Raw genomic sequence first — 255,481 nt, forward strand, 5'->3', positions numbered from 1 at the left:
AGCAAAGGCCCCGGGGTGGGACTGGCAAGCGATGGGTCTGAGGATAACCAAGGGTGGTAGAGAGCAGCCTCGAGAGTTAAGATGGGGCATGAATTCCTCCAGGAAAGCCTGGATCCTGGCGAGAGTGTAGTACGGAGGGACAAATATTCCATTTCCCTTTAATCACTACTCATTTTCTAGGTGCTTCATGAGGGTCCAGGGTGGGTGCAGCCTTCCAAAGTCAGATCTAGCCCCTAAAATTCTGGGACCCTCATTGCAGGCTAGGTTGTCGGCGGCCTCAGCACATCAAAGCGGGGCTTCCAACGAGGGAGGGAGGGAGGGGGGCAGCCCTTTCCCACCGGCGCTGCTGAGCCACTAAGAGTTTTGACATTTCCTCTGGAAATTCTCCCAGCCTCAAATAGCTCCCAGCTCTGAACCTATGCCTAATGCTTTCTGTTTTCTCTAGGCCTTTGTTCTGGCAGTCGCTTTCCATGGCAGCTGGGATACAGAGCCTAGAAAACGTTCTACACCCTTGGTCTTGGGGACCTCAACAGAGGACATGCCAGCACAGGGGCCCAGGTGGGGTCCGCCCGGGGCCGTGGGGTTGGACAGGTGACAGGTGGACTCGCTGGGTCCCAGCAGGTCATTACTGGCTGGTACAAATCAGGTGCCTGTTCCCCAGCCAGAGATGCCCTGACAGAGCCATGTTTCCCAAAATGCACTGCTTTTACAATGTGAAAGAAAAAAGAGGCATGAAAATTACTTTTTAATTCTAAAAAAAGAACGTTACTGATGCCTCCTTTGTTCTGCAAGGGTTTCAGCAGATATATAGAGCAAGCGTGTTGGTTTATCAAGTTCCTCTTAAAAATGAGAGAGTCTGATGTGATATTTTTCTGGGTCAGGCGGTCTGAAAGAGATTCGGAATTGCTGATGGTGCTCAATGCCTTTAACTCGTCCTCAGCTCGCCTCTGGACGTCCCCCCGCCCCGGGAGCCTTCCTTGACCTCCAGCCTGGGTCAGCTTCCCAGTCCGCACCAGAACCCTCAGCATGGTGTGTGTGTGTGTTCATGTGTGTGTGTGTTCATGTGCATGCGTGTGTGTGAGTCTCAGCCCACCTGTGCCCCCACCAGACCCCACACTCCGTGTGGGCTGGGTCTGCTTGGGCTCGTCATGCCCCACGGATCCCAGGGTCTGGTTCCTCGCAGGCACTCTGGAAATATGTGCTAATTGAGTGAATGGAGGAATAAATCTCCAATCAGAGTCTTTCCCCCAGATATTTACAGCACCCCACCTAAGGCCCTCAGTCCTTGTGCTCGCATCCCCAAGGCTGCATTTTGGGGGAACCAGTTCTCTCCTGGCTAAGGTCTGACGATGAGAGCTCTCTCCACCTACTCGCCCCGTCTACCCAGCCTGGAGCCTCTGACAGACACTTGCTCGCACGCCGTGGGCTGCTGGGCCCAGAGCCAGTCAGACCTCGCACGCCTATGCCGTCCAGTGGGAACTCACTTGAATCCACCCTCCAGCTTACCCGGGCTACCCACCCTCTCCATGGGCTTCTTGCTGTTTCCTTCCTTCCCTTCCTTTTTCGGCTGCTCTCGACTGCACTGATCAACCGCAGATTCCTTGGGAGAAACGCTGGTTTCTGTGGCAGATGTTCACGAAGCTCAGGAGAGGTAGTGTCAGAACTCATGTGTCGCTCCAGAGTCTGGCCGGCGCTCTGCTTCCACCGGGTTCTTCTCTGCTGTGTCCGGAGCTCAGTGCTAATGCACCGACTGATGCTGTCTGTGCCCCACGTGCTGGTGGCAGGGGGTGCAGGGCTGGCCGGGGCTCTGCATTTTGCTGTGAGTGCCGCACGCTCCCAGCTATCTGTGGTCTCACTGCGGCCCCCCTTTCTCCCTTGGCCCACACCAGCGTCCGGAGGGGGTCCAGGCGTGCAAGCAGGTGTGCTCCCCCTGCCGCAGCGGACTACGTGCTCACCCCACCTGGTGGGCGTGTGCTACACGGAGGATGAAGCTACAGCACTGGCTGCGGGGGCGGAGGTTCAGGGGGGCCCCAGTGAGGATGGGGAGATGTCCCTGTGTCCGGGGATGCTGTCCGACTGCTTCCCAAACCACACCCCGACCCTGAGGCCGCTAACAGTGGAGTTTTGCCCGTGACCTCAGCTACATGGTGCGAGCTAGGCAGGGCGGTGAGGCTTGGCCACGGGGAGGATGTGGCCTCTGCGAGGGGAGGCCGCGTGCCAGTGTCTGTGCCCACAGGTGTGTAGAAGTGTGTGTTTGTGTCTCTGGAAGTGAGAACATGTGGTGCATCTATGTGCATTGCACACGTGTGATGAAGCGTGTGAGTGTCTATGGCGTAAGTTTATCTATAGTGAGTTTATCTGTGGGGTGGGGCCCCTGCTGGGTGAGAGAGTGTGTGTGGGGGGCGGGCATTATCAGCGGGATGGGTTGCTAATCGCTGTGTGTGTGTGCACATGCGTGCGTGCGTGGCAGGGGTTAGGGGATGACAGGGACGGGACACACGAAGCACCATACACTGGGGATCCAGCTATTCAGAGCTTATGCCCCTGGTAGACTAGGGAAAGTCCTAGACTGGAGGGTAGGAGAGGCATGTTCAAATCCCAGCTTTGCCACTTTCCAGCCGCGTGGCTGCCACAGCCTCTCCCTCTCTCCACACCTCAGTTTTCTCCTCTGTAAAATGGGCATCATTACCACCAGCCAGGGCTGACCTACGGGCAGCTCTGGGAGGACACCAAGAAGCCTGGCGACTCCGTCCACTCTGGGGAAAGGGAATGAGAAGAGGGGTCCCACTCTTCTGTGCTCGTGGAACTTCTTACCGAGAGCATGTTTCTTTTACAATAAAAAATAAGTCAGAAAAAGGCATCCGTGCTCTGGAAACCCTCGCCACCATTCTCAGCCCAGCTGGGGAGATGCTTGTGGTTTTGGGGACAGAGGACCATGGTGGCCACAGCCAGGGCATGAGGTTATTTGCCAGGAGACAGGACTTGAGGCTGGGCAGGCTCTGGGTGGCCGTCCCTTCCCTAGGAGGCAGCTCAGGGTGTCATCGCCTAACTTTGAGAAGACAGGGACGCTGCTTCCAGGAGGTCTCCGGGCTTGCATGCATGGCCAGGGAAAACGGAGCCCAGCCCGGTGCCCAGAGAAACAAACAGTTCCTATCAGACCTAAGAGTTAAACTAAATGGAAACTTGGCTTTCACAATGCAGCTTTGTTTTCCTTCTTTTTGTTTGTTTATTTTTAGTTCTCCCATCCCCTTGGTAAATCACCGAAAAGCTGTTATCAGAGATTGCCTCTGATTACCTGGCCTCTAGGGAAGAGGCAAAAGAATTTCGATTTTCTTTTTAACTTTTCCTAATGAGGTTTGAGTTTTCTAACCTTACAAGTCTCTTTTCCCTCCTTCTGCCCCCACTTCCGCTTCCTGCTGACATCAGGAGGTCTCTGGCCAGAGATCCTGCCTTTGGGGTTTTCTTCTTTGAGCCTCAGGATAGTAAAGGGAAACCGAAACCGCAGTCAATGTTACCTAATTTTTTAAAAATACCAAAATGCCGGATTTCCACACTTTTCTATGTTTATGTGTTCTGCACGCTACTCTGTTCCCTTTTCTCCTCCGTTTAACAACATATCTTGGCAATTGTTTGCAAGAGTCCAGGAATGCCTGTAGAATCCAGTCTTTTTACAGAAGGGGAAATTGAGGCCCAGAGAGGTCAAGAACCCAGTCTCGCCTCACAGTTCAGGCCTCCCTCTTCAAGCTGGAGTGAAATTGGGAGGGATGACCTTTCCCTGCTCACACACGTTCTTTTTTAAAAAGCGCATTCACGGAATGAAATAGAACTTAGGCTGAGATTTATGTGTTTGTTTGTTGTGAGTGCTTTGGCCGCTCAGACGGGAGAGGAAGCCAGAGCTCCTGAAATACACACGGGAAAACACACCGGAAACGCCTCCCAGGGACCCTCGGGGAGCCCGTGCCCTGCGCTTGGCAGACGCCGCCTTCCCGCCCCACAGGGCCAGGCCTGCCGAGCTCCTTCCAGCTCCGCCACCGCAGCGGTGTGGAACTGAGCGGGTCACCCCCACCCCGGGCTTCCAGGCCCACCTCCTCCACGGAGCTCACCAACCGGAAGTTGTCCTCCCTCTTTTGACTTCCCACGACACGTGATTTTTAACCACCCTCCCCCGGCCCCACTCCTCACCCTTAAATCATCTTTACTCCACTGAACCTTCACCACGTTCCAGCATTCCTCATGCGTTGAAGACTCAAATCAATACTGAGAGATAGGGAGAACGTGGACCCATTTTACAGATAAGGAAATGGAGGCTTAAAGAGGTAAAAGAACGTACGTCCCACAGCTAGTTAGTGTCGGAGGCAGAAATCACACCAGGGCAGCTCTGGTGATTGCAGAGTCCCCTCGTGTGACCCTCTGCTTGCTTGCACCTTGATACTAAAAGTGTGGAGCTTAGACAACCTGGTGTCCCACCCAGATGAAGAGGCTGAGCCCAGAGAGGGAAAGCACATTGTCCGAAGACACACAGTTACTGGGGCTGAACGGGAAGTAGAACATTCCTGAGGCTTTTTGGATATTTACCATGGGGACGTGGAAATGACTAGAACACCTGCTGTTTGCTCCTGAGTTGCTCAGGGGATCTTCTCGTCTGTACACTGGTCTGAGCCAGGTGTTCACCCTCCCGGGTGTTGCTAACAGCTACGTGCCAGGCCCTGTGTAGCTTGCAGGGTATCCTTCACAGCGACCTATGAGAACAGGCACTGTTGTCCCATTTTACAGATGAGGGAACTGAGGCTCGGAGAGGTGAGGGAGTTCTGGTGCGACACCAGTCTGTCGTCCTAGCTGTCCCACCGCTCTGCCCCATGGGAGATGCAGGGCAGTATGGATGAGTGTGGGGGTGGCACATAATACAAACAATTATTATCACCCGTGGGCTATTGTCACTCGACGACTCTCTTCCTCAGGCCCGGGCAGGAAGAGTGGTTGTTTGGCTGGAGCTTTCTTGGCCCTTTGTCATCCAAGACGGAGCAGCCAAACTCCTGCCTCAGAGAGGAAGGTGACTCAGACATTCCTCCGGCACGGTCCAAGTCCAGACAGTGCTGCTGACCCCCCCACGGCTCCCCCGCTCCTCCCCGCAGGGTGGTCTGTGGAGGGAAGGTCCCTAGGAGGTCTCTCTGGCAGGGAGACGTGGAGCTTTCAGCTGCTGACGAGCAGTCAGAAAAAAATCTCACTCCTGGGAACCCTAGATATGGGGAAACTGAGGCCAGAGAGGGGCAGTGATCTACCCAAAGTCCCGCAGAGAGTCAGAGGCCGAGGCAAGCCCCATCTGGAACTTGGCGGGGGCTGCTGTGTGCTCCAGGCTGAGGACACCATGGCAATGACCTAAGGCTCAGAGGTGGGGACTTTTCCCAGGCACTGTGAGAGACAGTAGAATGTTCGAGTGGAGAGCACAGATTTTGGAATCAGACTACCGAAGTTTGAATCGTGGCTCTATCACTCACAGCTGTGGCCCTCGGCCATCGTTCAAACCTCTCGGTGCCTCAGTTTCCTTCTCTGTGAAATGGAGAGAAAAATAGTACTCACCTCAAAAGATCTTAGTGAGGATTAAATAAATCGATGCACTTGAAAGGCTTAAAGAGGCAGGCACGTAGTTCTAACTGCTGTTGTGAATACCTGTCCCTTCCCCAGACCTCCCTGTTAAATTTCTGGCCCGTATGTGGGTCTACCCCTGACCAGTGTGGAGACCTCAGACTAGCTCCCTGACCGCATGTCCCTGAGGTCACTGTTGTTTTTGACAATGCCCTGGCGTTGTAATTTTCAGCAATCTGCTCCCAATAAAGTCACCCCTTTCCCACCATTTTGGTAGAACTTCTACACCATGAAGCTGAGCGGAGGGGAAATACGGGCGTAGCCTCAGGCTGAAACCATAGACTCACACTCTGCTTACTAAAGTTCAGGACTTTTTAAAGTAAACACTTCTCAATTTCTTAAATGCTATATTAGTTTTCTATTGCCGTAACAAATTACTACAAACTCAGTCGCTATAAAATAAGATTAATTATCTTATAGTTCTACAGGTTGTAAATCTGAAATGAGTCCCACTGGGCTAAAATCGAGGTGTTGGCAAAGCTGCACTCCCTCTAGAGGTTCCAGGGGAGAATCCAGTCTCTTGCTTTTCCAGCTTCTAAAGTGTGTCCACGTTACTTCACTTGTGGCCCCTGACCATGTTCAAAGCCAGCAGTGACCAGTCACATTTAAGGAACTCTTGGGATTACCCTGGGCTCACGCAGCTAATCCAGGGTAATCTCTTTATTTTAAGGTCAACTGATCAGCAAACTTAATTCTGCTTGCAACCGTAATTCGCCTTGCCATGTAACAATATATTCATAAATTCCAGGGATCAGGACGCAGACAGCTTTGGGGAGCCATTATTCTACCGACTACTTAAAATTTTGATCAATTTCCTATTTCAAATGTTTTTTTTTTTTTCCATAATTTTGCACAGTTTTAGCATTGTTCTTTGAGGGGAAGACTTTCGGAGCACTCTACTTGGTCGTTCTGGAAGTCCCACCCCTATATGATAAATTCTTGCAATCAAATACCATATAGGAAGGAGAATGAATGACTACAAGTACAAGCGACGACATGGCTGAATCTTGAAAACATAACGTAAATGAGAGAAGGCAGACACGGAAGACTATTTTCTGTGTGATTCAAACAGAGACGACTCGTCTAGACATTAGGAGTCAGAATGAGGGCTTCCCTTGGGGGCGGTGTGATTGGAAGAGGTCATGAGGGGCTTCCTGGGTTCTGTTTTTTGTTTTTGTTTTTTACTTTTTATTTTGAAGCAATCTCAAACTTAGACCCAATTGGCAAAAACAATATGAAGAAATCCTGTATTTCCATCCCCCTGATTCACCAACTGTTAATATTTTGTCACTTTAAAAAAAATAATTCTCTCTTTCCAGATGAGGAGGCCAGGCCCATGCAGCAGATACAGCAGCCCTGTGGCAGGGACTTCCTGGAGCCCGGAATGACAGAAGGCAAGGGGGGGAGGGGGCTCCTTCTCCTTCGTGGTTGGTGCTGGAGGCTCCATTCCTCCCGTGGGCGGCATTGGAGATGGGGAGATCTCAGTCTAAGTCATCTCCTGCCTGAAGGCCCCTGGTTCTTCCCGTACTTCTCTAGAACTCTCCCTCTGTGTGCAGATCACCAGGCACCGGGGTGAACACGGAACGGGAAAATGAGGGCTGGGAGCGCCATGGAAAGAACCCTGGGCTTGGGGATGAATGTCCACGGGTTTTCTTTTTTCTTCCCCTCACCATTCCTCACCCTTTTCTGCTTCCTTCCTCAGAGGATGTCATCTCTTCTCATGGTTTCAGCCACTACCTCTAGCCTGGGGACTGTGAGTTGGAGTTGCCCCGAGCCAACCATGTCACCTCTCCGGCTCAGGTTTCCCCATCTGTGAAATGAGCGCTGGCCACCCACACCCTTCCAACCCCCAAGGGCTGTTGTAAAGATCATCTGAAGCAGAGAATGTGCGAGTCCTCGGTCTTCGAATAGCCGGGCAGTAGCAAGCGTTCCTGATGCCATTTCACAGAGCCAGCACCTGCGTCCCAGGAGAGGGTGGCCTGGTAGCCAAGTTGTCACTGCCATTTGTTGGCAGAGGCATGACAGAGCCCATATCTCTGAGTCGTAGTGGACAGCCACACGAGTCACACCCTACAGGCTGTCCATGCCTCTCATTTTTATGGAACACGGGAGAGCCAAATTGGAAACCCACAAACCATATCAAATGGCAGAAGGTGCAGATGGAATGTGTAGAATTGTTTGCTTTTCTAAAAGCTTTCTTCTTGGGAAAGAGCAACTGTGGTTTGACAACGGGACTTGCTCTGGGAACCCGGGCCGGAGCTAGCGCCTCATTCAGAACAAGGTGCTGGAGAGAAATCCTCTCCTCCGTGCCCAGTCGGTGCTCTTGGAGGACTGCCATCATTTGCAGGGACTGCCGGGCTCGTCACCAAGCCTGTTTCCTCTTCCTGTTGGGCACTCAGCTCGACTGTGTCCCATCCTTCCCTGCGCTTGTTAATTAGGTGAGGCCGGGTGTCTGAATTCCAGCCAATGGAAGGTGATCCGAACCGATACACCCAGGCCTGGACTGGACCAGAGACGTCCCCAATGCTCCAGGCCCTACTCTGTTTTCCTGGGCTTGATCCGGATGTGCCCCAAATCGGAGGAGCCTGGGTGCCTGAATTACTGCTTGGAGAAGACCTGGAACACCCATTTTGGGACTTTGTGTGGTGAGAAATAAACTCACTTTGTCTGAGCCACTATACAATTTGGGGTCTGTTTGTTACAGCGTCTGGTCTTACATTATCTACTACATGCTAGCTTACCTGATTCCGACGGTTGGTTTTCTTTCTTTTTTTTTTTTTTTTTTTGTTGAGACAGAGTCTCACTCTGTTGCCCGGGCTAGAGTGAGTGCCGTGGCGTCAGCTTAGCTCACAGCGACCTCAGACTCCTGGGCTTAAGCGATCCTCCTGCCTCAGCCTCCCGAGTAGCTGGGACTACAGGCATGTGCCACCATGCCCGGCTAATTTTTTCTATATATATTTTTAGCTGCCCATATAATGTCTTTCTATTTTTAGTAGAGACGGGGTCTCGCTCTTGCTCAGGCTGGTCTCGAACTCCTGACCTCGAGCGATCCACCCGCCTCGGCCTCCCAGAGTGCTGGGATTACAGGCGTGAGCCACCACGCCCTGCCGGTTTTCTTCTTAACTACAAAAAACATGTATGTCCGTCATGTGTTCAACAATTTCCCTATCCCACATAAAACAAAAGTATTTTCTAAATCCTGTGTCAGTGCCTTAGGAGTACGATGTGCCCCCAGGTTCCTCTGCCCGAGGTGGCTCTTCTTCTCATGAATCTGCAGGGCCGTGGGTGGACGCGGTGTTGCAGGGGGGTGTGGTCATGTGCTCACTCCTCTCCTCTCAGGGACACACATCAGGGCCGTCAGTTTCAAAGCAGGACCAGCGAGGAGGAGTTTGGAGGTTTCAGCGGAGGGAAGAAAGCGTGAAGTAGCCAGGGAGAGTGGGCGCAGGCATGAGTCAGGGAATCGCAGCGGGACTTTGGGTGGCACTGAGCAACCGCGGGAGGTCAGTGAGTTTAAATTTGCAGTTAGCACAGCCGGGTGCCTTTCTCCAGCCACGCCGACTGCGCTGGTGCAGGTGCGGGGTTGGTGGGGAGTTGGTTCAGCCGGGTCATGGTTTTGCCAGGAGGTAGCAAGAAGAATGAGAGTTGAAGTTATTTGGGAAGAGAATCGAGGGTGTAAACAGTGCTTATAACGAGAGACCATGGAAGTTGCTGGGTAAGGAGAGAGTTAAGGACCTGAGGGGAAAGTGGGGGACAGGCCCAAGGGGCAGAATCAGTCTGGGAGTGTCAGGGATTACTGGAGTTGGACACTCCAGGCAGTGAGCTGGACTGACAGATGCTGGTGGTTGGAGAATGGGGTGTTTATGAGATTGGGCAAGAGAGTTACTGGCAACGCCATGGGCAAGGGTGTGACCTCTGGAGTGAGGGGCAGAGGGAGGTGGAGGACGATTCACTGGAAGAGAGATGGCGGAACAGAGAGGTGGCTATAGAAATCACCATGATTGTGACAGAATCACATTGGAGAGTGACTGTGAGCAGGGAGCTGTAACTGTCATCGAGAGAGGAGAAGTGACTGGGGGTGTGTGCCATGGCTGCAACAAGCAGGGAGTAGGGTGGTGAGGTTTGGTGACATGTATGTCACACCAGCTGGGGGCTCTAGGGAAGAAGAATGGGTGGCTTGGACGTAGCTATGGAGAGCAAGGAGCATGATTCTCCCACCCACAGCCCCGCAGCATGTTGGCTGTTGGGGCCTGCAGGGGAAGTAGAAGCCTCAGGGAAGAACAAAGTTTAGAGCCAAAAAAAAAAAAAAGGCAAAAAGATGAAGGGAACAGGAAGACACACACAAGGCTGATCATTCATTATAGGACTGTCAGTAATAGCGAAAACTTGGAAACAACCCAAATGTCCATTGCCAGGGGAATGCACAAATAAACAGTAGATGATTTCAAAATAGAATTTGCTACCCATAATAGCGAAAATGAATAATATACTAGATCTATTGTGGACAAACAGGGAAAGAAAGTTACTAACATAAACTTGAGTGAAACGAGCAAGTTGTAAAAGGTTACACTCTGTGATGCTACTTAGGTAAAATGTTAAGGCCCACAAAACAATACTATATTTTATTTACAAGACTATAAAAGGGTAATGACAACCTTGGGAAGGACCCGCAGCAGCTTTGGGGTGGTGGTTTTGTGGTTACTCCTGGAGAGAGGAGGGGAAATGGGTGGGGGCAGGGGTAGGGTAGCTTTGGTTGTATCTAAAATATTTTACTTCTTAATAAAAAAAAGAGATACAAACGAAAATGTGAACCGAAATATAGTAAAATGTCAACTGCTGTTCAATCTGTGTTGTGGGTCCCAAGATTTGTTTCATTGTTCTATATGTTTGAAAGATTTCATTTGAAAATTTAAAAAATTTAAAATATAAGAAAACCCAGTGGGAGGGAATTACTCCAAAGTACAGTAATCAAGGTTGCGTAGGACTGGCCTAAGCACAGACAGACAGAGCAATGGGATAGAATCTAGAGTCCAGAAACGAATGAATACATTTATGGGCAATTGATTTTTGTCGAGAGCACCAAGACACTTCAACAGGGGAAAGAACAGTCTTTTCAATAAGTCGTTCTGACACAACTGGAAATCCACATGCAAAAGCATGAAATTGGCCCCCTACTTTACATCTTCTACAAAATTTAACTCAAAATGGCTCAAAGATCTACATGCAAGAGCTGAAACTATAAAACTCTTAGAAGAAAACAGGAGGAAATCTTCAAGGCCATGGATTAGGCAATGGTTTCTTAGATATGAGACCTAAAGCATAAGCAACCAAAGAAATAATAGGTAAATTGGATATCATCAAAATGAAAAAGTTTTGTGCTCCAACGACATTATCAATAAAGTGAAAAGACAACCTAGAGAATGGAAGAAAATATTTGCAAATCATATACCTAATAGAGATCTAATATCAAAATACATAAAGAACTGGTACAACTCAACAACAGAAAGACAAACAACTCAATTTAAAAATTGGCTAAAGGATTAGCATAGACATTTTTCCAAGAAGATATACGACATTCACATGATGCTCAACATCATTACCCATTAGGGAAATGCCAATCAAAACCACAGAGATACCACTGCATACCCTCTAGGATGGCTGCAATCAAAAAGACAAACAATAACAGGGTTGGTTAGGAAGTGGAGAAATTGGAACCCTCAGACGTTGCTGGAGGGAGTCTAAAATGTCAAAACTTCCTCGAAACCAGTCTGAAAAGTTCTCAGAAAGTTAAACACCGAGTTGCCCTATGACCCAGCGCTTCTCCTTCTATCTGTGTGCCTGAAGGAGGCAGGCAGGTAGGAGTAGGGTATGTTCACATGGAATTTGCTCACAGTTGTTCCTGCAGCATGATTCACAAGAGCCCAAAAGTGGAAACAACCCAACTGTCCATCAGCCAATGAATGAATAAACAAAATGTGATCTATGCATACAATGAAATATTATTTAGCAATAAAAAAGAATGAAGTGCTGATGCATGCTACAACATAGGTGAACACTGAAAACATACTAAGTGAAAGAAGTCAGACACAAAACACCAGGTATTATGTGCTTCCATTGGTATGAAATGCCCACAAAAGGTAAATCCATAAAGATATAAGATAGATTAGTGGTTGCTAGAAGTCGGGGATGGGGAAAATGGGGTTAATGATATGGAGTCTCTTTCTGCACTGATAAAAATGGCTTGGAATTAGATAGTGAAGATGGTTACACAACCTTGTGAATACATTGAAAACCACGGAACTTTATACTTTAAAAGGGTGAATTTTACAGTATGTGAACTATATCTCATTCAAAAAGAACAAAAACCCTGGGGTTGGATCCAGGCCCTTGCAGAGAGACGGCTTCTATTCTCTGAGCCTTGGTTCCTCATGTGGCAGAGGGTGGCTCAAGTTGCACTGGGCTGAGACCCGTTGCCAGTGTGGCTTGTTCCTATCACTGTGGCCTCTGCCTGGTCCTAATCTGACCACAGCAGCAGGTAGGGAGCAGCTGGACTCTAGTGTCAGGCCTGAGCACAACCTTGCTGCGGAGTCTCAGTTTCCTCATCTGAGAAATGGGAATAATAATAGCAGCCCCTTAAAGTATTAAAGGAGGAGATGATGAGATTGTGAATGTAAAATACAGGACACAGTAAGGCAGGTAGTGGTATTGTTATTACTGCGGAGGTGGTTGTCACTGTGGCCAAGAGGCCCTGGATTCTTTTATTTCTTCCTCCTCGCCCCTCTCTCTCTGTCCCAGGATGTCCCACCTGCTTCCCAGTCTCCTTGTTTGGCCCCAGCGGTGGTCTGGACTCAGCTGCAAACACCTGGCCTCCTGGGGGGGCTCTGGACAAACTCCCAAAGGCCCCAGACTTGCCGGTCACTGCCCCAGGCCCTCGGGGAACCGTGCTCGTCTTCCTCCCAGCTCCTGGGACAAGCTTCCCCCAGCCAAGAAGAAGGACGGCGTGATGCCGCCCAGGAGGCTCTGGGACAGGGCCCATAGCTTGTCACAAAACAGGAGAGTGGCCCTCCCAGCCCCACGAGGGGCCCTCTCTGGGGCACCCCGCCACCTCTTCTGAAAAGAGGAAGCTGGTCAGGGATGGGACTTTCTTTTCACGTCTCAGGGGAAGCAAAGCCCAGACACTCTACTTCTAGGAATTTGTCCACCAGAAGCGTCCCCCTGTGAGCGTGCTGAAGGAAGGTTATTTGGGCATTTTTATGTAAAAGACTGGGAAAACCCAAGATGTCCACTCGTAGGGGACTGGCTACGTGCATCATGGCGCCTCCCGGGGAAGACTGCCTGGCCGTTAGCAAGGACCGGGCCGAGCTAGATGTCCAAGATGCATGTTAGGTGAAAAAAGCAAAATGTAAAACAGTCTCTTTGTATTTATATGTGCTGTCCATCCCCCTCCCCCCCTCCTTCTTTCCTTCCTTTTCATTTATTGTAATGAACGCAGTTACAGATGTGCTTGGGTAGGTGCAGATTGTTTCTGAAGTGACAAGAGGTCATTAAGCCTGATGGCCTGCGAGGAAGGGAAATAAAATGTGGGGCGGGGGTGGGGGGGTGGCAGGGGTGTCCCAGAGGTGGGAGAATTGGTTTTCGGTCCACGCCCTTTGTGCTGCGTGAATTCCGAATTTTATCTCTTTTGCGTAGGTCCCCTGCACATGGAACACAGCGTGGTGGCAAGTTCTGCACACCTGCCCCGCTCACTGCCCTGAGCCTCCTGAGAGGCAGCGCACGCAACGACCGTTTGCGTCTTCCCAGAAACGGTTCACTCCTGCAAGCACACGTGGACATGTCATCGTGTATTTTTTATTGTGGTAAAATATACGCAACCAAAAATTGACCATTTTTTTCTATTTTTAAGCGTGCAGTTCTGCGGCATTAAGTACATCCACATTGTCTCGTAGCCAGAACCACAGTCCGCCTCCAGAACTTCGTCTTCCCAGACTGAAACTGTGTCCCCAGCGCACGATAACTCTCCATTTCCCCTTTCCTACCTCCGCCCCCGGCAACCACTGCTCTGCCCTGTCCCTGTGAATTTGACTGCTCTAGGGACCTCATGTAAGTGGACTCGTACCGTGTTTGTCCTTCTGGGCCTGGCGTGTCTCCCTGGGCGGAACGCCTCCAAGGCTCAGCCACGTTGCAGCATGTGTCAGGACGCCCTTGTTTTGAAGGCTGAGTAATGTTCCACTGTGTGGAGAGACCGCATTTTCTTTGTCCATTCATCCGTTCATGGACATTTGGGTTGTCTCTGCCTTTATGTATTTTTTAATAAACAAAAATTAATTTAAACAAAAGAAGGAAGGTTGGGGAAAGAGGATTAGATCTGAGAGCTTTTCTGTGCATTGCAGAGGGGACAGAGGGCAGGGCAGCAGAAGCCGCCGACAGGAGGAGAGAAAACGTCGGCACTGCCCCCCGCATCGCCGGTGATTCCCCACCCTCAGCCCCCAGGGGATCTCCCCTTTCCTTTCTTCGGAAACGGGTCCCCTGTGCCCTGCATGGGCACCCGGGGCTCCTTGAACGCCGTGCCCGCCTCTCCTCCAGCTCCCGGAAGGCTGAGGGCACTGGGGGAGCTGAGGCCGCTGCGTGCAGGTGTGACCTCCCCGCCTTCCAGGCCAGGGACAGGGGTGACGGGGAGGGCGGCTGCTGCAGAGGCTAGGCCGGCAGCAAGGGCCTGGGGCCCTGCCAACGCCCCAGGGACTCAGGGGCTCTCCAGGGGGGAGCCCCAAGCCCACCCATGGAAGGGCCCCCCAGGTAAGAAAACCCCAGGTTCGGATGAAGAGCCACTACGCTAATTCTCTGTCACTCACAATCCTACAATGACAGCTCATTGCTCACAAGATGACTTCCACATTTAAAAATTATTTCTCCTTTTCTCTCCAAGTTGTTTTTTTTTTTTTATTTTGAGACAGAGTCTCGCTCTGTTGCCCGGGCTAGGGTGAGTGCCATGGCGTCAGCCTAGCTCACAGCAACCTCAAACTCCTGGGCTCAAGCGATCCTCCTGCCTCAGCCTCCCAAGTAGCTGGGACTACAGGCATGCGCCACCACGCCCGGCTAATATTTTCTATATATGTTTAGTTGTCCAGCTAATTTCTTTCTATTTTTAGTAGAGACGGGGTCTCGCTCTTGCTCAGGCTGGTCTGGAACTCCTGACCTCAAACGATCCTCCCACCTCAGCCTCCCAGAGTGCTAGGATTACAGGTGTGAGCCACCGTGCCTGGCCCTCTCCAAGTTTTTATTATGACACATTTTAAATATTCAGGAAAGTTGTTACAGTAGTTCAATGATTAGCAGTATTTCCACCACTGAGCTGTGACAATTGTTCCGTTTCATTTTGCCATATTGCTTTCTCTCCTTTTCTCTCTCTGGGAGATACACACAAGCACGCACATATACACACACATCTATATATACACATACACATATATATGCATACATACTACATACACATCCATAAATATATTCTTACACACATTTCTCCCCCTGAACTATTGGGTTTTGTTTGTTTGTTAGTTTTATTTTGCTTTTTGAGACAGGGTCTCGTTTTGCTGCCCAGGCTGTAGTGCAATGACACAATCATAGCTCACTGTAGCCTCAAACTCCTGGACTCAAGCGATCCTCCTGCCTCAGCCTCCAGAGTAGCTAGGAGAACAGGGGCATGCCACCATGCTTGGCATATTCACAGGTTTTGGGGGTTAGGACATGGACATTTGGGGGGACCATTAGTCTCCCTCCCACGGGGCCAAATACATGTTTGCTGAATGAATCAATGAACGGACGAGTCCCTTTACCAACGGAGTCCTGAGTCCTGAGTTCCAGGCCTGGCTAAGCCACTGCGTGACTGTGTAAACCTGGGCAAGTCCCCTCTCTCTGAGCCTGGGTTCCTCCCTCCTTAGATGTGTTCTGAGCACCCAGCCGGCCCTCAGAGGGCACTGAGAATGCCACGGAAAAACGAAAGGAGACCCCAGCCCCCCAAGAGCTTAGAGTCTGGCTTCTGCGGAGGGGCCGGAGAGAGAGAAAACCTGCCACAGTCTGCCCAGGGCCACATTCCAGGTCCCTCAGAGAGTTTGAAGTCCTGAAGGGGTGTGCTTACCAAGGAGGTGACATTTCAAACGGCTCTTGACGCATGAGTAGGAGTTTATGCGGTAGAGGAGTGGAAAGTGACATTCAAGGCCAGGACAGGCCGCAGACCTCTTTGAGGAACTGTGAGCAGTGTGGTGTGAGCAGGGGAGACAGACCACGGGGGGTGGGTCTGTCTGGAAAGGTGGCCTCGAAGGCCACGGTCAGGTGCCTGGGCTCTGCCCTCGGGTCAACGGGGAGCCACAGCAGGGTTTTGAAGCAGGAGAGAGCATGTGCAGCTCTGAGTCTGGGCCACTCGCTCTGACTACTGCCGTGCGGGGAGGGGATTGGGGTGGCTGGCATCCGAGCCTGTGGAAGAGGTGGCTTGGGCCGGGCAGGGACAGCGGGGTTGGAGAGAAGGGGACAGATCCGAGAGAGATTCAGGAGTAGAATCACTGGGACATGGGAGAGACTGAGAAGGGGGAGGGCGAGGAGGGGCCCAGCAGCAGCGGGGAAGGAAGTGGGTGAATAAACCATGAATTGGCCCCAGCTGGGGTCTTGCGAGGAGCCCCGGAAGAGGCTGGTGACAGGGCAGAGAGATCAGCCCAGCGGGTTCGCGGGCATCTGTCCCTTTGAAGAGAGATCACTGGTGCTGGTCGCCAGGATGCAAGACGGGCCTCAGTGCCAGGCCGGGGCTTGTCCATGTGGACATCCACTGAGGTCCGTAGGGAGGCTGTGAAACCATCTCCCCCGTTTCCACATGGGGAAACCAAGTCCCAGAGACCTCGGGTGACGTGGCCAAAGCCACACAGCGAGTAGACCCCAGGGAGCAGGGGCCTCCAAGAGGGGGATTTTGCTAGTCTCTCGAGAGCCACAGGGGAGGACACGGTGGGGGGGCCCCTCTGAGTGGTTCCCCCACCAAAGAGAATTTCTCCAGTTTGGAGGAAGTGGGAGTTCTCCTTTTGTGATGTGAATGTCAGAGATTCTGGGCTCCCCAGTGACTAAGAGGTGTGTGAGGCTTGTGGGTGGAGGGAATACTTAAATACAGGTCTTCCTGTCCTCCCGAGCCTGAAGACACCTGGGCTGGGACACACAGGACGGAGCATGGCCAGCCTGCGGACCCCGCTCCTGGTGGCCCTTGTCCTCCTTGCGGTGGCACTGCAAGCAACTGAGGCAGGTGAGGCAGGGGAGTGGGAGAGGCCAGGGCTGGACACTGAGGTGTCTTCCTCATGTCGTGGAAGAGCAACTGGACTGAGAGCAGAAGATCCCAGTCTGCGGTCAGCTCTGGTGGCCTTGGCCTGGTCTCAGTGCTTCTCTGGGGCTCGGTTTACACATCTGTTCAATGGGTAGACTTGAAGGCTTAGAGTCTAGGATCTGTCTCGGCTGGGTTAGAGGGTTGCAGTGTCTCCGCCCCAGAGAACTCAAGCACAGGGGATGGATGAGGTACCCCAAAGGGCAGGCCTGAGTCGGGGAGGTAGAGTCTGGGTTAGGGATCCTCCCCTGGAAATCTGGGCTTGCCCTCCCCCTATCCACCTTTGCTCCAAACCCGTCCTCAACATTGGGTTCCTGACTCCTCACCCCACTGTGAACTTCTGCTCTGTGTTGGGAAGAGGAGTGAGCACTGGAGTGGAAGTCAGGCGGCTACGAGCAATAATTGCTCCGAGTTCCATGTATTAGAGGCCCCTGTAAGTCGATATTATTACTAAGCGCTTGGTCAGAGTAGGAAATTGGGCCTCAGGAATGTTAAATGATTTGGCCAGGGTGGCCCAGTGATGTGGGGCAGAGCAGGATTCAAACCCAGATCTCTAAGCCTTGGTCCTGACTGTGCCACATTCTTGCTGCGTGACCCTGGGCAAGTGCCTCTCCCTCTCTGGGCTGCAGCCTCGCCAGTGCACAGCAAAGGGGGTCAGAGTAGATGCCAGCGGAAGCAGACCGCCCCTAGGTTCACGCTACGGACCACCGGGCAGCTTGTCAGAATGCACGGGGGATGCAGCAAGCCCGGGGTGGGCCCGGTGGCTCTGACACGCTCCCAGGCCATGCCGAGGGTGCTGGTCCTCGGACCTCACCTTGAGTAGCGCCGAGTCCCGTCTAGGTGCTGAGGGTCGTTGATGCTCAGTCGTTCTGAATCCCCATCACTGGAGCTGATCGTCCAGGAGCGTACACATTGGGCCCCTCGTGGCTTTTCAGAGCCCCAGTGTAGGGTCCTTGTGGGCCCAGAATCTTCCGGTCACCGTCCTTCCGCATGAGGACACAGGAGCCACATCTCTTCCCTGGAGCCTGGAGGAGCCCAGGGTCAGGGGCTGGGGTCGCGGGCAACCTCTCTGTGCTCCAATTATGAATTCTCTGGGCACCCCCTGCCCCCAGGCCCCTACGGCGCCAACGTGGAGGACAGCGTCTGCTGCCGGGACTACCTCCAACGGCCCCTGCCCCTGCGTATGGTGAAATATTTCTACTGGACCTCGGACTCCTGCCGGAGACCTGGCGTGGTGTGAGTAGGGAGCTGGGGCCACAGGGCCTTGCAGGGCTTGGCAGGTGTGGCCTGGCATGGCCCAGGTGCAGGTGGGTGGGACTGACCCAGGGATGAGGGGAATGCGGCTGGGTTTCTGGGTGCCAGCGGGAGGGCTTGGCTAGAAGATCAATGGCTCGGCCCGGGCTCGAGTGTACCAAGAACAAAAATAATGTGATCATTCAACAAATAATGTGATCATTATCAGACACCTACTCTGTGCCAGGCAGCATGCCGGCCTGTGAGAATGCAGAGCTGAATGGACAGGGTGCCACCCAGCGTGGGCACGGCGGGGCAGGCAGTCCATGGCCGTCAGGGTATGGGGTCTAGTATAGGATACGGGCAGCAGGCCTGGTGCCACTGCGTCAGCAAAGATGCTCGGACCGGAAGCATCTGGGACCCTCCCCAGACCCCTGGGCGTCCGGTGAGGCAGCCCATTTTGACTGGAAGAACATTAAGAGCTGAAAGTTACAGAGTGCTTCCGGCGTGCCAGGCACTTTCTGATCATTACCTGTGCTAATTCTCACAACAGTCCTTCGAGGAGGTTCATTTACTCCCCTTGTGTAGACAGAGAAACAGGCATAGCAGGGAAAGTGACTTGCTCAAGGTCGCCCAGGCTGGAACCACGACTCACTCCCGGGTCCTTGTTCAGGGCTTTCTCCTGAGTCTCCTGTTCTCTTTGCTTCTTTCTCTTGCTGTTTTTTTTCTTCCTTTCCCCTGGCCTGGGGCCCGCACCTGTGCCTGGCTGGGGGCCAGAACCTGTCCTCTCTGTGGCAGCCCCCCTGGCTGCTTCTCCAACTCCTCCGAGCCTGCTGCCCACCAGATGACACACCGGGGAGTTTGGATTTGGGGACCCATGACCACCCTTGGGGCTGTGTCTTCTTCTCATCTTCTTCCGTGTAGCTGACTACATCCCTGAGATGCAGGTGATGACAAAGAAGGCTGAAGCAGGAGCCCTCCCAGGGTTCTTGTCGCTCTAACGCCGAGCCTTGGTTTCCCCAGCAGGATAGTGGAGTCATAACCTTTATTTACTTGCATGTATCAAACACATAGAGGGGGCCTGGCCCTGCTGCAGGCACTTCGTTAATACCAACTCATTTGATCCCTGAAACATTCTGTTACGATCCCCTTTGCACAGAGGAGGAAATGGGCGCGGAGAGGTTAAGGGGTCTCTTGGCCGTCACGAGGCACCGTTATAGTAAGTGGACGGAACCCATTCTCTGTCCCCTGCAGCCAGAGGGGCCGCACTCTGGCACAGGATAAATGCTCACTGAAAGCACACGTGTGATCATCGGATTTTGAGCCAGAAGGGACTCAAGAAAGAATGTGGCTTGGAAAATGGGGGGATGGAGGCTCAGGGAGGAGCGGAGTGTTGCCCAGTGACCACAGTGGGGGGGGGGGCACGCTGCCCACGTGGCTGAGATCAGCACTGCTGTTTTCTGTGTCCCTCGTGTTTGTTGGTCAGGAGGCGAGGGAGCCGGGAGCTCCCGGGCCCTGTGGACAGGCTCTGGAGAGTCCAGAGGGAGTCCCTGGGTGGGGCATGGCTGTGACCACCCACCAGCCCTGAGCCCACCCTTGCCAACAGCAGTCACGTGCCCAGGACCTGGTCTGGTGTTTTCTGCAGCTGGGTGAGGGTGGGAGCCTTAGCCCACAGCTTGCCGCGTGGTCTTGGGCCCGTGCCCACCCCCCGTCTCTGTGCTTCAGCCCTCGCAGACCAGTCTGGAGGGGGACACGCTCCCAAGGTCCCCTGAGAGTCTGGGTTCACAGCAGGCACAGCCCAGTCCAATCTCACCAGCTCTGGTCCTTGGGCAGTTTGCTTCATCTCTCTGGGCCTCAGTTTTCTTAGCTATAAAATGGGTAGAATGATAGGGCCTCATAGGGTTGTTGTAAGGATTTATTAAGAAAATCAATGTAAAATGTTCAGGCCAGCTTCTGGCATAATTATAGAGCACCTACTATGTGCTGTGGCACTTAGAAGTGTATAGTTTTCTGAACACGTCAGTGTATATTAATTTGTCACATCTTCATCAAAATCCTGTGAGATTGGGCAATGATTATCACCCCCATTTTACAGATGTGGCAATTGAGAGGCCCAGAGAAGTTAAGCAACTTGCTAACAACTGGCAGAGCTAGAATTTGAACCCAGATAGGCTGGCTCCAAAGTCTACACCCTTGGCCATTTTCTTTCTCAAGGCAACGTCAGCAATATTATAAAACCCTTGGGGATTCTATTCCATGGTCTGACCTGGCACTCAAGTCTGGTACTGAGAGTTCTGGAAGTCCTTGCTGCTCATCTCCTTCTTGAGAAATATGCTTTGCATACAGCAGATGGCTCATAAATTTTGAATGACTTTGTATAGTAGGTGACTCATAAATGCTGAGCTGTACATACATTAGGTGGCTCATAAATGCTAAGCTCGCAGGGGGTTGTGGCATCCTTGCTGCGTGTGGATGCTGCTGCATCTTCTCCCTGGTGTCTCCTCCTTGCAGCTTGCTAACCACCAAGAACCGGGAGATCTGTACCGACCCCAGGGTGCCCTGGGTGAAGAAGATTCTCAGGAGGCTGGAACAATGAGGAGGGGCCCTGCTCTGATGACCGTGGCCTTGGCTCCTCCAGGAAGCCTCATGGAGCCCCACCTCCCTGCCATTACAGCTGCTCCTAACAGAAGCCTGCGCCAACGACTCTGCCTGCCTTCCTGATCTTCATCCCTGAAGCTGTCACCCTCAGTCAGGCCCCCACACTGTCACTCCTAACTCCCCTCCGACCCTTCCAACCCATCCTCTGCCCCCTGTAGCCACAGGGTCCACATTCCGGTCAGTCACTCCCTTGCCCAATATCCTTCCATGGCTCCCCACTTCCCTAAGCTGAGGTCAGAGCTCCTGGGCCTGGCACCCCAGCCCTCCACATTTGGGTCCCATCGCTATCTCCAGCCTTGTCCCCTTCCCGGCATGCATATTGGGCTCCAGCTCCCTGTTCTCCAAACCCACGCCCTACATTTGCCTGAGATGCTGCTGACACCCAGAATGTCCCTCCCACTGCCAGCACGTGGGGAACCTCACCAGCCCTCCAGGGCATTGCTCAGTCCAAGCAGTCAGTGATGGAGTTTCTAGTTTTAGACTTGGCCTGGCCCTCTGGCCCCCTGAACAGCCTTAGTCACAGTCTGCCCGGATTCTTGTGACTTGGGAGCTTGTCCTCTAGACCCGTTAGTTGGACCAAGGTTCCCATCTGAGTTGCTCTGGTCTCTGGGCCTCCAGCATAGAGCAGGGGAGCTGGTTCAGAACCAGAGCCGGCAAGTGGCTGCGGGCTGAATCCATACAATCAAGGTCCTTCTCCTCTACTTGCCCACAGAAGGCACTTACATGTCAGCTCAGAGACTCAAGGTCCTATCAAGGGGCAGCTGGGTCAATGGTGAAGCCACAAATCTGCCCAGATTCCCCTTTCTTCCCCATTTGACCTATGCCTTGGGTCTCTCTACCTTTCTTTCTTCCCTCGGGCTTTTGGTGGTCCTCCCACTCCAACACCCAGGCCAGGCCCCTTCTGCACACTCCTGCCCACCACTCCCCCCAGCTCCTTCCCTACATAGCTGATAAGCTAATCTGGCCCTGGCATGAGTGAATGACCACCCCAGTTGGTGTTGACAGCTCTAGTTCTGTTTGCATATGAAAACTGAGTAAACACTTAAGAGGCCAAATGGATCAATGGAAGCATTTTAGCAACTGTTGGGGGGCCGTGGGGAGATCCTGGTCCTGGGGGACAGCTGGCGGTGGGGGAGTAGCCTGTGTGCTGTGGGGGGGTGCAGTTATGTGAAGGAATCTGGGTGGAGACTGTTCACAGGTGGTTGGGGCCACGTCAAAGACAGGCATGCCTCCCTGGGGACAGCAGTGTCCCAGGTAAAGAAACAAACTGAACATGTGCTTTCTGCTTTCTGAGGGAGCCTGGCGTAGCTCAGGTTGGAGCTGTGTGGCCCCGAAGAGACCATGTCACCTCTCTGAGCCTCACCTGACAAATGAGAATGAGAACGTCCACCTTCCAGGCTTGCTCCAGGGTCAGGTGGAAAGTGTAGGGAATCACACTTTGCCAAGGCATACTGCTCAGTGTCTTCCAGGGCCTGTGTCTCTCCTGGAGTCCAGGGTCGCCTGCCTGCCACAGGCACTGGAAGTGCTCACCAGTCTACTGCCCATGAATGGGGCCCTCAAGGGTCCTGGGATCTCTGTCCCCTCCTGTCCTGCCCTTGCCCCTCAGGGCTTCTAGAAAATAAATCCTTTAAAGTAGTGTCTGCTTTGGTTCCTTGGCATTTTCTGTCCCTGAGAGATGGGGCAGGGGTCACTATGGTCCCCTCTCTCTCCCAGTGGGGAAGCTTTGACGTTGAAATAGGAGGTGGTCTGCCCAAGGTCACTTTGTGCATGGTAGGAAGCCAGGACTGCACACAAGAACCTGGGAGGTAGCCGCACAGGTGCTAACAGGGAAAGGCAGACTTTTGTCCCAGAGTTTCCACCCTGGGGCCAGCTGGCAGGAGGATTTGATGAACTCATTCAGTCCCAAGGTCTAGAGGTTTCAGCAGCATATTCATTCAATAACCCAACTGTAGCCCTCCCCTTTCAAAGACACACCGTGGAGAAAAGGAGAGAGTTAGCCAGGAAGAGGTGCTCATCCCTTCCACCCACGTGGCCAGCGGAATGTAGTCACAGCACATGGCCACCCTGACTGCAACGGATGCTGGGAAACATGGCAGCCCTGACTGCAAGGGATGCTGGGAAACCTAGCCGCCCTCACTGCAAGGGATGCTGGGAAACATAGCCACGCTGTGTGTCCAGGACAAAGAGGACGTGGGCATGGGGGCACCTGGTGCTGAACTCCCTCGGCTCCTCAATTCCCTATGGGCTCAGCCCACTCTCCTGGAGTTCCTGGACACAGCTCCCTCTGCCAAGATGACAACAAAGGACCCTGGGACCTCCCGGTGTCTTCATTATTTCCTGTCCATTCCATGGACATAGTGTCACCAGTGGCTTTTGTTCCTCTTTATCTCTTGATCTGCCAGTGGAATTTCCAGGGCAGTAGCTCCAGACACGCAGAGCCCTGGACTGGGGCCAGGAAGAAGCACAGGGAAGGACTAACTACGGTTTCATAAAACCAGCCATGTTTGGGAAATTGGAGAACCTCTTGCAGTCTGGATTGTCAAAGTCTGGCGGCTCTGTCTGTCTCACGGGTGAGGGGCGGGGCTGGCCTGGAGGGAACAGGCGCACGGAGTCAGAGACGGAGGGACTCCCCCGGCTGGGTATCCGGAGCAGGTTGCCCTGTCCCTCGGAGCCTCAGTTTCTCTCCGCCTGTGAACAAGGGGTAACAAAGCACATGGCAGTGCGTGTGGTTGTGAGAATCTGATGAGATAGGAAGGTACAGACAACCCAATAACGAAACGGGCAAAGGACTTGGGTAGGCATTTCTCAAAAGAGATATTCAAATGGCGAATAAGCATATGAAAACATGCTCAGCCTCACTGATTATTGGAGAAATGCAAATCCAAACCACAATGAGATAGCACTTCACACCCATTAGGGTGGCTATTCTAGAGATATATATATATACATAAAGAAAAAAATATTTATGTGCAGAAAATATATAGAAATTAATAAGCACTGTTGAAGACCTGGAGAAATTGGAACCCTGTGCATTGCTGGTGGGAATATGAAATTGTTGCAGCTGCCATGAAAAATGGTATGGGAGCTCCTCAAAAAATTAAACAGAATGAACATATGATCCAGCAATTCCACTGCTGGGTATATACACAAAAGAGTTGAAAGCAGGGTTTCAAACCGATATGCGTACACCCACGTTCATAGCAATATGCTTCACAATAGCCAAAAGGTGGAAACAACCCGAGTATCCATAAGGAGACGGATGGATGAACAAAATGCGGTACACAAGGTCTGTCCGGAAGGTATCCAGCCATAGTTAATACAACGAGAACGGTTGGGGGGACATCAAAACGTCACCTGACAGCCAAGGAGAGTGGAGTGGGACGCACATGCGTGAACAATGACGACATCACTGTCCTAGTCCGTGGGGCGCTAGATGCCGTGGAGTGAGCGTGTGTACTGCGTGGCTGTCGCATTCAAAATGACTGAGCGAGCAGAGCAACGATTCTGCATCCAATTTTGCTTTAAGCCTGAACATTCTTTAGCAGAAACTATTCGGATGATTCGGAAGGCTTTCGGGACGATGCAGTGAGCGCAGAACAAATACAAGTGTGGCGCAGAGGCTCCAAAGATGGTCAAGAATCTGTTGAAAGTGATCCACGTTCTGGAAGGCCTGCAACAAGCAGAACACCTGAGAATGTTGAACGAGCACGGGCTGCAAGCGGCAAAGATCAGCGACCGACAATTTGAGAACTAGAAGCTCATCTGGGGATTCCAAGAACTACCGTGCCCAAGATTTTGACGCAGGATCTTGGCATGAAATGTTATTGTGGCAAAATGAGTTCCGTGGCTTCTGCTACCAGAGCAGAAGGAACATTGTGCTGCATTTGCTAATGACTTGCTTCAACCCGCCACCAATGAACCAGATTTCCTCCAGGTCACAACTGGAGATGAATCAGGTGTCTACGGTTATGATCTGGAAATGAAGGCCCAGTTATCCCAATGGAAGTCACCTGGTTTTCCACGGCTGAAGAAGGCGCGGCAAAGTCGCAGCAAGATCAAGACCACGTTAACTGTGTTTTTTGATTGGGAAGGTGCTGTCCATCACAACAAACAATTAATATGTTCTTCGTCGGTTGAGAGATGCAACTCGACCAAAACAGCCGCAGCTGTGGGCAACTGCTGATTGGCAGCTTCACCATGACAACGTGCCCGCCCGTGCGTCGGGTCTACTGTGGAGTTTTTGGCGAAACATCAAATCGCCTAGGTGACTCAGCCTTGCTACGGCCCAGATTTGGAGCCCTGTGACTTCTGGCTTTTCCCAAAACTAAAATCACCTTTGAAAGAGAAGAGATTTCAGACAGTTGATGAAATTCAGGAAAATATAATACAATGAGGCAGCTGATGGTGATTCCAACAGAGGATTTTGAAGGGTGTTTTTTTTTTTTTTGTTTGTTTGTTTGTTTTTTTTTGTTGAGACAGAGTCTCACTTTGTTGCCCAGGCTAGAGTGAGTGCCGTGGCGTCAGCTTAGCTCACAGCAACCTCAGACTCCTCGGCTTAAGCGATCCTACTGCCTCAGCCTCCCGAGTAGCTGGGACTACAGGCATGCGCCACTATGCCCGGCTAATTTTTTCTATATAGATTTTTAGTTGTCCATATAATGTCGTTCTATTTTTAGTAGAGACGGGGTCTCGCTCAGGCTGGTCTCGAACTCCTGACCTTGAGCAATCCACCCGCCTCGGCCTCCCAGAGTGCTAGGATTACAGGCGTGAGCCACCGCGCCCGGCCTGAAGGGTGTTTTGAGCAGTGGAAGGGAGCTGGGAGAACTGTGTGAGGTCCCAAGATGCCTGCTTTGAAGGGGACTGAGTTGTGACTGTCCTATGTACAATGTTTCTTGTATCTTGTATCTTCTTCAGTAAATGTCTCTATTTTTCATGTTACATGGCTGGATACTTTTCAGACAGACCTCATATACGTGCAATGGAATATTCTTCAGCCACGTAAAAAGGAAGAAAATTCTGAGATACGCTACTACACGGATGAACCTTGTCACAAAAGGACAAATAATATGTTTCCACTTATACGAGGTTCTTAGAGTTGTCAGAATCGCAGACAGAAAGTATAATGGAATGGTGGTTGCCAGGTGTGGGGGCGCGTAGGGAGTGGGACATTATTGTTTAACACATTGACGACCACACTAGAAAAAAAATTTTTTTCCTAGGGCCACAGTGTTTTACTAAAATAAAATGATCCTTTCTAACTGGTTATTTTTTATTGTTTCCTGTGTGTGAGTTATATGCAATGCAATCCAGATTTTTAGAATTAAATTGTCAATATTAATTGTAAGAATAAGATAAACAAGTAAGATTTTCAGGAACCAACTAGAGTTGTTTCACGTGGCCCCAGTCTCAAAACTCGCCTGAGCTAAATACAACTCACATGGCTTAATCATTAAACTAATCATTAAACTGTAATGGGGACAGAGTTTTGTTTTTGCAAGATGAAAACGTTCTGGAGATGGATGGTGATGATGGTTGCACAACAGTGTGAACATACTTCATGCTACTGAACTGTATGTGTTCACTTTTTTTGTTGTTGTTGGAGACAGAGTCTTCCTCTGTTGCCCGGGCTAGAGTGCCGTGGCGTCATCATAGCTCACTGCAATCTCAAACTACTGGGCTCAAGCAATCCTCCTGCCCCAGCCTCCCAAGCGGCTGGGACTACAGGCATCTGCCACCACACCCAGCTAATTTTTCTATGTTTTGTAGTGATGGGGTCTCGCTCTTGCTCAGGCTGGTCTCGAACTCCTGAGCTCAAGCGATCCTCCCGCCTCGGCCTCCCAGATGCTGGGATTACAGGTGTGAGCCACTGCGCCTGGCCTAACCATATGCTTAAAATTGTTCAAATGGTAACTTTTATGTCATATATATTTTAACACAGTAAGAAAGAGGGTATATCCAGGTGCGGGCACAGACGGAGGAACCGTCAAGCACGTGTGGGCAGTCTTCCTTACTGGCCAGAAAAGCTGAGCTGGGCAGAGCTGGGTGGGGCAGGCAATAGCTAGGCAAATCTGTCCCCCAGGGGCCCTAGACATGGCAGGAGGGGTGGCTCGTTGGTCACAGCCATCCCTGCTCCCATCCCGGGGGCCCTGCTGGAATGCCATTTCTGTTCTGCTCCTGGGGCTGGGGGGAAATCCCTCATGTTGCACAAACAGCCCAGGCTCCCTGCTGTCTGGGGCACAGGGTCCTGGACACCTAAGGGCCTGCAGAAGGTGTGGACAGGGCACCACACCCCCATCCCACCGCTCCCACCTGCTGCAGAGGAAGCCCTTTCCTGATGCCCTGTGCTGCCCATTTTTCTAACCATGTACTCGAGTTATTCCTCAGCTCAAAACCTTCCCAGCTCTCCTGAAAAGCATCCTCATTCTTCATCTCCATTTCAAAGTCCTCCGCAGTTTGGCCCAGAGACAGCCTCTCTTGGAGCCAATGGCATCAGACCGTTCCCATCCCATGAATATGTCCCTCTGCCTGGAATGTTCCGTCAAAAACCTGCCTAAGTGCATATGGCAGGGTGCCAGCACTTCACGCCACAGCTTACTTGTGCATCACAAGGGGGGTGACACTTCTACAGCAGAGAGTCCTAGCAATCACCCAGAGATCCATCGGTCCCGTCCGTCCGAAGAAAGGAGAGCAGCAGGGCCATCTGCAGCGCACAGCATCGCTCATAACGCGTGAGTGATGGATAATAATGGATTCTGGCCAAGAATACGCAGCCTGGGTCTAACTTTCGGTTTACAGGAACTACACAGCGTAGAGGAACAAATTAGGTGACATCACAAGGAAATAACCACAAGGAAATTAAGAATGAGAACATTAATTAATACAACAGTCTTGACTCTTTAGAAAGTCAATGTCATGAAAAAAAATGCAGGGAGTCTATTATAGACTAGAAAGAAATACTTGTGATGCATGAACCTAGATTGGGATCCTGATTTGAAAAATAAAACAGAGAAAGAGGAGGGAATAAAGGAAGGGAGGGAAGGAGGGAGGGAGAGAGAGAGGACAAATTATAAAATCCATTTGGGGACAATTGGAGAAGTTGGAATATAAACTGGGTGTTAAATGACACATAGGAATTATTGTTAATAATATCAGTTATATTTAATAATATATCATTATATTTATGTAAGACAATGTCTTTATTCTGAGGAGATGTATGCTGAACTATTTAGGGGCAAAGTGTCAAGCATTCATGATTTATTTTGCAATAGTGTGTCAGGAAAAAAAAGAAGCAAATGTGAAAAAAAGGCTCATCGTTGAATCTCGGTGGTAGACATATGAAAGTTCTTTGATGATTCCGTCTTCTATATTGTTTAATATTTTTGAAAACAGAAATTTTAAAGAGACAAAAGAAAACTCTGCGCATCTTCTGGTTGAAACATCGTCTCTCTCACACCCACCTTTCTTGTTCCCGCAACAAGAACGAGAGTCTCCTTCCCTCCCCGATCCCCGTAGACTCGGGGTCTCTGGTGACTTTGCTCTCCTGCTGAGCCAGGGGCTTTGCTCTCCTGCTGAGCCAGGGCTTCTTGGGGGCAAGGACTTCAGCTTATGTGCCTTTGGGTCCCCCTGTCCCACCACAGTGCCAGGCACACACCAGGGCTTAACGACCAACACTAATGGCTCCTGCATGCAGGCGCTGTGGAAGTCCTTAGTTTTATTCACTCCCTTAGGGACGAGGAGAGGTGGCCATTAGCATCGCAAGGCAATATCCGTTATCAGTGGTGGAGTCGCGTTTAGCACCAGGCCTGGCTGACCTGAATGTCTGCTTACTGTGTCCAAGTTGAATCTAAACTCCATTGGTCCTTAACTCCCCACTCCTTCCCCACCTTCCTTCCCCTCCTCACCTCCCTCTTCCCTCCCTTCCCTTCCTCCTCCTTTCTTCCTTCTCCTTCTCATCTTCCTTCCCCTTCTCCTCACAAGGGCAGAGCAGAGAGCCCTGGACCTCAGTTCTTACCACTCCCTGTCCCTCTCAGGGTCTCAGTTTCCCCAGCTATAAAAGGAGGGGTTGGACAGTGGAAGTGTGAAGGTTACCAGCTTCCCATCTGCACAGATTCTCTGAGCACGAGCACATGCCGGGGTGCTCCTCCCCAACCTCCTAGCCCCGCACCCCAGGCAGCCCTATGGTGCTTGGGTGGGGGGTGGCTGAGGACAGAGAGTCCCCTGGCCTTGGGAGCTGTGGCCCCTCTGCCCAGCCCAGCCTGGACCAGCTGGCTCGTAGCCTGGGACGCTAGCTCACAGACAAACTGGTTTTCCCTCTGGTTGGCAGCCCGGACGCCCAGCCCTGTGTGGTTCGCTCCTGGCCCGAGGCTGGGCCGGCTCCTTCCAACTGTTCTGGAGTCTCGGGGATCGTTGGCACTGCCGTCAGGGAAGGCTGCCATCGGAACAGGCTCTGCTGCACCCGGGGTCTGCAAGTGGGACGGCGTGTGGCAGGAGCCTGTGGGCTGTCCTGCCTGGTCCTGTTGTCACCACCTCTAATGGCGAGTGAACCCGAGGGTGGGCGCTGGGAAGCCCCCTCCCCAGTGGACTAGCCCAACACCCTCCGTGGACAGATGGAGAACTCAGGCCCCAGGGGAGGCAGGACTCCTCCAGGACATGGCTGCAGGGGTGGGGAGCCCAGGGGCACGGTCACCCAGCGAGGGCTGGCAGCGGCCAGGGCAGAGATGGGAGTGGGTGCAAAGCAGGGAAGGAGAGGCCAGAGAGCCGGAGGCCGGGAGCCCAGGGCTCTCTCCTGTGTCCTTAGCTGTCCACGCCCCTGCGGGTGCCCAGTCCTCTCCTCTGCAGCAGTGGGAGGTGGGCCCAGAGCACCCCGATGCTCTGGAAAACCTGGGGTGACTGTGAGCCTCAGTTTCCCCATCTGTCCGCATGAACTTGGACTGGATCATTCCTTCAGCAAACACTGCACTGAGCTCCTGCTGTTTGCCAGGGCCCTGCTGGGCTCAGGGGGGCATGGATGAGCAAGGTCCACAGCAGCCCACAGTTCGGGACTTGGGATTTTAAGGGGTGAAGCTTGGGGGTCCATCATGGTGTGGGAGAGACATCCCCCAGACCAAAGCAGAGCTTGTCAGACCCAGACTGGCAGGGTGCCGAGGCCTTCCTGGCCTGCCTGTGGCCAGCACTCTTCGTCACCTGCCCTCTGTCCTTCTGGCTAGGGCCACATAGATCCCATGGCCGGTGCCAGCTCCGGGCAGGGAGGTGGGCTGTGCAGAGGGGAGCGGGGGGCCCTTTGAACATTGGCGGGCCTGGTTCAGCCTCCCAGGCCGGTCCCAGTCCAGAGGAGGAGTAGGAGGGTGAGCAGCCGCCCAAGACCCCCTGCCACGGCCCCCTCCCGGAGCCGGGAGGCAGCTCGGTTCCCTGGCAACATCCTGAGGAATCCAGCGGCTGCACACTGGCTCCCTTCCTCTCTCCTCCCACCGCCCGCGGGGGCTGGGAGGCGGAGGCACTGAGCCCCATTATAAAGAGCGACAGAGCTCAGGCAGCAGCAGCACTGAGCTGTCGCGTGGCCCCAGCCGCCTGCTCTGGGCCTCGCCCGGACCCTCGCCCACCCCAGCCATGGCTCCGATGACGCTCTCGTGGCTGCTCCGCGTGGCTGTGCTCTGCCATCTGACCGTCCTGCTGGCCGGTAAGTGGGGCCTGGACTTGGCACGAGCAGGGTAGCGAGCCCCCCAGCCCCGGCTCTGGTCCCCAGGCCTGACGTTGGGGCCGCGGACCCTGCCTGGGTAGGGCCGAAGGTCTGCCACAGCCCCTTCCCTGGGGATGTGCGAGAGGGGCTGGGGCCGCCCGCCCGGATGCAGTGCCGGGAAGGTTTCCAGTCTCCGCAACTGTCCCCGCCTGGCCCAGTGAGCAAGGTGGCTGCTGCCTGGCAGCAAGAGAGGTGGTGTGGGAGGCACGAGGGAGCCAGGTGGGGGGGTGCCAGGAGGGAGGGCGCTGCGGGAACCTGCAGAGGCTCCTGGGGGGGTGTGGGGGTGGGCGGCCCTGGCTGACAGTGGGCCGGGACCCAGGGTTAATGTGTAACCCGCAGCCCTGGCCCCAGGCCAGGCCGCAGTTAGGACTTCCTCCTGCCCTGATTTCAAGGCCCCCAGGAGTAGGGGGCCCAGGACCAGTGAAGGTCAAGGTTATTGCATTGCTGCACTGGTCTGTAGCCCAGTCCCTCTGCCCATGTCTACCCTGTCACGCTGTTTCCCTCCTCCAAGCACAGTTTAGAAAATGCTTTCGCCTCCAGTCACTTGCTCGCTGGAGCCCAGGACCTGGTAGGGCATGGTGTTATCCATCTCACCTGATACGGGTAAGATGGAAGCTCAGAGAGGTTTAGAAACTGGCTTGAGGATGCACAGCCAGCAAGTGGGGCAGGAGAGGGTAAGGCTCACGGGGACCAGATGCAGGAGAAAGGGCGGATGCAGGCGCACCACCTCTGCGGGCCACGCTGCCTCCGTGAACCGCTGGTCAGCCCCCTCTCCGGCGGTGCCCAAGTCATCAGGCAGGTTGGCACTCAGAGAAAGTGGGATTTTGGTTTAGGGCACACAGAGAATCTGGGAGCGTGAGAAGCATCCCCCAGCTTCTAATCTAGGCTATCTCCATGGAAAAGACTCACCAGTGTGGCAGGAAGCGGGTGCGTGGGGGGACGTGGAGGGGGCAGCGGGGATGAATCGCTGCCGGCTGCCTGCTTTCGGGGCTTGGGCCCTAAGGCCCGAGGTGTTTGGGGGTAGCAAGGACTGGAAGATGGGGAATTAGATGGAGGCTGCTTTGTGATAGTCTTGCTGTGTGACTCTGAGCAGGATCTGGCCTTCTTTGGTCCCAGATGTTGTACCTTTAAATATAGCTATTACCTGCAGGGGCGGGGTGGAGTGGGCTGATGAGGTTCCAGTGCCCATGAGGGTGTTCTGGAAGAAGGAGGAGGAGGATCACTTTTACTAAGCTGATGGGGGTCCTATGCTAGGATTGAAAGGGGTCCTGGGTGCGCTGACTAGCAGCCTGGGGCTTCAGGACCACCAGGCTCCTACCTTAATCTTCTCATTGACTTTGAGATATTGGGCGCTATTTCAGCCTTTCTGAACCTCAGTTTTTCCTTTTGTAAAACTGGGCATTCGACCAGGCCCACCTTGGGGGTCCTCACGAGCCCTGACGTTTGTGGCTCCGAGAGACCCCCTGAGAGCCCCTGCAGGACGAGGAGGTGGTTCGGAAGCCACCGGAGGGGCCCCGAGAGAAGGCTTGGGGGCTTCGTGATGGCTTCCCTGGCTGGTGCAGGGCAGCTACGTCAGTCCCCAAATGTGGGTTTGTGGAGCTGTGGCAGGCAGGAGGCTCCTGCGCTTTATATAACAAACCTGCAGACACAAGTCAGAGCAGAGGATTTTTTCCCCCCAAGCCCTGACGCATTCACTCCCACTCAAGTCCTGGCAAGAAAGAGAAAAAAAAAAAATCTGTTTTAAGCTCGTATAGTCTGCACCCCTGATTAGCAGTGGGGGTGGACAGGGAAGGCAGGGGAGGATAGATCCAGAGTGTCAGATCTAGGCTTCTGTCGAGTTTAAATAAAAATTCCTCTGTCTCCCTGTTGGTCAGGGTTTTATATGTCACCAAGCAGTTCCGCATGCATTCATTCAACAAATATTTATTGGACACCTATCATGTGACAGGCACGGCTCTAGGTGCTGAAGCCACAATGATGAATGAATTGCCAAAGATCTCAGCCTTCAGGGTGCCGAAATTTGACTGAAGAAGACAGACAGTACACAAAATTAATCAGTAAACAATGTGGTCTGTCAGAAGGAAAAAAAGCACTGTGATCAAAAAAAAAAGAAAGAGAAGGGAGGGGAGGTGTTGGCATTTTAAATAGGGGCCTTAAGGAAGCCTCATTTAGCAGGCAGCATTTGCACAGTTTTGGGGAAGGCCAGGAAGTGAGCCACGCAGATGTCTTTGGGGCCGTGGTCCTCAGTGGTCATTCTGCCCCAGCTCCCCGGGAGACATTTGACAGTTTCTGGAGATATTTGTGGTTGGTACAAATGTCCCAGTGCATTTGGTCCAGGGGTACTCCTGGCATCTGCTGGGTGGAGGCCAGGATGCTGCTAAACATCCTACAGTACAGGACATGCCCCCATAACAAAGGGTCATCTGGCCCAAAATGCCGGTAGTGTCACTGTTGAGAAACCCTGTGCTAAGGGAGGAATGCTCCAGACGTTAAAAAATGTTTATTCTTACGCCTGTAATCCTAGCACTCTGGGAGGCCGAGGTGGGCGGATCGTTTGAGCTCAGAAGTTCGAGACCAGCCTGAGCAAGAGCGAGACCCCATCTCTACTAAAAATAGAAAGAAATTATATGGACAGCTAAAAATATATATAGAAAAAAAACTAGCCGGGCATGGTGGCGCATGCCTGTAGTCCCAGCTACTCGGGAGGCTGAGACAGGAAGATCACTTGAGCTCAGGAGTTTGAGGTTGCTGTGAGCTAGGCTGACGCCATGGCACTCACTCTAGCCTGGGCAACAGAGTGAGACTCTGTCTCAAAAAAAAAAAAAAAAAAATGTTTATTCTTACAACCACCCTGTGAAGCAGGTATTGTCACGTCCATTCTACAGATAAGGAAACTGAGGCTCAGAGAGACTAAGTGACTCGCTCAGGACACATAGCTGAGCAATGGCTCAAGCCCTCCCTCTATCACCTCACCCCAAGATCCAGGACATTCCTGTCTGGAAGCCTCTTAGCTGTCCTTGAGGTCCAGCCTAAAGGACACCTCCTCCAAGAAGCCTCCCCTGGTCACTTGCAGTTGGAAGTGGTCTCTCCCTCATGTAAACCCCAGTACACTTGTGGTATGTTCTGGAACATAGTGTTTCTACTTGGTGTCTAAGGCAGCCTAGAACAGTGGGATCTTTAGGGGCTGGGTGAAAAACCAGCTCTGCGTCTAAGCAGCTGTGTGAACTTGGGCAAGTTTCTAACCTCTCTGATTCTCCTCTTCTGCATCTGTAAAATGGGGCTAACAATACTCCCTTTGCAGGAATGTTGGGAATTAATGAGAGCAGATGTGCCTGTGCCAAACACAGGGTCTGGTACACAGTAGGTGCTCAACAAAAACAGCTCTGATACTTCGTGCAGGTGTTTTACCTGCCCCTCAGGCTGGGAGCCTTCTGAGGGCAGTGGCAGGGCTTGCTCACCCCACTGTGCCTCAGAGCACCCAGCACAGGGCACGAGGGAGAGACCAGCATTTGTTGGTTGACTGAACAAACATAGTGATCTGACGGCATTTACTGGGATTGAGGTGCGCCCTCCAGCCTCAGCACCGGCAACTGTGGGAGACAGAGCTCCAGGTTAAGGACAAGAGGGCTTTGTATGTATTCAAAAGTGATTCAAGCCAGTGTTGGCTGAATCAGGAAGTGGATGGATGGATGAATGAACGGTGGGCTCCTGGGGGATGGACGGATGGGTGAGATAAGGACATGGAGGATGAACAGGCGGTAGGTGGATGGATGGATGGGGATGAGCAGGCGAGGGTGGGAGGCAGACAGGCGGGCGGGTGGGGCATGGGAAGGAGATTGACAAGAGGGAGTAGGTAAATGGATGGATGAATGAAGGATGGGCTGGTGAGGGAGGGAGGGATGGGTGCGTGAGGTGAAGGGGGGAAGATGGATGGGTGGGTGGCAGGTGGGTGAGTGGGAGTGGGTAGACGGATGGATGGGGGACAGGTAGGCGGAGAGGGGTGGGAGACAGAGAGGTGGGCGGGTGGGTCATGGGTAGGAGACTGACAAAAGGATGGATGGATGAGATGATAGAAAGATGCATTGCAGAGGAATAAGTAGATTGAGACATAATTTCATTCAATGCATATTTACTGAATATCCGCCTCATACTTGATGCTGAGAAACACTGCGACACCAGGACAGATAAGGTCCCTGCCCTCCTGACGCTCGTATGACAGATAATAGATGGCTGGTTGAACGAGGCATTATCTCCATTTATAGAAAAGAAAACTTCAGCTCTGAGAAGGGACAGGTGACCCTTCCCGGCAGAACCAAGAACTGAGCCCGGTCAAGAGCACTGAGGCACCATGGCAGAGGGCATGGACCTTGGGGACAGGGTGACTTTGTGGCTATCTAAAGCCCTGGAGGCGGGCAGTGGCCTTCCCCATGCTGGATGTGGGGCCCACTGAATGGACCTTTCCTCCTGCCCTCTGGGCAGCCTCCTTTTCGTCGTCCTATGTCGGGTCACTCAGGGGCACCTTTTTTTCTGGGGCTTCCCCAGGAAGACATCTGTCAGGCCATTCTAGGGGACTGCCACCCGGCTCCACTCAACAGAGCGTGGCGAGGCTGCAGCTGAGTCATTCTGAGGTCCGATGGGGAAGAAGGGGGTGGCCAGCCTGCATGGTGACTTTCATGTCCTGGTCCCTCGGAGATAAAGGACAGCCTGTGACTCCGGGAGGGTCCTGCCCACCCCAGGAGCTGCTCGTGCTGACCCTCAATGACCCAGCCCAACCCTGCAGGCCCCAAACCACGCTTCCCATGGGGCGGGAGTGATGGGAGGGGAGGCGGTAGATTCTAGAAAGTCTGTGTGTGTGTGTCTGTATTGAGACAGCGGAGTATGTTAGCATGGCCACATGCATGCAAGCATTTGTGCACGAACAGTGTGTGCTCTAGTCCCAGGGGTCAGCTGGAGAAGATCAGCCTGACTCCACTGCCCTGGAAGTCCTGGCCTCTAGATGTTCACAAACCCCTCTCGGGTCTTGCTTTTGCCAGACGGAACCTTGACCCAGATTTGAAACTCAAGCTCTTCCTTATTTTTCATACCCATTCTCTCTGCGCTTACACCAAGCAGAAAAAATTTTGCTGGAGATTTTAGGGGAAGGAGGAAGGGGGAAATGCAATGCAAACAACTTCAAATGTTTACACCAAATACTTGGGTGTAGTCATCCTCGTCCGGGCCTGGGGTTTCTCTCTGGCCCCACGTGGTAGCTAGTGCATGCGGCTGCCCACCCAGCCATGCCCCGCACCCCCACCCCCCGTCACCAACCTTCCCCCTTGCTCCTCTTGCCTGGGAACTCCAGATGCCTCTCCCTCCCTTAAGCACAATGATTCGGTACCTCCCAGCAACCGCTCTCGAACTGGTTCTGGCTCTCACTGGTAGAACAAAAGATGATCTGCTCAGCGGACCCCACCTTTCTTAGCAGGCAGTTGCACTTACGTGTTTAACAAAGTGTATTATCTGCTACATGGGCCTAGTCCTATGTACGTCTGTATGTGGTTTTGTGTGCGGGGTATGTATATGTGCCATTGTGTTTGTTGACATGTGTGCGCATGTGTGCACGAGTCACAGGGTGGGCGCATGAGATGGGGGTGGACAGGGGTCTGGTGCGTCTCAGAGGTTGTGGAATTCATGAACGTGAAGGAGCCCGAGAAGAATGGGGTGTGGGGCAGAGGCTTAGCAGGTGACCTGCCGGGGAAAGGCAGGGGTGAGGGGCGGGCAGGGCCACAGGCCGGGAGGGAGCAGGAGCCGGGCCTGGTGGGAGGACCTGTCCCAGCACACGCTGGCTGCGCGACCTCCCGAAGGTCCCAGTCCTTCTCAGACCCGTCTCTCCAACAGACCAACTGCCTGTGGCAACTTAATTTTAGAAACATTTCAGATATGCCAGGCAAAAAGAGCTTTATGAGTAAGAATTCATTTTCTTTAATCCTTGCAACAAGCCGATGAGGAAGATACTAATTTTGTGCCTATTTTATGTGGGGAAACTGCAGCACAGAGAGGCGTGGAGGGGGAGCGGGGCCGGGTCAGGGGCCAGGGTGCAGGGCTGTGGCTCTGGCTTGGGGGGTGTGACAGGGACGAGCGGGCGTGGGGCTGGGAGCCAGATGCCCGCGGACAGCCCTGCTGACCGGGGGCCTCTGTGCACTCAGGACAGCACCTCGGTGTGAGGAAATGCAACATCACGTGCCACAAGATGACCTCGGAGTTAAACGTGAATTTACTCATCGGCTATCGACGAAACCAGGAGTCGTGTGGCAAACGCGCCATCATGTAGGTACCGCCCTCGGGACAGTCCCCGGGCTCTGCCACTCCATGTCCGTACCCACGCGCCCGGCCTGGGCTGCCAGCCAACGTCTGCGGCAAACCCGCCTGCTGCTCCCGGCCTGCCGGCCCCCTCACTGACCTTACTTCTGGCCACACGGCAAAGGTGCGGGCGGCTTTCTGAGTGGCCCTGGCCTGTGGCCTCGGGCAGCCACTGAGGGTGATCGATCACGCCTCCGGGGCGGAGGCACATTCTGCACAGCACTGGAACCCGCTAGAGCTCACGGGGCGGCGCAGCATGGCCGTTGCACAGTGCGGGTCCCAGACTCCACAGACGGGGGCAAATCCGGCTTCACCTCTCCCTGGCTGGGGGGCCCTGATCACGTCGCTCAGTCTGTGCACCTTGCTTTCCTTGTCTGTGAAGTGGGTAGCTAGGAGGATGAAGGGCCACAGCGTAACTAACGTGCTTGCCAGGGTGTGGCCACAGCAGCCCTTTGACAGATGAGGAAACGGCCCTTGTGAGACTTTGGGGGGTGATTACGCTGAGCCACTTTCCCCCTGCCTGCTGGGGAGCCCTGGCCATCCTGGTCACTTGCTCCTCCTGGGGCCTCTCCTGGGTACTGCCCAACTGCCCAGCCCTAAGGCCTCTCTCCAGAACTGACTTTCGGCCCTAAAGCAGTCTTAGCCGGGCCCAGGGGCCTGGCAGCAGGAAAGGCCCTTTGCTTTCTAGGCTGAGCTAAAGGAAGTCCTGTGTTTCCTCTCTCGACTGTGCAGCTTCTGAGACGGGCAAGGGACAGAGTGTGCTCCTGCCTGACCTCTCTGCTCACAGCCAAGGCTGGCTTCCCGCCCCCCTTGCCCTCTGGATGAAGGGGAAGTGGGAGGCGGGGAGGGGTCGCCATGCCCCGGGGGACCTGCACGGTCACACGCCGGCCTCCTGGGGCCAGGTGCATTGACTTTACCTCTCTGAGCCTCTGTTTCCTCATCTGTGAAATGGGAATGCGTGTGGTAGCCACCTCGCATGATGGGCGTGAGGTTTAAACACAGGAAAAATGCCAAACACAGGCCGTGGCGTGGAGCGGGGGCCCCAGTCAGCTCTGAGCTGCGGTCTAGTTGGTGAACCAGCCACACGCAGCTTCAGAGGAAGTTCAAGGTTTGGATGGCACTCAGCGTCCCATGGGGCTGCCATAGATATGTGGCCCCAGCTCCCTAGGAGCCCCCACTGCCCGAGGACGTGCACTAGGGGAGGAGGGAAGGGGCCCAGAGTGCAGCCTGTAGTCGTGAAACAAGGAGAGAGGGAACAGGACTTTGCGACACAGCGTCGTTTCCGGAGTGCAGGGGTCCCACCTTGGAGCTCACCTGTCATACACCTGGCATCAGAGGACATCTGTGAAGTCCCCTCTCAAGCAGGAGACTCACAGCCCAGAGCCCCCTGCCTTGATGGTAACAATATTATTAACATTATTATTTTCAGCTGTGACTGACCTCCTACTCTGAGGCAGGTGCTTTACATAATTTGCCTTTTTTACAATGACACAGAAGTAGGGTCATCAACTTGTCCCCTTTTGCCTGGGACTTTCCAGGTTTTACAATGGAAAGTCCCTCATCCTGAGAACCCCCTCTATCCCAGTTTTTCTAGAACATTGGTCACCCTCTGAATGGCAGGCACTGTTATCCCCCTTGCTCAGGTGAGGACCCCGCGGCTCAGGAGGTTGAGTTGCCCGAGGCCTCACAGCTAGCGAAGGGACAGCAAGATTTCCAGCCAGGTCTGTGCACTCGCTGAGCATGTGTGCTGGGCCCCCGCACCCCCCTGGGCCCCCCCGGCCTGGGTTGCTGGTACCTGGGCATCACTGGGTCCCTGTCTTCCTCCCTTGTAGCTTGGAGACCAAGCGGCACAGATATTTCTGCGCTGACCCAAAGGAGACATGGGTCCAAGAAGCCATGAAGCATCTAGACCAAGCATCTAGCCAGGCTGCTCCTGACGGCAGGTCCGAGAAGCAAACTGGCCCCAGGGAAATGTACCCGTCTGCAGCCTCAGAGCCTGAAGCCACCGTGCAAAGCCGTGGTCTGGAGATGACTCCGTCTTCCCAGGAGGCGCACAGAGCTTTGGGGACTTCCCCAGAGCTGCCAATGGGAGTGTCTGCTTCCTCGGGGACCAGGTTCCCCCCAACTTCAAAGGCTCGGGATGGAGGGCCTGAGGACACCGAAATTTCTACTCTGGCCGCCATCTCCACTGCTACCACCTGGCAGAGTTCCGCAGCCTACGTGCCTGGGACTGGGCTCTGGGCCGAGGAAAAGACCTCTGAGGCCCCCTCCACCCAGGCCCCACCCACCCACGCTCCCTCCACGCAGACCCCCACCACCCAGGCCCCACCCACCCAAGCTCCCTCCACTCAGACCCCCACCACCCAGGTCCCCACCACCCAGGTCCCCTCCACCCGGGCCCCCACCACCCGGGCCCCCACCCTTTCCCACCCAGCCCCGGAGGAGAATGCTGGGGCTGAAGGCCATGCTGTGAGTGAGGAGGGCCAGAGCCCCCGGCCGGAGAACTCTCTAGGGCCCGAGGAGATGGATCCCGTTCCAGCTCACACGGATGCTTTCCAGGACTGGGAGCCCGGCAGCATGGCCCACGTTTCTGCGGTCCCTGTCTCTTCTGAAGCGACCCCCAGCAGGGAGCCAGTGGCCTCAGGCAGCTGGGCCCCCAAGGCGGAGGAGCCCATCCACGCCACTGTGGACCCGCAGAGGCTGAGCGTCCTTATCACCCCTGCCCCTGACCCCCAGGCGGCCACGCGGAGGCAGGCGGTGGGGCTGCTGGCCTTCCTTGGCTTGCTCTTCTGCCTGGGGGTGGCCATGTTCGCCTACCAGAGCCTCCAGGGCTGCCCTCGCAAGGTGGCGGGCGAGATGGTGGAGAGCCTCCGCTACGTTCCCCGGAGCTGTGGCAGCAACTCCTACGTCCTGGTGCCAGTGTGAGCTGCCCCCCGCCTGCATCCAGCCATTTGACTCAGACAACTGCCTGGGGTCCCCTGTCTTCATACCCCCCCTCACCCAAGGGCCTGGCCTGAGCTGGGGTGACCACAGCGGGAGGTGTGGTCCTCTAGGTGTGAACTGCTCCGAGCTCCCGGGCACACCCCAGGAGGCCGGCCTCGACCATTCTCGGCCTACGGGGACAGAGGGAGTGGCCTCCCAGCTCAACCCAAATCCAGAAACTCTCCTCTGCTGCTGGCTGGTCAGAGGTTTCCTTTGACACCGTCCCTGCCCCAGTGGACGATTATTTATTGAATGCCCAGCCCCCGACCCACACCTCCCTGTGGGCACCATGTTACCCCCTCTCACAAATGAGCATCAAGCCAGGCCCCTGTGCCCACTCCCTCTGACCCCATCGTGTCTCTTGGTCCTGCTGCAGTCGCCAGTCACCCCGGCCACCTGCGGTGCTATCTCCCCCCCATCCTCTGTGCACAACCCACGCCCCAACTGGTGACATGTCTTTTCCTGCATGAAGCTAGTGTGGTGCTCCCAGGGACAGCTCTGCCCTCGGTTAGGCGTCGTGGAAGGGGAGATAAAGCTATCTGGTGGCTTTGATAACTGGTGGCTTTCCTCCTGGGTCCATGCTGCGTAGTGAAGGAACATTGACTCTGAGCCTGTAGGCCGGGTTCTTGTCCCGGGTCCCCGCCGGCCTGCCAAGCTAATCCCATCTGTGAAAGGAAAGAAGGATGGCAGATATGTGGCACTACCTGTACCCCTGACATCACGAACTGATCCCAAGACCGTTTTCCCAGACCCTGGATGCAGCCCACCATCGTTATTGGCAGAGCACTTTAGACTGTCACTGCCAGCAGGTCAGACTGGTCACTGGACCCTGTGACCGGGAGGGCCTGCAAGGGAGGGGGTCGATAGTTCAAGGCCCTGCCCTGTGGGTCCCCACATGGGAGTGGGTACAGCCGAGACCAGCTCTGAAGCCCCTCTCAGACTTAGCCACTGAGACAGCCTGAGCTCTGCCCCGCCAGGAGGACCAGGGGACAGAGGGACGGGTGAGGGAGGAGAGCTGGCGACAAGGACATGTGAAAGGAGCCAGGAAAGAGCTTCAGGAGCAGCTGCCCTCCCGATGCTGCTCAGGGGCTCGTGCAGGCGCTGGGCCTCATGTCCCCTGTCCCCTGTGGTCCCACACGCCCCGGTGCTTTCCTGCGGCCTGGGTTCTCCTTCCGCCTCTCTCACTCCCTGAAAACACTGTTCTCTGCACTCCAAGACCTTCTTCCCTGATCTTTGCCCTCACTGCAGGCAGGGCCAGGGATTTCCACGTTGTTTTCCATGAACCCCATGTTTATTTCTGAAAGGGACGCTGCCTGGGGCGGGGGCGGGGCAGCAGGAGAGGGGAAGTGGTGGGCACAGAGTCAGGGCTTCCCTTTCTTGGCTGCGGAAGACTCAGGCGTGCCCGATGGGGCTGCCTGAGCTGAGCCGCGCCCCACGGTTGGAGCTGGGCCTGCGGGACTCAGCCCTCCGCGTTCCTGGTGGCAGCTTTCCCCAAGGGTGACCCTTGCCCTCCACCCGAGGTGCCAGTGACACACTCCTTCGCAGACGGGTGCTCTGAGGAAGAAGACACAGCTCTGATCCACCTAGAGAGGGAAGTCGCACCACCCTGACCATCTGGCCTCCCACCCACCCCCGCTGGGGACGGCACAGTGTGCTTGGGGAGCTCAGGACCCGGTCCAGGTGGCGTTGCTCTGATGGCTCAGAGAGGGTGGGAGCAGGTCTGAATGCACTTTGTTCTGGCTCCTCCCCGCTGGGAGAGCCCTCAAGGATGGGACACCTGGCGACAGGGCTCCCTTCCTTTGTGAGGAAGCTGCTGGGGGCAGCTGGTCCCCCTTCCATGGACTTGGTGAGCTCCTCTAAGCAGGACATGGACAAGGACAATCTGGGGAAGGCTTTGGAAAGCGTAGGTTGATCCTTTTACTTTTCCAACCCTCATCACTAATATCCGTGCCATTTTGTATTTTACTAATAAAATTTAAAAGTCTTGTGAATCAAATAAAAGTGGTTTCTCTGGGACAGGCCCAGCAACCAGGGCCTTGGGGTGGGGGACAAAGAAAGGGAGGGGCCAACACACCCTCTGTCAGCCCTGGGGGCAGAGGACAGGAAGTTCTTCAGAAGTGGCATTGGAGATGGGAGTGAGGATGGTTGGGCCCCTGGCCTGGCTCTGTTCTGCCCAGCTGTGTGATGCTGGGCCAATGTCTTTACCTCTCTGATCCTGTATAAATGTGGGTGTGAGACTTCTACCCTGGCAGGACTCAGAATCCCTTGTGCAGCCCTATCCCATGCCTGCTGAACCACCGTCTCAGGAGCCCTGGTATCACTATCAGTGGTGACCCCCGGGGACAAACAGGGCCACATTTTCCTATTTGCTGCCTTTGTTACTGAAAGCTCAGCATGTGTCCTCGAGGCCGCATCAGAAGCAAGAACAAGCAGAGAACAAGTGGTTTGAGAAGAAAAGAGAAGTTTATTACTTTGCCAGCAAAGGAGGAAAAATAGTGGACTCTCATCTCAAATCCAAATTCCTGAACATAAACAGAAATACAGAGGTTTTAAAGGGAGGCCCTCAGTTCTAGGCCGCCGGGTTAAAGATTCTAATCATCCCACCTCTGTCAAAGACGGAGCCTGTGACCTCTGCCCACCTGGGCCCACTGAGCTATTCCCTGTAACACAAAGACCAAAAGACATTCTCCCTCCCCGAGGCAGGGATGCAGGCCAGGCCGCAGTTCCCAAAAAGAGTGGGGATGTTTTGAAGAGACGGAAAATATTTTTGCCATTTTTTTTCAGGCCATTCCCTCTGTAACGTATTCCCCACTCTCTATCTTCCACATCTATGGGAGGAGGGGCCGCTATGCTGTTGCACCTTGACTCATTCCTGGTTCAGACAAAGATCAAAGAGGGATCACTTCTTCTCAAGGGACTTGAGGGTTCATAGGTGTGACTCAAGTGTGAGCCTCCTGGTGGCCCCTAAGCCCTCCAGTGTCCTGGGATGGCATCATAGGAGCTGCTGTGGACAATCGTGCAGGTTGGAAACTGCACAAGAGTGCCCCCGGCCACGCCCAGGCTACTGGTACACAATATTTCATGGATTGTGAGATGCACCCTTTTCCACACTGTGACAGGTTTGGAACTGGGATTCGTTTTGCACTCAATGGCTTGTCATAGTGTAATTGGCAGGGTTTTTTATTAGCAGTTTATTAAATATCATAACATCTTACTATCAACAGCATCTTAGATTCAATGTCTGCGTGGTATTTTTAAAAATTAGAGGCAACATTTAAAAATTAGGAATTTGCACAAATGAACTCACTTTCCTGTGTTCCCTCGGGTGAATCGGAAGATCTGGTCCCACCGGCACATGCTCCCCCAGGGACAGTGGGCAGGGCCCGAGCAGCGGCTGACCCTTGAGATGGGGCAGGCCCCGGTGAGCCCCCGACTCTCCTGCCACCCCCTCCACCTCTGGGAGCTCCCCGACCCTGTGCCCTTGCCAGTTGCTATTCATCATTGCCCTTCTCTCGTTCTCTTACGGTAAGGATAGTTTTCTCTGAGCCCAAGGCCCCACCGAAAGTGAGTCAAGGAAAGACAGACCATGATGCACACATGATTTCTCTTGTACTCTGCTCATTTTACCACCTGCCAAACCTCAGAGATTCGGGTTTGCAGTTCCTGCAGGAATCAGTGTTTGCTATCTCTGCACAAAGCTGCAAATTCCGGTTCTCCCTTCTGCAGTGAGCTCTCCCTGCTTCTCCCCAAACCCAGTTTTGTCTGGCATTTGCCCATGCCCACCCCAAGGCAGGAGCTCACTGCAGACCTCATCCCAGCCCCCAACCTCTCCCCCCCACACCACCCAGCAGCAGGAGACACCAACAGAGGCTTTGAGATGAAATGATTCCTGTCTTTTCATCCATTCTTAGGTAATATTGAAGCCTCCTGTGTCTTTTCATCCACTCTTAGGTTAGATTGAAGCCTCCTGTGCAGGCTCAGGACAAGGGGTGGGGGGGGGACCCTGGTTTTTCCTGCTCCGTCCAGGGCAGTTCCCCAGGGATCCGGAAGTGTTTGTATTGTTTTATTTTTCTCTTTCAGTTACAGAGCTAACCTTTAGCTGAGCAATTCTTACCATTAATGCAGAGTTTGGATGGGGCCAGTATTATATAATATTACTTACATAATAATAATATAATCAGACATTAATGTTTACCATGTGCCAGGCAGTGTGCTAAAATTATGTACAATGATCCCCATCTTACTGATGATGAAAACGAGGCTCGTAAAGGACACGTGACTTGCTCAAGGTCACACAGCTCATAAGCAGTGGAGCTGGGAGGGGACTCAAGGTCTCTCTCCAGAACTCCGGAACCTTAAGCAGTGTTTCTGAACGAGTGAGCCTCAGTCTGCGGAGCGCAGGCTCCTGAGCCCTGATTCCGACCTACTGAATTCAGACTCCGGGAGTGGAAGGTGGAAACGTGCACTTGGAAGTCACAGCACCCCCTCCCCACGTCCCCTCGCCTCTCCCTGGCTCCACCCCGCACTGCCTGCAAATGAAGGGATTTGGCACCTTGCCAAATTTTACAGCCGTTGCACCAGGCGACCAGATCCCACCCCGAAAGCCTTTCAGGGCCCCGTGAGCAGTAGCCACCCTCTGCCCTTTGATGTTAGTCCCCTCCGCTCCCGTGTCCTCTGTACATTCCCCGGCAGGGTGAGGTCAGGCAGAAAAACACAGAAATGAATGGCTGGGAATTTCCAGCTTGGGGCTGAATAATAGGCGTCTGGGAGGTGTTCGTGTGCGCATGCGCAGCCGCTGCTGCACGTGCACACGCGCTCTGGCGACCACCGGTGCCCCCGTGCGTTTCTGCTCAGTCACGTGCTTTACTGGATAGATGATGATTCAGGTGCGGGGAGTTAAGAAAAGATCTAGCGCCAGGCTGGCTTTAGTGCCAGGCTGGCTTTCCTGCACGGAGAGCAAAGTACAGCAGCTGGAACCCTTTCAGGATCTCCTTAATCTTGTCAAATTGCGGTGGGGAGAGTGCTTCTGAGCCCAGAAGAATTCCTAGAGCTGTGTATGTTCTGGAAGAGACGCAGCTACTCTTACCTTCAGGGATCTTGCTGTCCCTGGAGGACAGAACAGAATTATTTGCAGTGAGCATCTTGTTTTCCGGGAATATGAGAGCAGAACGACACAGGACTCTGACTGTTATGTTATGTGACTTTGGGCACGTTATTTAACCTCTCTGGCCCTTGGTTTTCGCCTTTGTAAAATAGGAATAACAACAACTCACCTATGGGCAAAGATGTCATGAGATAATACTTGCTAAACACTTAGAAAAATGGCATTCCCGTGGTGAGTAAATAGAACCCATGATTATGCAATAGATGTTTCCAAAGGGTTTGACACTTCCTGTTTTTGTTTGCTTTTGTTATTGGGTACTCAAACAAGACTACAGAATTATAGGATATCCATAAAGAAATGCAGTATTCTTGATTTTTTTTTGGTAAAGTAGGATGGAGAATAAGCCAGGTGTGGTGGCATCTCCCAGTGACTCGGGAGTCTGAGGCAGGAGGATCACTTGAGCCCAGCAGTTTGAGGTTGCTGTGAGCTACGATGATGCCACGGCACTCTACTAAGGGTGACAGAGCATGACAAAAATAAATAAATAAATAAAAGAAAAAAGTTCACGTGTTGGAAACTTTGTCCCTAATGCAGCAGTGTTGAGAGGTGGGACCTTTCGAAGGTGACCGGGTCGTGAGGACTCTGCCCTCACAAATGGATTAATCCATTCATGGATTAATGGGTTAGCAAGGGGGTGGGTTAGTTATCACGAGTGGGTCTGTTATAAAAGCCTGTTTGTCTCTTGTGAGACCCTTCATCGTGTGATACCTGGTGCCACCTTGGGACCCTGGAGAGACTCCCCCCCACCACCAAGACCCTCACTAAGATGCTGCCCCCAACATTGGACTTCCCAACCTCCAGAACTGTAAAAAATAAATGTCTTTTCTTTATAAATTGCCTCGTCTGTGGTATTGTGGTATTCAGTTATAGCAATAGAAAATGGATTAAGACACTTGGCAAGGTCAAACCTTATGAAGCCCAACTGATGAATCATTGACTAGCAAGGTAACTTGGGACAGAAAGGGAAGTTTATTAGTTTCCAGTCCTTGCAGACTCTAGTCCAGCTAATCTCCATGGACATGTCGTGTGAGAAAGAAACAAATCTGAGTGGTGTCAGCCCCTGAGAGTTTGGGCTGATTTGTTACTGCAGCATCACCTGGCCCATCCTGACAGGGACAGCATCCAGAAAGATTGAACTAAGCAGGCATGACTTCTCAGTAATCTGCATGAGGCTGTTTAAAAGCTTGAAAACACACTCTTAACTGAAATAAACATGCATTTCACAATCTAGCTCTCTCTCTCCTCCTTCTCTCTCTTTGCAGATGGGATGGAGGTCAGCCTCAGCATGGCCAGCTGTCTGGATTTATTTGGAATTGTCGCTGAGTGGAGTTGGAAAGAAGGGTTTTGCAGTTTCTCGGAAGTACATTGGTGATCCGAGTTGAGTTTTAATGGCCCAGAGGGGCTCCAGTAGACAAGGAATAAACAGGGGGAGAATATTGGCATTACCAAGTGCCAGCTATTTGCTGGGTGATTTGGCTCAAGCATGTCCTAAGCCCAGAAGGCAAACCAGGCTACCCAGGGCCCATGGGCATGGAAATCGGGTGTTTTGACACAGCTCCTGGGACTGGCAAGGGACTTTCGGAGTCTTGCTTTTCCTGGAGGATTTCCATTTGTCGGCTGGCTCCAACCTCATTCTCCTGCTGCCGCCGCCCCCAACCCCATTCTTACCCTCCCCCCAAACCTTTGGTCACACATTCTTTTATATCTTCAAGCCAATCTTTTCCCTCCCTGAGATAACTTACCCTTCACTGTTCCCCTGGCCAACTCCTACTCATCCTTTGGTCTCAGCTTACATGCCACTTCTTCCAGGAAGCCCTCCCTGACTTCTTGGTTTAATGAAGATTCCCCGCCATGGGTACTCACAGCCCCTGTGCCCATCCATCATAACCCACACGTGCCCCGACTGTACCTGCTTGCTTCACCATGTGTCAGTGAGACCCGTGAGGGTAGGCGCCTGTGTGTCCTGTTGCCCTTTGTGTCCCAGTGACCCACACAGGTCCTGGAAGGGGTGAATAGGGGAGGGGCCAGAGCCGTGTGTGTCCTTTGGCACTCCCAGACCTGGTGCCTGTGCTGTGCCCTTTGCAGTTTATGGAAAGCCAGCCTGTCTGCGTGGGAAGCTGCACTTCCAGGCATTTCCTGGTGGAAATATTTAATTGTCACAAAGGGATGCCAGAGACCAAGGAGGTTATCTGTGAAGATGTGTCCATGTCACTCCTGAGCCCTTCTGACGCTCCAACCACAGTTACATCCTGGCCAAGACATTGTTCCCCAGGCCTGGCTGGGACCCCCAGGAAGCCTGGGCTGGCTCAAGACCCTGCTTGTCTCCCAATCTCCCCAAAGGAATGAGCAGGTGGGGGAGGAATCTAGCAGCCCTGGACTCTCAGGGTCTCTGAATGCCACAGCTTCTGCCTGTCTGGACATTTTCCTGGGTGTCCCCTTCTCCCCACCCCTGGTTCTCCCCTGTGCCTGTGTGGCTGTTTCGAGGCTTACACGTTGCCATGACCACCATCAGATGGATGGAGTTGGGATCCCATCCAGGTGTCCCAGGGCCCTCTTTCTAGGGTATCAGGGACACAGGTACCACCAGGTACCCACAGAAACGGTGGCAAGGAGAGAGGGGGAGGGGAGTCACTCATCTATTGCCAGAGACACCGATGAACGGCACACTGGCCTTCCTCTCTTGAGGTTCACTGTCCCGATGACATCACTGTGAGCCTTTGAGTGAACCTTCTCTTGTCGTCCCTGCCATGGCTCTCAGATGAGCTCGTACTCACAGGAGCCCATTTTCCACAGCGGGGCACAAAGCCACAGAGAGATTAAGGACCCTACCCAGAGCCGAATAGTCAGTAACAAGCCAGCAGGCAGCCTGACTGCAGACACCCCACTTTTTTTTAGTAAATTGTGGTACATTTAGTGTATAGAATACATAGCACACAATGATGAAAAGAAAGAAACGCATTGGCGAATATCAACACCAATGACTCCCTCACGTACAACACGGCCAGAAGTGGAAGTACAGATACAAGATTATAGTATTAATGTAAAGCTTACAAATGTGCGTAAACAGTGCTATATATTGTTAAGGACATACGCACATTAGTGAAATGTGAAGAAACCCATGAGACTAACAGATGCCAAATTCCGTTTCCTCTAGCATGGGGGGGGTGATTAGGAGAGGCCCGTGGGGCTCAGTGACGCGGGCGATACGTCTGTCAACCCGGCGGTGGGCACGTGGGCGTCGTGGTTAGCAAGGCTGGTGCCTCCCCCCCAGACTCCACTCCCTGTGGTTGATTTTACTTCTAACTCTCTTTCCCAAGCTCCCCAGGGATCGTGCTGAAGCTGCCCTCTAGGGACCCTGCCTGAGGGGCTTCCACCCCTTCTCTGTCCTCCTTCTCCCCCTCCCCCCACCTGCCCAGGGACCACACCCTTAGTGAGCCCAGCCAGAGACGACGGAGAGCCCAATTGCCCACAGAACTGGGAGTGCTGAAGGGAGCCCAGGCAGGGCAGAAAGGAAGGGGGACCCTGCGGTGACCAGGCGGGGTCAGACGGCCACAGCCCAGAGGGTTGCTGAGGTGCCGGCTTCTCTCTGGAAAGGGGCTTTCTAGGGTAGGGGCTCAGGCTCTGCTCAGAAGTGTCCACGCCCCTCCTGACCCCCTGGGGTGAGCCATGATCCGGGTGGGACTGTGCTACCCGTCAAATCGCCAAGTGCTGATGCCACGTGACCCCTTTCCCTGCTGGCTTCTTTGCCGTGGCTGAGGTCGGACAGGGATGCAGGGAGATCACCAAGGCCTTTCAAAGAGGCTGGACCCACCAGGTGCCTCGGAAAGGGTGCGATGCTCTTCCCAGGATGCCGAGCTCTTGGCACCGACCCTGGTGCCAAACAAACTTCCCTGTGGAGCACAGAGGGTCCAACTGGGCAGGAAGGTCCCCCTAGGCAGGCTGCCACCCTAGGAGCAGCAGACCTGTGACTTCTCAATGACTTCTGTCTTTGTACCCCGAGGGGTGAGCCTTGAATTGTCCCAGTGCCATCAGGGAACCAAAGACCTGCCTTTGAAATAACTTGGAAACAGGGAGACGCTGCCTGGAAAGAGAGTCAGGCTGTAGCACTGAACAGAAGGACTCGATTTACAGGGTGCAGAGGGAGCCCAGAAGTCCTGGGGTCCGGGCACCGGAGGCCATTGATGAGGCCATTGATAAGAGTGGGTTTCAGTGGGAAGGGTTTGCGGGCTCTGCGTCGGGACGATGCTAGCCATTCAGCCATTCATTCACTTAAGTCAACAAATACGTATTGAGAGTCTACCATGTCCCAAGGGTTACACTTCATCGAACAGAAGAAACCAAGGCCTCTGTCCCCTGGAACTTCCATCCCAGCGGGGATAGGAGTCTGGGGTGCAGGCGGGAGATAGGCAACGAACCAAGGACATAATAAATAAGGAAATGGCATGATGTGTCAGAGGGCGAAAAGTATTAAGGCAAAAAAGAGAAAAAATAGAGCAGAGGAAGAGGTGGGTGGGATGCAGTTTGGAATAGGGCAGGCTTCGCCGAAAGGTGACAGGTAAACAAAGATTTGAAGGAGGCGAAGGTGTGAGTCATGCAGGTATCTGGGGAGAGAGCATTCCAGGCTCAAAGAACAGTCCCGTGCGGGCATCCTCAGGAGGGAGCCTGTCTGGCCAGTTTGGGGCCAGAGGGGAGGCCAGTGTGGCCAGAGCAGAGTGAGGGGGGAGGGACAGGAGGGGAGAGGGCCGAGGGCAGGGCACGGAGCTGGGGGCGCCTGGTGGCGGCTGTGCAGAGAACAGACCGCAGGGGCAGGGACGGCGGCAGGGCGAGCTCCCAGGAGGCGGCTGTGGGAAGCCAGCGAGATGCTGGTTTCTGGGTGCGTTTGGAAGGCACAGCCACGAGCCCGCCGACAGATGGGAAGCAGGGGGCGAGAGGAAGAGGCACCAAGGATAGCGCCCGGAATTTCTGGCCCGAGTACCCGGAAGGAAGGGGCAGGCGGGGAATGGGGGCGGGGCGGGTGTGGGGGTGGGTGACAATCAGGAACTCCTCTCGGGGCTGCTGGGGGGTGGCGATGCCTCTTGGGCATGTTGAGTAGGCAGCTGGATGCACCAGTCTGGAGTTCGCGAGAGAAATGGGGAGTCGTTGACATACAGATGATATTTAAAGCCGGGAATGCGTACAGTTTGCCAGATACGTGCAGTGAGGCAGTTGATGCGAACCAAAGCATCTAACGCGGTTAGTGTTATCATTCTCGTTTTGAGCATGTAGAGATCGGGGCTCGGAGAGCAGTGACTTTAAGTTCAAAGTGCCACCACCTGTGGACGGGAGAGCTGGATTCAAAACCGGGTTGCCTGCCTCAGAGCCTTTGCTCCTAAGCCCACAACTGCACGGGGACACCTTGCTTGATCTTTTACGGCATGCCACGTGGGGGAGATGGGTAGACTTTGGTTCGTGGGGAGATACTCCAGACAAGAAGGGGACAGGAGGTTGGAAGCAGCAAACCAAGTCACATAGTAAGGAAACACGCTGGCCCTCAGAGGAGCGGAATGTTGGGAAGGGTGGGCTAGACTGAGGGTGTGGCTTCAAGAGTGGCCTGAAGGCTGGATGCAGAGGAAAGCAGGGAGCCACTGATGGTTCTCGAGGAGGGCACACCTTGGCCAGAGCAGCTTGTGAGAGACCCACCAGATATGGGCATGCAGGCTGGACGGTGTCAGGAGAGACCAGAGAGGAGGAACTCTGCCCAGAAGGTGTTGAGGCTGCCCGGGTTGAAGGATGAAGGTTGAGCCGGCGGGAGTGAGCAGGAGGTGGGGAAGCCAAGCAGAGTCTCTGCTGATGGGACCCGGGGGTGGAGGCACGGAATGAGTCAAGGGCAAAGTTTCAGGCTGGCGGGGCTGATGGGGAGGTGGGGTGATGCCGAATAGAAAAAAGGGAAGCTGGTTTGAGAGGAGACTCGATCTCTCATTGCTCGTTCTTGGGGCTGAGTGAACCCCGAGGGGACAGATTTCTGCCTCCCAGGAGCCCACGGTCCAGTGTGGGAGACAGACCGGCCAGGACCTGGCTAGACTGCCAGGCAGAGAGAGCGGAGGCGTCCCGCAGACAGGGGGGCAAGCAGAGGCCGGAGGAAGGGGCAGGGTCCAGGGGTGTCTGATCAGTCACTGGTCGGGCTGGGGACAGGATTTAGGGAGTGTCCGGCCAGAAGTCACAGGTCTGGAGCAGATGACTTCAGGGAGGGAGAGAAGGTTGCTTGAGGCGAAAACAAAGTTTGGGACAGAGGACCAGGCACGCTCTGCCACCTGCTAGCTTGTGCCCTTGGACCGGGTTTTTAAACCACTCTGATTGGTCTCTAATTTCTCATCTGTAGAAAATAATAGTTCTTACCTCCTAAGGTTGCCGGGAGGACAAAGTAAACTAATAGGTGTAACCGCTGAGCCCCTGCCTTGCCTGTGAGGAGAGCTCAGCCATGTTTCTGAGAAGAGGAGCCCACAGGTGCCCAGGAAGGAACCGTGTCCCGAATCCCAGCGGTTGGATGTCGAGAAGGGAACGGGCTCCCAGGGAGCACAAGGAGATTCACAGAGCCCGCTGGAGACCAGGAATTTACATACATCCTCCCAGCTAATTCTCCCAGCCATGCCATGAGGGAGCGTCTATCATCACACACCCATTTTACAGATGAGGAGAGTGAGGTTCATAAAATTGCTCTTGGTCACACAAGCAGGAACAGGTGGAAGAGGGACTGGGACTCAGGCTCTCGATAACGATCCAGCCGCAGCATCTGCTGGTGACCACTCCCCACACTGCCTGTTGTGAGGAGGTGGGATGTTCAGAGAGTGGCTATGGGGGCTTGTGAGGCTCAGAGAGTGTGGCTTCTCTGGAGCATCAGGGGCAGAAGCCACATTGCTAAGGATTAATGAAGTCACAAGTGGGCAGAGAGGAAATGTCGTGGGAAGTGTAGACCACACATTGGAGAAGTTGGGTCATGAATGAAAGGAGAAATAGGAGGGGCCGCACATGGGGGTGTGGAGGTCAAGGACAGGTCTTTCCGGAGTGGAGAGACAGGCTCCTGCTGTCAGCGAGGGGAAGAGGTCAGGGGAGGAGGAGAGTGAAGAGCCAGGAGGTGGGGGTGGCTCCTCTGGGACAAAGAAGGATCAAGATAGAAGCCACAGCTGCAGCAATTCAGGTTTGGCAGAAAATGGCCACAACCCAGAAAGTTGTAAACTAGGTAGAAAAAGTGTTAGAGTGCCCTTTGTTAGGTCCCCCTGCCTCATCTGGGACAGAAGAATCAGGTGTGTCTCATGAACTGGTAGGACACTCAAGCGATTAAAAACAATTTTTTTCTAGGGTGAAGGAGCCCCTGCATGTAAGCTGGGCCAATGCTGTAGTTCAGAAATTTGTAAGTGACCATCCATCTATCCATGCATTTGTGCATGCATCCATTCATTATCCATCAGCCTATTCACCCATCCTTCCATCTGTCCATCCACACATCCATCCTCCCGCCCCTCCTCCCACCCATCATCCATCCATCCATCCACCCATCCATCCATCCACCCATCTATCCATCCACACACCTACACATCCACACATTCACCCATCCATCCATCCATCATCCACTCAACCTCCCATCCATCCATCCCTATATCCATCCATCATCCATCCACACATCCATCCATCCACACATCCACTCATTTACTCATTTACCCATTCAACATCCATTCACCCAACCAGCCATCCACTCACCTCTTCATCCATTTGATAAACATATTTTGTTGAGCACCTACTGAGTGGTAAGTCTTGGAGGGACAAGTTGGAACACAAAAGAGATCCTTGTTTTCAAGGATTTCACGGTCTTTGGTATGAGTCTAGCAATCACGATACAATGGAAAGACAGCCATGATGGGGGACGTCAATGACCTCTGCGGACACAGAGGAAGGTGGGGATTGGAGGAAGGAAGTGATTTCAAGCTGTGCTCTGAAAGAGGGTAGGAGTGAAAGGGAGTGGGATGGGGCAGTGGGGAGAGTGTTCTAGTCGAGGGAACAGGCTGTACCAGGGCTTGGGAGTCAGTGAGAGCATGCATTTTCAAGGAACCGAGAGAAGGTCCACGTGGCTGGGACAAATTGGTGTGGCGGGTGGTGGGGCTGGAGGAAAGAGCTGAAAGGAGAAGTAAACAGGAATCTGGCCTTCAACCTGAGGGGCAGCAGGAGGCGTTGAAAGATTTTGAGCGGGGAGAGCCTTGCTCAGACCTGTGTTATGGAAAGATCGCTGAGCTGTAGCAAGGAACCAGGACAGAAGCAGGCGAGCCTGGAAGCCGGAACGTGGGTGCAGAGCCATGGTCCCCAGAGACATGGAGGGAGAAGGAGGAGGATTCAAGGCACAGCGAGGTGACCGACTCAGCAGGTCTTGCTGAGGGACCGAATGTGGCCGGTGAGGGAGAGTCTGGGGGCAGGGAAGGCCCCTGGGTTTCTGACTCGAGGAACCAAATGGACTGACAATATGTCGGGAATGCCAGGCTCATCAATGACCACACCAGGCCCTTGGGACAGGGGGAGTGGCCATATTTTGGGATCAGGCTGGGAATACCATTTGGGACCCTCCCATCTCAGCCAGGCTGGCCAGGATCCCTAGATCTTGCCCCCGTGGGCAGGGCAGGGCAGGGCAGGTCGGACCCAGCTTCAGTTGTCACAGGACGCAGATGACAGGATAAAGTGCTCAGTCCTCACTGAGATGCTCTGGGAGACCCTGGGCAAGTCACTGCCCATCCTGGAGCCTCGGCTGATGCTGGCGTGACCTGGGATGACACCTCTGCCCAGCCTTCCCCTCCTGGTGACAACCGTTAAGTGCAATTGAAGCTGACGAAGAGCTCCCACCCCAGCAACCAGGCCCCTGCTCTGTGACTGACGGCAGCCCTGCTTCCATCCCATCCCCGGGACAGGCTTCCCCGATGCCAGGGTAGAGCCTGCAGTTTGCCCGCGGTTGGGGTGGGATGGGCCTCCCTCTCTTTGAGGAGGAAGGACCCAGAATCTGGCTGGTCCAGCCACTTCCGGCCACAGCAGGTGGGGGTGTTGATGCCCTCCAGCTGGTTTTACCCCAGGGGCCCCTGCATGGCAGCAGCCTTGGGGGCTGGCGGGGGGAGGGGCAGGTGCACAAGCCGCCAGTCTGGCCGGCGGGCATTAGTCAGAGGGGGTGACACAGGCAGTCGCTTCCTCCCACTCAGATCCAATTCCCCTTTTGAGCTTTTCTGGGGTCTGGCCTGCTTCTCTGCCATGGCCCTGCCGTTCCTCCAGCCACATCACCCTCTCCTCCGCTGCCACCTCCTCCAGGGAGCACTCCTGATTGCCCTGAGGGACCTCCAGGTCCCAGAGTCCTCGCAGTACCATAAAGCTCTCCCAGGGACCTTCTCACAGGTGCAGACTCCAGGACATTTTGTCTGGAAGGTCCCTTGGAATCCATTTCATAGCCCAGGAGAACTGAGGAGGAATAAATTCGGTTAATCCCTGGCGGGGAAACCACCTCGAAAATGTCCCTGTTCTCCACTGCCGCCCAAATACGGCTGAGAGGCACGCCAGGCCCTGCATGGCGGTCCCACCTGCCCTTCCTTCCGTCCTGTGTTTATGGGGTCAAGCGTCACCAAAGGTCCACTGTGTGCCAGCACCACGCTTGGCACTGCGCAGAGCAGACACAGCCTGTCCTCACGCAGGTCCCTCTCTCCGCCTTGCGGCCAGGCCATTTATTTATCTCTGCACATTCCCCCTCCACCCCGTGCCCAAGCAGTGCCCTCATGTGAAATGCCCGGGTGTGAATCCCATGTACGAGGCCTGGCCCTGGCTGCCTCCTCCAGGCAGCCTTCCAAGGTCTTCCCTGGGAGGGGCCAGGCCTTGTTCCCCAATCCCCACCCCACTGTGAACCCTCAAGGGCAGGGGCTGCATCTGGCTTCTGCCTGCCCCACGGTGCCTGGCACAGCCCTGCGGGACACGGACGGGCCGCTCAATTTGCTTCTCTGCTCGCCTTCCCAGCCAGGCAGCCCTCCCAGCCCAGAACCCACTGCTGCTGCTGAGACCTGTTCCCTAGAACCCGCAGGGGAATTTCGGTCCTTCTGGAGAAAAGTTCTGAGTCTGTGGCAGAACAAAGAGGACACAAAACCCACGGAAGGACTTTCCCCAGGAGGGGGGCGGGGGCCGCTTCACCATCAGCCAAGTTGCTAAACAACCACAGAAAAGCGTTCGGTGGGCTCTGTGACAGGTGGAAAAGTCACAAATGGATGAGCAGAAGCCACTGGGCAGAGGTCACGGAGAGCATCGAGGGTGACTGGCAGAGACAAGCTCCCCCCTGCCCCCTCCTAGGGCCCGGGTCCTCCCAGGCACCTCTGGGCCAGGTCCTGTTCCTAGGGTGGAGCTTCCTCCTCCATGCACCCCTTCCCCACTGGCCTGGCCTCCTCTGAAGGGGGACCCCGTTGGGCGCTCCCCGCCTTCTTTGGGAAGCTGGCACCAAGCATGTGCACGGCCCTGCCCACTCCCCTGCTCTGCAAATGGAAGCCCCGGGGACAGCAGGAGCAGCTGGGGGCAAAGAACCCCTCTGGGCTGTGGCTGGAGGTGGGGACAAGGTTAGGGTCTCTGGCAGCTGATGCAACCCCGAGAAGCAGAGAAATGCTGGTGCAAGGCCACCGAGGGATGGCCCCGTCTTTCTGAGATCTGCTGTGTTGGCGGGGCTCCCTGGGACAGCCCGGCCTTCCCTCTGCAGGAGACGCAGGCGAGGCCCAGAGGGGGCCTGCGAGCCCCGCACGCACCTGCAGCACGTCGCGGATGGAGGCGGGAGCACTGTCACTCTGAGCTGCCACAATCAAAGTCCAGGTGACGCCCTGCTGCGGTGCTGCCCACCTGGAGGCAAGCATGGGACGCCTCGGCCCCAGGGGAGCCCTCATGGGACGAGTGGCAATTTTCCCTGGTGGCCAGGACACTGATAGGCAGGCAGTGACGCTGTGGCCTGCGGCTGGGCAGGAAGCCTCACACGGGGCTCATGGAGAGTCCGCTCAGAGCCGGTCTCAGGCCAGACCCTGACCAGGTGTCCTCTGCAGGCTTGGGGACACAGCTCTGCTGGCCGTGAGCAGCATCGTCTCTTACTCATCCTTTCTGTCCTGCATCCTGGGGTAAGGCGCTCTGTTTGGGGGAATCTGTATTCCCAAGCTATTCATACTGGGATTAAATAGTAATTAAAGTCCCACTGGGCTCTGGCCTTCTGGGGTCAGGGCCCAGCCTGGGGAAGGACGTGGACCCAAAGTTGCCCTGGGCCCAGCCTTTCTGAGTCAGGTGAAGCTTGGACCTCCGTGCAGAGCGACAGCTGTGTGCATGTGCACAGCACAGGCCGACTCCTCCCCGACGGCGTTCCCAGCGCCCGGAAGCTTCCCCAGCCACGCGGTGAGGAGCCCAGCCGGGCCCCTGCCTGGCCGTCCACCCTGCTCTGTCCCCCGCAGGGCACCAGGCATGAAGGGAGCTCACCAGCCTCAGAAATAGTGCCGGCAGATTCCCCAGCCGACAGGGCCAAAAACAGGGCGTCGCGCAGGAATAAGAAACAAGACAATAGAGGAGAAAGAGTGGGGTCATGGCACTCAAGGCTTTGCAAACCCAGAGTCCCGAGAGTAATTCCTCACTCGTATTCATTCATTCTAAATCATACAGGCAAACAATGCTCTGTAGATATCCCACAGGCAAACAAGTTCTAAAGATTTCCATAAAGATTACAATAACAGGTACACATCATTCAGGTAAGCTTTAAGGATCACTGATAAAGATTAAGATATCCAGATGCACATTAACCTCAGCAAAGCTATTTCTAGCCTAAGACAAATAAGAACATAAATCTTTTTTTTTTTTTTGAGGCAGAGTCCCTCTTTGTCACCCTGGCTATAGTGCCGTGGCGTCAGCCTAGCTCACAGCAACCTCAAACTCCTGGGCTCAAGCGATCCTCCTGCCTCAGCCTCCCGAGTAGCTGGGACTACAAGCATGCGCCACCATGCCCGGCTAATTTTTTCTATATATATTTTTAGCTCTCCATATAATTTCTTTCTATTTTTAGTAGAGATGGGGTCTCGCTCTTGCTCAGGCTGGTCTCGAACTCCTGAGCTCGAGCGATCCACCTGCCTCGGCCTCCCAGAGTGCTAGGATTACAGGCGTGAGCCACCGAGCCCCGCCAAGAACGTAAATCTTGGGATTGTGGCCAGGCCAGTTTTCCAGAAGGCTGGATGTTCCTCATTGCAGCCCTGGAGCAGTTTTCCGCCCCCAGGAGAGAGACTGTTTTCAGTTCCTCCTGCGCTTGGAATGTCCTTACCATTTGGAAAACAGCCGCACCTAAGCAGACTGTCGTGTTCGCAGAGGTTTCTATGCCAGCGGTCTCCCCAGGTCACCCCAGCATTTCTAAGCCACCCCAACCAGCAGGGGGTGAACACAGTTGAGGATGAAGGCTTTTCAATTCTACCAATAGAGGAACCAAGAAATGTCCCCTCGAAAGGAGAAGTACGTCATTGCCGTGGCCCCCGGACACATGTACCCCCACCTCTGTCCTCAGTTGAGCATCCATTCTTTGGAAATCCACAAACATTCCAAGACTGGACTTCTGAATCATCTCAAATTCTTCGAATTGCACTGGCCTACGGAAGGATGTGAGGGAGGTGACAGGAGGCGGGCCAGGACCCCCAAAGAGGATAAAAAGGTCACCGCCACACTGGGCTCTCAGCCTGGTGTCCCCTGAGCAGAGACGGCCTCCGGAGGCTTCCGGCACCATGGCCCCCCTGCAGACGCTGCTCCTGGCCGCCCTCCTCCTGGGGGCTTCCCTGCAGCACGTCCACGCAGGTGAGCGCAGGGGACAGACCCCCAGGGCACCGGGAGGGCAGGAGGTGGGTCACGGAACCACAGCAGCGACACACGCGTATTCGTGTGTTATTTACACCCCACCGACTCCCGCAAAGGATGTGAGGGGCCAGCGGTGAGAGGACTTTGAGGGAAGCAATGAAAAGAGAAGGACGAGGACGATGCTGCTGCCGCCCCAGCACCTGCGGGTGAGATTGCTCAGTGAGGACGACGTGTGGCCCATCTCGGACTCCGGCGGCTGCGGCGATGGCTGTGGTCGTGGTTTTATGGCAGAAAAGGGACAGTTCTCAAAACCATTTGTTAGCTTCTGTTTTATTCACGGGTTTTATGTATAACGAGGGACTCAGCATAAAGACGGGAGGTCTGGTCCCAAGAGCACGTGGGGAAAGAAGTTTGCGTATCAGGCTGGGAGAGGAAGGCTGCGACACGGTTGCTAGATGCAGACACGCGAGGGTGCACAGGGGGCTCCCGCAGACACGGGCAGGCGTGCACTCGCGGGCACACACACAGGACCCCAGCGTACACAGAGATGTCACACACACGCGTGCACACCAACATGGAGACACATACACACACACAATGAAACACACAGGCCCCACAGACCCACCCACAATACACACAGATGGGCACAGTGGGCACACGCAGTCACCACACACAGATGTCCACACACACACACACACACACACACGCAGACACTCAGCAACGCCCTCCCCCGCCTTCTCTCTGCAGCCCGAGGGACCAACGTGGGCCGGGAGTGCTGCCTGGAGTACTTCAGGGGGGCGATTCCTGTCCGCAAGCTGGTGGACTGGTACAGGACCTCAGCGGAGTGTACCAGGGACGCCATCGTGTAAGTCCCAGGCCTGCAGGGTGGCGCATGGGACCAGGCAGACCCTGGAGCTCCCAGGACGGTCCCAGGGAAGAGGGGAGGAGAGAGCCTGGCCCTCCCCGTGACCACCGGCCGGCTCCTCAGGGGCAGGCTCTGCACCCTACGCTGTGGGACCCCAACATCTTCATTGGCTTGTGGCGAAACCAGGCCTTGAGAGGGATGAGGACCCCAGGTCCCACAGCCAGTCAGCCGGGAGGTGATCACGTCCTCTGGCCCGGGCCTTCCCACAGCCTCTGCGTCCCGCGCTCTGGGTGGTCTGGGGCACAGGCAGTCTGAGGGGTGGGCACAAGGTCCTGCGGCCCTGGCCCCCTGGGAGGGTCAGGATCACTGAGGTCAGAGGCTGCTGTCCCAGATCTGCCACCGATGCCCTGTGTGACTTCAGGCAAGTTCCTGGTCGGTGCAGGGCGGGGCCGGTGCTCTGGAAGGTCCTTCCTGTCCTGACTGTCCCCGATGGGTCTCTCCCTCGGTGCAGGCTGGTGACCGTCCAGGGCAGGTCCATCTGTTCGGACCCTGGCGAGGCGAGGGTGACGAAGGCCGTTAGACACCTGCAAAAACTCATGAAGTCACGCGGCTCCATCACCCAGGAGTCCTGATTTTCTCCCGGGACCATGTAGAGACTTTCGGCGTTGGTTCCAGGACAGAGAGGAGCCACGAGAGAAGTCCTGGTCCCCTTTCTGAATTGGAGCCACGGCCATGAGACGGCCCAGATTAAAGTCTTTCTCCCTCAGTCTGATCAGCGTGTTCTGTCCTCCCGGTGCAGGATGCCCGTCCACTCCGGCCTGTCACACTAGAAGGGACCTCAGAGGTCGTCTGGTCTTGCCCTGTCTAGCTCAGAAAGGGACACTGGGGCTGAGAGGGGCACATGGCTGCCACAGACCACGCCGTAGTGAGGGGAGCCCCTTGCGGGGAGGCCCAGGCAGGGGTGGGGCTGGCGGGGTCCTGGGACAAGCAGGGCAGGGCAGACCAGAGGCTCAGCAGGGCCACCCCGAGGCTGGCTGTCCCGTCTTCCCTTCCACACAGCGCTGGCTGGAGTCCTGGAGAAGGCCCGCCCTATCCCCCCACCTTCTCTGTTCCTGAGGTCTCCCAGTGTCCCCCAAGACCGACCTCTACTCTTGCCCGATGTGGAGCTGAACACATGCTACCCCTCTGCACACTGGATTCTATTCCACAAACGTTTCCAGGACCCCTGCTCGGGCGGAGCTCCCTGGAGGGGTCCTGCAGCCCTCCCATCTCCCCGGCACTCACTACGGTCCCCTGGCTCCCTCTCCCAGCTCAGACTGGGAAGGCTCCCAGGGCTGAGCCTTCCTCCCGCTCCACTGAGTCTCCCCTCCATCCCCTGACTCCCACCTCTCCAGCCCCAGGCAGGTGGGCCCCGTTTGTCCCTCTCCTTCCTTCTGATCTGTAGCTGTGACACCCCACCCTGCCTCAGCCCAAGCCCAGCATGCAGGAAGCCGGCCCTGAGCACAGCCGCCCCCGCAGCCCGGACTTTCTCCACCCCTCGGGTCTCCCCCAGCTCTTAGGGACTGGGGTGCAGCCAGCCCTGGCGCCAGGCAGTTCTCCCACGGTTTCCTGTGTGTCTGTCAGTCCCAACGCCTCCCTTAGACTGGGAGCTCCCAGCCCATGTGCCCAGAAGGACTGGACCGGAGGCTCTGGACCACCCCCCACCCCAGCCCGACCCCTCCGCCCCTCCGCCCAGGCCCTGCTGGAGCCACAGTGTGCAGCGGGGGAGAGTCAGGGTCTCTACACGCTGGTTCTGTCTCACTGCCCCTGTCAGCACCGGGTTCGTGGCTTCTCTGGGACCCAGTCTGGGGTCCTTTTACTCTGAGGTCTCTGTGCCCGGCATTGTTTGGGGGCTGCAGTTAGGGGGGCAACTTTCAGGAGAGGCATTTGCTTCCTTCTGCCCTCGTGTGGCCAGCGTCACGGCAGGGCAGGTGGCAGCCCCCAAGTCCGCTTTCCAGCAGGGGCGGGTAAAACAAGAACAGCAACAGTGAGGAGGCTGGTAGTGGCGATGCTCTGGCTGCCGTGTGACTCCAGGGTCTCCTTGGCCACAAGTGGACGCTTCTCCTGTCCTGATGCTGTGGAGTGTCCCTTGAACAACTGCTTCAACCCTGAGTCCTGGGTAGCCCAGCCTGAGTTCTTTAGGGAAAAATGTCCTCTGGCTCAACAGGGGGGTGGAAGGATGGTCTAAGAAGTGGGGAGGCAAGGGGGAGCCCCTAAACAGCACAGGCCCCCGAGGGCTGGGGCCCGGGCCCCTGCACCCTGCCTGCCAGAGCTGGGAGGACTCTCTGAGTATGTTTAACGCCGTGCACAGCAAACCTTTACTTTTAAAAAGCAAGGCCTTTTTCTTTCCTAGCGCAACCTTACTCAGACGCCATATTGTAAACTCAGATGAGTAGAGCTGCCCTGGAGGCCTGTGGGAGGTGGGGAGTTGCCAGGATGGCTACCACGGCCCCCTGGGCATTTTAAGGAACTGGTGCACAGGGATGGAGGGAGGGAGGAAGAGACGGAGTGAACAGTGAGGAGGGCTGCTGGTCTGACATTGCTCCCGCCACCTGGAGGGTCCTTCCCCTCCTCCACTTCTGAACTCCAGTTTGCCTTCAGAGCTCAGCTTAAACACCGCCGCCAGGAGGTCCTCCCTGGTCTCCTTGGTTGCATCTGATCTCCCGCCCAGTGTCCCCCAGCTCCCAGCTCTCCTTTCATTCTAATCTTGCCCACACTCTGTCCCTGTGACTGTAGCTGCCTGGGCGTTTGATTCACCCAATACACTCACTGGGCAGGTGTTTGGGTCCGGCAACTCAGTGCCTGACTCATTTATACGGGGGCAAAAAGAACTCTGTGCATCGTGGATATTTTATTTACGCATTTCACCAACGGTGCCTGGGTGAATTCCACAAGTGGCACCAGCGGGGAAAGAGAACTTTCCTGAGGAGCCCTAACGTTAATAACAATAGCGGGGCTTGAAGCGCATCTTAAAGCGTGGACATTACAATTGGGTTGTTCTCCGACTTCCCGCCAGAGGGCGCGCCAGCCCCCGCACCAAAGTCCGAGGCTGCTCCGGGAGAGGCGGGACCGGCCCGGCCAGACTGTCCTCGGCGCTGTCCCCAGGGGCTGGGATCGGCCACATCCGCTTGCAGCTGCGCGAGGCCCTGGGGGAGGGGAGTCTGGAGCTGGCCGGCACCGGGCACGCTGCCCGGCGTTCGCTCGGTGAACGGGGAGACGGAAAAAACCGCCGCTGGGACTTTCGGGACCCCTGACTCCAGGAGCCACTCAGGCAGTGCCAAAAGCCCCAGCCGGGGGTATTCCGTGTTTTCTTAAAGGCGGTATTTGTCTATTTGGCATCCATTAATCACAGGGCCAAATTAACGGCCAAAATTGTTTACGCCTCCCCTGCAGTCCAGATTTCGCAGGTGTTTGGAAACCCTAATTACAAACCCCGGAAGCAACCTGAATAGGGACCCGCAGGTGTCTCCTCTCCCACGCGCCACCCCGGTATTTCCCCTGCCCTTAATCACCCAGGGCCAGGTACGGGACATTCCAACTGGCCAGTCCTAAGCTGTTTGCCCTTCCCGTGGAAACCCCATAAAGGCTGTGGCCTGTGCCGCTCCCCTCGCTGACCAAAGCCAGTCCTTCCCCTGGGCCCTGCCCGCCCCGGCATACCCTCCTCTCTGGGGAAATGCAAGCAATGCCTTCTCCTTTCAGTGGCCTTGGCAGCCCTCTGGCCACTCAGCCACCTCCATAAATTCCAATTCCCTGGGTACAGTAAAAATTTGTTATTGATACGTAATAATTGTACATATATACTGAGTATATGTGACATGTTGATACACGCAAGCAGTGTGTAACGATCAAATCAGGGTAATTAGCATATCCATCACCTTGACTGTTTTTCATTTGTTGGGAACATTTCAAAACTTCTCTTCTGGCTGTTTTGAAATATACAATAAATTGTTGTTAACCGTAGTCACCTACTGTGCCACCGAACGCTAGAACTTATTCCGTCTAACTGTATGGACCCATTAACCAAGCTCTCTTCATCCCCCTGGTATCGTGGGATCCAGCAACCCCACCACTGGGTGGCTGTCAAAGCAAAGGAAGGCAGTTTGTCAGACGGATACCTGCACCCCATGTTTACCGCAGGACACGCAACAGCCAAGGCATGCAATCACCGTAAGCGTCCGAGGACAGGCGAAAGGATAAAGACAACGAGACGTGCACACACGATGGAACACTCAGCTGTAGAAAAGAATGAAACCACGTCGTTCGCAGAATCAGGTCACTGTGTTCAGTGAAACAAGCCGGGCAGAGACAGACACACACGGCACGTTCGCACTCATGTGGGGGCTGAAACGGTGCATCTCACAGGTTTGCTTCGACGCAAGGAGTCGGGGACCTGTTTCCAGTTTCCGCTTTGCCACGGACTGGCCGTGGGGCCTTGACACCCGCGCCTCTCCTTCCTGGGCCTGTTTCTTCATGAGGCAGAGAAATTGGACCTTCTGTGACCTGTTTGAGGATGTACCCAGTACGGTTGCCCTTAGGGGACCACAGTCGTAGAAAACCTGAAGTTTCCTCTTAATTGAACCACCAGGACCCGGGTATTCCCCAGCCCCTTCTCCAAAGCCAACGTGCCAACCACAGAAAAGAAATACCCAGAGAAGCAAAGGGACCAGGGCCTTGTTAACAAGTGGCCTTCAAAGCACTTGTTCAGTACTTGCACATGTGTGTTCATGGCGGGATATTCACAAGAGCCAGAGATGGAAACAGTCCAATGTCCACCAACAGCTGAATGGATAAACAGAAGCGGAGTATCCACGCGATCGGACATTATTCTGCCACAAACAGCATTAAGTGCTGGTACGAGCTGCAGCATGGGTGAACTTTGAAAACATTATGCTAAATGAAGCCAGCCACAAAAGGTCACATACTGCATGATTTCATTTACATAAAATGCCAGAAGAGGTAAATCGGTAAATCCGTAGAGTCAGAACCCAGGCTGGTGGTTACCAGAGGCTGGCGGGGGAGGGAGATGGGGAGTGTCTGCTTACTGGGTACGGGGTTTCCTTCTGGGGTATGAAAGTGTTCTGGAACTAGACAGAGGTGGTGGTTGCACACCATCGTGAATGTACTAAATGCTGCTGAACTGTTCACTTTAAATGGTTACTTTTATGTCATGGGAATTTAACCTAAAAAAAGGGACACATGCCACGTTGGCTTTTCTGTCGAGTGGCAGGCTTGGATGAGACCCCCGACTGTGAGCTGGCTTCCCCCGGACCCTGTGGAGTGACACAGCAGCTGCCAAAGTGGTGCCATTAACTATGTCAACTGTCGCAGACAGGAGGCAGCAGCATCCTTTTTGCTAACAACAGCTGGGACCTGGCACAATGATCAGGTGAGCAAGGGCCTGTGGCACGGCTGAGCCCGTCCACCCCAGGACACTCTGGGTCAGGATCTCTCGCCTTCAAGCTGGAAGTTGAGATTTCTGTCCTTCACTTTGGCAAATGCGGCGGTGGCAACTTACCAGTGGCCCCGCAGCTTGATAAATATGTTAATGGTAAACCATGCTGGGGGCTGTACTGGTTTTCTAGTGTTGGGGAACCAATCACCACACATTTAGCTGCTTAAGACACCCATTCTCTCGGGTTCTGGGGGTCAGCAGCCGGAGCACAGAAGGCTGGGGCCTCTGCCCGGGATGCCACAAGGCTGCAGCCAAGGTGCCGGCTGGGCTGTTCTCACCTGGAACTTGGGGGCCTCTTCCAAGCTAACGTGGTTGTTGGCAGAACTCAGTTCCTCAAAGCTGTAGGACTGCGCTCCCCATTTCCTCGATGACTCACCATTGCGGGGGGAGGCGGTTCTGCACCCAAAGCCCCTTGCCCATGGACCTCTCACAGTGTAGCAACTTACCTCTTCACCATCAGCAGGAGAAACTCTGTTCTCTAGTTCTTTTAAAGGGTCAACCGATTGGGTCAGGCCCATTCTGGATAATCTCCCTTTTAATTAACTTCAAGTCCATTAGGGATTTTAATTACATCTGCAAAAGCCCTTTGCTTTTGCCACAGAATGTCACAGTAGAGATATCCCGTGACATTCACAGGCTCTGCTCAGAGGCAAAGGGAGGGGGTCACACAAGGGAATGGGTCGCTGGGGGTCAATCTCAGAGCTGCCTACCAGGGCAAACGAGAATTCAGCCACACCCACAACCAAAACCCACCAGCGGGGACCAGGATAAGCAAAAGCAAACTCAGGGAATGAAATCAAGTTTCAAAAACAGATACCAATTAACACTGTTATTTATGGGTGAAATAGAAACATCCAGGTCTCTTGAACCCAAATATTTAGCACGATGGATCCCAAGTCCGTGTGGGTGGGTAACAAGGAGGACAAAGAGGTCTCCTGCTCAGACAGACTTATTGCTGGTTCAGAGCTCTGTCCCGCTTCCCTCTAAATTCTCACCAGCCTGGGCTCGTCTAAAGCGGGTGCAGAGAGGCCCTATTCTGTACGTGGAGGACCGGCCCCATTTGGGGGTGGCACTGAGTTCCTCCAGTGGTCCAAGTTGAGCACGGATGACCGTGTCAGACATCACACACACGTGCACAGCCCCTCTCTTTACAACAAACGCGGACTCTCAAGATAGGCAGAAGGACGCAAGTTTAATACCTGTAGGTTAACAGAAATGACAACAGGACACAAACACAGCGCTACATTCAAGTGGGGGTGGGAGCAGAAGGACACAGAGGGACGCTGCAGAGAATCACAGCGGCCAAGGAGTGACTCCTCTAATGCTCTGAGGTCATGAGTCACTCGACTCCTGTCACCAAGAACTGCATTCTGAGTAGACCACCAGCTCTGGAAGACCAGCAGGTGGCCGCACTGCTGAGCTTGGAACAGGGGCAGGGGCCCGGGGCTTTGTCACGGCGCGTCAGTACTCCAGGTGTCGGGCTCAAGAGCGTCCTGGTCAGCACTGTGACTTCAGGAGAAGGGCTTCGGCAGGGCACACTCCCTTCTCGTAACACCAGGCGAAGAAGCCGGTCCCCCTATTCCAGGTGACCGAGGCCCCTTCACCTTGGTCTTTGGACACACAGCAGCACTGCCCCCCACTGCACCCCACAGCCAGCTTCACTCTGTCTGGTGAGCACCCACCCTGCACGCAGATTCCAGACAGAGTGGGCCAGTCCAGAGGAGGTGGCGGGAGCCACAGTGGGCGGTTCCAGGGACAGGAGTTGGCCAGAGGAGCGTGTGTCCCACATCGCGTCCCTCCTAGGCATCCTGAAGATTGCTGTTGCTCAGAAGCACCTGCTCCCCGGGTTTGAAGGCCGGCATCCCAAGGTAGGGGCAGCTGGCACAGCGGAAAGCGTCGCCCAGGTAGCACTGGTGAGAGAGAACGGGGAAGCCAAGGGTCAGCCTGTCCCCGAGAAAAGGGCAAGAAGTAAGAAATCCCTAATTTCATCATCTGGCCACGGTGGCCTACAGGAAATGGCTGAGGATGTATGTAGGTCCAATTGGGACCCGAATGCTAAGAATTTTCAAGACCTCTTGTTTCATGAAAAATAATTAGTCAAGAAAAGTTCCTCAGGAGGCCGTATTTCTATGTTCTAAGCAGTTCAGATCACAGCCAAGCTCAGCTGAACGACTGAGCAACACTGGGCCCCGCTCTGAAGCAGAAAGAAAGGGGCCAAAACTAAGAAAGGAGAAGAGGCTCCCCCACAGGTGTGGCATGCCAGCCCCCCTCAGGAGGCGAGCCCTGCCCCCTTGCCACCCACACCCGCTCTCACACGTTTGCCCACAGTAAGCTAACTGCACGGTAATTCCTGAGGGGTGGAGCGAGCTTGCTCCTTTCGAAGGATGCCCAGTCCCAGTCCCCCTGCGAGTTTCGCAAACGCTGAGTAACGGTCCGGATATTTACGTTTCCACAGGCTGACTTAGGCTGGGCGCTCTTCTGTTCCCTTGACTTTTCTTTTTCCAGTTCTTCTGCAAGACCACAGGTGCTGTGGGAAAATCAGGAGCTGATGAATGAGATTTGTCACCACCCAGAAACTCCAAATCCTAACAGTGCCAAAACGTGCTCTAAGCTTTTTCCTTTTATCCTGGGGTGACATAACTCTGATGCCTGTGGGGCCAGGCAGATGACGACAATGCGAGAGGCTGCTGAGGGACACAGTGAGGAACGGGGACAGGCAGAGGGTATATGCCCTGTCCTCAGCCGGTGGCCACGAGCCGGCCTCAGCTGGTCATCATGCCAGGGAAAGCAGACCCAGTCCGCCACATTTTCCAAATTCAAGAGCAGAAGAAGAAAAAACTCTATATTTTTACTTGAAATCTCTTGATTTGTAAATGCTGCCAGCTTTCATATTTTAACAAACAATGATGATTAAACAAGCCTACCTGCCACCAGTTAACTTTCACCAGCTTTTCAAGAAAGCCCAGGCAACAAATCCCACCTGTATGCCTGGGACTTCCCATTCGCTTTTTGTCCTCCACGCTTACTCATGAACTAAGGGTCACCAGGGATCTTAAGAAACCCTCAAACACAGAAGTCAGGGAACAAACTGAAAAGCAGAAGGCAACTTAAAGGAAACAGAGAATGCAGGGAGAAAACACTTTGCAAGAACTATCACTATCCTCAAAAGGAAACAGAAGATATCATATCTCTGAAATAAAACAAGATGCTATATTTTTTAAAAGTCTAGAACAAAAACAAAGGAATCTTAGAAATTAAAGACATGATAGTAGAAATAATATAACTCCATAGAGGTTTTGATTTTGGAGGATAAACTTGAAGAAATCTCCCAGCAAGTAGGGCATAAGGAAAATATGGAAAATGTGAGAAAAAAGAAAATTACAGGACCAAAAACGTCCAACATCTGAATCACAGGTTACAGAACGAGAAAACAGGGAAGAAAATAACCTCATAAACAAAATTAAAAACCGTTTCCCAGGACGATGGGCATGAATTTCTAGACTGAGAAGACGCACAGTGACACAGGTGCAAAGGTGCAAACAGGCTCCTGTTCAAGACGTGTTATTACAAAATCATACCAGGGATAAAGAACATTCTACAAACTTCCAAAATGGAAAAAGAGGTCTTCCAGAAGAATCAAGAAACAGAATGGCCTCAGGTATCTCATCAGAGTCACTAGAAGAAAGAAGACAACAGAACTTTCCCCAAAATTATGCAAGAAAATTATTTCCAACCAATTGCTGTACCCAAGAAAAGGCATTTTCACACACACATAGTCTTTAAAAAACAAAAAACTAAACTTAGCTGCTTAGGTAGCCTTTCTAGAAAAACCTACTGGACAATTGGCTCCAGTAACACAAAAGAGAAAACCATGAAAGACGAGGATGACAGGAGATACAGGAAACGCACTCACGCCTTCCTTCCGACTGCCCTGGAAGGGACTCTTGCACATTCTCCAAGAAGCTGAGACCAAACCAGGACCCAGAGATCCCGTCCGGCTTATCTTTCTCTGGGAGCCTCTACAACATGAGCATATTGGCCTTTCTTGCAAGCCAGGCGTGAGCTTACCACTCCGTTCCTGACAACCCATCAATCCCTTGTTTGGGGACCCACACAGAGGTGGTAACCTATCCAACAGGCCTGGAGTGGTCACACACACTCAGGACACCAGTAACCTCCTGTGTGGGGGAGGGATTGACACGTGGTTGAGGAAGCACGAACAGGCCGTTTCTAAGGTCCCGATAATGTTTCTGTTTCTTAACTTGGGCGACCAGCACGTGGGTGTTCACTATATCGTTCTGTTTAATACACGCCTCTATACGTATGATACATTTCACGATAAAACATAATGTTTTAAAAACAGTAAAGCATTGAGATTGCTAAAAAAATCCTAAGCCCTCTGCTAACTGAATGGACCCCTCTTGGCCAATGGGACCCCAGAAATACCTTAAAACTGAGCTGCCTGCCATGGCAGGCCGGGGCGGGGGGGGGGGGGCCGGACAAAGCACAATTACACACGTACGATTTCCCTTTATGGATGTTTGTGACTCCTCCTATAGCTTGTTGAATACGTATGTTTGACCACCTTGCTCAGTATAAAATCCTGTTCCCTTTTCTCCTGTGAAGCTCACATGCCTGGCGTCTGGCTGGGACTCTGCTTCCCGACCCGGTGGCCTGGCCGCCCTACAGGACACCACTCTTTATGGGAAATAAAGCTCTCCTTTTTTCCAAAACTTCGTTAATTTTTTTTTTTTTTAGTTAACACTCGAGTATCAGAAGCCACTGGAAGCGGCAGAGCAGACCTACCAGTTCTTGCAGGCCTTCCTCTTTTTCCCTTCCCCACACGAAGGAGCCCGCAGGGAAGCCGGATCCGGCTTCTTCAAATCTTCTGGATCCAGCAGCTCGTCTGAGTCAATGAGATCCTGGAGTGTGCAGAGCAATTAGTGACACAGCTGTGGTCTCTGCCAATGGGAAGCTAAAGGGACCACAGGTTCAAGAACAAACTTACACAGTCCATGGTAAAGAAAGTGCCCACCCTGTCCTACTGAGGACGGTCACCACGCTCAACCTGACCACACGCTCGAGAGGCCAACGGTGAGCTAAGCTATGTCCACAGCAGATGCATTAGGATGGGAGGGAACTGGGAACAAATTTACATGAGAAACAGCTGTAAGACTGGCCAGCAATGTGTGGAGAATGTGTGTGTGCGTGTGTTTGTGGGGAGGGAGAGAGCCGGCAGAACAGAGAAATGTTATATTTATTTGAATATATGGAAAGAGTCATGTGAAAAAGGGAATAAAACATTTTCTATATAATTACAGGGAAAAAGATGAATAATTATACATACATTTGTGTAATTCTTTGTAAACATGTAGACAATTTGTAACTGTGAGAGCACGAACCTGACCTATTTTGCTCACCACTCTGATTTCCATCGTAGAGACGCAGAAATGAAGAACTTTATTACAGAGAGGGCTGATCAAAGATATAAAACACCGCCTCATTTTAAGACAGTGAGCACTCAGCGAATTGCCCAAAGGGGCCAATAAAAACATTTTAGCTGACAAACTCTTTTCAGGTATACACATGCCCACAGAGTCTTTAATGTATCACATGAAGTGAGAACAAGGAAAATTTGTGGGGAAAAGAGATGCTAAGACAGAAATATAAGATGCTACCACATGGAGTTTCCTTCTAAATCAAAGATATAAGTGACAAGCTTGGCCACAATGCTGGATTTTAAATATGTTTACACCTCTAAGTCCAAAAAGGCCGCTCGAAACTGTGGCTGTTCACACCCAGAGTGGGGCCTGGAAGAAAGCAATCAGGGGGCACAGAGAGCAATCGGGGGGCACAGAGAGCAATCGGGGGGCACAGCGTCGGCTCACCATGCTGTCATCCTCCATGTCATTGGCTGAGAGGGTCCAGAGCTTGGCAGTGGCAGGGTCCACAGCAGGCTTCACTGAGTCCGACCAATAAAAGAGAGAGAGCTCCGGAAAAATGGTCAGAAACAAACCGCAAACATACACAAGAGCTTCCTACTGTGTAGAGAACACACTGGACTGGGCGTGAGAAGACTTGGGTTCGAGGCCCAGCTCTGCCACTTATAAAAGACCGGACCTTGGGCCAAGCCCTTTATGATTGGTACAGAAATCACTGTTTGTCAAGCACTTGCTTTGTACCATTCCCTATATTAAGCACTTTATATACATTATCTAATTTAATCCTGCTAATAACCTCATGAGGTATTTATTTGTCACCCTAATTTTACAGCTGAGGAAACAACTTTAGATACTGAAGTCAGTTATACAAGGCCACAGAGTCTATCTAGCGCTTTTAACCTCCATGCCACATTGCTTTCTCCCGTTATCTTAGCTTCCACCCCTGTAACATGGGGCTACATAGCACGCCTGTGTTTATTGCAGGTGTTTGGAGGACTAAATGAGAAATGTGTCAAAGACTTTATAAATATAGTAGCAAAGCTTGAGCCTCACACAAACCCGTCACATATTAAGAAAACTGGCCCTCCAGCTGCTGGTGGCAAGGTAACACAATCGGTGGCAGACACAAACCTCACGCCTCCTGATTCTCCGTCTGGCTCAGGAGAATGCAAGGAAGGGCGTGAGAGAGCTGAGACCAGGGATTTGGTGTGGGCAAATCCTCAAAGGCCTTTGGGGTAAGAGCATTCCCTGGTGACCACTGTCACACCCGGATGCTCAGACCTGCCATGGGCCCAACTGCTCATCTAAACTCTTCCTACCCATTCTGGAACCATGAATCCAAAAATTAGCTTCCAAAGGATTTAAGATTTGGGTTAGACAATCAAAACAGTGCGGTGTGAATGCACCCGCAAACATCTGTAAATTGTGGCACAGCTCACAGCTGGGACAGTCAGGCACTGGAAACAGAGATGGGAAGGACGAAAGTGGTGGCAATGTGTGTGCGCACGTGCACAACTTTCTGGCAGGATAAATAAAGTTTTATGAGTGTCTTAGGTTCCTCAAAGTAAGAAAAGCTGGTTTTACTGGCACAGGGGGAAAGAGCACACGAAAACAGGAACAGGCACTCATACGCGCCACCACCACCACCGTGAGGTCTGCTGAGGATAAATGTTGCAATTCTGGGGCGGGAAGGACTCCATTAACTAAATCATGTGACTCAGGCCTCTAGAATCAGGAGTCTTCAGTGGCCTCTGGTGCAGAAGCAGCAGCAGAAGTAGATAGTATCTATTAATTCCATTTTGGATCCCAATATGCCCATGATAATGTACATTAAGCATTCTTCTATTTGGAGATGACAGAAATGAAAGAAGGACTAATCCTCTAAAAATAGCACCATCTCATTTACTGCTGGCTCCATTTCTAATATGTTCCTCCAGCCTCATCCACACAGAAGGAGGCTGTCCCCAGGCCAGCCTTACCTGAGGGGGACGGCTTCTTGGCGATGGAAAGCTTAAGCCGACTAGAAGAACCCACTTCAAAGTTGGGTTTTTTGCCTGTGATCCGAACAGACAGCAGGCTGTCGCTTTCATGTCCCAGGTGGTCTCGGACAGACTGTATCTCCTCAGGGCTTAACGGCTCCCGCTGTAGCTGGAATTCAAGACATCAAAAGGATCAGTCCATCCTCCTTCTATAAATGTTTTACTGTGACTTCCCGCATAGGAAGTACATATGCATTTCTGCGTAGTAAGTGTATAGCAGCAGAAGGTAACAGGTATCACTTCGTGCCTCAGATTCAGTTTCTCAGTGATCGGAACCCTCTTGTCTGCATGCTCACTCTGATCCTATCCTTTGGGAAGTTTTAAAGTACTTATCAAATATTAGACACAAGGCCCTATGCGTCATGGTGGGGCTGTAATGACTGTAATTATGAACAAGAGTCAGGCGCGGTCCTGTTGTACAATAGGAAAGCAAGCCCAACAGTGAAGATAATCGAAATTTATACACTAAAAGAGAAAGGGAGAGGGAAATCCCTTCTATGCTCCTTGGGATAAAGTAGCATATAGTAAAGGCAGGGAAAAAGGGTCAGGGTGTCACCTCTATGTCCAATAATTATAGAATAGTTAATAAATCATAGTCCCTCTACTGCATGGAATACTGTTACGTCATTAAACAGAGTGAAGGGAAATGTACTGAGGTGGAACAGCGTCTACCCTATTTAAGGGTGAGAAAAAAGCTGGTGACGGAACAATGTACACATATGATCTCATTTGTATTAAAAAAAGAAGTAGTGCAAATAAATGCTTGTACATACACAGGAAAAGGTCTGAACGGACACACAAAAATGCACTGGGGGCTTCCTCTGGGGAGGGACGCGTGAGCAAACCCTGGGACGTCGCTTTATATTCTATATCCTTCAATAGAAATTGGATTTTTTCTTCTTTTTCCACAGGCAACAAGGTACGATAAATGGAATTTTTATAATCATTCCTTATTTTAGAATCACAGAAAACCTTAAACTAACAGGAAAAATAAGGAAGGGTCAGCACAAGGAATCTAAGGCCCAAGGTCACGTAACAGGTAAGTGGTGCAGGCTGTCAGGGCGTAACACTTACCTCTCCCACATCCAGTAAAATTATCAAAAATGGGATTTCCCCCAAACTCCAGTCTCCCACCAAAAGGTGAGGCTGATCCAGGTGACAGCGTGTCACCCAGGCCTAGGATCTGGGCCCATCGAGGGACGGGTGTTGGAAGCAGCAGGGCTGCTGCCCCCCCCCCCAGCTGTCACCGCCACAAAACCAGTACTGAGGAGACCAGACCGAGCCCCAACTCGCATGGGCCCAGGCCAAGTCTCTTCAAAGGAGACTTATTCCCAGCGCTTCTGTCCCTTAAGGCATCACGTGAGTCACATGCACATCATTTCTCACTTGTTTTCTGGTTCCAAGCGATACTGATCGTCTCACCTGCAGGGCTGTTACTTCCCCGTGACTATTCTGACAAGGAGACTCGGGGTTTGGTCATTCATAGGAAAGAATGCTGTCTGCAAACATACCTCTTTTACTTCCACAAGACCAGAAAGAGTCAGGGCTGAACACAGTTTAGATGCTGTCTTCACTTTGCTATTGTTAACTGCAAGAGGAAAATCCCAATGAATAGCTTTATGGGTCAAAGCAGGAAAAATAATAAAGACCCAACCCTATGCGGGTCAGCAGGCATTCAAACAATAACGGCCTACTCTGTTTAACGTACACATGGTCCCTGACTTAGGATGGTGCCAAAGCAATATGCATTCAGTAGAGAATGCACTTCCGCAGAGCATTCAATAAATCACATGAGATATTCAACACTCTATTATAAAACAGGCTCATGTTAGATGATTTTGCCCAGCTGTAGGGCAATGTAAGCGTTCTGAGCATGTTTAAGGTAGGCCAGGCTAAGCTATGATTTTTGGTAGGTTAAGTGTATTAAGTGCATTTTCGATTTACAGTATTTTCAACTTGCGATAGGTCTGTCGGGATGTTGTCCCACTGTAAGTCGAGGAACACCTGTATATATATTTCAGTGACAGCATTTTAATTTGAAAAATTCTTTTGGCTGTTCCAAGTGCTCTTACCTATGCTCTTAAATGTTATAATTCCATTATTATTGTTTCTTGTCACTCGGCTTCTTGGAAACCCCTTGCAGGGATTATGGGATAATCACTGTGAAAGAGGCTTCTAAACTGCAAAGTGCACAGAAACACAAGTCTTGTCTCTGGATAGTTCTGACAGAGTGTCCGTGTTTAGTCACTGAAGGTTCAAATTCTCAGCACAGAATGCTGATGGTTACTGTACATAACACAAGGTTATATTTCCGCACGAACAGTAAATACCTTTATATATTTCACAATACTTTCATCTCTATTATTTTATTTTATGAAATAAATTGTCACATTTTGATTGAAAGTCTCGTGAAAAATGTTGAAAATCTAGAATTGAATCACTGACAGCCATACCACTGAGCAAAAAAGAGGTTTTTATTTCTTGGATGCTGTCCTTAGTTTCACATGAATCAGTGCTTACCTCATCACTCTCAGATTTCCAGCCATTATTTGTAAAGGTTTTATTTTGAAATAACTATAGATTCATAGGAAGTTACAAAAAAAAAAAAAAAAGAAAAAAAAAGGTTGAGCAAGGTTGGTGGACCTCGTCTCCCCGCACGGAAACATCTTCCACAATTAGAGCACAATACGGAGACCAGGAAATTAATACTGACAGTCCACATGGCTTATCCAGATTTCGCCAGTGTTACGTGAACTTATATGGGGTGTGTGGGGGTGTGTATAGTTCTATGCAATTTTATCACATGTGTAGATTTGTTTTTTTTTTTTTTTTTTTTTTTTTTTGAGACAGAGTCTCACTCTGTTGCCCAGGCTAGAGTGAGTGCCGTGGCGTCAGCCTAGCTCACAGCAACCTCACACTCCTGAGCTCAAGCGATCCTCCTGTCTCAGCCTCCCGAGTAGCTGGGACTACAGGCATGCGCCACCATGCCCGGCTAATTTTTTTTTCTATATATATTTTTAGCTGTCCATATAATTTCTTTCTATTTTTAGTAGAGGTGGGGTCTCGCTCTTGCTCAGGCTGGTCTCGAACTCCTGAGCTCAAACGATCCGCCCACCTCGGCCTCCCAGAGTGCTAGGATTACAGGCGTGAGCCACCGCGCCCGGCCTACATGTGTAGATTTGTGTAACCACCACCACAGTCAGGACACAGAATTGTTTCATCACCACAAGGGACCCTCAAACCCCTTTATGGCCACACACCCCCCCTTTCCTCCCATTTCTACCTCTGGCCACCACTAACCTGATCTCCAACATGGTAATTTGTTATTTCAAGAACATGAAAGGAATCATGCAGCGCAGCACCTTTTGAGATTGGCTTTCTGCACTCCACACACTTTCCTTGGGATCCGCCCAAGCTGACGCACAGATAGCTAGCTTGTCTCTTTTTACTGTTGCATCATTTTCCATGTGATGGACATACCAAAGTTTAACCACTCGCCTGCTTAAGCACCCATTTTTAGATGGCAGCTTCCTTCTATTTTATTACATAATGGGTCAGCCAAAGATCAAAAAGCAAAGATTTGCTGCTTCAGATTTTAACCATCATTTATCCTCTAAGGAGAAGGCTCTGCTATAGGAATATTGATCTCCACATGACACCTCCTGCTCAGGGAGATGCTGCACACATACCCAAAGACTCAACTCTGTCAAACTGGTCTTTAAAGTGGAGGTTTCCTCACCTAGCGCTGTCTCTACTGGCTCCTTCAGAAACAGACATCCACCAGGTCGAAGGATCCGGGCCAGCTCAGCCAAAGTCTCCGCACTGTGCAGGGCGGTGCTCCCCGGGACTACACCCGACAAGACAATGTCAAAGCTAGATTCTTTATGGGCAGCTGAAAAGGAGGAAGACTCTAATGAGCGATCACCGGAGCCCAGGCAACCTCCCAATCCTTTCCAAGCCCCCGCAGAGGCTGCAGGCCTCACCCTGGGAGAATGAACACTGGTAGGTGTTCGTCCAAGAAGCTGGATGAGTAAGCTTTTACAAAAAAGCGTGGAATAGCTACTAAGAAACAAGAACGCACTTACAGAAATCATCAACTACACTTCTAAGTTCATTATATCTCAGCTTAAAAATAAGAGGATGACTAGCTACTACTATCATGTGCCACTCAAAACAAACACTCAGATATCAAGGAACCACACAAACGCGGCACTCCCACCAACACCCCTCCGGCCCCGTAAAGACGACGTGAGTAGGTACTTACACTGCAACAGCTGGTTGATGTTTTCCACAGACACGCGGCCCTCATTGCCAGTTAACACTTGCAGCTTTTCCACCAGATCTTTCAGAGCCTCCACGGAGGATGACGTATCCCAGACCACTGCCACGACCTGGCCAGCTGAGATCCCAAAATCTGCCATTCCTGTAGTGTTGACGGACCCAAAAACTACTGGCCAAAAGAGAATCAAGACCAAGCAGAGACAAAAGCACAATTTAATCCATGGGGTATCATCAAATACGATTAGAATCACAACCTACTTCCAACCTCCCACTAGGGAATCCTGAGACGACATTAGAAACCTTACTGTAGGTGCCAAAGAGCCTGAGTAAATGAATCCCTTATTTCAAGGTTTCTTAATCCCAACATTCCCAAAGAAGGCAGGTAGCTTCCTCGGTGAGAATCCTGACTTGGCAGAGTCAAGAAAAGGGAATTAGACTAAGAAGGCTGGAAACAGAAAGATTATTTCTTCTTGGATTTGAGATAACTCAGCCTGAGCAGAATATAAAACACACAGGACATCAATTAGGCAAAAGTGTGGCTTGGCAAGGAAGGTAAATAAATTTGGTAGACATAACCCAACCACAAGCTTAATGTTTTTTAAAAAAGAAATGACACAGTTAAAATTTGCAAACTGAATATTGATATTCTCCCTTTCATCAAAATATGAAAATTGAATTCCATTGAATCTGCAGTGATCAAGAATATCTACTAATCCTAGCACCCTGGGAGGGTGGGTGGATCACTCGAGGTCAGGAGTTCGAGACCAGCCTGAGCAAGAGTGAGACTCCATCTCTACTAAAAAATAGAAAAGAAATTATCTGGACAACTAAAAATATATAGAAAAAATTAGCCGGGCATGGTGGCACATGCCTGTAGTCCCAGAGACTCAGGAAGCTGAGGCAGAAGGATTGCTTGAGCCCAGGAGTTTGAGGTTGCTGTGAGCTAGGTTGACACCACAGCACTCTAGCCAGGGCAAAAGAGTGAGACTGTATCTCAAAAAACAAACAAAAAAAAAAAACAAAAAAAAAAGGATAGCTACGAAGTCTTTAACAATTAATATTAGCCAGACTGTTCAAAGCACCTTACATACATTATCTCATTTGAACCCCAGAGCAGCCTTAAACTAGATATAATACCCATTTTACAGTCAGGAAACTGAGGCAATGGACTTTACCCAAGTCACACAACTAGTAAGTGTTATGTGGATAAAGGAGGAGCTGGGATTTGAATCCAAATCCATCTGACTATAAAGCCCACGCTTTTAACCTATGGAAATTTCCCTCTATGGGTCAACTTTCTCCTCCACTTGATACTCCGGTAAGTACATAACACGCTCACAATGAAGCCGGGTCAAGAGATAGCACTCGACTCAGTTCTTCCTTCCCTTCTTAAACATTAATGACACCAGTTTCCGACTGAAAGTAGCTCAAATAAATGAAACAAAGACAGAAGCTGTGGCCGAGGGGTCAAGCATGGATTACTCTTACACCGAACACTTCTAACTTCCGCAGAGGTGGTCACCTCAGTGACAGTTATGCCACCACGGACACTCTGGGACTGAATTTAAGCCATGTCACTACACTCCTGCACCTTTAAAGATGTTCACTTCAAATAACTCACCTCTTTACCCACAAAACATGCCCAGATTTAATACTTTACACTTAATTATTAAAAACTATAGCACTTTAATTTTGTCACTCATTTTCTAAAGGTTTTATTTTTCGGGAGCAAAATCAGCATTCCTTGGCCTTCTGGATCCAGGTCCTCCATAATCTGGCCCCACCTGCACCTCCCACCACTCCCAAGTGAATCCTTCCTTATTCGATGAAACAGTATCTTCCCGCTAACATGCCTTTTATCTAGCTCCTTCCATGGGGAATGGCCAACTGCAAGCCTCAGTAAAAGGATGTCAAGCGCTACCAGACACGTAGGATTCCTTAGTCATTTAGTTTTGGGTTTTAAGTTCCTAAAGAGCACACAATCGAGAAGTGAAACTCCTAAGCTTTTAACTGTCACATGACCAGGAAGAGCTCTTGCAAAGCTTTGAGGCAAGCAACTTGGGATCACTCTCACATTTAAGAATCAGCCAGGGAAGACAGGCGTATGGCTTACTGGTCATTAAGTGATAAGAAAGAAATGACCTGTTTGCAGAGAGATGTTGGAGCAGGTGCTCCCTTGGCACACTAGAAAGTGATGGCAACAACCCTGCCCACCATTGACCACAACAACCTGTCACTGTACTCACAGAAAAACCCGCATGAAGGAAACCAGGGGAGAGAGATTACTTAATAGCTAGAGAAAAACAAAAAGCCAGATGTCCTTTTCAGCACCATTTATGGAGGCGATTTTATAAAGCACAGGTTTTGAATGCAGATGAACTGGGGTTCTATCTACCACCGGATCCTATTGGGTACAGGACCTGGGTAAGTTATTAGCCTCTTTGAGTGCATTTTCTCATCAATAAAAGGAGGGACAATAACCTCATATTTTATAAGACTTCTCGAAGAAGTAAATGAGAAGACAAAAATATGTAAGGCACTCAGCAGGGTCTGGAATACAGAGCTCACTAAAATAACGTCCTAAGAGAGCTCTGGGCCTCTACTTCTCTGTGGCCAGTTTACTTGCCTTTGTTTCAAATAGTCCTATAAAACCCTGTTCCTCCTTAGCCAGGCCTGCTAGGAGGACTCCCCAGGGAGCGATGTGAAGCTTCTTTTTCATTGTTCGAATTACACAGTATAAGAGCTGCACTTTATGACATCTTGGACGGTACTCCAGTGAGACTATATCAGTAAATTAGAAGAATGTAAAATGCCTTGTGTTTCATATCCCCCCAAACTAATCTTCTTACGGTGAGAGGGAGCTTATAAAATACATTTATTAAACATTAATCCTCAAAAAAACAGGCATGGCCATTATCTTCAGTCAGCATTTTCCAAACACAATAGGAGACAATGTTCTTTCAAATATCTAAAAACCAAAGTGAGATACTTTTCATCAGCAGTGTGGATCTGTTTTTTTTAAAAAAAAAAAAAAACCATAAGGAAAAAAGGTCAAGCAGCTAAGCCAACATACTTAGAGGTGGTGACTCAGGGGCCCAATTTCATAACAAACAAGGGGTGGCGTCAGTGTCAGGTCACTGAGTTTGTTTGTTGGGTACTTCCCAACTCTGCAGCCATGGCTCTTCTCAAATGTAAAGTAGCAGGCAGTAAAAGCAGATGTTGGAGAATAACTTCTGGAGATGCACTTGTTTATTTTTAAGGTATCCAGGAAGCATCAAATCTTGAGGCGTTTGGTCCCTCTTAAGGAGGCCAAAATTAAAAAATAAGACTGAAGTTTGGGCTTCAGTTCAAGAGATCCTTTAAAGTGAGGTGCATAAAATATTTTGAGAATATTGACAGTTATCAGAAAGGAGAATTTTAATTAACTGACTGAAGCTCATGTGCACACACACACAACTTTTTTTTTTAAGGTGAGAATCAGCAAGGAAATAGGAAAACTCAAAGGAAAACAAATGAAAGATTACGTCTCCAAGAATTTGGTGTGTGTCAGGAATTGGGGGTTTCAGAAAAGAAACCCACGTGGTAGCTTCCACAGCAAAGGCTCATTCAAAGATGGGTGGACAGAACTCAGAAACAAAACCTCATGAAAAGATCAGTAGTACTTTTATCTAAATCCAAATATGGATCTGAAATTTTAACATTTTGGGAGAGTTTTGGCTTAGGAGGTCTTCCCCACACTTGTGCAGGGGAGAGAGAGCAGGATGTTCTGAAAAGAGTAAACAGAGGGTGTGCAAAACACAACTTTTAACAGATACAAACATGGGGTCTAACTGCAAACACACAAAATTTACAGAATTACATGTTCCTGTCATCAGTTTTCCCTAATCCCAAAACCATTTACTTCTTCCTAGTAAGCCTTCCCTGATGATACCCAAGTGAAGTACTTCGCATTTACATTTCTGATTAGTGACTCTAGACCATGACACCTCCTTGATGCACCCAGAGCTTGGGCACTCAGTAATGTCAGAATGAACGACACCAGCCTTTTCCAAACTTGCAAATCCTACAAATCACCTGCGGGACTGGTTAAAATGAAATTCCTGAACCACACCCAAAGACACTGAATCAACTCTCCAGGAGAAAGACCTGGGTATCCGTTCTGTTAACAAGCATCCTAGATGGTTCTTCGTACGGGCAAGTTTGGGAAATTATACCAACTCAATACCTTGGGGGTTCGGACAAGTCATAGGCTCAATATCACAATCTATGGGCTCAGGTACCCCTGAACTTTCGTGCTGCGCTACCAGGTACCCTCAAAGACAGAACCTTCATGGGAACTGAGGCCCAAGGTCACAAATGCTGGATAGTGGCAGAACCGGGTCTCAGAACCCAGGTCTCCCGGACCCCAGCTCAGGGCTCTTCCTCCTCGGCGCGGTGTCCCCGGGGCCTGAGAATGGGCCCGGCTGCGCGACAGACGAGGCAGCCCAGAAAGGGCAGGGATCTGCCATCAGGAGCCCGGGGCAGTCAGGGCCGTCTCCGGCCCGTCATACCCGCTTCTCGGGGGATAAAGCTGTCGGGGTTCTCCGCGGAGAGACCGCGGCCGCGCTCCCACCGAGGGACAGGGGTGGGGATAGGAGATGAGAGGATGCAGGGACGAGGGAAGGGGGAAGGGACAGCGGGGGGAGGTTGGGCACGCAGGTCGCCCGCGCCATCCTCACCTGCCGCCTGGGCCGGCTCCCGGCTTCTCCGCAGGCGCGCGCCTCTCGCGAGAGGAGGCGACTACGCGGCGGCCACTTCCGCCCTCCTTTGGTCGAGCTCCGGACGCTACCGTCGCGTCGCCGTGGGCGGCGTGCCCGCTTCCGAGATGGCGGCGGCGCTGTCCGGCAGGGTCGGCCGGGCGGGCTGGAGGCTCCTGCAGCTGCGGTGCCTGCCCGGTGAGGGGGCGGCCGGGGACGGGCGCGGGGCGCGGGGCGCGGGGCCGGGCGGCCGGGCGGGGCGGGAGAGGCGGCGGTGGGCGCTCGCGAGCAAGGTGAGGTGAAGGGCACGGGCGCGGGGCCGCGCGCGGCCTGCTTCGGCCCCCACGGTCGCGCCCTGAGGGGCGACAGCGCCGGGCAGGGCCTGTCACCCCCATTTCATGGCGTTAACAGCCTCAGAGAGGGCTGGGGCTGCCCAAGGTCACACAGCTCGGCGGTTGCAGAACTGGCCGTCGCGCGCCCGTTCTCAGCTCCATTGCCAGGTGCACTCAGAGGACAGGTGGAAACAGCCACAGATTGTTTCCCCAAAATCAGTCATTTTCCCACCAGTTCACTAATTCTGTTGTACTCTCGTACCACCTTTCCCGCTGGATACTCAGTATTTTTATTTCTACATCTGAGTTCTTAAAAACAGCTAGCTAAAGAGAGAACTTTATATCACTACCATAAATGGAAAACCAAAATTGCCTTCCATAAATAGAATTATGCATTGACACGTTAACAGAAATATGTAACTAATGAAATAGTCTCCTGTATTTTACCTAAAATTTTCTCATGAACCGCAGTGTTTCCACAGTCATACTCTGGGGGCTGTCTGCTTCCTTTTCAAACTTTTATGGATATTTGCTCCATTTTTTGCATACGTATACTAAAATGTTGATATTTTTACACATACCATTCTGTGTTTCTTTTAAAATCATTGTTCCCTGAATTAGTCTGTTGATTTTTTTTTTAAATGAGTGTCCTTTTGTTTTTATACAAAATTCCAAACTAAATACGTTTAGTAAAAGTAACGCCTATGACCCAGTGAATCCCCTCTTAGGTATTTACCCAAGAGAAATGAAAGCAAGTGTCTGCCAAAAGGTTTGTACGGTATATTCATAGCCAAACACAGAAACAGCCTAGGTGTCCATCGACAGAAAAACGGTGTTTCTTAATGGAATACTGCTCAGCAACAAAAACAAAAGATCTGTCAGAGATAAAGCTGGACACTAGTTAAAGTGGTAAGAACAGATTTTAATCAGTAATAACTATTGCAATAGGGAAAAGAGTACAGCAGAAGTAACTGGGTGTTTTAAAGGAAAAATGAGAAGGGAGGGATGAGGGCAATTAGGGGATCAGTAGAGTCAGGAAAGTAAGATTACAGAGCGTTAGTATAAACGAGATTAGGCAAGCTGTTTCTGCTAGCTGGCAATTATTGAAGTTAGGATTCTATCTTCCCACAGGGAGACAAAAGCCCTGGCCTCAACCGTTGGCTGGAACAAACAGTACATTTTTTTGACAGCCTTGAGTTTTCTCAGGCAACCACTTTAAAGGGCACTAGGGTCATCTTAGGGGTGTGGCCTCGAGTGACACTGTGTTAGAGTGTGTTCAAGTCTTTATCGGCCATGATTGAGGCCGAGATAAGAATGGGGCTCAGAGGAGCCTGGCTAGAGTTTGGTCAGGGAGAGAATCTTTCTCAGATCCACTGATTTACACAAAAGTATGGATCAGTCTCAAAAATACACTAAGTTAAGCCTTACAGAAAAATACTCATTTAGGTGAAATCCTAGGACTGGCAAAACTAAGATAAGCAAAACCTAATCTAGGATGAAAAAGTCAGGACAGTATGGATGGGAATGACTCTGAAAGGGCATGAGGGAACTTTCTGGGGTGATGGTAATGTTCTCTGTTTAGATTGGGTTCAGGTTATGCAAATGTATACATTTGTCAAAACAGAATGGTACACTAAGATTTATGCATTTCATTGTACCTAAATGGCACCTCAATAAAAGAACAGTGAACATTGATCTCCGGTTAGTGATATATTAATACGTGCTAAAATGTTTAGAGATGTAGAATACTGAGATCTGCAACAAATGTATCAAAAATACAGATGGATGATAAAGAGCATGGTAAATGTATAGAACCTGGTGGTGGATATACAGGTGTTCGTTCCATAATTCTTTCAACTTGTCTGTGTGTTTGGAAATTTTTATAATAAAATGTTGGGAAAGAAAAACGTAGTATGACTTTATGCTTAGGAAACACACTACTGATCTTTCCTAAAGTCAGTAGAGTGTTGCAAGTCTTGCAGATGAGAAAGCAGCCGGAAATTAGTGACTTGTCCAGAGACACCATATAAGCACTGGGGGAGTCAGTGCTGAGAACTAATTACTCCTCCAGTGCTCTTCCTATAATATATAAATATGTAAGATTTTCAAGTCACTTTCCCCTTTTGTTTGGGCCTCACAACACTCCCATTGAGCAATTATTATTCTAAATTTGAAGATTTCAAAATCTGCACCTTGGAGTGAAATGGTTTGCCCATCACCGCACAGCTAACAAATGGTAGAAACAGGCCAGGATGCTGGGTAGACCTTCTGATTCCTGGCTTACCACACTTGCCATCGCATCGTAGCCCAAGGCTTCAAATTTACCTAAGATTTCCCTGTGGAACCCAGCACTTGGGTAGGTAGTTCTAGAGGAGTCTTTGTGCTACTTTTCCTCCTCCCTGTCTGTATTACCCTTCTGGGTCTCACAGGGTCATCTCTGGTGAATGTCCCTCACTGAGCACCCCAGTTTCTGTTTCAGTGTCCCGTTGCCGACCGTCCCCAATGCCACGTGCCTTCCATGCTTCAGCTGTGGGGCTGAGGTCTTCAGATGAGCGGAAGCAGCAGCCTCCCCCGTCTTTTTCTGAGCAGCATTCTGAGACACAGGGGGCAGAAAAACCCAATCCGGAGTCTTCCCATTCACCCCCCAGGTAGGCACCAGAACTCCAATCCACTCGTTTCTGGCCACTTTGCATGCTTGGGTATGTCTGTTCCTCCTTCCCTTCCTCTCCTGTCCACCTGCCTCTTTATCTTCCATTGTTTCCAAGCCTACCTTTGAAAAGAACCTATTGTTTTCATAAAATTGGTACCTGTAGATTCTAAAACATCTAAATAATACAGAGATGTTCGCAGGAGTAAAGCAAAGTTTACCCAAAATCACAAACACAAATAACATTGCTAACATTTTTATGAATATCCTTTTAGATGTTTGTCGAAGCTTATTTCATATATACATCTATGCATATAATAAATGATTGATTATGCTCTACGTGCTGTTCCAGAGCCTGTTTTTTCACTCCACAGTACATTTGTAATATCTTTTCACAGTTTACATTATTTTAATGGTTATATGACATTCCAGCAAAGGGCTGTACCAAATTTATTTAACCTATCTTTTATTGTTGGATATTTAGATTTCCTTCACTGGTGTGAACAATAATGTGATAAAGTGTATGAATCTTTCCTTAGAAGTGGGAGCACTGAATTAAAGTATAGGTACATTTAAAGATTTGTTACCTATGTGGGGCTAAAGTGCCCTCCAGAAAGGTCATAATAATTTATATTTTCATTAGATTTTTTTTTCCTCCCTAATCCTGCCACTATAAAGTTCCTCTAGATCTGAAATTAGAGTCTTCCTTGTCATTTTTTCCGGTTTCCTAATTAAAGTACTTTTCAATTCAACAAATAGTTTTTGAGGGCCTACAATATGCCAGGCCCTGTGAAGAATGTGACCATTGCCCCTGCCCTCGTAGAGTTACTGTCTGGTGCAAATATAGATAAAGAGGCCGTCTGGGTACAGTGCTGGGGGCTGTACGCAGGGAAATCCAGGAGGCCGCCGGAGAACTGCCTTCCTACCATGACCTCGGCTCACTGGATCCCTTCTCTCAGTGGCTGTGTGGGAGAGGGAAGATGAGTTTTACTCTGTTGGCTCCAAAACACTGATGCCAACACAAGAGTATGCAGCACGTGCTCAGAGGAGATCCAGAGCTCTGGTTTCTGGTCAGGCCCATTGTGCACACCAGACAGTGGGCAGTGAGCGTGCTGGGCTCTGTCCCCATGTCTTAGGTATACGGACCAGGGCGGTGAGGAAGAGGAGGACTATGAGAGTGAGGAGCAGCTGCAGCACCGCATCCTGACGGCAGCCCTGGAGTTCGTGCCCGCCCATGGGTGGACAGCAGAGGCCATTGCGGAAGGAGCCCAGGTGTGTATAGGTGAGGGCGGGGCAACCTGACCACGATCAGCCAGGAGGAGGCCACGCCAGGCAGAGCAGAGGGCTTCATGCCTGTCTCTAGTGCAGCTGGGAGCCCCTCACAGCTGCAGGATTTACTGGGTTTTGTTTCTGTTTTCCCCGATAGGGTGGAAGTGGCCTTATTTTTTAATTATAAAAAACCATGGGATTGGTTCTTGAGATGTATGTTCTAAAGGCAACCCATTAGGCAAGAATTATCTGTGATCAAAGTTACCATATTTCGTTGACTCTAAGAAGCCACTAGTTTTAAGAAGCACCGTTTTATATGCATCAATAAAAAAGAAAAAAATGCTACCTATTAAACTATGACAAATCATCAGTTCTATGATTCACGCTGATTTTTTTTAAATGAAAAAATATATGCATCTTAGAATTAATGAAATGTGGTATTTGAAAACCCCAGAGAAGGTACCACTTTGGGGACCAGTACACCTTGTTTTCCCAGTGAGTCTAACAGCAGTTCTTCCTGCACTGGAACAGACTGCTGTGTAGATTAAGCAGTGGGCTCGCGTTAAGGCCACCTACAGAATCTTCCAGCACAGCCACATAGCATCCTATGAGAGGTCTGTGAGCATAGAAATGAGGGAATTAGAGTCATGTCTCCCATCCCAAGCTTGCTGCAGGGCACCTACTGTTGGACCATGGACAAGTTTGCTGCTTACTTAATTTAACTGTTATTTCTCTGTCTCCTCTCACTCTCTTCCAAGAGCACATTTGGTAACAGAAGTCATACAAGGGAAATGTGTGTACTCTGTGACTTCACCATATGCTCATTGTGAAAACTTTGAACACTGCAAAGAGATATAAAAAAGAATGTAAAAACCATCTGTGATCACGCCAAAGATCCCATTGTCAACATTTTAATGCCTATTCTTTCAAACTTTAAAAAAAACTATGAATCATTCATTCTTTAAATATTTATTGAACAAATAGTGTGCCCTAGGCACTGTGCTAGTCCTGGCGACATGACAGGGATCCCATGGACAAGCTTCCTGCCCTTGTCGAGCTTCCAGTCTAGTGAAATTAATCAAATATATACTTAGAAAACATGGTAAGTGCTTTCAAGAAAAGGTTCTCTTAGGCTGTATAATGGAGGACTGGTTCTAATACAGGCTGGGGTCTCAGCGTGGTCAGGAAGGGCCTTTGAGCTGAGAGCCACAGAAGACCACCATGCAGAGAGTGAAGGGAGACTTGAGAAGAGTAAGAATGGAGAAAGGTGAGTTGAGGCCAAACCAGGCAAGCCTAAAGGTCACGTGAAGGAGTTAGGCTTTTATTCCAAGAAGAACTGAAGATGATTACATTTGGGATTTCAGAATGCTCATTTTGGCTGCTGGATGACAAGTGGACTGGAGGCAGAGAGAGATTCACTGGGGACTGCTGCCAGGCATCAGGAGAGGGGAGGTTGTCTTGCCTAGTGAGCTAGAGACAAGTAGTTAGGTGTGGGGATAGGTTTGACGTGATAGTTTGCATGTATGGGTACACAATGGGTTGTTTTTCTAAGATTAGGTCCACTGGAAGAGGACCAGATCTGGGGAAGGATCACAGGTACAACCTTGATCTTTGTTGAGTATGAGGGATCTCTGACTCAGCCAACGGTGGCATCAAGCACGTAGGTCTGGAACTGGAGGAGAAAGCTGGGCATTATCAGCATATATATGTGATAATTAAACTATGGAAGTCAGTGTGGTTGCCCAGGGCAGGGGTATAATGTGATAAGAGAGAGAAGTCTAGACCCTCAAGGAACTCTGGCATTTAAGGGGAGGGTAGAGTAAGATAAGCCGTCAAGTCCGGGTCAGAGCATCCTGATGGTGGTGGCAAAGCTGAAGAGTGTGGATTAAGCCAGCAAACCTTGGTTACCATAGCAGCAGCCATGTGGGTGGAGTGCCGGGTCAGAAGTCAGTGTGGGGAGTGGGGTGAGGAGTGGGTGAGGAGGTGGAGAGGCGTTTGGCGGTGAAGCTGGGAGAGCTGGGTGCACCGAGCAGGGAGATGGGGTGGAAGTCTATGTGTGATGGAACAGTAATGGTGTTCAGAAACAAGAGAGGGTGAGGACACAAGAGGAAACAGGGAAAATCAAAAGTATGAGGTTCCTTGAAGACAAGAATGATGAGGTCTGGAGAACAAATGGAAGGACTCGTCTTAGATGTGTGAGGTGCAAAGTTGGAGAAGACAGTTGGAGGTTTATAATGGTTTCTAGAAGATGATTAAGGGCATTCTAATTCTTCTAATTTTTTAGTATTGTAAACCTATTTGTACCACATATTTGAGCATATTTCTGATTAATGTCTTTACAACAAATTCCAAGAAGTGGAGTTGCTCTTTCAGGGAGTGTATCAGTCAGGATTCAGTTGGGAGATAGAAACCAGACCAGTTATTCAAATAGAGCGAATTTAATGCAAGGAATCGTTAACCAGGTATAAAGATAAGAATACTCGAAGGTATTATGGAGGTAGCAGCTGTAGGAAGCAGCTCCATCCCCAGGGCCAAGGGAACAAAGGGAAGAGTTGGAATTATGAAAACTAGAAGCTTGAAGGAGAGTCCCCGTGGAGGAGAGACACAGACCTCTGAGGAGGAGACGCTTCTCAGCTGGTGCTGGTGTCTCTAGGTTTGCAGGAAGGGTCACTTGGGGCTGGCACCTGACCTGGGGCTGGGGAGAGGACGGTGGCTTGGGAAAACTGAAACTGGGTTCAGCGACTACTCCAGGAGGGAACTGCTGCTGGGTGAAGGAGCATCTCTGGGACGCTGCTCACATCAGACAGGAAATAAAGAGGAACGAGCAAGTCCCTTGCTCCTCCTCCAGCCTTGCAGACTCCCTTTAGTGACCCTGCTGGCAGAGCCGATGTGCAGAGCCCCAGCCTCATTTGTAGGGTGTGGGTGATAATACACCCACGTGACAGAGGCGCTGCGCAGATGCAATGAGATGGTTTATGTGGCGTGCTTAGCAAGGCGCCTGGCGTGGAGTAAGCATGAAGTCACCAGCAGCATCGCCGCCGCAGCTCTGTTGTGCCAAATTGTCCTCATAAAGGCTACGTACTTCCACCAGAAACGAGGGAGTTCCCCACTCCCAACAGTAGGAACTGGCATTTAATTTTTTGTGTGTTTCTTTCCTGCCCCGTCCCTGCAGCTGGCAGGGTTCTGCCTCCGGTAGATGCTCAAGGATTGCTGTATTCAGGAATAGCAAAGGGCTTTTGTGGCTTTGTTAACTCCCTGAGAAACTCATTAGGAAAAAATCTGATGTCGTCTTAAACAGCTGAGAGACCCAATTTCCAAGAGACTTAGGTTAAGTGAGTTTGTCAGCAAGGGAGTTACGAGTGCTTTTCCCAAGCCCCTGCCTATATTTTAGGACTCCAGGTTACAAGTGTCAGAGTGCAGCTTGAACTGGCTTAAACTAGACAGGGAATGTTGCAGCTCACCTAACAACAGAAGAGTCTGGAAGTAGCTCCGGCACAGTATTCTTGGACCATGCTACCAGAGACTGTCTGCGTCATCTGATCTGCTTTCTCCGTGGGCTTTCTTCTCGACAGGCGCTTCCCATGCAAGGCTGGAGAGGACTCGGCAGCCCCAGCAGAAAGGGAGCTCCTCTGTCCCTTCAGTACTGGCAAATGCTCTAAGGCGGGCCCTTAAGATGTGGGTTTGGTCTTATGTCCATCCCTGAGCCATCCCTGTGGACTCGAGTTATCTGAGCCTGCATCCCGTGCTCGCACACATGCCAAGGGGCTTTATGCAGTGGAGGGACAGGTCAGCTTCACCAAACCACACGGACCCAGAGCGAAGAGTGGGCGTGTCCCACCGAAAATCAAGCTGTTGTACTATAAGCGGCACTAGCGTGAACAGGCAGCGAAGGTCTACTACACTTGCCCACGACTTTTCTGTCTTCTCTCTCCCTCGTTGCAGTCTCTGGGTCTCTCCAGTGCAGCGGCCAGCATGTTTGGGAATGACGGCAGCGAGCTGGTACTGCATTTTGTGACCCAGTGCAACACTCGCCTCGCCCGTGTGCTGGAAGAGGAGCAGAAGCTGGTACAGTTGGGTCAGGCAGAGTAAGTCCTGTGGCACTATTATTCAGGGTGGCAGCTAAGGACTGGGGGACTCATGTCCCACCAGCGGTTCCCAGGAGGCTAATCCAAGCAGAGCCAAAAGAGTAGCATTGCGAAGCCCTGCTGCCATGATGGGCCTGGAACCCAGCAGCCTGTCTGACAGCTTTAGTCAGCCAGTGTCAGGAGCTGGGGACCTCCTCCCGAGGGCTGAGTGAAGGGTGTAATGCTGAGCCCCTGCCTTTGACCCAGAGACACACTGTTTTCTTTTCCCTCTTCCAGGAAGAGGAAGACAGACCAGTTCCTGAGGGATGCAGTGGAAACCAGACTGAGAATGCTGATCCCGTACATTGAGCACTGGCCCCGGGTACAGAGTCCATGTCCAGGCCCCAAAGCAATCATAATATTAATATGTATCATTCTCAGCACCTTTCACTCGGAAGACTTTGTACACTGTTCAGAAGTTAGCTCACTGATGATCTCCATGAACCCAGGAATACTTAGTCAACTTGGTAGAGCTAGGTTCCAAACTTGGGAGTGCCAGAGAGGGTGACTCTGAGCCATCCTGTCTCAGTTCTTGGAAATGTGAGTGATCTGGTCCTAGGTCACATCCTGGGTGGGGTCCCAGTGGCCTGAGTGTGCCACCAGGTCTTAATGAGAAGGTATCTACAAAGGAGCTGAGAAAGTCATATTTTATTGGCTGTCTTCACTTGAATGACAGCTTTGTCATGTTTCAGATCTTGAGGACTGGGACTTCTTGTCACACGGTCAGTGGGATGCTTGGGGATTGGTGTATTCATTCCAAGGGCTTCCTCCCCCACCCCTTTTCTGAAGCTTCCTTTTTCCTCTGTTTCAAAGCTTGTCACAGTGTGGGCCATTCTGTGTGGCCACAGTGTGGGTGCATCAGAAATGAGAGGGGCTCGGAGAGCTAGTGTCCTTTGCCCACCTGGAAGTCTGCTAAGCATATGATTTCGGCCATTCAGTGGCAGACATTTGAACAGCTAGAGTGCCCCTAACCCCAGGCTGGGCGTGAAGGGAGTCACAGCCAGGAGTGAAGGCCTGTCCCCTGCCTGTGCTTGCCACACTGGATTTTGACACCCCCGGCCCTGACTCATTCCGCCTTGCAGTTACAGCAGGGGAGGTACATGTGTTAGGCCCTCATCTCCCTTCCCCATTCAGCACAGCGTTTCCTTCTGGGCTACTTCACTAAGAGAAAACCTTTCAGCCAATCCAGGATCTCTCTGACGAGCTCCCAAAGGCCACAGCCAGTGGGTTTTAGAGTTGGTAAAGTGGCAAGACCTTGTCCTGTTAGACCAGGAGGAGCTGATGTCTGTTAATGGAGGCGTTTCTGGTCTGTGCCATCACTTGTGTTAGTGGAAGGATTTTTGGCTTCAGGAGACAGACATCGACTTGAGTTTAGCAAAAGAATGGGGAGGAATTTATCGTGATGTTCCAGTGGTGCATCAAGGGCAGCAATGCTACCGGGCCCAGGAATGGCCTAGAACTTGGTCCTGGAAACCACCCCCAAACTCCTCTCCTATCTCTGCTTCTTCCTCTGTGTGACAGAATGGGGTGCCCTCCCTGATCCCTGCTAGTGAAACCAATCTAGACCCTCTGGCTCTGCATTCTCAATTCCAAACGCTAGGGATGGAGAATCTCATTGGGCCAGCCTTGGACAGGGCCGCGCCCCTGGCTCCCGTCAGCTGTATCAGGGTTACTAGCCTGGAGCTCACACCCATGGGTGGAGATGGTGGGACCTCAGAGAACCAGGGCCGGGCAGGCCCCCTCGTACACCTCTCGGGGAGGTGAGGTGCCGGCCGCCTGTGCGCTGTTACCTGTGTGCGGTACTTACCCCCTGCCATTCTCCCCTCAGGCCCTGAGCGTCCTCATGCTCCCCCACAACATCCCGTCCAGCCTGAGCCTGCTCACCAGCATGGTGGATGACATGTGGCATTACGCTGGGGACCAGTCCACAGACGTGAGTGCTTTCTGCAGGCCCACGGGGTACTGGAAAAGGCTTGGGTTAAGCATTTCTTCAAGAAGTTTGTGAAATTTCTTTGATCACAAGCCCATACAGGGTGCCTGCAGTGTCATTCCCATCTAAGGTATGAAGAGGGTCTTACGACAAGCCGAAGTGGGATCTAGGGCGTCTTCATTCAGGGACCAGCCTTCTGGCCACAAACCAGTGATTATTTCTTCCAGCCTATGATGGTGACCCAAGGCGTCAGAGGGCCTTGTGATTGGGCTGCCTTTCTACTCTCATTTCCCCCTTGTTCTCCTAAGATGTAGATTTTGCAGTGGAATTCTTCTCTCAAAAAATAATCCCATGGAGATACTCATTGCTTTAAAAAGAAGCTTCCTTCCCCAGCCAATCTTGGCCTGCTTTGCTAGAAGATCAATAAGCCCCTTTAAACAGGCACCAGGAAAGAATCTGACTTGTTAATGCCATCATATTTCTGGTAGGAAATAAAAAAAAAAGTACGCCTCCGTAAAAGAAATTAAAATGTGATGGCACTTCGTGGAATCCAGGATGAGGGGCACAGAGATGCACCCACCAGAGTTACAACAAAGTGCTCTAATAAACTTCCCTCATGTGGGAACATACCACCAGCAGAGACGGTAGGAAAATGAATTTAGAAAGCAAAGAAATTAAAGGAATAAAACACCAAGCAGCTGAGCTGGGCCTCTGAGGAGTAGTTTGCCAGAACAGTCAGAAGTTGCTGAGGGACGGTCGGCCTTGCCCAGGTGTTGCGGTCTGTCCGTGATCCTTCTCAGCTCTCACGTCACTGATGAGCACTCCAGGGTTTGCTCATAACTGGCTGATCACAGACCTTCCCTGGATTTCAGATGTCCTAAGACTTAGTCTTTATACCAGCAGTTCCAGAACTTGGCTGGATGGAGCCAAATCCCCTAGAATGTTTATTAAACGTCCTGATCGCCTGGTGCTTAATTCAGACCCATTGACTCTATTCTTCAGAGCTTAGGCCCAGGAACTTGCGTTTTTAATCTCCCAGGTAATTCTGACGCTGAGCCAAGTCTGACGCAGTGATGTTGTCCACAGGGCCATATGTATCTGTGAGGGAAAGGAGAAATCAGCAGGGAGCCCAGGAGTTCCCAGGGCCTGGAGTGGGAACCACCCCAGACTTCCCCCAGCCCACAGCAGTAGTGGTAACCCCTTCCCCGGGTGGGTTTCTTTGCAGTTTAACTGGTACACCCGCCGAGCCGTGCTGGCTGGCATCTACAACACAACAGAGCTGGTGATGATGCAGGACTCCTCCCCAGACTTCGAGGACACTTGGCGCTTCCTGGAAAACCGAGTTAATGATGCAATGAACATGGGTCACACTGCCAAGCAGGTAGCTGGGGGCTAGCCATTTGCAAACCCTCTTCTGAAGGCACACTCATCCTTCTCAGGCCACAGCTAGTCACCTGGCTGTTCTCTTGCTCCCTTTTGGCCTCAGCTGACAGTCCTGAGGGCCTTACCAGGGAGCCTGGCTGGTTTTTCTTGTGCCAGCCCTTCCCTAAGGGCCATGCTTTGCCCATTTGTGATTGTATTCTCCACCAGCTCTCCTTCCAGTACACGTGGCCCTCTTGACTCTACCTTTTGATGCTCATAGGCCTCCTGACTAGTCCTAGCTGTCCCATCTTTCAGCTTGTGGCTTAAGGAAACCTGACTCTGACTCCTTCTAGGTAAAGTCCACTGGAGAGGCACTGGTGCAAGGACTCATGGGTGCAGCGGTGACAGTGAGTACCACCCAGCTTATCCCTGCCCAGCCCCCACCCCACTCCGGCCTTGTGATGTCTACAGCATGTGTCACTCACCCCACATCGTTTTGTAGCCTTAAATTGGAAAGCTAACAATAAGACTGACGCAGGTTCAGCCTGATCCCAAATACCCAATTCTGGTTTTTATTGGTATCAAGAAATAGCACTGGGCCAGGTAGGGTTGCTCACGCCTGTAATCCTAGCACTTTGGGAGGCCTAGGTGGGCAGGTTGCTTGAGGTCAGAAGTTTGAGATAAGCCTGAGCAAGAGAGAGACCCCATCTCTATAAAAAATGCAAAAATTAGCCAGGTGTGATAGTTCATACCTGTCGTCCCAGCCATTGGGGAGGCAGAGGGAGGGGAATCACCTGAGCCCAGGGGTTTGAGGTTGAAGTGAGCTATGATGATGCCACTGCACTCTAGCCCAGGTGACAGAGTGAGACCTTGTCTCAAAAAAAAAAAAAAAGAAAGAAAGAAAGAAAGCGAGCACTGTCAAGTCTCTGTATCATAACCACACCTGCCACCTTGAACACCCTGATCTTTCCCATTGGAGTCTCGGGCAGGGCAAGGCCTCACCACTGTCTCTGTTTCTGTCCCTGTATCAGCTCAAGAACTTAACAGGTCTAAACCAGCGCCGGTGAGAGGAAGGGGTGTAACCTGGAGTGCCCGGAAGAAAACAAGTGGTTAGATGAAAAGGGCTCTGAAAAGCATGAGGTGTCGTCCACGTAACCAAGTGTTCATGAGAACACGCTGAAGGATTCCTGAGTCCTTACCACAGCCACCTGGGAGCCACAGGGTACTTCATACGGTTCTGGCCCAGGATTGGGCCACTTCTTCAGTTCCTAATACCAGGCCAGGCCTCCTGAAGCCCTTCTGCACTGCAGCTGTGTGAATGAGAAATGAGGCTCTCTTCCACGCATTCAAGCCATGGAAACCCAGCACGTCCCTGTCATGATGTCTTGGGCACCTTGATCACGTCTTAACCTTCCTAGAAGTGCTCCCTGGGGCTCCCAAGCCAGAGTCAAAATCCGAAGCTACCACAAGGTGGCAGCTCACCCCCAGCACAGCTCAGGCATGTGCACACCAAGGTGTTCGTTGCAGCCCCTTCTCTCTCCAGGGGTCCTGAAATGCTCAGGAAACAAACTGTCTCACCCGAGACAGGTGCCTGCTGGACAGAGGTGTGATCCCAGGCCTGGTATCACATTACACCAGCGTGCATTGCAGGAGGATTATTAGTGTATTTACAGTTTGTAAAAATAATAATAAATATGTTTGAAGCAGTTTCCTTGTGTGAGTTAGTTTCCATAGAGACCATGATAAGTATCTGAGATCCCGGAGGGAGACAGCAGTGCAGTGGGAAGGCATGAGGCCAGCAGCCAGGAGACTTGAGTTCTGGCCCTGGCGCTGCCTAGTACCTACTGGGCTGTTATGGCAGCTCTATTTCTCAGGGCCCAAGTCCTCCCGTCAGTAAAACAGGGTAACAGGAGGCTTCCCCCAAACCGTTAGCTCCCTTTGCTGCTCTTGTCTGTCACCATTGCAGTGATACATTCTGTAGCCTCAATAATTTTCTCAGCCTCTACACTGGTGGGACTCCCTTTGCACATCTGGTTAACTGTCTTCTGCTTTGCTCTCTTTTCCCTAAGTCAGCTGCATATTGATAGGGCAAGTCAGGGGCTAATTGAATTTCAGATTTCTTCCTGTGGGCCTTGCGCTGTGTCCTTTCTGCAGCTCTCTTAATTCCTTCTATCTCTTGACACCCTGTGAAGTTTTTGCAGTAGCTATTCCAAATTTCATTGCAGTGTCTTCGGTATCCTTTATATAGCACCCATCCTACACTGAGCAGACAACCATAAGTCCTAATTTCCTGAGGTGACAGGCTGTGGAGCAAGGCAGTTCTCACCCTCTCTGTCTTAGGAGGAGGTGTGACTCCTTGCTAAGGCAAACTCCTCTTTGTCCTCTGGTTACTCTCCTGCCCTCTAAATGTAGCTCCTGCCAGATTCTATCTTAGGGCCTCTGTGTGAGCAGCTGCCACTTTTTTGAGGCCCCTTCAAACCTCTTCCCAGGCCCTTTAAAGGGCGTTAGTAATTCTCTACGGGGAATACACGCTACCCAGCGTGCACTGCCAGGCACTGGGGATGCAGCGATGGAGAGCTCCCACTCACTCCACACAGGTGCACAGAATGGTGCGTTACGTTAAAGAGCGTTGGGTCTTTTCCTGCAGTTTTCGGAAGTGTGTGGCCCCCACTTGAGAATGGAAGGGAAAGGACGCATGCCTATCATTCAGGTATACTTTGCTAAAGTGTACGTGCATTATTAAAGTATACTCTTATTTTTCCATAGATATGCAAATTTACTTCGTTCTTTTTAAAAGCTTCATAGTATTTGTGTGTGTATACATTTATTCAGGTCTGTCAAAGGCCAGTGAGTTTTGTTTATCTTTTGCCATTGCAAACTGTACTGCCGTGTGCGTCCTTGTACATGTACCTTAGTTTACAACTGCAAGTATTTCTGCAGTATGAAATCTTACAAGTGTTGTTGTTGAGTCAAGGGCGCATGCACGTTTTGCCAAACTACCTCCAGAAGGCTGAACCTGGTGCATTTTAAAGCAAATGGGGGTAGAAAACGCCAGGCGCCGGCGGTCCCGGCCTCCGAGCAGCAGGTGGCGCTGCGAGAGCATCTCCGCGAAGCGGCCGGGGTCGCGCCGACCGACTTCCGGTGGCCGCGGCGGAAGGGCGCAGAGGCCGGTGGGCGAGGGGTGCGATGCCGTACGCCAACCAGCCCACCGTGCGGATCACGGAGCTCACCGACGAGAACGTCAAGTTCATCATTGAGAATACGGACCTGGCGTAAGGCTCCCGAGGGACCAGGCTGGCGGCTCCGGAGCGCCGGGAGGCCCGGGCCGGGGCGGGGGAGGGGTGATGTTCTGGCAGAGCCGCCGCCGCCCCCTGTGCCGGGGCTTTAGCTTTGGAAATGGGGGGCTGCGTGGCCCTCACGCCGCTTGGTTTTTCATCCTTCAGGGTGGCCAATTCTATTCGGAGGGTCTTCATTGCTGAGGTTCCCATAATAGGTAAGCGACGGGCCGTCCCGCCATCCCCACACACACCGTGGGGCTACTGTCCTGGGGTGAGGGTGGGGTGCAGAGAAAACTGCGGTGCTGGAGACTTGGTCGGACCCTGTGCCCTAGGCCGAGTGGCCACTACTGGCCACCTCCCCGGCTCCCACGGGCTGTTAGCGAACCCACAAGGGCGGTTCAGTGTTGCCCGCCGCACAGCAGGGTTCGGTAACGGGGCCGCTCAGGTCCACCTTGCATTGTGTGCCTTGCTCAGGTGCGCGGGTTTAGGAACGTGCTGACTTGGGTTCGAATACTGTTTTCCCTTACTGTCTTTGTGAAACTTGGGCAAGTTACTAAACTTCTGCGGGCACTCTCGGTACTCATCAGAGTGATGTCCTGGATTAAGTAATGTAGTCCGTACGAAGTGCCTTGCGTTCAGTGAATGTTCAGTACTGGCAGATGTCTTTTCAACTGCAATTATGGAGCATGGACATGCCAGGCATGGTGGTAGGCACTGGGGATGCAAAGCCGTTATAGAACAGGGTTTTTGCCCTCACGAGGTTCACAGTGAGGTTGCAGGGAGAGATGAATCCACAGACAACGTCAGTACAAGGTGGACTTTGATCAGTGGTTCAGAAGCCTAGCTACAGTGCAGCTGAACCTCAGGGGAGGGAAGATCTGTTTCTGGTCTGGTTCCAGCCACTCTGCTCCAGGTGTTTGATGCATTGACTACACTTGTATAAAATACCACAGTCATAGCTGCTGCATCAAGTGTTTAGACTTGTTTTTAAGGAAGTAAGCAGGCCCAATGCCCAGTAAGCAAGAGAACATCGTAGTTTATCCACAACCACCGCCACCCCCCAGTCACTTCAACTCAGCTGGAATCGCTGGTCCTCCCTTTGCCCAACCACTTCATGCCTCTGGGCCTCAGTTTCCTCATGAGTAAAATGAAGGAATTGTATTACTACTTCGAGATGCAGCCCTGACACTCTGAGTCTAAATGCCATTTTCTTCACAAATCCAATTCCGCAAATAACATTGAGCACCCGTGCTAGGAGTACAAAGACATCTCAGTACCCTGCCTCAGGGAATTTTTTGGAGCTTGAGAGAGAGACAAGACATATGCAAACACGACACAAGGCAAGTGTCTTGAGGGAAGTCTCAACCAAGTTTTGTGAGCAAGAAGTCGAGAGGCAGGGAGTGATCACATGCAGAGCATGGAGGCGGGCAAGGCTTGGTTTTTTAGGAGGCTCAGAGGATTTTAACCTGCACAGGAGCGGCTAAGGGTATGCCGGAGGGAGGTAAGAGGCAGAAAAGCTTTGGTCGTGGTCCTTATTTGGCTTGGGTTGGGGAAGTAATAGGAAGCCTAGCAGGACAAAGCAGGTAGGGACCTGGCCCCTTCTGACCTTTGTTCCTAGCGTCCATGCCCCTCATTGGCGGTTGGACTGTGATGCCATTTGATTTCTGGATTTAACTGGTTATGTGCAGATGTTTGTTTATGAATGAATAAATGTGCATCTTAGTCGAGCACATGTGATAGTACAATTCTTACCCTCCTACGAGCTCATTGTTGGTAGGGATTGGGTTTTATATTTAGTGTGCCTTGCCCATTAAAGGAATCCAGTAAACATTTGTTGATTGAGGATAATAAAAGTGCAAAATCAGGTAATCTGGTTATTAAATCATAAAATGAGATATTGACTATTGAGTCTGTGTTACTTCTGTGAGGTTTTCTCTAACTTTTAAGTGCCCAAATAGGTTGTGTTCTGGTGTTGGCAAAGGTGGCCTATTTAAGTGCTTCTCATGGAAAATATTCAGCTCAAGGAAACATTCCCACTCCCATGGTATTCTCTATGTCAGTGTTTTTCTGTGTAGAGCACATCTAGGGAACCTTCTGCATTAAATTCACCTGGACAGGAAGGTGGGTTGTGGTATGTGTGGTTCTTGTTAAACTGCAGACTCCTTGGCCCCATTCTAGCACTGTGGGATCAGTATCTCTGGCCTAGTCATCTCCAATTCAACGTGCATTGGGTGATTGCTAAATGTTGAAAACCATTGCTCTAAGTCTTTAGGTGAATTTGATGGCTAAATTGCGTGTCTACTTTCTCCTTTTTTTAGCCATTGACTGGGTTCAAATTGATGCGAATTCCTCAGTCCTCCACGATGAGTTCATTGCTCACAGACTTGGTGAGTGCTGGTTTTGGCAGGTTAAAGGGAGGGTGCTGTGCCTGGTGTCAGAGGAGGGAGCCTCCTCCAATCCCCACCCCGAAGGGACTTCTAGGTTCTTGTTTAGGCTTGGCTGTCTGGCCTTCTTTAACATGCCTTTCTGCCTTACAGGCTTAATTCCCCTCATCAGTGATGACATTGTGGACAAGCTGCAGTACTCCCGGGTATGCTGCGTGACTGGGTGGATGTGCGGGTGGGGACAGCTTCAGTTCTCAGAGGGACTGTTCCTGACATCCTGCGTCCAGCTTGGATTGTATAGTACTGTTAGAACAACAGGGTGGAGATGTTGTCTGGAGCTTGAGGCAGGCCTTGGTCCTCAGTGCTGATGGGGCTTCAGATTGATAGGCACACGGCATCAGGGAGTCTCAGCAGCCAGCCACACAAAGGGGGGCTGCTATCCAACAGAATGCCTGGTTATGCTGCACAGTGGGGCTGTTCCTTCCAGAGCATCTCTTCCCAGTGGCAGGGGCCTGGACAGCTAAAGGGAGTCAACAGAAAGGGGTGTGTGTGTAGCAAGGACAAGGAGCAGAGGAAGTGCACGTTGTCGCCACAGGAGCAGAACCTGAGGGACTTAGTCCTGGTGTCTGCCGGATTCGTGCCTCTCCCCATACGTGCTGCCAGTTAAGCATGGGCAGACTCATTGTCTCAGCGCCTGCCCCGATCGTGTCCGCTCCGTCTGCTGGTATGTTAACAGACCTTGGCAGTGAGGAGAGCGGGTGGGAGTAGGTGACACCTTCATCCTTTCACTAGGGCTGCACTAAATAACAGCTGGAGGCTATTCCCTCTCGATGGCTTTGGGTGATCCTGAAGCTACCTATTTTCCTATATTCCCAGAGGCATGTCATTTTCGTGGTGGCCAATTTGATGTATTTTATAAATATATGTTGTTTTTTTAAAGAAATATGCAAGCACACAAAAGGGTGTGGAGCTACTATGACAAATACCCATGCTCCCACCTAACACTTGGTCACAATTTAACATTTTGCCCTATTTGTTTCATATCTCCAGATTTCTGTTTTTAAGAAATTGGTAGGCCGAGTGCGGTGGCTTACGCCTGTAATCCTAGCACTCTGGGAGGCTGAGGCGGGTGGATCGCTCAAGGTCAGGAGTTCGAGACCAGCCTGAGCAAGAGTGAAACCCCGTCTCTACTAAAAAAAGAAAGTAATGATCTGACCAACTAAAAATATATATAGAAAAAATTAGCTGGGCATGGTGGCACATGCCTGTAGTCCCAGCTACTTGGGAGGCTGAGGCAGTAGAATCGCCTAAGCCCAGGAGTGTGAGATTGCTGTGAGCTAGGCTGACACCACGGCACTCTAGCCTGGGCAGCAGAATGACACTCTGTCTCAAAAAAAAAAAAAAAAAAAAAATTACATTGGATTTTCCTTGCTGGTGTGAGGGAGAAAACAGCTGGCTTGAATACATGGTAGTAACTCTCTTGCCTAAAATTAAACTATAACGGATAGTCCCTAACACGGGAATGCATCAATTGTTTTAAGGGAAAATGTTTATCATTATGGAAACTGGGAGATGGTTACATTGTGGCAGTTTATTGCACTTTTTTCTGTGTTTTTGTGTATGTATGGAATTTTCTATAATAGAAAAGTTTTTTCAGAAAAGGTCAGTAGTCTAGAACTTGAAAAGCACTTTTTCCTGTTGTTGCCTGGCTTGTTTCATTTTAGATGACGGTTACGTTCCCAGGCTGGTCCACTCAGTTCACCATAGGGTATGAAAGCATGGTCTTCTCCCTTGATAGCGGTGGTTCTCCGAGGGCACAGTGAGATAGGGTTAGCGCGCCTCCCAGCGGTGGCCTGGCAGTGGTGGGCGTGGCAAGGACATGTGGGTACCAGCACGTGGACATAGGTTGTCTCTAAACTTGGGCAGTCCGTGAGAATGGACTACCAGACTGTCCCAGCCCATGAGAGCCTGGAGACTGTCACCAACCCCTTTTACAGCCAAAGACACATAAGGAACTGGGTATTGGAAGCAGGGAGCCAAGTGAGGACTCACTACCTAGAAGGAGACTCACTCCCGCTTCACTTCCTGCCTCAGGACTGCACATGCGAAGAGTTCTGCCCCGAGTGCTCCGTGGAGTTCACCCTCGACGTGCGGTGCAACGAGGACCAGACTCGGCACGTCACGTCCCGAGACCTCGTCTCCAACAACCTTCGGGTCATCCCAGTCAGTGCACAGAGCACCCTCCCCGCCCGGGCCTTCGCCCTTCTCTTTCTGGCTCCAAGTGGGCCAGACTGGGGCTGACCCTTATGAAGTGTTGGCTTCCCTGTTACCCTCTGCCTTAACCTGATGCCTAGAAGTGCTAATTCTGGATTCTTCTTGGGCAGAAGCATTATCAGTGCTATGTGTCACCCAAGGACCCTTTTAAAGGCCGGGGAGTTGATCTTACCGAGAAGGCTGTCACCGTATCACAAAGTGGGGGGTGGCATCCTGAGAGGCACCTCCGCCACCTGCTTCCCAGGCACCTTTCCCTGGCTGACAGATGGGTGCTGGGAGATGGTTGGCAGAGGAGGTGACGGGGAGGTGAGTAGCTGATAAATGCTTCTGTTTGGGCTCCCTACAGGTGACATCCCGGAACCGAGATAATGACCCCAATGACTATGTGGAACAGGACGGTAAGGCACTGGAGCGAGCGGGCAGGTGCCTTCCCGACCTCTTGCTGTGTACAAGAGGGAAGCAGAGGCCAGACACAGCCTTTGTGCTGCCTGGTGTCCTTGTAAATTGCATCTAGACCCATTTTTCCAGACGTGCATGGTCTCCTAGTGACACTCCAGGTCAGGCTTTGGAGAACTAGGCCTCTCCTGCCCTTGACCGACTCGTACCTCTCCCTGCAGACATTCTCATCGTCAAGTTGAGAAAGGGCCAGGAGCTCAGACTTCGAGCCTATGCCAAAAAAGGTTTTGGCAAAGAACATGCCAAGTGGAACCCTACTGCAGGGGTGGCTTTTGAATACGATCCAGACAATGCCCTGAGGCACACGGTGTACCCCAAGCCCGAGGAATGGTATGTGCCAGCTAAGAGTGGAGGCAGGTGTTTAGGATGGGGGTGGGGGTGGAAGTGGCTGCTAGTGACTGAGATGGAGCAGGCTCTCCGAGAACTTCAGTGCCCTAAAAGCAGCAGTAGCAACCCTGTGCTGACCTGTGTTTGACCTCAGGCCAAAGAGTGAGTACTCGGAGCTGGATGAGGACGAGTCACAAGCTCCCTATGACCCCAACGGCAAGCCAGAGAGGTAAGCCCCTGGTCCGGCGTGGGAGGGTGGAGTGTGTAAGAATGTGGTTTTGGTGCAGGCTCTGAGTTAGGCAGCCCCTCTCCCTAACGTCCCAGTCGTCATGGCAGGGGCCACTCACTGCTAAACTAAGCCCGTGGCGTGTGCACATGCCTAGGGCCAGTCATCATCCCCTTTGGGTCACTGAGACAGAGAGGCCCTCTGATTATGCAAGTTGTTCCTGTTCTAACTTTCCAGCCCCAAAGAAGAGACTCTTGAGGTCCAAGCTAGGGGCAGAAATTGGCCGACGTCCCACAGCGATGCCTGTGAAGGGGCTGCAGCACGTGGTCCCCACTTGCTGGATTTTCCACGTCTGTCTGGGATACACACGCAAAATGCTTGGGGGTTTCATAGTTCCTTATGAGGCACTGTGGGCTCCTTGGGGTCCTGCAGAGTGGGTTGGGGCCACTCTGCGAGAGGTCTTAGATGGAAGGAGGTCAGTTCCTGGTGGGAACGCAGTCAAGGCCCAGGAGCAGGAAGGGTTGTCCGTGGCCACAGCTCAGGCCGGCCAGCCTGCCTCGTGAGGACTCATTGGACTCTGGCCTTCTAGGTTTTACTACAATGTGGAGTCCTGTGGCTCTCTGCGCCCCGAAACCATTGTCCTCTCAGCCCTCTCCGGACTGAAGAAGAAGCTGAGTGATCTACAGACTCAGTTAAGCCACGAGATCCAGAGCGATGTACTCACCATAAACTAGCTGCCGCCCGCCTGTGTCAGCACAAAGGGGATGCAAGCCAGCAGCGGGGTTTGGGGTGTCTCTGGAGACTTCTGTTCCTGAGGTCTATTTTGCTGTTGCTTAAGCTTCTTGGCAAGTCATCAGTACCAACTAGAAGGGGGTCACAGATAGATTACTAGGGATGCCACTGCTACTCGGGCAGGATAGTTTTTTACTGGCCGTGCCTACTCATAGCCACCAGTGCTCCCCAGAACCCAAGACATCCCTTCCGGCCTGTTTCCTATCGCGCCCGTAGGGGCCGTGCCGCCTCCCTGCTCAGAAAGCTGAGCTGGACCTCTCCTCTCCTGGTCATTCTAGCTCTTACCTTTAAACTCGTTCTGCCCAAAAGGAGGAGTTTTCACAGTCGTACTTTACGTTTCAGGTGTTAGGACCGAGTGCGAGAATCTTCACTGAGGAAGCCTGTAAACCCTTTGAGTCCTTTCCCCAGGGCCGGCCTATTGGTACTTCAGATTCCCAGGCGTCCCTAATTTGAGATGTAACCTTTTGAGAATAGCCGTAGACGCTGGCTGCGCACTTCCCCCACAGATCAGCACAGCATTCCATTCTGTACCTGGCAGTTACAAAATCAGTCTTCATGGCCTGATCGTTTAGTTTGGGGGTGGGGGCAGGGCCCCTCCCAGGTACAGTATCCATCTCTCCGTGTGAGGGTTTGGCCTCGCCCCTTAGCACTGTCTCCAGCCGGGAACAGACCCAAGCAGTTAATTAGGCAGCCTGGAGAAAACCAGAGATCCAGTACAGAAAGGAAGGGATATTTATTGATTAACAGTAGTTGTCTTTTTAAAAGTGTTTATTTTTGGCAATAAAGAGCACAACATAATCTCCTTCATGCGTCATCGTGCCACTTAGCTGAGCCAGCCAGCTCTGCCTCCCCCCCAAAGGCCTTTGGACCCCAGTGCCCCTCCTCAGGGTAGCTCGTGCCTCTGGGTGGTCGTTCTCTGGATCACCTTCAGAGCTGAGCTGGCTAAGCCACCTCCCTGGCTCTAGGGCTCCCTTGGGAGGGGCCTCTTTACTGTCCTGCCACAACTTGAATAGTCGTTATTTACAAGAAGGTCAAGTCCCACAAATCAGAACCTAAAGTATTTTTTAAAAAACCAAAAAACCACGCAACCAAAGGTTTGATGTGAATAGAAAGATAGCCCTTCTGCATGGTAGTCGATAAATACCAGCACTAGAAAATGAATTGCTTTAATTGCGTCTCAGCAGGGAGCCTCAGCACCATGTGGGGAGGAGAGTGGGAAGGTCTTGGTTTCTGACTGCTTTCGGCTGGCGGGGGTGGCCAGACACCGGGCGGAGGGGCTCCCTCTGCTGGGGCACTGTCCAGCCCTGGTCAGCCAGAGGGGCAGCAGGCGCGCTCCCCACGCAGCCCTGCCTCAGCCCTGCCTCCCGCCACAGGCCCGAGGGCATCTTCTCAGCCTACTAAGCAGGAAGGAGCCTGTGTGGAAATTACATTTTAAAACCAGATTTTCACCTGAGGCATCAACCAGACGTCACCTCTGCTTAAGACTCCAAGTGCAAGGCTGGCAAGTGACACAATGGAAGTTTAGATCCTTCTTGTGCCATTCTAGGCCCAGAGGAACTGGGAAGCCACCTGCCGTCTTGGCCCCTGGGCTGCTTAGGAAAAGCCAGCAGTCAGAATGCCAGCCTCGAGTTCTGACTGTCCCCCTCCTCCGGCCCTGGCAGTTCAAACAGGTCCTGGCAGCAGGGGGTGTGCCACGGAGGACAGGGAAACCGCTGCCCTCGTACTCAAAACCAGCCCTGACCGTGGCCTGGTCATGGGACTCAAAAATGTGGATGTGTTGGCGGGGAAGGATAGAGGGGCAATCTCATTAATATAGAATATGTCATAAGCCATATATATTAAAATCAACAACAGTATATAGTCCCACGGTAGCGCCAGCCCCTCACACATGCTCGGGTGGCGTGGCCAGCCCTTTGCCTCGGTCCAGCCTCACCCTTGGGGGCAAGGAAGGGACAGCTTGCTCCCTTTCTCCAGGCTCTTGGCCAGCAGCCCCTTGGGGCTGGCTGTGCACAGTACGCTGCAGGCGGCCCCCAGCAGTCTTCTGTGTTCACCAGCACTGCTGTCACTGGGATGGGGTCTTGGCCTCGCTGCTGTCCCCCTGGCTGGGCTTTGGCTTTAGCAGGATGAATCTGTTGAGGAGGTCCGTTTCTGAGCTGGCCTGGGCTGCCCCGTACCCCTCACCTGTGGGCACAGAAGCAGGCTCAGAACTGAGATCTAGGTCAAAAGACCCCCGCCCGGCAGGCCTCATCCTCCACAGAGCCTGGCAGTACAGAGCACAACGTACCCTCCTTCGTGTGTCCCCGTGCCCCTTAGCTGAGCCAGCCAGCTCTGCCTCCCTCCCTAAAGGCCTTTGGACCCCAGTCCCCCTCTTCAGGCTAGCTTTGCCTCCGGGTGGTCACTCTGTAGGTGTGGGGCACGGAAGTGACTCACCGGCGTAGCTGGAGGCCTCGGCGATGTTCTGGGAACCCGTGATGTGGTGCCAGTAGGCACTGCGGGGCAGCATGGTGGTGGGTGTGCAGGGGTACGAGTAGTGCTCTGTGCCCTTGTTCAGCAGCTGTGGGGTGGAGAGGAGGGTCCCTCCTGTTAGCGCTGGGGACAGCAGCTCACGTTATCCCCGAGCAGCCAGCCTCGACACGCTGGCAGGAGACTGTGCGGGCAGACCCCAGCTGGACTGGACCCCAGCCCCTGGACTGATGGCCCTGCTCACCCTCACGTTCTTCTCCATCTCCAGCAGGACCCGCTTGTGCTGCTCGGCGATGGCCAGGGTGGCACTGTGGACCCGCTGGTAAATCTGCTCCCCCTCCTGTGTCTGGAAGGTGTAGAGCCCTTCCCCAGCGTCGCACATCCTGGGGACACAGGTGACACGGGGCGTAAGGTGGTGGGGACTCCACCACACACGTGCCACCATAACTGTGGCTGCACCCCGGGCCTGGGGAACAGGCAGGGCTGTGGTCTGGGAGTCTGACCACACGGTGCAAACGTACTGGGCATTTTCTGTGTGTCAGGTGGGCTGGTCTAAACACTTCACAGAAAATTAACCCAGTTTTCTCTACCACCACCCTCTTGGTCTGTGCATTATTTAGTTTCCTCATTATTGTGCGTTTTCTCGAACAATTTTACAGATGAAACCGAGGCATGGCGAAGATAAGTAACTCGACCAAGATCACACAAAGGATTATACAGAATTTAAGTGTGAGCAAGCTGACTCTGGAGTTCAAGATAGGGAACACCCATCCTCACCACGATTCTGTGAGTGTAGCTACTTTTGTGGTCAGTTATTTGACAGATGAGGAAACAGACTTGGGTCCACAATAACCGAGCTAGTAAGTGCCGGTGCCAGGACTCGACTCGAGCCCAAGCAGTTGAACTTTTGGTAAACAGCTTCACTGGGTCCGCCTGCCGTGGGCAAGTTATTTCTCCGAGCCTCGGTTTCTTCATTCGTAAAATGGGAACATTACATTCCCCTTTGGATCGCTAGGCCAGTAACTAAACCACGTTCCTAGCACAGTGCCTGACACAGAGCAAACGGCAGCCACCATCGTGACCACGGAGGGACAGGGGTGGGGAGGCGAGAGGGTCCTACCGGCCAGCCTCGAAGGTAAAGCGTGTGGCGTCCCGGCCATAGCGGCGCAGCGAGCAGAGGGGCCACGAGACGAGCTTCACGCGGGGGTTGTGTGTGTCCCAGAGGTAGATGTTCTCGTGGGTGATCTGCAGCTTGCACTCGCCGTACACGTCCAGGTTGGGGCAGGGCAGCAGGAAGACATTGAAGCGGTCTGCAGCAGGGGAGAACACAGTGGGCCTGGAGGTGTCCGAGGGGGCCCTCCTCCCCTCCTCTTCCTCCCCCTCCCCCCTCCTCCAGGGCCAGGCCTCACCTGTCTGCTCACACTGCACCCCTGGGGCCAGGAGGTCAGGCTCTCCCAGACTGATGTCGTTTAGCCGCGACCCCAGACACTCCACAGATAGTGTCTTGTACCATTCTTCAGCCTCCAGCTCTGCAGAAAATGGGACCCCAACATGCTGCCAGCTCAGCGTCCCCCAGCAGCTGACCCATCTGCCTCAGCCTGCATCACCCCACCGTGCCCAGAAGGGAGGGTGCCGGCAGTGGCTTCCGCCGGCCTGCCCCACCGCGATTCTGGGGCTGCTCCCTCAGGGGCACCCCCGCGTCACCATCTCCACCCACGGCGAGCCCTGCTCTGCCTCCCGGCCAGACCACCAACCATGCCCAGGGAGACCACGAGGAGGCCTGCGCCCCGGTGCCTCACCTGAGTCGCAGGTGAAGGTCCGTGCCGAGTCATCGGTGAATATGATGGCCACCGCCTGCCGCTTGGTCTCCTTGGGGAGCCGTGTGACACACTTGACGTTGCTGATCTCAGTCACCTGGGACAGCATCCACACGGGACTTAGCCAGGTTAGTGTGCCACCCCAGCACCCCCCATGGCCCTGCCACCCCAGCGGGGTGCTGTCAGACCTCAGGACTCGGCAAATCATCTTTGCCTATGGGCGGGGGGAGCTAGGGCCCAGGCCCCCTAACCTTGGGGCAGCCTCGCAGGCACACTGACTTCTCATCCGGATACTTCTCCAGCCGCTGGGGCCCCTTGCTGGAGGATTTCCGGAACACCAGCCAGCACCGCCGGTAGATCTGTGGGGCCAGATGGCAGGGGTCAGGCCCCCCTGGACCGCTCCCACCCCAGCCTGCACGGCCCTGCAGTTGCCCCTGCCTGCCGCAGGGGGCACTGCCGCACAGCCTTCCCTGGAGCCCCGGCCTGGGGCAGCCTGGGGAAGGAGTCACCAGCAGTGCCACCTCCCTGGGAGAGAGCCTGTCCCCAAATCAAAAGGGCGTCACTTCTTGGCTGGCTCCAAAATGCCGTTCCATAGAGGACGTTCTGAGTTAGCGTGTACTGTGTACAGAGCTCTGAATTTACTATAAGTAGCCAACATCTGTGAGTGCTTCCTACGCACGCATCGTGTTACTAGCACTCCTCACAGTCTTAGGGCCGCTCCTCAGGTCGGTTCTGTCAACATCCATTTTATAGATGGGCAAAGTGAGGCTCCGACACAGCTAACAAATGGCGGTGCTGGTACTGACAACAGGCTGTCTAGATCCAGAGCCGGTCCTCGTGGCCCCCTGCATGTGACCACGTCGGCCAGGGCTCCCGCAGTGCCAGCCACAACTGAGGAGTCTGCCTAGGGACTGGGATCAGACCCCTGCCCACTGCCAGGCCGCACAGCACCACACCCCTTGTTCTCCGAGCCAGGTGAGGGCCCTTGGTGTTGGGGACCCCCACTCGTGTCTCCAGGGGCTCTCCCACACCCTCTTCATTCTCCTGCCAGCCCTGGAGCGAGGAGGACAGTATTTCCCTGCTCCAGCTGGGAAGCCAGAGGGTGTCGGGGGTGAAGGGGCAGAGCCAGGAACTCGGGTCACCCCACAGCATGGCGCCTTCCCTCCTGTCCCCACCACTGCCAATGCCCCGGTGCCTCCCACCACCTTAATTCTCTGTGGCCTGTCAGACACCTGAGGGGTGGCCCCAGCCACCTGCCTTAGCTGCTGACTCTCCTTCCCACAGCCCCTGCCTCCGCCTCTGGCTCCATTCAGCCCCGAGTCTGTGGCTGTGGTTGTCCCCTCCTTTCAGCAGGCACCCAAAATCCCAGGACAGCGTTCCCCAGGCGTCTGCTGTTCCTCTCGCCGGCACACTGGCAGAATGAGGGGTGGCCAGGGCACAGCAGAAAAGGTGAAGGGGCCTCTGGGCCCCACTTGCTCGGCGGCCCTACTCTGCCACGGTGCACCAGGTCCTTGGCAGGCAGCGTCACAGGGCGCGGCGGCCTGGGCAGTGCCCTTCCCAAGAAGCCACTCAGAGCCAGGCCATTTCTGGCTCCTGTCTGGGTCCCTAGGAGGCGTGTTTGCCCTTACACCCCTGACCCTGGCCCAGCACCTGGCCTGGCCACCGGAACCCCGGCAGCCCTCGGCTCCGAGCTGCAGAGCACCTTTAAGGCAGACACTGAGTTTTATTTTCAGAATCCTCCCTCGTAGCCTGGCAGCCTCGTCAACAGAGCTCCGCTAAACAAGTGAATGGCCACATGAAGGGACAGCGAGTAAGTGACTGGATGGACGGATGAATGAATGCTGCTGACCCAGATACACCCTGCCAGGGTGGGCTCCGCGCAGCCTGCGGTGTCAGGGGCAGAAGGCCTGGGGGCCTGAGCACCCCGGTTGCCTGGTTACAGGATACACACGCACAGCCCCAGGGAGCCCTCCTTCCCACTTCTCCCAGGGCTTTGATCAGCGCTTCAGAAACACTCTGACACAGCCAGCCGGGAGGGCGGCCCTGGCAGGTAGGAGGGTCGCTCCCCAGCGCTTCCAGCCCCTCCCCCCACCTCTGGGCCGAGACAGGAATGGCTGCTGGGGAGTGACTGCAGCCCCTCACCCCAGGGAAGTGAGGCTCAGGTCTGCAGAGGGAGGCTGAATTCCCCGCACGGGGGACCCCACCTCCCAACCCCTCCCCCTGGCTGTGCCCACCTGTCAGCCACTTGGTCTCCTGAGCCTAAGTGGCTGCCCCTGTGACTGGTGCCTTCCTGGCACACCCTGCCCTGGACAGGGCCTCAGCCCGGCTGGCCCCTGGGGACATGCTAGGTCCGAGGCCATAGGAAAAGGAGCGATGGTAGAAGCTGGCCCCTGCTCCCTTGGCCTCCCTGCCTTGGCCCCAGCCTCTCTCTTTGTTCTGTGCTCAAGTCAGTGGGCTGAGTCCCTCTCTCAGGAAGAGCAAAGTAGCTGATGGCTGCCAGGACCCTGTCCCTACTAGACTGGGGCCCCCAAACTGGGGCCACCAATTTAAATTCAGGTAAAATTCAGGTAAGACTGCGGACATGCCCACCAGCTCAGCCCTGCCGAAGTGATCGCCCTCCTGGCAGTGAGCTGATGGCCCCTGCCTGGACTGAATATGACCCGTGGGGGCCACAGGACGGGAGGAGGGGCACGACCCACCCCTGTCCAAGGCCAGCCCTGCTCTTTCTGATGCCCAGGCAGGGGGGCCGGCTGTCAGATCCCTGCCCCTCCCCTCCCCAGCCTTCCCCACCCCACTCAGGCCCAGCCCACCCCCACCCCATCAAGGCAATGGGGGAGGGAAGGGAGGGACAGGAGTCCCAGGTCAAACACAAGACTTTGGGCGACCTCAGTCACCAGGGCTTTCCTTCCTGCTGGGGAGGGGGCAGCTGCCAGACCCTTCATGGGAGGTGGGGGGTCAGCAGAGGAATAGGGCTGGCTCTCGACAACCTCATCAAGATTGTTACACGGATCCGTGCGGCCCCCACTTGTGCCTTCTGAGGGGGCGTCACCAGTTGAGGGCCTACAGGGGTGGGAAAGGGTGGGTGCCCTCCAAGGCCTCATGTCTACAGCCCCTCCGCACGCCCAGCTCAGGGCTGGGTGCGGAGCCACCTGCCAACAACTTGGAGGAAAGCAGCCCGTCCCAGGGCAATGGGTCATTTTGCCCAAAGTTCTCATGTGGAAACCACAGAAATATCAGCTCTGCACCCCTCCCACCACCCCGCCCCACAACCAACCGCCCTCCTTTCAAACACTTTTCCTTAACATTGGAAACCACAACCCAAAATGCAATAAATACCTGCACACAGAAAGCAGCGGGGAGCAGGGGAGAGGAGGTACTTAAAGGAAAAGAGGCCAGGAGAGGGGCGGGGAGGCGAGAGAAAGGAGGGGAGGCCAGGGGAAGAGAGAAGCTGCTCTGGGCTCAGACACAGCCCAGCATTCCCAGCTGCTCCTGCGGTGGCAGCGACAACTTCAACAATGGCAGGGGAGCCGCCTGCCCACCGGCCGCCAGCCACCGCTGGCCCAGCCAGTGGCCCAGCGGCTGGGATGCCGGCCAGCCCTGCTGGGGCGGGGGCTGCCGCAGACAGAGCCCAGCCCAGGCACATGCCAGGCAGCCCGCTGGCGAGAAGCTCGAGACCGCAGGCGCACGATGCCCGGCAGCCGGCGGGCAGCCCGTGCGGCCACCACGCCTCGGGATCCGTGCTCCCCGGACGCCCATCCCTCAGCAGCGCCCCGCCGCGGGTCGGGGTCGCTCACCCCGAGCTTCCTGCTCTTCATCTTCACGTAGCCTTGCTTGACGATGTCGCTGAAATTGGTCGCCATGGTTCCTCCCCCGTCCCTGGGGCGCCGGGCCTGGCGAGGCGAGGGGAGGGATGCCCAGGTGCCCGGCTCCCGGCACCTCCGATCACCTGTTCCAGACACTCCTCGGGCTGCCTGGCGGCTCCTCACCTCGCCCGCCTCAGCATTGTTCTAGCAGCTCCTTCGCCCGGCGCCGGCTGGAAATGAAAATGACAGGGAGATTAGAGACAGTGACATCTTTCTCTTCCCCTCGCTGTCTCGCTCTCTTTTTTCCTTCCTCTTCCCACACTCCTCCCCCTCCCTCCTCCTCCTCCTCCCGCCCTTCTTCCTTCCCTTCCCTCCCCACCCCAGGACGGCAGAACCATTCAGGAAAACCGAGGTGGAGGCAGCGGAGGAAAATGGTCCAGCCCAGTCCCCTCCCTCACGGCTGGGGCTGGCAGTTAACCCCTTCCTGGGAGGACCGGCTCGGCTCCGTGGCAGAGGTGGGGGCCGAGGGTGAGAGGCGGCTGGGAGCCCTGGGCCGGGGTCTAGCCTAGGAGGTGCTGTCCCTCAGCCCTCTGGGCCCTGGCCCTATCAACTGTCACAACTCTGGGGCAGATTTAGGGCAACTGGCCCAAAGCAAACTCCCCAGCTTTCCCAGAGATCGGGAGGGGCGCCCAAGGAGCTGGCCAAGAGTCTGGTGTCTGAGTGAGCCCCACACTCCACAAGGTTAAAGTCAAGTGGCCTTGTCAGCTCAGCAGCCCCCCAAATCCCTCTGCCCCACCCAGTCCTGTACCTGGTTCTCTCTGAGAATCATCACGGCAAGCCCACCCAGGCCCCGCTCCCAGCCCCTGGAACTCTGGGTGCTGCTTCCTGGGTGGGAGGGCAGAGTCCAGCAGGGCGGGCCCCAGATAAGCCTGAGGAATGCTGGGCTGGCTGGCGGTGGCCTCCGTGCAAGCAGACGCCTGGCCCAGCCCTGGAGCTGGGAACGCTGGCCAGTCTGTGAGGGTGGGGTCTGGCCAGGCCAAGCAGTGCCCCCACGTCCTGGGCATGGCAGGAGCTAATTACAGGACCCAGCCCAGACAGATGCAGGAGACAGTGTGGGGCACCAAGGGGAGGTCAATGTGGAGCAGCAAATAGGGGTACCAGCAGGACCACCCCAAATCAGGCAGATCAACAGGTAACAAAGGCTCAGATTCCGGGGGATCTCAGCAGTGATCCGATCTAACACTTCATTTTACAGATGGGAAAAGAATGCCCAGAGAGGGCAACCCACATAGCTAAGGTCACACAGCAAGCCCAGGGCACAGCCGGGGATGAGTGCGAAATTCCAGGGTGGGCGATGGAGGCTGACCTGGGGGAGGAACGGACTGTGGCCTGGCTGCCTGCCACCACCTAAGCCTTCTCTGCCACTCTGCCTCAAGGGCAGGGATAAGCCAGCAACGTGGTCCTCCCCCACCCCCACTGTGTCCCCAAGATCACTGGGCGGGAACAGAGCATTTCTGGGGTCAGCTGGGTATCTGTGCTGCCAGCACGGGCCCTGGGGCAGGCGTGGTGCCGGATCTGCCAGCAGCTTGGCACTAATTACTCTCCGGGAGGCCTGTCTGTTGAGTCCCTAACAAGGAACAGATGGGGCTACCCCGTGGGCACCCACAAACAAGCGGAGGGGCACAGGAGGTAGTGCTCCCCTACCCCACTTGCACCCTGAGGGCCCTCAGCTCCCCTCCTGCCCATCCACTCCTTCCATCCCAGCTCAGTCCGAGACCCTCCCGCGCCCAAATGCTCTGCCTGCCACCAGTAAGGTCTGGTCTGCGGTCCCCTCACTGGCACTGATCCCCGATGGCCCAGCCGCCCCGGGACTCTGGCAGTCAGAGATGGGTCAGTTTTCCCAGCTATGTCTCCACTGCCTGTCCCTGGGGCTGCCTTGTCCGCAGGGCAAGGAGCAGCTCCGTGGACCTCCCCTGCAACATGACCAGCAGGCTGGGGTCCGTGGCGCGGAGGCCCCTTTCAGAACACAGCTACAAGGAGCCACTGGGCCCTGGCTTCATCCGAGGCAGCCCACACACGGCACAACCAAGAGTGTGAATCCAGTTGGCCGTGTAGTCCTAGGCAAGCCACTTAACTTTTCCGTGCCTCGGTTTCCCCATTAGTAAAAAACGAGAATAACTCCACCTACTTTAAATGAGGAAATGAATCCATGAGGCACCTGCCCACCCACTTTGGACCCAGAGCTTCTGCCTTCAAAACTCCAAAGGCTGGGTTTTTTTTTTTTTTTTTTTTTTTCCTTTCAGGAGCTGCTGCGCAGATGGGGCTGGGAAACGACCAGAAGGCAGCCTTCCACCTGCCCAAGGCGGGCCTGCTCCTTCCCGGCTCCATCAGTCATCTTCCCAGTGGCAGCCCCCCAGTGACGGTGGCCCCAGCTCTCAGGAGTGCTCCTGCCCTACCCTGCCCCGTACCGCAGGCCCCGAATCAGCCCCACTGAAATAATCCAGCAGGAACAGCGACCTTCGTGGGGACGCCTGGGTGGTGAGGTCCTGGCAGCTTACTGACCCCAAGTCACAGGCACTCCTGGCCACACTCAGTCTCCAATAAGGTTTGCGACAGCAAGACCCGACCCGGAACCCCGAATGGTAGGCAAAGGGGAATGGGAAGGTCAGGAGGGAGGGCGAACAGCCAATCGGTGGACCCACAAATCTGATAGGCAGTGAGGTCAAGTGGGGTCACCCAGACAGCGAGAGAGGCGGCCCCCACACTGAGCCTGTCAAAGCCCGGTGTGGCATCAGGGAGTGGAGGGCAGCTGAGGCTCAGCAGGTCAGGAATTGGGCCCAGGCAGCCCCTGCGCTGCCTGCCCCTGGGGCCACTGTCCCCCTCACTCCTGAGCCACCATCAGCCTCTCATGGGCCTGCGGCAGGGATAATGCCCACTAATTCCAGAGGACCTGAGGTGTCCAACCTTTCCCCGGCACCGGGCATGGGGCCTGTGACTCTGAGCAGCCACCAGGGCTGAGCAGCCGCCCCTCTCAAGGTTCCAGGTGGGGGGGGGGCGGGCAGCAGGGGCCCCCCCATCCCTCCTCCCAGCCTGGCATCAACACTGCTGCTCAACCGAAGACCAAACCTGCCCTAGGCCAGGGACCCCAGGCTCCTCTCCCCAGGATGGGCAGGTGTCCCTGGGCCCTCCCTGCCCACCTGCCCCACGGGGCAGCCACTCTGAGCACCCCCTCCCTGCACCTGGATTCTGCCTGGAGGCTTTGGCTCCAGAACAAACGCTACTCGCTGAGGCTGGCAGCCAATGACTGAGCAGGAGCGGCTGCCCGGCTGGCTGGGCCTCCCCTCTCCCCGCAGATGGGATCTTATCAGGGCTTCAGGGACAGCCCTACCTGGACACCATCTCACTGTCATCTGGCTGTCTCCACCCCATGGCAAAGATCCCATCTGTGGGATTCTCCCCAGCACCAGGGACATTGCCCAGCCCCTGCCGCCCCGCCCCATCCTATGTGATTATCAGGGGCCAGCAGGGAGTGCCCCCATGCAGGTCCCCATAAGGGGCCACCTCCCAAAACACTGTCTCATCCAAGGTAGGCTGCAAAGACAGACCAAATACCCAACTGGGCAGGGAGGAACGGTGGGAGGAGGGGACCTCTGAACAGCCCCAGACCCTTAAGCCAGGAAAGTGGGGCTGTGCTCCCCGCATGGCTGCCACTCTGTCCTCCCCTGGTCCCCTGCCCATCCCCCACCATGCCAAACTCTATCCCACTGCACTTGCTGTTCCCGCCTTCAACACTGTTCCCTCGCATGGTCTCAAGCTTCATTCCACTTCATTGACCTCCTCGCAGAGGCCTTCCCTGACCACCTGGCCAAAGGGACCCTGCTAGTCAGCCTCTCTCCAACACCCAGTGTCACCGCCTTCATCACACTCATCTTCATGGGATTTTCTTGTTCTTCATCTGTCTGTCCCTTTGTTACTCTTGTTACTCGGCCACAGACAGACATGTAGAATGTCAGCTTCCCGGTGGCCAGGCCTTCTCTGTCTAGTTAATAGCTCCATCTCCTAGTGCAGAGCCGGTGCTCAATATTTGGGGACCGAACAGATAATTCTTTTCAGGATTTGTCCTCCTCATCCTGTCTCCCACCACCACCGCCGCCCTTCATCTGGCCGACCCGGCTCAGCTTCCAGAGGTGTGTGAGCAGGGCGGCGGCTCCCACCCCCTGGTCCCAGCACTGCCTGGCTTGGCCACAAGACTACTGTTACTGGAGATCCAGCTGTGCCCAGGACCCACAGTTTGGTTCAAAGGTGCCTCAGGGAAAAGCTGCCGCTGACACTGTGTCCAGGCCCGGCCGGGCCCGGCCGGGCGGCCCCACCTTGGCTGGGGTTGGGGAGTGAGGTCATGCCCAGCCCTGCCGCCCTGCCCGGGAGGAAGGACTAGCAGTAACCAGTGCCCAGGCACAGCGAGGCAGGCCACTGGGCAAGAGAGGGCACAGCTCCTGGGACCCATGGAGGAGGGGGGAACAGGAATGGCCCGTGGAGCCACATCCCTCTGGAAGGGGCCAGAAAAGAACATGCCCTAAGCAAGCCCAGCCCCTGCCCACTGTGGCGGTGCCTGCTAGAGCTGAGGCCAGGCCCCTCACCTCCCCTGATCATCACACCCCTACACCCCCCGCCATATCCTCCATCCAAATGCCCTGGCAACTGCCCTGTCCCCACAGCTCGGGACAGGCAGGCTGCACAGAGCCTCTGCTCTGCCCACATCACCCAAGTGCCCAGTCCCGGCTCATGCCCCTTTGGGAGGACAGAAAGCATTTAACTGGACCCAAGACCTCCGGGCCCAAGTGGGAGAAGGTGGACAGGACTTGGGGACCAAGAGAGAAAGGTTCAAGGACAGCAGGCACTGGCCACGAGCTAGGCTGTGGGTGTGCACATGCAGGAGGGGGTGGGCAGTGGGGGCCTGCTGGGCTACAGAAAATAGTCTCTTGGAATTTGGAAGGGTTGAGAGAACGGGGGACCCTGAGGGAGCAGGCAGGAGGCTGGGGGTTGCCGCGGGCTGAGTTATGTCCCTTCCGGACGGCAGGCCCAGGGAGCACAGGGCCTGGGTTTCTCTGACGGGGTAGGAGTGGGAGCGGGTGAGGTCAGCTCCGGACCTGGGGTCCCCTGGAGAGGAGCGCTGGGGGTGGGGAGGGCGCAGGGAGTTTCAGGGCCCCGGCGCTGGCTTTGGGGGGCGGGTCTCTGAGCACCCCTCCCCCCCTACAGAGTAGGAAGGTCCCAGGTTCGGGAAGTGACTGAGGGATCCGGGGTGGCAGTGCGTGAGGGTCGCGCGGCGCGGCCTAGGTCCCCTCCCCGCCTCGCGCCCCCCTGTTTACCTGGGCGCCGAGGCCCGGGCCGGGGGTGCCTGCTCGGCGGGGCGGCGGGGCCGCGGGGCAGGCTCATGCCCGCGTCGCGGCGCGGCCGGCGGGGGCGGCTGGGCGGCGGCGGCGCCGGCTGCAGGCGGGGACGGCGAGGGAGGCGCGGCCGCCGGCTGGGCTCTGGCGGGGACCCGGCCGGCTCCCCCTCCGCCGGCCCCGCCGCCCCGCCCCGCCCCGCCCCCGGCGCCGGCCCTACCGTATTCCTCCGAGCCGCGGGACACACGCGGCCGCGCCCGCGCCCACCCCCTCCGGGTCGCCTTGGGTACCGGGCTCAGCCCCTGCGCCGCGCCGCGGGCCCCAAAGCCCAATCTCACATGCCTCTCAGACCCCGAGAGCTGAACCCCACATCAGCTCCCAGCCCCCTAATCGCACCCCCAACTTCAATAATCACACCACCATTGCTCCCCTGCCCCACTTCGCCACTCTCGGGGAGTCCCCTTCGCCACTCTCGGGGAGCCTCCGCAGCCCGGCCGCCCCCAGCCCCCCAGCGACCTCACCAGAAAGCTGCACGGGGGGCGCCGCTCTCTCGCGCGGCTTCCTCTCCACCCTCAAAACACCAGTCTCCCCATCCTGGGTCCCCCGAGACTTGGTCGTCAAATCCAGATTTCATTCTCCTCCATCGCCATTCCCTGCTCCCCTTCCCCACCCCAACTTCCACCCCACACTCACCGCCGCCCCTCAGGCCTGCGCAGGTGCTGGGTCGCTGCCCCGCGGGAGTCACAAACCACAGGGCTCGGCAGGGACGAGAGAAATTGCCAGGGCCTCCCGCGGGGAGGAACTGGCTCCCGCTCTACTCTTCATGTCTGCCCCGCTTTACGCTAAGGGCTTCTCAAAGTGTGGTTCCCAGAGCAGAAGCGTGGTCACCACCTTGAAACTTTTTAAAAATGCAAATTCCCTGTCCCACCCCAGACCTATGAAATCAGAATTTCTGGGAGTCTCAACCAGAAATCTGTGTTTTACAGGCCTCCAGGTGACTCCACTAACATTGGAGAACTAACTACTGCTTTAAACCGTAAGTATAATACAAACCAAAGCAATAGTCCACACCTGATCATCCAAAATCCTGAGACACGAAAATACCTCCAAGTCCAGCCAGAGGGATGGGGCTAAAGCACTTGGGGACCAGAACCCCTGCACTCACCCACGGAGTCCACCCCCTGCCTCCGAGACACGTGGGCTTCACTTCTTCGAAGGGGTCTGCTTCCAGACCCCTGAAAATGTCCCCGATGGTCACTATGGTGCCTGTGACCAGCCTGAGCTAACCAGCCCCAGACTGCCAGAGGAGGAGGTGGCCGTCCCAGGCCCTGCGGCCATATTGGCCTGGGCCTCGACCTCCTGACCTCCCTATGTATCTTTCAAACTTGACCCCACCTGCTTTGCTTCAAACCACAGCCCATAAAGCTCCCAGCACTTGATCCATCACAGCAAACTGTTTTCCGACACCAGTAAACCTCTGGAGGAGTTTTGGCCAACAACAGCAGCAACAAAAAGTGAGTTTTCACAATAAAAGGGCATCTTCTCTAGAGTGGACTTTCCCACATTCTTCATTCTCCCATCTTCATAATTTTTGCCCCATCTTCTATCTATACTATTACCATCTAATTTTTTAAATTAAGCTTTTCATTTTGAGGTATTTGTGGATTCACATGTAAGATGTAATGCGGAGAGATACTGAGTACTCTTTATTCAGTTTCCTCCAATGGTCACATCTTGCAAAACTATAGTACAATGTCACAACTCAGATATTGACCTTGATACAGGCAAGATATGGAACATGTCCATTACCACCAAGATCCCTCACGTTGTCCTCTGATAGTCACACTGCTTCCCTCCCGCTCCCACCCCTCCCTAAACCCTGGCAGCCACTAATCTGGTCTCCATTTCTATACTTGTGTCATTTCAAGAATGTTATATAATTGGAATCATAAGTATGTAATCTTTGGGAATTGACTCTTTTTGGCAGCTCATCCAAGTTGTTGCATGTATCAACAGTTCGTCCCTTTTATTGCTGAGTAGCATTCTGTGGTGTGGCTGTGTTATAGTTTGTTTATTCATGTAGCCACTGAAGAACATCTACACTGTTTCCACTTTGGGGCTATTGTGAACAAAGCTGCTATGACCATTTTTGTACAGGTTTTTACATGAACATAAGTCTTCATGTCTCAGGGGTAAATGCCCCTGAGTGCAATTGCTGGTTCATATAGTTGTATGTTGACTTTTTTAAACAACTGCCAATCTATTTTCTAGAGTGGCTGTATCGTTTTACATTCCCACCAGCAATGTATAAATGACTCAATTTTTTCACATCCTTGCCAGCATTTGGTGTTATCACTACTTTTTTTTTTTCAGCCATTCTGATGAATGTGTGGTGTACCTCTTTGTGGTTTTAATTTGCATCTGCCTAATGTCTATGATGTTGAACGTCTTTTCATGTGCTAATTTTCTGTGTATCTTCTTCAATGAATTGTTTCTTCACGTTTTTTGCCCATGGTCTAATTATTTGCTTTTTCACTGTTGAATTTTGAGGGTTCTTTATATATTCTACATACTAGTCCTTTGACAGATATGTGGTTTGCATATATTTTCTCCCAGTCTGTAGCTTTTCTTTTCATACACTTAACAGGGTCTTTCACAAAGCAAAAAATTTTAATTTTGATAAAGTACAAATTATCCATCTTTCCTTATATGGATCATGCTTTTGGTGCTAAATCTAAGAACTCTTTGGATTTTCTTCTATGTTTTTTTCTAAAAGTTGTATAATTTTGTTTTACATTTAAGTCTGTGATCCATTTTGAATTAAATTCTGTAAGGTGTTGTGAGATTTGCTAGAGGTTTTGTGGTTTTTGTTTGCTTGTTTTAGTTTGGTTTTGTTTTTTTTTGGCCTATGGATGTCCAATTCATTCTAGCGCTATTTATTGAAAAGACTCTCTTCCAGTTTTGGAAGGAATTGCTTTTGCTACTTTGTTAAAAATCAGATAGACCTATTTCCTTCTCGGTTCTATGCCATTAATCTGTGTGTCTATTCCTCTGCTAATAGCTCACAGTTTTGATTACTCTAGCTATATAATAAGTTCTTGAAATCAGCTTTCCCGGTTCTCAGGGTTTTGGATTTGGACTGAGCCACATTGCCAGCATCCCTGGGTCTCTAGCTTGCAGTCGGCCTATCGCAGAACTTCTCAGCCTCCAGAATCATGTGAACTAATTCCCCTAATAAATCCCTGCTCATTTAGTTGTCTATTATATATATTCTATTAGCTCTGTCTCTCTAGAGAACCCCAACTTATACATCTACTTTGGCTGATATTAATATAGTCACCCCTTGTTTCCTTTGATTAGTGTTTGCATGATGTATCTTTTTCCATTCTTTAATTTTTCAACCTGCCTATATCATTATATTTGAAATGAGTCTCATGGATACAGCATATAGTAGCTGCTTCATACATTTTAATCCAGTCTGCCAATCTCTGTTTTTTAATTGGTATATTTGGACCATTTGCATTTAATGTAATTATTTATGTACTAGGGCTCCGGTTTGCCTTTTTATTTTTTGTTTTCTTTTTGTTCTCTGTTTTTCATTTATGTGTTTTCTTTCTTTTTTATTTCAAAATATTGATTAAGGGGCTAAAAGTGTTTTTGTTGCATGACTATCCTGCATAATGCTTAATTTGTGGTTTTTTTTGCTTGCCTTCCTATGGGTTCCTTGAACATTTTTTAGAATTCCATTTTGATTTATCACGTTTCTGAGTATATCTCTTTGCATAGCTCTTCAGTGGTTGCTGTAGGTACCAGTCTGTTGGTGAGATCGTTTTACCAGTTTGGGTGAAGTATGGAAATATTACCTCCTTTTGGTCCCTTTACCCTCCTCAATTTATAATTGTCTTAGAATTTTTCTCTGCATACACTTAGAACACCACCAGACAATGTGATAATTTTTGCTCCAACTGTCAAACATAATTTAGAGAACTCAAGAGAGGAGAAAGCCTGTCGTACCCATATGTTTGCTTACTGTGTTCTTTCCTCCATCTCGATGATCCAAGCTTCCTTCTTCAATCATTTCTGTTTAGAGAATTCCCTTTAGCCATTTTTTAGGGTAGGAGTAAATTCTCGTAGTTTTCCTTTATCTTAAAATGTCTAGATTTGCCCTTCGTTCCTGGAGAGTATTTTCACTGGGTATAGGACAGTGACAGGCCTTTTCTTTCGGCCCTTGAAAGTCATCGTTCTACTTCCCTCTGGCCACCATGGTTTTTGATGAGAAATCTGCTGTCATTGGCACTGTGTTTCCCCTGCAGGTAAGGTATCATTATCTTTGGCTGCTTATAATATTTTTTCTTTATCTTTAGTCTTCAGAAGTTTAATTAGGAGGTGTCTTGGAGTAGATTTCTTTGGGTTGTCCTCTTTGTGGTTCACTCAGCTTCTTGAATCCATAGGTTTATGTCTTTACCAGACTTGGGACATTTTCAGCCATTATTTCTTTGAGTAGTTTTCCAGTCCTGCCCTCTTTCTTCTCCCTCTCAGGGACTCTGATGGCACAAATATTAAATCTTTTGTTATAGTCCCATAGGTCCCTGGGGTTCTGTTTATTTTTATTTTTATTTTTCAGTCTATTCTCTCTCTGTTGTTCAGATTGGGCAATTTCTATTGTTCTCTCTTCTAGTTCTCTAATTCTTTCCTCTGTTCCCTGTGTCCTGCTGCTGAGCCCACCCACTGAGCTTCGAATTTCAGTTAGTGTTTTTGAGTCGAAAATGTCCATTGGATCGCTTTATGTTTCCTGTTTCTTTGCCGAGACTTTCTATTTTTTTCATTTGTTTCAAGCGTATTTGTAATTACTCACTGAAGCATTTTATAATGACTTTAAAATCTTTGTCAGATAATTCTAACATCTCTGTCATCTCAGTGCCGGAATCTATTGACTCTCTTTTTCCATTCAGTGTGAGATCTTTCTGATTCTTGGTATGAGTTTTCCAGTTTTTGGAAACCTGGACACTTTCATGTTATGTTATGAGAATCGGGAGCTTGCTGAAGCCTTCTGTTTGGGCTGGCGTCCCTGATCCTGCTCCAGCAGGGGAAGGGGCGTGCCACCTGGCTAGTGAATATATGCATCATTCCCTGGTCTGGTCCCTCCCTCACATTCCTCCCTCATCGCCCCCTCCCCTGCCTGGCAGCCCCCAGGCGTCCGTCAATTCGCTTTCAGTCACTATCCATTCGTTTGCATTTTTAAATAATTTTATAGATATATACGTACATGGGAATGCAACTCAGCAATCAAAGGAACGAACTGCTGATAAATGCAACATACACGAATCTTAAAATAATTATGCTGAGTGAAAGTGAAGGAAGCCAGACAAAAAAGAAGACATACTATATGATTCCATACACATGCACGCATGCATGCAGACATACAATGCATATATATGATGTATATCACAATAGAGCATATGTTATATGTATCACATCTCAAAATATGGAACTATTTCATTCATATGCTTCCTAGAATCAAGTATTCGTAACCCACTGCTCTGAAAAATCTTCCCAAAGTCCAGTTTCCAAATCTGAACCCAGAAGTCGCACCCTGTAGGTGTTCATTCCATCCTTGGCTGTGGGTGGGGTGGGGGGCCCTGTGGATTACAAGGAAAAGACTGAAATGGAGACTAGAGGGTGTGTCCCAGTCATAGTCTGACGTCACTCTCTGTCTGTGAGGCCATTGGCCAGTCATTTCCGCCCCCAGAACCTCTGGGCCCTCATGTTTAAAATCACAGGTGGGACCAGGGCTGTCCCAGATCTACAGACAAAGGCCCTCCCCACCCAGCACTGACTAGGGAGGTAAATGAGGGCCGTGCAGCTGGGCACAGCGCTCAAGCCCGTGACCAGAGCCCCCAACCCTGTGGATGCTGGGCCTGGGGCCTGGGGCTGCGTCGGGTGCAGCACTCTGGTCCCGGCTATGTTTGTTTTATTAGCTCCTTGCTGCTGTCGCTGTCGTGGGAAGCTCATGGTCCGCTCAGCCTCAAATGGCCCCACCAGGGCCCCTCAGCCCCACCAGGCAGACAGACTGATTTTTATCTTATTACCTCTTCATTCCTCAGCCGTGAACACTTTTTCGGAGCTGAGAGACAGGCTTTGCTTCTCACCTGGGCATTATCAGGGCGTTGGTCAGGGCCGCCTGTGCAGCGTGACCGACGTCATTCTGTTTCCCGCAGTGGGTGAGGCCACACCTGGGGGACACCCCACTAGCGTAGCGAACCACAGTCCGGAGCAGGTATCGAGATCTCCATTTCACAGGTAGAGAAACTGAGGCCCAATAAGTAGAAGAATCTGTCTGAGATGACACAGTGACACCAGGACTTGAACTGCTGACTGGGAAGACTGTTTCTTGGGGCCTTGACATGACCTAGAAATACGGGGATCCTCGTTCATGTTGTCCCCTCCCCAGTCTGCTCTTGGGAAAAGGGTAGGCTCCCCAGAGCCGGACCCAGGGGAGACGAAATCTGAGGAGCCCCAGAATCCTGGCCAGTCCCACCGCAGCCATCACTGGTGAATGCTTTTCCAGTGACCTTGGTGAGAGGCTGGTGTCTGTGCCCCCGGCCCCTCAGTCGGCCAGCTGAGACGAGGGCTCGTCCTCTCTCTCCCCTGCCTCAACGGTGACACAAACCAGCTTCCCCAGGAACCTTCACATCAAAGGGGACTGACCAGGAGAGGCGTGGAGAGGAAGGACATGGGGCCTCCTTGCTCCTTCGGCTTCCTCCTGGGGGGCCGGGCGAGGGGCAATTTCCTCCGGACTCGGAGAGCAGCTCTCAGGGAGGAGGCCCAGGACGACATTCCAGCCCCACCTCCCAGCGCATGGCCCTCTCCTGGCAGTTCTCCCCGGGCCGCCGCCGGAGCACACGTGTGATACAAGCCGTTCCCTGGACAGGCATGTAGCCGGCAGTGAAGGGAGGCTGAGTGCTTGGGCCGGCCTCTCCTCTCTCCCTGATTCACTGATTCATTCAACAAACATCTGAGCACCCGTTTTGTTCCCGGCGCTTGGCACTGGGGACACAGTGCTCCACAGGAACAGCCCATGCCCCTGAGGAGTTCATGGTCTAGCGCAAGTGACGGGCATTGATCTGAGAACTTCGCGGCTGTAGGTGCAACAGTGAGAAGGGCAGAGAGGGAGACAGAGAGGCTACGTGGTGCCAGAAGAGATACAGGGAGACCTGATTTGTCTGGGAAGGCTTGCTGAGGAAGTGACTCTTCAGGTGGAAGCAAAAGGGTGAATTAACCAGGTGAGGAGGTGAGAGTGTCCTAGGTTGAGGGAACTGCATGTGCAAAGGCCCTGTGGCAGAAGCGAGCCTGGCCTGTACGAGAGCGTAGGAGGAGGTCAGAGTGGCAGAGCACAGAGGGAAGAGAGGAAGCGTGGTGCGTGGCGAGGTTGGCCACGCAGTCTTGAAGGCCAATTCCAGGGTTTGGTCCCCACCATAAGAGGAACAGGGAGCTAGTCTAGGGTTTTATGCAAAGTAGGAGCTAAGATCCAATTTGCATTTTGAAAATAAATCTCTCTGACTGTCCTTAGAGAACTGAGGGAGGGGCCCGAGTGGAACCGGAAGAACAAGACAGGAAGTGAAGGCAAGTCTTGCAGGAAGGAGGAGGTGGGTAGTGAGGGGTGGTGGCCGTGGACAGATCTGAGAAATCTCCAGAAAGTCAAATGTCCCTGACTCCTTGGTGATTCGTCCCTGGCGCCTCCGTTACTGTTTTTGAATCGGCCGACAGTAGCCCCTCCGCTCTGTCCGGGTTTGATCGCCCATAAAAAAATTAATGGTCCCTGCAAATAAAGAAACACAACAACAAAGGCTTTTTAGGCAATCAATTAAAAGCCTGGGAGAGGGATTATCTCATTGAAATATCAATTTTTAATAGCCCTGCATCTTTGAGTTTCCTCTCAAAAAACTTTGCACGGTCCATTTGCCTGCCTGGTTTACAACTGCGTCTCTCGCTGCCTTGACCGCCCTGAGCCTCCGGGCCGGCCCCGGGTGCCCAGAGCAGGGCCTGACCGGGAGCGTGGAAGGCCGTTCATTCGTTCATCCAGCGCTCAGAGATGTGGCAGGCGCAGGGGCTGGGGCGCCACCGTGAGCAAAAAGGGAGGGACTCAGGCCAGCGAGTGAGCAGGAAGTCGGCACCAGCCAGGTGAACAAATCGGCAATTGCAAAGGTGAAGCCATCTGGAAAATAAAATGTCAAGGGACGTGATGGAGGTTCATGGGGGCACAGGGAAGCCCTTACCACTTCCTGCCCTTGGGAAGTGCCTCTTAAAATGAGACAGGAAGGATGTGAAGGAGGAAAAGAAGGTTCTGGGCAGAAGGCACCATGCGAGGAGGCCCCCAGGCAGGAGCAGGCTTGGGGTGTCGGAGGAGCAGAAAGTAGACCGGGGGGCTGGACCACAGCCACCGAGGGGGGCGTGGTGGGAGATGAAGGGGGGAGAGACACCATCCGGACCTCGGGGGAAGAAAGGTGTGTTATGTTCAGAGCGCACCAGGAGCCGCCGGGGCAGGGGGTTCCCAGCATCCGCTCTGGACAACGGTGGCCTGGGTTCGGCTTCTTAGGTGCTCGGGGACCTCAGGACGCTGCTGAAGGTCTCAGCCTGGCTGTTCTCACGTAAAAGGTGGGATCATAACTGTGATCACCTCACTGGGCCGTCAGGAGCATCAGAAGGAAGAACAGAGGTAGCCCACTTGGCCTGACAGCTCTTTTATGTCCCTACCCCTCTTGGCTCGGCAGCTTCCTCAGTTTACCGTTCAGGGATTGGGGCATCTTAAGAGAAGCTTTATCTGGTACAGGATTCCCACCAGACCAATCCCAAAGGGTCCTGTTACACGCTGCCGCTTACTGGCCAACAGGGCAGGGGTGATGGGGACGAGGTGGTCACAGGGCAGGAAAGGTGCCGCTGCTCTCCGGTTCCGCCACCTCCAGCCCCGTTCCAGCCTGGAACCCAACCTGGGCAGCTCGGCAGTGGGCAGTGACGGGTGGAGGCTCTGGATTGGACCGCGGGCCAGGGAGCTGGGCGGGGCGGGGCTGGGGAGGGCTCGGTGGGGAGGGCTGTGCAGGCAGAGGCAGACCTTGGACAAGGATCCTACCGCAGTGTAGACAAGTGTGCTTTTCCTCCCACATAGACACAACAGGTGGCCTTGGCCAAAGGTGGATGAACAACATATTGCTGTGTGCTGGACCCTGTGCTAGGGGCTTGACACGTGTCCTTGCTAAGCACCTTGACACAGCACATCCCGTGTCACAAATGTGGAAACTGAGGCTCAGACAGGTGGGGCTCCTTGGCTAGTTCGGTGTGTAGGTGCATCCACATTTGCTGGGCTTCTCTCTCTAAAGTGACCACAGTGGAGGGGCCAACGGAGTGACGGATTCCGTCCCAAGTAAAAGCACTTGGGGATTCCCAGGAGACGGTTGCTGGGTGCCCCGGGATAAGCCACTTTGCTGTCGGGACCCCGGCCTATTCACCTAGATTATGATGTTCCCGCGTTGGACGATCAGCTGGGGGCTGGTGAGAAACGGCTTTGCAGTGAGTGGTCTGAAGAGTCCAGGGCTGGGTGACAGTCGTCCAGCCCATCGTTGGCACAGCCCCCTCGTTCCCACAAGCGTCTCCCCAGCACCCACCCTGAACAGGCCCAGACCTGGGCTGAAGGCAGGAGCTGGAGCCGTCTGGGTGCGAATCCCGGTCCTGCCCCTCACCGGCTGGGCCCTTCCCTCTCGGGGCCTCAGTCTTCTCATCTTGCCATTATCGTGACGGTAACAATTAAATAGCGCAAAGCAGGGGGAGCATGAGGCCCGCGTGAAACCCTCCCTCCTTTCCTGGGGAGACTCCTCAGAGCTGGGGGTCCAGCTGTGGGCAGCTGAGGCACGTCCCCAGGTCCCTTTGGAAGCGGTGCTGGTGCTCGGGCCGCGGGGCAGGGGCAGGGGCAGTGCGGGGGAAGCCGAGAGGGAGGAAGGGGCCGTCTGCACTTTGTCCCGGAGCAGCAGGGAGCTGAGATGTGGAGAACGCGCCCACGGGCTGGGATGCGGAAAGCCATGCTCGTGGGGGAGGGGAGGCCGGGATGCTCCGCTGAGGCAGGGGAAGCCTGTTTCCACCTTTTCAGGCCCCCTCCCCCAGACGGCAGGGCCTCTGCGCCCCATGGAGACCACCCCCAGAGCAGCGGGGCTGTGCGCTGGAGGACTGGGAGGCGTCCCGGGAGCCCCCGCTGCACTGGGAGGCGCCCGCCTGGGGCCTGGGAGGCAGGTGGCATCTTGCAACCCTGCAATTAGTAGATAAAATAGGCAGGGCGGCGGCGGCGGTGGGGGGGGGGGTGGGGACTGCCGGCTGAGACTGCAGCTGGTTCCTGGGTGCTGCCTCTGCCCCCAGCTCCCACCCACTGCCCACGACGGGTTGCCTGGGGTGGCTGGAGGGCCCCCAGGCAAACAAGGCGCAGGGGTCTTGGGAGGGAGTGCAGAGCCAGAAAGAGGAGGGTATCATCAAGGCCACATTGCTGGATATGGGTTGGGACAGCTCATTGTTCTTGTCTCCATTTTACCGGCAGGGAAACTAAAGCCCAGAGAGGGGCAGGCTCTCACCAGAAGATGCACAGCTAACAGAAACCGGGGGGGGGGGGGGGGGGGGGGGGGGGCGGAAGCCAGGTTTTTCTTGTAGGGTGGAGTGTGGACATTTCACTCCTCAGTACAGATGTGAAGGCAGGGAACCCTGGGGGCTGCCTGGCAGAGTCAGGTTGGGCAGAACGGCCCTGACAGAGCAAGGGCAGACTCCAGGGCCCCCGGCCCAGCCCCCACACTGCGGGGGAGCCGGGCGGTGGCAGGGCAGTGTCTGGGCCAGCCGGTTCTCCAGCCTGTCTGGGCACTCCGGGGCCCTGGCACTGCTGCCCGTGGGGTGCGGGAGCGGACTGCCCGGGGAGACTCCGCTGCTCCACTGCAGGGGGAAGAGCTGGCTGAGCGGCAGAAAGACCGTCTAGGACGGGCCTGGCAGTTACTGCAGCGGGGCTGGGGGTGGAGTGGGGCTCCGGCTTCAGCCTTCCGCCATCCCATCCATCCCTCCTTTCTCCATCCTTCCTTCCATCCGTCACTCTTCCCCGCTGCCCACTGGGCCCAGGCACGGTGCTGGCTACTGGAAGGATCCACTGCCCTCCGGGAACAGCTGCTGAGACAGGAGAAGCAAAGCAAACGACCCCCACGCTCTGCAAGCGGACCAGCAGGCTGAACTCCGAAGGGCTGGTGGGACTGATGGGCCAGGGCGATTCCAGGAGGCAGAAGAGGGTGGGCATGGCCAGAGCTGCAGGGTGTGCAGAGGGCGGTGGGGGGAGGCCGCAGGGGGCAGGGAGGAGGGCTGGTGACTTGCTCCCGTGAGCCTCTGGGCCCCGGCATAGAGCGGGATGATGATGGTGGCACCTGCGTCACCGGCTGGTGGGAACCACCAGTGAGATGGCACGTGTCTGAAGCTCACAGTGGTGCTCACTCAGTTTCAGCTGTTCTTGGCGGTCACCCCTGTAGTGACGTGGTGCAAGAGAAACCGGACTAAGCCAGAGGCAGAACCCTCAGGTGCAGGGGGTGGGGGGAGTTGGGGGGGGTGGCAGTGGGCAGTCATTTAAATGAGTGAGGTGGGTGCAGCGTGAGGCTGCAGGGAGTGGCGGGGACTGCGTGCAGGGGGTGTCTGTGCCCCATCCCAGGGAGCGGCCGTGGCCGTGGCGGGAGTGCGAGCCCAGGGTGGGCAGAGGTGCTGATTTCTCAAGAGGGAAACCCACTCTTGGACGGGGCAACTTCCCATTGCTAACATTAGCAATGCATTAAATGAGCCAGAGCTAATGCTGCTATTGGCAGACACTGCCCGACCACGGGGTGACTTCTGCTCTAGGCAGAGGGAAGCCGGAAGGGCTGTGAGCAGGGAAGCAGCCCCCGTCCCGGCCCAGGGAGCCATCAAGCCCTGTGTCTAGTGTCCCGCCCCTCCCTCCCCAGGCCTGGGCTCTCCTGTGTACAGCGGGAGGCCAGACCCCCCCCCCACCGACATTCCCAGGAGCGGCCTGCGGGGAGATAGGGCCCTAATGAGGCCCCAGCTCAGCGCTATCTCGCAGGAGGTGCCAGGGAGTCTGGGGGAGCCCAGCCGGCCAGACGGGGTCTGCTCTGTGTCTGGGGATGGCAGGGGCTGTCCGCCGGAGGTGGCTCTTAGAGCTGGTGTCAGTGAGGGCCTGGCTCCTGCCTCCTAGCTCCTGGGGGTCAAAGGGCAGCACTTGCAGCCTTTTCTGGGGCCAACTTCCTGTTTGGGAGAGAAAACACAAGGACCCCTGGCAGGAAATGGCCCTCTTCCCGAAGCCCTGTTTTGCACCGGGCTGGCTGCTGGGGAAAGAGCCGTGGTTGGGAGTCCCCAGGGCTCTCCCTCGCTCCTTCCTTCCCCCTTGGGGCCCAGGAGGGGACCTGGGGCCTCTTTGCCATGGCAGCAAACCCCACCCACTAGCACCGTTAGTTTAGGCTTGGCAGCTGGAACATTCTCAGTGCCCGTGTTTACCAGCTCCCAGCTGGGCTCCTGGGCCTGCCTCTCTGCTCTCCTCGCCCCCAAGGTCCTGGTGCCGTGGGACCCGCACTGTGGGCTGAGGGGTCTCTCGTGACTAGGCCACACCAACAAAGTCATTAGTGTAGCTCCCCACCCCTGGCCCCTTTATCAACTCAATTTAACTCCTCTTTGCTACCAGGCTCTGGCCTTTCCTTGCACACCCCCGGGCACAGGGAGCTCATCACCTTTCGCATTCTGGAACAATTCTGACAACGCTTCCTTCCGCAGAAAGCAGGCCCTGGTGCTGAGACTTCGTCTCAAACATCTCATCAGAAGAGCAGGTGCCCGGAATGCCACCTCGACTGTCAAAGATCAAAAGTATACACTATCTTATTTCTAATAACAGTTTCCATCAGATTTAACATAAACCTGCTGCTTACACGTGGTTTAGAAATTAAACATCAAAAGTAAAATTAACCTGTAATTCCACTACCTGGAGCAGGGCTGGGGGAAAGATAAAAGGGTTCGCTATTTATTGTATCCACACCTACCTCTGGGTAAAACCATCCATCACCTGAACGTCACCCCCTGCGCCCAGCTGGCACGCACCCCCTCTCCAGGGCACACCTGCAGGTATTTTAATGGTAACTATCCTTTACTGAGCTCTGGATCAACTTCTTTAATTCTCATGACAGCTCTACGAGACAGCTGAACTTATAGATGGAAAGTTGAGGCTCAGAGAGGGTAAGTAACTTCCCTGCGCTTGCACAGCCATAAGGGGCAGAGATTTGAATCCATCGGGTGCCAGAATTGAAGTCCCCTCTTATCCAGCTTAGACACGCACTGGACCGTCTCCTTCCTTGTCACAGGAGCTGGATTCCAGACCGCTCAGAAGCTAGATGTTCATTCATTCTTTCTGATGTTCTTCGAGTCACTCAATATTCCTGGGCTCTGGTTTCGTATCAGGTGCAGGCTGACGCTGTTGTCCACACCCCCTGCCCACATCTGCCATGTTTTCAGGACTCTGACCCAAGAACTTGAACTCCGTTTATTACAAAAGACTGGGTTCATCACACTGTATTATGAACAGCCCCTGCCGGCCCTTCAAGGCCTAGAGAGGCAGCCTGGATTGGGCCCCCACAATCCTGCCCCGACTTGCATGAAGTCTTGGGTGGGCGGAGCTGCCTGGACTGAGCTTTGCAGCGGTCCTGTATTTATAAAACCAAATGGGTCCCAGGCCCCTGGGCACATATATAATATACATATATATATAGAACACAAGCTTCCCTTCCTGGGGGCGTTGGCAGGGTAGGACTGTTGGTGCCCTCCCTGGGACAAAGTCATCCGTGACAGGGAGCAGGGTCTGGTCCCAGGGCAGGTGTCAGTTCAAGTGACGGGTCAGCCTGGACCCCGGGGTTCCCGTCCTGCCCAGCCCTGAGCGGCTCTAGGCCACCTGGATTTGCAAGTCCTCATCCTCGTCCAGGTCGCTGGCTGCATCCCCGGCCTCCTCAGCGCCGAAGCGAGCACCACGGATCTTCCCGAAAAGGGGCGCGTTCTGCTGCTGCCTGCGGAGCCTGTGGGCGGGGGGTGACAGGTCAGAGCCGGAGCCTGGCCCTGCTGCCTCCCGGATAACGTCGCTGCGCTCCCCACGCTCCCCTGCTGCCCGGTAGCACAGAGGCCTTTTGCCACATTACCTCGCACCGTCCTCACGGAGGGCCCTTTTATGAAGGAGATGCTATTACCACGCCCACTTCACAGACAGGGAAACTGAGGCCCGGAGAGGCGGAGTAACGGCCCAAAGTCAGCCCAGGGAGTAGGGCTGGGCTCTGAACGGAGGCGGCTGGCTCCGGGGAGGGCCAGGGACTTAGAGAGGTGAAGGAGTCACCCTGCTGGGATTTGAACCCACGCCTGGCTCCAAGAACACAGGCAGCAAGGGTTTGGTGGCGGCAGTGGTGGTGGCGGCGGTGGCCTGAGCCCTCCATCCCTGTGTCAGTGAGAGCGCTCAGCCCTGGTTCTTCCTCACATTAAAATCCCTAAAGCCGAAATTTACGAGGCAAACTTTGACTCTGAGAGCGGGGGAGGAAGTGCCCGTCCCTGGCCTCCCCGCCGGCGGGCAGAGCGGCAGCCCTTCCTGGAAGGCCTGAATTATTAACACGCGGGGAGGGGCGCGGGGGCCTCCATTACTGCCCGGTGATTTAGTGAGCTGTCCCCGGAACATTAAAGCACGAAAAGTTAGAAAATAAAACAACGCGCGGTGGTGCCGGGCGGCCCTGCGCTCCCTGACGAAAGCGCTTCAGAGGCTGAGCAGAGCCCGCCCGCCCACTTTGGGAGTTCACGCTCCTGAAGAACGAGACTGAGGCTGCGACAAAGGCCCCGGGCTGAGTGGCCTTGGAGGGGTGTATGCTGCCGGCCAGAGTGGGCAGAGCCAGCCAGACATTGAACCTGAGCCCCCACACAGCACCGTGGGCCTGGTCCCAGGCAGACGGCTCAGGGGGCCACGTCACACAGCTGTTAGGTCTGGCTCCACTGCCTGTGCTCCAAAGCACACGGCAGCACATAGTAAATGCTCAGTAAATAAGGGCTCAAATGGCTGACGGCCAGCGGGTAATCCTGCCTGGCCACCCAGCAGCTGTGTGGCCATGGAAGGATCTTCTTTCTTAGGCCTTTGTTTCCTCATCTGCTTGTCCCCTAGGAAAAAAAATCTCTCTTCCTTTCTCTCACAGAAGCAGCACAATATCTAACCCAAATATAAGCCCCCTCCCCGGGGTAGTAGTAACAGCAGTAACAGCAGCAACTGACAATTATTTATTATGTGCCGGGTACTTTTATGAATGTGGATCAGCTCATTTAATTCTCACCACAAGAGTCGAGAGCTAACATCGTCCCCATTTCACAGATGAGGAAACTGACACAGAGAGGTCAAGTAAGTGTCCCAAGATCACACAGCTACTAAGTGCATAGCCAGGCTTAGGCTTCCCACCACCCGGGCAGTCTGGCTGCAGAGCCGGGAACCCTCCATTCCCCGAAATAAGAGAAGGTAAGTGTGTGCTTGGCCAGGGCCTGGCACAGGAACAGTCGGTCACTGCCATGGCTGTGACGACCCTCGGGCTTCCCAGCTGTGGAGCAGAAAGGGGCTTGGACTTGAGGTTCTCTGACATCTCCTGGCTCTAGGGGACGTGCAGACAGAGGGTGTGATTCACGAGTCCTGGGAGAGGGATGGGGCGGGGAGGGAGGCAGAGTGTGCCGGGAGGGTACCCCAGAGGTTGATGGGTTGGCCTGTAGTTGGGGGGGGCCTCCATGACTCCCTGCCATCCAGGGTCACCCCAGCCCAGTGACCCTGGGGGTGCTCATTCTTCTTGTCAAGGACCCCCCAAGCTCCGCTGGCCCTACCCGCTGCCCCTCCCCTTGGGCCTGCCCTCCCGCCGCCCAGCAGCCCGCCTGCTGGAGGAGACAATTCCAGGGCCCCTACGCGGCCTGACTTCCTGCACCCCCTTCCCTGGTTTCCTGGCTCTGGCCCTTCCTGCCTGGAGGGGACAGGACTCTGGCCCCAGGGCTCCCGGATCTCTTCCTTCTCTGTCTTCCCCTTTGGCCCTGGTTCGGGGCTCCAAGCCCGACTGGAGGTCTCCCTAGGCTGGAAGTCGCCCTGCGCCGTGTCTGCGCCCGCGCCTGCGCTATGAATCCTCTCCCGCCCCGGGCCCACCTGGACTGCAGGTGCTCCACCTGCACCTGCAGGTTCTCGCTCTGCTCCGTCTGCTCGTCCAGCGACCGCTGCAGCTTGCGCGCCTGGTTGTGGGCCTCATCCAGCTGCGGGCAAGCAGGGCCAGGGGCGTGCGGGTCACCTTGGGCTGGGCAGCCTGGCTGCCACCACCCAGGGCCAGTCACTCCTGCCGTCCCTCTCCGGGAATGTGCTTTTCCAATGGTGTCTGCTCCTCGAGGGCCAGAATGAGGCTCACCTCCTCCAGGGATGCCTCCATCCCTGTTGTCTCCCCTTCCAAATCTACCCATCCTCCAGTGCCCCGCCTGCCCATCCATCCTCATCAGTCTGTCATCTGCCCACGGAGACACCAAACCACCCATGCGCCACTCATCAACCTACCCGGCGCCGATCCAGCCTCCCCCCCACCTTCCTGAGCTCCCAGGCCCCCCTGCCCCCCATCAGCCGGCCTTCGTTCCCCCTGTCCATTCACGCTTCACCCCCGACGGCTGTCCCTCCGCCTGTCCACTGTCTACCCGTCCAGCCAGCCATCTGTTGTCCACCTACCTGCGCTACCCTGGGCACCTCCTGAGACCCAGGCTCATGCCCGCCACTGGGGACCCAGCACGGAGTCACCCAGGAGGGCTTGCAGCCCCCCGCTCCTCCCGGCGGGAGACCCACGGCCGCCTGGGACCCCCGTGGCTCTCACCTCGTCCTCAGCCTGGGCCAGCTCCTTCTTGAGCTCCTCCACCCGCAGCCGCAGCTTCTTCACCTCCGCCTCGTGCTGCTCCACCCGCCGGTTGGCGTGTGCCAACTCCGCCACCTTCTCCTGGAACTGCTTCTTCAGCTTGCCGTGCACGTGCTTCAGGTCTGCCAGCTCCTGCAGGGCGCAGACACGGGTGGGAGGGGCTCAGCGCCAGTCTGGGCACCATGCCAGGGAGTCCCGTGGGGACAGGCGGTTCGAGGGGTGCTGGTGTCTCTTCTCCACTCTGTCCAGCTGCCGCCGTCTGAAACACCAGCACTAGAGGTTGCGCCGAGCAGCTGGAGGCTGCAGGGGCCTCCTAGCGAGGAGAGAGGGCTGGGTGGGCAGAACCAGCGGCTCCAGTTCGGATGTGTGACTTTGGGATCCTTAGTCGGAATGCCCCGGGGATGTCCAGTGGGCTGGTGGAGCTGAGGTCAGGATTTCGGGGAGGGATGGGGTCTGGAATCTTCCGTGCGACACACATGGCATTTAGAGCCCTGGGGTCTGGGGAGGAATGGAACTGGGGAGCGGGTGTGAGAGCGGCTGGCATGAGGATGAGCAACCAGGAAAGGAGATGCTCATCCCTGAGCTCTGCCAGTTCTCTGAGCCTCAGTTTTCACATCTGTAAAATGGGAGTATGTACCACCTAAAGGTCTCCTCAATGCATCCTCTTTGCTCAATTTCCACCAACCACAGCCTGGTCCAGGTCTCCATGATCTCTTGTCGCCCAGGGAACGACCTCCCTCCCCATCCTCCATCCACACAGCAGCCAGTAAGTGCTGGGGACAGCAACCTGCTCGCTCCCCCTCCTGCTTTCAACTCTTCTGAGCTGGCCCACCGCTCCTGCCTCATCTACCGTGTTCCCTGCTCACTGCCCTCCAGCTACACTGGCCTCCTTGTTCCTCCTAAGCTCCATGTCCCTCCCACCATGGACATTTATTCACGCTATTCCCAAACTCTGTCCTCTTCCCCAAATCCATTCACCGCCAGTTAACACCTGCTTTTCCCGGAGACCTCAGCCCAAAGGTCACGGCCTCTGGGAATCCTTTCTAGGACCCTGGGCCCAAGCCAGGTCCCCCGGTATCTCCTCTTCCTGCTGGCAACGACGGAGCTGTGTGACCGGTATGGATGGGTCTGTGTGACGTAGAGTCCTGTGTGAACGGCCCTGAGCGAGCCATCACCTCCACTGCGGGGAGGCCACATCTATCTGTTCACAGACCTGGAATGGGGCCTGGCACACAGTAGGTGCTCAATACAGGCAGCTACCATAATTACCAACTGGTCTGGCACACGGTGGGTGCTCAATAAATGTGGCTACTGTAATTACCACCTGGCCTGGCACATAGTAGGTGCTGTGCTCTGGCTGGGGGGAGGTGGCCGCCCAACACTGGCCGCTCCGCCCACTGCCCCACCTTGTTTTTCTCGAAGAGCGCGGCCTGGCTGGCCCGCAGGTCGCAGTCCAGCGCGCTGGCTGTCTGCCGCCGCCGCCGGGCCAGCGCCTCCTCCAGGTCCCCGACCTGTGCCCGCAGCTTCTTGTTCTCCCGCTCCAGGCCCAGCTTCTCCGTCTCCAGCCGCTCCCGGCGGCCCCACTCGGCTGCGTTCTCGGCCTGCAGCCGCTCCATCTGCAACGGGGCAGGGCACAGTGAGGACTCCCCGGAGAGGGGCCCCCCCGGAGGGCCCCGGCTGGAGGCCCCGCCACCGCCTGGAGCCATTTTTGGCTCCAGGAAGCAGGCCCAGCTGCAGCAGCTATAATTAAGCTGGGCTCATTGCACGGTGCGCAGGATGTGAGGGCGCTTCTGTTCTCCGTGAGGGAGCGAGGCCCCCCCTGCAGACTGGGGCCCCCCTCAGAGCACGGGCTGGTTCCTGCCCTCCTCCCAGTGACCTGTGGATGGGGGCAGAGCCTGGCACACCCCGGCCCACCTCGCCCCGCAGCTCAGCCATCTTCCTGTCCATGCTGGAGCGCGCCCCCAGCTCGTCCTCCAGGTCCTCGGACATGCGGCCCAGCTCGTCCTGGTGTGCCTCCTTCAGGATGCTGAGCTGCAAGACACAGCGCTGCCGCTCACATGAGAACCGCTGGCTACACCCCAGAACCGGCTGTGGGGGGCGGCACGGGTGCGGGAGTGCTCAGCAGGGAGCAGGGCAGGGCCCACATGGGGTGGCACCAGGTATTGGGAACAGACCCCGGACCTGACCACGCCACGCTTCCAATGGCTCTCACCTCCCGCCTCAGCCCAGGCGACCTGCCCGTGCCTGCTCCCGGCCCCTGTCAACTCTTGTCCACAACAGTAGCCCTCAGTGGGCTTTTAGAAGAGATAAATTCAAACATATACACTGCTCTCCCCAAAAGCCCCTTTGATGGCTCCCAGGTGCCTTAAGATAAAGCCCAACTCCTCTCTGGTCTCACAGCACCTTGCACAACTGGACCCCTGCCCACCTGTCCTCAACCTCATCTCCCACCTCTGTCCTCTGCGCTCACTGTGCTTCAACCACAGTGGACTCCCTCCCATTCCTCAAATGCACCAAGTTCCTGACCACCACAGGGCCTTTGCACATGCAGTTCCTGCTCAGTTCCCTCTGCCCTGGAACATTCTCTTTGTTCTTTTTCTTTTTTTTGACATAGGGTCTCACTCTGTCACTTAAGCAAGAGTATAGGGGCATCGTCATAGCTCACTGCAGCCTCAAACTCCTGGGCTCAAGAGATCCTCCTGCCTCAGCCTCCTGAGTAGCTGGGACTACAGGTGCACACCACCATGCCCAGCCAATTTTCCTATTTTTTTCAGCGATGGGGGGGGTCTCACTATGTTGCCTAGGCTGGTCTCGAACTCCTGGCTTCAAGTGATTCTCCTGCCTCAGCCTCCCAGAGTGCTGGGATTACAGGTGTGAGCCACCCTGCCTGGCCCTGGAACACTTCCTGAGGTGTTCTGCAGGACTGACTACTACACTGCTCTTTTGTGTTTTTGTCAAATGATTACACTTTGCAATTTAAAAAGATTAGAAAAGACAGGTTCCTGGGCCCAGTCCCCAAAGATGCGGATTCAGGAGGGTGAGGGTGGGGTCTGGGAATCTGTATTTTAGGACATTTCCTAAGAGACTCCATCTCGGTCCCTTCCCGGGCAGTTTCAGGCTCTGAGGTCTGCCATCTCCCACCCTCTGGAAACTCAGCGGATCCAGCTTGCTTTCCCTGGGCGGCCGCGCCCTCTGGTGGCCACTGAGGCCGGCTCAGGAGGCAACAGTGCAGCCCAGCCTGCCCAGACCCCCACACTGCGGAGGCGGACTCCCCTCTCTGGAGCCTCAGTTTCCTCATCTGTAAGATGGGGATGTGAGGACCCAGCTCCCTCGACTGCCGCAGGGCTTCAGTGACACCTGGGACATGCTAGGCACCCAGTGAATGCCACATCGACTCCTCCCCTTCATCCTGGTCTACAGGGCCCTCTTGTGGCCTCACCTCCTACTGCTCTCCAGCTGCAGTGGCCTGTTCTGTCTCCCACACATACTGGGCTTATTGATGCCTCAGGACCTTTGCACTTGCTGTGCCTTCTGCCAGAACCCTGTCCCAGGATGTTCTCAGGGATGGCTTCTGCTAGCCCCTTTTGGTTTTGCCTCAAATGTCACCTTCTTAGAGAGTCCTTCTCTGACCCACCACTCCATTTCTCTCATTCTGTTTTGACTCCTTCATGACTCATGAATTTATCTGCCTGGTCACAGTCGGTCTTCTCTGCCCATGGTCCCCACAAGGTGAACTCCTGAAGGCAGGGGCCTGGCCTGCCTAGCGCTCAGGACAATTGTTGAATGAATGGACAAATGAAAGAATGAATGAATTCCATTTTTCTCTCTCCCATCCCCACTGCTGAAACTCAACAGTGTGACACTGCCGCCTCCAGGAAGCCCCCGGGGTCTCCAATACTCACCTGCTTGAGCATCTCCTGCTTGGTCTTGCTCAGCTCCTCGTACTTGATCTTCCACTGGCTGAGCTCCCCCTCTAGCTTCTCAATGTTCCTACTCAAGGCCAGTTTATCCCTGGGCAGGGAACAGGGAGGGACAGACATGGGGGTGAGCCCTCTGGGGCCCTCTGCTTGGAGTCCTCATGAGTGGCCCTGCTGTGCTCTCTGCACCCATCAAGTTCATGTCTAAAGTCCCTGCCTCGGCATTCAGGCCCCGATACCCCACACTGTGGCAAGCACCCCGGTTTTGCATTTCTCCTGGAGCTGCACCCCTTGCCCACGTGCAGGGACCCAGCCCACAGTGTCGGGAGGTGATCAGGGCTCCGGGGCACTGGGCATTTCCAGGCCAGTGCCTCCTCCCGCTGGACCCAGGCTCATCTGCCAAAGGCCACCCTGTTCCTATCTGCTTTACACACTCTGGTCCCCTGCAAGGCTTGAACACACGGTTCTGCAGTTAGAAAAGCTGGAAAACACTGTCCAGTGACGCTTGGGGGGAGGGTCCCCTCTTGCCATCATCACTGTGTGGGATCCCCACATTCTCCCTTGACCACCTAGTACTCTGCCTTGAACATGAATGAGGCACCACAGGTAACAAGCATGGTGACCAGCCCCAGTATACAGTAGGTGCTCAATAATGGCTGAACTTAGCATTACTCTCCAGCACGCTGTGCTTCATGATCCCACACTGCCAGCGAGGAGTTCTCAGAGGGGACAATGCCATGCTGTAAGAGGTATGTTGGAAATTCCTGGGGACGTTTTTAGCCATCACGATTAGGGGTCAGCTGTGCCCGACTCCCTGCGATGCCCACGCGTCCTGCCCATCAGGGACGTGTCCTGCACGCTGTTTAACGCACGCCTGTCCCCCTGGACATTGCCGGCGTGGAAATGGTCTGAGCCTAGAACCTCATCCTGATTTACACTGAAAGTATTTTTTCCACTAACATACACTGAATTTTCCAGAAATGGAATAAACTGGGGGAAGACTACACTTTTCTTTGTTCAGAATGTCACCAAAGGCTGTTCACCTCGGGAAATCGCATCACACAGAGACACTACTTGTGTATTCAAGGTGCCAGCCCCCCACAGCTGCACGAGCTGCCTTCGTAGCCGTCCTGCAGGGTGACTTAAATGAGCGAATACACGTGAGCCCTGAACACAGCGTCTGACTCAGCGTGTGGCTGTGTCTGCAGTCACGGTCACCATCCCTACCACTCCGGACAAAGGCACCTGCTTCTCACCGCTTCATGATTCCCCCGAGAGGAGCTATACTCAATCGCCTCTGTATCACCACGTGCACATTTTATTATAAATCATTGCATTTCTGCTTTATATTTCAGTTAGTGCCTTAGGTTGATTTTTGGTTTGTTTGGCTTAAACAGCAGAAATTTGTTCTCTCACAGCGCTGGAGGCTACAAGTCCAAGATCAGGGTGTCAGCAGGGACGGTTCCCTGTGAGAGAGAGTCTGTTCCAGGCCTCTCCCCTGGTTTCTGGCAGCTTGCTGGCCACCTCTGCTGCTCCCTGGCCAAAGAATCAACAACGCCTGTAGAAGCATCACCCTGACCTCTGCCTGCATCTTCACTAGGGTATTACGGAGACTAAAAGAAAAAATCAAACGTGTGTTGATTTGATTTAAATAAAAAAAATTCTATGGGTAGATAGGTTATACTGTCTACGTACTGAACTTCTGGACAGAAAAGTTGCGGAATGTTCATTATAGTCAGGCTTGAGCCCTCTAAACTGCCCTGATCAAGGTCACTGGTGACCTCCACGTTCTAAGTCCAATGGTCAGAGCTCAGTCCTCTCCTTACTGACCAGCAGATGATTCTGTCCTCCCTGAGACCGTGTCTCGTGGTTCCCTGTCCCCACACCACGCTGGCCTCCTTCTCCCATCTCCTTTGCACTCCCCTTCCTCTATCCATGCGCTCTCGGCTCCCCCTCTGACCTCTTCCCCTCCACACCCGTTCCCCTGTCCTGGCTCAGGGCTTTCAATTTCATCCACTTGCTGTTGACTGTTGCGTTTTTACCTCCAGCTCAGAACTGTCTCATCACTCCAGACTCATTCATGTTCCCAACTGCCTCCCTGCCACCTCCAACTGCACACTTCCAACACCAAACTCCCAGCTGCAACTCCCCAACTTCCCTGTCTCCCTTCCTTGCTTTCACCCCACCCACGGCCCTCACCCCCACTAGAACGCAAGCTCCGGGAAGGCAGGGGCCTCTGTCTTATTTATGGCTGTATCCTCGGGGCCGAGCACAGTGCCTGGCCCAGAGCAGGTGCTCACCATCTATTATTTGAATGAATAAATAAAAACTCGCACTGGGTCCTGGGGTGGAACACCACTGCCCTAAAGTTCCAAGACTTGAGCCTAAATAGTACCTGCCACCTTTGAGAGTCTCACACTCCGTGACACTGATTTTCACTCTGGGACGCTGAGGGTGCCCCCGTGTGGCCTGGCCCAGCCCCCGCCTGCCGAGACTCACTCTCGCTCCTTGAGCAGCACCTTCTGGGACTCATCCAGCCGCAGCCGCAGGGCGGTCAACTTGGAGGCCTCCTCCTCAGTGGTGGCTGTGTCCTCCCAGGGCAGCCGGCTGCGCTCCTGGCGGCCCGAGCTGCTCCTTGGGCCCCCGGCCCCAACACTGCGTGCCTCCCAGCAGCCCTCGGGCTCCTCCGGTCTGCTCTTCAGAAGACTCTCCACCAGCTCCAGCTCCTGCGGGGACCAAGGGGGAAGCTGGACCGGTGACCTTCCTGATGGCCTCTCCCAGGCCCTGGTCTGGGATCAGCTCGCTAGGTAACCTTCGTCAAGTCAAACAATGTCTCTGCGCCCCAGCTTCCTCTTCTGCTGGCTGCCTCTCCGTCTCTGGACAGGGAGGACACGCCCTGCTCTGGGCCTCCCCTTTCACCTCCTGGGACTGCACAGAGGCAGCCATCAAGGCCCCCCGTGTCCTGGAAGATCGCCCAGGAGAGGTGGTGAGCTCCCTGCCAGTGGAAGCATACAAAGATATCATGGGACACTGGTGGGAATGAATGCTGAAACAGGGATTCCTGTGATGGCTTATGACTAGATTCCCTCAGAAGGAATTCTAAAATCCTACTTTTCAGTGGCACAGGGAGACTGGTGACATGGCAAAGCAGCACCTGTGAGCAGAACCGGCTCCCAGGCAGGAAGCTGTGGGGGATTATTAACCCAGTGCCAAGCCTGCTTCCTTCCTGCCAGCCTCCCTTCCCTTCTGCCCCTCTGGCCTGCCCCTGCCTGTCCCCAGGACCTGTCCCTGACACAAACCCACGAGGACTGTGGCCCCTGTTCTAGTTTCTCCCACAGCCTTTCCAGATGCGTCTGGGCCAGCCCCTTGCCAGTCTGCCCTTGGTTTCCCTATATGCACTGGGGTGGTGCCCGGATGACGTTCCACCCCTCCGCTGTGACTGAACTGGGTTATAATTTTATGCCTCCCCCCAGATTCAAGTTGAACGAATGAATGGATTCAGCTGTTACTACTCGGGCTAACTTTGGGCAAGTTTTTGGATCCCTTTGCTGATCGAAGGGCCGATTCCTTGCTTCTGTTGCCTTCTCAGGTGTGGGAGTGGAAGGAGCCCCAGAACCTGGATTCTCCGCCCAGGACGCCCTTCCTGGGGTCTCCGGAAGGGAGATGAGCTGCGGCACTGCAGGGGCGGGGCCCGACCGGGAGGAGCGAAGCCTGCGGGGGTGGGGCAGGCCCTGACTGGCTCCTGCCCGGGCCAATCAGCCCCGCCCACCGCGCGGCGCGCGCGCGCAGGCCCCGCCCCGCCGCGCACCTGGCTTCCCTGCGGCCGCTCCGACCCGACGTCGCGCACCGGCTCCTGCTCCGGCTCCGGCTCGGGGCCGTCGCGCGTCTGGTCCGCGGCCCCGCGGGCGCCCCGCAGCCGCGCCAGCTCGCGGCCCCGCGCCTCGCACTCGCCCTGCGCCTCCTGGCGCTCGCGCCGCGCTCCCGCCAGCTCCTTGGTGAGCGCGTCCAGGCGCTGGCGCAGCTGGCGCACCTCCTCGCGCGCGCGGTTGCGCTCGGCGCGCACCTTGCTCCACTTCTCGCGCCAGTTGGCCGTGCAGTCCGACCACCAGCGCATGGTCTTCTCCATCTGCGCCGCCCGCGCCCGCGCCTCCTCCAGCTCCCGCAGCCGCAGCTCCTCGCGGCTCTCCCAGTCGCCGTCCGCCAGCAGCGCGGCCGGGGGCGGCAAGGGCAGCGCGGGCGGCGGCCCCGGCGAGGGCGTGCCGCTGGGAGGCGTGGGCGGCAGCGAGTCGGCCGGGCCCATGCGCTCCGGCGACGGGCTGCCCAGGATGGTCAGGAGGCTGCCCTTGGACAGCTGCGGGGACTCGGCCAGCCGGGGACTCGGCCCGTGGCTCATGGTGCTGCCGGGCGCGCCCTGGGCTCCAACTGGCGGCCGGGCTCAGGGGCGGCTTGGGGGACGCGCAGCGAACGCGATACCACTGTGCATGACGGCACCGCGACCCCCTTCTCTCCGGGCTGAGGACGCCTCTTCGGACCTGCAGGAGAACACAATCGTCATTAGGCTGTCACCGCCTTCAGTCCACCGGCACAGCGAACAGCAAGGGCAAAGGCTGGGCTGGTGAGCAGGAGCCCGATGGGCCTCCTTGCCGGTCTAGGCCCAGCTCTGTCACCAACCTCAGGTAAGCCACTGTCCCTTTCTGGGCCTCAGTTTCCCCACCTGTAGAATAGGGGTAGGGTGAAGAAGACCAGTGCTTCTTAATCAGGACGTCCTGGACATTTGCTTAAAATGCAGTTGCTAGGTCCCACCCCCCCAGAGAGTCAAGTTCAGTAGGTGTGGGGCTGGGAATTTGCGTTTTAATGGTTTGGGACATTTGTGCATTCAGTTATGCCTTCTTACCAACCACAGTACCAACCGCAGTTCCACAAACAAGATGCGTACATCCCAAGTTCAACAACACCTGCACAAAGTCACCCACCCAGGCTCTACAGCTCCAGGCTCCAGTTCCCTGGAGGCCACTGCCACCCTGAGAGATCCCGGCAGGCTGTGCCCTCTCCGTGACTCAGTCTCTGCCTGTGCAGTGAGGTGGCTGGCCTTGATGACATGTGTGTTCACTGACGTCTGTGCACACACAGACACATCAGCAACGCACACAATCCCATGCACATGAACATGGATGCAAAGTCACATGGGTGGACACAAGACACACATACACTCAGAGATGGACCCATACACACAAGCAACTACACAGACGCACCTGAAGACCCACACACGCCAGAACACCGACAAGGCAGAAAGATAATACTCATCCCTAAGAGAAGCAGATACACACACACACACACACACACACAGACACTCACACTCCTCACTTTCCTGGCTCAGCTCCACGTGGAGAAGCTCTTGGAAAAGAAAAACAATGTGGCGCCGGTGGGGGAGGGGGAAGGGGGGAGGAGGAGGCAGGAAACCCCAGTGCCAGCCAGCAGCCCCGCCAGAGCTGTGCTGGGAATGGGGGCCTGGGCCCTCCCTGCAGCCCCTTAAACTAGGAGCATGGCTGGGCAGGGAGGGGACCACCGCCACATCCTCTTGCCTCTGGGAGCTGCCAGGCCTGGCACAGGGCTTGGCCAGGAGAGGGCAGCTGGCTCCTTCCAAGAATCCCAGGCCTGTTCCGCAGAGGCAGGGCAGGCGCCACCCAGGCCCCTAATGGCTTCCAGGCACCTTCGCTAAAGGCAGGGGTGGGGGCTCCAGACTCAACTCCTGTTCCCCTTCCCAGCCACCTGGTTGGGTCCTTCCTGGGGGCTGGAGGAGGAGGAAGGGGAGCATCCGGAGCAGGGAGGCCCCAGGTCCCCCAAGGGTGTGTGCACATGTGTGTGGGAGGGGTGAGGGTGCAGGTCCTCAGGGTGGTTGTGGGGAGAAGCCCACCCCTCCGCACACCAGGAATTCTGCGCACCCACGCAGACCCAAGAGCAGCCAGACCCTGCGTAGCAACGCCTCTCCCCACCCCCACCCCGCTAACATAACACAGCCTTGGGGACACACAGTCACACATGGCCCTGGTAACGAACACACTCAGAACACACTCACCGAGAGACAGGAGCAACACGAGAGGCCCAGCTCGCAGATGCAGAGACGGGCTCCAGCCACCCTCCTGCCTGCCCCTTCCCCACTGGGCTCAGCACCTTCTTCCCACGGGTGGCCTTCTGATTCCCCCAGGGTGTCACTGCCCGCCCCCCGGCCCGCAAGGAGCAGGTCAGGATAGGACCAGCCACCACAGGCCCCACGGAGCCTTCCCCACCCCACCTTCCCCTCTCCTGCCTCCCAACAGCCAGACGGGTTTATTCTTGCTTTAGGCCTCTGGGTTTCTGTTCATTCCCCTCATTTTCCCTCCCAGACTCCAAAGTCCCCATCCATCTTCAAGCTCAGATGCCACCACCTCCAGGAAATGCCTTGATTGCCCCAGCCCCACCCACACCTGGGGAGCAGAGCCCTGCAACCTCCCAGGGCCAGACCTGGCCAGCTCCCCTCTCTCTTGCAGCACAGGCTCTCTCTGATCCAGGTGGGACACTTGTGCCACCCAGAGCTTCTAGGACGGGCCCTGCATATGATAATTGCTTTAAGCTGGCTGGTGGGGTGGAGAGAAGGCTGAACTGCGACCCGGCATCTCCTTAGCTGGGCATCAGTGCTGAGCAGAACCCAGAGCTCCTGAACCCCGGCCCCACAGCTAAGCTCACTGGTGGCTCGCTCCAGGACACAAACAAGAATGTTTTGATCTCTTACCACAGGCTAGGCCCTCATCAGCCCTGCCCACAGAAAGTGGCCAGTGGTTCCTGTTGCTTGGGGACTTGTTTGTAATGTCTCTCCCTCTTTCTTCATCACCAAACTCCTACACATCCTTCAAGACCCACTCTAGTGTTCCCTCCCGTAGGAAGCCTTCCCCAACCTCCGTGCAGAGTCTGTTAGTTCTCCTAAAGCACTAGGCACCTCCTTGTTCTACAGCAATGGCCACACTGTGAAGTGTACGAGGGCATCTTTGTCTCAGTGGCTGTCAGCACAGGGCCCAGCATACAGCAGATGCACAATGGCAGTTGGACAGATGCTACCGTTACGGCTACTCTTGTGACCAGAGACAGTTTGGGAAGGTCAAGCCCTAAGGATCAGGAGTCAGTCTGTGGCCAGGCTCCGAGACAGGTAGATATCTGAGTCTGTCTGTGGACAGGGTCAAAGTCAGAGGTCATCCTGTGGTCAGGTCAGGGGTCCTGCTTCTTGCCTCAGGAAGCCTAAATGACCCACAGGGGGGACAACCCTGCGTTTTGTCCTTAGCATGTGTGGATGAGTCTCTCCGTATCCAGCAAGAGGAATGAGCAATGCTCAGTGAGGCCTGGATGGGGGCCAGGGGAAGGGATGGGGGGCCCAGTGGCCCACCTCTACCCCCCAGCTCAGAAACCTGTATGTCCTTCCAGAACCTTTCAGGTGGGGCTCTGGGTTGCGCCCATGGCCACAGGCCTGGCTGCGGGCAGGGAGCAGAGCCCAGTGGGAAACCACAGAGGACAGCCTGATTGGATAAGTGCAGGGCCCAAGGCTGGTCAGCCCACAGACTGCGGGCACCTGTCCCACTGACCTGCTGCCTGGGCTCCGGCCGCTGGACCTCCAGGAGAGGGCTGAGGGGAAGGGAGGGACCAAGGGTAGGCCTCCAGGCTGGACCTCAGACCAGAAGTAGGCACCCCTGGCCTGTTCCCAGGGACCCCCATCTCAGACTGAGGAGCCACAAAGATATCCTAGAGCACTAATATGAACTCCTTTCTTTACAGATGGGCCAACGGAGGCCCAGAGGGACAGCGACTTGTCCCCATCCACACAGTGGAGCAGCAGCAAAGCCCGGCGTGGAGCTGGAGCCCTGGGGTAGGATGCCTCCCCTCCTGAGGCTTGCCTCCCTGAGGGGCACCTACAAGATGGGGTCCTCAGGCACCAGGCCAAGTGGACGAGCACAGCTGCGATCCGAGGGGGTGGGAGACTGGGGCCCACCCCGGCCCCAGCCCTCTCAGCAACTCCTCGAACTGTTCACCCGTGTATAGCAGACATCCCACTAGTCCCAGCTCTGCCACTGCTCTGCTGTGTGGTGTCCGCAAGTCCTTGCCCTCTCTGGGCCTCAGTTTCCCTACCTGTAGGGTGGGGAGAGGCACTAAAAAGATTCCTGAAAGCTCTGTCCAACAGGTGGGCAGACCCTGTGCCAACCTACCACCCCAACCCCCACAACAGCCCTATTAGAGCTGGGGCGGGAAACTGGACAAAACTCTCACTCAAAGTAGAGAAACTAAAGCCCGGGCCCTGAGTCACTTTAGTCCTCACTTAGTCGCCCCCTCCCAGGCCACCCGGCCCTGCGAGCAGCCCAGCTCCCCCTAGCGGCAGGCCAAGCCCCCCACCTCCAAAACCGGCCTGCGCCGCGCGGCCCCAATTGGTAGCCGCCGCGGGTCTGGGCGGTGCACTGTGTTCCGATTGGCCAGCGCCGCCGTCCGTCCCACACTCGCCATGGTGACCACGTTGGGTCCCCCGGGAAAGTTCCGAATTCCGCCCCCGCCCGCCGGCCCCCTCCCGTCCGGCCCCGGCCCGCGCATTCCGAAGGCGTTTCCCCCTCCCCCTGGTCTCCCCCAGCCGCTCCTCGCCCCAGGCCTGGGGCCCCAGGAGGTGGGGGAGTCCGGGGAGGGGGCTGGAAAGTTCTGTTCCGAGTTTGGGGGTTGCTGCGGGCGCCCCTACTGCTCCCTCTTCCTCCAGCACGCCCCAAACTTAACCCCTTCCTTCCCGCGGAAGGCTTCGGCCTGGAGCGAGTTCCCGGGCCGCGGTGGCTTCCTGCCCCCCGCACGGCCGCCCCCGCTCACCTCGGGCAGGGACCGGCGGGCTCCGGACGTCCGACCCGCCGCGGCTGGGTGGAGCGGGCACGGCGCTGGCTGCGGTCGCCGGAGGGACGAGAGGGCCACGGAGTCTCCTCCTCTCTCCCGGAGGGAGGGGAAGGAGGGGGGGCGGCGGGGCCCCCGGCACGAGCGCGGTCAGCGGCCCCGCTGTGACCCGGCTGGCCGAGCCGCTGGGGTGGGGACACCCGCCTAATTTCGGGACGAGGGCGCAGGCCGGGACGGCGGGCTCTGCTGGAGAACGGGCCGGACCCAGACGGAGGCCCCACCCCCGTGGAGGGGACGAGGGTGGGGGGACGGAAGGCAGGGTCGAGGGCCCCGCAGGGCTCGGCTTTCCCGCCTCAGGTTTCCCGAGCGCCAGCGCCGTACTGGGCACCGCGCGGGACAAGTGGGCACCGCGGGTCCGGGCTCAGCACGTGGTGCGCGCTTACCAGGTCTTCACTTTTGTTACCTGCATTCTCCCTGGTGCCAGCTCTGCCACCGAGGGACGCGGGCCAAGTCTGTGCCCGCATTGGGCCTCAGTTTCCCCTTTTGTACAACAAAAGGGTCGCCAAGAGCGACTTCATGCCTCTTAAGAAGGCGGAGGGGGGACCTGGCCCTGCCAGCGGAGACTCTTCCCCCACCCCCACCCCTCCCGCCGCAATGCTATGGTAGTTGGTGGCCCGGCCAATTACGGTAACGCGCCTTCGTGTGTGCCCGGCCGTTTAGGGGCTTCCTCTCTCTTGGGGGTAGGGTGTCTGCGGTCTTGGTGGAGACGGGAGGACAGGCTTTGGGAGGGTCTCTCCCCACCACATCCTGTTCCCTGAAGTGAATCTACTTTAAAAGAGGACCAAAAATTCACAAAGATGGAGGGAACCCAGATGGAATGGGATTTTACGTAGAAAAAGAAACTAAAAATTATAAAGATAAATTAGTTTTATCCCAGGATTAACGATATTTAGATTATGATTGCAACCATGCATGCCTTAGAATGAACGAAGAATGAATCAGATGTTAGTATTTGAAGACTTTTTGTTTCTCCTGACAAAGTTGAGTCTGTAGCATCCTTTCCTTCTGAATCAGGTTTTTGCAAATCTTTTGCAGACCCGAGGGTCACTGTGAATCCTTTGGTAGTCCACCGGTTCTTTTGGGAAAGTCTCGCTCGCTTCCCTAGCCGATGTTCTCTTTCTCTGTGGTTAGCGGCGACTCCATTTCTCCTGTGTTGCTTCCTGCAACTTCGAGAAATCCCACACTTCTTGCAAGATTTGCAGTTTCACTTGTGGATTGATTTGCTGTGTGTGACTGAACGTTGACAGCATGTGATAATAAGCTAGAGACAGGTTTTTGAGGTGATGTGTGGGGTTGAGTACTCAGGACGAGGACATCCCCATTTTAAAGCTGGGGAAAGGAAAGCTCAGGGTGTCCGCAGCCAGTAAGTGACAGCTTTGGACCAGGAGCCCAGAGCTCTTGCCTGGAGTTTTGGAGGTAGGCGTAGGGCTGGAGAAGGTGGCAGAGGCTGACTTGACGGTGTACCTAAACTCCAGCTATGACCTCATCAGGGTTGGGCCCTCTGTCCTAAAGGAGGAGGTGATAAATGCTTTCCTGGGGGTGTTTCTTGCAGAGAAGGGGAGCCACCTGCTCATGGAACCAAGATGGTTGCTGGCCATAGGCTTGGCAGCTTGCATGGGTTATCTCAGTTTTACAGCCACACTGTTGGCTAAGCGTTTTGTTTTGGCTTTTTTTTTTTTAGAGACAGGGTCTCACTCTGTTCCCCAGGCTGGAGTGCAGTGATCCCATCATAGCTCACTGCAGCCTTGAACTCCTGGGCTCATGTGAACCTCCCATCTCAGACTCCCAAAGTGCTGGGATTATAGGCGTAAACCATCACACCCAGCCGGGAGTGAATGTTATTACCACCATTCTTAGTGAGGAAAGTGAAGATCAGAAGTCAAGGGACTGGCCCAGGGTCATGCTGGGAGGTGTCAGACCCCAGATCTGACTCTCAATTTTCCCACTGTCACCTCTGTTCCTAAAACTACACCTCCAGCCACCTCTCGGATGCCATGCTGATCTTGTGTCAGTCTCCCCAGTGGCCTTGGCGGGGCTTCTCTCCCCCAAAACCCCAGAACAGTGGAGTTTTTGACTGAGTTTTTGTTAGTGTTTCCCACATTTCAGCAATTCTGTCTCCTGTACCACTGCCAGCACTTTTTGAACACATAGCAGTTGTCCCCTTGTTACTTAGCATTTTTCTTTAAATCATTTCGCTTTTTAGAACACGAGTGTATTTTAAGGGATTATTTCATGTTTCTAGGGTAAACAGAAAATCTGTATCACTTGCCACGATAGAAGAAAATGAAAAAAATGAGTATGCAAACGAAACTACAACATGGATGCACACTACAACATGCACACTACAACATGGATGAAACTTGGAGACGTCGTGTTAAATGAAATAAGCCAGTCACAAAAGGACAAATATCATATTTGATTCTACTTACATGAGGCATCTAGAATAGTCAAATTCATAGAACCAGGCAGTAGAACAGTGGTTGCCAGGGGCTGGGGGAGGGAGAGGGGAAGTTTTATTTAATCGGTACCGAGTTTCACTTTGGGAAGATGGAACAGGTTTTGGAGATGGGTGGTGGTGATATTTGCACAATAATTGTGAATGTACAAACGAAACGATGTTATTAAAATCTAGCTAGAAATGTTCTCTGTTAAAAAGGGACAGAATTTGTACACCCATGTTCGTAGTAGCATTATTCACAGTAGTCAGAAGTCGGAAGCAGCCCAAGTATCCCTCGACTGGGGCCTTGATTGGATACACAAAATGTGGTGTGTACAGTGTACGATTGTTCAGCCTTACAAAGGAAGGAAATTCTGACACACACTACAACATGGATGAACCTTGGAGACGTCGTGTTAAATGAAATAAGCCAGTCACAAAAGGACAAATATCATATTTGATTCTACTTACATGAGGCATCTAGAATAGTCAAATTCATAGAACCAGGCAGTAGAACAGTGGTTGCCAGGGGCTGGGGGAGGGAGAGGGGAAGTTTTATTTAATCGGTACCGAGTTTCACTTTGGGAAGATGGAACAGGTTTTGGAGATGGGTGGTGGTGATATTTGCACAATAATTGTGAATGTACTTAATGCCACTGAACTGTTGTTCACTTAAAAATGGTTAAAACGGTAAATTTATCATATATATTTTACCACAATAAGGAAATCAGAAATTCATTTTCTTGTTTTTGATGCCTAATAAAAGGTTGATAATGGAAAAAAAGGGGGGGGGAGCATAAGTCAGTGTTAGGCAGGGGCGAAAACAATTTAACCCTAAACTGAAGCTTCTGCTGGACACAACCAAGGTTGAGAAAGGCTTGAAAAGTGATTTTTTTCATGGTGTGACTCAGTTTATCTAAAGTCCTGTTGGGGTCCCACTTACAGTCCTCTTGCAGCTCAGCGGGGTGAGCAGCCCCCACAAGGGGAGACACCCCACTCTGGGTGGTGTGCAACCCTGCTCCCTGCCTGGGGTCTGGATTGCACGGGGCTAGACCGTGCGGGCACCCGGGAGCCGCTGCTGGCTTTTGAGCAGGGAAGTGTCTTGGCAGTGGGTTCCAGGATCTGGAGTGCAGAGCTGGGTAACTGGCATCCCCAACTGAGGCAGGACACCGCGAGGCTGGTACAGACACCGGCTGGGAAATAGAGGGGCTATGAGGTAGGCAGGGTCCCCTTCCGTGCCCTGAGAGCAGCCACTCGGGCTCAAATACACCATGAGGAAGGAGGTAGCTGGCCATGCAATGTTAGAGGTCATGGCCAAAGAAAACAAAAGTGCAGCGAAGCGCAAGTCACCCGGTGGGAGTGTGGCCAGGGAGTCAGGACGCAGGGGCACCGGTGTCTCTGCAAAGCCTTCGCACCGCAGTTGGTGTTGGGGGGCCGGCTGCCCTCCAAGGAACAGTTGTCCTCCCGCTTCCTGCAGAGGCCACCTGTGCTACCTGTGGGATGTGGTGAGGACAGAGAGGAGGGAACCGTGGTAGGACCTGTCTGGTGTCTCCCTTTTGCCACATCCCCATCGTACCCCCAGGGGTAGCAGAGCACATTCTGGAGTTGCAGTTTCCCCAGGGAATCTGGATGGGGCCCAGGCAAGAGAGGCACCCTGTCTCCCCGCTACCAACACACGCAAACACACACACACACACACAGAGTCACCCTCCCCCTTTCCCTTAGGGATCTATGAGGGTGGCACAGGCCAGGCTGACCCAGACGCCTGGCTCAAGGAGAAGCCAGCCGGCTTTCCAGCCCCACTGTTCTGGCCATGTTTTCTGAACTCGACTGCCAGGCAGACCCGTAACTTGGGGCCAGGCCTTGGTCCTCTCTGGACTTCAGGCTCCTCATCTGTGAAACAGGACAGCTTTATAGAGCACTTCCAGTGACTTTGCCAGCCTTACCTTTTATAAGTACCCCACACGGTGGTACTGTCCCTATCTCCATTTTGCAAGGGGAAAATAGATTCAGAGAGTGCAAGTTACTTGCCCCAAGTCACCCAGCCAGTAAGTGGCTTGGGACTTGAACCCAGGCAGTCTGACCCAGCCCTTGCCTAAGGTCCCATTGATTGTCAGGTCATGTGGGGACCATTTTCCCTTTTCTACAGACGGGAAAACTGAGGCCTAGCTTGCCCAAGGCTGCAGAGCTGAGGTGGGTCTTGAACTCTACATGGTGCCACATTGCCCAGTCCTCGAGCGCCTCTACAGAGGTGCAGCCGCCCCAAGAAGGGCTGCAGGCCCTGGGGAGGTAAGATCAAGGGGTGACCTGGGCATGGCCTTCAGCTCAGGAAGCAAAGAGGCTCCGGTGAAAGAAGAAGCGAAGTGAGAGCGTGGTGTGTGGGCTTAGGGTGAAGGGAGCAGAGAGAAGTGGCGTGTGGGTGTGGGGTGAAGAGAGAGGCTGTCTGCGACCTGGCGCCTCCTGACTTCCTCTTCCTCCTGCAGAAGGAGCAGGACTTCAGCAGGGACAGCAGCTGAGACGGCGGTGGCCAGTTCACAGGTCAGTCCCCTCCGGGCCTCTCCTCCCTCCCCTGCTGCCCCTCAGCTCTCTGTTCCTGTCCATGGGCCCCCCAGTGGGCACTAGGCATGCCCCTGTCCAGACGGGCACTGGGCACGGGTCTGGGGACATCCCAGGAGCAGCAAGCTGGGAACCTACCCCCACTCCCTTTCTGGGTGGCAACTCCAGACCTGGGGGCATGTAGCAATCTGTGTTTTTGGAAGAAGAGGCAGTTTAAATTAAGGAGTGGTTAGGCATTGGATCCAAATCTTAGCTCCCCTGCGTGTCCTGGAGCATGTTACTGGACCTTTCTTTCTTGGACCTCAGTTTCCTCATCTGTAAAATGGGCCTAGTCCAGTAACCTGCACCTTGGGTTGACTGTCAGATGCTCAGTATGGGGCCTGGCACAGGATTTGTGCTTGACAAACCAGAGCCGGTGCATTTCTTCTCAGAGCAACCTGGATTGGAGGCTGGGGACAGTGTGTCTCAGGGAAATGGCCCTGGTTCTTCCTTGATCACAGACTCCCTGTTGGGCTTTGGTGTGGCCTCCCATTCTCCACCTGTGAAATGGGGCCAATAATAGCATCTCTTAGGGCTTGTTTGCAGGGATCACAGATTCACTCCTCACCCAGGCTAGGGGGAGGCCAGGGGTGGGGGCTCCAGGCTGTGGTTGGCAGAGGCAGCTGTCTGGTGGGGGCAGGTGGGGGCAGGTGGGGCCGTGTTTAAAGCATGGCTGGCTCAGCAGGCCCTGGTGCTGCTGGGGAGAGGGGGCTTTGGGGGGCATGGGCAGCTCCAGGGAGGAAGGCTAGGGTTCCCAAGCCTCCGGCCAGATGTATTCCTAGCTGAGGACTTTGATCAGAGCCCCGGACCTGGGTTAGGGCCTGATCCCCAGGAGTGTGGGTCATGGAAATGTTTGTTTGAGTCTTTCCCTGTGAAATAGGTCTCCTTGGCCTCATATTACAGATGAGAAAACCTGAGGCACAGAGAGGTCAAGTAAGTTCCTTGCCCAAATGTCATACAGTCCAGGCAGCAAATACTGGACCTGGTTATCAAATTCCCTCCATCCAAAGGCTCTGTCCTGTGCTCCACGTGTCTCTTCCTCTCTCTGTTGGCCTAAATAGGGTCTTCCTTGCCCACACAGCCACTGAGCTACCCAGCCGTCTTTGGGAGGCTGCATTGTACTGGGGGTTGAGCACCGGACTTGGAGTCTGGAGCCCTGGGTTTGAGCCCCAGCCCGATCGCTGACCTGCTGTAGAGCCCCAAGCAAACTCCTCTTGTGGGGTCCTCAGTTTCCCCACGGTCAACTGGAACCATCTTGGTAGTCAGGTAGGAGACTTCTGTTTCCCGGAGGGCCCTCACCGCGAACTGCAGGGTGGGGAACGAGCTCACCGAGGCGAGGGGTGACGGTGCGTGGTGACTTCTCCGAAGGGTGGGGACGGAGAGGATGCAAGCAGAAGTGAAGGTCGTGGTTTGCTCCTGGGAAGGAGAGTGCAAACCACAGTTTCTATCCGAGGTGCTGGGGGCCGGTGTCACTTCTGCTTTGGCCTCGATTTCCCCAGCTGTGCCTTGGGGGCTGGAGCTCTTCTTTGCTTGGTGTCTGCCTGCCAGCTGCATTTGGCTGAGGGCCCGAGGATCTGGCCTTAGTAGGGTCCAGACCCGGGAGGTTAAATCCCTCCGTCCGTCTGGGCCTCAGTTTCCCCATCAGTACAGTAAAGGGGTGGACAGGGTGGCCTGTGGTCCTGTCTGCACTATCAGGTCCTCCACCCTGGGGCCCCAGTTTTCTCACCTAAAATATTTCAAATTGTTTCATTTGGGAGCTCCCTTTATTTTCTTAAACCTTTTCCTTAATTTCTTCTCTGAGGTTCCGAGAGGGTAAGTGTATCGCCCAAAGTGACACAGCCAAATAAATAACCAATAGCCAAAGAAATAAGAATCCGCACTCTGTGAGTCTCTGTTTCTCTATTTAAATAAGTATATATATTAAGAAATAGTGTTCAGAACAATGAGTGACCACTTGGGGAAAAAAACACAATTGGGTCTGTGCCTCACGCTGGACTCCGGGTCGGTGCTCGTGGGCTGGGGATTCCGGTGTGAAAAATGAACCCATAAAAGTACTAGAAGATCACACGTCATGAGTCGTAAATCTTTTTAAATTAAAAAGTACTACAAGAAACATAGGAGAATTTCTTCATAACATTGGCATTAAGAAGGCCTTTCTATCAACGATGCAAAATCCAGAAGCCAAAAGATAAAATACTGATAAATTTTATTACATAAAATTATTTTAAAAGATACTCTACATGGCCAAAAAAAAAAAAAGGCTATATGTAGTGTTAAAAGGCAAATGACAAACTAGGGGAACTATTTACAACTCCTGTAATAGACAGAGAGCTGATTTCCCTATTATGTAAAAAGTTTCTAGAAATTGATGAGGAAAAGTCTAACTCAATATAAAAATGGGGAAACGGTGAACGTTCACACGTGAGAAATAATGTCAGGACAGCTGTGTAGTCTGTAAGAGCAAATGACAACACAGATGGCTGTTACCAGGGGGCTGGTTGTCCCCACAACATTAGAATATGCGAAAAAGTGGACGCTCTCCGAGATGTATTTCCAGTGAAAAAGCAAAGTGCAGAACAGTATACAGAGAGCGCTACTTTTTGCATAAACAGGGGGAAAGCTTATTTGCTTACATTTGCATGAAGAAACTGGAACCTTCATACTTCACCAGTAATGTTGGTTTCCCGGGGATGTCTGGGAATGGCACAGTTTATACCCTTTTGTATTTATTTATTGTTTATATTTGAAAGATGCAAATTTTTAGACTAGCCGAAGAGTAAAAGTTGAGAAATGTATAGCGATAACATACAACTGCCTATACCCGGATGTGCGTCTTCCAGATTTTGCATACATGAAACATATGATTTTTTGCAAGGATGGGATTACACATTGTTTTGCAACATGCTTTTTGTCTTTCATAACCAAATGTCACATTATTTTTTAAATCTTGATAGATAGTCATTGGGAGCATTTTATAAAATCCTAGGCATTAGAAAAATTTGTTTTTCTGTTGTGAAGGTAATACATGTTTGTTGTAGAAAATTTAAACAATATAGAAAATATAAAGAAAGAAGTAAAGAAAAACTCTCCCCTTAAAAAAAATTATTAACATTTTGGTGACCTTTCTTCTAGCTATGCTGATGTGCTCAAACATGTATGCAAACATAATTTTCCATCAATGTGCATGTATTATGTGTGTTATTTTCGACCGGCTCTTTCTACCCAATGATACTCTGTGCTTCTCTTTTACATGGTTACGAACGCATAATTTTTAATAGTGAAATGGCAATCCATTGTACTGTATTTTTTAACTTTGAATTTTGAAAAACTTTATGGGCGGTTGCAGAAAATAGTTCAGAAAGATTCCATGTCCCCTTCATTCTGTATTCTCCCACGGTAACATCTTGTATACCTGCAGTATATCAAAACCGGGAAATTGGCTTGGATACAGTTCACAGACCCTGTCTTATATGCACTCATTTATATGTGCTGGTTGTATGGTGGGTATATTTTAACTTTATAAGAAACTGTACAACTGTTTTTTCTGTGCAGTTTTATCATACGTGTAGATTCCTGTTCCATCACCACAAGGAGCCCAGTACTAGCCCTTTAAAGACACACACTCCCCCTCCCTAAACCTTCGCAACCACTAATCCGTTCTCCACCTCTGTCATTTTGTCATTTCAAGCATGTTCTATAAATTGAATCATACAGCATGCAACATTTTGAGATTGGCTTCCCCCTGCCCCGGTATAATCCCCCTAAGATCCATCCAAGTTGTGTTGTATCATTGATTTTTAGGAAATTGATTTTTGGATTGCCGAGTTGCGTTCGTAGTGCGGATGTGTCACAGTTCCACCATTCACCCACTGAAGGGACGAGGAGGTTGTCCCCAGTTAGAGGCCATTATGAATAAAGCTGCTCTGAATGTTTGTAGGCAGGTTTTTGTGTGATCATGAGGTTTTATTTCTCTGGGACAAATGTCCAAGAGTGTGTGATTATTGGGTCGTATGGTAGGTACCTGTTTAGTTTTATAAGAAATTGCCAAAGTGTTTTCCAGAGTGGCATTGAACTCTAATTTATGTAACTATTCCTCTGTTGATAGACATTTACATAGATTTAAATTTTTCTTTAGTAACAACTGTATTATAAATATTTTTGTATGTGTATGTTCCTAGTTTGCCGTATTACTCCCACAGGATAACTTCATAAAACTGAGTTTCCCGGGTCAAAGGATATTCAGAACATAAAGTTCAAGTGTGTCCCCAAAGGCTCCCCTTGGAGATTAGACTCTTGACTCTGGGATGGGGGGAGGGGACATGGACCTGTCTCTACAGACCCTCACTGGGTACTGTCGTGTTTCAGAACTTTGCAAACCCGATGGTGGAAAAGTTAAAGCTCATGCTCTTAGCTCCTTCCCCCTCCACCACTACCATCACACAGGTGTTTTGAATTTTGTGGTTCTCCCTCTTTGAAGCACTCTTGAGTTTTTTTGTGACTTTCTTTCTCACAAGAGGAGGAAGATGAACTCTCTTGCCTTCCCCTCCTCTTTCTGTTTCCTCTTCTCCATCTTCTCCATAGGTTTTTCACTTTGATTTTCTAAAGTCTGGTTTCTAGAAGTACACACACAATAAAACTCACCCTTTTGGAGAGTAGTTGATGAGCTTTGGCAAATGTGTATAGTCCTGTATGTACATGTATATCACAGTCAGCAAACACCCAGAACATTTCTATCGCCCTGAAAAGCTGCCCGTGCCCTTTGTGGTCAGTATCTTTTCCCCACCCCCTGGCAACAACTGATCTGTCCTCTGATCCTACGGTTGTGACTTTTCCAGACGGTCATGTAAGTGGAATCGGAAAGTACTGTATATGGTTTTTCTGTGTCTGGCTTGTTTCATTTGGCATAATGATTTTGAGATTCAATCATGCATTGTCTATTTCAGCAGTTCATTTCTTTTTATTGCTGAATAGCATCCCATTGTATGGCTATGCCAAAGTTTACTTTCACCATTGATGGATATTTGTATCGTTTCCAGTTTGGGGCTATTGCGAATAAAGCTCCTATGGACATTTGCATATGGAGATCTTTGTGTGGATAGATGTTTTCATTTTTCTCGGGTAAATACCTAGAAGTGGAGTTGCTGGTTGTATGGTAAGTGTATCTTTATAAGAAACTGCCAGACTATTTTCAAAGTGGCATTTTGCATGTCCTCCAGAAATATATGAGAGTTCCAGTTAGTCTGTATTCTCAACAGCTCTTTGTATTACCAGTCATTTTAAGTTTAGGCGTTCTAGATGATGTGTAGTGATACCGTATTGTGGTTTTTATTTGCATTTCCTAAATGACTAATGATATTGCTATTTGCCGTCTATATATCTTCTTTGGTATAGTGACTGTTCAAATCTTTGACCATTTTCATTGACTTGTTTGTCTTCTTATGAGTTGTAAGAGTTCTTTAAATACTCCAGATGCAAGTTTTGTTAAAAATCAGATATATGTTTGCAAATATTTTCTCCCAGTCTGTGGCTTGTCTTCTCATTGTCCTAACTGTGATCTTCAAAGAGCAGTTTTAAATTTTGATGAAATCCAATTTAGCAATTTTTTTTCTTTTATGAATTGTGCTTTTGGTGTTGTTTATAAGAAAGCCTTGCTTAACCCAAAGTCAGAAAGATTCTCTTTGTTTTTTTCAAGGCGTTTTACAGGCACATCTCAGAGATACCGTGGGTTCGGTTCCAGATCACCGCAATAAGGCCAATGTGGCAATAAAGTGAGTCACACAAATTTTTTGGTTTCCCAGTGCAGATAAAAGTTACGTTTACACTATGCAAAAGCACTATGTCTAAAAATGTACATACCTTAATTAAAAAATACTTTATTGCTAAAAATGCTAACCATCACCTTGGCCTTGAGCAAGTCACGGTCTTTTTGCTGGCGGGGGGGTCTTGCCTCTGCCAACGACGGATATTGGTGGGGGTTGCTGAAAGCTGGCGTGGCTGTGGCAGTGTTTTAAAATAAGACAACAGTGAAGTTCGCCACATCAATCAACTCTTCTTTTCGTGAGAAATTTCTCTGTAGCATGCGATGCCACGTGATAGCATTTTACCCACAGTGGAACGTCTTGCAAAATTGAAGTCAACCCTCTCAAATCCTGTTGCTACTTTATCAACTAAATTTATGTAATATATTAAATTGTTCATTGTCATTTCCGTAATGTTCACAGTGTCATCACCAGGAGTCGATTCCATCTCAGAAAACCACTGTCTTTGCTTATCTTTAGAAGCAACTCCTCCTCCATCCAAGTGTTACCATGAGATCGCAGCAATTCAGTCACGTCTTCAGCCTCCACTTCTAACTCTGGTTCTCTTGCTGTTCCCACCGCATCTGTACTGACTTCCTCCCCTGAAGCCTTGAACCCCTCAAACTTATCCATGAGGGCTGGAATCAATTTCTTCCAAATCCCTCTTAATGTTGACATTTTGACCTCCTCCCCAGAATCATGAATGTTCTTAATGGCATCTAGAATGGGGAATCCTTTCCAGAAGGTATTGATTTACTTTGCCCAGATCCACCATAGGCATCTCTGTCTGTGGCAGCCACGGCCTTGTGAAATGTATTTCTTAGATAACAAGAATTGAAAGTCACAATGCCTGGTTGATTCATGGGCTGCAGCCTGGCTGTTGTATTAGCAGCCATGAGAACAATATTAATCTCCTTGTGCATCTCCACCAGAGCTCTTGGGTGACCAGGTGCATTGGCAATGAGCAGTAATACTTTGAAAGGAATCTTTTTTTCTGAAGAGTAAGTCTCGGCCGGGCACGGTGGCTCACGCCTGTAATCCTAGCTACTCTGGGAGGCCGAGGCAGAAGGATCACTTGAGGTCAGGAGTTCAAGACCAGCCTGAGCAGGAGCAAGACCCCATCTCTACTAAAAATAGAAAGAAATTATCTGGCCAACTAAAAATATATATAGAAAAAATTAGCCGGGCATGGTGGCACATGCCTGTAGTCCCAGCTACTAGGGAGGCTGAGGCAGTAGGATTGCTTGAGCCCAGGAGTTTGAGGTTGCTGTGAGCTAGGCCGATGCCATGGCACTCTAGCCAGGGCAACAGAGTGAGACTCTGTCTCCAAAAAAATAGAAAAAAAAAAAAGTAAGTCTCATCTTAACAGTGGGCTTAAAATATTCAGTAAACCATGCTATAAATATTAATAGATTGAGGGCATCCAGGTTTTCTTTTTCCACTTATGGAGTACAGGCAGAGTAGATGTAACATAATTCTTTTTTTTTTTTTTTTAAGACAGAGTCTTGCTCTGTCACCTGGGCTGGAGTGCAGTGGCAACAGCCTAGCTCACAGCAACCTCAGACTCCTGGGCTCAAGTGATCCTCCTGCCTCAGCCTCCCAAGTTGCTTGGACTACAGGGGTGCACCACCATGCCTGGCTAATTTTTTCTTTCTTTTTTTTTTTTTTTGTTTAGTAGAGATGGGGTCTCCCTCTTGCTCAGGCTGGTCTCAAACTCCTGAGCTCAAGTGATCCTCTGGCCTTGGCCTCCCAGAGTGCTAGGATTATAGGTGTGAGCTACCACGCCCAGCCAGATGTAACGTAATTCTTAAGGGCTCTAGGATTTTTGGGATGGTAAATGCCTATTCACTTCAAGTTAAAGTCAAGCTGCATTGGCCCCTAACAAGAGACTCAGCCTGTCCTTTGAAGCTTTGAAGTCAACCGTGGACTTTCTCCTCTGTAGCTATGGGAGTCCCAGAAGGCATCTTCTTCCAGTAAGAGGTTGTTTCATCTACACTGCAAATCTGTTGTTTAGTGTAGCCACCTTCATCAATGACCTTAGCTAGATCTTCGATAACTTGCTGCAGCTTCGATGAATACATCCGCATTTGCTGCTTCACCTGGCACTTTTATGTTATGGAAATGACCATAAACCTCAGGAACCAGCCTCTGCTAGTTTCCAGTTTTTCTTCTGTAACTTCCTCGCCTCGCTCAGCCTTCACAGGATTGAAGAGAGTCAGGGCCTGGCTCTGGATTAGGTTTTGGTTTAAGGAAAGGTTGTGGCTGGTTTGGTCTTCTATGCAGATCACTAAAACTTTCTCCATATCAGCAACAAGGATGTTTCTCTTTGTTGTCATTCATGTGTTCACTGGAGTGACAGTGAATTTCCTTCAAGAACTTTTCCTTGGTATCCCCAGCTTGGTTAACTGTTCGGTACAAGATGCATAGATTTTTGGCCTATCTCAGCTTTTGACGTGCCTTCCTCACGAAGCTTAATCATTTCTCGCTTTTGATTTCCAGTGAGACACGCGGGCGGGTGCAGCGTCTCACGCCTGTAATGTCAGAGTTTGGGAGGCCAACGTGGGAGGATCGCTTGAGGCCAGGAGTGTGAGGCTGCAGTGAGCTCTGATCACACCCCTGCACTCCAGCCTGGGCGACAGAGCAAGACCCTGACTCTAGAAAAGTAAATAAAGGGACATGTGACTCTTCTTTTCACTTAGAGGCCCTGGTGGGGTTATTAATTGGCCTAATTTCAGTATTTGGTGTCTCAGGGAATAAGGAGGCCTGAGGGGAGGGAGAGCAAGGGGGGAATGGCCAGTCAGTGGAGCAGTGAGGACACACACTTGTCACTTACGTTCACTGTCCCATGTGACTGCTGTTCATGGTGCCCCAAACAGTTACAAAAGTAACATCAGAGATCATTGATCACAGAGCACCATAGCACATATAATAATAATGAAGAAGGTTGAAATAACGTGAGAACAACCAAAATGTGACACAGAGACCCGAAGTGAGCATGTGCTGTTGGAAAAATGGTGCAGACTCGCTTGCCTCAGGGTTGCCACAACCTTCCATTTGTAAAAACCACGGTGTCTGTGAGGAACAATAAAATGAACACCCTGGGGACAGGAGATCTGGGGACTGACTTGCGCATTTTAAACACAACCAACAATCCTCTGTTTCTTGCCTCATCCTTCGTCCGCACTTCCCACTTCCGAGGGTCCCGATGCCTCCCGTTCTCGGGTGCTCCCAGGGCTGTGAGGCTTCTCCCCGCCCCTCCCCGCCTCCCCCTCCACGCCACACCCCTCCCCTCTGCGGGAACTTGGCTTCAACTTCTCATGGTCTGGTACATTTCTTACCAGGGGGCCACCTGCTTTGTAGCTTCCAGAGTTTTGCCGTCTCCCGTCTCCGGTCTTCTTTCCCATTGCACCGTCTCTGTGGCTTTGAGCCTGTTTTATCCATTCTTTCTCATTTAGTGGAGTTTCGGGGGGCAGACATAAATTTTCTATATCTAAGCAGAAGTTTATTAGTTCATTTTGAAACGGAGAAAAATGAGGGTGGAGAGAAACAGACTTTTACTTAAAGCCACATGGAGAGTTGATCGCAGGGCTGGACGGGGTCACAAGTTGCTTGCCCCCAGGCAGCGTCCCCTGGGTAAGGTCAGGGCCCTGGGGGAGCCCCCACAGGGTCTGCGAGAGGGAGCGTCTCAGGCAGAGCTGCTAATGGCACCATTATTCCATCTTCGAGGATTCCGGAGTCACGGAGACCTGGCTTCAGGCAGCTTCCAGCAAAGCAAGACCCGTTGCCCTCAGAGCCTCAGTTTCCCCCTCTGTGAAAGGCAGGAGTAGTCAGGGTCAAATAAGGCTGCATGTCCTACCCTTGGGACATGCCAGATGCCTAGAAGTTGGAGGTGGCTCTTTTACCGCAAGGATGACGGCGTGCGCCTTTTGCAGGGCAGGAGCCAGTCCTCGGAGGAGCCCCGGGCACAGGGCATGGATCGCCGGGGGGCCCTTTTCCTCTGCCTGTGCCTTCGGACTTTGCAGAACGTGACAGCAGGTGAGAGGGCCCCGCTGCCCTGGGGGCCCCTGGCCCAGGCCCGCAGCTGTGATGCGAAAGGCGGAGGCTTCAAAGCAAGGGAGATTGAAAGGGGGACACTTTGGGTTCCTGGGGGCAGCTGGAACTGCTGGTGAGCTAGAAGTCTCAGAGGCTGTGGGGCCAGGGGACGGCTGAAGGGGAGGTGTGACTCTTGCTCTCACAGAGGCATCGGGGGACCTTCTGCGCTGGATGGAGAAGATGGAGGGGCCCCCCAGGGGCCGCAGCGCCATGCCCTCTCTCGCTCAGTGAGTCGCTGACGTCCTCTCCTGCTTCGGGTCAGCCGCACCCCCCGCCCCACGCCTGCACCCTGAGTCAGTGGTCCAGGGTTGTTCCGGCGTAGACTCGTAACCGTTCATTTTTCGGCACATGTTTACTGAGTACCTACTACACACCCGGCACGAGGCTCTCGAGATGCAGGATAGACACGTCACTGCCCTCGTGGAGTTTATTGTCTAGGGTGGGGGCCCCTAGTCGTGGGTGCCATGAAACCAGGTGCAGGATCGTGGGTCTCTGTGCATTTTCCTGGGACGGGCTCTGAGGCTCTGGCTGGGCTCTCCAGGGTCTGTGACCCAAAGACCAAGCAACTCTGGGTGAGAGGCCAGTGCTGATGACTGGTCAGGGCTAAGAACTGCAACTGGGAAGCACAGGTACACTTCACTCAGCTGGGGGAGCAGTCACGGAAAGCTTCCTGGAGGAGGTGACAACAAATTGGGCTCTAAACAGGAGTTAATTGGAAGAAGGGGATGGTGGGGATGGAAAGGGGAGGTAAGAGTGTGCCAGGGACACTGTGTGTGCAAAGGTCTGGAGCTGGGAGTGACAGGGGTGTGGGAGGGGGAGGCCCTGCCCTCCCAGGCTGTCCAGAGCCCCCTCTCCTGGCCTTACCCTACCTGGCCGTCTTTCCTCCGGCCCTCAGGCAAGTCCACATCCTGGAGCAGAAGCTGCTGAACGTCAGCCTCGGGGACTACAACCTCACCTTGCAGACACGCACCATCCAGTCCCTGGCCTTCAAGCTGGGCTGTGACTTTGCGGGCCTCTCGCTGAGCAGCACCGCCCTGGAGCCTGTACCCCAGGTTAGAGGCGGAGCGCGTGAGGGTGGGCACAGGGGGCCAGCTGCCTCCATCCTCGAAGCCCCCCGGGGCTGCAAGCGCAGTGTCTTCTTCCTGCTTTGCTGGGGGAGGTTCCCGGGCGGGCAGTGGTGGGCGAGACCAGGGAATCGGGCTCCTTTTAGGGCCCTGGTGCCATCCCGCAGGCTGCCTGGCTGGGGCGGGTGCCGGGTGCTGAGGTGGCCTCGTCCTCAGGGGCCCCAGCTGGGCGGGGTAAATACCCCAAATTCGAGACTGGAGCGGCTTGGAGGGAAGGCCTGGGCCCCCGGAGAGTTTGCAGGGAGGGGCAGCCTGGGAGGAGAGGGTTCTGCAGCTGGAGGCTTGGAGGGAGGAACCGCCCAGGGTTACGGCGGGAAGGTTTTGTGGGCAGTGGGGGGCAGCGAAGGCCTTGGGGCCGGGTCCGCAGGCCTTGGACACCAGCCTCAGCCTGTCCGTGGCCCTGGGCAGGCCTGGGACCACCACGCCATGCAGTTCCCTGCTGAGCTGACCCGGGACGCCTGCAGCACCCGCTCCAGGGAGCTGCGGCTCATCTGCGTCTACTTCTTCACAGACTCCCTTTTCAAGGTCAGCGAGATGGCGGGCCGAGGAGGGTGGGCGCCGGCCCCTGCTTGGGGACACTGCAGGCATCGTCCGTGCCCCTGCCTGGCCTCTGGGTAGGGACCAGCACCAGATGGGACTGACCCACTGCATAGTCCGAGCCAGCCGTTGTGCCGTTCTGGCCTCGGTTTCCCTACCAGCTTTAGCAGAATGGTAGGAAGGTACAACTGCAATCTGCAAATGTGATCTAACAAACCCGGTGGGTTTGCTTGTCCCTAGGCGGGAGACAGACGAGACGGCAGGAGGTCCCTGCCCTCAGAGAACTGTCTCGGTGCTTAGACAAGGACCTTAGAGATTGAGCCTTAGCGCAAGGTTGATCATAGCAATAGGGACGGAGAAACGCATGAGTCAGGGTAGGATCAGGCCGTTCCCAGTGGGCAGTCCGGGAGGGCTGCTGGAGAAGTCGCCTTTCGACCTTGGCTCTGACAGTGAGTGAGGACAGTGGGGGTGCGGAGGGCATGAGGCTGGGACACATAGAGCCAATGGGAGACGGAGCGGGGTCGGGTAAGCAGAGGCTGGGCGGCCGGCCCACGCTGCACGCGTGGAAGTCACGCTGCCCGTTCTCGTCCAGGGAGGAGGGACTCAGACCTCACCCAGGGTCTCCCCGTGTCCCCTGCACTCAGCCCTTCTCCTGCCGCCCTTCCAGGACGACAACAACTCATCTCTGCTCAATAACTACGTGCTGGGGGCCCGGCTGAGCCACGGGCGTGTGCACAACCTGACCGATCCGGTCAACATCAGCTTCTGGCACAACCAAAGCCTGGTACTGTTGGGGCCGTCCCCATTGTGACCCACCCCTGCCCCTCTGCGGCTCTCCTGCTGAACATTGGTTTGACCAAATGCAAACCTATGGAACCATCTTGGAAACCAATTGTTTTAGATTTATCACACTTTGAAAATTCCTGCCGTAGAAATAAGAGAGAGAAGCTGTGACGCACTGCGTTAGTAAGACTCTTTCAGCTGCAAGTGGTGGAAGACCAGCTCAAGCCGGCTGAGCACAAAGGGAATTTGTTGGCTCACGTGAAACGTCCAGGAGTGGGCCGGCTTCAGGCATGGCTGGATCCAGGAGTGGAGCACTGCCATCATGGCTCAGTCTCTCTTCCTCTCTCAGCAATGGTGGCCTGCCGTGGCTTTCCATTCTCTGGCAGGATGGATGCTGGAGTGCCTGACTTCCGTCCCGTATTCCAAGCAGGCTGTTCCCCACCACTGTAACTCAGGGTCCCAGGGACCTAAAGGTTCAGAGGGTCGTGTGTCCACCCCTGCGCAGTCACTGTGCCCAGGGGGATGGCATGTGTAGATTGGCCAGGCCGGGGTCACAGGGTCCAGGAACTCGGGTGGACGGTGTGTTCCAAAGGGAAGCACAGACACTGATGCCAGAACAAGGGAGGGGGCTTTTGGGGGGCACATACCCCGGAGCCACTGCTCCCTGTCCCTGGCATTCCTGCAGAGCCCAGAGCCTCTGCTCTCTGGCTGTCCTCCCTTCGGCCTCTTCGGGACTCTGAACTTCGCCATGGTCCTTTCCTCTCACCTCTCTGGGCTCTGCCACTCTGTTCCCTCCGCCTGCAATGCCCTTGCAGCGCGCCTGTTGGAATCAACACGCCCGCCCAGGCCTCGGTGCCCCCGTCTCCCCTTCACTCCTTGGGACACCCCTGCCCCTTCCTCCGTGGTTTTCTGTGGCACTGCCTGTGTCGTTCCCCCCCCCCAACGTGGCTTGGTGTCAGGGTTGTCTGTGGGTGAGTTTCTCTCCCCCGCTGGGCCATCGTCGTTCCCCACGGGGAGGAGGGGCGGGGACAGCTGGTTACAGAGCAGCTACCGTGTAAAAGGCAGAGCTGAGCCCTCAAGAGTCCACGTTGCCTTTACGTTTCCCACCGTCCTTGTGACTTGGGTATAAATGATTCCATTTTGCAGATGAGTAAACTGAGGCTCAAAGCAGCCTGGCAACTTGCCCGGGTCACTCTGAGAGTCCGTGCTGGAGGTGGGGCTGGAATCTAGGACTCTCTGAGGCCAAAGCCCAGTCAGTGCCTGGCAAAGCGTTGACAACTGTGCAGTTGAGTCACGTTTGGCACCCAGGCCCCCCAGACCCCGATTTGCAGCCCTTCCTCTGCGCCCCTTTGACTGACCCCGGCGTCTCCCCTCAGGAAGACTACACAGTGACCTGCGTCTTCTGGAAGGAGGGAGCCGGCGAGCACCACTGGGGAGCCTGGAGCTCCGAGGGCTGTCGCACGGAGCGGCCCTCACCTGCCCAGGTGCTCTGCCGCTGCAACCACCTCACCTACTTTGCGGTTCTCATGGTATGCACGCGTCCGGCCTGGGTGGGGGAGTTCAGGCCTGCGGAGGACCCCATGTCTGTAGAAGAGGAGCAAGGTAAAAGCTGAGGCAAGGGCCACAAAATCCAACTCAAATGAGCTTAAGCAACGCTCCCTCCCAAAAAAAAAACAGAAACAAAAAAAAAGAAAAAACCTTATGGCCTCATGTTTCTGAAAAGGCTGGGTCGAGCTTCAGGCATGGCTTGATCCAGGGGCTCGCTATCACTAAGATAGTATCTATGTCGGTTCCTCAACTGTGCTTGCTCTGTGCTGGCTTAGTCCTCAGACAGGGTCTCTTTATGGGATAATAATATGGCTGCCGGCAGTTCCAGGCTCATACCCTACTAGCTTTCGGCCAGTGGAATGAGAGCTTCTCTTGCCCAGTTCTGCTAACCACGTGCTCATCTTGCATCCATAAATATGGGCAGGAGAAGGGAGGGCTCTGATAGGCCAGGCCTGGTGTACTTGCCTGCACACAGTGGGAGACGTGGTGGTCCCCCCACCCGCTGCGGGGTGCACAGAGTGGGGGAGGGGAGGTTATCAGACAGGAAGGGGGTGGCAGAAGTCGCCCTGTCTGCCATGGCCTCCTTCAACTCAGGACCGTGCTGGGCTTGTGCGGAAGGGGACGTGGAGCTGAGGTGTCGGGAGGTCCCTGTGACTCAGCCCAGGAGGGTGTCCCATGCCCCCCTTCCTCCCGCAGCAACTGTCCCCGGCCCGGGTCCCTGCAGAGTTGCTGGCGCCGCTCACCTACATCTCCCTCGTGGGCTGCAGCGTCTCCATCGTGGCCTCGCTGCTCGCTGTCCTGCTGCACTGCCATGCCAGGTGTGGCCCTGCCGTGCCCGCCTGCCCGTCCCACTGCGGGGCAGCCCCCCTGCTGCTTCCCCACTGGGTCCCCTGGGGTGGGGTGGGGTCTGGGAGGCAGAACAGCCGTGGGGGGTGGCCGCTGTGGGATCCCTGCGCCTCTCAACCTCCGTTTCCCCGTCATTGTGGATCTATGAGCCCGGGGTAGCGCTGCCTGGGTGATGTCCCAGGCCACGGAGGGCCACGCTTGCGTCCACAGGAAGCAGAGTGACTCCACAGCGCGCATCCACGTGAACCTGCACACCTCGGTGCTGCTCCTGAACGTCGCCTTCCTGCTGAGCCCCGCGCTGGCCCTGCCCGCCGTGCCCGGGTCGGCGTGCGTGCTCCTGGCCGCCGCCCTGCACTACGCGCTGCTCAGCTGCCTCACCTGGATGGCCGTGGAAGGCTTCAACCTCTACCTTCTCCTCGGCCGCGTCTACAACGTCTACATCCGCCGATACGTGCTCAAGCTCTGCGCTCTGGGCTGGGGTGAGCACGGCGTCGCTCCCTCTTCCTCCTGCGCGCAGCCTCCAGCCGGGCAGGGCACTGTCCCCTCCTGGTCTCTCTTCCTCCTCCACCTCCGCCCTGGGACCACTGCATGACCACCAGCCAGCAGCCCTGTCAACAGCCGCCACCACTTTCTGCGTCACCCTTCTGCTCACCACCTCTGCCTGCATCCCTGCCATCGTCACCTCCGCCTCCAGCAGCGCCATCACTGGCACCTGGCACCTCCCAGCCCCTTTCTTTCTGATTTCTAGTCCCTCACCAGTTCCCCAATCCTCTGCTTTTAGCCCTCCACTGCCACCATTCTGTCCCAGGGCATCACTGACGTCCCCTTGGAGAAGGGCGTCCTCCAAGCCCGCCAGGCAGATTGCTCTGAAGCTGGGCCACGTGAGGGCGACTGGAGGCGCAGTCTCCTCCCCGCCTCCCTGGCCCAGTGGAGTTCCGGGTGGCGCCCCAGGGACCGAGGGCCAGCCCCTCTCAGGCCCTCCTGAGCCTTCGTTCCCCTTCAGGGCTCCCGGCCCTCTTGGTGCTGCTTCCGCTCGCTGCCAGGAGCTCAGTGTACGGACCCTACACCGTCTCCAGCAGCCAGGAAAATGGCACCGGCTTCCAGAACGTGTCCATGTGAGTGCCCCCGGGGCTGAGGTGGGCTCCCTGGCTCTGGCAGAAGGGCCGCATGAGCCTGGGGCTGGAAACGGGGCGTCCCGCAGGCAGGGCACTGGCCGTGGGGCAAAAAGGGGGCTGAGGTTTAGACAGGGGGAGGATTGCAGGGGGCTTTGCCACGTCCCTTCTGCTGGGTCCCCAAGGTCCCCTGCAGGGGGAGGCTGTGCTCTGTGCCGGCTGGCTGTAGAAAACCAGCACCCGCCCGCCACCTTCCAAGGCCAGGGCAGCTGGGCCTCCCACCTCCTGGCAACACGCGGCCACCCAGCCGTCTCCCTGTCCTCTAGCTCCCAGGCCCTGTGGGGTGGGGCCCGGGCTGGGGGACAGGCTCCAGAGCCAGCCTGCCTGACACCAAACCCCAGCTCCGCCACCGGCCGGCTGGGCTCCTTGGGTGGGGTTTGTAAGCCGTCTTTGCCTCAGTCGCCCTAACTCTGGAATAGGGCTGACTCTGGGACCTACCCCGTGTTGCGAGGATCGAGCAGGCGGATGCCCAAGGCCTGCCGCAGAGCCAGCCCTCGGCGATGATGAACTTGCGTCAGCCCAGGAAGGAAAAAGCCTCCACGGCCTGCACTTGACTCTGTTCCCCTGCGGACCACCTTGCCCGCCCAGGCTCTGGCCTGGGGGCCCTGGACAGACTCTGCTACTTCTCCCTGTGCCGTGGGACGTTAAGCTTTTTATTGTTAATGTTATGCACCATTTCCAGCTGCCAAACATGGACTAGCGTAAGCCGTGTAGGAGCACCAGCACTTGGCCATGCAGGCTTTTTCCTTCCTGGGCTGACGCAAGTTCATCATCGCCGAGGGCTGGCTCTGCGGCAGGCCTTGGGCATCCGCCTGCTCGATCCTCGCAACACGGGGTAGGTCCCAGAGTCAGCCCTATTCCACAGTTAGGGCGACCGAGGCAAAGACGGCTTACAAACCCCACCCAAGGAGCCCAGCCGGCCGGTGGCGGAACTGGGGTTTGGTGTCAGGCAGGCTGGCTCTGGAGCCCGTCCCCCAGCCCGGGCACCCCCCCAGCAGAACTGGGTGCGGAGGTGGGGTTGGCCCCCCACTGTGAGGGTCGGGTCGGGTCTCAGAGGTGTGACTTAGGACTCTCGGGGATGTATTTTGTTATATAATCATGTGATGTGGACCAAAGGGCGTAGGTGACGCATCCGCAGGACGGGAGCACATTGATGCAGGGACGTTGGAGAGCTCCTTCCCTGAGGGCTGGTCTCCCCCTTCAGGAAACGATTAGCCTGGGTCTTGTGACTTTTATTGTACGTTTAAAACATCGCGTCCTACATATATATGCATTCCTAAACACAAACAACAATAAAAAAAAAACAACCCTGAAAATAATCTAAGTGTCCATGGGGAGGACACTGGATTAATAAATTGCGGTGGCGCCACCGCTGCTAGAATATTGTCTAGCAGTGAAAGAGAATGACGCACAACCACAGTCAACTTGGATGAATCCTGAACATAATGTTCGAGGACCCCTGTGGCTGCAGGGGCAGGAGGCCACATGGGGAACCTGAGCAGGTGGTTGTGATGGTTGGGGGACAGGCTCTGAGCTCAGACAACTGGGCTTCAGCTTCCACCTTTGCCTCTGACTAGCGTGTGTTCCTGGGCCAGAGCCTCAGTTTCCCCATCTGTAGGATGGGGATGATTATGCACCCGCCTCATGGGGTTGTCATGGAGGTTACATGGGCTAATCCATGCAATCATGTGACACCGTGTCCAACCGGGTAACAGGTGGCACCTGTCTTGAAGGTGCCCTGGGGAGGCAAAGGCCCGGAGGGTCAGGGCTGGGCCACCGCCAGGCCTGTGTGGCTCTGTACTCAGGGAAGCAGTGTCTGCCCAGCCCAGGTGGGGAGGGTCCCCCGGGGTGGGGTGTCTCGTTGCACAGAGATGGTGACCAGAAGGAGCCAGCCCTGTGGTGGGGTACGAGGGGACGTTTCCAGGAAAGGGGGCCCAGGCCAAGGAGCCGCTAGAAGGTCGTGCAAGCTGCCACTGGGCTGGCCGTGGAAGGGGAGAGGAAGAGTTTTCGGGTGGATAAAAGCCTGGAGGCGGAGGGAGGCCGCTGTGGCTGGAAAGGCGGAGCTTCGGAGAGGGCGCTGGGGAGGCAGGTGTGTCCCATTGTGGCCACCTGGCTGGGAAGCTGGGCCAGGGGCGTTTCCGCGTGCGCAGTCAGACAAGAGCAATGGGGTCCGAGCCGGGAGACCGGGCCGGGTTGGAGGCCGTCCAGAGGCCCGAGTGACCCTGGCCTCCCTGGCTGGCCTGGGAGCCACGGCGAGCCTGGCACTCCCCCCTCCCCTGCAGATGCTGGGTGCGGAGCCCCCTGGTGCGCAGCGTCCTGGTCATGGGCTACGGTGGCCTCACGTCCCTTTTCAACCTGGTGGTGCTGGCCTGGGCGCTGTGGGCCCTGCGCAGGCTGCGGGCGCGGGTCGGGGCGCCGGGCGCACGGGCCTGCCGGGACACCGTCACCGTGCTGGGCCTCACCGTGCTGCTGGGCACCACCTGGGCCTTGGCCTTCTTCTCCTTTGGCGTCTTCCTGCTGCCCCAGCTGTTCGTCTTCACCACCTGCAACTCACTCTACGGTAGGCGCTGGTGGCCTGGAGGAAGGCCCAGGGCAGGGGGGTGGCCGGCTGGCTGGCAGGAAGTTCACTGCCAAAGGTGGAGGGTGAGTGGAGGCTGAAATCCAGCCCACGGCTCCTCTAGCCCGCTGGAAGGGGCCGCACCCACCCAGGGGACGGGGTACTGCCTTCTGGTGTGCGCGAAGGCACCTTGTGGACCGGCGGCTGGGCCTCCAGCTCCTCAGCTCTGCTGTCCAGCCCCGTTGGCAAGAGATTCTGGGAGTCACTCATGGGCCCTGGGGAGGCCCAGCTCTCTGCGGCTGGGCGAGGAGGTCTCGGGTTCTTGGGAGGCCCCGAGCTGGTCCACGATGCTCCCACTGACCCGCCTTCTGCTTGCAGGTTTCTTCCTCTTCCTGTGGTTCTGCTCCCAGAGGTACCGCTCGGAGGCGGAGGCCCAGGCAGAGATGGAGGCCTTCAGCTCCTCCCAGGCGACGCCATAGTCGGGGCCTCCTGGCCTGGAGCCCTCAGCCTCCCTGGCTGCCTTCAGACCAAGGCCCCGGCTCCCGTGGAAGGGGGCAGGCCCCCTCCCTTCTCTGGAAGGTGGCAGGCCTGCTTCTGGACCCCCAAGGCCACTGTGTCCCCCAGGGAGCCTTTTCTACCTCCATGGCCTCCCCAGGCACCGAGTGCGGGGCACTGCCCTGCCACCCCCTGACATTGTGCTCCACGGCAGGGGCAACCCTGCCCGAGGGTGGCAAACCTTGCCCTGGTGCCTGGGCCCAGCTGGCCAGGCCTGTGGGCAGAGCACTGGCCTGGGAGTCCGGAGGCCACGTTTCAACGCCTGGCTCTGAGTCCTACTGTGTGTCCTTGGCCTGTTATCTCTCACAGACCCTCAGTTTCCATATATGTGACTTGGGGGCCAGTGCTCGGTCCTACCCCACGCAGGGGCTTCGTAAAGATTGAATAAGACCAGCAGGGAGAGTGTCAGGGTGGGGTGAGAATTCTGCAGGCTCCACCCGCCTGCTGGGGACAGGATGGCGACCAGGCTGCCCCCGAAGCCCCTGCTTGGCCCCGCTGCCTTCCTCCTGGGCAGGGCGAGGTAGCGTCCCGGCTTGGGGCCCCCAGCCCAGTGCTTAGGGTCCCACCCTGTGTCTGAGACCTTACTGGCCTATGCCTGAGGCCTCTTTTCCTTTAACTCCCCAAATTGTGATGACTCCAAGTCCAAGCCCACCCTTCCCAAAGATTGGGAAGTGCAGTCCTGCCCAGAGGGTCCAACTCCAATACCGCCATCACCCAAAGATCTGGAAGTTCAGTCCTTTCCAGAGACGACTCCTGCAGTGCTTGTAGACCCCTACAGGCCACTTAGCCCATAGCGTTTCCTCGGGATCAGAGGGGAATGCCTGTTTCTCCTGCAGCTGAGCCAGCTGGGCCGCAATGACCTGGCTATTTGATGGCTGGTTGGGACTGAATTTCCCTGTAGGTGTGAGGGTGTGGGTCCTGAACCCAGAGCTCAGGCAGAGGATCAATCGCCCACGTCTGACCATGTGGGAGACAACTCGTAAAGCCAGTGCTTTTCCAACGATGGACACCAGGGGGCGCTGTTGGCTTGTGCTCAGGGGCCATTGGCTTCAACACTGCTGCAGCCACGTGTCTGTGGACGTGATCAGCAGCTGCAGAAGCCCACACCTGCAGGGCGGTGCCTGCTGAGTGACGGCAGGAGGAAGGGCGAGCCCCTGGGGCCATTTGTCTCTTTCCCCAATGCAGCTGTGTGCTGTCACCCTCGGGGGCCGTGCCCCAGGCATACCTGGCACCAGAGAGTCACAAGCCCCCAAGACTCCCAGGGCCCTGTCCCGGGACATGCGGCAGATTTTATAACCTTGAATGTCACAGGGAAGGAGCTGGAGTAGGATTCCCCCAGGGAAAAGTTTGCCCAGGGGCATCGCCTGCCCTTCTGTACATTTCTGGGTGCAAATAGCTTTTCACCAGGTGCTGAGTGGTGCAGGCCCCGAAGCCAGACTGCCTGGCTCACATGCCGGCTCTGCCACTTGCTAGCTGTGTGACTGTGGACAAATCACTCAACCTCTCTGTGCCTTAGTTTTCCTATCTGTAAAATAGGGGCAATAGCAGACCCATTTTGAAGATGACATGAAAGAATCCCTATAAAGAGGCTTGGCACAGAGTAAGTGCTCAATAAATGGTTACTATTGTTATCATTAGTATTCTTGCTATTATTGTTAAGAGTTTCAACTGAGTCTCAGAGGCCACCTGTCTAAGCCCCAGGCCCAGGTCTGCTCAGCCTTACAAGACCAGCTCCTCCTCAGACACATCCCGCAGTGCCTCAGTTTCTGTCCCCTTTTCTGCTCCAGCCTCACTGGCTTTCCACTGCTCTAGGAATATTCTCCACCTGGTGCGGCCTCCAGACTGTTGCCACATGTCTCCCCACCCCTCAATTCCCCAATCCTCTGATCTATTGACACTCCTGCTGGTCATTTATCATGTCCCTGTGAGATCTCCCCCCACCCCATAGAGAAGGCCTCTTTGCCATGGTGACTGCAGGCAGAGCCCCACCCCCACCCCAGAGTGATGTGAGCACCCATCTGAGTGGTCCTGGCTCAGCCCAGCCCTCAGTTACACCAGGTTCCCCAGCCCTGGGGTGGGTCCCCGTGCTAATGGGGGTGCCGAGGGACCCTGGGAACCTTAGCCCTTCTCTTGGGCAGCTCCAGGGAGAGTGACACAGTGCCTGCAGCCCCCTAGGCCAGGACCTGGCCTCTTAGACCCCACCAAGCCCAGGGCTGCCCAAGGGAGGATGTGGCCACAGTGACATGGGATGAGTCTGGTGGTTCCAGGAAACAGCCCCAAGCTTGTGGCCCTGAGACCCATTGGGGTCCAGGCTCTGGGCAGGGACCACTTCCTGGAAATGTCTCACCCGGGTGTGGGGAAGGGACTGGGGGAGACAGGGCCCTCCCGCTCCCGGCAGAGTCTCGGCCTAGCCCAGATGGGGCCAGGTCTGGGAGGCTTCCACACCAGGGGGGAGATGGAAGGGGGTGGAGTCTGGGGGCTGCGGGCCAGGGCCAGGGCCAGGGACTGTGGAGGCACTTGGTGAAGGGGTGACAAGTAGATGCCACAGATGAGGAGGTTTCTGTGTCCTTTTGTTACTGTTATTTCAGAAAGGGTATGTGTGTGTGTGTGTGTGTTTGGGGTGTTGTAGGAAGTAGGGTTGCCAGAGAAAATATGCCCAATTTTGGAGACATACTTACACTAAAAAATTATCTGTGGTTTATCTGAAATTCAAATTTAGCTGTGCATCCTATGCATTTATTTATCTATTTTTATTTTTGCTAAACCTGACAACCCTAGTTGAAAAGAGCATTGGCTCAGGAGTCCAGGCTGTGGACTCTTCACCCTTCAGATCAACCCGGCCTGTGCGCAGGGAACAGCCTCTGCCCGCCGAGTGAGCCCCACCACTCACAACTGACTCAGCTTGAGGCCTCTCCTCCCCCAGCCAGAGCCACACCAGAACCCCAAGGGGTCTGCCTTGGGGTGCCCCCACCCCGCTGTCAGCCCTGGCGCAGACCGAGCCTCCATCCCCTGCAGAGCCTCTGCGCGGCCTCCTTGCCTCCCCACTCTCAGTTCCAACTTCACCCGGCAGCCAGAGAGCATTTTCTGCCCGGCGGCCTGACCTTGTGCTCCCCTGCGAAACCCGTCCACACCCCTCCTGCTTCACTGCTAAACTCCACTGGAGCTTGGAAGGCCCAGAGGGTCTGGCCGTGCCCTCCTCTCCAGCCCGTCTCCCCAGCGCCTTCCTCATCCTCCTCCGTCCTGCCACACTGAGCCACTCTCAGTTCCCCGAATGGCTTCTTTCTCCTCTCCGGGCTGTCCTGTCCCGACCGCCTCCCTGTGCCTTTCGTTTGTGGAACATCCTTAAAGCCCCAGTTTGCACATCCCCATCCCCCTCAGCCTGGACCGGGAAGTGGTCCCCAACCTCCAGAGCTAGGGTGGGACCTTCTTTCAGTTCCATCACCCCCTCCCTTCCCCCACGACAGAAGTTATTTCTCTATATTCTGACTGTCCTTGTCTGTCTCAGCTGCTGAATTTGAGAGCATCTTGGAGACGGGCGCTGTGTGTCATTTGCTCCTTCATTCATTCATTTCTACGCAATTGTTAAATACTTACTACATCCGGGCACTGCGCTAGTTGCTGGGGATATATCAATGAGGCCATCACATTCTAGTGTGTGCGTGGGCATCACACAATAAGCAATTTAGCAGACATAAGACATGGCAGGTGGTGACATGTGCTATGAGGAAAAATAAAGGACAGCAAGAGGATAGAGTGGCCAGGAGCCCAGGTTCCGGCAGGAGAATGAACCCAGGGGTGCTGGAGTTGCAGGTGTGGGGCGGTGTCAGCGGCCCGGACTGGCTGGTTCCCAGACCAGATTTTTCCAGTTGGTGATGGAGAATCTTGGGGGAGTCGGGGGTGGGGAAGACGGGAAATTGAGCCTCCTCTGAGACGAAAGTCCTCGAGGGGACTGAGGTGCCCCCTGCTACTGGCAAGAGGGAAGCAAACTCAACGTGGAGAATCTTCCCCAGACTCAGCCGGGAGGACGGCCAGAGTGAGATCGGGCAGTGGGCTTCAGTCCAGAACTCCCCGAGTCACAAGCGGGTGAGCCGCCATGAGTGGGGGTCAGCGGGGAAAAAAGAAGCCACAGATTTGGACCCTCGGGGACAGAACAGAGAGTAGCCATAGATGAGATGTTTAAAGAAATAAAAGATGCAATTACAAAGATGAACATACAAAACAAATAAAAATGAGGAGAGAGAGGGAGAGAGTTTTGGGGAAAAAACAAATGAAACTTCTGGACATAAAAAATATCTCAAAATCGAAAATTCAACAGATAATAAACAGTTGACCAGAGAATTATTAGTAAGGCAGAAGTTATGTATAAAGAATGCAGCGAAGAGAGGTAGGAAGGTGGCCAACATGAAAAGAGATCACGTGATACGGAGAACAGAATTAGAAGATCTTGTATATTGGAGTCCCAGAAAAAAAAAATAAGAGGATGGAAAAGAGGGGGTATTTGAAAACAAAATTGGCTGCAAATTTTCTAGAAATGATGAAAACCGGATCATTAGAACCAGGAAACACAAAACATCTCAAGCATAATAAATACAAATAAATCCGTGCGTGTGCACATTTAGTGGAAACTGCGGAAGGCCAAAGGCAGAGAGACCGGGGAGATAGATCATCTACAAAAGGAACAACAGGACGTGAGGTGACTTCACGACCACCACGACGGGAGCTATGCAACTGGAATAATATCTTTAAAGTGACGAGAGCAAATAAATGTCAACTTTATTGCAGAATTATGTCCAGGAAAAGTATCTGTCAAAGAACAAGAGAAAAAGAAAAAAATGCATGTCGCATGTACAGGTAAATAAAAGCTGAGACTGATCCAAAGAGACTTCCAAGAAGGAAAATGATTCCAGTAGTCAGCCTGAGATGCGAGAATGCACGGCGAGCCTGTTAGATGCTAAGTAGGTCAAGCGAATTCAAAAATCATCTGTATAAAATATTGATTTCATTTGTGATGCTAAGAACCGATCTGAAATGTTGGATAACAGCAGTGTGTAAGCCAGGTGGGGAAAGACTGGAGCCACAGGGTTCTGATTTGGGGGGATTAAGGAGGGGAGGTATAAAGATAGTGTTTAGCAGTTGATATTGTTAATTAAATGTGCGTGATAAAACTGCAAGTGCAACTGAAGAGATAAAACTCGGTTGGGCGTGGTAACTCACACCTGGAATCCCAGCGATTTGGGAGGCTGAAGCAGGAGTATTGTTTGAGGACAGGTGTTCGAGACCAGCCTGGGCAAAATAGCGAGACCCTGTCTCTACATCATGAAATGTCATATGTTTTACTAAAATACCTAAAAAACCCCAAACCCAAAATTAACCGAAGTGCTAACAAGGATGTAGAGCCAGCGGAACTGTCTTGCATTGCTGGTGGAAATGCAAGGTGCTACAGTTACTTTGCAAAACAGTTTGGCGGTTTCTTACCAGTTAAATATACACCAGTGTCGTGACCCAGCAATCCCACGTCTAGATATGTATTCAGAGAAACAACAATGTTTGTCCACACTTGTATGCAAATATTTAAAAAACAGCTCTATTGAGATATAATTCATATACTGTAAAGTCAGCCCTTTTAAAGGATACAATTCAGTCGTTTTGGTTGTGCAACTCTTACCACTCTCTAATTCCAGAACTTTCTCATCATTCCACAAAGAGACTGTGCACCCATTAGCAGTCACTCCCCGTTCCCTCCTCCTCCCATACCCTGGCAACCACTAATCTACTCTTTCTCTGTGGATTTGCCTATTCTGAACATTAACGATTCCTTGTAAATGGAACCACACGTGTCGTAAGTGAAATCCTTTGTTTCTGGCTTCTTTTACTTAGCACAGTATTTTCAAGGTTCATGCATGTTGTAGAATGTTTCAGAACTTCATTCTGTTTTATGGCTGAATAATTCCGTTGTTGAGGGACCTTTGGGTTGTTTCCACTCTGGCTGTGATGAACAACATGAATATTTTGCTATGAATATTTATGTACAACATTTTGTGTGGACAAATTCTCTCGGGTATCTGCTGAGCAGTGGAATGTCTGAGTCATATGATAACGCTATGTTTAATTTTTTGAGAAGCTATCAAACTGTTTTCCAAAGTGGCTGCATCATTTTATATTCCCACCAGCAATGTACGAGGGTTCCAGTGTCTCCACTTCTTCGCGGACACTTATTATTATCGATCTTTTTCATTGTAGCCATCGTTGTGGGTATAAAGTGGTTGCACACAAATATTTACAGAAGCTTTATTCAGAACCTTCCCAAACTGGAAACAGCTCAAAGGTACATTGACTAGATAAACTAATTACAGCACAAACATTCAATGGAATACTATGCAGCAATAAAAAGCACTCACACAAACGATAACATGGGCGGGTGTCAAAGTCATTATGCTAAGTGACAAAAGCCAGACACAAAGGCTATGTCTGAGTCCATTTGCGTGACCTTCTAGAAAAGGAAAAACAGGAAGGATGGAGACCAAACAGATCAGGGGTTGCCAGAGGTTGGGGTCAGGCGGAGGGTGTAGACTGCAAAAGGTCATGAGGGAGCTTAAAAGAAACCCACCTTATTTTAGAATATTTTAGACTCACAGAAAAATTGCAAAGATAGTACAGAGAGTTCCCACATACCCACACCCAGTTTTCCTATTATTAGCATCTTACATTAGTATGGTACTTTCGTCACAATTAATGAACCGATATTGACAGATTATTATTAACTAGAGTCCATTCTGTATTTTGATTTCTTTAGTTTTTTCCCTAATACCCTCTGTGTGTCCCGGGAGCCCACCCAGGGTACCGCATCACATTAAGCCGTTGTGTGGCCTTAGGCTCCTCGTGGCTGTGACAGGTTTTCAGAATTTCCTTGTTTTCGATGACCTTGATAGTTGTTGGGAGTCTGGGTCGGGCATTTTGTAGAATGTCCTTACCTGGGATTTGTCTGATGTTTTTCTCATGACTTGACTGGGATTGTGGATTTCGAGGAGGAAGACCCCAGAGATGCGGTGCCATTGTCATCACATCGTAGCGAGGGGACGCGCCATCGAGTGACTTGTCACTGGGACGTTGATCTTGGCCGCCTGGCTGAGGTAGAGTTTGTCAGGTTTATGGAGGGACTTTTTAAGGTGATGATTATATACATTTTGAGAATGGTGGTGATTGTGTAAATGTATTTATCAAAACTCATAGAACTGTTCGTTTTAAAAGTAGATTTTATTGTGTTTAAATTTACTTCCATAAACTTGACTTTTAAAAATTGATAGAACTGGCCAGGTGCAGTGGCTCACACCTGTAATCCTAGCACTTTGGGAGGCTGAGGTGGGAGGATCGCTTGAGGCCAGGAGTTTGAAACCAACCTGAGAAACATAGCAAGACCCATCTCTACAAAAACAAACAAAAAATTAGCCGGGCATGGTGGCGCATGCCTGTAGTCCCAGCTACTCGGGAGGCTGAGGCAGGAGGATCGCTTGAGCCCAGGAGTTTGAGGTTGCTGTGAGCTAGGCTGACGCCACGGCCCTCTAGCCCGGGCAACAGAGCAAGACTCTGCATTTAAAAAAAAAAAAAAGCAATGTAAATTGGTTGAAGCACTTCGGAAAAACAGGCATTTCTTTGTCTACAGGAGCACTGGTGCACCTACGTCCTGGGATTCTAAGAGGAAGCCCTGCAGGGGACCCAGAGACACGCCCAAGAGCAGCAACTCTGTTTGTCATCGCGGAAACGCTGGAACCGCCCGGCTGCCCGTTGGTAGCAGAGTCGCTGGACAAATCGTGATACAGAACAATGTTACAAAGCTCTGAAGACAATGGACCACAGCTCCTGGCCACAAGGATGAATCTAAGACACGGCGGTGAGTGAAAAAACCAAGTCCCAGAGACTACATATAGTTAAATGCGTTTTTTATAATGTTTAAAGCCAAGGAAAAGTAAATGACGTTTATCCAAGCACGTGTACTGTACTAAGCTCAGACAGAGCAGTGACTGATACAGAAAATTCAGGATTCCATCGCGTTTTAGAGAAACGATGGCGGCAGGGAACTGCTGCATCCTAGTGTGCAGGTTTTTCTTCCCTGAACCTCATCTTCTCCCCAGTGATGATAAGAGGAAACACTTACTGTGTATCAGATGTTGTCTAAATATATTAGATCGTTTCATTGTCGCAGCAGCCCTGTGGGGGAAGTCGGTATCATACTGCTAACTGGCAGAGGCACTGCAGCACAGAGAGGCTAAGCGGCTCGCCCAAGGTCACACAGCTGCTCAGCGCTGGGGCTGAGATCCAGAGCAGGCTCCCTGCCCTGTCAGCACCCTGAGGGGATGGGACGGACTCCGTGGGTGGCGAGATCTCGGGGTGGCAGGGGCTGCGTGTGTTCACGCTGTGGTCCCATCCAGGGCACGCAGGACGTCAGCCTCAGTTATCCTCCCTGCAGGGTCCCTCGGGGAGGCAGGTGGCAAGGTGGCCGAGGGTGCCGGACAGCCTGGGTCCAGGCGGCTCTGCGGCTCGCTCACCCCGGGCCTCGGCAAGGCTCCTGGCCTCTCGGAGACTGTTTTCTGGCCTGTGAAATGGGGGTGGTTCTAGCTGTCACTTCAAGGGCTGATGAGAAAGGTGTGCGCGGCCTGGCCCCCTGCCCAGCGTGACAGCAGTGCAGACGTGGGCGGTTGTTAGTCACCTGTCCATGGATGTCCCCAGCAGCTGTCTCTAGGCAGTCTCTTAACAGGGCTTGGCCAGGAGTAGGCCCCAGCACACCAGAGATGCGGCAAACTGTGTCCAGGGACGTTTCCATGGGAGCCTCAGCCTCGGCGCCAGAAGATCAGAGGCTGCTGGAAGGTTCCCGTCCCAGCTGGCTGGGCACGGCCAGGACAGCCCGCCAGGCTCTGGGGCGGTCATTCCCATCGTGACCTCCAGGGGGCAGGGTTGGCCACTTCTGTCTCTCTCCCTGGTCCCAGCACCTGTGCGTGGCGGTGACATCCCTGCCATCTGCGAGGGGCGCATTTCCAGCAGGAGCCTGTTGGAGGCTGGCTTGACCTTCCCAGCTCTGTTAGAGAAGAAAATCGGTGCATCTGTCCATCCGTCTGTCGGGCTGTCCGTTGTTCTCACATCCACCCGTCATTTGTCCCTCTGTTCATTCACCTCTCTGTTCATCCCTTCACCCTTCTGTCTGCCGGCCACCGTTAGCCCTTTATCTTCCATTTGTTCCTCGATTCTTCCATTTGTTCCTTTAGCCGGACATTCATCTGACTGACTATCCATCCATTGTCTTCCACCCATCATCCTTCCTTCCTTCCTTCACCCATGCATCTGTCTGTCCCTCTGTCCCTCCCCGTGTCTGCCCATCCCCCTGCCCATCATTATCTTACTCACCCATCTGTCCCTTCACCCATCTGTCCGTCCATGTGTTCAGACACCTGTCCATATGTCTATCCCACTGCGGTGAGACCCTATGTTGAGTGAGCTCTTGCTCAACCCTACGGACCCCATAAGGGGAGGGCGTCCAGCGCCTGCTTCTGCCACCCGACCCGAGCTCACAGTTCGGTGGGGACTGGAGAGGTACCAGGCAGTGGTAACGTAGCGAGATATGTGTGGACAAGTTGGGTGTGCAAAAATATCATATTTCTTTAATAAGTTTTATAATGCATTAGACTCCAACGCCCGCCCCCTCCCCCCCATCCCTTGCATGGGCAGGAAATTCAGTTTGTCTTTGTGGAGAAGGCCGTTGGGTTAAACCAGAATCTGGGAGGCGTATGTTGCTCCAGGAAGGCAAATGGGGAAAGGGCCTTGGTTTAAACTTCAGACCTTCGTGGTCGCTGCTGAGGTCCTCATACCTGAGCCTGTGGGTCTCTTCTGTCTCTCCCCTCCCCACCCCCAGGCTTCTTGGCCCAGGGGAAGCTTTGCTGAGACTGAGAACCTGCCTCCCGTGGGCACCAGACCTCCCAGCAGTGGGAGCCGCTGGTCTCCGGCAGGTCCTGGCTTTGCTCCCTCACCCTGGAGCCCAGGCTGACCCACACCTCCCCAGTGCCCCGGAGCCCGGAGCCTGTGGGCTTGGTTGCTTCCTCCGGTGGGTGTTAGAGTGGGGTGGGAAGCTTTCCCATTAGAGGGGACTTCTAAGCCAAGACTTCAGTGTGAATAGGGTTGGGCAGGGTAGGGGGAGAGAGAGAGAGTGCAGGAGAGCAGGCTGGGTGAGCAGGGTGGCATTGGAGGGGCCAGAGAGAAACCAGAGGGACAAGAAGGGGACGGGTTATGGGCTTGGGTAGTAGGGAGACAGTGAAGGTCTTTGACCAGAGGAGCTCCTGATCCAAGCGGTGTTTCAGAAAGGTCACTCTGGCAGTGGGTGGAGACAGGTGGAAGGGCGTCCAGGGAGGAGTAGCTGTCCTCAGTTGTCCTTGGGTGGACACAAGATGGTGAAGAGCCGCCCCGCCCAGGGTCCCGCCCCCGGTCCTGCTGACAGCTCTGCAGGTGGCGCCACCCTGGGGCTTAGGCGGGGGCGGGGCGCCACCAAGGCCGACGCCTTGGTTCCTGGGCAACGTCTGTAACTGAGGCAGGGAGCCCAAGAGGGAAAAGAGAGCTGGTGGTGTGTTTGGGTCGGTTTCGTTTAGTTGTTTATTTTTCAACATTAAAAAAAAATGGTGAACTACAGAGAATGCCCAGGACGTACAGTACACATAGTGTAACAAAACCCATAAAGCAAACCCCACGTGACCACTAGCCCGGCAAAGAAGGAGAACATTGCCACCACCCAGACACCCCCGGCCCTCCTCCACTGTCACACGCCTCCTTGGGCTGACGAGGACACATTGTCCTGACACGCAGAGGGATCTCTCCCGTGCTTTATGTACAGTTTTATCACCTGTATCTGCATCTCGTCTTTACAGTTTTGGGTTTGCCCGTTTGAGAAGTTGATATGAATGAAACCCACACTCCTTCACGCACCCTCATGCTTGTAAGATTCACCCGTGTTGTGTGTAGACGGAGTTTATTCACGTTGGTTGCTGTTTGCTATTCCCCTGCGTGAATACACTGCGATGTATTGATTCATCGTCCTCCTGAGGGACGTGTGGGTGTTCGCAGGTTGGGGCTATTTCGGGCGATGCTGTGGGCATTCGTGTAGGTGAGCAGCGGCACCTACGTGCGTGCGTTTCTCCAGGCTGAGCGTCTGGGGGTGGAATGTCTAAGCCACCAGTCACGCGTGTCTTCAGCTTTGCTAGATAAAGCCAGTTTTCTGCAGTCGGCGAACACAGTCGTGGTCCCACCCAGCCGTGGATGAGTGCTGCTGGCCCTCCATGGAGCCGCACTCGGCGCTGCTAACTTTTGGCAATCTGGTGGGGGTGTCGTGGCATTGCATTGTTATCTTAGGTTTCATTTCCATGGCATATATTGACGGGCAGTTGGGTTTCCTCTTTTTTTTAAGTGCCTGTTCAAAGCCTTTGCCAGTAGGCGCTTCCTACTGGGGTGTTTGTAGCAGACACCTGTGATCCCAGCCGCTGTGTGCTGGGAAACCTCCCGCGGCGGAGAGCCAGTTTGTCCACATTCTACCCCAGGGCCTCTCCGGGGATGTGGGGAAGCCGGGAGTGGCGGGGACATGCTCCAGCCTCCCGAGCTTCATGGGAACAATTGTGGAGCTCTCAGAAGTCCTGGAGGCCCACAGCAGTGACCTTGACAATGCCCTTGTGTTGGCGTTTCCGCCTCCCCTGTCTCCATGTCCCCTCTTCCCGCAACTCCTGCTCCTGGCACCACCTCCTAGATACGCTGTCTGCACCCAAGGCCTTGTTGCAGTTCTCAGCCTTGCTCTTCACTTTTTCCTTGTCGATTTGTAGAAGGTATTTATGTATTCTGGATACTGTTCCTCTGCCAGTTATATTACTGCAAATATGTTCTCCCATTCTGTGACTTGTCTTTTTCGCCTTTTTTTCCCCTGTTGTTTTTTGATGAGCAGAAATTCTCCAGTTTAATATAGTCTGATGGATTAAACTTTTACTTTATGGTTAGTGCTTTTTGTGTCTAAGAAATCCTTCCCTGCACCGAAGTCTGTATTATCTCCTAGAAGCTCTTAGTCCCTAATTGATTTTTTTGTGACTGGTGTGCACTAGGGTCAAATTTTACTTTTTCCCACAGGGACACCCAACTGTCCTAGCCCTGTTTTTGGAAAAGTCACCTCTTCCCTCAGTGCTCAGAAATGCCGCCTCTGTCATAAACCAGGCAGCCACCGTCTGTGGGGGACTGGTGGTGAGTGCTCTGGCCTGTGTCATATTTCTACATGTCTCACATTGTCCCTCAATTAAGCTTTAGAATTTTTTCTGAATTTTGCACATGTCCAGTTAGATTCATTTCTTAGTACTTGATATATTTTGAAGTATTGTAAATGGTGGTTGTGTTAGTTATCTATGGCTGTGTAACAAATTACCCCGCAATTTACCCTACAGCTCAGTGGCTAGAACAACAAACGTTTGTTATCTCCCAGTTTTCGTGGGCCAGGAATCCAGGCATGGCCTAGCTGGTGGCTTTTGCTCAAGGTCTCTTACGAGATTCCAGTCAAGTTGAAGGCCAGGACTGTGGTCTCATCCGAGGGCTTGACTGGTGGAGGTGACCCACAGGGCTGCCCCGTGACATGGCAGCTGGTGTCCCCCAGAGCAAGTGATCTGAGAGAGAGGGAGACAGAGTACCCAAGATGGAAGCTGCAGTCTTTTTATAACCTAGTATCAGAAGTGACCTCCCATGGTCTCTGCCGTATTCTATTCATTAGAGGTGAGTCACTAAATCCAGCCCATGCAAGGAGATGCGATTACACACAAGCGTGCTTGCCAGGAGACAGGGATCACTGGGTGGGAGGACCTTAGAAGCTGCCTATTACAGTGATGTTTTAAAATTTTCATTTCCTAATTGCTGTATTGCCTAATGATATTTTAATATTGACTTTCATACCCAGCAACATTGCTAAACTCTCTTGTTAATTCTAATAGTTTATCTGTAGATTCTTTGCATTTTTATATCCTCATCATACCGTCTATGAATGATGAAGTTTGTTTTTGTCTTTCCAATCGTTGTATGTTTTGTTTTATTTCTTTTCCTTTCCTTACTACACACACCAGGTCTTACAGAACAATGTTTTAACAGCTGTGGTAATAGCAGCCTTCCTTATCCCATCGCCAACCTCAAAGGGACAGTTTTTGACAGTTTCACCTGAAAGTATAATATTTGCTATAAAGTTATATATATATATATCAGGTTAGATCTTATCAGATTTAGGAAGTTCCCTTCTATTTTTATTATAGTTTACTAAGGTTTTTTCTTCTTTTTAAATCATGAATGGATATTGAATTTTGTCAAACATCTCTTGTATATATTGTGTTATTAGAATTTTCTAATTTGATCTAGTAATGTCACAAATTACATTGATTTTTTTCTACTGTTAAATATACATTGTATTTATGAGACCTAATATCCTCTTATATGTTACTGGATTTAGTTTGCTAATATTTTGTTTTTATATCTATATTCTTCAGAGAGAGGAGGCTGTAATTTTTCTTTTTCATATCACCTTCTCGGGTTTTGGTGTCAAGTTTATGCTAGCCTCATAAAATAAGTTTGAATCTTCATAAGGGCTCAGGGCAACTTGGAATTATTATTTATTTCTAGAATGTTTGGTAGAATTTGCCAGTGGGCCTGTCTTGAGTTTTCATTGTGGGAAGACTGTTGACTATAGATTCAAGTTCTTTAACATATATGACTGTTTATGATTTCTATTTCTACTTAAGTCAGTTTAGGTAAGCAATGCTTTATAGGAGTGTTTTTTTGTTTTTTTTTTTTCTTTTGAGACAGAGACTCACTCTGTTGCCCATCCTAGAGTGCCGTGGTGTCAGCCTAGCTCACAGCAACCTCAAACTCCTGGGCTCAAGGAATTCTCCTGCCTCAGCCTTCTGAGTAGCTGGGACTACAGGTGTGCACCACCATGCTCTGCTAATTTTTTCTATATATATTTTTAGTTGTCCATATAATTTCTTTCTATTTTTAGTAGAGATGGGGTCTCGCTCTTGCTCAGGCTGGTCTATTATTTTATTTTGTGCTACTTACCTTACTCATTCTATTCTTTTTCTCTCCTAATTGGACTTTAAAAGATTGTCTGGGCAGGGCGCGGTGGCTCATGCCTGTAATCCTAGCACTCTGGGAGGCCGAGGTAGGAGGATCGCCTGAGCTCAGGAGTTTGAGACCAGCCTGAGCAAGAGCGAGACCCCGTCTCTACTAAAAATAGAAAGAAATTATCTGGACAACTAAAAATGTATATAGAAAAAAAATTAGCTGGGCATGATGATGCATGCCTGTAGTCCCAGCTACTTGGGAGGCTGAGGCAGGAGGATCGCTTGAGCCCAGGAGTTTGAGGTTGCTGTTAGCTAGGCTGACGCCACGGCACTCTAGGCTGGGCAAGAGAGCAAGACTTTGTCTCAAAGAAAAAAAAAATTGTCTGCATGTATTTTATCATTTCATCTTACCCCTTAACTTGTTTGAAATGACATACTCAGTTTCGATTCCTTTAGCGCAGAGAGGTTGGCAACCTTTTTCTCTAAAGGGCCAGATGATAAATGCTTTAGGCTTTGTGGGCCGCAGTTGTCAGTCCGTCACATATTCTTTGTTTGGATTTTTATAATGCTTTTAAATTGTGGAAATCATTCTTAGCTTGCAGGCGATACAAAAACAGGCGATAGGGTGCTGACCCCTTCTCGAGTTCACCCTAGAAATGATAACATGCACACAATTTATTAAAGCCTGAAATTAATGAAAAACCTTTACTCTTCCTCTGGCAACATATTGATATTAGAACATTTTGATACTATTTACTTCCCACCCCCAATTCATACGCTATAGTCCACTAGATATTGTCATCACTGTTTTATACGATGTTTGTGCACATTTGCCCACATATTTACCACTTTCTCTGCTCCCTTTTCTTTTTGTGTCCCTCTGACCTTCTGTCTATTATAGATCTGTCTATAATAGATCCTTTTCCTTCTTCCTCAATTACATGTTCTAGAATGTTCTTTAGTGAGGGTTTGCTGGTGATGAACTCTGTTTTTATTCGCCAGAAAATGTCTTTATTTTGCTTCCCTTCTTTAAAGTGGGGCTTGAGGGTTCTAGTGTAGCTCTGCCACCCCGGCTGCCTAGTCGTTTCTGGGCCTCGGTTTCCCCGCTGGTGAACCAAGAGGAAGAGCCAGTCACCCCTCCACCAGCCGCCCGCTCTGTCTGACCTTTAGGGGAGATGTTGCCACCAGGCCCCGAGGTCTGAGCTGCGAGGTTTGGGGCCGTGGTTGCCTACGTGACTCAAGGCCCCACAGGGGCAGGGCCGGTACAGTGGAGTGATGAGGCGAAGCTGCCTTCCTGGAAGCCACAAGCCTGAGAACGTGCATCCTCTGAGGCTGCCACACCAGTAGCACTTACGCGGGTGTCACCCAGCATCCGGCTCAGGTCAGCAGCTGCTCACCGAGAGGTGGGGATGACAGTGCGAGGTGAGAATTTGCTGCCTCGTCTCGGGCTGGGGGACCTCAGGAAGGCAGGCCTCCCTCTCTGGGCCTCCTCCTCAGTCCTGCCTTCCCTGAGCTGAGCGAGACCCTCGTGTTTCGGCCTCCACTCTGTGCCTTAAGTCAGTTCCTGCCCCTCTCTGTGCTTCGGTCACCCCTCCGTGAAATGGGATGCAGACAGGGGAGACAAGTGTCAGGGGTCCCTCCTGCCCTGCCCATCAGGAGAAGGTGTGACAGTCCCTTCTAGTGTGTAGCCCTGAGCCCCGCCTGCTCCGCCCCAGGGGAAAGGCAGTGCTGGGTGTGGGCGCTGGGACAAGGGCCCGGCCGCCTCGCTGCTTGGCTTCTCCAGACCCGGTGCCCCTCACCTGTGCCTGGAGGTGGCAGGATGACATGAGATAATTCTCCCAGGGCCTGGCACAGGGTCAGTGCTCTGTGACGCAAAAATTAGTTCCCAGGCCACCAATGCCCCTGCCTGATCCCGCCAGGCCCTTGCAGGGCCCGGGCCTGTCCCTTCCCCCCAGGGGAAGCCAGAACCAGGAGAGGCCTTGGCTGTGGCCGGGGCCTCCACTTACCCAGATCCTCCCCTGCCTCCAAGCCAACCCCCAAATTAGTTATCATTTAGTCAGGACGGCCAGCCTGAGGACAGTGAATTGCTCCCATTAGCAAAACATGAAGACTTTAACGATTAATTAATAAAACTGATGAGTACCAGAGCCACTTCTTTCAGCAGGAACCGATTTTATTAACCATTCAGGCTGACGTCCTTGGGTTTGTGCCCTTCATGATCCCAGGGAAATGAAATGGAACTGGTTATCATTTGTAGAGAGCCAGCTCTGGGCCAGGCAGTGTGCTTTACAAACCATATCTCTTCTAGTCCTTACAACGAGGTACCACTATTATGCCCATTACACAGATGAGGAAACTGAGGCTCAGAAAGGTTATTGTCTTCTTCAAGGTCACATGACTCAGTAGAAATGGATTCCAGTTTGTCTGACTCCAAAGGTATTTCCCCCTTGAATGGCCCCTCACAAACCCCTCTGTTTCCTTTTATGGCTGGAAGGCCCCAGAACCTATGAGCTAAGGGGCTCTTTCCTGACCATTTCATGGCCTTGCGGGGAGGGGACATGGGGACTCAGGTCTGTTCCCAAAGTAACTTTATGGCTTTAGTGATGAAGGAAGCTCTCAGCCTTTCAGACCCACTAAGGCAGGTTGGCCTCTTCAGCCCCCGTGCCCTACCCCACCAGCCTCAGGCTCCATCCTCAAGTTCTAGATCCTTCCTCACTGTGCACTTACCTCTTCCTTGTCTTCAGCTCTCCCCTGAGCCAATATTAATGTGATTTTAGATGGCACAGGAGATTAATTTTTAATTTTAGTATTAGGAATAGCCCCTCATTAATTACGGCGTGTGTCTTTGGTCATTAAACACAGGGATATTGTAGGTTTTTTTTTAAACAATCATTTTGAATTAAATGTAAAAAGACCCATCTATCTAGAAGAGACTGTTAATATTTGGCAGATTTGATTTTTAGACGTGGAAAAACCCGTAAGAAGGGAACTTGCCTGCCTGAAGCTGGGGAGACCTGGTCCGGGTTACTGCACCTCTTGGAGGTGTTTGTCAGCCCCAGGGGACAAGTCCCTTCCCTTAGGGGAAGTTGGCTTCCTCCTCAGCCAACGGGCTCATTCCGCAGCTGGGTTATTTATTTCTCTGCAGGCGTTATCGATGTCCTGCATTTGTACGGTTTAAAATAATCATGGTTGCCTGGGGTGGAAGTGGAGGGGAGACTGACTGCCAAGGGGCACAAAGGAACTTTCTGGAAAGATGAAAATGTTCTACATCTTGGTTGGGGTGTTTATTACACGCGTGTACACATTTGCCGAGTCATCAACCTGTCCAGTTAAAATGTGGAAATTTTATTGTAAGGAAATAAAGTCGATTGGAAAGCAAAATCCAAACCAAAGCCACAACTATTCACTTATGTTGGGAGCCACTCCGGTTCGTTTCCCTTTGAGTTCTGACCCCTGTTCTCTTCTGCACCCGTAGGATACGCTAGCTGTCGTTCAGCCGTCATTTCAGCTGCTCCCAAAGTCAACATTTACAGACTTCTGCCGCGTGCTGGTCACAAGAATGGATAAAACAAAAGAGAGATACAGTTGGCAAAACAGTTATCACCAGGCAGGCAGGAAAGGGTGGATTAATCAACAAGTGGCGCTGGGACAATTGGTTCTCCATTTAGAAGCAAAATTAGATCACAGGAGGGTGACGATCCTTAACAAGAATTGAGAGCATATTTCAAACTAGCTAGAAGAGAAGGTCTGGAATGTTCCCAACACAAAGAAATGATAAATGTTTGAGGTGAATGATATCCCAGTTACCTGGGTTTGATCATTATAAATGTATCAAAATATCACACATACCCCGTAAATATGGACAACTATGATGTATCAATTTTTAAAAAGGGCTTACTCCACAAAAAAATTGGACCCCTGCCTCACACCATATGCACACACATAGACATTCTGGGCGGAATAAAGATGGATGGATTAAATGTTAAACAAAAACTATAAAAGTATTAAAAGAACATATAGCGGAATTGTTTAAATAAATTCCAATCAGAGAAAGCCATTTAAAGCAAGATATGAATGCCAGAAGTCATAAAGGAATGTTACATTTAACTATATAAAAATGTAAAACTTTTTTATGACATCAAGAATTTAGCTAAAAAGCATGTAGTAGGCCACGGGAACATAGTTATCTCTTAAGTATTAAAGAATTCAGGTTTCAGAGGTCCTGTCAATCAGTAGGAAAATGACAAAAAGCCCAATTAAAATGGGTAAAGTGTATAAACATTTGTTTCACAGGAAAAGAAATAAAAATGGATGATTTATGAAAAGCTGTTCCATCTCACCTATAGTTGCAGGTAGGCACAGTAAAACAATGAAATCACCTCTCTCTAGATTGACAAAAGTTAAAAAATATTGGTGTGGATGTGGGCAAATGGGAGTTTTCATGTAGTGTTGGTGGGAATCGAAATTGATATTACTTTTTAAGGGGGTGCAATTTAGCAATATTTATAAAATTTCTAATTGCACAATTCCATGGCCTAGCAATCCCTCTTTTAAGAATCTATCCTTCAGAAATAGCTCCAAAGTATATGTTAATTACTGCAAAGTGTATTATACTAAAAAGAGATACTGCCTAAATTTCGTTCCACAGAGGATTTTGGCTAAGTAATTTTACATTCTGTGCAATGGAAGTTTTGCATTAATTAAAAAGAATGGAAGAGAACGGCATGTACTGACCCGGAATGATGTCCATTATATCTTGGCAAGAGAAAGAAAAGCACGGTGCAAACACTGTATAGCATACTAATCCTATTTTTGTACAACAATTGCCTATGTGAGTTATAGGGATAATATATTAGAATAACAATGCCTCACGGTTATTGAGGGTTTGTTGTACATACCAGGAGCATGGAATTATTATTATTCCTATCCTGTAGATGAGGAAACTGAGGCACAGAGTGGTTAAGTAATTTGCCCAAGGTGGCACAGCTAGTAAGTTACAGCACAAGGATTTGAACTCTGCAGCCTAACTCTACAACTTAAGACCTTAGTGTACGGTCTTATAGGCCAAAACCACTTCTGTGGCCAGTGGTGATCTCTCGAATCAACACTGGGGAGGCCAAGTCACTTTTAATAAACACTTCTCAATAGAGATTAAAATACACAGACTTGTACTAAGGACTTATAATGAAAAACCCGTTTCCTCCACACCCCTCCCCAGGGGCACCCACTACTAACGGTTTTAGTTCATGCGGCGGTTACCTTCAGAGCAGTAAATAACACACTTGCACTGCCATTTCTTGATTTATTAACCTTGAATATTATCTGTTGACTTCTGCAAGCTTCCAAAAAAGGACAACCCAGCCTATCTTTTGTTTTTCTTTCTTCTTGCCATGGTGCTGCCTGGTAACGTACCACAGTCGCTAAGACTAGGCCCGCCGAGGCTCAAAACTGAAAAGTGATTTGCCCGAAGTCACTGTGAGTTGGTGATGAAGGGAACCCTTGGCCCCTGGTCTTCGTGGCTTCAGGGCTGGGCTGTCTCTGTGCCAGGCTGTGGCTCTCCCTGGGGCTGACTGTGGTGCGCCTGGGCCCAGGAGGCCTCTCTCACTCCTGCAGAGGACAAGCAGGGCTGGCTGGGTGGCCCTGGCTGGGTGCTGGCGGGGGCTGGCCGGGGCCTCCTGTGGCTCCGCGGCAGGGCAGGGTATTTGCAGAGCGGCAGGTGCAGCCTGCAGCGTTTGACCAGCCGGGGGGGTTTATTCTCCGCCACTGACTGACCGTCCTAGACTTTGACCCTCGGGGTGTCCACACAGCATCCAGATCACTGCCCCCATGGCCCCTGCATCTCTGGGGAAAGGCTGAGCCAGTGGCTGAGGCCGGTGGAGTGCTGAGTGCCTGACACCCCAGCCCCTTGGGAAGAAAGCCCCTACTCACATTGCTGACCTTGTAGTCACCGTTAAAAAATTACCAATACTGCTCAGCATCCCAAACCAATCAAATGAGAGACTGTGGTGGGGGGCCTTGGGTCTAGATGGAGAGGAGCCCAGAGAGGGCAGTGACTTGCTGGAGGTCACACAGCAGCCGTGAGATGCGGACACGGGAGTGTCCTGTCTTCGGCCTGGAGAGAGGCAGGCTGGCGGGTTGGGGACAGACAACAAAAGAAATGCAGGGTTGGGGTTCAAACCTGGGGCTCGTGGGGGGCCCTGGCAGTGAAGGGAGGCCTTGCCCACCTTGTAGGGGACCCTGAGAGGGTGTGAACGGTACTGTCCCCACCCCCGTAGCCTCCTCCACCCTAAACAGTGAGCTCCTTTAGCTCTGTTAGGGTAGAGGAAGAGTCTTACTTGTGCTGTGTCCGCCCTTGGGCTGCTGACTCATGAAGTCATAGACTCTCTGCCTCTCTAAACCTTGGTCTCCCCACCCATAAAATGGGTATGTGGACGGGAGTGAGGGTGGAGGATGAAGACTGTGGAACCTTCTGGTTTTAAAATTATGAACACAAGGAAGATCCCTTATGGCGCCCGCGCAAGGCAGGCTATGACTTTGGTTGCCGTAGCAGCGACACAGAGTACTGGTGGCGTAAACAGTGGATGTTTACTTCTCTCCCATGGAAGGGGCCGGGTGTCCAGGCTGGGTGCCGCGGCACCAGGACCTCAGACACCCAGACCCCTTCCCTCGTTTGCTCCTCCACGCCCGGGAGACGGCCTCGTCCTGTCCGTGGCCACCGCCACCGTGTCCTTCAGTCAGCGGGCAGCGGGGGAGCAGGAGGAGGTGGCTGAGCTTCTCCTTTTTGAGGACGTGATCCAGGAGTTGCAGACTTTACTGCCACTCACATCCTATTGTCCAGAACTTGGTCGTGTGGCCACACTTAGCTGCAAGGGAAGCCAGGGGATGACGCCTTTATTCTGGGGGGCTGAACAGAGGGGGCTGTATTGCTACAGAGGGGGCAAGTGGATATCGAGGAGCACCCATGGTGTCTGACGTGGAGCCTAGAGGTTGCTAGCTGGGGGCCCATGGGTGGCATCTGGCCTTCGACAGGCTTTGTTTGGCTTCCAACGAGCCTTAAATCCATTTGAATTAATTCTCAACTTCTAACAACTAAGATCTTCACAAAAATGCCAAATTCCTGGCTTCTCTTGAAAAACTGATCAAGCCACATGGGGCCTATATTCCCCCAATTCACTGGAGCTGGGCAGTGCCCCAATATGGCCTGTACTCTCCAGTTAGCCCCAGGCCCCCTCACTCCCTATTGCCTTCCACCCACCCCCACTTCCCTGTTCCTCTCGCCAGCTCTGCCGCCTGGCATCTGTGGGCACTGACATTTGTAACTCCTGGTCCAGCGCAGCTGCAGGTTCTGCAGATAAGGAAACTGAGGCACAGAGAAAAGAAGGGACTTGCCCAAAGTCACCCAGTGAGCATAGACAGAGCTGGGACTGCAGCTCCAGCCTACAAACTCAGCCTCAGTGTACCTCCTGCCACGCCGGTCACCTGAGGATCAGCCCGGTGCCAGTGCACCAGGGAGGAAGGATGGCACAGTGGTTAAGCCAGTAGGGTCTTTGATCCTGGCTCCGCCACTTGGAATTCCAGAGCAAGTGACATCGGCTCTCTGAGCCTTGTTTTGTTCCATTGTTTGTTTTTGTTTTTGTTTTTGAGATAGAGATGGGCTCATCCCAGAGCCCGCCTTGGCAGAGTCACGTGAGGACTGAAGTGAGGTGCAGGGCCACTGGCACCTGACAGCGAGCACCTCCTAAAATTGCATCCTAAACACCTCGCTGGCCTCAGCCTGCACGAGACACCCTAATTACTGGGACAGGAGCTCAGAGACAAGTGGAAAAACAGAGCGATTTATCCTCGTGCGAGTGGGAGGGGCCGTGGCTGCCCCTTCTGGGTGACGGGGACAGTTTTCTCCCTCTGGGGCATGGCAGCCCCAAAACTGCAGAGGCAGCTGCTCTGCGGGGCGAGCAGAATCTGTGTCGGGCTGCGGAGGGGGCCGCGCGGTGCCTGTGCTGGGCTGCCCCGGAAGCGCAGACACCCTCTCTGACTGAGCAGCTCTGCCCACCCGCCTCCTATTTCTTCAGCAGTGAGAGCCGCGGGCTGGGGTTTTAGCTCCGACACGGTCGGTGCAACCCAGGCAGGCCCCAGCTGCATCTCCTGCCAGCTCCTCCACCTCCAAGAAGGGCATGCTTCAGGGCCAGCGCGGCCGCGGGCCCCAGGGCACTCCCCGCCACAGCCCAACATTTGGTTTCTAGCTCTATTTATATACATCTGTGTGCCTAGATGCTCATGGTACAAAGAGTTTGGTTTTGCTTTGATCGCACGAAAACCATTAGAACAGCTATGATGGAAATAATTCTAAAATAGAAAAAAAGCACCCACAATCCTGTCAGCTCTCCCGCCTAATAGCATCGCTTAAGCGCGTGGACAAACCAGGCACCGTGCTCCCACGGTTGGTCTCCCCGAAGCCGCACAACCATCCAGGGGGAGGAGGAAACATGTTAGAGGGGAAACTGAGGCGCTGAGTGGTGACCACCTCCTCAAGGTTACGCAGCTAGGATTTGAGGCCACCTCCAGTGTCCCGTGCTCTCCCACTGCTTGGGGCTGTCCCTCCTTGCCCCATGTCCCTGCCCCCTCTCAGCTTTACCGAGAAACAGAAATTCTACACCATCCTTCACGCTACGCAGAGCTCTTCTGAGTGTCGCAGGGTGTCTGCCCTGTCTCGGAGCGGGAAGACAGAGCCCTGCGACAGGTGGAGAGACTGCCTTTCTTTTCTGCTTGTTTCACTGAATGTCACTGTTACCATGGTCCCTGGGTGTTCGTGGGGGATTAGTTTCAGCCCCCGTCCCCCAAGGATGCCAAATCCAAGGATGCTCAAGTCGCCCACCCCTGCCAACTTACACAGATGGCCCACTGCGTAAGTATTTTATTTTTGATGTGACCATATAACCATGAGGCAGAGGGTGACCAGCCCTCCCATTTTACCTGGGACTGTGGGGTTTCCTGGGATGCAGAATCTTCAGTGCTAAAGCAGGAACAGTCCCGGGCAAAATGAGAAGGCCGGTCACCCCAGAGGGCAGAGCTGGGCTGTGCTTTCTGGGCCACTTCCTGGTGTTGGGCACTTGGGCTGTTCCCAAGTGTTTCCCGTTCGGGCTGAACGGCCCCGTGACCACAGCTTGTCTCTGGAGAGTCCTTTCTTCAGGGCCCCTCCCTGGTAGGAGGAGACCAGGCTTTGGGGTTGCTTAGAGGAGATGGACAGGACCTCAACAGCTTCCCTGAGCTGTCCCTGCAGGGAGGTGGGCTGGGCACACAGGACAGGGCCAGGGGAGGCGGGGGCCAGCGGTGTGTCGGAGCCTGCTGTTCTGGCCTGCAAGAACTGGTTGTTACAATTTGAGACATTTAGTGAGTCGGCTGTTAAACATATACACAATTAAGAATTAAATTACATAAACAAAACTAAATTACGGTCACGTGCCTCGTAATGCTTTGCACAACGACAGATGGCATTCGTCAGGGGCAGTGGCCCCGATCTCGACCCTGGCAGAACTCAGTCAACTCGAGACACGGGGCAAACCTGGCGAGGTCCCGTGATGCTGCACAGGACCGCTCCGCAACCTCACGGAACACCAAGGATGTGGCCTGACGCTGCTGACTCACGCAGGCTCGGGGGAAGCGCCGTGAGCTATCTCTGGTTGCCCTGAGTCTCCTTGTCTGTAAAATGGGGCCAAATAACATGCCTCAGAGCTGCTGGGACGGGCAGATGAGGCTCTCGTTGGCACAGCACGTTTCAGAGCGGCCCCCTGCCCCCTGCCCCCTGCCCTGAGTCTTCTCATTTGAAAACACTGCAGGACAGGCCGTCTCATTATTCCCATTTCACAGATGAGGAACACTGAGGCTCGGAGAAGGGCCCGACCTGCCACACAGCTGGTGAGTGACAGCCCCAGGACAGGAATCAGGTCTCCTGAGCCCAGACGGAGTGCAGAGGGACGATCACGTGTTGACAGAGCTAGAAGACTGGATGTGCGTGTGACCGAAAGGTACAGAGAGTGGGAAGGGACTTGCCGTGGGGGGCAGGTAGCGCCATTGGCCGGCCCTCCGCCTCTGTTCTGAAGGCCTGGTGGGCGGGGGGGGCTGGTCTGAGGGCTGGCCATGGAGAGAGACCACCTTCTTCCAGATGCAGCCGAAATGGAGGAAAGTTTTCCTGTTGTTCCCATGCACGGAGCAGAGGCCAATACCAGCCCACAGAGAGGCAACACGGAAGACCAAGGGGGGCTGTAAAAGGTCAGTAATTTAAGCTCCCTCTGCATTTGGACACAGCGAGCATTTACCGGGCACTTACCATGTGCGGCCGTGGTTGGAAGCACTTTAGTATCGTCTGGTTCAGTCTCGTCTAATCTTCACAACAACTTCATGGATAGATTCTGCTCTCGGCCGCATTTTGCAGATAAGCAAACCGAGGCGAAGGGAGATAAACCGAGTAGAGCTGGATCCACACCCAGGAAGCCTGCTCTAGAGCCCCAAGTAATCACGCCTGCGCTGCCTGCCCTTTGGGCGGTTTGTTTTCTAAAGCTTAGGGCCCGGCACCCAGCAGTTACTGTGCAAATATCAGTGTAGTGGATGAATTCGTGAAACATGGCTCATGTAAACTGACCTGGGAGCAGGAAGCGATTTTAGAGACTGTTTGGTCCTCGCCGTACGTGTGGCAGGTGTGTTCTCTGCAACACCCCCACTGAGCAACACCTTGGCTGCCCTCAGAGATGGGAAGCTCACCCCCGGCCTTGTGGGAAGCAACAGCTCTCAGGGGGACGGTGGAGGCTGAGCCTGGGGCCCTGCTGGGGCACGAGATGTCAGAGCTGGGGGCCCCTTATGCCCCTCCACGCCTCCCATGTGCCCAGACAGGGAAGGCGTCTGCATTTGCTGAGGTTCCTCCCTCCGAGAAGGGGTGGGGGTGGGGAGCAGAGCGAGGCTGGGATCACCCGGGGTGGTAAAGGGCCTGGAGTCTGGTGGGAGCTGGAGTGGGGGGGCCTGGTGTGACCTCAGTCGTGCCCCTCAGCCCTCTGTGCCCTGCCTGCGCCAGGTGGCTGCTGCCTCCCTGGGTGTGGCGGGGAATCAAGGACTTAGCGCGGTGCCTGGTGTCCAGGATCATGGCTGTCACTACCATCTCTGCGGCCAGCAGATGTGAGTGTCGGACACTCTCTGGCTCCGTTTCACTGAATCCTTCATCTGGGTGCTGGGCTAGGTCCTGGCTTGGGGGGTCCCGGAGAGCCAGCCCTCGCCCACAAATGCTCCTCGGGTACCTGCCCTGGCGGGGCCTGCCGAAGCCATTTCCTGCCCCCGTCCCTCCCCCTCCCTTTGCCTCTGGAAGGCAAGCAGGCCAAAGGCACGAGTCCTCATCTAATAGATACCTGAGGCACAGAGAGCTTGAGCAACTTCCCCAAGTGCACCCAGCCAAGGAGGGTCCGGGCCCAGGGCTCCGGGCAGAGGCTGGGGAGACCATCGCATGCCAGGGGCCCCGGGGGCAGAGGGGGTGCAAGTGGAGAGTGGTGTCAGGAGTGGGGGAGTCATCGGTGGGTATACAGGAAGTCACAGGGACTCCCTTGGTGTCCTTATCAGAGTGGGTGGCATCTCGGGGCCCGTGGTGAAACTCTGGGGCTTGGGAGTCAGGTGTCGTCCTGCAGGCCTCCCCCCACCAGACACTCCATCTGCCTCCCGGTGCCCCTCATCTGTGCCCAGCCGGGGGGCTCCCAGCTTCCTGCTGGGCAGAGCAGGCATGGCTGCCCACGGGCGCAGCAGAAGTGGCAACAGCAGCTGGGAATTTGCCGCGGGCAAGAGGGGTGAGGGGGACCTGGGGACAAGGAACCCCAAGAGGTCTGGGCTGGGCTCCAGGGATGGGTCTGAGCTGTGGCCGGCAGAGAGAGCCCTTCCTCTTCCTCGCCTGCTCGGGGGATGGAGTCTCTCCAGCAACTCGCCAGACGTGCGCGCATCCACCCTGCGTCACCTCCCTGGCCTCGTTCTGCCTTGCTCCTTCATCCAGCCACACAGCCGAGCTGGCCTCCTCCCCGTTCCATGAGCGCACGAAGCACCCACCCCAGGGCCTTTGCACGTCCTGTCCCTTCTACCTGGAACACGCCCACTCTGGACAACCCAAAGCTCCCTCCTAGCCACGGTCAGTCTGTGCTCAAGAGTCGCTTCTCAGAGAGAATCTGTGCCCACCCTCAGCCTGCATCACTCTCTCCCCCTTTCCTGGCTTTATTTTGCTCCATAATTCTTACCACTGGATGTATGTCATATTCATTTGCTTATTGATTCATCGTCTGTCTCCCCAGCTCTAAGAGGGCAGAGACTTTTGCGTTTTGTTGGCTGCTGTACCCCCCGTGCCGGGAACAGTGCCCGGAGCACAGTGGCCCTCTGTGAGCGCTGCTGAGTGCCTGGCTGCAGCCGTCCTTTCGTCCCTCATCGTCCTTTCCTTCCTCCCACACGTCCTCCTTCACCCACATTTCTCTGTGCCAGGCCCTGCGCTGGTTCTTGGGTTTGGTGACCTGGCGGCGGAGCACACGGCTGGGGGATCGGCCAGAGACGGGAGCCCGGGCGGCTGTGGGAGACACAGCGGGGTGGGGGTCAGGGAAGCTTCCTGAGGTGCATTATGGACACACGGCACCCGCAGGGCCTGGCCCACAGCGGCACCTGACACGGCCTTTGGAGAGTGGATCGGCAACTGCCCGGACGGTGTTAGAAGCAGTGGCAGCTCAGCGAGGTTCTCAATGCTGGGAGCGGGTGCCTGGGTGTGAGAATGAGGCTGCAGGGTGGAGCAGGGGCCGGCAGGAGGGGCAGGGGCGAGGGGGCAAGGGCAGGCACTTCCCTTGTGTTGGGGGAGGGTTGGGGTGCGCCCAGGGCCCCTCTGTTGTGGGGTAGAGCCCCCCAGGCACCCTCCCTAGGAAGAGGCTCCCATGCCTGCCCACTCTTGTCTGCCTCAGTTCCCCCTTTGTCCCGTGTCCTGTAGGAGGCCCATCCCCCCGCACCCCACGCTCGCTCCTGCCTCGAGCGGCTGCTGCCTGCGTTTGGTTTTATTACAGGCAGGTGAGTCTGGGCCCAGGATTCAGGTGGGGCCTCAGCTCAGGGAGGAGGCAGGAAGAAACTCACAGAGGGCTGGCAGATTACGGACGGGGGGGGGGGGCAGCACCTCCCAACAGCCCTGGGGGGGCCCTGAGACCCAGAGACATCAGCGGCTCCCCCGGGCTCACCCAGCAACCCTGAGCAGGCCCTGCTGCCCGGTGCAGAGGTGCCAAAGTCCACGGAGAGCTGAGGCGAGGGGTGGGGGACTCAGCACCCACGGGGGAGGGCAGCCCTGCAGGGACACCCAGGAATGGGGGGGGGGTGGCAGCTGCAGCTGTGGGGCAGCCGGAAGTGGGGCTAGACGCAGGCGGAGCCTCACCTGGGGCTGTCGCCTGCCCAGACAAGCTCAGACGACGCCCCGTGCGCCCGGGGAGGCGGAGGGCGGGGCGGAGAGGCGGCCCAGGCAGTCTGGCGAGGAGCCTGCCTGGACCTGGAGGTAGGAAGCTGTGTTGAGGTGGGGGACGGGGCGGGAAAGGTCAGCGGGGGGGTGGCTGCCAACCTGGACCACTTGACCTTGGCCGTCCCTCGGGTCTAGTTCATTGCCCTGAGGGTCCCTGTGCGTGTGGCCTGGCCCTTGGCCTGCCCAGCCTCTGGGCGTCTCCAAGCGGGGCACCGATTTGGAGGTCCTGGCTGTCTGGGGGTTACTCCTTGCTGCTCAGAGTGGGAGTCACCCTGGCAGGGCGTGAGGCGTGTTCCCAGCGCTCGGAGGAGGCGACCGCACGACGTCAGGGCAAGGGTGAGACGGGGGACCCCAGTGCTGGACGGGAGGCTTGCGGCGGGACCCAGAGCCTCCAGCGGCTTCCCCAGTGCCTAAGCCTGCTTCCTCCCAGGATCCCTGGGGAACCGGTTTGGGAGCAGGTTGGCCAGGGTTGCTTGACTTTTGACAAGGAGGAAGAAGGCAGCCTCCCTGGTGAGCAGAGGGGAAGGGACAGGGCCCAGGCCTGGGGGTGTGCCCGGTCCGCGGCCAGCACAGGGTCCCTCTGACTCTCCCAAGTCCCCCGCACCCAGCAGCACAGCCCTGCCCACCCTGGCTGCACGAGGTCAAAGTCAAAGGGTCCCCTCTGGGCCAGGCCCACCACCGGCTGCTGCCCCCTCTGGGCCAGGCCTCTGTGGTGAGGCTCCCAAGTGGCAGTGGAGGACGCCCCGGGACAGGGAGCCGTCACGGAGGGAAAGGCCTGGCCCTGCCATTGCTGCTGCGGGGCCCTGGCCAGGGCCTGTGTCCCACCTGTGCTATGAGGGAGGCGGACAGGGCAGTGGGCCCTCCCCTGGCCCCCTGCACCCCCCATTTCATGGGCCCCACAGACAGCCAGGCAGAGGTGGGTGGCTGGAGTCGGGGGCGGGGGGCTGGCACTGGGCCTGCCCTGCCCCACCGACCTGGCTCCCTGGGGGGGTGTGGGCAGCAAATGGGCCCTGCTAATGGGTGCTGTCGTCACGGCTCCATTACGCTCCCGAGCCACCTGCGCCCCGGCACTTAAGGGGAGACCCCGGGGGCTCCCTGGCACGTGCAGAAGGCGGCACTTCTGGGAGGGGCTGGGGGCTGGGTGCTCTGTGGGCTTTCCACAAAGTAGTTTCAACACCAGCTCTTCGCTCGGCCAACAGAGAAGTGGTGGCAGCTACTTCCAGGTAAGGACACTGAGGTGCCCTGGTGACTCCCCAGGTGGGTCTCCTGCAGCCGAAACCTTAGTGCGTTCTGTGCTGGGCACCAGTCGGGGCGTGTGTGTGTGTTGGGGTGGGGGTGGGGTGCATGGGGAGGTCAAGGCTGATAGCATCGACCTTGGGGACTCCGTGACGGTCCAGTGAGATGGCGCATTATCCCCCTCGAGATGGAGCAAATCCTGCCATCTTTGCACACTGCTGTGCCACCTTCTGGGTAGTCACTCAACCTCTCTGGGCCTCACTTGCCTCCCTTGGCACAGGAGTGAGGATGCCTCACTGCCTGACCTCGCAGGCCAGGGCAGAGGTAGCCGCTGATGCAAGGAGCACCACTATTGGGGGCAGTGGCAGTTGGGATGGCCTTGGGGGAGAGGGGACACGGGTGACCCCATCCCAAGTCTGGGTCCTCTCCTTCAGGAAGGGAGGCTCCTAGAGAGGAGTTAGAAGCCTCTTCTGCTCCCCACTATACACGGGGGAAATCTGCATTTCAAAAGAGAACTGGGGTGGGGCGGAGGTTGATGCTAAACCGAAGACAGGTAGTGCAGTGACACTGTAATTCCCAGAGGCCCATTTTACAGGAGCATGCTGTGGCACGGAAAGGTCCAGCCCCAACAGTTTGGTGCCAGAGCCCATGGTTGGCCCTTGGGAGGGCTTTGGGCGATGCTGGGAGGAGCGTAGGTGGGCTGAGGGGCAGGATGGAGCCCCCCAGTCACTGGGCTCCCCCAGGCAAGGCTGCCTCTAAGCCGGGTGCCGGGCAGGGGTCCTCCCAGGAGCCACACTTGGAGGAGGGGCTGCGGTCCTGGCTCCAGAGGGAGAATGGGAAGCCACCATCCCGGGCACCTAGCTCCAGTCCCTGAGCTGCAGAGGGACACCCTGAGGGCCAGAGGCAGGCAGAATCTCACCTGGGAAAGCCAGGCCCCCGGACACCCAGCCCTGCACCCCGCAAGAGGGGCCCAGGCTGGCAGGCATGTGACTGGGGTGAGGAGAGGCTTGTTAGAGGTGGTCCCCATCCTTGCCCTGGGCTCAGGGGCTTCTGGAGGTTGGAAGGCAGGGGCGCGGCCAGCGTGACCTAGGCCTGTTGTGGCTGGATCCAACCTTCCTGCCAAATGCCCTTGGGAGTCTGAGCAGAGGGTCAGACATTCCGTCATGCCTAGGAAGAGGGGGCGGCCACCCTGTCTACCTTCTATCTCAGGCAGCTGGGCACCCAGGCGTGCCTGCACCCCGGGGCGGTCAGCGGGGGTGGCCCTTGGAGGCCCAGCCAGCCTGAACTCTAAGGAACTGTATTCTGCAGCGGCCCCTTCCCGGTAGGGCAGGAACACGGTGACCATGGGGGAGGGAGAATGTCTGCGCCAGGTCCAAGGCCACTTCTTGTTGGCATACGGTCAAGATGCCATCGGAACCAGGAAGAGGGTACTAAGGGGGAAAACAAGACTTAAAGTCACATCCTGGCTTGAATCCTGTGTGCTCTTGGGCCGGCCTCCCCCAGCCGCCAGCCCCAGCCTCGGTCTCCTCCTCTGGCAAATGGGGCAAAGCCTCCCTGACAGCACCGTGGGAGAAAATGCAAGCCACTTGCCTGGCACAGGATAAGAGCTCAGGAGGGGCTCGTGGGCTCCAAGTCTGGAACCTTCGGGGGACAGGGTGGAGAGGGGCCAGTGCCGTGGCCAGGTGTGGACACAGAAGCCTGGCTGGCATCCGGGGAGTGGCTCTTGCCTGACCACAGCCACAGCGCTTTTGAAACCGGACACAGGTAAACGTGGGCAGGGCACCTGCACGGGCTCCACTCCCGAGGGAGCCGGCTGGATTGAGCCTGTCCTTGGAGCACCAAATAAGGTCTCAGAAAGGAGGCTTAGGACTGGGCGCTCTCCCCGCCGCCTGTCTGGGCTTTCAGTCCTTCACTGAGCTGGCACCAGCCTCTTGCACCCCAAGTCCGGGCTTGAAGCTCCATCGGACTCGTGCCATTTTAATGGCCGAGGCCAGCTCTTGCCCCCCCGCCCCCCATCTCGGCTGTGTCACGCTCCCTGCTCTTTCCCCAGCTGGGGGATGGGCGGCGGGTGGCGGAGGCAGGCCCAGGGCACAGGGCACACAGCTCCCTTTGTGAGGGCGGCTGAGTCACATGCGCAATGCCATCCCTGCTGGGCCCTGGGGCGGGCGTGATGGGAGGTGGCGTTACTGTGTGGCTGCGGCTACCCCCGTGCCCAGGAGGCTTTCCCACGGAAATGAACCGGGAGGTGGCTGGGAGCATTGGCCATAAAACACGTGGTCTGGGTTCAGGTCCCGACTCTGCTGCTGACTTGCTGTGAGGCTGTGGGAAGATCCTCTCTCTGACCTCAGTTTCCATCTCTGTTAAATGGAAACAATCATCACTGGTTCGTAGAGGAGGTAGTGGATGTGAAAGGACTCTCCACACTGTGGAGTGCTGGGCCTTTGGCATGCGTGTTGATTTTATGGTGATAATGACATTGGCCAACATTTATTAAGTACCTACTGTGTGCCAGCCATTGTGCTCGATGATTTACAAGGTCACTCAGCTTGCAAGGCGAGAAGTCTGGACTTGAGCTGCTCTTGTCCAATAAAGGCCCACCTCTGAGCAGGCAGTGGTCACGCACGGCCATTCGCATGGGTGGGCACAGCTCTTCAGTGTTTGCAAGGCTGGTTCACACTCAAATGCTGCTCTGGCTGGAGGGTTAGAGATGGAACAAGGGGCTGAAGAGCCCCTCCCAGTCCCATGATATCCTCCTACTCCCCCGGGCCTCTCCCCAGGACTCAGTCACGGTGGGCAACAAGGATTGCCCGACCTGTCATCCCTGTCCTGGGCCCCACACGTTCTTGAAGGTCTCCTCCTGCCTCCCTGGTGGCCCATCCCTGCCTGCTTTGCAGGTCGCCCTGAGCAACAGTGCCCAGGCCAGCGCATCAGGGTGCTCGTGCTGTGCCAGGCCTGGGCCGTGAGCTCTACCCATATGGCTTCATTTAATTGGCCCAATGGGCGGTGCTATTTTTGTCCCCACTTGACAGGTGAGGAGATGAATGGATAGAGAGACGCTTGCCCAAGTCACCCAGCTGGCAGGGCCGGGAGTCGTGGCCAGTTGGCCTGAGACGGGAGTCTGGGCTCCTGACTTCTCAGCGGCAGCATGAACCCCTCTCCTCTGTCCCTTAAAGTGAAGGGCTTCCTGCACCTTCAGATTTCCGTGCTCGCCACCCCATCTACGGCTTCTGTCACCAGCCGGTAAAGCTTATGATGTCCTCTGGGGCTGGGGAACCCCGCCCTTCACCACTGAGCTCCAGCGGCGTGTTGGAAGCAGGGGTGGGTGTGGCTCCCACATGCTGCAGGGGCCCCCCATCCCGTGCGCCCCAGGGTGGGCTCTTCCCTGCCTTCCAGACCCGCACGCCATCCTGTGCCCCCAGGCTGCAAGGCCGGTTCTGACATCTCCCCACTCCCCCATCCCTACGTGTCGGGTCTGGGGGGTCCCAGCCCTGCTTCCATGGTGAGAACCAAAGGGGGTGGTGAATATTTCGTGCCTAGCGAGGGCCTGGTGTCAGGTGTTTGCTTAGAGCCCACGTGCCGGCTGTGTGTCCTTGGCTAAGTTACTTCGTGTCTCTGGCCATCTCTAACATACTAGCAGCACCAGCCCACAGAGTTGCAAGGATGAAATGAGAATGCCCCACATGGAGTGTCCAACACGGTAAACCCTCCCGGCATGGCGGATTATTATTAGTCCTGCTATTAGTACTAATAATAGTATTGTGTTTAATCATAATTTACTTGGTTTCTCTCCTTTGACTCCCAGAGCCCTCTGGGCTCTATGGTGCTGATAACCAACTCCGGGTGTCACCACGGTGACAGTCAGGCTTGTCTCCCTGGCCAGACTCAGAACTGGTGCTGCTTCCCCACCTGCCCGCCCCAGAGCCTGGCACAGTGCCCAGCACATAGTAGGTCTCTGCAAAGCCTGGTGGTGAGAGGGGCACGGAGAGCTTGGCAAGCCAGCTCTTGCCCCGGCCAGGCCGCCCCACAGGCCTCTCCCATGTGGCCAGGGTGGCAGCTGGCTCCAGGCTGCTGGGTCCCTCCCTTGGCCATCTGCAGAGTGGAGTCCTTAACTCTCCGTGTGCCCTGCTGCTCAGCACCCTCTGCGGGCTGGGTGGGAGGAATGGGGGGACAGCTGCCCTGCTGGCCTGGCCCCTGGGGATCAGCAGAGGCTGCCCCAGCTACCAGCTGGCCAGGCCCTGAAGGACTGACCTTGGGGAAACTGAGGCTTAGAGGCAGCGACTTGCCCAGGGACATGGCATGTCAGGGACGCCCCATCCCTTCCTGGGTAACTCACTCCTGCTCCCTGTGTGCTGGCCCCGCGGTGTGGGCTGGCCGCTCCTGCCCTGGCAGTAAGGGAGTGCCCACTGCAGCCCTGGGAGGGGCAGCAGGCCTGACGGGCCGAGTGCTCACCGTGCCCGCCTGCCCCGGCATTGTGCCCACGGCCTGGACAGCGGGGCTGCCAGTGTGGAGAGCACAGTGCCGCTTTCTGGACGCGCTGGCCTGTGGCCTCCCTGCACCCCACAGGGGGCTTTGCTGCTCTTGCCCCTCCCCGCAGCCCGGCGTGGGGCAGGCGGGCGAGGGGCGCAGCTGGCCTGCAGCAGCCCCGGCTCCAGGGCTGCCTGGAAAGCTCCCCGCGTGCTGCTTCCACGTGGCGTCGGGCAGCTTTTCCAGCCCCCCTTTTAGGTCCCCGCCGGAGCAAAGGGACCTAAAGTTCCCTGAGCATCCGCGTGTCCAGGCCCCACGCAGGAGGCCAGGGGAGGCCGGGTGGGTGAGTGGCTGGAGAGCCACCGCCCGGGCTCCCTAGCCTGGCGCTGGCCGGCTCTGCGACCTTGGGCAGGTCAGCTCGGCTCCCTGAGCTGCGATTCTCTGCCGCGTTGTCCCCTCCTGCTCCCACATGGACGGAGAGCATCTGCTGAGGCTGGCAGGTGCCGGGCGCGGGTCTGAGCCACAAGTTCGACTCCTCGCCACGAGGCAGCGGCGCTGTGGCACTGGCGCGAGGGGAGGCTGGGATGCGGTAAACGGGCAGTGGTGTCGTCACTGTGGTTCTTACTACAGTTATTGCCGCCGCCTGCCCTCGTCACGCTGTGAAGTCCTTACGGCCGGGGCTGCGGGAGCCGGGAATCTCCGCAAGGCAAGTGAGTGATCCGGAGCTTCCTGGCTCCGAGGGCCGCGAACTCGGCAGTGGGCGGGTGCTGGCAGGCCAGTGGCCAGGGAGGGCAGGGGGCGTTGCGCTGGCCCACTGCCACATTTCCCTCTCCGAGCTTCGGGAGCCGCCAGGAATGGCTCTTCACCTGGGCCTCAGTTTCCCCTGTGGCTCAACAGAGACCGTTTCCAGGAGCCCCTGGGGTCTCAGAATCCAGGACGTGAGTCGTGGCATGCTGAACCTGCGGGTGCGCGGGGAGCACTGCGCCAGGCCCCCTCGCGGTGAGGACTCACCGGCTCCGAGACCCATGCGGGTCAGCCGGTCAGTTGTGCGTGTCCGGCTGGCCTCGCGCCAGGCCGCCCGACACCCCCCGCCTCCCGGCCGGCCTTCCGCCCTGCCGGTCAGTGCCGGCTCCCGGCTGCTGCCAAGGAGGCTGGACTCTCCCTCAGGAAGGGGCAGTTGTCGCCTGGGCCTGGGGATGGGGGGAGGACAGCATCTGAGGGGCCTGTTGCCGTGGCAACCCAGGCCTCTTTGCGGGAACTTTGGGGAGACCGGCCCCGGGGAAGTGACAGATGGAGGGTGAGGAAGAAGAGTTATTCCCAGCTGTGCCCGTCCCTGAAGCCTGGCACCTGTCTGCCTGGAAGAGGGGTGCGGCTGAGGTGACCCCTCGCCCGGTGCTGAGTCACGGGCATCCCCCAGGGTCATGGTCTCAGCCTTCTCAGCCCTGCCCCCTCCTGGTGTCTCTCTGAGAAATGCGTGACTCATGTGCATCCTCCGTCATCCCCGCCGAGCGAGCTCAGGGAGGAGGGAGGAGCCCAGCTGGGGCAGGGGGTGTCCCCCCACCAAACACACCGGCCCCGCCCCCGGCTCCGCACTGGCTGCCCGCCCTGCCCGCGGCCGCAGGAGGGGACTAGGAGCCTCCCACACGCGCCGGCCCACTCGGCAGCCTGCGGGGACCGGGACCGGCAGGTTAAGCCTCGGGGTGGATCCTGGTCCGGCCCTCTGCCCCCACGCAGGACCCTCCGCCTGGCGCCAGGTACCCGTCCCAGGGCTCGACAGCAGGCGGGAGGAGGCATGGGGGGAGGTGTGTGAGTGGCAGCTGAACAGAGGGTGTGGGGGTGTCGGTATCTCTGTGGGGTCCAGCCCAGCTGAGCATGGCTGTGGAGGGGTCTCTAGAGTCGGGGTGCATGAACAGGGAGGTGACAGGGTCGGAGGGGCTGGGCCCAAGAGGAGCAGAACCTCTCAGAGCCACGAGTCATTTGGTAGCTGGGGAAACTGAGGCTCACAGTGGCACAGTCACCGGTCCCAGCGAGCTGGGGTCTGCTCTCTGGGCTGTGAGGTCCCTGCTCCCACTGTACAGATGGGAGAACCGAGGCCCTGAGGGGCAGGTGGCTTGCCCATGGTCACATAGCAAGTCCAGGGGCGCGAAGCCAGGCCAGCTCAGGGAAGAGAGGGCACTTTGGGCTGGGCACGACGCCGCTGAGGGCGGCTTCCCTGCAGCTGTCCTGGGGGCGGGGTCCTGCTCTTGACCGCCAGGTCCCTCTTTGGGAGGAGATGGTCCGGCAGTGGCATCTGAGCACAGGGCACCTGGGAGATGGTCCTGGGAGCCGGGACAGGAAGACAGGAAGTGCCCGCTGGGGCCCAGGGCTCCCTGCCCGCCAACCACCAGACCTCAGGGCTCCCGCCTGCTCGGGACTGATAGGACCTCCCGCCCCCCTCCACCCGGGGGTGGGAAACCCATGGCTCTTATCCTTCCCCCACCACCGGCCTCCTTTGTGTGTGCAGAGTTGGGGTCTCAGGGCCCCTGGGAGGGGACCGGAGCCCCTTTTACTGAGGGGGGTGGGGGATGAGTCCGGGCAGGGCTCATCTGTGGCCGCCGTGGCCTGGGGCCGGTGGGGCGGGTGGGAATAGCCTGTGTGGCTGCTTCGGGGGGCCAAGGAAGTGAGCTATGTTATATAAATATTTGTTGAGTGCCCACTGTGTGCTGCATGCCATCCTGGGGACATGGCAGTGAATGAGGCAAGTAAGGTCCCTGGGAACTCCTGGGTGGCCCAGACCGAGGGGCAGGGCTCTGCCCTCCCTGCGGGTCCCCTGGGGCAGAGGCTGGGTGAGAAGGAGCCTGTCTGGTCAGCAGGAGCCACAGGCTGCCACGGTGGTTCCCCAGAGCCCAGGCCAGGGTCCTGGGGGTCTTCTCTGCCAATGTCCCGGGGTGGGACGCCCGCCTTTGCTGCAGGGCCCCCAGGGACCCAAGGTACAGACCCGCCTCAGCCATAGCATCACTGCAGCCACCTTGCCCTGCCTCTCCTCTGGGCCTCAGTTGCCCCGGCTGCTAAATGGGTGTCCTGCCTGGGGGCCTGGGGCTTGCTCTGAGACTGCCAGGTGAGGGAGAGCCGGGGCTCCAGGTGTGGCCACGAGGAAGGGGCCGTGCCCTGGCCTGAGCCACCGGGCAGGGCAGTCAGCCTGGTGTGACACCCCCTCTCGTCAGGGACACAAACAAACAAGACAGTTAGGAGGGGAGATAAGCAGGTTAACAGACGCCTGGGAAGGGGACGAGGACCGGGGAGTCTCTACAGAAGGCCGCGCACGCTGGGAGGACGGTGGGAGGGAGGAGGCGTTGACAGTGCGTGTCCCAGCACGGGGGAGAGGTCGGGGGATTCCTGGCAGGGACACTGCGTGGGAAAAGGTTTGGGAAATGATGCGAGGTGGGGGGCTGGGGGCGCTGGAGACCGGGCACGGGTCATGTCATGGCGCTGGGCGGACCATGCTGGTGGGTCCCAAGCTGCTCTGCAGGGGAAGGGAGGTTGGGGGCATTTGGCACGGTGCAGCCAGCAGCAACCCGGCCAGGTGGGTGCCGTGTGGGGCTGGGGGCCCAGGCTGCGACCCCAGCAGGATGAGGAGGGTGGGATGGGTTTTTGATGTGGGGTTGGCCGGGCCGTCCCTGTCCCTGTCTGCTAGGTTAGGGCTCATGCTTGGGGGCAGCTTCGTGGCCGAGGGGAAGGGCGAGTGAGAGGTGGCAGAGCCGTGGCAGGGTTGCGGGGGACTGGGGGGTGGGCATGGTCTTCGGCACAACAAAGGCAGCAGCAGGCAGTGCGCAGGACAACCGTGAAGGGGACACGTGGACCATGCTCCAGCTGAACGGGGCCCCAGGTCCCTGCATCCCGGGCAAAAGCTGTATGTGGGTGGGGGCGGGGTGCTGTGCCGGCCTCAGGGATGCAGGGCGGGCTGGGATGCAGCGGGACCCCAGGGAGGCACGGAGGGGGCCGCAGGGGTGTCGGAGGAGGAGGGGAGAAGGGGCAAAACTTGGCAGCGCAACCCCAGACCCCAGTGCAGCCGCCTCCTCCCGGACCAGAGCCTGAGCAGGGCCCGGCACCCCGTCCCCATCCTCGGGGGGGCCCGTGGACCCCGCCTTCTGACTCACAGCAGATGGGGGCGTCATGTGAGCGAACTCAGCAGCCGGGGGTGACCAGACTCCAGGGACCCAGCAGATGGCAAATGGGAGGCGGGGCCGGCTGGCACAAAGGGGCCTCTCAACCGGGCGGGCGGGGCCCTGGCACGGCCTCAGCCTCCCCCCTGCTTTCCCCCGGGACCTCGCCCCTCCTCCCGCCTCTGGTCTTCACGCTGCATCTGCAGCTCCTTGAGGCCCCTGGAGAGCCCTGCAGATTCTGGGCTCAGGCTGGGATGCTGGGTAGGGGGCCAGGGGTTGGGCAGGAGCCTGGGACAGGCATCTTCTGATCACTGCCCAGTGCCGACCTGCCCTGGCAGGAGTGGGTGAGACACCTCCCTGGTCCCTGGCGGTTTAGAGCCTGGACTAGAACAATCCTGGACCTTCCTTGACCTCAGACTCTGCCAGGCCCTGGACTGCTGTGCCCACTTTAGAGATGAGGACACTGAGGCCTAGGAGGCTTACCCAGTGAATAACTCCACATCTTTGGGGCTCCGGAGTCTGGGGTTTTGCTCTGGGGGTGGAGGGCTCCTGGGCTGGCCGAGCACCATGCTGGGAGCCGGAGGTCACGCGCCTTTGTCTCGAACCCCTCCACTGCCACTGCCAAACCCACACCCCTTTAGGGTGACAGAGCCCATAGAGGTAGCAGGGCTGGCTCTGCCAGGGAGAATCTTGGCTTTGTTTGTCTCTGATTGTGCGAACGCGGGCCTGTGCCTCAGTTTCCTCATCTGTAAACTGTGGATAATAATCACATGTAGCTCGGGGGCCGCTGTGGGCACCAAGAGAGTTTACAGGGAAGCGTATAGGACGACACCTGGCCCATGTACTCGGTGAGCCTTATCGGGCCGGTGGGCGTAGGGAGGCCCAGAGATAACCTGCGCTAACTCGTGAGCCCTTCCTCCTGTCCCCCTATCGCCAGGAGAGCGGGGGCCCCTGGACACCAACGGGACTCACTCGGCCCCCTTCAGCCTGACTTGTGCTTTGGCGGGGAGGCCCATGTGGCGGACGCAGGCTCCCGTCTGGCGCCGGCTCCGGCGGTTTATGGTGCGCTTGGCAGCTTCCAGGCAGAGATAAAAGCGCAGCCCTGGAGGAGCTGGCAGGGCTTCCGGGCAGCCGTGGACAGGCCCGTCTGCATTAGCGGGAGATGGCCGGGGCTGTGGGCTTTGCCGTCCGGGCGTCAGCCCAGCTCTGGTCCCTTGGAAGATTGGTGGTTCTGTGGCTAATGGCTCCAGCCTGGCTCTCCGGGCTCAGGGCCACTTGCACCAACTCCAAAACAAGCGAGAATGAGGTGGAAGGCTGGCTCTGCCACCGCGCAGACCCTCCCGTCCCCAGGCCTCTGTCCTCCTCTTCTCAGTAGCCCTGGCCTGAATGCTCAAGGTGCATGGGGGAAAGAGCACCTTTGCGACGCGCTTTGGAGACTTGCGTCCCGCTGCCAAAGGTGGCAGCGTCCCTAGACCTCAGTTCCCTCGCCTGTCAGTGGAGATAACACCACCATCTCCTTTGCAAGGTTGTGGCTGGAGCTTAGGGCAACAAATGGCCGCATGGTATGGATTTAGCACAGTGTGTGGCTTCAAGAGGTCCTCCCGAAACCTCGGCCGAAGGGTCATGGGCTGGTTGAGTTAGAACCAGGTTCCGGTCCTTGAAAAGTGGCCTTGAGCAAGAGTCGCGATTTCTCGCAGTCTCACTACTTGGGCTGTAAAAATCTCTGACATCTAAACGAGACCCTGCGGGGATTACCTGAGACAGCCACACGTCGTGGGGACTTGTGACAAGGAGCCCCTGTCCCCAGCTGTCCTGACTGTTGCTTCTCCATCCCACAGCCCAGCTGCCCCCTGGGAAAGACAGCACGAGGTGGGCGGTGAGAGGTGTGGGCTCTGAGCTGCCTGATTCGGTCCTAGCTCTGCCGGCTGTGTGAACTTGGGCAAGTGTATTAACCTCTCTGTGTCTCATTTTCCTAAGCTTTAAAATGAGGATGGTAATGACACCTCGAAAGGCACAAGTGACCCATTAGATTTTAACTGCTGAGTACAGAGTCTGGCACACCGTAAGTGCTCTGGTCACTGCCGCTATTCTGGGCCACCACCGAGCCCTACTCTTAGGGAGCAGCAGAGACTTTATCCCTGGATGTCACTGGGAAAGACACCAGTCCCCAGAGACACCAATCCCTTGGACACTCCCATCTGCTGGCCTGAGGTGGTGTCCAGCCCGGAGCTCCCTCCTGCTCCCCAAGACCTGCGGCCTGGCCCCAGGTTTCCGAGTTAGTTTTAAGTGACCCTAAAGCCTGGGGAGCCACAGAACTGCTGACCTTCCGGGCGACCAGAGGCCACTGTCCTGGGCCAGGAGAGGAGGCCTGGACTTGAGCTGGGCTGGCTTCCTGGGGCTGAACAGCCCTCTGGCCTCTTCTCTGCCGAGCTCAGCCCCCTTGGCCCCTGGGGGCTGGGCGGAGCAGCTGACCCCTTCTGGGTCCCTGGCCTACTCTGGCTTTTAGGGTGTGGCTCTGTGGCTGGCACCCTGGGTCTTTGACCCTATGGCCGAGGGACAACTGCCCAGACCCACCTGCCTTGATGGTGACAAATGCTAGGGGTGAACCCCAGGGGCCGGCTGGGGCAGCTGAGTCATGCTCGGCCCTGTGCCCTCTGCCCACGGCTCCTCGGCTGTGTCACCGTCTGGGCATGCGCCAAGCACTTCACTGCCTACAAAGACCCTCATTCAATCTCGGGTGCTGCTGCCCCTCTGAGATTTGAATCTTTATCCACATTTCACAGATGAGGGAGCAGGTCCAAGGTCCCTGGGCAGTCAGCGGTCGTGGGACATGAACCTAGTCTCTTGCCTGTGAGCCTGGACTTTTTCCCTGGAGTACTACGGATGCTTGTTCCCATTGGAGGTAGTGAGTTCCCCGTCCCTGTAGGTGTTCAAGTTGGGCAGGGAAGATGTAGAGAGAACCTGGGCATCATGTGAGGCTCCTCTTTACGGCTCCTTTCAGCCCTTGGCTTTTCTGGCCCTGGGGGAGTCGGGCACCAAATTCCCACGTTCTCCCCGGTTCTTAAGTCCCAAAGCAGCACGGGGGGCATCCTAGCAGCGTCGGTAATGTGTGTGGGCCGGTGTCGCCTCCCTCTAGAGACCCTCTCCCCTGCCTTTGCCAGTCACCGTGCCTGAACTCTAGTGCCATGCGGTTACATCGTCAGCAGGCTCTGGTGGTGTGGAGATGGTGCAGTGAGCCGAATGGGAGCCACAGAGGGTGACAGGGACCCAGCAGAAGAGGACTGGAGCGAGGTGGCTGGGTCTGATGGGGGGGGGGGTCTGGAAGAGGTGGGACATCCACCTCCTGAATCTTCAGGGCCCTGCTGTCCCTTACGCGACTGGCCCGAACCTGCCCAAGGGTGTTCCCAACCCTATGGCACTTCCCCTTCCCCCACCCCTGCATGTGACATCATCTCCCTAGAGCCGCGGGCAGTGGGCAGGGTCAGGAGGAGCCCTGGTGCACAGTGTCCTCAAAGCTGTGCTCATCCTACGCGGTGGCTGCGCCTGCCACACCCTCTGTGGGGCTCTGCCACCTGTGGGCACAGCGCGGGGCCCAGAGGGACAGGGGCTGTTCTCTGGCTCCTCTCCTGCCCGGCTCCTGGTGCCTGAGCTGCGGGAGGGGGAGCAGGGACTGAGTGCAGCACCCGTTGCCGGCCCTGGTGGGGGAGGACAGCCAGTGCATCTCCGTGGAGACCCTGCCGTGGACGCCAGCATGCCGGGAGTCCTGGGTTTGGGGAAGCAGGGACAGAAGCTGCAGTAACTGTCACCCAGGGAGGAGGGTGGTGTTCGCAGCCCACGTGAGCGTAGGAGCGAGCGAGGTCTGGCCGGGCCCTGTTCCTGGGCTGTAAGGCCTTGGGCCCGTGACTCAGCCTCTCTGAGCCTCCATTTCCACCTCCTTGCTTGGAAAGCCCATGGGGAGGCCAGGCAGAAGCTTGGCACTTGCAGCAGTGGGAAGGTGACGCACCTTCACTGGCAAATCTCCTGCCTGGGCCCCCCTTAGCCCCGAGCCACAGGAGTGGGCCTTCTGGGGCCTTGGAGGTGTAACTTTGCATTTATGTAGAGAGAAAACCCAAGGTTTGCTGCTCACAGATTCGGGTGGGATCTCAGACATCCTCTAATCCAGCATACGTTGAAACTGTGTCTGTGGCCCCAGTGGTTTAAGAAAGGCAGCTTCTGCACAGCAGGACTTGTCAGAGCCTTTACCAGGCAGATGTGTGTTGGAGGGGGAGTCAGCCTGGTATTTCGGATCCTATCCCTGCTCTCAGGCTATGCAGAGTCTTGGAAGCCCCACTGTGGCCAAGCAGAGGTGCACGTGTCCCTGATCCAGTCAGACGCTGGGAAGTGGGGGATGGCTTGGTGCTTGAACTCTCCCCTCTCCCCACTCCACGTATACCCCGAGTGGCACTTTTGGGTTGGATCTGTAGTGCCAGGAATTGGGTCCTACTGGGGAGAGGCTTGGAGCCTGCCTGACCTGGGCTAGAGCCCCAGCTCTGTCTCCTTCACTCACTTATTCAGAGCAGTCACTGGGCCTCTCCTGTGGACCAGGCACCGTGCTAGGCACGGGAGATTCAGTGGGGAGCAAGACAGACAAGACGGCACAAACGCTGAGAAGCGGGTAACGAGCAAGCAGAGTGCAGGGTTGTTTTGGTGTCAGGTGCCACGGAGATAACAAAACAAGCACGGAAGGGAGTGACGGATGCAGAAGGCAATTTCGATGGGGTAGTCATGGGGGCCTTCTCAGGGGAGGAGACATTTAAGCTAAGGCCTGGGCAGGAGCCAATCAGGAGGAGGGTCCTGGAGAGAATGTCCTGTGTTGCGGGAAGAACACGTGCAAAGGTCCTGAGGTGCGTCTGGGGACACAGGAGGGGTCTGTGTGGAGTTGGCGAATGCAGGGAAGGGACGGGGTGGGGGGGTGGAGTGGGGTCGTCAGCTTGGCAGTCACGCTGCTCCCGGAGCTTCAGCTTTCTGACTTATGAGCCTCGTCATTTGTGTCCCCCACCCTCCGCCCTGGTCAGGGTGTTGTAGGTGTGAAGTAAGCAAGTGGCTTGTCACCCTCTTTGGCTTTTGGCTCTGAGCAGCTGTGAGCTGTCAGAGCGTCTTCGCTGCTGTGCGTGGGTGGGACGGGGGAGGCTGTCTGTCTTTCTCTGGGCCTTGCTGTAGTGTGTGTAAAGGCCGGGCGCCCCATCTACGCCCCCTGGGTCCCCTGACAGCAGCCCCCTGCCAGCTCCTTTCAAGCGCAGGAGCCTTTGATCCGACAGAGGCCGCCTTCTCTAGCCCGGCAGGCCCCGATCCTTTCCGGGCGAAGGTTCCACCAGAGAACAGCAACTCCTTTCTTTGCTTTCTTTTCCTCTTCCTCCGGGGGGCCAAAAATAGTGCCTGAATGGGACCCAGCTCTGGCCGGCAGTGGGACAATAGCCGCCTCCTGGCTCTGGTCCATGGCAGGGGTGCCGGCGTTGCAGGCACCCCCCCAGCCCCCCAGGCCCCTGGCCCCTGTACCCTTTCCCATGGCCTCGGCCAGAACCGTCCCAAAGCCCCTCCACCCCCTTGGCGTGTGCTGGCCAGCAGGTTCCCCACTTGCACTCTGGGCAGTGCTCATAGCTGGTTGACTGGGACCTGGGGACCCCTGGCTTCCGTGAGCAGCCCGGCCGTAACCGCTTGCTCCGCTGTTGGTCTGCAGCCAAAGGCCTCGCTGGGGGCTCTGACCGCTGGCCCTCTTTGGTGCCCCGTCTGGCACATGGAGGACACCTCATGGTTTTGATGTCCTTTTCCCTTTGACTCAGTGGCCATGAAGGACTTTTTGGAAATCAAAGGAACGTGTCCTCTTGGGAGGAAGTGAGCTCCCTGTCGCTGGAGGCAGTCAAATAAAGTTTGGCTGTGCACTGGGAAACCGGGGGAAGTGGAGGGTTAGTCCAGCATCAGATGGACATTTGGTCTGGATGCCTTCACCTCTCAGAGGAGATCTCTGTCTGACTTTCACACCCGCCCCCCACCAGCGAGGTGGCCTTGAGGAGGTCACATCCCCTCCCAGTCTGCCTGTCTGCACGCTGGTTCCACAGGGCTGACTTCGCAGAGTGCTGGGCACGGATGTCTCAGGTGCCCAGAGTGGTGCCTGGCACAGGGGGAGGGTTTCAGAGGTGGGTCTCTGTGTCCCTCCGTCCCCAGATTGGAAGAGAGAGTCCAGCCACTTCTGGCCCCCAGGGAGCTCTGGAAGAAACTGCCAGGAGGGATCTCCAGCCCCAGGGCTAACTCAGAGGGGGATTCTTGATGGACTATGGCGATCTGGGAAGGCTTTCTGGAGGAGGGGGACCCTGAGGAATTTTTAGGGAAGTATGTGCACACATTGTGCTCACGGCAGCCAGTGGTGGGCGTGAAGGGGTGTCCAGCCTGGCGTGAGGCCAAGGCCACAGTCTGACAGCCTCCAGAGGCCAGATCCAGCTACCAGTAGGCATAACTCTGTCACAGGGGTAGCTCCTGCTGGGTTCTGAAGAGATGTGGTTTTAAAGTCGATGAAATTTGCATGAAATTGCATGAATTTGCAAATTGCATGTAAAAATCTCTGGTTGTGCTTCTCTTCAGCAATCGGAAGCTCTGGCTCTGCGAGGGCCCTTCAGGACAGGCAGGTGTCCCCATTGCGCCCCATACCCTGCTGTCCCAAGCCCTGCCCTTCCTCCCGCCAGCTCCCTGCCTGGGCTAGACGGCGTCCGAGTCGAAGGACTTGGGTACAGGACAAGTTAGGGAGCCGCGCCACCCTGCTGGGTCGGAGCCCAGCAGTGACTTAGTCCTTGCAGCTGCCAATGGTTGCCAGGGCAACGGTTGCCAGGGGCTGCTGTCACCTGCGCCCCTTCTCCCGCGCTGGCGCTGGCGGCTGAGGCTTCTCAGCTTATCTTCCCCGGCCGCCCCCTTTGTTTGCGGCTCCATTGAGGGGCTGGCGGCTGGGGTGGCCCAGCTTCAAAGTCCCCTCTGTCTTCTGAAACTGGGGGAGACCGACCCGCCACCCCAGCAGGCTGCTGCCCGCAAACAAGGAGAGACCTTTGCTCAGCCATTCGCGCCCTTTATGCGTCCGTAGTCCGCTCTGTGCCACCACGGAGGCGTCCAGGTATGATTCTGCCCCCTTTCCCCCGTCCCTCCCACTCCTGGCCCCTCTCCTCTCTCCCCTCCTCTCCCTGCTCGCCCCTCCCCCCCACCCCCTGCCCTCTCTCTCTGTCTTCTCCCTCCACCCCTCTCCCCTGCACTGATGGGGCAGCTAGCGGGTGGGGTGGGCATGGGCCGGGGTGGCCCTGAGGACCCTGGGGAGTCACAGGTGGTATTCTAAGGGGACATGGGCGGTTGGATAACAGCCTCAGTCGCAAGGATGTGGTCGGGGGTGAGAGCTCCACACCCCTCCTCTCAGTCAAACCCTGGCTGAAGAAGATTCTTTCTGGGGCCCGGGCTGCACCCCAGTGTCAGAGACCAGCCTCTGTGACGTGCTGGGAGGGGTGTCCCGTGCGTGAGGAAGACGGGAGGTGCAGGGGCGGGAAGAGCCGTGGAGGGGGCTGGGGTCCAAGGTCACCTGGGCTGTCACTGACAGCCCCACTGACCTGGGTGTGAGGTTTTTAGAAAGATTAACTGTTTTACTATGTGTGAAGAGCTTAGCATCCATCTTGCATGTTCAAAGAGCTTAACTGATGTTAGCCGAGCGAGCGGGGAGCACCGTGCCCAGGCAGCTGGGGTGGAGTTCTGCTCAGGGCCCCCACTTCCCTTCCCTGGAGGGGGCCCGGGCCCCCAGCCCTAGTGGGGCAGGGCCCCATCCTCCCCCGAGCCAGGGATCTGGGACCTGGGGGAGGAGGAGGGGAGAAGGAGGGGAGGTTGGTGGCCGACCTTGGGAATGCTCAGGGCACTACGTTCCAAACATGGGCGTTTTGCCAGGCCCGGGGTGGGTGAACTGCAGCCCCCAGAAAACAAGCAGGGAGATAACTGGGCCGGCCTTGTGGGCCCGGCCTTGGGCAATATGTGAACACAGACAGGGAAGGGGAACTTGAGCCAGACAGCTGAGGTCGGCTGTGGTCTGGGAGGGAAGAGGCCTGGCCGAGGTGGAGGAGAGGGCGGGCCCCCTCTTTGCCCCCGCTGCCCGCGTGGAGGTAAGCCCTGCCCGTACCTGCGGGGTGCTTGAAGCTGGCCCTGTTTTGAGGGGCCCTGGGCTACAGAGAAGGTAGGTGGGGGGCTGGGATCATGGTCGTTCACTTGGCAGAGGAGGAAACTGAGGCCCAGAGAGGGGACAGACTGGCCCAAAGTTTTCAGGCCACTTGGCCGCAGAGGTAATCCTGACTTTGTTCCCCTGACTCCCGCCACCCCCGCTCTGGGAATGTGCATTCCTGGGCAGGTGCTGACTGGTGCGTGCGCGCGGGAGGCCGGCTCAGCTGCTCCTTGGACGGGGCAGGGTGCAGACGTGGCCAGGAGCCCCTGCCTGGCTGCAGACCGCCCGGGAGCATGAGCCGAACAGGCCTGGCGCCCGAGTCCTGGGACTGCTCGTGCAAACCCCCGGTGCCCAAGCCCTGCCCCAGACTGGGCTAACTGAGGGCAGCTAGGTCGGCACGTCTGGGACCCCGGGGCTTCTAAGTCTCTTTAATCAGTTCCAAAATTCTGAGAGGCTTTGATTCTCAGCTCCTCAAAGCTCGTGCATCTCCAAATTCTCTCTCTCTCCCTCCCAGCATTCTGAGTGTCTTAGCTGCTTGGGGCCAGGCCTAAGGCCCAGCTGGCTGTGGCTGCCTTTAATGGAATGGCCCACCTGGGGACAGGCCTGGCAGTGCCCCTTTCCCCATGAGCTGGTGCCGCGGGCCAAGGGAAGGGCGGATAGGCCTGAGTTTATCCCAGGCTCACTGGGGACCTCTTGCCTGGAAGTGTCAGGGATGGCGATAAGTTGCCCTGGGGAACACTGGGGTCTCAGTGGCTCCTGCAGGCCATCTCCTGCTAGCTAATGGCCTTTGGGATAGCCCAGAGGGGAGGAGGGGGGTGGAGGGGCTAGCCGGCTTCTATCTGTGTAGTGTCAAGATTTCCAAGAGCTTGTTTTTCATGTTGATAACAGGTGTCCATGCAAAAATGGCTCCCCCTTCACATCGGGCTGGGAAACTATGCCCAACCAAGTTTTGTGGGTTTCTTCCTGCAGGACTTATCAGAACCTTTGATGTGCTAATGTACAAGAGAAAGTAGGACCCACAAGCATTTCTTTAACCTGGGGACTAGTGCTCCTTGAAAGGGCTTTGGCAAGTTATCTCATGGTAAAGATGAGGAGACTGAGTCCCAGACAAGGGAAGGGCCTCCACAGACCACAATGGCTAAAAGCGTGGCCTGTGAGGTTAGGAGGACCTCGGCTGGACTGGAGTCCACGCTTGGCCACTTACCTGCTGCGTGATCCTGGGCATCACTTATTAACCTTTTTGGGCTTCAGTTTCCTTACCTTTAAAGTGGGGACACTGGTAGCACTGGCTTTGCAGGGCGATTGTGAGGACTGAACAATCAATTTGCGACAAGTGCTTTGCACGATGCCGGGTGCCGATGGACGCTGTGACCACCCCCCCCCCCCCCCCCCCGTCTCCTCGTGGATTCCAGGGTCCTGTTCACTGTGCCAGACAGAGCCCTGCTTAGTCTCCCCGACCTCTGATGTCCTGCCAGGCACCGTGGGGCTGGGGGACGTGAAGGCCTGGGACTCTCGCAGACCTGTCACCAGGCTGGCATCACAGGGAGGAGGATGGTTTGGAGGTGGGAGCACCGAAGGCCAGGCTCATCCCTGGCTGGGTGACGATGTGTTGGCGTCTCTGAGGCCTCTTACGCCAGTGCCAAGTTCCAGGTAAAAGAGGCCGCAGGGTGGCCGGCTTTGGACGGCGGGCTCTCTGGGAGGACTCAGAGTCCCTTCATGGGGGCAGGCCCTTCCCTCCCAGGCTGGCAGGGAGCACCCCTGCTGCTCCCCTTCCTTGGTCTCCCCACGGGGCCAGGGCCCGTCTGGGCACGCAGAGAGAGTCGTGGCCCAGGGACTCGGCTTGACCAGAAGCCGCAGAGGGGTGAGGTCTGCTCTGGCCGGGGTGGCCGTCCAGCGGGTCTGGCGCTAGAATCAGCCTCGCCTTGGGCAGTGGCAGGCCGGGCCGGGGCATCCACCAGTGTCCGAGACAGGCAGCTCGCTTAATTTTCATTCTCCTTTGTTGTAGAAAAATTCCTGAAGCCTGAAGTCACTCTGCGTCCCCCCACGATGCCAGAACACCCTTGGAGGGCGCTCTCTGTGGCCACCTAGCCTGGGCTCCCTCGCCCACCTGTGACGTGGGGGTGGGGGAGGAGGGAGGGCCAGCGTTTGCGAGACACGCTCCCAGGAGCCATGGGGGCTGCTGGGGGGCTGGGGGACGGGGCTGGGAGTGGCGTGTGGCCCTGGGTCCCGCCTGGGTCTGACGGGGCGTCTCCTTGGAGCTGTCAGGTACATGGTGTTTCCAAGTAAGATTTACTTGTATAAAAAAGTTTGGAAACTTCTGGAAGGAGGGTCCTCTGAGCCTCCACCCCACCCACCAGGGAGGAAACACCTGCAGGAGCCTGTGCTCTCCGGGCTGGTGTCCTGCCCTGTCCCCTCGGCCTCTGCCGTCGATCTGGGCAGTGTCCTGTGCCTCCTCCTCGCAGCTAACTGCCCCCCGGCCCCCCTGCACACGCACCCCTGCACTCTCAGGCCCCTCCCCCGGGCCACATCCTTCCTCCCCAAGGCCCCCTGCCTGGAGAGCCAGAAGGGCCGACAGCGGAGCTGGGTCCCCTCCCCCCTGCTGTCCCCGCGAGGGCCCCCTTGAGCGGGAGGCCCCCAGATGGGCGAGACCGGGCTTGAACCTGGAGACCGGCTTTGGGGCTCCCTCATTCCTGCCTCCTGGGCCCTGTTCCCACCGCCCCCGCCCTCCCTTCTCCCGCTTTAGGCGGCCCCTCCCGGTACCCGGCCCCCTGCTAGATGCTGGGGGAACCAGAGAGGGGCGTGACAGGGGCCTGTCCCAGGGCAGGGAGGAGGCAGCGCAGCTCAGCAGGCTGCCCCCCGGCCCTGGGTCCAGGCCCTGCCGTTAGCAACTGGGGGACGTGGGGGAGCCCCACCCCTCTCCGACCAGCTCTCCTTACATCCGCCCTGGCTTGCAAACCGGGCTTCCCAAGCCCGGGGCGTGTCACTGACGGGGCACTTGTTAAAGCCAGGCTCCTGAGCCCCACCCCGCCTGTCACGCCGGCTCCTCAGCCAGCAGGGCCTGTGAATCCGCATTTAGCACACTGGGGGACGGGGGTCTGGCCCACGGGTAGGTGTGGGCACTGCTGATGTGACCAGCTCATGGCAATGGGGGCGTGTTGAGTGTGGGCCGTGGGCCGGCAAGAACGCGGTTCATTCCGGTGGGCGATGGGTGATGAGGGACAGCTTCATGGGGAAAGCGTGTCTCGGTCCCGCCCGGAGATGGGCTGGAATGTCACAGGGCCGGGGACAGCATGAGCAAGCCTGGGGGTGGGATGCCTGCGTCTAGGGGCGGCCGGTGGCCCAGCGTGTGTACAGGGAGGGAGAGGGACAGAGAAGGGGACCGGGTTGGTCTTCCCGGCCGGAGGTGGCAGAGAGGCGCCTGCCCGAGGAAGGGTTAACCCCAGAGTCACCCAGGTCCCGTCCACTCAACTTCCACCTCCGTCCTCTGAGGAAATGGCTTTTCCAGGAGCTTGGCCGGGGCCAGCGGTGACTCGAGGCTCCGCACGGGGATGGCGGAGGAAGTGACTCAGGCCCCCCGGGAGAAAGTGAGCCGTGGGTCCCCTGCCCACCGTGTAGGGGGCAGGGCTGGGCCCGAGCTGGAGCCCCTGTTCCTGGACGGCCAGCCCTGGGGTGGGGGGTGTGTCTTGGCTCAGACGAGCCCTGGCCCCCTCCCTCCTGCTGGATCGGGGGGGACCCCCACGACGTGGCCCCCATTGTGTCCGGCTAGGCCAGCCTGTTCTTTCTTGTGTGTGTTTACGGAAGGCCTGAGGTCAAGGGCGGCTGCTCTGGAAGGGGAGCTGGCCCAACCCCCTCTCTCAGGCTGGAGCTCTGCTCCCCACTTTCCTCTCCTTCTCTATGGGGGGGGTCCCAAAGCCAGGGGTGGGCGCGTGTCTGGGGCCGTTACCAAGGCCGGCTCTGCCAGCAGGGGCGGGCTCGGCACCACCGCTGTGGTCTTGGAACAGGCAGCCCGTCCCCAGCCTCGGTTTCCTCGTCTGTAAAATGGTACAACAGCAGGACCCGCCTGACAGGGTGGCTCTGAGGGTTCACTGTGATAGTGCAGCCCTGGCAACTGCCCTGGCCCTGTCCCCGCGCTGCCCGAGGGGAGGCGATGACTCCAGACACCCCCGGTGCCCTGCGGGGGGGAGGGGAGGTGCGTGTATTGGGGGGGCAGGCCTGGGGGTACAGCATCGCAGGGGACCAGGGGAGGCGCTAGGTGGACAGGCAGGACGGTGCCCTCCCCCTGCCCAGTCTGGGCTGGAATCTTCCTGTCCCCAGCCAGCTCTCCTGCCCGCGGAGCGCAGGGCGGGGGCTGGAGGAGGGAAGTTTCTGGGTGGGGTTCCAGCCTCCCCGTTGCTCTCCCGGAAAGGAAGCTTCATGTTCTAACAATTTCCCCTCAAGGTGCTCTGGGGGTGAGCTGGCTGCAGGGCGGGGCAGGCATGGAAGTGGGGGAAGGGTGAGGAGGGGCCTTTGACAGGCCCAGGGGGCTGAGTTGGGGACAGGCATATTTAGCTGACACGATGGTGCCTGCCGCGCCCATGGCCCCGTTCTAAGTCCTTGACAGGCATCAATTCATTTAATTCGCACAATGACCCTGGGGGTGGGCTTGATTTTTATTCCTCTACACAGATGAGGAAAGTGAGGCCCAGAGAGGGTGAGTGAGTCGCCCAAGGACACACAGCTAGTGAGTGGGGCAGCCAGGATTCGAACCCAGGCAGTCTGGCTCTAGTGTCTACCCCACTATGGCCAGGCAGCCCCTCCCCCTCAAACCTCAAGAATGCTGATGGGGCCCAAGTTGTCCCCCTCAGAGTGGCTGTTCAAACAGCCCGGGAGGACTCAAAGTGTCAGGGGTAGTTTGTCCCATGTGTGTGTTTAAATCTCTTCCGTGGTACAGTTGCACTTGTGGCCTTCCAGTGATGGGGAGCTCACTCCCTGTCCCTTCTGCCTTACTCTCAAGGGCCAATCCAGGAGGGCCAGTGGCAGGTGATGGTTCCAAGCTGTCCTGCACCCCTGACTCCTGACAGTGGGGCTCACTCTGAAGGTCACAGGCCAGAGAGAGACTGGGTTCTGGCCAGCTCCTCCCCTGCCTGCTGTGTGACCGCAGGAAGTCACTGGCCCTCTTTGGGGTCTCAGATGGGAAATTTGAGTCAGATTCTCCAAATGATCTGTCAGCTGTGAGTTTACAAGTGGAGAGTGGTGGTCGCAGCAAGGGGGCTGCCTGGAGGAAGTGACATCTGGACGGAAGATTAGAGGTGCCCAGCCATAGGGGCTGGCAGAAAGTAGGGAGAAGCGGGGGTGCAGAGGGACATGTCCCTGGATGTCGGGTTTCCGTCCACTGGCCTGAGTGGCAGGAGGTGGTTTTGAAAGGAACCAGAATGTAGAGCGACAGCACAGTGAATCACACCCTGGGAGACCTGGCCGTTCCCTAAAGCACTTTCACATCCTTCTCCAGGGGTCCTGCGATGCCACCAGGGCAAGATGATGAGCTCATCTGCGCTAGGATTGGACCAATGAGGCCTGAGAAATTGGGGGTCCATCCACATGGTGGGACATAGGGACATAGGGGGACCGGCTGTCGTTTGAAGGGGCCAGGTTCATTCAAGGAAGGACTGGTCCGAGAGACAACGAGCTCCTGCCTGGGACACCCCTGCCTCTAATGCTGTCCTCAAATATTCAGTTCAAAGGCCACCTCTTCCTGACAGCCCTCTTTGGTTTCTCCCAAACTCAGACTATTCGTGTGCCTGTGCCAGGCATCCCTTCGTCTGGCTTGTGGCAGATGAGCGCATCCGTCACTGTGGCCAGATGCAGCTTCCCACAGGGCGAGGGTGCTGTTTATGTCTGTGGGCACCCGGCTCCACCACAGGGCCGGCTGGCAGCACGGAGGGCCAGGCCACCCGGCAACTCTCTCTAGCGCCAGGCCCGCAGGTCCCTGCCAGGCACTACAGTCCTGAGCAGGCAGGGAAGGACCCTGGCCCCCGGAGCATTCTTGGGCAAGTCATTTAACCTCTTGGGCCTCAGCTTCCAAATCTGTGAAATGGGCCGACAGTAGTGCCCACTTCACAGGGTTGGAGTGAGAATGTGTGCAGCTATGGGGATGGGGTGGGTCAGCCCAGACGCTGGCAAATGGAAGATGCTCAGCCAATAGAGGCCGTGGCAGAGACAGAGGTGTCCACTTAATGCCGGGGCCTCCCCCCATTTGGGCAATACGGAGTCCCAGTCCCCGGCAGAGGCTGACATCCCTCTGCTGTTCCAGCTGCTCCGGCACCTGGGAGCTGGCTCCCCCTGGTGGTCATGCTGGGAAGCGCCATGCCCCTGCAGCCCCTGTAGAGGGCGCCATCGACATGCTGAGCCTCCAGCTCCTTCACCCACCCCACGGCCTTGGTCCCGCAACCTCTGTGCACCAGGCCCTGTCCACAGAGATGGATCAGGAGCTCCCCGGCTGACCGAGCAGGGATGCACCATCTCGCACTGCCTGGGGGAGGCTTTGGCCAGTGGTGGGAACCAACAGAGGCTGGGACTGACTTTGGGGGGAGTTGAGGAAGGCTTCCTGGAGGAGGTGTCCTCTGAGCTAGGTGTCAAGGATGGCGATGGGGTAGGTAGCTGGGGACAACTCTGAAAGCCTCCGTTTTTCTCTACCTCCTCCGGGTTTGGCAGGGGCGAGATGGTGGTTCCAGGTGGAACCCTCACCACCAGGTTCTAGGCAAGATTGCCCCGTCGGTTCTGGGTCCAGGAGGGAGGTACTTTTGTTAGCCCCATATTGAGTGACTTGCACAGGGTCCTGCAGCACGTGGAAGGTGGAGCTGGGGCTTGAACTCAGCCTCTTGACGCGCAGCTTCCGGCCGCTCTGGGGAGGTGCACGGGCTGTTCGCACGCTTGCCTGACCGCCTCATGCCGACCAGGCTCCCAGCTGACACTCCTGGCCTCTTGCAGGCGGTGACTTCTCAGCGTGACTTGGCGGAACAAAGATGGCTGCCCAAGTGCTGCTGCAGACGGCGCTGTTCCTGCGGACTCTGCTCTTCCTGGTCCAAGGTGGGCTCTCCCGGGGGCTCCTGGGGGCTGTCGGCACCTAGGTTAAAATGCCCACACGTCCAGGGCAGCTGCAGGACTCATGCAAACTCCTTTGGGGCAGGCACTGGCCTGCAAGCACAGGCCAGCTAGTGGGTGGACTCTTGGAGAAAAGGAAAAGGTGCTCATTCCTTCTGGCAGACGCAGCCCCGCAGCGCACAGCTTGGGGTGGGGAACATAGACTGGGTATCAGCCCCACTCATTTCTGCAGCTACAGCATCCTTGTGCAGTGCACAGCCTGTGCAACCATCTATAGCAGCCATGGCCTCATTAAATACTTTATTTCTGTTAAAAATACTTTTTTGCCTTTGAAATTTTTATATTCAGTTTGCTGTTTTCATCTTTTGAAGCCAGTAATTTTTGGGCGGGAAAGACTAACATACATTCGTAGACTCTTTGAGGTAGTGTAGGCTTTGGAACGTGTGTGAGTCCCAGGCTCTGGGCGCGTGTGTTCTCAGCCCAGGGCCTGTCCCCTCCCATGCCTCTGGCTGGCTCCTGCCACAGGGTCGCATCTGCAGTCTCTGCCTCCTCAGGTGCCCACGGAGGGGGCCCCCGGGAGGACTTCCGCTTCTGCGGCCAGCGGAACCAGACGCAGAGGAGCAGCCTCCATTACCAGCAGTCGTCAGAGCTGCACGTGTCCATCAGGAACTCGGCGGAGGCGCTTACAGTCCGAGCCCCCTTCCCTGCGGCCCACCCGGCTTCCCGAGTCTTCCCTGAGCCCAGGGGCATCTACCACTTCTGCCTCTACTGGAGCCGCCATGCTGGGAAACTGCATCTTCGCTACGGCAAGAGTGACTTCCTGCTGAGTGACCAAGCCTCTGGCCTCCTCTGCTTCCGGCACCAGGAGGAGAGCCGGGCCCAGGGCCCCCCGCTGCTCGCCACCTCCGTCAGCTCCTGGTGGAGCCCCCAGAACACCAGCCTGCCGGGCGCGGCCGGCTTCACCTTCTCCTTCCACAGTAAGGCCACCTCCAGGCGGAAGAGGTCTGGGGGCAGCAAGGGCAAGATGCAGGGGACGGGGACGGGCCCTCAGCGTCGGGCCGCGGAGCTCGGGCTTTGTTCACAGGCAGTGGGGAGCCACTGAAGGTGTCTGAGGAGGGGAGGAGTGTGATCCGAGGGGTGTTGCAGGAAGCTTTGGGGGGCGGTGGGGACGGTGTAGGCGAAGGAGGAGGAGGTGTGAACAGGGTGGGGAGACGGGACTGTCAGGGGACACGGGAAGGATTCTTCATTGGCTTCAACGTAGATCGTTTATCCCCATTTCACAGAGAAGGAAACTGAGGCACGGAGAAGGTGCCCAGAGTTGCGCAGCTAGCAAACGGGGCAGCCAGGATTTGAATCCAGCAGCTGATTGGGGTGGGGAGTCGGGGGGAGCAAGAGAGGTCAGAGGTCAAGAAAGCAGCAAGGCTGACTCTGAGGCCTAGAGACTGTGCCTTCTGCCAGGGTGTGACAGGGACGATGTGGCCCCTGCCTCCTGTTAAGTGCTGATGGGGCGGGGCGGGTGGGTGGCCGGAAGGAGCGAGAGGCTTTACCGGGGGTCCTGATTCCTTTCTGACACCTCGAGTTTGGGGTGGGGCTCTGCAGGGGTGGGGCCACAGCACCTTGATATGTTAGTAGGTGCAGGCCGGGGACAGTGCGGGGTGGCGGGGGGCCTTTGGGGCGCTGTCCAGTGCAGCACCCTGGGGGAGTCCACTCCGCTTCTTGGAGCCTCAGTTTCCCCTTCGTAAAGTGGGGATAGAAGCGTGCGGAGTGCCGTGAGGATTAGATAGGAGTGTGCTGGGGGGGGGGTCTGGTGGGCGTGGCCTGGAGCCTCGGTCACGGCCTCGGTCACCGGCCCTCCCCTCCCCAGACCCCCCCCACCGGGCCTCTCTCAACGCCTCCACCGACATGTGTGAGCTGAAGAGGGACCTGCAGCTGCTCAGCGAGCTCCTCAGGCACCCCCGCAAGACCCCCAGGAGGCCCTCGGCCGCCCCCGCCGGCCGGTGAGTTCTCCTTCCCGGGGGCTAGAATGTTCCCTGGATGCGCCCCGGGCCAAGCCCCGCGCCTGTGCAGGGCCGGGCGGCTCCGCGGCCACAGGAGGGGACGGTGCAGGCAGGACTGGCCCCACCCGTGTGCTGCAGCCCGGGAGGGCCCCCGCCGACCCTGTCGCCCCCGTTTCCCGTGGGCCCCTGTTCCCAGCAGCCTCTGTCTCCCCGCCGCCCCCGCGTCATTCTTCCTGTCCCGCAGCAGCTGGCTGGCTTTCTCTTTTGTGTCCTGTCTTCTCTCCCTGACCCCTGTCCCCTCTCGTCGTCTCCACCTCATCCTGCTGTGTCTGCCCGGGTCCCCTGTCCCTCTGCCTCAGTCTCCCTGCCAGCCTGGGCGCCCTCCCCGCGGCCCCCCACGGCTCTCTCCTTCCCGCCAGGCAGCTGCAGAGCCTGGAGTCCAAGCTGGCCTCTGTGAGATTCCCCGGGGACACCGTGTCCTTCGAGGAGGACCGGGTCAACGCCACGGTGTGGAAGCTGCAGCCCACGGCCGGCCTCCACGACCTGCGCATCCACTCCCGGCAGGAGGTCAGGGTCAGGCGGCCGGGCGGGGACCGGCGGTGGGGCTGGGAGCACTCCCTGCAGCGCAGTGTCCCTCCTCGGCCTCTCCCGGGTCCCCCGGGAAGGTTCCAGGCCCCGGGATCACCGTCCTCAGTCAGTGGCTGCCCCCTGGTGTCGAGGACCTACCTGGGCATAGTGGGGGACCTGCCCCGAGCTCCCCTGTGTGAACTGAAGGCCAACCCCCAGATGCCCGTCCGTGCACCCCTGTCTTGAGACTGCCCTTGAGTTTCCGGGTGGCTGGGAGCCACCGCTCCGCCCGCGTGGCCACCACGCCAGGCTGCTATAGGCGGAGCTGGCGTCTGAAGCCCCAGACAGCAGAACACCGCGTGGTCCTCCCAGGCCTGTTTGGCGCCCCAGGGTCTGACCACAAGGCTGCCCAGCCAGAGCTGGTGCCAAGGAGGGGAGGGAGGAGAAGGGCTGTCGTGAGTCAGGCACGACTTCCTGCAGGAGGTGGGCTTCCAGGTGGCAGCGTCCCGGGAGGAGGTGTGTGCATGTAGGCGGGGTGGGGCCCGGGGGTCCACAATTGGCCGAGCCCTGAAGGGACTCTGGGCCGCAGGAGGCACAGAGCGAGGTGCTGGAGTACTCGGTGCTGCTGCCCCGAACGCTGTTCCAGAGGAACAAAGGCCGGAGGGGGGAGGCCGAGAAGCGGCTCCTCCTGGTGGACTTCAGCAGCCAAGCCCTGTTCCAGGTACGAGGCCCTCACCCTGACCTCCCCTGGGGAGAGCAGTGTGTCTGGCGGGAGATGGAAAGCAGGCTCACAGCCCAGCTTCTTCCCCCAGGAGTCCAAATCCTCCCTTGTAAACTCAGAAATTGAACTACAATTGCAGATCTCCCTGAGAGAGATATAAGGAGTGTTGTTCTCACTACGGTGTAAATGACTACATGTGCACAATTGGTTCCAGAGGGAGACTCAGCATCTCAAAGCAACGTGCTGGGAGAGGCAGTAATCTAGAGAGGCTGGGAGGCTTCTGGAGCCTTCTCAGCCCTCAACCCTCTCCCTACTCTCTTCCCCTAATCCCTTATATCTAGGACAAGAATTCTAGCCAAGTCTTGGGTGAGAAGGTCTTGGGGATCGTCGTGCAGAACACCAAAGTAGCCAACCTCTCAGAGCCTGTGGTGCTCACGTTCCAGCACCAGCCACAGCCGGTGAGTGTGAGCAAAGCAGCCACGGGGACAAGGGTCCTTGCGTGGCCCTGTCCTCCTCCCCTCCCCACTCCTGACCGGATCATCTGATGAAAAGATTGCCCGGTAGGGAGCACCTGCCAGTCAGGTCCCGCGGGGGCGGGTGGTGGCTTGACCCTGCTGTAGACTTCCTCTGCCTGGCCCGTGGAGCAGGCTGGACCGTCATGGGATCCACTCTCCCCTTTCTTGTCCCTGCAGAAGAACGTGACTCTGCAGTGCGTATTCTGGGTTGAAGACCCGACACGTGAGTGTGGAAGGGTCTCTGGGCTGGGCCAGGATGTGGGAGAAAAATGGGGTCGTGGAGGGCGGGGGAGCTGGAGTTAATCCGGGACGGCTTCCTGGAGGAAGGTGGGCTTTCAGAGGGAGGGATGGCAGATTAGGGATCCGCCGGGTGACACAGTCGTGCATGTGGGGGTGGGTAGGACGGGGCCCTGGGGGCCAGGGCTTGATCAGAGTCCCTGCCGTCCCCTCCTCAGTGAGCAGCCCGGGGAGTTGGAGCAGCGCTGGGTGTGAGACCGTCAGGAGAGAAAGCCAGACGTCCTGCTTCTGCGACCACCTAACCTACTTCGCGGTGCTGATGGTGAGCGGCCCCCTCCTGACTTGCAGCCAGGCCACAAGCTGAGTTCAGGTTCTGTGCCAGGCACTTTTCACACACTGAGTCATTTATTCCTCCTAACAACCCGCAAGGTAGCCCGTGCTGTCCCGTTTTATAGAGGAGGACACAGAGGCTCAGAGAGGTTGAGCGATTTATCCAAGGTCACACAGCTAGTAAGTGAAAGGGCTGGTCTGCAAAGCCCTTGCTCTTCATTCCCAAATGTTGGTGTGTGATCAGAATGCAGATTCCTGGCCCAAACCCGCGGTTCTGATTCCCCAGGGCTGGGGCCGGGAGTGCGTTTCTAATGAGCCCCTGCGTGGACGCTGAGGCCTAGCATGGAGGCCCCCGAGGGGGGGCTCCAGTGCCCCTACATTTCAGAGGCTTTGTGTCCCAGGCTCATGCTCCCAGAATCGTAGGATTCTTTCTGTGGGCGTCCAGCTGTGGCTTGAACACCCCTGGGTCCGGGAAGCTCACCCCCTCACAGGAAACCCACTGAATGTTATAGATAAATAGTTAATGCCAGGACAGAAAAAGGGGTTCTCTGGTGAAGGGCTCTTGGCCTCTGTGGTCAAGGAGCCATTTGAGAATGTGGTGAAAACTGTAGGCCGTCCCCCACAAAATGCACTCACGGGGCCACGTTCTGCCCAGTTGGAAGAGGGTGTTCATAGGTTCTGGGGACGCAGCGGGGACCACGGGTTAGTCCCTCACGTAGGGCAAACCCTCAGGGTTGAGCTGGGGACACTGAGGCCGGCCCTGCTCTGTCTCCCGGCGCAGGTCTCCGCCGTGGAGGTGGACGCCGTGCACAAGCACTACCTGAGCGTCCTCTCCTACGTGGGCTGCGTCGTCTCGGCCCTGGCCTGCGTCCTCACCATCGCCGCCTACCTGTGCTCCAGGTGAGGCCCGGGAGGGCGGCGCGAGGGGAGGGAGGACCTCCGTTCCGCGTCCCTGGCCAGGACCCCACCGCCATGGAGCCCCGCCCCAGAGATCGGCCCGCCCGGCTGACCCCAAAATGTGTGTGCAGTTCGGGGAGCCACGGGGGTACAGTCCGCTGACCCCTGGGGGCCACATTTGCTCCTCAGACCTGTGGTGTTTGGATAAAATAGCATCTACAAATTTTAATTAACTGCCAACATTTAAAATTGGGAGAGTTCCCATGAGAATCTGTATTTCTGCCTTTGAATGAGCACATGAGCGGATAGACCACCGGGTGCACGTGATACTGTAATGGTGACGGTGATGCTAAGTTAATGCTCACATCCAGCTCCCACGTGCCACGCACTGTTCTCAGTGCTTGACAAGTGTGGGCTTGGTTCAGCCTCACAAAGGCCTTAGGAAGGAGGGCTCAGAGAGGGTAAGTGACTTGTCTGAGGTCACACAGCAGGAAGCAGCAGAGGTTGTCAGCTGGTCAGTGCTTGGCTTGGCCTAAATTGGGGTCCCCTTACAATCAGGCCCTGGGCCCATCTGGGGAGAAGGGAGACACCCTTAGTTCTGGGGGATACTTGGAGTGTCCTCACTGTCCTCGACCAGGAGGAGGTGAGGGTGGAGCTGTGTGTGTGTGTGTGTGTGTGCGTGTCCACAGCTGTGCACTTGGGGGGCTAAGTCAGTGATGGTGATGAGGGACAGCTGATGGGCCCGGTGGAAGGCTGGGGGCGGGGGCAGAATCCCCCCAACACCTAACTGATCACAAGCTGGCCCAAGGACGCAGGGGCAGGAAGCCTTAGGAACTGAGAATCTTCCCTGTGCCAGATGCTTTGCATCAGGGTAACTTCACCCCAACCCTAGGACGGGGAACCATCCTCCCACTGCACAGATGGGTAAACTGAGAGTCTCAGGGGGAAGGGAGCAGCCCAAGGTGAGCCCAGCTGGAGCAGGAGACTGCCCGGAATCTCCAAGACAGCAGAAACGCCAGAGTCTTTCCTCCCTGACTCGGGGAGTGTCTGGTTTATTGCAGTAGCCAATTTGTCTTCCTCACTCTGCCTGGCTACAGCTTCTGTTAAATGTGCACGTGGTGCCCAAGTCTGTGGGTGCTGGGCACATAGTAGGTGCACAGAGAGAAGTGGGGAACAGCCCAGCTGCAGCTGTGTCGTGTGTCCACAGGAGCAGGACAGGGAGCATGTATGATTGTATGTGTGTGTGTATGTGTGTGTTGGGGTGGTGGGGGAGTCTCGGAAGGCTTCCTGGAGGAGGAGGAGCACACTCCCCTCTTTGCCTTCCCACACTGGCCCACCAGGGTGCCCCTGCCGTGCAGGAGGAAGCCTCGGGATTACACGATCAAGGTGCACATGAACCTGCTGCTGGCCGTGTTCCTGCTGGACGTGAGCTTCCTGCTCAGCGAGCCGGTGGCCCTGACGGGCTCCGAGGCCGGCTGCCGCGCCAGCGCCATCTTCCTGCACTTCTCGCTGCTCTCCTGCCTCTCCTGGATGGGGCTGGAGGGCTACAACCTCTACCGCCTCGTGGTCGAGGTCTTCGGCACCTACGTCCCCGGCTACCTGCTCAAGCTGAGTGTCGTGGGCTGGGGTAAGTGGGTGGGGTGAGGATCTTCTCCTGGCTCCGGGTGGGGGTTAGTGGGCCCCCCAGACCCACCTCTCCCACCTGGCTCTGTCAAAACACAGGCACCCTGTTCTGCTTCTCCTCCCCTCTCTCTACCTCCCCTCGCTGCTGCCCTCACCCATCCTCAGGTGTGCCTCACCTTGGCTGGGTCGAGGTCCCCTTTAGGAAGATGAAGTGATGAGTTCTGTCCCCAAGAAACCCTTCCATTCCCCACATCACTCACTCCATTCAAGGGGAATTTGTGGGGAGGGCCACAGTGTATGGATGTACAGGTTGTGCACTGCTCAAAGGCACACAACTGGGAGGTCAGTGGGGCTGAAATCCAGTCCTCTACTCACCTAATTCATTCAGGCTGGCAAGGCCCTGCCTACCAATCCCCATGAACTTCAGGTAACACATTCCCTGTGGCTTTGGCATTTTATTCGTGGCCAACAACAGTCCAATTCGCCTATGGCCCAGACCGCTCGTGGGGCCCAGGGGCGCTCACACTACAGTCTTTTTGGACATGGCACAGACACCTACCTCCACATGCCCCAAACCCCACCTGCTGCTCCTCCTGTGTTTCTCATTGGCCCCTTCTTTGTTCACGCCCCGTTCATGTGACAGTCCTTCAGGGCTGGCTCTGTGACAGGCCCCAGGTGTTTGGCGGTGGGCCGCCCACTCCAGGGAGCTCTCGATCTCTACCTAATGAACGAGGTCAAGGCCCAGTGTAGACATCCCCTCGGGGCTCTCTTGCCCGTCCCATCTCTCCTGTGACATCCAGCCCTGCAGCTGGGAGCTGCAGGCCTTCCTCCTGGGGGCCTCAGGATGGTGGGGGGACAGGGTCAGGTTAGGGGAGGTGGATTCCTGTTATGGGGAACCCGAACTGGAATGAGGAAGGGAGGGTCCAAGCTTGGGGGACCTTCCCCAGATGGGAGCCCGGGCCTCAGAGGGTGAGGATAGAGCTCCACATTTTGTTGTCCTCAGGCTTCCCCATCTTCCTGGTGACAGTGGTGGCTCTGGTGGACGTGAACAACTATGGCCCCATCATCCTGGCTGTGCACAGGACTCCAGAGAGCGTCATCTACCCTTCCATGTGAGTAGCTGTGTGGGATGGGGACAGGAATGTGGACCTCTGGGCGCAGAGTCCAGAGCAGCCCAGGTCACGCCAGCCAGGAGCCACCTGGGTTCCAGTCCCCTGGACGTATTGGCCTGGCGGTGGCTGGAGCAGTGGTCTAAGGGTCATGGAGGGTGAGAAATGGCCCAGATATGCCACTTCCTCTCGGGTGACCTGGCACATGTCCTGGCCCTTCTCTGAGCCTTGGTTTCCTCACTGGTGAGCAGGGGTGTGGACTGGAGCAGAGGGCCCCACCGTGTTCCTTGGCCGCACTCTCGTCTCCCCTGCAGACGGAAACACGGAGGCTCAGAGAGGGCAGGGACCACTCTTGGCCACACTGAGGGCCAGAGCATTGCTCAAAGGCAGGGCACGAGTGGGGCTGAACTCCAGTCCTCCTCTGCGTGCCTAATTCACCCAGGCTGGCAGTGGCCCTGCCTGTGTGTCGCTCCAAACCCTGACTGGGTTCCTGAGCTCCAGGCTGGGCTGAAGTCCTTGCCGTTGGCTCCGTGTTTTGAAATTTTCAGCCCTTCATATCGTGACCCGATGATTTTTGCCTCACTTGGGTGCCATCTATATCATTACTTTCTGAATATTTTTCTTTAAATCATCTGACTTGTTAACGTAAATGTATGTTTTAAACCATCATGTGAACCCTATAAATAGAAAACAAGCAGCACTTGCTGGCCGGGCGCGGTGGCTCACGCCTGTAATCCTAGCACTCTGGGAGGCCGAGGTGGGCGGATTGTTTGAGCTCAGGAGTTCGAGACCAGCCTGAGCAAGAGCAAGACCCCATCTCTACTAAAAATAGAAAGAAATTATATGGACAGCTAAAAATATATATAGAAAAAATTAGCCGGGCATGGTGGCACATGCCTGTAGTCCCAGCTACTTGGGAGGCCGAGACAGGAGGATCCTTTGAGCTCAGGAGTTTGAGGTTGCTGTGAGCTAGGCTGACGCCACGGCACTCACTCTAGCCTGGGCAACAGAGTGAGACTCTGTCTCAAAAAAAAAAAAAAAAAAAGCAGCACTTGCCATTCACAGTGCATCATCATGAAAATAAACATGGTGACAACGGTGACAACCACAACAGCCCGGGAAGTGCTGCTGCAGCCTGGCTGTGTGCTGAGCCCCCACGCCCTCCCCGCAGGTGCTGGATCCGGGACTCCCTGGTCAGCTACGTCACCAACCTGGGCCTCTTCAGCCTGGTGTTTCTGTTCAACATGGCCATGCTGGGCACCATGGTGGTGCAGATCTTGCGGCTGCGCCCGCACACCCAAAAGTGGTCCCACGTGCTGACGCTGCTGGGACTCAGCCTGGTCCTCGGCCTGCCCTGGGCCTTGGTCTTCTTCTCCTTTGCTTCTGGCACTTTCCAGCTTGTTGTCCTCTACTTCTTCAGCATCATCACCTCCTTCCAAGGTGGGTGTGGAGAAGACCACGCCCTCCCGGCCCAGACGGGGTGTGTAGACATGGCGCACAAGGCAGGGAAGGGATGACCCGGGCAACCCAAAGGCTTCCCTTCTCTGGGCCTTGGTCTTCCCATTCATAAAATGGGGGCACCCAGGCCACAGTTGACAAGTGTTTATTGAGCACCTGCTATGTGCGGGCCAATGCTAAGCCTTGGGGCTACGGTTGTGAGCTGGGTGGGCGTGGGCCTTGCTCAGCTCTTGCAGGGAAGACAGAATGTGCGTGAGAAAGCACGCGGCCGTCGGAGGTGACCTCACAGACAGGGAAGCGAAGTGGGCAGCGTGATGCCTGGGCTGGGCTGGGCTGGGGCACCCTAGGGAAGGCAGCCGGGGTGGCCTCCCCGTCTAGGAGACCTGCGAGGACAGCAGGCAGACCCAGCCATGGGGAGATCTGGGGCTTGCTGCTGCAGCTGTGCTCCAGGGGCGGCAGCAGCATGGGGAGCACGTGGCCCACCCCAGACCTGCTGAAACAGAATCTGCGTTTTCACACAATGCCCAGGGGGCCACGTGCGCATTACCGGGGGAGGAGCCCTGGTCCGGGGAAAGAGGGCTCCAGGCAGAGGGAGAAGCAACAGCGAAGGTCCTGAGGCCGGGACAAGGTCCTGTGTCCAAAGGGAAGTGAATGAGGGACAGGCGGGCAGGATCACGTGGGCCTGGCTTGATGCCAGCAGGGTCCCTTCCTGCTCTCCCTGCAGCCGTGCGCCCCGCCTCCTCCACTCGTACACACACACACACACACACACACACAGGTGCACACACACACAGGTGCGCACAGACCCCTGTGTTCCTGGCCGTGCTGAGTGGGGAGTGGCGCGGCCGGGCCCGGGGCTCGCAGGGGTCGCAATGCCAGCCTCCCGCACGGGCCGCCCTAGAGCAGAAGTAGGGGCTGCAGGACGGGGAGGAAGATGTTACTAAATTCCAGCTATTTCACTTTCGAGCCTTCCTTTTCTCAGCTGTGGGGCTGTACGGAAGGCCCTCGCGTCCACACGTCCCCCGAGCTATCGATACGTCATGGCAGTGTTATTTGTGGGGGCAGCATCGCACGGTGCCTAGATGTGGGGGCTCCAGAAGGAGCCTGTTCACCACCATTTGATCCCTGGCTCAGCCGAGTCCCCTCACCTGGGCCTCTCGGGGCCTCAGGTTCCTCATTTGTATGATGAAATAGTAATGAATAGGACCGATCTCTAGGAACCATGAGCGAATGCAGTGAGGTGACGTTCAGGGACGGTAGGGCTCCCTGGGTCGGGCGGGCGCCCGCAGCGTCGTGTGGGTGCCCGAGGGAAGGCTGGGGCAGGGGCAGAGCGGATCTGCGTCGAGGTGGCCCCAGCAGGGCTGGGGGTGGCGGTGGGGGCGGAGGGGCTGCCCCCAGCCTGCTCAGCCCTGTGTCCCCGCTGCCCGCAGGCTTCCTCATCTTCCTCTGGTACTGGTCCATGCGGCTGCAGGCCCGGGGCGGGCCCTCCCCTCTGAAGAGCAACTCGGACAGCGCCAGGCTCCCCATCAGCTCGGGCAGCACCTCGTCCAGCCGCACCTAGGCCGCCCGCGCGCCGCGTGAGGACGCAGAGACCCGGCCTCGTCTCGCACGGCCTGTGGCCCCGCAGCCGCCCGGCCCCTGCGGTCAGTCGGAGACTTGAGAACGCCCGAGGGCCCTGGGCTGTCGTCATGGCAACTGGACTCCCAGGCCGGGCCTTCCGAGTTGGCCTCGGAAGCCACTCGGCTGTCGGATCCAGCCCCCAAGGGACTCAGGAGTGTGCCACCACGCTGGCTGTGGGACTGTCCCCACAGCTGTCCTAACCTGGGGCTTTCCTCACCACCCCTGGGCCCGGCCCTCATTGCTGGGGGTCAGGCCTTGGACCTGGGAGGCCTGACACATCCTTAGCCCCATGTCCCTGCCCGGGACAGACATGTGGCCCTGGCCACTCTATATCTGGTGGTCACCTGCGGACACACTGTGGCTCCTGTTTTCACCTAAGGGTGGCACCTGGGGCAAATGGCGCTTGCAGCCGAGCTTGGGGGCCAGAGCCCGGAGGAGGAGAGGCCCCTCCCCGGGGCAGAGAGCAGCTCGCCTACCTCTGAGCCCCGGGCCCTCTCCCGCCATCAGCCTCCTCTCCCGGGGCCCCCCCAGTCCTTCACCCCCAGCCTGGGGCCCCCAGTTCCAGTGCTGTGTTTCGGGTAGTGGTTCCCCAGGGCTTCCTGGTGTCTGCTGTAAATTTCATCTACTGCCCAGGCCTTGGCCTGCCCCGACTCAGGCTCAGCCCCGACTCTTGGCCTGGCCTAGGTCCGTCTGTCCATCGGGCCCCCTCTGAGCTGCCTCACCCCTGCACACCAAGGCCAAGCACACAACCTCAGGGGGGCCTGAGCCTCTCCCAGAGCCCTCTCTTGTGGCAGGAACTCTGGACCTTGGCAGTCTCATCTTGTTTCATCCCAGCACTCAAGGACTGAGACCTACCTCTTCTGGTGACACTGGCCTAGAGCCCGACCCTCGCCTAACGGGTCCGCTCCAAATCCCTGCAAATGGCACCAGGCACACTCAGCTGCCCATCCCGCAAACACCCACGCGGCAATCGCCAGTCCGTGCTGGGCGGAAGGGACACGATGGCCAGGCCTGGTCGCTCCCGCTGCGAGCCCTCAGTCTAGTGTGTGCACCGGGCGAGACACCCTGGAGCTGCAGGCGCAAGTCAGGAAGACTTTCTGTAGGAGGTAGCATCTAAACTTGATCGCAGCCTTAGAGATGTAGAGGATGTTCTTTTTAAGTAGCAGTGCATTTGTGTTTTGATACTAAAAAGAAGTACATGTTTGTTGTAGAGGAGTTGAAAACTGTAGAAGGATATCGAGATGAAAAGTAAAAATCAACTGTTGTTATCACCTAACCTGGTGTGAGCATTTTAGAGCATTTTCTTCTGAGCTGTTTTCTGTGCTTCTGTTAAGAGAGTCACTAATACAAACCCCTCGGGGCCAGTCAGGAAACAGGAGCGAGAGAAGGGGGCTACCTGTGCGGGGAAAAGTCGACTGCTGGAAGCCTTGTCAACCAGGGCAAGGGGGAGGACAAAAGGCCAGCTGGTGTCCGTGTTGGGGGGGCAATGGGGAGAGGTGGGGTCTGCAGCGAACTGGAGAATCCCAGCCCCACGCTGAGGGGGCGGCCGCTCGTCAGCTCTGGCTGGCTGGTCACTGCCTTGCGGGAATGAGGGCCCAAGGGGCTAGACCACCTGTCTTTTATAAGAAATGAGAAATCCAGATTGCAGTGTGAAATCCCCTGATTTAAAAATTTGGGTAAGTCCAAAAAATTCTCTGGCCCAAAACATCACATTTGAGGGCTGCATCCAGCCCACGCCTGGCCCTGTGACGTATGTAACCAGTTGCTCTCCCCGCCCTGCCTTCAACCTTGTCCTGCCGAACCTCTCCTCCCCATCCTGTGACCCGGGTGAGGCAGATGGCATAGGAGTCTGTCCCCGACCCCCCTGGGAGCAGCCAGGTTTGATCGCCGTGGGCAGGTGACAAGCCCCCCTGCCTCTGACTCAGCCCTGCCCCCGGCCCTCAGCCCTGTCCCCCCGCAGCCTCCTTCCCCTCTCCTGGCCGCTCTCTGGAGCTCGGGCAGGGGAAGAGGCTCCAGTCTCCGGGGTTGGGCAAGGACAGGTGTGAGAACACGCGGGCAGCCAGGGCTAGGCGGGCAGCGCCCTCTGGGAGGCACGAATGTGGCATCTTTGGGGCCCTACAGGAGCCTCGGTGTGGGGGAATCTTCTGCGACCTGCTGTTCTCCCGATCCCCCCAAGTTCCTTCCTGTGGCCTCTGCCCGACCTTTCTCTAGACAGGGGACACCTGAGGACAGAGGACAGACCTCCCCAAGCCCCCGCCCCCAGTGTCCTCATGGGGCAGCCCGGCGGCATCAGAGCCAGCCTTCCTCCTCACAGTGTCTGGGTCTCTGCGGGGGAGTCTCCCCGTCCCCATCGCCGGGCTGGGCCTGGGGGGAGCGGGGAGGTGAGGCCCCAGCCCCAAGGAGGGAGGGAAAGGGCCCAGGCAGGGAGCCCTCCCCTCGGACAAATCCCCCTTCTTCTTGAGCATCTCGGTTCTGCCGGAACAGGTAGTGGGGAGGGGTCTTGGTCAGGTCCCACCTTCTCTGGTCGGCCCTGTTGCAGCTCGTGACAGCTCTGTGGTGCTCCTTGGGTGGTCCTAACACGCACCTCCTGGGCTGCGGGGCTTGAGACCACAGAGTGGCCCTTTCCACCGGGGCACGACCAGGTCTGCGCCTGGAAGCATCTCTCTGGCATGGAAGTAGATCAGAGTGGCCAGGGGGGTCTGGCCGGAGGACAAGGTGGGGACAGGAGGTGGCAGAAAAGGAAGCTACAATTCTGTTTGCCCTGGGATTTGGGGGTCTCAGGGCTCTGTAAGTGGCTCCACGCCAGTCCCCTGTCCCCGGGGGCCTAGGAAAGTGACTTTCAGAGAAGGGGCTTCAGGGAAAGGTGATCTTCCTTCTGGCCCTGCCTGACCCTCACCTGTCACCTTCCCGGGTGGTCTGAACGCGTCCCAGGCTGCAGACCTCTGGGCCCTTCCGCACACACTGGCACCGACCAACCCCCCTGGCGGCCCAGGCACCCGTGGTGGGACTGGGGTCCCCCGGTGGCCCCACCACTTCGCCTCCCCCTGCCGCGGCTGGGAGTGGAGGCGGGGCAGACCCAGCGGTTCCCATCTGCCCGCCGGACCTTCCCTGCAGAGGAAGTTTCTGGGGCTCAGGAAGCCCTGGGCTCTGACCTGCTGCCCCACACCACGTTCCCATCTGCCTCCCACCCCCCCGCCAGTGACCCTGACATTCCCGCCCCAGCCCTCCCCAGGCCCAGAGGGCTCAGCCGGGACGAGGCCTGTCTGGACACCGAGCGGCAGGTGGGGGAAACAGAGGCCAGTGGGCCCAGGAGGCTCCGCAGTTGGACCCCCCCAGGCTAGCTCTGGCCTCGTGGGCCTGAGGCGGGTGCTGGTAAGGACACACTTTCTTGGTGGCACACCCTTCCCCTCTGATGCCCGAGCAGGGCCAGCCTCACCCACAGGACTTTCTTGGGGCCACTGGAGTCAGAGCCTCAGGGTCGGCCCTGTCCTCCCCCTGTGCCGAGGCCCACGGAGATCTGCGGCCCCTGCCTCCCTCCTGGGCCAGCAGTGACCAGGGGATTGAGGACAACAATTTCACAGTACTGAAGGTCAGAAAATGATGATGACAGTCACAGCCCATCCTGTCATCCAGGCTGTGGGGGAGGCTCAGGGCCGCAGGGCCAGCTGATCCCTCGCCCCCACACCTCCAGCCTGGCTCCAGCCAGCGGCACCGTCCGTGTCTTTGTCCTCATCCCCAGAGCCAGGCTCTGTGCCTGGCTTGTTGCCGGTCTCATCAAACCCTGACACAGCCCCAGGAGGCAGCCTCGTTGCGATCTCCACTTTACAGAGGAGGAAACCGAGGCTCAGAGAGGCCCCCAGCTTGCGAGAGGAGGGGGTGTGTGTAGGCTGTGCCTGACTCCAAAGCCCGTACTCATCTCCGATTCCCAGGGGTCTGCTCCGGGGTGGAGGCCTCTGAGGCCGCGGGACCCCAGCCCCACGGCACCCACCCGGCGCGGCCCTGGGAGCACTCCCGGCGGGTGCAGCAGCTCCCTCTGCAGGTGGAGTCACGGCGGGGCGAGGCTGGGAGCACTGCCCGGTTCCCCACCCTCACCTTTCACAACCCCACCGATGGCGCCACTGAGCAGGAAGGGTGAGAAAGCACAGGAAGCCGCGGGGCGGGCTGGGAGGGCTCGCTCAGGGAACCTGGGCCTGGAGGCCGGACAGCCACAGGGCGCTGGCCAGAGGCAAGGCTGGCCAAGGATGGTGACAGCCAGGGGCCTGGTGGCCCTGCTCCTGCTGCTCCTGGCCTCAGGTGAGCAGCCGGCTCCTCGCCCCTCCTGCCAAGGCTGGGAGACCCTGCTCTGCGGAGGGCTCGGGGCAGGGTCTGGGGTCGGGGAGCCGGGGACAGGGCAGGGATGGGAGGGGGTGAGGAGTGGGGTGTCTGGGGTGTGTCCTCTGAGGACCCTCCCTGACCGCCGTGGCACCTCTTCCAGCCTTGTCGCTCTGGGTCCGTTCTGTGGTCCTGCCAAACCTGAGGCAGGGCTGGGCCTCAGGTCCCCTTTCGGTGCTGTGGGGACGGGGGGAGGGCAAGAGTGTCCCCACCCCGGACTGGGGCTGTGGCTCCCTGACAGGCCTGGCTCTGGGACAGGGGTGGGCACTGGACAAGCTACTGTCCCGCTGGCCAGTGGGCTCCTGGGACGAGGGTTGGGACCCACTGGAGGCTAAGGCCGGGCCGGGCTCGCAGCCGTCCTCGGGTCCCTCCACCACACACAGCACCCCACGCCCTCCTGTCCCCGTCTCAGCAACGGCCCGTGGTCCTGAGCGACAGGGCCAGGCCCACACTCCCCCCGCCCTCGCCCCGGCTCTCACACTCACGCGCGCACGGCCTCTGCGCAGGCAGCTGGAGGCCCCCTGGCCCGGCCCTCGCTGTCCTCTCTCCCGGGAAGGCCACCCCTTGCCCGCCTGGCAGGCTCCACTTACCCTTCCCGGCCGCTCTGTGGCGTCTCAGCAGCCCCTCGGGCGGAGGGCGGTGTCCTTCTCCGTGTCCCCGTCTCAGGGCCTCGCGGGCTCCTCCTGTCTTGCTCTTGACTCGGTGACGGCCCAAGTGGCATGTCCCTGTGTGTCTGTCCCGCATGTTGTCTTGTGACCTTGGCCACGTGGATCAACCTCTTTGGGCTTCGAAGAACCCCCTTCTCTTCCAGTGTTGGGCGCGTCCGTGACGTGCAAAGTTCAGTCCGGGGCTCTAAAAAGGGTGAAAAATGGCAGTGCTGTTCTAGCGGCCTGGGCAGGTCCTGGTGCAGAGGAGGCCACCAGGTGGCACCGGATGGATTAATTAGCTCGATGACCGAAGGTGGCCGCCATCAGGTGTCACGGGCATCGTAGGTCGAGGCCCTTCGCAAAAGCTGTGCTGGCTGGCTGGGCGTTCAGGCCCTCCCAGGTGACCGTGTTCCGCCACGGTGATGCGGGAGCTCTGGTTCGGGCAAAGCAGCAGCTGTTTGAATGAGCGAGGAGCTCGGAGAGGTTCGTGTCTAGAAGCGAGACGCTTCCCTTTGCGGACGTGTATGGGTTAGTCACCGTCGGTTCATCCATCCTTCCGTCCGTCCGTTCATTCATTCAGCTGTGCCAGACCCTGTGCCGGGGCACCTGGCGTCTGCCCTCAAGGGCTCACAGCCTAGCAGAGTGGCAGAGTGCGGTGAGGACCCATGTGTAGGACCGGGCAGTCAGAGCTGAGCAGGGGACAGAGGCAACAGAGGGGCTTGCATAAAGGGACACGTTTCAGGGGTGCAGGCAGAGCAAGGGGAGCGAGGAGAGGGGCTGGCACCCGAGGGCAGCCCACAGCACCCGGGCCTGGAGGGCGCGGGAGGGGTCGGTCCCCAGGGTGCCTGGATACCAGCTGTGGCCGCAGGAGGGAGCAGAAGTCCAGTGGTGGTGAGCCGGCAGGGCGGGGCTGAAGGGGCCACGGGGGTGGGGCAAATGCCCGCGCTGTCCTCTGACCTGCAGCCCACTCCCCATCTGCTGCACCCAAACGGAGGGCTCCACGGAGGCCGGGCTCTGGGGCAGAGCGCCTGGAGGGTGACGCCACCCCATACACAGGCCCAGTTTGGGGTCTCCTTGTCTGGACTAAATGCTTCCGACATCCTCAAAGAACAATCATGGAAAAGATATTTAACAGTTTTCTCTGCACTGGGTGCTCGCTGTGAGCACTGAAATGGCCAGCAGGCTGGGAGGGAGGCTCTGTCGTCACCCAGCCTGGTGCCGCCCGCACCCATTGGTGACCCGCTGGGCTGACAGCAGGGCTGGGAGGACGGGGAATGGCACCTCCTGAGTTGACAATTTTCTCTTCCTTCCTCTCCTTTTCTCTCCTCCTCCTCTGTCCCTTCTATTTAAAAAGCAAACATGGGCCCTGTTACATACACGCTCATGGCCGTTTGCCTTGTCCCATGAAACAATGTATCGTGGACATCTTTACAATCTGACAACAACGTGAAGTGCCTTTACAAGCTCATTAAAACAACGTGGTCACATAGAGCAGAATATTATAAAATCCACTGTGAAAGATTATTTTTTAACCTTACGTTTACTTTTTGTTCAGCCATAATTTTTACCATTTTTTTTTTTTTTTTTTTTGCTGTAATGATTAAAAATCTACTTGTTTCTTTTAAATTGTGAAAGTAATACTGGGAATGATTTAAAAAAAAAAATCAAACACCAGAGAAGGGAATAAAAAATGAAAAGCGACGGTCCCTCCGCCCACCTCACCCCAGCTCTGTCCACCCCAGCAGAAGCTCCCTTAATGGGCCCACCTGAAAGGCACGGCTGCAGCCCGCACCACCAGGCTCTGGAGCTCCGGCCCTGTCCCTGCTCCCCGCCCTTGCTTCCTCTCCTGGCCCAGCCCACTCACACTCTCTGCATCCCTCCCTTAGGCGACGAAAAGCCCACCGAAGAGCCGAGAAATGTCTGCCGGAACCACATCAACGAGGACCATTATGAAGCCTTCAGCTTGGAGGACAAGGCTGAGTGTTTCACCAAGTGTGGGCACCCGGAGAGCGACGCCTGTGACGTGGAAAACCTGCAGAGGTGAGGGCGCCCTCTGAGCTGCAGCGGGAACCTGGGGTTCCTGGGAGCGGGGCCATGAGGAAGGGATGGGACCATCTACCTCATGGCCCCAGAAACGCTGCTACTGTCCCATCCTTCCACCTTATTGATTGACACCTCATTCCCCCTGACCCAACACCCTTCACTCCAGCAGTCAGGGGCCCTACTGATCTAGGGGATGCAGAGATGAATCCGCTGTGTCCCTGCCTTTGGGAGTTGCAGAGGGACATACACACACCCAAATGATGACGACTCCAGAGTGTGATCATACAGAAGGGTGGGCGAGGTTCCAGGTTAGCCCAGAGGAAGGAATTCTGCCAAGGCTTCACAGAGGAGGCAACCCATGAAAGGGCTTTGAAGGGTGCATAGGAGTTTTCCAGTTGAACCCAAGACATGGTGGAGGATACAGGCAGAAGATCTGTAGAGTACTGAGGGAGAACCTCAATGCTTTGAACTGTGAGGGCATAAGGTGCTGGGGGTGGAGGAGACAATGGGAGACGGGATGAGTGGGAGATGGGACTGGGAGTATTAGAGGGTCTAAGGTGTGAAAGATCGTATAAGTTATACCAACGGGGGCAGGGGAATGACATATTTTAAGCACAAGAAGAGTGTAGTCAACTTTTTATTTCAGAAAGATTGCTCAGGCTTCAGGGACGGCTACAGGGGTGGTGATGCAGGAAGGGACATGACAACGTAGGATGCAACTGCAGTGGTCTGGGTAGGATTTGGGGCTGAACCAACACCACTACCACTACCAGCTGGCATTGCGCGCTTGGAGGCGAGAGATGGAATGATGCAGAATCAATAAGACCAAGAGACTGATTAGATGTGGGGTGACGGAGAAGGGATTTAGAATATAACATTTTCAAAACTCATCTCCAGACCGGGCGCGGTGGCTCACACCTGTAATCCTAGCACTCTGGGAGGCCGAGGCAGGAGGATCCCTTGAGCTCAGGAGTTCGAGACCAGCCTGAGCAAAAGCGAGACCCTGTCTTTACTAAAAATTAAAAAAATTAGCTGGGCATAGTGGCGCATGCCTGTTTTCCCAGCTACTCGGGAGGCTGAGGCCGGAGGATCGCTTGAGCCCAGGAGCCTCAGGTTGCTGTGAGCTAGGCTGATGCCACGGCACTGGAGCCCAGGTGACAGAGTGAGACTCTGTCTCAAAAAAAAAAAAAAAGTCATCTCCGAAAATATTTCTACCTCTCTCTCCTCCTCTCCCTTCTAATCAAGGTTGCCCCAGACTCTTCTGGGATACCCAGAAAAGCGCCTGGCATACAGTTGGTACTCAATAAACATCTGTTGAAGGAAGGATTGGCAACCCCGTGCTCTCAGGCATGGTGTTAGGATGGCAGCCTGATTGCATGGCGCGATTTCAGTGGCCTGGAAATGCTCCCATCTTGCCTGCAGCAGCTCCAGGTGCTTCTCAGCACCCGACAGTTGCTGGAGGGAGGGCTCCTCTCTGTGCTGCCTAGGTATATACCCAAAGGAATGTAAAACACGTCTCCAAACAAAACCTTGTGCATGAATATTCATACCAGCACTTTTCACGATAGCCGAAAACTGGAAAAGACCCAAATGTCCGTCAAGGAACGAATGCAGTGAAATAACATCCATTCGTAAACAGAAGTGAAATACTGACACACGCTACAACACAGATGAACCTTGGCAACATTGTGCTGAGTGACAGAAACCAGACGCAAAAGGCCTCATACCGTGTGATTCCATCTGTGTGAACGACCCAGGATACGCAAAACCGTAGGGACAGAAGCAGATTAGTGGCTACCCGGGGCTGCGGTGGGGAGGAGGAAGGGAGTGACTGCTTAGTGGGTCCGGGGTGTCCTTTTGGAGTGATGAAAATGTTCTGGAACTAGACAGTGGTGATGGTTGCACAACACTGTGAATGTACCTGATGCCATTGAACTGTACATTTTAAAATGGTTAAAATGGTAAATTTTATGTTATGTGTATTTTACCGCAAAAAAGACAAGCATGTAAAGTTCTCAAAGGGACTCTTGGCTGGAATCCCACGGTGCCAGCCTGGATGGCTCTTAAGCCACAGCTGCTTCCTCCTGCAGTGACCTCTGGGTCTTCACTTTGATGCTCTGGTCCGCCCGCTCTCCCCAAGGGCCTGATGAATGCATAACTCAGCCTCCAAGGCCCTCCCCTCCCCTGTCCCCCGGCCGCCTGCAGATACTGGCTCAACTACGAGACCCACCTGGTGGAGAAGAGTTTGTCGGAGACAGTGAACATGTCTTTCGTGAAGGCTTTGGTCCGGAACTTCAGAACCGATACCGCAGAAGACCTAATCTTCTCTCTGCAGCCCACTCAGGTGACGCGGTCTCCTGTCCCCGTTGGCTGGTTCGGACCCTGTTTTCCTTGGGCACATATTTCAAACTTGTAAGGGAGTCGAGCCCCGTGCTTGGTGTCCAGGAAACCTTACCCTGCCACGTCCCCCCGGGCAGGGCTCTGCCCCCTTGCTAGCGGGCGCTGGCGAGTTAACCGGGTGAGTGCATCCTGGTAATAGAGTATCCAGGGTGCTAGCATGGACATTCGGAGGACCTGGGTTCTAGTCCTGGACTTGCCACCACGTCACTAGATGTCCTCCAGGAAATCCCTTTCCCTCGCTGGGCCCCGGAGTCCTCAGCTGGAAAATGAGCTCTGAGCTTATCCAAGTCTACAATTCTCACGGGCTCGTCCACCCAGGGAACATGGAAACCAGGGAACGGGCACACTTGGCAGCCACGGGGCTCAGCGGGCTGAGTCTGGATTCCCACTGATCCGGATTCAAATCCCGGCTCTGCTGCTTACCAGCCATTGTGATCGCAGGCAAATTACTCCTCTGAGCCTCAGTTTCCCCATCTGTAAAATGATGAAGGTATTGCCCGTTTTCAAGACTGAGGGGAGGAGCAAATGAGATCAGGCGCAGGGAGCGCTTGCTACGATGCGGTCTCAGGAGCCATCTCCTGGCTCCCTCAAGGAAGGACCCCGATGCTGGACGTTCAGGCCCCAAGACGGGCTGGGCATCAGCGAGGTTCCCGTAGGTCTGTCTGGAAAAGGGAAGATGGACAGGGCCTTTCTCACGTTCTCAGCCCTTTATTATGTCACTCAAGCAGCCGAGCCCTCTGCGTGGGGCACCCACTGGCCCCAGAAATCACCCACATGTCCTTGTGACGAGGGTCTGGGCAGGGAAGGAGAAGGTTGGGGCTTCGGCTCAGGCTCTAGCGCCGCGTGTTCAATGCGCGTGGGTGCTTCTGAGCCCGGCGGGGCAGGCTGCAGCCCCGGGGAACAGGGGGCTCAGGGAATGAACAGGACATGCTTTGGCACAGTCACCAGAATTTAGTGCAGTATTTTGGCCGCCATTAGTTTTTTAAAAATTCATTGTTGTTGTTGTTGTTGGGTGGAATGGCTTCCACATTCGGTGTGAACTTGTGTGTCCTCCGTCTCTGCCCTTGTTCTCTCCCTTCCTGAACTTCCTTCCTGGTGGCTTTATTCTTTCTGTTTATTCCTGAGTAAACGCAGGGGCTGTTAGGACCCTGGCCAAAAGCACGCGACAGCCCTCTGTCCTCACACTTGCAAAAGTGTCACCTCTTCACAGCCCGCCGTCTGCCTGGCAGGTGCCCGGGCAGGCACGGGGTCAGCTCCGTCCTCCACAAGGGTCATAACTTGTCCTGGGGCCCACAGCAGAGCTTGCGCTGTGCCCAGGTGTCCTGCCTCCCAGAGCTCTAGTCCCGGCGCTGCTCCTCCACCCAGTGTGCCTCAGTTTCCCCTCCCAGCTGGGGGAGCAGCAGGACCTGCATCGGGGGCTGGGTAAAGATGGGAGCTGCCGGGGGTGTGGTTGCAGATTCCGAGGCAGGTGACGAAGGATGAAGACAAGCCCCCAGACAGAGTCCGACTTCCCAAGAGCCTTTTTGGAGCCCTGCCAGGCAACAGGTCCGTGGTCCGGCTGGCTGTCACCGTCCTGGACATCGGTCCGGGCAATATCTTCAAGGTGAGGAGAGGCCTAATGGGGACTCAGGGAAGCTCCAAGATTAGGTGCCAGGTGCTCCAGGGTCCCCTGCGCCAGCTTGTGCTCACTGGAGCCTGCTGGGGGACCCGGTGGGGACGGGGGAGGTGGTGAGCCTCTCGAGAGTGCCTCCTGCAGCCTGGCCTCCCCCATCTCCCCTCACAGGGTCCCCGGCTCAGCCAGGAGGATGGCAGCAGCGTGTTGAACAATCACCTGGTGGGCCTGAGGGTGGGCCATACGCCCGTCACCAGGCTGGCCGAGCCTTTGGAGATCACCTTCTCCCACCAGCCTCTGCCCCCCGTGAGTCACTGGCAGTCACCGGGGGGCAGACAGGCGAGTGGGCACACACAGGCCTATGGGCTCCGAGCACGCAGGGACACTGCATGTCTGTCCCTTGCCCTTCCACATGCAGCCAGGAGGAGGGCCGTACACACAGTTGTGCCCAGAGACACATGCCCACCCTGCGCACACGTGTCCACGTGCCCCAGACACCCTCCCACTCAGCTGCTCACACAGGTGCACGGAAGGACCCGCACCCGCATTCCCCTCCCCCCACACGCACTCTCGCACAGACAGGCAGACCCTGCCGCCACAGCCCCACGCCACCGTCGGGCCCCTCACACGCACAGCTGATTTTCCTGTGCGACCCACGGGAGTGACCTCGGGTTCTGCCCAATGCACACACAGCCAAGACCCTGCCCTCCCCTGCCCGCTCCCAACCTCCCCCTTCTGCTCCCCTGACTCCCACTCTCTGGTTTCAGAACATGACTGTCACCTGTGTCTTCTGGGATGTGACTAAAGGTAGGGCCTGGAGGACCTTTTCTGGGGTAAGATAGGTGGGGAGGGCGTGGCTCTCTTAGGGGGCGGGCCGGTTGCACTGGCTGGGCCCTTCCCCTCCCCTGCCCTTCCCTATCCATGTTCCCACCCCTCCCGTCCCCTCCCCTGCCCCCTCCATGTTTCCACCCTCTCCCCTCCCCTCCTCTCCCCTTCCCTCCCCTCCCCTGCCCCCTCCATGTTCCCCTGGCCTCCTCTCCAGGGCCAACTGGAGACTGGGCTTCCAAGGGCTGCTCCACAGAGCCCCGAGCCAAGGGGACTGTCTGCCGCTGTGACCACCTGACCTTCTTCGCCCTGCTGCTGGTAACAGCCCACTCCACTCTGATCCCAGCTGTCCCAGAGGCTTCCAGCTCCTGCCCCGGGGAGGGGGCGGCCTGTGAGCCCAGGGCCTTTGGGGTGCACGGGCCTGGCCTCCGGCTGATCTGGTCCGGGCTTGGGGTTGCCCACAGAGGCCCATCTTGGACCAGGCCACAGTGCAGGCCCTCAAGCACATCTCCCAGGCGGGCTGCGGAGTCTCCATGATCTTCCTGGCCTTCACCATTGCCCTCTACGTTGCCCTGAGGTGAGCGACCCCCACCTCCCCCCACATCTGCCTCCTGCCCTCAAGGAGGCAGCAGGGCAGGGGAGGGGCGCCCTGGTGGTGGCCTTTCGCCGGTCTCCTCTGCACACCTGCAAAGTCAGGCGGAGGTTGCAGAGCTTCGGGGCTATTGCAGGGCAAGCGGCAGAAACCCAACTCCAATGGGCTTAAACACAATAGGGAATGTGTGGCCCATGTCAGTGAAAACCTCAAGGCACATGGACTTCAGGCAGGGTTAGATCCAGGGACTCAAAGCGGTCCCAGGACTTGGCTTCCCTCGGCCTCTCTCAGCTTTGCTTGGCCTTGACAGTCACGTCAGGCAGCTCCTTCCCCTCCGGGGGGCCCTGGGGGCCCTGGGCTTGCGTCACATCTCTGCAGCTGCTCAGGCAGAAACAAAAGCAGTCTCCTCTTCGCAAGTATTCCAAACTCAATCCCAGAATTGAGGTGTTTTTTTTTTTTTAAACATTTTATCTTGAAATAATTATAGATAGAAAGTTGCAAAAATAGTGCAGTCTTGTTGTCCCCTCCCCTAGCTGCCCCCAGCGGAGACGCTTATGTAACTGTAGGACGACGTCAAAGCCAGGAGGCTGGCGGTGCAGCGCTGTCGACAGGAGTGCAGACCGTGTTCGGTTTTCACCATGTTTTGCACACATTCGTGTGTGTGTGTGTGTGTGTGTGTGTGCACGCACGCGTCAGCCTCTGCGACTTTGTCCCATGCGTACAGCAGAGTTGATTTTGCTGCTCTGACCCAGACCGTGTACCATGTCCGAATAGGGCTCTGTGGTCGAGGGGTGGACTCACTGACCAGCTGGGCCAGGCCACGGGCTGCTGTTGCGTTTGAGCTAACAAAGCACCAACCGCCACCGCCACCTGCCTCCCAGTGCCACGGTTGAGAGTGGGGAAGGGTATTTCCCAGGGAAACTTGGGGCTGTTTCCAGAGGCAGGGGGAGTGGGCGAACGACAGGCAGAAACAGCAGAGAGCACTGCAGCCTCGCTCGCCTGGCCCGGGCCATGGATAAGGGACCCGTAGGACCTGCCAGCTTGAGGGACCCCGGGGAGCAGCCCGTGCCCCAGCCTGCCCCGTGCACCACCTCCTAGAGGTACCTTGCCCAGCAGCCCCTGGGCCTCCTGCCCTCCGTTCAGGGCTCTCCTCTGTCCCCTCCTCGTGGCTCTGTGCCTCTGTCACCATTTGAGGTGGGCTGCAGCCCCCACGAGCCCCACCCACTCCAGCATAGACCAGCCCGTGAGTGTAAGCGGTGCCACCCTACTCCCACGCCTCCAAGCCTCGGACACGGCCCCCATCCCCGACAAGCTGAGCGGGACCTGCCAGCTGGCTGCATGGCTGGACCCTGTGAGCTGGGCTTGGAGTTGTCACCAGCTCCCAAGGGCGGGGCCTGGCATCCAGGTGGTGGGGACATTATCCCTTATGCACCCTCCAGGCAGCCTGGGTTCCCACCCCTTGGGTGAGAGCCTGTGGGTCTGGGTTGCTAAGAGTTCAGAGTGGGGGCTGCACAGAGAGGGAGGGGGGCCCGGGGGAAGCACTGGACAGGGAGTCTGGAGCCAGGGTTGGAGCCCCCGCCCTGCCCTGGGACTCCGTGAGCGTCCCTGTCCCTCTCTGAGCCTCACTGTCCCTACTCCACGCACCCCTCTGTGCATGCCTCACGCATGCACCCGTGTGTCCGTCCCCTCAGCTGGCGATTCCTCAGCCCCCGCCAGCGTTAGGCCCGAGTTCACAGCGTGGGAGAGATGTGATGGCGCAGGGCAGAGAGTTACACGGCGCTGCTGGAAGCTCCCAGATCAGCCCGGGCCATTCAGACACAGCCTCCCCAGAAGGGACTATCCAAGTGGGGTTTTGAAGGCAGAGCAGGAGCCCGGCAAAGAAGGCGGGAGGGGCAGGGGAAGGCATCGAGGGCAGAGGGAAGAGCGCGGGGAAGTCTGGGAGGTGTGCGGAGGCTGGACGCATCCAGGGAATTGCTCGGTACGCGATTTGGCTAATGCAGCGAGTCAAGGCCTGAGGCCGCAGATCCCTGTGGGCCGTGAGAGGGCTCCTGGACTTGAACCTGAGGATGCTCACGCTCTGGCTGCCGGCTGGGTGGAAGCTGGAGGGTCAGGCAGGAGCTGGCGGTGGGGGTGGAGAGCCACAGGCGGGCAGGACGGACAGGCCTGGGTGCCCCGTGGGAGCTGGGCCTCTCATTGCTTGCCCCAGGCTTTCCCGGCAGAGGTTCAAGTCGGAAGATGCCCCCAAGATCCACGTGTCCCTGAGTGCTAGCCTGTTCCTCCTGAATCTAGTCTTCTTCATCAATGTGGGGAGAGGCTCAGAGGTGTCCGATGCCGCCTGCTGGGCCCGGGGCGCCATCTTGCACTACTTCCTGCTCTGCGTCTTCACCTGGATGGGCCTGGAAGCTTTCCACCTCTACCTGCTTGTCATCAAGGTCTTCAACACCTACTTCGGGCACTACTTCCTGAAGCTGAGCCTGGTGGGCTGGGGTAGGTGCCGCCCGCACGCGCAGAGGGGACAGCTGGCCCTGAGGGTGCAGAGAGGGATGCTGCCTCAGGGAGAGAGAGAAGGGGCTTCCGGGGCTCAGGGGGTGGGCAGCTGGACCGGATGTGGAGGAGGACGGGCCCAGGGAGCCCCGTGATGCAATACCTCTTCCCTCGTGCCAGGCCTGCCTGCCCTGATAGTCATCGGCACCGGGAGTGCCAACAGCTATGGCCTCTACGCCATCCACGACCAGGAGAACCGCACCTCGCTGGAGCTGTGAGTGGCGGCCGCGGGGCAGGGGATAGCGAGTCCCTGGCTTCACATGTCGGGGCTGGAGGGAGGCTGGGGGAGGAGGGAATCCCAGGAAGAGACACCAACTATGTCAAGGCCGGAAGGATCCTCAGATGCAGCCGGCTCATGGCACAGAGGGGTAAACTGAGGCTCGGAGAGGGGAGGCGATATGAGAGAGTTTGCCCAAGAAGGGCGAGGGAGACCCGGATCAGGAGGCAGGTGCCGTGCTGTAGACAGGGCCAACACTCGCCCACCCGGCGCCTCCGGGCAAGGTGGAAAGGTTGTCCCTGCCCACGCCGGGTGCTCGGCCTGGTGAGCGGAGGACATGCCACACTTCAGCCCCCACCTGCCCCCCCACCAGTGCCCTTGCGTAGGGCACAGCCTGCCCAGTGATCCCCAGCAGCCCGGGGTCTAGCCCCGGCTCTGCCCTTGACTGCTGCGTGTGTGACCTTGGCAAGCCCATCCTCTCCCAGGGCCTCAGTCTCCTCATCTGCACAATGGGGCGCTGATCGACAGGCTGTCTCAGGCCTCCTGCCCTGCAGTGCGGGGGGCAGTGGAGCTGAGCTGAGCCTCCAGACGCCACCCGGTGATCTCCCAGGGTGCCCGCCTCTGTCCCCATGGCTCTGTGCTCGGAGGGGCCTTGGACCTGTCCCCAGGGCCTCTTAAGCAGGGGCCACAGGAGCCTGGGAGGCAACATAAGTGCACGTGGTGGGCCGGGTGGGGACAGTGGCGGACGAGCAGTCACAGGCCCATCTGATGGGCAGCCCGTTACGGTCCTTCGGGAGGGCGTCCATGGAGCTGCCAGGCGGATGGTTGTGTAAGAGAAGCAGAAATCTGGATAGGCACGCCAAATCTTCCAACTTTGAAGAGTGGGCCAGCCATTAATTCAGTTTTTTTTACAACATAATGTGGGGCAAATGAACCATGTCCTTGGGGTCACTTTGGCCCTTGTGCACCACGCGTCTGAAGAGTCAGCAGACTGGAGGCTGGCGGTGGCCCCTGCCCAGCAGAAGAGCAGGGGACCCAAGCGTGGAAATGGGAGGAGGTCACTTGGGGGACTTCAAGGGGCTTACTGGTCATGGGTCCCTCTCTCCGTCCCCCTGGCCACCCACCCCCTCCAGGTGCTGGTTCCGTGAAGGAGCAGCCGTCCCCGCCCTCTACGCCACCGTCCACGGCTACTTCTTCACCACTTTCCTCTTTAGCGCGGTGGTTCTGGGCCTGGTGGCCTGGAAGATCTTCACCCTGTCGAGTGCCACAGTGGGCAAGGAGAAGGGGCAGAACTGGAAGGGTGTGCTCACGGTGCTGGGCCTCTCGAGCCTGGTGGGCGTGACGTGGGGGCTGGCGGTCCTCACGCCCCTGGGCCTGTCCACCATCTACATCTTCACTGTCCTCAACTCCCTGCAAGGTGAGGCGGGCCGGGGAGGCGGCCAGCTGCCCTGTCTGCACCGGGGGAGGGGACGGGGGAGCGCGGTTTGCTAGAAACAGCGTTCCACCCGGGCCAGCTCAGGTCAAGTGTATGGATTCTAAACATCCGGGGCCCTCTGAGGGATCCCAGGGAGCAAGGGTGGCTGCATTCATGAGAGAGGCCACCAGGACCGGGAAAAGCCGCCCAAAGCAAAGCAGATCCTTTCCCCACCTTTCTCTCTGGAGCCGTGTGTGTTTCCCATCTGGTCGTGGAAGCTTCTGTGTTCTCTGGCTGCTATCCTGTCACTCGCCAGGGTCCCCAGTGGCTGCCCAACAGGGCCCCCTTCACCCTACGTAAACTTCCAAGTCAAGTGCCCTCTCTGGTCCCGTCAGCTGTGACCAGGAGTCAGGGTCAGGTGATTTGATGTCCACATGACACAGCGGAGTCTCCAAGGAGCTGTGGAAGCAGAAGGAAGTGATTGCTATGACTGTCATCTGCCCTTGCAGGGTCCCTCCTCTGAGACCCCAGCAAAAGGGGCCCAGGGCATGGGTCACAATTTCCTCTCTCTTAGCTCCTTACGCCCACAGCTCAAAGAGGTGACACAGCCTGCCTGTGAGGTTAACAGCCAAGAAGGGAGTGACAGGCTCATGCCACCCAGAGGACTCACTAGGAACCCAGGCATCCTAGACACAGCGGGTGCAAGCCCACAAGGCCAGTGCCCCAGGAGACTGGGTTGCTTAGTGGTTGGGGCCAGGCAGCCCTGGGCCCAAATCCCAGCTCCACCCCCAAACCCAGCTCCACCCCCAAACCCAGCTCCCCTAATCCTCACTCTAAAGCCCAGATCACCCCAGTACGTAGCTCACCAGATTTCATGAGGAACAACTGTGGTAAGGCACGTGTGGACCCAGTAGTCTTTAGTGTGTGGGAACTATATTAGTAACAATAGAAATCATTACTATCAGACCATCTGAGATTATCCCCAGCTGAAGAATCATAAATCCATGCCTGGAACATCCCAGGGGTTAAGGGCTGGGAAGAGATACACCTTGAAACTATAGACTGTATTGCTGGTCTTTCAGAGGTTACCTTAATATTTAAGCCTGCACACTTCACTCTGAGTTAAGTTTCAGCTGAGCCTGAGTTATTCAGCATTTCTATCTTCCTCCCAAGCACAACAGAGCCCTTGGTACACTTTTACTGCCCATTGAATGCTCTACAATATTTTTATTGTTGTGTAGAGTTCTAGTTATAAATTTTCCTGAAACACACATGAAGTTTTTATTTCTCAGTCACTTTCTGTACTTACTAGAATTTCTTGCACTCCGTACTTTCCCTCTTCTTCTTGCTGAAGCACATCCTGCAATAACCCTCTATAGAGGTGGTTGTGGTGGTTTTGTATGTCAGACAGTTCCTTTATTTTACTTTTTCTTTTCTGTGATAGATGTATGTATTTTACTTCAAGATCTCTGTTTTTCATTTCCAAGATTTCTGTTTGGTTCTTTTGCAGGGTAGGTTTCATTTTTGCCTGACTTTTTCAGAAGTACTTGAGCGGTGACTGTGCTCTCTCTCCTCTCCTCCCTGACAGGTGTCTTCATCTTCTGCTGGTTCGCCATCCTCTACTTCCCGGGCCAGAGCCCCACGGCCCCCTCTTCCGGCACTGCCCGAGTGGACCAGACCCACTCCGTGTCTCACAGCTAGGACCACACAGCCCTGCACTCTGGACTCAGCTCTGATGCTCCATGGGACCTGGGGCGGCTTCCTGCCTCCCTCGGGGCCTTGGTTTCCCTCTCTGTACCGTGTGGCTGGGGAGGGAAGAGATGGTGACCAGGTTGGACCACGTGGCCTCAGAGGTCCGCTCCAGGGCGGTCCATGGGTCCGAGAGTCCACACACGCAGGCTTGCAGCACTCTGACGTTCCTGTAGTCGTGAGGCCCCCCTCCCCCGCCCACCAGCAAAACGCGACATCTTCAACCCCACATTCCGCCCTCACAGCGAAGCAGCCCTTCTCTCTCTCACCCACCTTCTGGTCTCAGCAAGGGCCTGAGCCCAAAGACGGGTGCCTGCTGTTGGTGCAGCCTCTTGGGGGGGTCCCCAGCCTCTCCCTCCTCCCCCTTGTCACCGCCCTCCCACAACTGCACCTCCTACTGCCCGTATATTCAGGGGCATTCAGGAGGTCATGGTCCCCTCAGGCACTGGGGGGCCGCCTGCCCCTGGTTTCTGCCCAGCCCATTCTCATGGAAGCGACCACTCCATTCGGTGCACTGCCACCCCCAGGTGTCTGGGGACATGGATTTCAGAGAACGCTGCTTAATAGGTGCACTACCTCGAGCAAAGCCTTCCTCCCCCTCTGACTGCCACGTGGGTGGCCCAGCCTCTGATCTGCTGTCCTCGTGGAGGGAGAACACAAATGCGCACCTGGGGTGTGGGGCCCAGGGGCAAGGGTGGGGGTGGGGGCAACTCCACCAGAGTCTGAGCTCCTACGGCGCAGGGCCCCCCGGACGGCCTCTCTCGCCGTCCCAGCCCAGCCAAGCACAGGGCCCGGCACCCGGCAAGCCCTGAATAAATAGTTGTTGGCCGAGTGAATGGCTGTCCGAGTTTGGCCCCAGCCGGGCAGGGCCCGGAACCAAGGGAGTGTCCCCGGCCAGACCCGGGTTGGGCATGGCGCTTCCAGTAGCGGGGCCTCCGTTTCGCAACCACACGCAGCTTCCTCAGTAGGAAACGAAAAGGGGCAGAGATAACAGAGATAGAGGTGGAGATACAAAGACAGAGAGATGGAGAGAGAGATTTAGCAGACAGGCTGGCGCAAGGAGAGGCCAGAGGCAGAAAGAGGCAGATGCAGAGACGCAGCCCCTCCCCTCGCGCCGCACCCGGGGGCGCAGTGGGTGTGGGCATCGGTCCTCTCCCCGGGGCCTCACCCCACAAGCTCAGCACCCCCTCCAGCCTTCACTCACCTACCACCCTCCCTACCCAGCCCCCTACCCCTCTCCAGCTTCCCGGGGTGCTGTGTGGACTGTCGAGCACTTTCTACAGGAGAGAAGTTATCACGATTGTTGGACCCCCTCCTGACAGCCCCCAAAGCCGTGGTCTCAGCCCCCTCCCCTCCACAGCCGGTGCTGATGCTGGGAGTGCTTGCTCCCTGCTTCTCCTCCCTCCCCACACACAGTCGAAAGACAGGAAGGAGGGCCTTCGCTTCCTCCCTGGAAAGGAAACCTGGGGTGTGGACATTGCGTCAGTTGAGCCACGTGACCAGTTTTTGTGGACAGCCTTGGTACGTCTGCTGGTTTTTCCTCACAGACATGTTTTCCTGCCGAAGGTCCTGCCCCGCTTTCTCCCAAGTCTCGGCCTTAGCAACCCGAGTAACAGCTGCCCCTCTGTCCGACAGGCCCAGGTTAAACCCCGGCTGTGCTATTAGATGCTCTGTGACCCCGGCATGTCAGCTCAGCTCTATGAGCCTCAGTTTCCCCCTCCATAAAATGGGGGTTATAAAGTCCTTGTGTCATCCTGACAGCATTAAGTGCAGTGAGGAAGATAAAGTGCCCAGCACCGACTTGGCAGGAGCTCGCTGGCTCTCGAGCCCCTCTTGGTTTAAAGAAAGACCAGCCGAGGGTGTTGGAATGAGGAAAGGGAGGCCCAGGCGGGCCCAGCGACCTGCCCAACCGAGGCCACTCTGCGAGCTGGGCTGCAGCTATGGCTGGGCCTCCCTGGGTTGGGGACTCCTCCTCCCAGAGCATCCCCTGGGTTCAGAATTATCACCTGGTCCCCACCCCCAGTCTCCGGGGAAACCCTGGGTGGGAGCTTCCCCAGACTGCTCGGTGGCTGTGGGGACACAGCCTTGACTGCTGGGTTTCCTGGCACAGTTGCAGAGGGCACCTGGGCAGGTGTGGCCGACACGGAGGTGCTCTCCTTTTCCGGCTGGCTCTTCACCCCAGGCCCAGGCAGGGGCTGAGGGGCCGGGGCTCCTCATTGCCTAGTGTCACTCCGAAAGCAGTTCCAGGTGCCAAGCTGAGCACCTGTGCTCAGGCCAAGGTGGCTACGGCAACATACACCCCGAAGACCGGAGCGGATGGACGGGCTCCTCTGACACTGACCAGCAACGAGAGCAACCTAGGAGGTGCGACGTCACCATGATTAAGGACGCAGACCCCGGCAGCAGCCTGCCAGTTCCGCCTCCTGCCTCTGCAACTTGCCCTGGGCAAGTGCTCACCTACGGAGTGGAGCAGGGACAGCAGTGGCAGTATCCCTGCTTCGTCCCCCAGGACGGAGGAAGGAAATGGATAAATGAGTTCGTGACTGCAGGGACCGCCCGGTGCCTGGCCCACGTGACACAGCAGGAGTGTGACCGAGCCAGGGCTTTGCCTTGGCCGTCCCCTTATCAGGCCCTGGGCACAGTGGTCGTCCGCGAGCTGCAAGAAGGTCCCTTCTGCCACGGCTCCTGCTGGGTTCTCTGTTCTGCCCACATGTCTTCCTCCCTGGTATTTTTTCATTACCACGTGACAAACATACAGGAAACAAGAAGACTTCTTTGCTCCATGCTTTCGGACAGACAACTTAAATATGGAAAGACATAAATCCTTCACCCACTAATGAATTAGTTCAATGCAATTCCAGTGAAGATTCTGATTGATTTTATTTTTTAGATTCTCCAAAACTTATTCTAATATTTATATGAAAGCATATAGGCCTTAAATCGCTAAGTCAGCCTCAATGAAAGAGAGCACAGAAGGAAGACTTGACCTCCAGGTATAAAGATATTACAAAGCCAGAGCGGTAAATGCGACATGGACTTTGTGCAGGGATAGGAAAGAAGATCAGTGGAACAGAACGGAGCGCTCAGAGGCAGACTCAAGTACTCAAGTGGAGGACTTAATTCATGATAAAGGGTGACACCACCAAGAAGGGGCGAGTGGTCTGATGATGGTGTTGGAAAATTGGCTCATTATATGGAGAAAAAGTAAAGCAAGATCTTTGCTGACCCATCGTGCTTTTTATATGCTGGCTCTGATAAAAGATAACATCCACAGTGGCATTCTGTTGCAGAGTTCTCACAATCACCCTGGCCTACTAGGATATAGCATGGTATGATACTCTTTCCTCAATAAAATGGAACGTTTTTGTAGGCCGCTAGCCTAACAGATAGGCTTTCCCTTTCCTTTGAGGTTATCTACTAACTCAGAGGACTGGAACCCAGCACTCAGTAAGGCGGCCCGGCTCTGTCCACCGAGGCAGACAGCCACCCCAGGCCCTGCCCTGGTGTCCGACATCTGGGTGAAGGCTACACTCACCACGCAGTGAGGCAGGGGCCGTGGCAGGCTGGAAAATGTTCAACAACTGGCTGGCTGGGAGTAAAAGCCCTGTCTGTAGCATCTGCCAATTCCTGCGGTGTAAATAACCCCATGGCCACTTTTAAGCTATAGGACCTTACTGAACAGAAGTTGGGAAGAGATGCAAAGCGCTTCCCCCACCCAG

At 55.4% G+C, this 255,481-nt stretch overlaps 11 protein-coding genes across 20 annotated transcripts; 8 read left to right on the forward strand and 3 right to left on the reverse strand.

Moving 5' to 3' along the window:
* Positions 1 to 16,270: 16,270 nt before the first annotated feature.
* CCL22 (C-C motif chemokine ligand 22) lies at positions 16,271 to 20,819 on the forward strand. The gene is made up of 3 exons (XM_069456550.1): positions 16,271 to 16,915; positions 18,103 to 18,226; positions 20,735 to 20,819. The coding sequence occupies exons 1-3, from the start codon at positions 16,843 to 16,845 to the stop codon at positions 20,817 to 20,819; spliced, it is 282 nt and encodes a 93-aa protein (XP_069312651.1). The 5' UTR covers positions 16,271 to 16,842.
* Positions 20,820 to 30,423: 9,604 nt separating this feature from the next.
* Positions 30,424 to 41,889, forward strand: CX3CL1 (C-X3-C motif chemokine ligand 1). 2 transcript variants are annotated; one of them, XM_069497811.1, is made up of 4 exons: positions 30,424 to 30,560; positions 36,788 to 36,923; positions 38,789 to 39,218; positions 39,339 to 41,889. In XM_069497811.1, exons 1-4 carry the CDS (start codon positions 30,488 to 30,490, stop codon positions 39,879 to 39,881), a joined length of 1,182 nt encoding a protein of 393 aa, XP_069353912.1. In that variant the 5' UTR covers positions 30,424 to 30,487; the 3' UTR covers positions 39,882 to 41,889. The 2 variants fall into 2 exon arrangements, with proteins under 2 accessions (XP_069353912.1, XP_069353911.1); XM_069497810.1 differs by having other exon boundaries at positions 30,424 to 30,557; positions 36,803 to 36,923.
* A 15,980-nt stretch (positions 41,890 to 57,869) lies between these two features.
* CCL17 (C-C motif chemokine ligand 17) lies at positions 57,870 to 59,436 on the forward strand. The gene is made up of 3 exons (XM_069456626.1): positions 57,870 to 57,939; positions 58,687 to 58,804; positions 59,316 to 59,436. Exons 1-3 carry the CDS (start codon positions 57,870 to 57,872, stop codon positions 59,434 to 59,436), a joined length of 309 nt encoding a protein of 102 aa, XP_069312727.1.
* A 6,040-nt stretch (positions 59,437 to 65,476) lies between these two features.
* CIAPIN1 (cytokine induced apoptosis inhibitor 1) lies at positions 65,477 to 80,794 on the reverse strand. Of its 2 annotated transcripts, none has more exons than XM_069497826.1 (9): positions 80,775 to 80,794; positions 76,040 to 76,225; positions 75,515 to 75,667; positions 73,287 to 73,363; positions 71,716 to 71,884; positions 70,184 to 70,257; positions 69,102 to 69,217; positions 66,741 to 66,822; positions 65,477 to 66,205 (listed from the first exon to the last, which is right to left on the reverse strand). In XM_069497826.1, the coding sequence occupies exons 2-9, from the start codon at positions 76,194 to 76,196 to the stop codon at positions 66,095 to 66,097; spliced, it is 939 nt and encodes a 312-aa protein (XP_069353927.1). In that variant the 5' UTR covers positions 76,197 to 76,225; positions 80,775 to 80,794; the 3' UTR covers positions 65,477 to 66,094. The 2 variants fall into 2 exon arrangements, with proteins under 2 accessions (XP_069353927.1, XP_069353928.1); XM_069497827.1 differs by lacking the exon at positions 80,775 to 80,794 and adding an exon at positions 76,362 to 76,383.
* Positions 80,795 to 80,883: 89 nt separating this feature from the next.
* On the forward strand, positions 80,884 to 94,164 carry COQ9 (coenzyme Q9). The gene is made up of 9 exons (XM_069497823.1): positions 80,884 to 80,990; positions 83,604 to 83,772; positions 84,908 to 85,043; positions 88,983 to 89,125; positions 89,402 to 89,486; positions 90,993 to 91,097; positions 92,320 to 92,475; positions 92,810 to 92,863; positions 93,488 to 94,164. The coding sequence occupies exons 1-9, from the start codon at positions 80,921 to 80,923 to the stop codon at positions 93,521 to 93,523; spliced, it is 954 nt and encodes a 317-aa protein (XP_069353924.1). The 5' UTR covers positions 80,884 to 80,920; the 3' UTR covers positions 93,524 to 94,164.
* Positions 94,165 to 95,587: 1,423 nt separating this feature from the next.
* Positions 95,588 to 102,143, forward strand: POLR2C (RNA polymerase II subunit C). Its single transcript, XM_069456745.1, has 9 exons — positions 95,588 to 95,728; positions 95,900 to 95,949; positions 98,053 to 98,121; positions 98,272 to 98,324; positions 100,213 to 100,341; positions 100,739 to 100,790; positions 101,010 to 101,178; positions 101,330 to 101,404; positions 101,991 to 102,143. The coding sequence occupies exons 1-9, from the start codon at positions 95,643 to 95,645 to the stop codon at positions 102,133 to 102,135; spliced, it is 828 nt and encodes a 275-aa protein (XP_069312846.1). The 5' UTR covers positions 95,588 to 95,642; the 3' UTR covers positions 102,136 to 102,143.
* A 2,099-nt stretch (positions 102,144 to 104,242) lies between these two features.
* On the reverse strand, positions 104,243 to 111,164 carry DOK4 (docking protein 4). Its single transcript, XM_069456744.1, has 9 exons — positions 111,085 to 111,164; positions 110,268 to 110,506; positions 106,725 to 106,832; positions 106,456 to 106,570; positions 106,066 to 106,185; positions 105,777 to 105,966; positions 104,901 to 105,039; positions 104,624 to 104,747; positions 104,243 to 104,374 (listed from the first exon to the last, which is right to left on the reverse strand). The coding sequence occupies exons 2-9, from the start codon at positions 110,331 to 110,333 to the stop codon at positions 104,256 to 104,258; spliced, it is 981 nt and encodes a 326-aa protein (XP_069312845.1). The 5' UTR covers positions 110,334 to 110,506; positions 111,085 to 111,164; the 3' UTR covers positions 104,243 to 104,255.
* An 18,118-nt stretch (positions 111,165 to 129,282) lies between these two features.
* CCDC102A (coiled-coil domain containing 102A) lies at positions 129,283 to 140,973 on the reverse strand. Its single transcript, XM_069456385.1, has 8 exons — positions 140,359 to 140,973; positions 139,050 to 139,276; positions 136,536 to 136,644; positions 134,548 to 134,664; positions 134,040 to 134,249; positions 132,595 to 132,765; positions 131,892 to 131,995; positions 129,283 to 129,765 (listed from the first exon to the last, which is right to left on the reverse strand). Exons 1-8 carry the CDS (start codon positions 140,941 to 140,943, stop codon positions 129,636 to 129,638), a joined length of 1,653 nt encoding a protein of 550 aa, XP_069312486.1. The 5' UTR covers positions 140,944 to 140,973; the 3' UTR covers positions 129,283 to 129,635.
* Positions 140,974 to 156,229: 15,256 nt separating this feature from the next.
* Positions 156,230 to 169,517, forward strand: ADGRG5 (adhesion G protein-coupled receptor G5). Its single transcript, XM_069497955.1, has 12 exons — positions 156,230 to 156,293; positions 160,256 to 160,358; positions 160,561 to 160,642; positions 161,311 to 161,467; positions 161,948 to 162,064; positions 162,744 to 162,860; positions 164,236 to 164,388; positions 165,104 to 165,225; positions 165,464 to 165,732; positions 166,257 to 166,368; positions 168,708 to 168,985; positions 169,361 to 169,517. The coding sequence occupies exons 2-12, from the start codon at positions 160,295 to 160,297 to the stop codon at positions 169,459 to 169,461; spliced, it is 1,572 nt and encodes a 523-aa protein (XP_069354056.1). The 5' UTR covers positions 156,230 to 156,293; positions 160,256 to 160,294; the 3' UTR covers positions 169,462 to 169,517.
* A 52,678-nt stretch (positions 169,518 to 222,195) lies between these two features.
* Positions 222,196 to 233,546, forward strand: ADGRG1 (adhesion G protein-coupled receptor G1). 8 transcript variants are annotated; one of them, XM_069497780.1, is made up of 13 exons: positions 222,196 to 222,259; positions 222,814 to 223,251; positions 224,139 to 224,271; positions 224,691 to 224,838; positions 225,428 to 225,559; positions 225,901 to 226,017; positions 226,252 to 226,297; positions 226,530 to 226,633; positions 227,423 to 227,541; positions 228,879 to 229,165; positions 230,165 to 230,273; positions 231,442 to 231,710; positions 233,159 to 233,546. In XM_069497780.1, exons 1-13 carry the CDS (start codon positions 222,196 to 222,198, stop codon positions 233,287 to 233,289), a joined length of 2,097 nt encoding a protein of 698 aa, XP_069353881.1. In that variant the 3' UTR covers positions 233,290 to 233,546. The 8 variants fall into 8 exon arrangements, with proteins under 8 accessions (XP_069353881.1, XP_069353884.1, XP_069353879.1 ...); XM_069497783.1 differs by having other exon boundaries at positions 228,897 to 229,165; XM_069497778.1 differs by having other exon boundaries at positions 222,829 to 223,251.
* A 4,043-nt stretch (positions 233,547 to 237,589) lies between these two features.
* Positions 237,590 to 251,825, forward strand: ADGRG3 (adhesion G protein-coupled receptor G3). Its single transcript, XM_069456464.1, has 12 exons — positions 237,590 to 237,641; positions 240,253 to 240,406; positions 242,615 to 242,753; positions 244,266 to 244,412; positions 244,593 to 244,727; positions 245,189 to 245,228; positions 245,464 to 245,564; positions 245,711 to 245,823; positions 248,045 to 248,325; positions 248,503 to 248,596; positions 249,733 to 250,016; positions 251,602 to 251,825. Exons 1-12 carry the CDS (start codon positions 237,590 to 237,592, stop codon positions 251,712 to 251,714), a joined length of 1,653 nt encoding a protein of 550 aa, XP_069312565.1. The 3' UTR covers positions 251,715 to 251,825.
* The last annotated feature ends 3,656 nt before the right edge of the window (positions 251,826 to 255,481 follow it).

Source organism: Eulemur rufifrons, chromosome 23, assembly GCF_041146395.1.
Source record: "Eulemur rufifrons isolate Redbay chromosome 23, OSU_ERuf_1, whole genome shotgun sequence".
Taxonomy (NCBI): Eukaryota; Metazoa; Chordata; class Mammalia; order Primates; family Lemuridae; genus Eulemur; species Eulemur rufifrons.

Bases quoted from the DNA above. Each gene is read 5' to 3' on its own strand.
- ADGRG3 (XM_069456464.1), top strand. From the start codon at position 237,590: ATGGTGACAGCCAGGGGCCTGGTGGCCCTGCTCCTGCTGCTCCTGGCC. The intron at 237,642-240,252 runs GTGAGCAGCCGG...TCCCTCCCTTAG, and splicing joins CCTGCTGCTCCTGGCCTCAG to GCGACGAAAAGCCCACCGAA. The intron at 240,407-242,614 runs GTGAGGGCGCCC...GGCCGCCTGCAG, and splicing joins GACGTGGAAAACCTGCAGAG to ATACTGGCTCAACTACGAGA.
- CCL22 (XM_069456550.1), top strand. From the start codon at position 16,843: ATGGCCAGCCTGCGGACCCCGCTCCTGGTGGCCCTTGTCCTCCTTGCG. The intron at 16,916-18,102 runs GTGAGGCAGGGG...CCCTGCCCCCAG, and splicing joins ACTGCAAGCAACTGAGGCAG to GCCCCTACGGCGCCAACGTG. The intron at 18,227-20,734 runs GTGAGTAGGGAG...TCCTCCTTGCAG, and splicing joins TGCCGGAGACCTGGCGTGGT to CTTGCTAACCACCAAGAACC.
- CCL17 (XM_069456626.1), top strand. From the start codon at position 57,870: ATGGCCCCCCTGCAGACGCTGCTCCTGGCCGCCCTCCTCCTGGGGGCT. The intron at 57,940-58,686 runs GTGAGCGCAGGG...TTCTCTCTGCAG, and splicing joins CCTGCAGCACGTCCACGCAG to CCCGAGGGACCAACGTGGGC. The intron at 58,805-59,315 runs GTAAGTCCCAGG...CCCTCGGTGCAG, and splicing joins TGTACCAGGGACGCCATCGT to GCTGGTGACCGTCCAGGGCA.
- DOK4 (XM_069456744.1), bottom strand. From the start codon at position 110,333: ATGGCGACCAATTTCAGCGACATCGTCAAGCAAGGCTACGTGAAGATG. The intron at 106,186-106,455 runs GTGAGGCACCGG...CATTTTCTGCAG, and splicing joins GACCTTCACCTGCGACTCAG to AGCTGGAGGCTGAAGAATGG. The intron at 105,040-105,776 runs GTAGGACCCTCT...CTGTGTCCCCAG, and splicing joins TTTACCTTCGAGGCTGGCCG to GATGTGCGACGCTGGGGAAG.
- ADGRG1 (XM_069497780.1), top strand. From the start codon at position 222,196: ATGGCTGCCCAAGTGCTGCTGCAGACGGCGCTGTTCCTGCGGACTCTG. The intron at 223,252-224,138 runs GTAAGGCCACCT...TCCCCTCCCCAG, and splicing joins CTTCACCTTCTCCTTCCACA to ACCCCCCCCACCGGGCCTCT. The intron at 227,542-228,878 runs GTGAGGCCCGGG...CTGGCCCACCAG, and splicing joins GCCGCCTACCTGTGCTCCAG to GGTGCCCCTGCCGTGCAGGA.
- CIAPIN1 (XM_069497826.1), bottom strand. From the start codon at position 76,196: ATGGCAGATTTTGGGATCTCAGCTGGCCAGGTCGTGGCAGTGGTCTGG. The intron at 75,668-76,039 runs GTAAGTACCTAC...CCTCCTTTTCAG, and splicing joins CATCAACCAGCTGTTGCAGT to CTGCCCATAAAGAATCTAGC. The intron at 71,885-73,286 runs GTATGTTTGCAG...CTTGAATTCCAG, and splicing joins GTCTTGTGGAAGTAAAAGAG to CTACAGCGGGAGCCGTTAAG.
- CCDC102A (XM_069456385.1), bottom strand. From the start codon at position 140,943: ATGAGCCACGGGCCGAGTCCCCGGCTGGCCGAGTCCCCGCAGCTGTCC. The intron at 134,665-136,535 runs GTGAGTATTGGA...TGTGTCTTGCAG, and splicing joins AGCAGGAGATGCTCAAGCAG to CTCAGCATCCTGAAGGAGGC. The intron at 129,766-131,891 runs GTGGGCCCGGGG...CCCCGCCCACAG, and splicing joins GTGGAGCACCTGCAGTCCAG to GCTCCGCAGGCAGCAGCAGA.
- CX3CL1 (XM_069497811.1), top strand. From the start codon at position 30,488: ATGGCTCCGATGACGCTCTCGTGGCTGCTCCGCGTGGCTGTGCTCTGC. The intron at 30,561-36,787 runs AGTGGGGCCTGG...GCTGACCGGGGG, and splicing joins GACCGTCCTGCTGGCCGGTA to CCTCTGTGCACTCAGGACAG. The intron at 36,924-38,788 runs GTAGGTACCGCC...CCTCCCTTGTAG, and splicing joins TGTGGCAAACGCGCCATCAT to CTTGGAGACCAAGCGGCACA.
- POLR2C (XM_069456745.1), top strand. From the start codon at position 95,643: ATGCCGTACGCCAACCAGCCCACCGTGCGGATCACGGAGCTCACCGAC. The intron at 98,325-100,212 runs GTATGCTGCGTG...TTCCTGCCTCAG, and splicing joins ACAAGCTGCAGTACTCCCGG to GACTGCACATGCGAAGAGTT. The intron at 101,179-101,329 runs GTATGTGCCAGC...GTTTGACCTCAG, and splicing joins TACCCCAAGCCCGAGGAATG to GCCAAAGAGTGAGTACTCGG.
- ADGRG5 (XM_069497955.1), top strand. From the start codon at position 160,295: ATGGATCGCCGGGGGGCCCTTTTCCTCTGCCTGTGCCTTCGGACTTTG. The intron at 160,359-160,560 runs GTGAGAGGGCCC...TTGCTCTCACAG, and splicing joins TTTGCAGAACGTGACAGCAG to AGGCATCGGGGGACCTTCTG. The intron at 162,861-164,235 runs GTACTGTTGGGG...GTCTCCCCTCAG, and splicing joins TCTGGCACAACCAAAGCCTG to GAAGACTACACAGTGACCTG.
- COQ9 (XM_069497823.1), top strand. From the start codon at position 80,921: ATGGCGGCGGCGCTGTCCGGCAGGGTCGGCCGGGCGGGCTGGAGGCTC. The intron at 80,991-83,603 runs GTGAGGGGGCGG...TTTCTGTTTCAG, and splicing joins GCAGCTGCGGTGCCTGCCCG to TGTCCCGTTGCCGACCGTCC. The intron at 89,126-89,401 runs GTAAGTCCTGTG...TCCCTCTTCCAG, and splicing joins GTACAGTTGGGTCAGGCAGA to GAAGAGGAAGACAGACCAGT.